Here is a 288,358-nt window from a genome sequence, read left to right as displayed (position 1 = left end):
TAGATCATTAGAATGAGAGATATAGGTTTATTTGTAATTGTAGATGAACATAGCCTCGGGCGTTTGTATGGCCAGACAAAATTATTAATAGTCTTTTGTAGAGAGATGTCACAAACATCAAATTTAGGGTTTTGGTTGAACTCGATGGATGTCTTTTTTTTTTCAACCCAAATAACTATGTAACTATGTAATAGCAAACTCTTACTTCCGCAAATGTTTGCGAACAGGAGAATCTGGGGAACTGCTTCTGGCCACAAAGGTGATGGAAACGTTGTTTCAAGTGGTCTAACACCTGGAATGTGACATGCCAGAGGGGGATCCATTCCAAAAGTCCCACCAAAAATTACAGAGGAGTTGACCCAGTCGTGTTTTAACAGCTATAGGGCATAAAACACATTACATTCCTACAAATAATGCACCAGAGTGGTGCTCTGGGCCTGCAACTTAATGTGGCCACAATAGCAGTTGTGTGCACACAGCTCTGGGTGTCAGTGGGCTCAGGAGTGTCACACACAATAAAAAACACAGGACCGATGTACTAGCCCTCAGAAGGGCTATTTGGGGTGCTTTCTGCAAGTAGTCAGTGAGGAACAAGAACACAGGCCTAGCTAATGCTTTCCCTACCTATCTGCAGCAAGTCTGACCCTACTCTCACTAACAGTCAGCAGCCAGCAGAGAATTCACCCAATATGGCCACCGCAACTGCTTTTTGATAGGGGGGTGGGGGGTCCAGGAGGGGGTGCTAGCCGATTGTCTGCCATGTGTCTGAGGTGTAATGGTTAAGGGCTCTGCCTCTGACACAGGAGACCAGGGTTCGAATCTCGGCTCTGCCTGTTTAGTAAGCCAGCACTAATTCAGTAGGAGACTTTTGGCAAGTCTCCCTTACTGCTACTGCCAATAGAGCGCACCCTAGTGGCTGCTGCTCTGCTCTGGCACTTTGAGTCCGCAAGGAGAAAAGCGCAATATAAATGTTATTTGTCTTGTCTTTGTCATGTGTCTGCTGACTGTGAGTCGAGGGGTCAAAATTTAGCTCAATGATTATGTATAGGAGGCGAGTCGAACAGCCAAATGTTCGCAGTTCACCGCGAATGCAAACATCAGAAGTTTGCAGAATACTGTTTGCCGGTGAACAGTACGGGCCATCTCTGGTCCTTTGTAGTTTAGCAAAAAAGGATTTGTTGACAAGGCCGGGTTTATACTTTTACTGCCCCTAGGCCAAGCAGGTTGTAGCTCCCCTTTCATGTGCAGCAATGCCCCTCCCATTCCATGTGCAGCCCTCTCTTCCATGGGTATCATCCCTGTACTGCAGCCCCTCTCTTTCATGAAATGCTCCATTGGGCATTAGCTTCCTCTTTTTATGTATTGCTCCCCATTTGAAGCCTTCTCTTTCATACACAGTGTAGCAAACCCTGTTTCATGTCCAGGTGCCCCCATGGACTGTAGCCACCCAAGGCTTGGGTCTTTGTGGCCTTTCCAGAAATCTTGCCCTATTTGTTGAACTGAATGATTACAGTTCTAAAAATCATCATCTTAATCACAGCCATTTTCCACGACCAAGAGATCCAATATTGGGACTATTCCCTGCATGTCTCAGACTCTTAGTAGCAGTGGAGTATAACTTTCATAATATAGCAAAGAACTTGGTGATTTAAGATCTATTCACAAAGGATTCTGCAGCACCGTGTAAGTAAATATAGCTCTTTATTAAGTTAAAATAGAGAGATAACCATGAACAGTGACAGGCGCTGTTTCAGACTTGCTGTCCTTTTTCAAGCTGTGTTGGCTCTCTCTCACTGACTTTTTAGTCCACAAGTAAGGAGACCCTTTTTGTAAATCAGTTTTAAAGCGGGATTGTCACCATAAAAATCTAATTTCAACAGCAACTGGTCTGAGTGCATTAAGTGATAAAGATGCTAATCCTGCATTCAAAACGTCTTCTGCTGTTATGTTTTGGAGTTATCACATACCTTAGGTGCACTGGCCCTATAATTGCCATTGCCATCGGCTGGCAAAACTGTTGCATGCTGGGTGGTCTTTTTATCTTTAATATATTCCTCCTCTTCCCATTATTTCCCCCTCCTTCTATGACATATAACAGTGCACTTCCTAGTATAGACCTCAGTGGAAGTGGGCAGCACAGTGGGGTAGTGGTTAGCTCTCTCGCCTTGCAGCACTGGGTCCCTGGTTCGAGTCCCAGCCAGGGCACTATCTGCAAAGAGTTTGTATGTTCTCTCCGTGTCTGCGTGGGTTTCCTCCGGTCACTCCGGTTTCCTCCCACATTCCAAAAACATACGGATACGTTAATTGGCTCCCCCTAAAAAATTGGCCCTAGACTACAGTACTTACACTACATAATACAGACATATGGCAATTGTAGGGATTATATTGTGAGCTCCTTTGAGGGACAGTTAGTGACAAGACAAAATATATATATATATATATATATATATATATATATATATATATATATATATATATATACTGTACAGCACTGCGTAATATGTCGGCGCTATATAAATACTAAATAATAATAAAAAAGTGTCTGAAGACTCTGGGAGGAGGGCGGGTAATGAATACACAATTAGCAAGAGTAGGAAAAAAAGAGAGAGGGAGGAAATTATGTCAGGATTAGCTTCACTCAACGGTAACCAAGATGGAAACTGTCTAGAATAGGATTCTCTGCTTTTCCTTTATAAAATTCACAGGAATTATAACGTGGACAGTGCAATACATCTGTTATGTAAGTAGAAGTAGTATTTATCTACTTATATATGCGGTTTTTATTTCTAGGTTAGCATGGGTGTCACGTGTTCTTTAAAATACACCAATACTGATAAACCAGTTCTTTCAAGGTGCCCATTGACGGTTGCAGTCAATCATTCCGGTCCACCAACGAAGGAAAAAATGATAAGCAATCCAAACAGACTAAAAGAATCGATCCAAAATATGAAAGGGCGTTCATCAACGATCAGCCCCTTTAGGAAACAATAGGGTAAGACAATCATTCAGGATCAACTAGGCCCATTAGCTTCTTTGTATTTTATACAATGCGATTAGAATGAATATGATTGAATTACGATTGTTCACTACAAATGGTACCGTTAATGGGCATCTAAAGCCAAATAAACCCTGTAATGACAGGCTCTGTCTGAATGATGGAGGATTGGGGGAGTTGTGGGGTTAAATATTCAATTGTCCTGATGTCTTCCCCTCAGGCAAGCACCCCTGAGGCACCCCTCAGAATGGGCCCTAGCTATTTTTATTTTTTTCCAAACTTGCTGCCAAGGCTTTGGCCACGCCCACCTGTGCAGCTGTGACCCGCCCCTCAGCCACACAGGAATCAGATGGCCGCATGGGTAAGTTAACCCCCTCTCCCACGGTCACAGCTGTCTCATTTAAATTTTGATTCCGAGTAGCTACGAATATGTAACTAAGTACTCGGTAAAGGCAACATGTGTCAAACACATAAGCCTGGCTGCTGGTTTCAGCACATCCAAGTGTGAATGCTAAGCCATGGTGAGTTACTGGAATGACTATGCACTGTTTATGTACGGTAATGCTGGTAGCGCTTTCAAGATTCAACACAACAAATGTTATTGTCAGTACTCAGTACGGACCAGTAACATTGCCGCAGGGTGTGCAATGTTACAAGCCTTTTATGCATCAACAGCTTCCATGTCTGTAGTGATCAGATTTGATGATCACTAGGGCAACAGTTCAGAGGACCTGATGCTGCACAGATGCATCGCTAAGCAACGGCATCTGTACAGCATTGGGGCCTCTAGTGATTGCTACAGGTGGTAGTCTTTAAAGAGACTCAGAGAGGAGTCTTAATGCAGTTTTTTTCTTACCCGGGGCTTCCTCCAGCCTCCAAGCACGGATGTGTCCCTCGCCATCCTCCTGCTGTCTCCCATTCAGCCGCAGTAAGCACCGGTAACGGGCTCAGTCGAAGCCAGTCTGGGTCTTCTGTGCATGTGCAGACCTACTGCGCATGCGCAGTAGACCTGGACTGACGTCAATGAGCCTGTTACCGGGGCTCACCGCGGCTGAACGGGAGACCGTAGGAGGGTGGCGAGGGATGCATCCATGCTTATGGGGCTGGAGGAAGCCCTAAGTAAAAAAACTGCATTAAAGAGACACTGAAGCGGAAATAAAATTATGATATTATGATTTGTATGTGTAGTACAGCTAAGAAATAAAACATTAAGATCAGATACATCAGTGTAATTGTTTCCAGTGCAGGAAGAGTTGAGAAACTCCAGTTGTTATCTCTATGCAAACAAGCCATTAAGCTCTCCGACTAAGTTAGTCGTTATGTGACTTTTATTATCTCAACTGTAAGTGAACTGTTTACTTTTTCTCTGCTAGAGGAGAGGTCATTAGTTCACAGACTGCTCTGAAATAATCATTTTGAATGCTGAGTGTTGTGTAATCTGCACATATTATAGAATAATGCAATGTTAGAAAAAACACTATATACCTGAAAATAAAAGTATGAGAATATTTTCTTTGCTGCTAATCTTCTAGTAATTATTCATAGTACACAACCAATTCACTATATCATATTTTTTTTTCCGCTTCAGTGTCTCTTTAACCTCCCTGGCGGTAAGCCCGTGCTGAGCACGGGCTATGCCGCCGGGAGGCACCGCTCAGGCCCCGCTGGGCCGATTTGCATAATTTTTTTTTTGCTGCACGCAGCTAGCACTTTGCTAGCTGCGTGCAGTGCCCGATCGCCGCCGCTACCCGCCGATCCGCCGCTAACCGTCGCGCCGCAGCCGCCCCTCTCCCCCCAGACCCTGTGCGCTGCCTGGCCAATCAGTGCAAGGCAGCGCTGTGGGGTGGATCAGAGTCCCCCTTGACGTCACGACGTCGGTGACGTCATCCCGCCCCGTCGCCATGGCGACAGGGGAAGCCCTCCAGGAGATCCCGTTCTTTGAGCGGGATCTCCTGATCTCCAATCGCCGGAGGCGATCGGAGGGGCTGGGGGGATGCCACTGAGCAGCGGCTATCATGTAGCGAGACTTTGTCTCGCTACATGACAAAAAAAAAAAAAAAAAATGTAAAAAAACGCATTTGCTGCCCCCTGGCGGATTTTTGCAAACCGCCAGGAGGGTTAAGACTCATCTCTCTTTAAAGTTGTGGAAGGATTTTAAGGCCAAGTACACAGTACACAGGGGGTTAATATGCGCGGGGTTAACACTTCACTGCAGAAGAAAAAAAAAGTGTATTGTGTTCATTAACCTTGTTAGCAGTTATCACGAGTTGGAAAAAACAAGCCAGGAGTGGTAACCCTGAATGTGACTCGTGGTAGCTGCCGGGAGCCTTGTGCAGAGTATAGCGCGCAGCGGGCGTTTTCACTCACCTCCTGGGGGATCCAAACGCCGGCAGCCATTCTCCTTCCTGTCCTTGGAGTGTCTGCATCCCTCAGCGGATATCGCCATTTGTCGTCATGACTACAGACAGCAATCTCACTGCAGGGTTACAGCGCCACCTGAAGGACAGAGGGGGAACTGCAGAGCGGGATCCCAGAGAGGTAAGTGCTGGGGCTGATGCAGGCTCTCTAGCAGATTTTTTCCCCCGGTTTTAATGTCTAAAAGCCTGCAAGAAATTGCACCGCTTTTAGACCCTAAAATCCGGAAAAATCATACCGCCAGGGGGGTTAACTCCCGCTGCAGAAAATGACAAGCTCTAGTTATATTGAGAGGGTTTGTTATAGACAATAAGAAGAAGAGTCCAGGAGACAGGTCATTCTTTTACATAAAACCATCGTTTTATGAAAAAATAAAATATTACAAAAACAATATTATGCACAGCATATAAGTGTTAAAACCACCAGACAATGTTCACATGCGTATACATCCTCCTTGTTCACTTTTACCCGTTATAAAAAGTATTCTTAGCTTAAAGAGAACCTGAACTGAAGATAAAAAGTCAAAATAACCATACACAGGTCATACTTACCTCCTGTGCAGTCTACTCCTCAATCTCTTTCCCCTCTCCTGGACGTTTGTCCACTGTGATCAATGGAATTCTCCGTCCTCCATTTTAAAAATGGCCATTACCCCATAACAGCTTCCTGGTCAGCACACTGTTTAACTGTAATATCGCCCACTTGAGCCATAGGGAAACATGGACATTACCTTGCACAATCAGTTGTAACTGACATCTGCTGATATATAACTGACAGCAAGTGGTATATTTCAGTTCTGACAAAATCTTGTCAGAACTGGAAGGGATCACTGTAAGAAGAAAATGGTGAGCTTCTGAGAGGAACTGACTGTGCGGTAAGTATGTAATATTCATTTGCAGCTGTGTCATGGGTTTATTTTAAATAATTTCACTTGCTTCAGGTTCAGGTAGCTGATACCCCCTTTCCCATGAGAAATCTTTTCCTTTTCACAAACTGACCGTCAGGGGGCTCTGTATGGCTGATATTGTGATGAAACCCCTCCCACAGTGTGATGTCAGGACCATGGTCCTGACAGTTTCCTGTCTGTGAGCCTTATTGCGTTGTGGGAAATAACAGCTGTTTACAGCTGTTTCCAACTGCCAAAAAAAAGCAAGAAGCATCCCCTTCCACTGACATCAACTGCCAGCAGTAAAAATTTTACCATGTGATAAACGTCAGAATGTAAATCAGGAAGAGGAAAGATGTTACAATGGGCAAACACTGATTAAATCATTTATACATAGTTATTGTAAAATGAAGTACTTTCTTATGGCATTATTTTCACTGGAGTTCAATTTGAACACTTAGACAGGGGTCACATTGCAAGCGCTTTTTAAACGTCAGCGACTTCAAAAGCTCTTGCTAATGCTATGGGTGATTATTAAAAAAAAATCACATAGCGCAAGTGAGAACACAAACATTAACAAGAGCTTTTAAAATCAATGGCGCCTAGAAAAGCACTTGCAGTGTGAACAAGCCCTTAGGCAAGGGTCACACTTGCCTGCGTTTTTTCTGTATGTGTTTTCTGCACACCATGGGCTTGATTCACTAAACAGTGCGAGTTAAAATCCTCTGCGCATGCTACAGGCTGTGTAGCTGGTGCTTCTAACTTACACGTGCTCCCTTATATTTAGTGGCCGATCCTTTCCTCCCATCCATCTTGAGCCCTGTCGCGTCCTGCAGGTACCAAAGGCCACATCCAGTCTATCACCATCTTTGAAGGACAACTGAAGTGAGAGGGATATGGAGGCTGCCATATTTATTTCCTTTTAAGAGAGACCAGTTGCCTTGCAGTCCTGCTGATCCTTTGCCTCTGATATTTTTAGTCAAGGACCCTGAACAAGCATGTGCAATGCAAAAGAGAAGTTTGCAACGGAAGGTATTTGCAATTATTCAGGTTGGAGTGAGTATATGAGGTGTACCACAATGCATCACTGCTGAATATGCAAAACTTCCCTTGGTTGTCCCTGTAAGCTAGCCACACCTCCAGAACTGCTGGAATGCAATGATGTGTCAGCTTGTTAATATTACAGAGCCAAACTAATCCAACATACATACAGCCTGTTTTGGATTGGTTGATCATCATCAGTGCATGGCATGGATTAATGTGGCTCTATGGGGTAGGACTTGAATCACCCAGAGTGCACAGCAAGCTCATGGTGTACCAGAATGCCTAAGAGTGTGTAAGTAGCCAAAAAGCCTACTTACTAAGATGCTATGCAAAACAGAAGTTTGCCTTCTTAAAGAGGAACTCTAGTAAAAATAACGTAATGAACAAATGTGCTTAATTTTTACCATAATTATGTATAAATGATTTAGTCAGTGTTTGCCCATTGTAAAATCTTTCCTCTCCCCGATTCACATTCTAGTAGCAGTAGGGTATTGTACCATGTTAGCCATCAGTAAAAGCAAGAAGTTTTGAATCAGGATGATACCATTTATTGGCTACCTTGAAAGAATAAGCGTAAGCAAGCTTTCGGCTGTATAGCCTTCCTCGGGCATCAAACCCGTTTGCTTACAAACTAATGGAACAGACAGCTATATACATGCAACATCAAAAGGGGGTACATAGATTTTTTTTCAAGCATAAATACAGTCCGTTAAGATGCCTTAAGTGAAACAGAACATCTAAATGGGGTGAGAGGTTATTAGCTGAGATAAGATTACATTCTGACATTTTTACTGCTGGCAGGTGATGTCAGTGGAAGTAGCTGCTGTTTGCTTTTTTGGCAGTTGGAAATAGCTGTTATTTCCCACAATGCAACAAGGCTCCCCCAAGTGTGATGTCAGAACCATGGTCCTGACATTACACTGTGGGAGGGGTTTCACCACAATATCAGCCAAACAGAGCCCCCTGATGGTCGGTTTGTGAAAAGGAAAAGATTTCTCAAGGGAAAGGGGGTATCAGCTACTGATTGGGATGAAGTTCAATCCTTGGTTACAGTTTCTCTTTAAAACAGAAGGTATTTCCAATACACACTCTTAGTGAGTTCTGGTTGACCATGAGCTTGCTGGACAATCTTTAACTCCAAGCATATGCAAATCAGGTATTTGACATTACTAGGGTTTAGGGGCGGGAGGAAGGGTTATATACTAAGTGATTTATGTGCTAGGATAGCTGTATACAATAGTGATATAATACTGGTTTAAAGGATACATCCGAGAATATTAAAAATAAAAATATCCACTTACCTGGGGCTTCCTCCAGCCCCTGCCAGCTGTCATGTGCCCTTGCCGCAGCTCCGCTCCCCGCTGGTGGCCTGGGGTCCCCTCCGGCGCAAGATGTCCACTGGGCCTGCGTGAGCGGCTCTCAGAGTCGCACTGACATCATCCAGACTGTTCTGCACAGGTGCAGTAGTTCTGTGCCTGCGCAGTACAGCACAGATGACGTCAGTGTGACTCAGTGAGCCGCACGCTGGAGCGCAGGAAGATGTCGACCTGGCGAGACCAACATCTGAACCGGAGGGGACCAGGAGCCACCGGAGCTGCAGCGAGGGCACAGGTCGACTGCCAGGGGCTGGAGGAAGTCCGAGGTAAGTGGATTTCTTTTTCCTTCAGTTCCTCAGAATTTCCCTTTAAGCCACACACACATGCTATTTTCCACTTGTCTGGGGCGGATTATAAAGACCACCAAGAATGTGTAAAGGATCTTTAGTAATACGCAACACCCAAACGTATTCCTTTCCCCACTCACCCCACAATGGAGAAACTGGGAGACAAGGTGTTGTGTCTGCTCACTTCGGAACACACAACAAACATACATTTCACAGAAATGCACCTTGCCAGCAAAAAAGATGTAGCCACTTGTGATAGATTTTAGAATGTAAATCGAGGTGAAAAAAAGATTTTACAACGGGCAAACACTGACTAAATCATAAAGTAATATTGTGAAAAATAAGCATTTTTATGTGTCACGTTACATTCAATAAAGTTCAATCAATTGTTTAAAAATGGGAGAGTGGCCAAGGCACCCAAGATTACCCTGACTGCCATGCAGACATGTTCTCTGACCTGAGGAAGCGGCTTGCACCGTGAAATGCATTGTCCTAAGTGCTGAATAAAACTCTTTACCTTTACTTATACAAAACCTACTGTGAGCCTCATTTAAAGGTAGGACTAGGCCATTTTATTACTTTTTTTTTTTGTAGTAATTTTAAATTTTTGTCTTCACACCTATAATCTAGCTTTGTACCCCCACATGGTTTCAGCGTGCAGACGCTATGCGGGATCCTATCAGTGTAGCATTCACACTTAACTCACGGGCCATGCACTCATAGTGCGACTGCGATACTCTACTAGCGCAGCTGCCACTATGTTAATTAATGTAGTAGTGGCTGCGCTAGTGGAGTACTTCTATCATGCGTATTAAGAGCACGCGCCACGCTGACAGAATCCCGCATAGCGTGTGCACTGTAGTTTTCATGAATCAGGCCCCACGCAACTGTAAGCAATTGTAAATTTCCTGTCATTACTATTTTAAAGAGAACTTGGATTTCCATAATTGGACATATTGCTGTACCTGTTTTGAAAGCATGTTGTGTAATTTTGTCCACATTGTGGAGCTCTGCACATCTTTGCAAATAGCTAATTCGGGTACAGCACCTGTCTGAAAGCACTGCCACTTCCTCCTGCTGTACAAAATTAACGTAACTATACTATTTGGCTAGCTGCATTCATGTGCTTCAACCTGCATTAAAATTATTAGATTAGGAACTAGTACATAATTTGCATCTGATTTGCATTCAAGACAGGTATTTAGCCCTGTGGGGCTCTGCATGCCTCTTTTGGCTTACAGTTCAGTTTGCAGCCTGGAGCGCTGTCACTTGTTTGATGTCTGTATTAGGGAATAGCCACTTTGGCATATCTTCCATTTCTCTTGAAGAATTAGGAGACACGAGAAGAAGGGGTTTATTACAAATATTTCTACAGGTGAAATATTCCAACTGAACATGGCCTCCCCTAGTCTATTGCACATTCTTAGAGTGGGATGAAATTCAAAATTACATTGTTGCTCTAAAACATTAAACACAGTAAAAAATGAAACAAACTGGTCTGATGTCATTTCAAGGCCTATTTACACTTCACTCATGCTAATAGACAACAGCTGCAGGACAAATTATCAGATTGATTTGTAATTAAGTGATTGCTGAGAAAATAAAGGCGTGTTAACTGAGTTTCAGTAACTTGGAACCCAGTCATATGCTTTCAGCTATTTGTTTTATGCTGTGTTTAATGTTTTAGACCACAGATGAAATTTGAATTTCATCCCAGGTGAAGGGTGGAATACTCACAGAACGTTCAGTGTTGGAACTGCCTACATCAGCAGCTGTGTATCTCTTTTCTGTGAAGAACATTTCCCACACTCTGATCAGGAAAAGCAATGCTCTCCTGCATGGATTTTCCTATGCGTATACAGATTGCTTTTATGGCAAAAACTTTGCCCACACTCGGCACACAAGAAAGGACGCTCGCCTGTGTGGACTCTCTGATGCGCAAGGAGGTCGCACTTCTGTTTGAAGCATTTCCCACACTCTGAACACAAAAAAGTATGTTGACTCATATGGTCTTCCTGATGTTTGAGAAGCTGTTTTTTCCAAATGTAAGACTTGCCGCACTGTGGACAGGAATAGGGCTTCTCACCAGTGTGGGTTCTCCGGTGTATGATGAGGTTCCCTTTCTGCGAGAAGCATTTCCCACAGTCTGAACATGAAAAAGGACGCACGCCGGTGTGAACCCTCTGGTGCTGAACAAGCAGCGACTTCACCATGAATCTTTTCGCACACTCAGAACAAGAAAAAGGTTTATCAGCGGAGTGCAATCCCGGATGTACAGGAAGTTGTGATTTAGACTCCTCCCTCTGATGTACAGTGAGGGAAAACTTAGATGGAACATTCTTACAGGAACTACTTAAAGGTATCATGCATTCCGTATCTGATGTAGAAGAGTCTATTGCTGTAGATGGCTCTGATAGACTCTCTATACTGTGATGCAGTAGATCAGTACCTGGGGCTTCAGTCTTTGAAATATCATATTTTGGAGGCTCTGAGAAATCTCTATGTGGAATAATTCCAGTAACAGAATCTCCTAATGAAGAATGCTGGTTGACCTTAACTTCTGCAGAATCCCCCAGAGTTTTCTGGACAGGGTGAATACCTGTTGAGAAGAATTTTTTAACCATCAAAAAAGGCAAAATCTAGTAGCATTCAGGATAAGTGACCATAAAACCAAAATACTGGACAGTATATGTTTCAATGGCCAAATGTGCCTGACACTGCAATGCAACCAGCTTCCTTTCCTTGTTGGATTTAGTTGTGGGCGGGTCAGTTAGATGTAAGCAGAGTACGTTTCAATTCCCAGCATCTCTGCATTATAGAGGAAACCATAGAAAGAATTTGCAGAACTGCTTTATGCTTTAAGGTATGGACTTACACAGGTTATTTAGTGCAACATGCATGCGTTTCCATGCATGTTGTTCATTTTATATGTACTGTATGTATTTTAAATGTTACTATTTTTGGCGGTAGTTGTATACTAAATAAAAAAAAAAAAGTAAAAATCTTGCATCTGTTATCTGTTCATTTGCCTTTTATTTTATGCAGTATCTAGTTAATTGGCCATAGGTTTTGATGAGACTTTACGTCCATAAACTGTTATGTACAGTGGGTTGCAAAAGTATTCGGCCCCCTTGAAGTTTTTCACATTTTGTCACATTACTGCCACAAACATGCATCAATTTTATTGGAATTCCACATGAAAGACCAATACAAAGTGGTGTACATGTGAGAAGATGATCGAAAATTATACATCATTCCAAACATTTTTTACAAATAAATAACTGCAAAGTGGGGTGTGCGTAATTTTGGCCCCCTGAGTCAATACTTTGTAGAACCACCTTTTGCTGCAATTACAGCTGCCAGTCTTTTAGGGTATGTCTCTAGCAGCTTTGCACATCTAGAGACTGAAATCCTTGCCCATTCTTCTCTGCAAAACAGCTCCAGCTCAGTCAGATTAGATGGACAGCGTTTGTGAACAGCAGTTTTCAGATCTTGCCACAGATTCTCGATTGGATTTAGATCAGGACTTTGACTGGGCCATTCTAACACATAGATATGTTTTGTTTTAAACCATTCCATTGTTGCCATGGCTTTATGTTTAGGGTCATTGTCCTGCTGGAAGGTGAACCTCCGCCCCAGTCTCAAGTCTTTTGCAGTCTCCAAGAGGTTTTCTTCCAAGTTTGCCCTGTATTTGGCTCCATCTTCCCATCAACTCTGACCAGCTTCCCTGTCCCCGCTGAAGAGATGCACCCCCCGAGCATGATGCTGCCACTACTATATTTGACAGTGGGGATGGTGTGTTCAGAGTGATGTGCAGTGTTAGTTTTCTGCCACACATGCGTTTTGCATTTTGGCCAAAAAGTTCCATTTTGATCTCATCTGACCAGAGCACCTTCTTCCACATGTTTGCTGTGTCCCCCACATGGCTTGTGGCAAACTGCAAACGGGACTTCTTATGCTTTTCTGTTAACAATGCCTTTCTTCTTGCCACTCTTCCATAAAGGCCAACTTTGTACAGTGCATGACTAATAGTTGTCCTATGGACAGAGTCTCCCACCTGAGCTGTAGATCTCTGCAGCTCGTCCAGAGTCACCAAGGGCCTCTTGACTGCATTTCTGATCAGCGCTCTCCTTGTTCGGCCTGTGAGTTTAGGTGGATGGCCTTGTCCTGGTAGGTTTACAGTTGTGCCATACTCCTTCCATTTCTGAATGATCGCTTGAACAGTGCTCCGTGGGATGTTCAAGGCTTTGAAAATCTTTTTGTAGCCTAAGTCTGCTTTAAATTTCTCAATAACTTGATCCCTGACCTGTCTTGTGTGTTCTTTGGACTTCATGGTGTTGTTGCTCCCAATATTCGCTTAGTCAACCTCTGAGGCCCTCACAGAGCAGCTGTATTTGTACTGACATTAGACTACACACAGGTGCACTCTGTTTAGTCATTAGCACTCATCAGGCAATGTCTATAGGCAACTGACTGCAGTCAGATCAAAGGGGGCCGAATAATTATGCACACATCACTTTGCAGTCATTTATTTGTAAAAAATGTTTGGAATCATGTATGATTTTCGTTCCACTTCTCATGTGTACACCACTTTGTATTGGTCTTTTATGCGTAATTCCAATAAATTGATTCATGTTTGTGGCAGTAATGTGACAAAATGTGGAAAACTTCAAGGGGGCCGAATACTTTTGCAACCCACTGTATGTACTGTGTGCTAAGAAAAAAAACATGCAGAAGACCGTGCATCACAGCATTACGCTCCTGTGTGAATTAAACCTCGCTATACATGCATGAGGAGGTGAGACTTTACAGGAAGTAGCTGTTAACAAATTGCAAGACCTCAAATCTGATAAAAGGACATATCATGCTGGAGTGGAGAGGACTTAAAGTGGATCCGAGATAAACTTTTACTCATTGCATAATGGTGTTCCTTTCATATAGTTTATAGGGCATTCCTCAAGCCAAATACTTTTATTGTTTTTTTAATACTATAATTCCTTATAAACTAAGCAAGCCTCGCCCATGGCTTTTTCAGAGTGCCAAGGCACTGTAACAAGGGCTTATGGGAGCTCAGTCTGAGCAGGAGGAGGAGGAGGTTACTTGCCAGAGATTTCAGAGGCAGAGGGGAGGTAGGAGGAGGAGAGGGTACTGAATTTGTCACATTACACACAGGCAAGCATTGTATCACAGGAATAAATAATCATAAATTGTTGAAGCTGTTAGCAGCTAGATTTGCTGTGTAAACTATCTAAACTTTAGATAAGATATATAGACAAGTTACTTGTTATAGTTAGTTTTTCATCTCAGATCCGCTTTAACCATTTCAACCCGCGGTTATTTTTCACCTTATGGACGAACACTCCCCTTTCAGAGCTCCTCCCTTTCATTCCCCAATAACTTTTCTCACTACTTATCACAAAGAAATGATCTATACCTTGTTTTTTCTGCCACCAACTAGGCTTTCTCTGAATGGTATATTATGTTAAGAATTATTTTATTCTAAATGCATTTTAACGGGAATAATTAAGAGAAAAATAGAAAAAAAATCATTGTTTCTCAGTTTTCAGCCATTATAGTTTTAAAATACCACATGCTACCGTAATTAAAACCCACACATTTTATTTGCCCATTTGTCCCGGTTATTGTAACGTTAAAATTATATCCCTAGCATAATGTATGGTGACAATATTTTATTTGGAAATAAAGGTACATTTTTTTCAGTTTTGCATCCTTCGCTAATTTTTAGCCCATATATTTATAATATTGCCCTCTTGACATGCATACATATTTTTTTTATTCCCTAAAGTCAGTAGATGTAATTTTACTATTTGGCCACAAGATGTCCCCGCTGAGCAAAATACTATGTAGTGTACAAGTACGCTACAAAGGAAACGATGTATTGCTACATTGTTACTAGGGAGGTGACACGGGTCTCAATGGAAGCCTGCATCAGGGGTGGGTTGTGGGAAGGTTAATGAATGGGGAACAAAGTTCCCATTCCTAAATCTAACGATCGGGCGGCGGAAATAGTCGGCGGGAGGAAGCGCGGCAGCTCTATTTAAGAATAAACACTGTTTTTGAACAAAAACAGTGTTTATTCTCGGCGGACGTGTTCGGATTGGCAAAGGGGACTGTTGTCCCTTGCAGCCACTCCCCCCTGCTACTAGCAACATTGGGATCGCGGGCATCTGCCCGCACGATCACCTGCACAGCCCCCCAAGCTGCAGGGACATGACTATCGCGTCCCTGCTGCTGTAGCAGCTGCCGCTGCGGACGTGAAGCTCATGCCCGAGCGGCATAAATGGTTAAAGTGTACACGAGCCGAAACTCAGGCACAAAAGGAGATGCTTACCTAAAGAGACAGAGGCCTCAGGATCCTATTGAAGCTTCCCTCTGCGCAGCCACTATGTAGAGGGGGATAATACTCAGCAACGGGGGGCTTGGAACCAATGAGGGTAGCCTCAATAAGTTTCCCTCTCTTCAAAGTAAAGTGAGCTTCGTCTTAGGATTACTTTAAAGGACACCTGAACTGACAAGTGACATAATGAGATAAACACGTGTATGTACAGTGTCAAGGCTTCATATAACTAGGCTGTGTTCCTTTTTTGCACTGTAAAAATTTAGGATTCAGGTATTCAAATTACAGTTTTTTTCCTCTAGTGGGATTAAAGCTCGACTCCTCTCACTGATAACTAATTACAAGACATAAAACTCATCTCACTAATAACAGACATAGAACTTTTTGCCTTCCAGAGAACCACTTCTAAATGCAGGGAATAGATATGAAACGTCAATAGTTCATAGATTGTGGATCTGGAACACTAAAAGATGGTTTCATTCAGCTGAGACAGTAAAACCTTAAACCTTTTTTATGTTTTATGCACAAAATAAAACTGTGCGAGTATTAAATAAATCATATTTAGAAGAAAGGGAGATGAAATTGTTTATCTCATCAGTTTGTTTTCAGTTCAGGTTCTCTTTAACCTCCTGGGCGATAATCCCGAGCTGAGCTCGGGGTATATCGCGCAGGAGGATTTCTCAGGCCCTGGTGGGCCGATTTGCATAATTTTTTTTGTGTTACACGCAGCTAGCACTTTGCTAGCTGCGTGTAACTTCCGATCCGCCGCTACCCGCCTTGCCGCGCAGCCCCCCCCCCCCAGACCCCTTGCGCAGTGCTGAGGGGTGGATCGTGACTCCCTCTGACGTCACGATGTCCGTGACGTCATCCCGCCCCGTCGCCATGGCGACCAGGGAAGCCCAGCAGGAAATCCCGTTCTGAACGGGATTTCCTGCTTACTCTGATCGCCGGAGGGCTTACTCTGATCGCCCTGGGCTATCATGTAGCGAGCCCAGGGCTCGCTACATGATTTAAAAAAGAAAAAGTTTTTAAAAAAGTGCTGCGCCCCCTCCTGGGCGATGCAATTGTATCGCCCAGAGGGTTAAGCCTGTGCAGATAGGTGCACAGCTGCAGGCAAGTATGGCTATACATCAGACTTTTCGGTCTGTAAAGTATAGTTCCAAAGGCAATACTTATAAGTAATTGCCTCCATTGCCATGGTGATGGGCTTGATTCACTAAACCGTGATAACTCATATCACGGCCGAAAATTCGTGATTGCGCACGGAAATGAAAAAACCGCTAGCGCAGCCGTGATATGAGTTATCACGGTTTAGTGGATCAAGCACTCAGTCTCTCATCCGTGCTGCTCCCCATCTCTGTCACAGCCGAAGTCAGTGGGGGGGGGGGGGGGGGGGAAGAGTACACTATTTTCCTTAGATGCGATCATTTGATCAAGTTTTTAAGATCGACCTGAACAGGAAATCATGCAGTATGTAGTGAAAATCAATGTGAAGTAATTCTATGGTCGATTGGAATCCAGAATTCTGTTGATCGGAATGTTGGATTTCATGATTGAATCTGTAAACAAAAAGTGCCCTGATCGACCCATTTATGGGAACTATCGATAATTACCTCCGATTACTTACAAATCCTGCTAATCTGATTTAATAATCGCATCTGATGAAAATATTGTACCAATAATGACCACCTTAAAGTGGACCTGAACTCTTGCACAGGACATAAGGAAAGCCTAGAGAAATGCACCCTGTATGTGTTTAGAGAGTTTAGCCTGTCTAATTCCCCCTCATCTGTGACTAATCACCATTGTAATTTGATCTCTCAACTGTGGCAGCTGGCTGCCTCTGCAGAGCAGCTATTTTGTCAACACAGGATGTTAACAATATGTCTGCTTCCTTGAAAGCAGGAAGTAGACACATTGCAGACTTATTGCAGGATTTGTTTTTCTTTAACCACTTGAGGACCGCTGTGTTAAACCCCCCTAGTGACAAGGCCATTTTTTACTAATTGGGCCACTGCAGCTTTAAGGCCTATCTGCAAACAAGTGATTCCCCCCTTTTCTCCCCACCAACAGAGCTCTCTTTTGGTGGGGTCTGATCGCTCCCCAGTTGTTGTTTTTTTTTATATAAATATTTATTTTATTATTAATTAAATAAATTTGTGCATTTTTTAAAAATTATTTTAATACTTGGCCAGCCCTCCCTCCACCGCCAGCCAATCAGCGTGATCAGCTATCATGAGCTTCAGCCTATGACAGCCTACCACTTTTGTGCCTGCCAGGGGGATAGCCGTGTCACATGGCTGTCCCCAGTACAGCGCTACTGCAGATCGCAGCGCTGTACAATGTTTATAGACAGCAGTTTCGCCTTGTAACAGTCTCCGAGCAGCAGAGTTCCGTCTGCTAGCCCCATAGAAGTTGTTCACGGCGTGGAGCGGTCCTGGGGCTGCCGCCGCGTTCATGCCAATTGGCGTGGAGCGGTTGGCAAGAAGTTAAAGGTTATTATGCTGTTGTGTATCTTATAGAGCAGAGAAGACGTTCTGAATTCAGGTCTGCTTTAAGAGAGATTGGGGGCCCACCTGGAAGATGCTTAAAAATCGCCAGGGGGGCGGCGCAGCACTTTTTTGTTTTATTTATTTACTTATTTTTTAAATCGTGTAGCTAGCCTAGCGCTAGCTACATGATAGCCACTGTTCAGCGGCATCCCCCACCCCTTCCGATCGCCTCCGGCGATCAAAGCAAACAGGAAATCCCGTTCAGAACGGGATTTCCTGTTTGGCTTCCCCCGTCGCTATGTCGACGATCGGGTTGACGTCCTCAACGTTATGGCGTTGGAGGGAGTCCCGATCCACCCCTTAGCGCTGCCAGGCGGTGATTGGCCAGGCTGCGCAAGGGGTCTGGAGGGGCGGCGCGGCGGGTAGCGGCGAATCGGCACGGAGCGGCGGCGATCGGTTTGTACACGCTAGCAAAGTGCTAGCTGCGTGTAACAAAAAAAATTATGCAAATCGGCCCACCAGGGCCTGAGAAATCCTCCGCGGCGGCTTAGCCCGTGCTCAGCTCGGGCTTACCGCCAAGGAGGCTAAGGGGGAGAGATCACACTGTGCTGGATACTCACAAAACACTTTACAATCCTAAACTCCGCCCTTCCCCAGTCATTACTGCAGAGAGTACGGACAGTAAAACTCATGTTAACCCCTGCCAGATATAAGACACAAAATGACTCTGCCCCTAACTCATATTTCTCTCATACCTAAGCTTTATCATACGATTCAGCCAATTAAATGAAGCCTGATATTTGTCTGTGACATTTAGTGAAAACTCCTAATGGTGAGTTACTGTAGCTGTGCTTTGGGAAATCCTTTCCCACAATCTGGACACAAACAGAAAACTCACCACTTTTTTGGTGTCTTTGTAAGTCTCGTTTCTGTATAAACCGTTTCCCACACTCTGAACATGAGAAAGGACGTTCGCCTGTGTGGATTCGCTCGTGCAGCCGCAGCTCTGACTTGCCAATGAAAGTTCTTTCACAATGTGAGCAGGAGAAAGGCCGCTCACCAGTATGTAATTTCTTGTGTCTATCAAGTCCTGTATCCCGTGTAAAACTTTTCCCACACTCTGAACAGGTAAAGGGCCGATCATCACTGTGGCTTTTCAGGTGACCTAGAAGGTGTTGTTTCCGCCCGAAACTCTTCCCACACTGTGGACAGGAGAATGGACGCTCCCCTGAGTGGACTTTCTGATGCGAACGAAAATTGCATTTCAGGCGGAAACCCATGCCACACTCCGAACATGAGTAGGGATGTTCACCAGTGTGCGTTCTCTGGTGTGCATGGAAATTCCCTTCCCGAAGGAAACACTTCCCACATTCTGAACAGGAATAGGGGTATTTCCCAACATGTATCCTCTGGTGCTTGTGGAGGTTAGATTTCTGAGCGAAACACTTCCCACACTCTGAACACAGAAAAGGCGGCAGTTGTGTGTGGATCTTCTGATGTTTAAGAAGGCTTTGCTTTGTGGGAAGTGATTTCCCACACTCAGAACAAGATAACCGCTTTTTCAAAACGTGAACTCTTCGGTGCTTCTTAAACTCCGATTCACACAGAAAACTTTTTCCACACTTCAAGCATAAAAACAGATCAGTAGTTGATTGCCTAGAAGCCTCCTCCTCACTAGAGGGAGCTGTTACTCTGTCTGCACTATATGCTTTCTGATAGGAGTTTCCATTTATAGAGTTTTCCCCCGCAGAACATAGTGTGACACCATTATCTACTGCAGCATCTTCTGGAGGGGACACAAGAAGTCCTTCAATGGCGTTTTCAGACTTGCGCTCTCCTGCTGGAGGGAAAATGTTGCTATTACACGCAAGCTACTGATAAATGTTCTGTAGTCAGAAGTCATACTGTAACAGAAATATAGGGACAAAGGGATATCGAAGGAGAGAGAAGAGTCCTAAACATAATATATACATAAAAGTAAAATCTTTACTCATTTTATTAAAAAAGATTCAAAAGATTCAAATCGAAATGTTTCCTTCCATTATTGATTTGTGATACAAGAGGTCATTCTTCTTTATTTCTACACGTTTCCCCTCAGTAAAAGGACTGAGCCCTCCTATCATTACCTACCTTTCCACAGAAGTCATGTATGTAGGCCTGGAAGTCACCAATACAGAGATGTATCACAGAAGTGGCACAAACTAACATCTATAGGACATTGTACAGTGATGTTATGTGATGGAGATGAACCTGTCATATGGTGTACAGTAACTCCTCCTCATGTGTTGGTACTATAATGTAATACTGAGGAATGGAGATGGGCCTTTCATATGGTGTACAGTATCTCCTCCTCATTTGTTGGCACTATGATGTTATACTGAGGAATCGAGATGGGCCTTTCATATGGTGTACAGTATTTCCTCCTCATTTGTTGGTGCTATGATGTTATACTGAGGAATGGAGATGGGCCTTTCATATGGTGTACAGTATCTCCTCCTCATTTGTTGGTACTATGATGTTATACTGAGGAATGGAGATGGACCTTTCATATGGTGTACAGTATCTCCTCCTCATGTGTTAGTACTATGATGTTATACTGAGGAATGGAGATGGGCCTTTCATATGGTGTACAGTATCCCCTCCTCATTTGTTGGTACTATGATGTTATACTGAGGAATGGAGATGGGCCTTTCATATGGTGTATAGTATCTCCTCCTCATTTGTTGGTACTATGATGTTATACTAAAGAATGGAGATAGACCTTTCATATGATGTACAGTATCTCCTCCTCATTTGTTGGTACTATGATGTTATACTGAGGAATGGAGATAGAGCTTTCATATGATGTACAGTATCTCCTCCTCATGTGTTGGTACTATAATGTTATACTGAGGAATGGAGATGGGCTTTTCATATGGTGTACAGTATCTCCTCCTCGTGTGTTGGTGCTATGATGTTATACTGAGGAATGGAGATGGGCCTTTCATATGGTGTACAGTATCTGCTCCTCGTGTGGTGGTGCTATGATGTTATACTGAGGAATGGAGATGGACCTTTCATATGGTGTACAGTATCTCCTCCTCATGTGTTGGTACTATGATGTTATACTGAGGAATGGAGATGGGCCTTTCATATGGTGTACAGTATCTCCTCCTCATTTGTTGGTACTATGATGTTATACTGAAAAATGGAGATGGGCCTTTCATATGGTATACAGTATCTCCTCCTCATTTGTTGGTGCTATGATGTTATACTGAGGAATGGAGATGGACCTTTCATATGGTGTATAGTATTTACATCTCTCTGGTCAGTTTCTGTTACTGGATGCATCTGTAGGAAACACGTGCTGACTGAATACACTGGTTCCATGTGTTCACAGGAAATGAAAGTTTCCTCTTACCAGTTAATGTGAGGGGTGGCTGATTCTCCATCATGAAGTTCTGGTAGAGTTCCCTGTGTTCTTCTATATACTGCCACTCCTCCATGGAGAAATCGATGGTGACATCCTCACACCTTATTGGAATCTGACAAACACAATGATACAGTCACCATCCAGACACACTCCTTGCTGTTACTGGATAATGCCCCATAACTCCCAGCACTGTTCACCTTTCCTGTCAGCAGCTCCATCATCTTGTCGATGGCTTCCAAAATCATCCATTTGTCTTTTTTCTCACATGTCAGGGAGTGAGGTGGGGGAACCATGATGGTCACCTGATCGCCAGACTTCATCACAGCAGGAAACTTCTGCAGATTGACACAACAAAAAGGATACAACAATTACATGACCCCGATTCTCTGAGAGTGTGTCATCTTTTCAGTCATGTCTGCATTTTACACATTTAAGATTGATTGATGTAGGAGAATAATTCACGTCTCTCTAATGAGGCGTGCTTTATTAAAGGGCCACGATCATGAGAAATTGTCAAATTTTAATTTCACAGTTTTCGCGATAGTGGTCTTCTAAGGACGATCAGAGCGGTATTATGCAATCTCCCAGAATCCTCCTCACCTCTTAAATGTTTGTTTTATTAATAGTCACAAGAGAGAAGTCATGTGACCACCCAGAATCCTCCTCACCTATCCAGTCAGATGTGTATTTGAATACAGGGAACATGAACTGAGAGGGACATGGTGGCTGCCATATTTCTTTCCTTTTAAAGAGAACCCGAGGTGGATTTGAAGAATGTTATCTGCATACAGAGGCTGGATCTGCCTATACAGCCCAGCCTCTGTTGCTATCCCAAACCCCCCTAAGCTCCCCCTGCACTCTGCAATCCCTCATAAATCACAGCCACATTGCTGACAAACAGCTTGTCAGAGCTGGCTGTGTTTATCTCTATAGTGTCAGTCTGCTGCTCTCCACGCCTCCTGCAGAACTCCAGTCCCCGCCTGCATCCCTTCCCTCCCTGCTGATTGGAGGGAAGGGACGGGGGCAGTGACCGGAGCTATGCAGGAGGCGGGGAACAGCTGAGACTGACACTACAGATGTAAACACAGCCTCACAGCACGGCTGTGATTTATGAGGGATTGCAGAGTGCAGGGGGACCTTAGTGGGGTTTGGGATAGCAACAGAGGCTGGGCTGTATAGGCAGATCCAGCCTCTGTATGCAGATAACATTCTTTAAACACACCTCGGGTTCTCTTTAAACAAATCCAGTTGCCTGGCAGCCCTGCTGATCTCTTTGGCCGCATTAGTGTCTGAATCACTTACCTGAATCAAGCATGTGGCTAATCTAGTCAGAATTCAGTCAGAGCAGCTGAGTTTCATGCTTGTTCAGGGTCTTTGACTAAAAGTATTAGGTCCAGATGATCAGTAGGATATCCAGGCAATTTTAATTGTTTCAAAGGAAATAAATGTCAGCCTCCATATTCTTCTCACTTTAGGTGTGCTTTAAAGGGAACCTGAAGTATGAGGAATATGGAGGCTGACATCTTCATTCTCTAACACACAATACCAGTTGCCTGACTTCTTTGCTGATGCTCCGCCTCTGATAGTGTAAGTCACTGGGCCCAGAATGAGCGTGCAGATCAGATGCCATGACTCTGGTATGACTCCAGGGGCTTGCTTGAATTGATCCGCAGGGCTGGCCAAGGTATCAGGGCCACTGTACACACACTAGATTTTCAACAGAGGTGATTGTTGTCTTGGTCAAGCTTCATCTAACGTGTATACATAGATTAGAGATCAGCATGGCAGCCATGTAACTGGCATCAGGGCCGGGCCGCCCATGAGGCGGGGTGAGTCAGGTTCCTGGGTGGTGGTGGTGGGGGGTGCCGACTGGAAGGGGTAGCAGCCAGGACGTAGGCACAGCGGCAAGGAGGGGGGTCTGACCCCCCCCCCCCCCTCACCTGGGGCTCTCCTGTCCGTGCTTCCCCTCTAGCTATTTGCCCGGGATTACCGTCAGTAAGAGAGGAGCGAGCGAAGGCACTTACTCTCCTCCTTCGGTACAGGCTGGGTTCCATCGCTGCATCACTTGCAATACAGTGGGCGGCATTGCAGGAAGTAATGCGGCGGTGGAACGCAGCCTGGATCGGAAATAGGTATTTGCCTTTGCTCGCTCCTCTCTTACTGACGGCAATCCCGGGCAAATAGCTGCAGCGGGAGCCCCAGGTGAGGAAGGGGAGGGTCTGACCCCCCCCCCTCCCGCTATGCCCCCTCCAGAGATACTGGGGTCAATGTAACTTGGGGGGGGGGCGGCATCTTCACAAGTTTGCCTAAGGCGGCAAAAAAATCTAGAAACGGCCCTGACTGGCATTGTTTTTTAGGACATGAAGATGGCAGAAGCTACATTTCTCTCACTTCAAGATCCCTTTAATAGCGATAAGGAAGATTTCATGTGACCTCCCAGAATCCTCCTCACCTCTCCAGTCAGCAGGCAAATGATCTCCAGGGTGAGGCCTAATATCCTGTCGGTCATGTAACTCCAGTCCTCGTCCATCTTTACTCCTGTAGCCATAGGATCTGCACACAGATAATAATGTGAGTTATTTTGCCATGATTCTGACATCACTATCTGTTTATTACGCTATACAGCAGACCTTGCTTATTATTTAGCTGATAAATATAAACCCACAGATCTGGCTGTACAGTTGCATAATAAATTGCTCCATATTTAAGCATATCTTCCATATTATAAATCAGAAAATACAGACTGCATATAAAATATAAACACTTGCAGCAGTTATAAAGAATAAAGTTAATTATTATACAGATTTATAGATAAGTCCTGAAAGGGGGACAATTATACAAAGGAAGAGACAGTGTATTTTAGGAAAATAGGGACTGTCTTGTTGAGCTATGTGTGATTACCTCCTCAGCAGCCAATGGCAATTCACAACAATAGCCTCCTCTCAACTTCCTCCAAACCACAGAGACTCAGTGCATTCCACTGCTGTAGCTGAGATTGCCATCTTGTGGAGAAAAATAAATCTGCAACCTGTGTGTATAGCTCTTCTTCTTTCTTTTTTTTTTTTAAAGCTGCAGGCGTTGGATTTCAGTAAGCTGCACGGCAGCTGACAGGCCGTGAATTCACTCTCAGCTGCTCTCCTGCACTGACTGAGTGCTAAACAAACAGAGGACCCCCTCTGGTGTTAAACCTGACTGTGTGCTTTGACTCAACATGTTGCAGTCCTCTGCCGCCTTACAACTCCACCACTTGTCAGCACTTGACACACGCGTGGTGTTACTATCACTGCAATTCAACTAAATTTAAATTATACCCAAATTGCACTGGCGGGCAGCAGATGGGATGCTAAACTGCCCAAGAAGCATGAAGTTTAGCCTCCCGTCTGATTTGGCAAAAACAAATGGCTTGTTGGCTGCTGGGAAATGCAGAAAGATTCTTATCTGTCATACGAATACGATCAGGGATGTCTACACTGAGGATGGCCTAATTCTAGGGGCACATCTGGCTGGCTACCTACACTGAGGATGGCCTAATACTGGGGGCACATCTGGCTGGCTACCTACACTGAGGATGACCTATACTGGGGCACATCTGGCAGGCTACCTAACACTGGTGGTCAGCTACCTAATACTGGGGGCACATCTGGCTGGCTTCCTACAATGGTGGTGACATAATACTGGGGGCACATCTGGCTGGCTACCTACACTGGTGGTGACATAATACTGGGGGCACATCTGGCTGGGTTACCTACACTGGTGGTGACATAATACTGGGGGCACATCTGGCTGGCTACCTACACCTGTGGTCAGCTACCTAATACTGGGGGCACATCTGCCTGGCTACCTACACTGGTGGTGACATAATACTGGGGGCACATCTGGCAGGCTACCTAAACTGGTGGTGACATAATACTGGGGGCACATCTGGCAGGCTACCTAAACTGGTGGTGACATAATACTGGGGGCACATCTGGCAGGCTACCTAAACTGGTGGTGACAATACTGGGGGCACATCTGGCTGGCTACCTAAACTGGTGGTGACATAATACTGGGGGCAAATCTGGCTGGCTACCTACAATGGAGGTGACCTAATACTGGGAGCACATCTGCCTGGCTACCTATACTGGTGGTGACCTACCTAATACTGGGTGCACATCTGGCTGGCTACCTACACTGAGGGTGACCTACCTAATACTGGCGGTGCATCTGGCTACTTACACTAGGGGTTACCTACCTAATATTGGGGGCAAAACAAAAACAAAAGAAAACAGAAGGTTGGCACTACAGCGGTATAACATTGACTGCTCAGCTTCAAGGACATGCAGTATGCACAGGAGGATTGAAAGTACACCTCTTCTCTACAACTTCTTCAGCGTGCTCAAGCAAAGACATCAAGCAGTAAGCAAATGAAGGAAGCAAGAAAGCTGGCACTGCTGCAAGTGTTCAATTTATTCTAGCATTCGTAAAGTGCAAACGTGCAACATCTTGCAAAAAATGAATAAAATAAGCGCATACCCCTGTGAGAGGAGGCGTGGGTGGTGGTGGGTGCTGGGCACAGGATGCCTGACGGCCGTTTCGCGCTGAATAGGCAGCCTCCGTAGAAGCGCTATTTCTTGCTTCCTTCATTTGCTTACATATTTGCTTCCTTCATTTGCTTACATATTAATTGGGGGCACATCTGGCTACCTATACTGGGTGGGGAACAGTGGCTTAGGGCCCGTGGTCTTCAAGAAGCCCGTGCGTAGCCCAGTACAGTGAGTTCTCTAGATGCAGTCAACGCCATTGCTTCGCGTCATGCAGAGGGCCCAGCAAAATCAATCTTTACAGCCTACAACGCAGAAATAGCTGCGCTAGGCACATGGTAGCCTATTAACTAACTTGTGGCTCAGACCCTGGGCTACAGACCTTACCACCTCTTTGTTTGAGCCTTGTTCCCTTCTGTGAATGCCATGTGTCGTGGTACTGCAGCGTAGCACATGCAGGGCTGTGTGTGTGTCTGCTCGCTGTGTCAGGCTCTCCCCTCAGACTTTGCTTGGTTTTCTCTCACCTCTTCCAGTTCCTCCTATTCCCTCTATGACCATGCAGCCAGTGTCCCAGGATAGCTGAGCTCCTTGGTAAACAGATCCTGAGTGGAGCTGCTGGTGTACTGATGATCCCTGAGGTTCAGCTCATGAAAACCAGTAACTGGAACTCTACGCATTGCACCTACTCACATACCAGGCATTCCTGATCCCTCTCAAGGAGTCACATCATTGTCACAAGTGAGCAATAGAGTCAGATAAACTGGACTGCTAACAGCAAGAGGTATCCCTCTCTGAGAAGTATGTGTGCGCAGGCTGGGTTCCCGCTGCAGTGGAAAAGTGACTTTTTTTCAGAGCTGACAGTCTGCTTGACATAGGATCTGCTTCAGTAAGTAGACCGCACTTCTATGCTATCCCAGATTTTTCCTGAAGAGCGGATGTATTTCTCATATAGACTATGGTTGAAACACATCTGCACCAAGCACACCGGAGCACAATAGACGATCAGAGCGGACACTACTGTGTCTGCTACCGCTGGTAGCTCATTGTTCGGCTCAAGTGGGAGCTGTTATTTGTTTGTTGTCTGTTTGAAGAAATGTGTATACCATTTTATGATTAGCAGAACTAGGAAAAAAATTATGTTTTTATTGTTAGTCTAGCGGTAGTTCTTCCCCGCGAGGGCCCGTCGTCGCCATGGGGAAGTCTAGTAGGGAATAATTTGTGTACATATTATTTATACGGAAGCTAACGCCCTACTTTGCTGTACCTGTTTTGAATGCAAGTTGTGTAATTTTGTCCACATTGTGGAGCTCTGCACATCTAATTCTGGTGCAGCCTCTGTTTGGAAGCGCTGCCAATGTCTCCTGCTGTAAAAAACTCATGTAAGTATACTTATGGCTCGCTGCATCCATGTGCTTCAATTTGCATTCAAATTTTAGATTAGGGACTAGTACATAATTTGCATCTGATTTTCATTCAAGGCATGTATTTAGCCCCTGTGGGGCTCTGCATGCCTCTGTTGGTCTTCATTTCAGTTGCAGCCTATGAGCGCTGTCATTTGTTTGATGTCAAGTGGGAACCTAGCAGCTCTTAGCAGCTCCTGGTTTCAAATAGCTAAAAAAACTACCATGTTTGAGACGTTAACCCCCCTGTTCCCTTTTCATTGCTATTTTCCAGGCTTGGTGTGAAATTCATCAGGTGTGACTAACGTTATCTGTTTGAAGCACAGTAGGGAAGACTCATTCCCCTCCCTAATGCTGGATACACACCATGAGTTTCCACGTCGAATGCGTCCGTCGATACCAGTCGATTCGATTATTTCCGAGCATTTCCGAGCGAATTTCGATGATTTTTAGGTCGATTGCCATGTAAAGTATGGCAAATCGACCCAACGATCCATCGAAGCTTGAATCGGACATGTCGGAAATAATTGCATCGACGCGTATCGACGGACGCATCGAACGCGGAAACGCATGGTGTGTATCCAGCATAACATTCCCCTCCCTAATGCTTAATGGACTTGTTTGATCTAAGCTTGTGGCAATAAAGTCTAATTAGGTGAGTTCTTATCTGCCTTCCTTCTGTTGCTTGCAACCGGTGGACGGACTAGGTAAAGGAAGTAGAAGGATTCTGCCTGTAAATAACCCTTAAATGTAGAAAAATTAGGTAAAATAAAAGTTGTTTTTAATAATGAATGACATTTTTAGTACACATTTTTAATTTACTATTGAGCTGTCCAGAGAGTTAAAAATGATGTTCTTTAAGAAGGCCATACGTTGTTTGATCTGCTACCAGATCGACCATTGGATAGATACCTCAAGTCTGATCAGATAGGGATCTATTACATAGTTCGGTTGAAGAAAGACATATGTCCATCACGTTCAACCTTTCAAGCGTAGGTTTTTACAAAAAAAAAAAATTAAAAAAAAAAATCTGATCCAGACTTTAGTACCAACCCTACGCATGACCTTATTTATAGTCCAACTTTCACAGCCATCTGTTACTATTAGGCACTAACTATCCTAATCTTCATTGGTAAAGTAACATCTCTATCCTGTAGTATCTTGTCCAAATTTGCCATCGCTTTCCTCCCAATCAACAAGGTCAAAGCTATCCAGTAACTGACATGGAAAACATTGGTTTTCCATGTCGATTACCTGCCAGGAATGTATAGCACAACGTGTCTTATTAATTGTAATTTCAACCGAATTTCAACAAAAAAAAAACCAGAATGAACATAAATTCTGATTAATTGGTGGTGGCTGAGGAGCAGCAGCAGATAGGTGGTGAACAGTGCAACGCTACTATCTGCTAGATGTTTAATAGATTTAATGGTGACATTTATTTAAAAATCTATGTACAGTGTGTGGAAGGACTCAGATCAGAGAGTGATCGATGCCACATTGGGTGACAATCTATGTGTGTATGGCCTTCTATAGAGGCACTAACATCAATTTTTATCTACTGGAGTGAGCAAGGACCAGAACTTGAACTCTAAACAAACTTTATGGCAGAACAGTCCCTGGTTGGCAGCTGCCACTGTATCAGCAGTAGTAACAGCCCCTGGTTAGCAGCCGCCACTGTGCCAGCAGCAGTAACAGCCACTGATTAGCAGCTGCCACTATGCCAACAGCAGTAACAGTCACTGATTATAAGCGGCCATTGTGCTAGCTGCACTTGGTATATGAGTTATTTCCTGTGGAAAGGTTTTATTTGACAAAATGTCAAAGGCCTAGTGTACCTAACGGCAATCAACAAAGGTTGTGGTTAATTTTGCTAGTTCGGCCCCCTAGCACTCTCAAGTACGGCAATATGGCCCTTGGTCTGAAAAGTTTGGACATCTCTGTATTACCCAAATCAACATTGTTTGAAACATTTCCCACACTCTCAACACAAGAAAGGACGTTCACCTGTGTTGTTCTGCTTTTCCTAGTTGAAACATTTCCCGCACTGCGGACAGGAAGGAGGCTTCTGGCTGGTGTGGGTCCCCTGGTGGGAGAAAGTTTTCCCACACTCTGAACATGAAAAAGGACGCTCACCAGTGTGAAGTCTCAGATGCTGAATAAGTAATGCTCTCATTACAAAGGATTTCTCACACTCAGAACATGGAAAAGCTTTATGATCATAGTTACTCCTTTGGTGATTACGATTTCATTTATTTTTCCCACACGCTGAACACTGTGGAGGGCATTTGTGAGACTCCTCCCCCTGATGTCCAGTGATGGGCGGAAAATATTTATCAAAGCTAGATGGTGTAATATCTGTTGGTGGGATTCTATCTGTCACCGTAGTTGGATCTGGTTGCGTCTCTATCGAAGCAGGTGGTTTTGGCGCACGGAGCTTAAACTAGGCGCCCCATAGAAGAGATATGCTGCGCGGGGCATGTAAGAGTAATTGGGGGCTCCGGCGATCGCTGGACTCCAAATTACACCTCATCTGGGTTGAGATGACTCAGAGAAGGAATAGTATTTAACACCGCCGAGGAGTTGCAGCAGGGAGAGCCGTTATTCGGCTATATGATGCATTGGATCAGTGTCTGGGGTGACAGTGTGAGGTTCATCAGGATAGTTCCCAGGATTAGAATAGTTTCATAGCCTCTGCTATCAGTGTTTCTATTAATAGGGGATCCTCCAGAAGAGCTTTGTGTGACCCCGCTATATTCTGAATTATTATGCACGCTACGCATGGCCATGCAGCAAAGTGCGCCTTACTTCACTAGCGCGATACTTCACTAGCGCGGCAGCTACTATGTTAATTACTATAAAACTATGTTAATTAACACAGTAGCAGCCACGCTAGTGAAGTATCATGGGCACGATACTTCACAGCAGCGGCCGGCATTTAAAGAAGTGCGCGTTGCTATGTAAGCAACGTAGGTAACTAAGGCATGCTATGCTGCACGGCCACGCGTAACGTGCATAGCGGCTGCATTGTGTTTTTTAACGAGCGCTCAGTTGTCATGTGTCAGACCACAATCTCAACATTGAGATGGGGAGCCTCGGAGGACACAGAGTAGATGGGCTGCTGGGGTTGGATAGCAGGGAGGTGAGGAATTGAGAGCTCCGCTGCACACGCTGCAACCAGCCCTCCTAGCGGTCTCCAGGAATGTAGCTCGGGGTTACCACTAATTGCAGTGAAAAGTAACCCCGAGCTACACTCGGGAGCACCACCAAGGGGCTTTACAAGGAACTACAAATGGCAGCCTCCATATCCCGCTCAGTTCAGGTGTACTTTAACCCTCTTGGCGTTATGATTCTTTATGGATTTTAGGGTCTAAAAGCGGTGCATTTTTTTTTTGCACCCTTTCAGACCCTAAAACCTGGAAAAAAATCATGCTGCCAGGGAGATCTGCAGCAGTTCTGCAATCACTCACCTCCCTGGCTCCAGCGCTGCAGTTATGCCTCCATCCTCCGGGTGGCGCTGCAACTCTAAAGTGAAATTGACATGACGACAGCCGGCGATCTCACCAGCAGGAAGCAGAGCCCCGGAGGAGAGGAAGCAGAATGCCAGCTGACGTCAGGATCCCTGGGAGGTATATAGTAACGCTCCCGCTGCACGCATTGCTCTGCATACAGCCTCCGGCAGAGGTGGGGATTACCGCTCTTAGGTGCGGTTTTCCGCCCCGATCCTAGCTCGGGATTACCAACAAGGAAGTTAATCCTTCTTTGTCCCTGTGCATACAGTTCATTTCAAAAAGGAGCTAGCAGAATTTAGTGGCATTTAATGCAGCATTCTGGGCCAATTCTTGCGGTTCCGTGTATAACATTTCCTTGCTACTATGTATTCCACAGTCACCAGTTAGTGGTATCATAACAAGGTGGGGAAAGCATCTTTTAGAACTCCACCAGGGTGTGGAAATGTTGAAAACAGGGTTGTACACACAGGGCCACATTACATTTGGCACACATGTATCTGGACTCTCTCCTCTTCCGCTCCCCAATTGTGGTTTTACTGCAGACGCGGCATAGTCTTGTTGGGTGTCCTTTCTTGCCCGTTTGTGGAATGGCAGAAGGAAAATGTCTTTCGGTCAGTCTAAGCGGCTGATCAGCAGGTGACGGTTGCCCGCGTTTTCGCTTGTTTCTCGGCGTGTGGTAGTTTTGAAAAAGTTCCCGAATTAACGTGAGATGAAAGTCTGCCAGTGACCCATTCTTTCCAGTTTTTAGATTGTACAAAGCGTGAGAATTCAGAATGGCAATATCCAGAAGGTGAAAAAACATTTCTCGATACCATTTCTGGTGGATACAGTTTTTCCTCATCCATTCCATTGAACTGATCATCATATCGGTGCGGTCGATGGCACGCCTATTTTTCCGGTAATCGATCATGCAGTCAGGCTTTTTTCTTTCTTCGCCCGTCTGTCCGTCTGCCTGTCTCGTGGTAGTCATGGCCCCATCGTGTACAGTGGTCAACATACAGACTTCCTGTCTGTCCAACCACCGAACAGCAAGCATGTTGGATGTGTGATGTAACTCGATTTCTCCTTTTTTCAGCTTCTTATAGAGATTTGGCATTCCTTTCCTGTTTTTCCTCACAACCCCACACACGTTGGTTTTGTTCCTATGCAGGTGATTGTACAATTTTGGACTGGAGTACCAATTATCAATCCACAAGGTGTGACCCCTCTGAAGATACTTTTCCATTAGAGTCAATACCACTGCTTCGGACAACACCATTTCCCGGCCAGTGACAATGTCAGCTCTAGTACCCGTATACACAATCAAGTCCACCACATAGCCCGTTTCGCAGTCACGCAGTAGGAAGGTTTTTATCCCAAAGCGATGCCTTTTAGAAGCTCTGTACTGGATACACGACAGTCGACTCTTGAATAACGTCAGACTCTCATCAATGCACAGGTTTTGGAAAGGGTAAAACACTTCCCCAAATGTCATTCTCAGATGGTCAAGAATCGGCTTCAGTTTGAATAATTTGTCCCCTTCGGGTTGCAGGTGGTTGTCGTTGAAATGGAGTAGCCGTAACAGAAGTGAGTACCGGTTTCTGGACATGTAATCGGAGAACTGGGGGGTGGCTATGAGAGGGTCGGTGGACCAGTACTCATCTTTAGAGAGTTTTTTGGTCCTCACCATAAGTAAACTAATGCCAAAAAACACATATAGTTCCTCCGGCGTGGTATCTGTCCACTTATGAAGCTGAGAATGGGGAGACGGAGCAGTATTTTGGGTTAAGTCCCTGTAGTAATTGTTTGTTTCTCTCGCAATATGTTCCATAACTTGTGGAGGAAAAAATATTCTAAAAATGTCCAAGGGAGTCATTTCATCTGCAAATAAACCCACTGGGATACCTGAGGTACTACTGTCAAAATCATGAACAATGGCCTTGAAGTCACCCCTCTGCCACTGAAATAAAGAAGACTCCACTGAGTTTCTTCGCATGGGGGTTTGTCCTGGTCTGTATTCGGGATCACTGTCACTGGATTCACCATTGTCCATTTCTGGATCACTTATCTCAGAATCCGATAAATCTGACTCCATTGTGTTTATCACCTCTAACATCTCTTCATCCTTCAGTGGTGTACGAAATGTCCAACTCTCGGCTGGGTTTCTGTGACTGGATCCATCTGTAGGAAACACACACATAAAAACAATGTATTCCGTCTGTGTGTTTATCAGATTGTAATGCTCAGATCGCATTATTAAAGGATACCAGATGTGAAAAAAATGGGAGGGGGAGCCTTTCCTGATGCCTATTGCTCCCCCATTCTCCTTTCTGCCCCGCATTATACCTAAAAGTCCCCCGGGACCTTCTTCTTGGTCGCCTGAGTTGGGCTTCACTGCGCAGGCCGGGCTGCACGCGTCCTACAGCGTGCGCCCGTGGTCTCGGGGACATTCTGCGCATGCATATGACGTCACATGCATGACATACGCATGCACAGAGTGCTCCCGGCCACAGGCGCGCACTGTAGGATGCACACGCCATGGCTAGTGCCTGCGCAGTAAAGACCGACTCTGGCGACCAGGAAGAGGGTCCCAGAAGGCTTTTAGGTATAATGCGGGGCAGAAAGGAGAACAGGGAAGCGACAGGGATCAGGACAGACGATAGTATATGAATGCTCCCTCCGTTTCTCTATTTTCACATCTGGTATCCTTTAAATATATTGTTCAATATACCGTAATTGCTAAGGAAGCACACACTTTTTGAAAGAAACTTGATTTTACTAAAGCAAAATATTTAATATAATTAAAAAAAAAAAGCAACAACAGAACTGCACAATTGCGAACACAAATAGGAAAACATACAGATACAATAATAAGTAAACACTAATGAATTATCCTATACAATAAACCTAACTGTCCCTGCGTACACTCCTGTCTCTGTGTCCGTGGGTTTACGCTACTGCGCATGTGCTGCATGGACAGCCATTGGGACAGAAGGACGGGGCCAGGGAGCCGGGCAGGCATGTGGGCGCGCTTTGCGCACTGACATGTGGTGGTGGTGGCGGCGATGAAAGAGAGAGACCTAGGGCTTGATTCACAAAGCGGTGCAAAGTGTTAGCACGCTGGTGAAAAGCCCTTTATCACTTCTAAACTCAGTTTAGGCATGATAAGTTTAGGTGTGATAAGTTTAGGTGTGATAAGTTTAGGCATGACAAGTTTAAGCACCAACTGCGTTAGCACCGCAGTGCACAGCTGATCAAAAGTTTTGCGCTAGCAAAGTCCGGTGCACTTCGCATAGTTTAATGGCGCTGCTTTGCGTGCGGGACTTTGCACGCTATCTACACTTATCTAAACTTAGCATGCCTAAACTTATCACACCTAAACTTATCACACCTAAACTTATCACGCCTAAACTGGCTTTTCACCAGTGTGGTGCAAAGGTTATCATGCCTAAAGTCTTTTAGGCGTGATAACTGAGTTATCACCGCTTTGTGAATCAAGCCCCTAGAGTACATTTTTAAACGGGCTTAGGTCTACTAGTCTTTAACCTCCCTGGCGGTAAGCCCGTGCTGAGCACGGGCTATGCCGCCGGGAGGCACCGCTCAGGCCCCGCTGGGCCGATTTGCATAATTTTTTTTTTGCTACACGCAGCTAGCACTTTGCTAGCTGCGTGTAGCATCTGATCGCCGCCGCTACCCGCCGATCCGCCGCAATTCCTCTCGCCGCGGCCGCCCCCCCCCCAGACCCCGTGCGCTGCCTGGCCAATCAGTGCCAGGCAGCGCTATGGGGCAGATCGGAGTCCCCTCTGACGTCACGACGTCGATGACGGGGGAAGCCCTCCAGGAGATCCCGTTCTTTGAACGGGATCTCCTGATCTCCGATCGCCGGCGGCGATCGGAGGGGCTGGGGGGATGCCGCTGAGCAGCGGCTATCATGTAGCGAGACTTTGTCTCGCTACATGAAAAAAAAAAAAAAAAAATTAAAAAAAAAGATTTGCTGCCCCCTGGCGGATTTTTTGCAAACCGCCAGGGGGGTTAAATAATCAGCATAAAGTCTTGCTCAGACAACTGTCCCGCAGAGGAAGAGACTTTTCCTTTGGCTCAAACGTACATGTGCTTCCCTCCATGCTCAGGAATTCAGAGGAAGCTTGTCTTCAGTCCTCAATGGGGGCAACAGATAGCACATCTCTCCTGTGTGTTACCTGACTATATCCTAGCTAACTCCTTCCACAGCTAATCTGTTGTAGTCTTTCGTATCCTCAGCCACACCTACCCCTAGCCCAGCAGCATTTTGCTATTGTTAGAAGCAGACGCATGAGCCCCACACAGTTCAGGCTCTAATTAAAGTGGACCTGAACTCTTGCACAGGACAGAAGGAAAACAGAGAAATGCACCCTGTATGTATTTAGAGAGTTTAGCCTAATTCCCCCTCATCTGTGACTAAGCACAAGTTGTAAATTCATCTCTCAGCTGTGTCACCTGACTGCCATGGCAGAGAGCTAATAGGTAAACAGGATATTAACAATATGTCTGCTTCCATGAAAGCAAGAAGTAGACAAACTGCAGATTTAGTGCAGGATTTGTATCAGCTGTAACAAAGAAATGTTTTTTTTTTACTTTAAAGGTTACTAGCCAACCCGCGTCGTAGCATACGCCGCATCTATCTATCTAATAGAGTACGTGCCTCAACCTTGAAGCAAGTAGAAGTAGGCTTTCCATGAGAAAATGTATGCGTGCTCAAACACCAAGTTTAACCCTAGCAAGTCTGGCTTTGCAAATCCGGCCTAATTGGCTATTCATGAGGCAATGCTCATGCAAATATGCATTTGCTTTCGCATGCCAAACTATGCAGGGTCAAAAAACCAATACTGCAAAGTGCTCTCTCGCTGCCTGGGAACCACAGCGGCACCCCGGAGTGGGAGGCTGGGTGGCGCAGCCGCCCCCCCCCCCCCCCCCAAGCGTGGCCAGCGCTGGGGAGAGTTGTCCGCACCCACCTCCTAATATTAAAAACAGCCACTTACCTTAACGTCCATTGGGTTCTGCTACATGCGCATTAATTTTCTCATGGAAAGCATTTTGTGCAGTTTGTATCCTTTGGAGGCAGGTGGTGGATGGCTTGCTCCGGTGGTGTGAACCCTGGAGTGAGTGCGCCTGTCCCCCCCCCCCCCCCCCCTCTGGAGTTCTGTATGTGAGCCAGCCCTGAGCTCTAAAGCTCGGGGTGACCCATGCTTCTCTCCTTTCTCATGTGGTGCCCCCAAATTAATGCGCATGTAGCAGAGCGCAATGGACGTTAAGGTAAGTGCCTGTTTTTAATATTGGGAGGTGGGTGCAGACGGCTCTCCCCGGCGCTGGCCACACTTGGGGGGGGGGGGGGTCGTCCACGCCACCCGGCCTCCCCCTCCGGGGTGCCGCTGTGGTTTTCAGGCACTGAGAGAGCCTGGGACCCTGCGGTCCCCCCAGTTGTATAAAAAGGGGGCATTGGGAATCCTCCCCGTGGCGCTCCTGGAGGCCTGGAGCACACCAAAAACTGCTAGCAGATCCGCAAAATGCTAGCAGATTTTGAAACGCTTTTTCTTATTTTTCTGTAGCATTTCACCTAGCATTTTGCGGTTTTGTAAAGCGTTTTTGTGTAGTAGATATCATATATTGTTACAGTAAAGCTGTTACTGAACAGCTTCTGTAACAAAAACGCCTGCAAAACCGCTCTGAACTGCCGTTTTTCAGAGCGGTTTGCGTTTTTCCTATACTTTACATTGGAGGCAGAAACGCCTCCACAATCCAAAAAATGCCTCACCTCGGGAGTATGCGTTTCAGCAAAACGCCTCCCGCTCTGGTGTGCACCAGCCCATTGAAATACATTACCCAAGCGTATCCGCAGCCGCAAGTGGATCGCAAAACGCTGCCGAACCGCTCTGGTGTGCACTAAGCCGGATAGTGCTAATGTAGCATGTAGCAGGGTGACTGCTTTGTGGTATTGGTTTGTGCATGCATTTGCATGAGCATTGCCTCATGAATAGCCAATTAGGCCAGATTTGCAATGTCAGACTTGCTAGGGTAAGGCCTCTTTTCCATGGACTGTGAATAGGCAGTGAAATGGCTCTCAAACTCTCACAACTGCTCACTGCTGCCTGGTAACTGCTCGCTGCTGCCTGGTAACTGCTCGCTGCTGCCTGGTAACTGCTCGCTGCTGCCTGGTAACTGCTCGCTGCTGCCTGGTAACTGCTCGCTGCTGCCTGGTAACTGCTTGCTGAGCACACAGCTCAACAGTCCGTGGAAAAGAGGCCTTAAACTTGGTGTTTGAGTACTTATTCTTCTTGTTTGAAGGTTGAGGCACTTAGTCTATTATATATATAGATGAATTATGCTGTTGCGTATCATTTAAAGCAGAAAGGAAGTTCAAGTTCAGGTCCACTTTAACAATGGCACAATAAACACAAGGAAAGTCAATAAATATGGAAGCACAACACAGATGATGGGGGGATCTAGGTAGACCCTCTGTATTTCTCTCTCCTTTACAAGAAATGAAAGTCTCCTCTTACCCGGTGATGTGAGGCGTGGATGATTCTCCAGCTTGATTTCCTTGGCGTTCTTGATCATGGTGTCCTTATAAAGGTCCTTGTGTCCTTCTATATACTGCCACTCCTCCATGGAGAAATAGACAGAGACATCCTGACACCTTATAAGAACCTGACACACACAATGATACAGTCACTATTCAGCCACGCCCCTTGCTGTTAGTGGATAATGTCCCATAATTCCCAGCACTGCTCACCTCTCCTGTCAGCAGCTCCATCATCTTGTTGATGACTTCTACAATCTGCCCCTTGTCTCTTCTCTCCGATCCCAGGGGGTGAGGTGGGGGTACTGTGATGGTCACCTGGTCGCCAGACTTGATCAGAGTAGAAAACCTCTGCATATTGACGAAAAAAAGTGTTACAACAATGACATCACCCTGTTCTCTAAGGCAGTCTCATCTTTCCAGTCACGTCCGCATTTCACTAACATATTTAAGGTTAATTGACTGATTTAACAGAAACCTGAAGAGAATAAACTCGCTTCAGGTCTCATCCATACCTGTGCAGAGGAAAGGTTCTAGATACCGCGTAGAGCATTCCCGATCCTCAAACTGTCCCATTATTCCAGCACTAAGTTCTGAAGTAGAAGTTCTGTAACCAGCTGGGTCTTCGGTGGAGTGCCAAGAGGTATAACTTCAACGAGGAGAACGCTAGGATGACGGGATGGACCGAGGACTGGGAAGACTCTATGGTATTCAGAGCCTTTCCTCTGCATAAATATGTTTTATTCCTGAAATGAGTTTCTTCATTTCAGGTTCATGGAAAAAGGAGAATCCATTACCCACCTCTAATCAGGTGTTTTATGAAAGGACCATAATATAAAAAAAATTGTATGTTATTGTATGTATATATGTTGTTTTATTAAAGCAGACCTGAACTCAGAACATCCTCTCTGCTAAGATAAGCAACAGCATAATAACCTTTAACTTCCCTGCCGTTCTGATTCCTGCGGCCCTGTGGCCGCGGGAAGGTTTTTTTTGCATAATTTTTTTTCTATCATGTAGCTAGCCTAGCGCTAGCTACATGATGCCCCCCTCCCTGCGGCGTCCCTCCCACCCCTCCGATCGTCGCTGGCGCGTATGCTCATAAGGAAATCCCGTTCTGAATGGGATTTCCTTTAGGGCTTCCCCCATTGCTATGGCGACGATCGCGATGATGTCACCGACGTCGTGACGTCAGCGGGAGTCCCGATCCTCCCCTCAGCGCTGCCTGGCACTGATTGGCCAGGCTGCGCACAGGGTCTCGACGGGGGGCCCTCTAACGCGGCAGGTAGCGGCGAATCGGCGGCGATCGCGTGATACACACAGCTATCAAAGTGCTAGCCGCGTGTAATAAAAATTATGTAAATCGGCCCCCCAGGGCCTGAGAAATCCTCCGCGGCGGGTTACCCCGGGCTCAGCTCGGGATAACCGGCAAGGAGGTTAAAACAAAAAATTGTTTTGTTACAGCTGATACAAAAAAATATAAACAGCGGATCCTAAAATAAATCTGCACCGTTTTTACTTCCTGATTCATGGAAGCAGACATATTGTTAAAGGGGAACTGAAGAGAGAGGTACAGTATATGGAGGCTGCCATTTTTATTTCCTTTTAAGCAATACCAGTTGCCTGGCAGCCCTGCTGATCCTCTGCCTCTAATACTACTAGCCATAGCCCCTGAACAAGCATGCAGCAGATCAGGTGTTTCAGACTTTAAAGCCAGATCTGCCAAGACTAGCTGCCTACTTGTTTCTGGTGTTATTCAGATACTACTGCACAGAAATAGACCAGCAGGCCTGCCAGGCAACTGGTATTGATTAAAAGGAAATAAATATGGCAGCCTCCGTATACCTCTTACTTTAGTTCCCCTTTAACAGCCTGTGCTTTCAAATGAGCTTATCTTATCTGCCATCTCTGTCGTGGCAGTCATGTGACACAGGGGTGAGATCAAATTACAACTTGTGATTAGACACAGATCAGGGGGAATTAGACAGGCTAAACTCTCTAAATACATACAGTGTGAATTTCTCTATGCCCCCAGAATCCTCCTCACCCCTCCAGTCAGCAGGCAGATCAGCTCCAGGGTAAGGCCTAATATCCTGTCGGTCAGGCGACTCCAGTCCTCATCCAGGTTTACTCTTGCAGCCATGGGATCTGCACACAGATAATAATGGGAGCTTTCTTCCAGAATTCTGACATCACAGTTTATGCTATACTGCACACCTTATCACTCAGCTGCTAAATATAAACCAACAGATCTGTATACCTCCCAACGTTTGGTGCCAGGAAAGACACTAACACACACCCCTGCCACACCGTTAGTTAAGCCTTAATTTTACATGTGCCCTCCCTTATACAGTTCCCTGGTATCTTATGGACCCTCTTCTATACAGTTCCCTGGTGTCTTGTAGACCCCTTACCCCCCCCCCCCCAATACAGTTTGATGGTTTCTAGTGGCTCCCTCCCTCCCTTATACAGTTCCCTAGTTTCTAGTTGTCCTCCTTCCCCTATACAGTTCCCTGATGTCTAGTGGGACCCATCCCTCTTCTATACCATTTCCTAGTGTCTGGTGGTCCCCCTCCCTCCCTTATACAGTTCCCTGGTGTCTAGTGGTCCCCCCTCTCTCCTGTATACAATTATTTGCTGTCTAGTGATCCCCTCCTCCCCTTCCCCTGCATGGTTCCCCGGTGCCCATCGCCCCCCATACAGTTCCCCGGTGTCTTCCAGTCCCTCTCCCTCGAACAGGGTGATTCCAGCGCATGGAGATTTCGGTGCAGCCGGCGCCACCATAGGCCGTAATAGGAATTACGCCTATCGCAGCGCACAGGGAGTAACTTCGGCGCCATCAGAAGATGGAGCTGAAGTTACAATTAAAACACAATAATTCGTCTTCCAGCAATTGCTCGAAGCCGAATTATTTCATCCCACTATCCATGACGGCCTGGAGGGGGAATAGTATTTAACACGGCCGGGAACTTGTGCAGCAGGATTAGCCATATACTGGCTGAATCCTGCGCCCAAGTCTCCTGCGCCGTTCTCTCTCGTACCCCTCTCCCTCCCCTATTCAGTTCCCTGGTGTCTAGTGGTTCCCCCTCTAATACACAGTTCCCCTAGTCTCTAGTGGTTCCCCCTCATTCCCCCCCCCTCCCTCGTAGAGTTCCCTGGCATGATGATCCTACCTACGTCCCACCCTCCCCTATACTCAGATACTAATGAAAGCTTTGTAACTAACTCACCTCTCCCCACGCTTCCAGCGGTGTTCAGCGGGACACAAGAGGGTGCCATGGAACCATGCTTCCCAACCCAGGATGGTTTCAGAGAAATCAGGACGGTTGGGAGGCATGAAACTGGCTGTACAGTTGGATAAATGGCTCTATATTTAAGCTGTAATCTCCATGCTGTATAAACCAGCAGATACACAGATAATTTGCATATAAACTATCAACACTTGCAGCAGTTAGAAATAATAACGTTAATTTAAATTATACAGATCTATACATAAGTCCTGAAAGAGGGACAGTTATACAGATGAGACAGTTATACTGTACAGAAGAGACAGAGTTGTTTAGTAAAATAAGGACTGTCCTGTTGAGCTGTATTTTATTTAATTTATTACCTATACCTTACCTCTATACTCTGCAGCCAGTCGTAGCAATGGCCTCCTCAGTCTCAACTTCCTCCCTTCAACCACAGAAACTATGTACGTTCCACTCGCGTAGCTGAGATCGCCATCTTGTGGAGAAAAAGAAATCTGCAGCGTGTGTTTTTGTTCGTTTTTATAGTGACCCTTGCCTTCTTACAACAGAAGGAAATTTGTAATAATTCCGCTATAAGTGAACATTTAGCTACCCACAATGCACCACTACTGAATATGCAAATTATCTCTTTTTCGCCCCTGTAAGCCAGGCAAACATCCCGAACTGCTGGTGTATAGCAAGCCTATACAGGGGCGTATCTGAGTGACATAGCGCCTATGGCAAACACTGAAATTGCGCCCCCCCCCCTCCCCCATCAGACCGCCTTGTTCCATAATAACAGCTTCTTTTCTTGCAATGATACAAGTCTCCCCAGTATCGGTTGCTAGAGTTAACCCCCAAGTAAAAGTAACCAGAGATAGCATCCTAGTATAGATAGCCAGAGGTAGTTCACCCAGTATAAGTAGACCCATGTTTACGTTGCCCTGCCAGTATATGTAGTTAGAGATGTCTCCCCAGTATAAGTAGCCTTCTTTAGCATAAGTGACAAGAGGTATCGCCCCAGTATAAGTAGTCCCCCAGTATAGGTAATGTGAGGTTTTCCTCACTATAAGCAACCCGCTCCAGTATAGATTTGGCAGGTGTACCCCAGTATAAGTAGACCCCCCCCCCCCCCCCCCCAGCATAAATAGTGAGAGATGTCCTCCAGCATAAGAGCAGGTACAAATGCCTGAGAGGCATCCTTCAGTATGGTGGTGAAGCATGAGGGAGGAGGAGGCAGCCATGGCGCCCATGGTGCTGTGGCGCCCATGGCACAAGCCATGCCTGCACCCCTCTAGATACGCCTCTGAGCCTATAGCTTTAAATATTACACAGCCACACCAACCCCACATGCAGTCAGCCTGTTTCGGGCTTTTGGCCCTCATCAGTACATGGCAGGAATTGATATGGGTGTATGGGATAGGGCTTGGATTAGTACAACAGAGTAACCAAGTAGCTCAGGGTGACCCAAACCACTAGGAATGTATAGAGGGATAAAAGAGACTGAAAAGCCCTCCTACTACTAAGCAATGCTTGGTGAAATTTGCCTTCTTAAAACGGAAGGAAATTTGCAATAATTCAGCATGTGGGGTTGGAATGGCTGTGTAATATTTAAAGCTTTAGGCTTGCTATACACCAGCGGTTCTGGATGCTGGTCTGGCTTATAGGGGCGAAAGAGATAATTTGCATATCCAGTAGTGGTGCATTGTGGGTAACCACAAATGTTCACCTATAGCTGAATTATTGCAAATTTCCTTCTGTTTTAAGAAGGCAAATTTCACCAAACGTTGCTTATTAGCAGGAGGGCTTTTCGGTGTCTTTTATCCCCCTATACATTCCTAGTGGTTGGGTCAGCCCGAGCTGCTTGGTTATTCTGTTAAAGTGACACTGAAGAGGAAAAAAAATTATATAATGAATTGGTTGTGTAGTATGGATAATTACTAGAACATTAGTAGCAAAGAAAATATTCTCATGTTTTTGTTTTGTTATATATTTTTTTATTATAATATCGCATCATTCTCTAATATTTTCAGTTTACACACTACTCAGCATTCTAAATGATTTTACAGAGCAGGCCAGTGAACTTTTGATCTTTCCTCCAGAAGAAACAAAATACAGTGACAGACACTTGAGATAATAAGCTTCAGAAGACAGAGCTCTCTGTGACTTTGAAAGTAGTGTTGGTCAAGTAGAGTTGATAATGAACCAATCAAATCCTGCTGAGGTAAAATTTGATTGGTTCATTTTAAGCTGAATAAATTTGCATAAAATGTGCATACATTTGCGTCAACTCGAAGCTATTTACATTAGTCAAACGTTTTCTTTAGTTTTCTCATTAGTTTTTAGCTTCACATAACCAAATGCAGAGTAAATTGCCAAAGCAGTTGTCATGTGTGTTCCTGATGTCTAGGAGACTGCTGTCTCTTAGAAGGTTGTTAAATGCCTCATGCTTAGTCTTGCACACACCCATTGTAGGCTTGTGAAGCTGAGAAAGGGTTGATGATGTCACAACCTAGCCCCTCCTCCAGAGACCCTGGAAGGTCAGTATGGTGCACATGTAGTGTATTATAAGAGTAGGTCATTCCTGCATGATTTTTGGCCAATGATTGCCACCTAAATGTATTATGACGGTCAACAAATTTTGAATAATATTTACGGATTGTGTAGGTAAGCTCCCATATTACGTGGCAGTGGAAAAATTAATCAATCAGGACCACTCAAAATTTCATGTGTGTACGCATTTAAAGAGTGCCTGAGACGGGGCAATATCAAAATGTTATACATACCTGGGGCTTCCTCCAGCCAGATCACTCCCACACCACCGTCCTCTGCTGCCCGCAGCCTCCACAACCAGCCCCGGTAAATCGTCCAGTCGGCACAGTTGGGCTATGCACGCTCCAGCGTTTCGCTCCCATGGCTGGGAGCATTCTGCGCCTGTGCAGTACTGCGCAGGCGCAGAACGACGGTGACGGGGGAGAGTGTACAGCCAGTCTGCGCGGTATGCCCCAGACTGGAGGACCTTCCGGGGCAATTTGCATAGGCTGTACAGTATATTGCTGAGAACGGCAACGTGGGAGGGATCTGGCCGGAGGGAGTTGGAGGAAGCCCCAGGTATATATAAAATTTTGATATCCCCCGTCTCAGGTTTACTTTTAAGTTTCCAATTTGACACAAATTTGTGGCAAAGTGAATGCATTCCAGGCTGTACGCAGCTTGCTCCACAATCTGTATTGAACTCGGTAAATTAGCATCTCTTGATCACCTTGTGTAGATAAATGTTTGCATGTTGAACACACAGAGTAGGTCTCCATGGGCATTGAAGCATAATATGTATGCGGACACTGTGTCAGCTCTATGTATATACACTCACACTTTAGCCTGCTACATGCTTTCAATTATGATTGGCCAATCACTGAACAATGTTACCACCTCCATTGGTCAGTGATTGGTCAGTCATAATTGAAAGTGTGTATTAGGCTTAAAGCCTGGTACACACATCCAGTTTTGATTGGCCAATTTTAACTCTTCCATGTAGTATGAGAGCTTACCTACACAATTTGTTTATGGTATTCAAAATCCCTCATACTACATGGAGGTGGTAAAATTGGTTAGTCATTGGCCAATGAAAATTGAACGTGTGTACCCGGCTTTCCCATCTCTGAGAAATGGCGCATTCTTCACCTATTAGAGCAGAGAGGGATGCCTGTCCCACATCTATCCATAATATGGGGTGAATTATACTTATAGAGGAAATTGGGTGCAAGTCTGTTTGTGATTTGTGAAAACAATGAAACTGTGGATAGATAGATAGATAGATAAATAGATAGATAGATAGATAGATAGATAGACAATTCACACTATGAGCTTTTGCTGAGTTTTTTTAAATGCTGGCGACTTTGCAAATCATCCTAAGGGCCCATTCATACTTAAAAGCGCAAAACGCCAGCGGTATTGCGGGAGTGATTTTAACTTGGAAAAAATCACTGGACACTGCAGAGATTTTTCCACGAACGCGATCGCCGGGAAATCGCCTGAAAATGCTGCAGGCTACACGTTTGCGTTTGGCGATCTGCGTTAATCACCGGCGATTAACGCAAATCGCCCAAGTGAGAATGGGCCCATAGGGTATCATTGCACTAGCGCTTGAGTGGTTTGCCGAAATCGCTGGCAAAACGCTCTAGTGTGAATGGGCTCTAAAAGCGCTTGTGTAATGATTTCCTATGACACTGTTTACTTGTAAGAATTTCAATTGAGATCTTTGGCTCACTGGAAGGTATAGGCAAATTGCAAAGCGTTTGAAAAAGCGCTTTGTATAGCGATTTCCTGAGCGCTTTTATGAATAAATACCTTGTATTTATTAATTTCCATGTTAAAGAACTAACTTCCTGACTAACGTCAGGAAGTGAAAAAAAAATCATCCCTGACCAAAAACGCTTATAGAAGCCTTGTTATTTAAAGCTTATTACAGCTTATAAATGCCTCTGTTGGCCTTCAATTCAGTTGCAGCCTATGAGCGCTGTCATTTGTTTGATTTCTGTTTGAAGAAATGTGTATACCATTTATGACTTGCAGCACTAGGAAAAAATAATGTTTTTATCGTTAGACTAGCGGTAGGTCTACTAAGGAATAATTTGTGCACATATTATTTATACTGAAGCTAATGCCCTCCTTTGCTGTACCTGCTTTGAATGCAAGTTGTGTAATTTTGTCCATATTGTAGAGCTCTGCACATCTATTGCAGCTAGTTAATTCAGGTGCAGCCTCTGTTGGGAAGCGCTGCCAATGTCTCCTGCTCTGTCCAATCGCTGCCAGCTTGCAGTCTCATTTGTGCACTCCCCAGGAACGTGGGCCCTGCCCCTTCCTGTCACCCAGCTACACCCAATCACTGCCAGCTTGCAGTGTCAATTCAGCCAATAATATTTACATCACGTGAAGCGAACATGACCCTGAAAGCCCAACTTATCACCTCTTTAAATGATATTACATAAGGAATACGCAAATACAGTTTGTTTAAAAGAAATACATAAAACTACTCAAACAAGAGTTTGCAATGCATTTATTAGAATTACAACATCTGCATAACAAAGACTCACACAAAGGATTATTGCTGTCCAAAAATATAACATGAACTGATTAAAAAAATAATGAAATACATTAAACTCCCCCCTCCCAACCTTGTCCTTTATTAGTACTACCCTTTATGTATAAAGCACCAAAATAACAATAAATAACACAGAATTAAAAATGCTAACTTTCATATGTAACACACAAACTGTAACACTGGAAGAGGTGAAGATCCCAGCCAACTGAGCTCACAGAAAAGAGGGAATATAAAAAAGGGAAAATGAGACTGTGGCTAATTGAGGGTTCGGGCAGAGGGGGAAATGGATAGGTGAATTTGAAGATGTGGGTTTTGAGGTCCTGTTTGAACATGTGCAGGAGCAGGCCTAATAATAGGAGGAGGGAGCGAGATCCAGAGAGTAAAGGCAGCTTTTGAGAAGTCATAGACCCGTACATGCAGAGGTTATGAGTAATGCTGAGCAAAAAAAAAAAACCATGCACAATGCTAACTAGTCTCACCTAGCACAGTTCAGATTTAGAAAATTATACTTACTAATAGCTGACCCAGTCTGTCCACACCTTTGTGATTTGCGCTCTCCAACTTCCCCCTCTAACAAAAGCTTATTAGCATGCTCCATTATCATGGCTTATGAGTGAGGAAGCCATCATCGGGTCACTGGAGAAGCCGGAGAAGGTGGTTAAGGGTTTATTAGGGGTTAAGGCAAAGAGGAAGACTGGTGAACGATTTGGCAGTCAGTTCTGAGGGGCTCCATTCCAAAGAATGAGGGAGGCCCTAGAGAAGTCCTGGAGGTTATGGTTAAGGCAAAAGGAAAGGAGTAGGTCGGTAGAGAAGTGCAGAGGACAGTTGGGTTAATTTATGAAGGAGGTCAGAAATGTAGGTGGGACAGGAGCTGTGAAGTGATGTACAGAAAAAGAAAAATAGCTTGGACTGGATTACGAGGTGAACTGGAAGCCATATTACAGATAGGCAGGGTAGAGAGGACAGCAGACAGGGAGTGGTGGGACGAAGCCAGTGTACAAAATTAGCAGAGAGGAGCAGCAGATGGGGTGTGGTGGGAGTAACCAAAGTAAAAGATTAGCCAAGAGGAGCAGCACATGGAGCAGTGGGAGTAACCAAAGTAAAAGATTAGCAGAGAGGAGCAGCAGATGGAGCGGTGAAAGGAGTCAGTGTACAAGATTAGCCAAGAGGAGCAGCAGATGGAGCGGTGGAAGGAGTCAGTGTACAAGATTAGCCAAGAGGAGCAGCAGATGGAGCGGTGGAAGGAGTCAGTGTAGAAGATTAGCCAAGAGGAGCAGCAGATGGAGCGGTGGAAAGAGTCAGTGTAGAAGATTAGCCAAGAGGAGCAGCAGATGGAGCGGTGGAAGGAGTCAGTGTAGAAGATTAGCCAAGAGGAGCAGCAGATGTAGTGGTGGAAGGAGTCAGTGTGGAAGATTAGCCAAGAGGAGCAGCAAATGGAGCGGTGAAAGGAGTCAGTGTAGAAGATTAGCCAAGAGGAGCAGCAAATGGAGCGGTGGAAGGAGTCAGTGTAGAAGATTAGCCAAGAGGAGCAGCAGATGGAGTGGTGGAAGGAGTCAGTGTAGAAGATTAGCAGAGAGGAGCAGCAGATGGAGCGGTGGAAGGAGTCCATGTAGAAGATTAGCAGAGAGGAGCAGCAGATGTAGTGGTGGAAGGAGTCAGTGTGGAAGATTAGCTAAGAGGAGCAGCAGATGGAGCGGTGGAAGGAGTCAGTGTAGAAGATTAGCCAAGAGGAGCAGCAGATGGAGCGGTGGAAGGAGTCAGTGTGGAAGATTAGCTAAGAGGAGCAGCAGATGGAGCGGTGGAAGGAGTCAGTGTAGAAGATTAGCCAAGAGGAGCAGCAGATGGAGCGGTGGAAGGAGTCAGTGTGGAAGATTAGCCAAGAGGAGCAGCAGATGGAGCGGTGGAAGGAGTCAGTGTAGAAGATTAGCAGAGAGGAGCAGCAGATGGAGCAGGTGGAAGGAGTCAGTGTAGAAGATTAGCCAAGAGGAGCAGCAGATGGAGCGGTGGAAGGAGTCCATGTAGAAGATTAGCAGAGAGGAGCAGCAGATGTAGTGGTGGAAGGAGTCAGTGTGGAAGATTAGCTAAGAGGAGCAGCAGATGGAGCGGTGGAAGGAGTCAGTGTAGAAGATTAGCCAAGAGGAGCAGCAGATGGAGCGGTGGAAGGAGTCAGTGTGGAAGATTAGCTAAGAGGAGCAGCAGATGGAGCGGTGGAAGGAGTCAGTGTAGAAGATTAGCCAAGAGGAGCAGCAGATGGAGCGGTGGAAGGAGTCAGTGTAGAAGATTAGCCAAGAGGAGCAGCAGATGGAGCGGTGGAAGGAGTCAGTGTGGAAGATTAGCCAAGAGGAGTAGCAGATGGAGTGGTGGAAGGAGTCAGTGTAGAAGATTAGCCAAGAGGAGCAGCAGATGTAGTGGTGGAAGGAGTCAGTGTGGAAGATTAGCAGAGAGGAGCAGCAGATGTAGCGGTGGAAGGAGTCAGTGTAGAAGATTAGCAGAGAGGAGCAGCAGATGGAGCGGTGGAAGGAGTCAGTGTAGAAGATTAGCCAAGAGGAGCAGCAGATGGAGCAGGTGGAAGGAGTTAGTGTAGAAGATTAGCCAAGAGGAGCAGCAGATGGAGCAGGTGGAAGGAGTCAGTGTAGAAGATTAGCCAAGAGGAGCAGCAGATGGAGCGGTGTAAGGAGTCAGTGTAGAAGATTAGCCAAGAGGAGCAGCAGATGGAGCGGTGGAAGGAGTCAGTGTAGAAGATTAGCCAAGAGGAGCAGCAGATGGAGTGGTGGAAGGAGTCAGTGTAGAAAATTAGCCAAGAGGAGCAGCAGATGGAGCGGTGGAAGGAGTCAGTGTAGAAGATTAGCCAAGAGGAGCAGCAGATGGAGCGGTGGAAGGAGTCAGTGTAGAAGATTAGCCAAGAGGAGCAGCAGATGGAGCGGTGGAAGGAGTCAGTGTAGAAGATTAGCCAAGAGGAGCAGCAGATGGAGCGGTGGAAGGAGTCAGTGTAGAAGATTAGCTAAGAGGAGCAGCAGATGGAGCGGTGGAAGGAGTCAGTGTAGAAGATTAGCAGAGAGGAGCAGCAGATGGAGTGGTGGAAGGAGTCAGTGTAGAAGATTAGCCAAGAGGAGCAGCAGATGGAGCGGTGGAAGGAGTCAGTGTGGAAGATTAGCCAAGAGGAGCAGCAGATGGAGCGGTGGAAGGAGTCAGTGTAGAAGATTAGCCAAGAGGAGCAGCAGATGGAGCGGTGGAAGGAGTCAGTGTGGAAGATTAGCCAAGAGGAGCAGCAGATGGAGCGGTGGAAGGAGTCAGTGTAGAAGATTAGCCAAGAGGAGCAGCAGATGGAGCGGTGGAAGGAGTCAGTGTGGAAGATTAGCCAAGAGGATCAGCAGATGGAGCGGTGGAAGGAGTCAGTGTAGAAGATTAGCCAAGAGGAGCAGCAGATGTAGTGGTGTAAGGAGTCAGTGTAGAAGATTAGCCAAGAGGAGCAGCAGATGGAGCGGTGGAAGGAGTCAGTGTAGAATATTAGCCAAGAGGAGCAGCAGATGTAGCGGTGGAAGGAGTTAGTGTAGAAGATTAGCCAAGAGGAGCAGCAGATGGAGTGGTGGAAGGAGTCAGTGTGGAAGATTAGCCAAGAGGAGCAGCAGATGGAGCGGTGGAAGGAGTCAGTGTAGAAGATTAGCCAAGAGGAGCGGTGGAAGGAGTCAGTGTAGAAGATTAGCCAAGAGGAGCAGCAGATGGAGCGGTGGAAGGAGTCAGTGTGGAAGATTAGCCAAGAGGAGCAGCAGATGGAGCGGTGTAAGGAGTCAGTGTAGAAGATTAGCCAAGAGGAGCAGCAGATGTAGTGGTGTAAGGAGTCAGTGTAGAAGATTAGCCAAGAGGAGCAGCAGATGGAGCGGTGGAAGGAGTCAGTGTAGAAGATTAGCAGAGAGGAGCAGCAGATGGAGCGGTGGAAGGAGTCAGTGTGGAAGATAAGCCAAGAGGAGCAGCAGATGGAGCGGTGGAAGGAGTCAGTGTAGAAGATTAGCCAAGAGGAGCAGCAGATGGAGCGGTGGAAGGAGTCAGTGTAGAAGATTAGCCAAGAGGAGCAGCAGATGGAGTGGTGGAAGGAGTCAGTGTAGAAGATTAGCCAAGAGGAGCAGCAGATGGAGCGGTGGAAGGAGTCAGTGTAGAAGATTAGCCAAGAGGAGCAGCAGATGGAGTGGTGGAAGGAGTCAGTGTGGAAGATAAGCCAAGAGGAGCAGCAGATGGAGCGGTGGAAGGAGTCAGTGTAGAAGATTAGCCAAGAGGAGCAGCAGATGGAGCGGTGGAAGGAGTCAGTGTAGAAGATTAGCCAAGAGGAGCAGCAGATGGAGCGGTGGAAGGAGTCAGTGTAGAAGATTAGCCAAGAGGAGCAGCAGATGGAGTGGTGGAAGGAGTCAGTGTAGAAGATTACCCAAGAGGAGCAGCAGATGGAACGGTGGAAGGAGTCAGTGTAGAAGATTAGTCAAGAGGAGCAGCAGATGGAGTGGTGGAAGGAGTCAGTGTGGAAGATTAGCCAAGAGGAGCAGCAGATGGAGCGGTGTAAGGAGTCAGTGTAGAAGATTAGCCAAGAGGAGCAGCAGATGGAGCGGTGTAAGGAGTCAGTGTAGAAGATTAGCCAAGAGGAGCAGCAGATGGAGCGGTGGAAGGAGTCAGTGTGGAAGATTAGCAGATAGGAGCAGCAGATGTAGTGGTGGAAGGAGTCAGTGTGGAAGATTAGCAGAGAGGAGCAGCAGATGGAGCGGTGGAAGGAGTCAGTGTAGAAGATTAGCAGAGAGGAGCAGCAGATGGAGCGGTGGAAGGAGTCAGTGTAGAAGATTAGCCAAGAGGAGCAGCAGATGTAGCGGTGGAAGGAGTCAGTGTAGAAGATTAACAGAGAGGAGCAGCAGATGGAGCGGTGGAAGGAGTCAGTGTAGAAGATTAGCCAAGAGGAGCAGCAGATGTAGCGGTGGAAGGAGTCAGTGTAGAAGATTAGCCAAGAGGAGCATCAGATGGAGCGGTGGAAGGAGTCAGTGTAGAAGATTAGCCAAGAGGAGCAGCAGATGTAGCGGTGGAAGGAGTCAGTGTAGAAGATTAGCCAAGAGGAGCAGCAGATGGAGCGGTGGAAGGAGTCAGTGTAGAAGATTAGCCAAGAGGAGCAGCAGATGTAGCGGTGGAAGGAGTCAGTGTAGAAGATTAGCCAAGAGGAGCAGCAGATGGAGCGGTGTAAGGAGTCAGTGTAGAAGATTAGCCAAGAGGAGCAGCAGATGGAGCGGTGGAAGAAGTCAGTGTAGAAGATTAGCCAAGAGGAGCAGCAGATGTAGCGGTGGAAGGAGTCAGTGTAGAAGATTAGCAGAGAGGAGCAGCAGATGGAGCGGTGGAAGGAGTCAGTGTAGAAGATTAGCCAAGAGGAGCAGCAGATGGAGCGGTGGAAGGAGTCAGTGTAGAAGATTAGCCAAGAGGAGCAGCAGATGGAGCGGTGGAAGGAGTCAGTGTAGAAGATTAGCCAAGAGGAGCAGCAGATGGAGCGGTGGAAGGAGTCAGTGTAGAAGATTAGCCAAGAGGAGCAGCAGATGGAGCGGTGGAAGGAGTCAGTGTAGAAGATTAGCAGAGAGGAGCAGCAGATGGAGCGGTGGAAGGAGTCAGTGTAGAAGATTAGCCAAGAGGAGTAGCAGATGGAGTGGTGGAAGGAGTCAGTGTAGAAGATTAGCCAAGAGGAGCAGCAGATGGAGCGGTGGAAGGAGTCAGTGTAGAAGATTAGCAGAGAGGAGCAGCAGATGGAGTGGTGGAAGGAGTCAGTGTAGAAGATTAGCCAAGAGGAGCAGCAGATGGAGTGGTGGAAGGAGTCAGTGTAGAAGATTAGCCAAGAGGAGCAGCAGATGGAGCGGTGGAAGGAGTCAGTGTAGAAGATTAGCCAAGAGGAGCAGCAGATGGAGCGGTGGAAGGAGTCAGTGTAGACGATTAGTAGAGAGGAGCAGCAGATGGAGCGGTGGAAGGAGTCAGTGTAGACGATTAGTAGAGAGGAGCAGCAGGTGGGGTGTGGTGGGAGTAACTAAAGTAGAAGATTAGCAGAGAGGAATAGCAGGGTGGGAGGAGCCAGTGAAGAGATCTGCAAAGAGAAGCAGAAAATGGGGAGTGGTGGCAGAAGCCATTGTAGAGATGTGGGGATAGAAACAGCAAATGGGGAGTGGTGGCAGGAGCTAGGATGAGGAGAGATGGGAGGAGCCAGTGTAGAGATCTTCAGGGAGAAGTAGTAGATTAGGGGCCTGATTCACAAAGCGGTGCTAACAGTTAGCACGCTGGTGAAAAGCCCTTTATCATGCCTAAACTCAATTTAGGCATGATAAGTTTAGGTGTGATAAGTTTATGTGTGATAAGTTTATGTGTGATAAGTTTAGGCATGATAAGTTTAGGCGTGATAAGTTTAGGTGTGATAAGTTTATGTGTGATAAGTTTAGGCATGATAAGTTTAGGCATGATAAGTTTAGGCATGATAAGTTTAGGCGTGATAAGTTTAGGCGCCAACTGGGTTAGCACCGCAGTGCACAGCTGAGCAAAAGTTTTGCGCTAGCAAAGTCTGGTGCACTTCGCATAGAGTTTAATGGCGCTGCTTTGTGTGCTGGACTTTGCAAGCGATCTAAACTTATCTAAACTTATCACGCCTAAACTTATCACACCTAAACTGGCTTTTCACCAGCGTGGTGCAATGGTTATCATGCCTAAAGTCTCTAACTGGGTTAGCACCGGTTTGTGAATCGAGCCCTAGGAGTGATCAGAGAAGCCAGGGTAGAGATCTGCAGGGATGAGCTACAGATGAGGAGTGATGAGAGGAGCTAGTGTAGAGATCTGTGAGAAAAGAAGCAGATATGGCAGAGATTCACAGAGAGACACTACAGATGGAGATTGGATAAGGATCAGGTGTAAACATTTGAAGAAAATAGCAGAAAAGTAGAGCAGTGAAAGAATCCAGTGTATAGATGTGCACAGATGAGCATCAGATGAGGAGTGATGGTAGGAGAAAGTGTAGAGATGTGCAGAGAGGAGGAGCAGCAGATGAGGAGTGGTGGGAGGAGCCAGCATAGAGAGGAGCAGCAGATCAGGAGTGGTAGGAGAAGTCACTGCAGAGATGTGCAGAGAGGAGCAGGAATTGAAGAGTGGTGGGAGGAGTCAGTGTACAGATTGGCAGAGAGTAGCAGCAAATGGTGAATAGTCAGAGACACTAGTGTTAAATTACTTTCCCTGACAAAGGGAATATATATCAGGACAATTACATTTACATGTCTTCTACATACAAGTCAAACAGAACCCTGCTATGGGGTACAGTACTTATCCAACCACTTTTTTTTCATTGAATGAAGTCACTTCGTCTTAGTGTTCCCCAAGGCTTAGTGCTTGGCCCTGTACTCTTCTCCATTTAAGTCTTCTTCCTTGACAAGCTTATCTCCTTATTTTTGATACATCTGTGGGTCTTCTGCATACAAATCAAAAACAAATTAGTGGAGCCCCTGGAACAGAGTATTGTACTTATCCAATCTGTTCATTTAGATTTACTTCAATGAAGACTTTTCCTCTTCCACTCCCTTTGATTTTTGGTGTTCCCCAAGTCTCCATCAATGGACCTGTGCTCTTTTCTACTTACACCTTCTTCCTTGACGAGCGTTTCTCCTCTTTTTGCTTAAAATAATACTTATACACATATTGTAAATTACATAAAACAGAGTGGGGAGGACATCTAAGAGTGGTAAGTTTCTTATATGTATATAATTATTAGAAGTTTTGGGAACTCACCAAATGCTTTAATTGGCATGCAACTACTTAATACCAGCAGCCAGACTTGTGTACAAGGAAGGTGAGCAAACCCATCCTCTGTAATGTTCCTCTGAGTAGCAGGACTGAAATTGGTTCACAATTCATTCTGTAAATGTCCATCTCTCCAGTTTCTCCTGAAATTGAAGCAAATCTATAAGGAACTGTCAGAAAACTACAAGGACAGACAAGAGAAGTACAGTCAGGAATACAAATGAGAGTGAGGGGTTTGAAGTACAAGAGGGCTTCAAAAAGCATCAAATGCAGAGATGTCCAACCAAAAGAGGAGAACACATCATCTCATGGGATGAGAGAATGTTGAGTAGTGACCTGAGTTACGAGATTGGATTAGCCAGCCAGCTGCAAAGAAGATTATAGTTAGAAAAGGTAAAAAAGGCCACTGATATGGAAAAAGGATTTGTAAAACAAATCTTCTGCTCTCTGACTAAAGGTCTGTGGAGGCCATCTATGTTATGTTCAATATTTGTAACATTTTCTTGGATTGTCAACATAGCATCTATTATGCCCCAGAAATACCTACATCGGCCTCTCATACTTATGTGGAATCATCACTAGGTGTGATTCAATTATTACCCACCCATTCCTTGTCTATGTACAGTATGTCAAGCGTGCATTAGCCATTTAGCTGGTGTCCCGCTATACATGTCCCCTCTTCTCTCTTGTACTAGGCATGGAACACAAAATTCCTCTGTGGCAAGGAACACTGTGGCCTGGAGGTATGATTCCTATAGTCCTTTGGAGATGTGAAAAAAAAATACCACAAAAAAATGGTAGGTACTAAAATGAGACATTGCACACTGTACAACCAAAATGTGACAACACACTCTAAGCTAGAAAAACATCTAAAGCTAAAACAGTCTCCCAAATGGTTGTGACGATAGTTCAGGTTGTGAAATGGCACCACAGATCAGCGGCTGGGCATTTTCTAGAGGGCTGATATTTTTTGTGAGATTGATTTCTCACACTTTGATCATGAAAATGAGCGTCCTCCAGCATGGCGTTTCCTATGTAAGACCAGACTCGTTTTATGGGAGAAACTCTGCCCACACTCTGCACACAAGAAAGGACGTTCCCCTGTATGGATCCTCCTGTGTGAAAGGAGGTCCCTCCTCTGTTTAAAGCATTTCCCACACTCTGTACACATAAAAGGGCGCTCCCCCGTGTGGTTCTGATAGTGTCTAAGGAGCTGGTTTTTCTGATTGAAACATTTCCCACACTGCGGACAGCAAAATGGCTTCTCGCCTGTGTGTGTCCTCTGGTGCGTAAGAAGGTTTCCTTTCTGCGTAAATGTTTTCCCACAGTCCGAACATGAAAAGGGGCGCTCGCCGGTGTGGACTCTCTGGTGCTGAACGAGCAGCGATTTCGTTATAAACGATTTCTCACACTCGGTACATGAAAAGGGTTTATCATCGTTGTGAAATCTCTGGTGTACCGCGAGCTGCGTTTTACTTGAGTAACATTTCCCACAGATTAAACACTGAAATGGACGCTCGCGTGACTCCTCCCTCTGATGCAGAGCCAGGGACAACTTGGACGCAAAATATTTATCGCAGTCAAAGCTTGGAGGTATCCTGCTGTCTGTGGGCATGAATCCATCTGATGTAGAAGACTCCATCATGCGATATGGACCTGGTGTCCTTGCCGAGTCGTAAAGAAATAGATCAGCATCTGGCGTAACATTCAGAATCTCGTCAGAGTATTCTGCAGGATCTGAGGGGTCCCTAGATAGATCTACACCGTCAATCTGTGAATTATAATATTCCCCATGATCAGAGGCATCCAGAGACACATCTACGCTGTAATTTTGTGTTTTTTCTGAATATCCCCCAAGATGAAAGGGACTCATAGATACATCGACACTATAAGTCTGTTGATGGTTGGAGTATTCCCCGGGAATAGAGGAGTTCATAGACAGATCTATATTGTAGCCTCCAGTATCTTCTGTTCCTTCTGGAGAGCATTGCATGACCCCACTGTCTTCAGCTGTGTCATCTGGAGATCTCAGATCTTTCTCTGGACTTTTCTGGATGTGGCGTAGACCTGGTGGAAAGAAGATTTTATTGTCAAAAATTTTTTTATTTCATGATTGATTATTAAAGCAAACGTGAAAAGATAGTGGGGCCTGATGCACGAACCGCCGGTAATATTGATGTGCGCAGGCAGCATAGTGCAACATTGCCGATACTACCACCAGCAGTGTACAGCCCATTGTGCAATTGATAACATGGTAACATGAGGATTGCTATGGCAATGCGCATTAAGCAAGTAATGCTACACGTTTCCATAGCAATGCAAGTCGCGCTAATTGCACACCACGCGGTACTCTGCTGGCATTAGACAAATATTTATATTGCGCTTTTCTCCTGAACTGGACTGAAAGCGCTTGAGCTGCAGCCACTAGAATGCGCTCAGCAGGCAGTAGCAGTGTTAGGGAGTCATGCCCAAGGTCTCCTTACTGCATAGGCATTGGCTTACTGCACAGATTTGAACCCAGGTCTCCTATGTCAGAGGCAGAGCCCTTAATCAGAACCCTTAACCATTACATTATACAGCCACAGTGTTAGCCCCAGGCATTACCGGCAGTTTATACATCAGGCCCAATTATCCGTGAACAATAGAAATTGTTATCTGGTCCCTGAACACGTGTGTTTTTTTCTCAACCACAAAAAGGTTTTCTACATTAGTTAATTATGAGAGAAAAGTTTTTTACAATTGGTCATTCAGGTCCTCCTCTGCCAGGAATCTAGCATGTGTAGGGTAGCCTCCAACCATCCTGATGCCTCGCTGGAGTGCCAGATCTCCTCAGCCAAGTGCAGGCTGAGGGAATTGTTCTCCTTACTCTGAGGTGTATCACTGTGGAATTTTTGTTTACTGTTGTTCCCGAAGCCAGCAGGTACAACACCTGGTCTCCCAGAATGCTCTGGGAGGAGAATTCCAAATAGCTTGGCATTCTTGACTGCAATATCACTTTACTCTGTATCCTATTTCATTGTATACAAGCTAAACAGCCACAAACTTTTATCCCTGATTTCCTGTCACCAGTAATTCAATCGAGTCTCCCTAGTAGGGTGCGTTAACACTTGTAGTTCATATTCAATTAGCAAGTCTTAAAGATGATATATCCTGGTTTGTTGACCAGCCATGCTATCTCTGTGCAACTAATGTGTTTCATCTGGAGTAATACACTGTAGTAAAATCTTTTCACAACAATACACTATGGTGTATAACAGCCTAAAAAAGGTTTCTAATTACCATATTTTCGGACTATAAGACGTTCCTGACCATAAGACGCACCTAGGTTTAGAAGACAAAAACCAGGGAAAAAAAATACTAAACCTGGTGCGGGGGCATCTTGTGCATGTTCTCCCCCAAATGATGATGTCCCCCTTGTACCTCTTGTGTCTCCCTGTGTCCTCCTTAGTCCCCTTGTGTCCTCCTGTGTTTGCCTCCATGCACATTTGTGTCCCCCTGCACCCTCCGTTTTGTCCCCGTGTCCTGCGTTTCTTATGTGTCCTCTCTTTTTCTCCCTTTGTCAAAAACACAGATGCGTACAGGGAGTCTCCGGCATCCCAGCAGGTCAGCGGTTCATCTCGGTGGGCGTGCGTAAGTCGGGGACTCCCTATATTTGGACTATAAGACCCAGGGACTTTTTCTCCCCACTTTTGGGGGAGTAAAAGTGCATGTTAAAGTCCAAAAAATACATTATATGTGATAACTTGTTCAATTATGTCAAAGTGGGCCGTGCAATCAAAATTGTTATGCTTTTTTTTTTTTTTACATCATCTATGATATGTCATTGGAGTTACAGTTAACCACTAATTTGTGTTTATAGTCTTCACAATGTTGGTAGAATCTTTAAGCCCCTCTCATACTGTGTCATTGCGTTGGCCTATTTTTACCACAGGCCAATGTTACGCCAGTGAAAGTCTATGGGGCCTTTCACACCGGCACGATGCAGCAGAAGTGATGTAATTCCCGCAATCCCGATGTGAGTGCATACCTGCGTTACCGCTGATTAGTGCAGCGGACTGGAAGTGATGTGACACCGATACACTTCCGCACAATTCATCTTTTTGGCCACAGGAAGTGAGCGGTAGAGAGCCTCACTTCCTGCTTGGCCTGCAGCCAGACGGGGATTACTGCATATTAACGCAAAAATCCCTGAAGGTTAGAACTGGTGTTGTGGTGCGATGCGACCATGGCATCGCACCACAATGCTAATGCCGTTTTTCAGTGTGAAACCGGCCTCACAGCGTGTTCACTGTGATGTCAATATGGAATGCTGCCAGGAGACAACCTGCAGCTATGTGCAAAAATCAAGCTGTGAGTGACATCATAACACATGGGAGCAATAAACATACACCAGGTAATGCTTAAATTATTGCCATCAATCACTCACCGTTTCCATGCCCATCTTATAGTTTCCGTCCATTCAGTGGTTTCACTATGGTGTCCTTCATTATAGTGTCCTAGTTATGATGCTCCCTCCACTTTTCTGCTGCTCTTATACTGCAGTACTCCACCCATAAAATGACCCTCTATTCTGTAGCTTACTTGCCCGCACCCTTATTTACATTCAGAAATTTATCAAAAGTGACAACATATTAACTGCTGGCACTGTGGGGTGTTTATTTATTGTGTGTTCTGAAGCCAGTAGAAATAATACCTGGTGTCCCAGAATGCTCTGGGAGAATTCCACATAGCTAAACCGCCTAAGCTAAGCATATGGGGAAGGCGGGGCTACATACCAATAATATAGGAAGCGTTTCTGCTGCTAAAATCAGGATAACTAACATAAAAGGTGGAATCCTGAATAATTTACGGCTTTCTACTATCTGTCACTACAGTCCCTCTTTAATTACTTTTCTCTCTCTGAACTGGAATCGGACACTAACCTGTGTGCCTCTGGTGTCTAAGGAGGTCTCCTCTCTGATTGAAGCCTTTCCCACACTCTGAACATGAGAAAGGATGTTTGTCTGGGTGGGTGGGCTGGTGTGTCAAAAGCTCTCCTTTCCCACTGAAAGTTCAAAGCAGGAAAAAAGGGTGCAGGAGCCCTTTTGGAAAAAGGGCACCACCATAAGCGCCAATAATAAAAGCTGTACTGTGCGGCATGAAAAGGAAATTTGTGTGCACAGTGGCATTTTGCCACATATTGCAGCTTTTAGAATAGCCGTGATATGTTTCCGCAAGCCTGTTTGCCAAAATGTCCCCCTCTTTACACTAATCGGGCACCGCATATCACGGCTTAGCGAAAGAGTGGTGGGCATAGCTTTAGGAGGGGATTTTAGGGTTAGGCACCATCAGTGGGGTTTAAGGTTAGGCACCATCAGGGGGAGTTTAGGAATAGGCACCACCAGAGGGGGTCTAAGGGTTAGGCACCATCAGGGAGTCTTAAGGTTAGGAACAACCAGGGTGGGTCTTGCGGTTAGGCACCACCAGGTGGGTCTTAGGGTAAGGGGGGGGTCTTAAGGCTAGGCACCCCCAGGAAAGGGTTCCGTGTGAGAGTAGGGTTTGGTTTAGCCATAGTAAAATATCAGTAATATTAACCAATATTTTACTATCAAAAGGACTGATATTTTACTATCCACAGGTAAAATATATCAAACTTTAGCGATCTTTTACTAGCAGCAATCTCCTGCACCCTTTTTTCTGAATAGGCCTGAACGATTTTGGGAAAAAATTGAATTGAGCGATTTCTGTCCGAAATCACGATTTCGATTTGATTCACAATTTCCTTCAAATCAAGCTTTGTTCCCCCTCTGTGCCTCTCTGTCCCCCTCTCTCTCTTTGTGCACCCTCTGGGTCTCTCTCTCTGTGCCCCCTGTCCCCCAAGCTGCAGCACTGCTGGACATACCTTCCAAAACGAGTCCAGCAATGCCAATCTATCGACTTCGCCTCCTGCAGATCCAAATGCACAGCATACTTCCTGTATGTCATGTGACATACAGGAACCAGGAAGTATGCCGTTCACAAGAGACGGCGAGAGAGAACGAAAAGCCCTCAACTCCTGTCAAAATGTATTTCCAACACGGCAGATGCTGCGGGGCGCACGCGCTGGGACTTACTTGGGGGAAGTTTGAAGCCGCTTCTTCAAACTTCCCCCATGTAGCGGCTTCAAACTTCCCCATGTAGCGGCTTCAAACTTCCCCCAAGTGGAAATAACTTAATCACGGAAATTGCTACTTTGACGATTCAGAAATTGTGAGCTTGGTGATCACGATTTCGATTTAATTTCGATTTATCTTTCAGGCCTATTTCCGGGAGCCTATTTTCATATATGCCTGAACATTTGCCCCCACTCTAAGCAGGTAAATGGAATCTCACCACTGTGACTTCTCTTTTGACTGCAAAGGAAAGTTTTCTGCGTAAAGCATTTCCCACACTCAGAACAGGGATAAGGATGCTCACCTGTGTGGATCTTCTGATGTCGGACAACATGTTGTTTTCGAGTGAAACGCTTCCCGCACTGTGGACACGAGTAAGGCCGCTCGCCCGTGTGGATCTTCTGGTGCCTGTTGAGTTCTGACTTTGACGTAAACGATTTCCTACACTCAGAACAATGATAGTTCTTTATCCTGTGGATTCTCCGATGTCTAACAAGCTTTGATTTACTTGTAAAGCTTTTCCCACATTCTGCACATGGAAAAAGGTCCTCACGGGACTGCGTCTTCTGATGTGAAGCTGCAGTGGATTTGGCTGTAACCCGCTCATCTCCGGGCGTGGCACTATCTGTTATTTCTTCAGGGGATTTCTCCTGAATGGATGGTTGTGGCGAATTAGCCACACTATGAAGTTGTGTATCAATACTTCGGGTAACGCTGCGCAATTTCCGTATATAGGGAGATGTTCTTCTATCTGCATTATAACCTCTGCGCCGGGTATTTCCAGTAACGAGGTCTCCTCCAGAAGAATGTTGAGCAATGCCATTATCTTCTGCAGCACCATCTGGAGGTGACATAAGAGGTTCCATCACATTGCTCCCGACATCGTCTCCCCCTGCTGGAGAGAACATGTTAATGTTACACACACGTTACTGTTTCATACACTGCAGTCAGAGGTCATGTATTTTGGCCCAAAAGTCAAACGTGTTATACAACTCTAATATACTGTAGAATTGGCGCAACCAAATCTGTTATGGGACCTTGTGGAACATGTAGAGTGAGTCTTATGTCATATAATGGCAATGGATGTATCTCCACCTAATGCGGAAACAATGTTATACCGAGGAATAGAGATGGGTCTTTCATATGGTGTACAGTATCTCCTCCCCATTTGTTGGCACTATGATGTTATACTGGGGAATGGAAATGGGTCTTTCATATGGTGTACAGTATCTCCTCCCCATTTGTTGGTACTATGATGTTATACTGGGGAATGGAGATGGGCCTTTCATATGGTGTACAGTATCTCCTCCCCATTTGTTGGTACTATGATGTTATACTGGGGAATGGAGATGGGCCTTTCATATGGTGTACAATATCTCCTCCTCATATGTTGGTGCTATGATGTTATACTGAGGAATGGAGATGGGCCTTTCATATGGTGTACTGTATCTCCTCCTCACTTGTTGGTACTATGATGTTATACTGGGGAATGGAGATGGGCCTTTCATATGGTGTACAGTATCTCCTCCTCATGTGTTGGTACTATGATGTTATACTGAGGAATGGAGAAGGGCCTTTCATATGATGTACAGTATCTCCTCCTCATGTGTTGGTACTATGATTTTATACTGAGGGATGGAGATGGGCCTTTCATATGGTGTACAGTATCTCCTCCTTATTTGTTGGTACTATGATGTTATACTGAGGAATGGAGATGGGCCTTTCATATGGTGTACAGTATGTCCTCCTCATTTGTTGGTACTGTGATGTTATACTGAGGAATGGAGATGGGCCTTTCATATGGTGTACAGTATCTCCTCATTTGTTGTAATATGATGTTATACTGAGGGATGGAGATGGGCCTTTCATATGGTGTACAGTATCTCCTCCTTATTTGTTGGTACTATGATGTTATACTGAGGAATGGAGATGGGCCTTTCATATGGTGTACAATATCTCCTCCTCATTTGTTGGTACTATTATGTTATACCGAGGAATGGAGATGGACCTTTCATATGGTGTACAGTATGTCCTCCTCATTTGTTGGTACTGTGATGTTATACTGAGGAATGGAGATGGGCCTTTCATATGGTGTACAGTATTTCCTCCTCATTTGTTGGTACTATGATGTTATACTGATGAATGGAGATGGGCCTTTCATATGGTGTACAGTATCTACTCATTTGTTGGTCCTATGATGTTATACTGAGGAATGGAGGTGGGCCTTTCATATGGTGTACAGTATCTCCTCCTCATTTGTTGGTACTATGATGTTATACTGAGGAATGGAGATGGGCCATTCATATGGTGTACAGCATCTCCTCCTCATTTGTTGGTACTATGATGTTATACTGAGGTATGGAGATGGGCCGTTCATATGGTGTACAGCATCTCCTCATTTGTTGGTACTATGAGTTATACTGATGAATGGAGATGGACCTTTCATATGGTGTACAGTATCTCCTCCTCATTTGTTGGTGCTATGATGTTATACTGAGGAATGGAGATGGGCCATTCATATGGTGTACAGTATCTCCCCCTCATTTGTTGGTGCTATGATGTTATACTGAGGAATGGAGATGGGCCTCTCATATGGGGTACAGTATCTCCCCCTCATGTGTTGGTACTATGGTGTTATACTGAGGAATGGAGATGGGCCTTTCATATGGTGTACAGTATCTCCTCCTCATTTGTTGGTACTATGATGTTATACTGAGGAATGGAGGTGGGCCTTTCATATGGTGTACAGTATCTCCTCCTCATTTGTTGGTACTATGATGTTATACTGATGAATGGAGATGGACCTTTCATATGGTGTACAGTATCTCCTCCTCATTTGTTGGTGCTATGATGTTATACTGATGAATGGAGATGGACCTTTCATATGGTGTACAGTATCTCCTCATTTGTTGGTGCTATGATGTTATACTGAGGAATGGAGATGGACCTTTCATATGGTGTACAGTATCTAAGTAGGAAAAAAGGAACACAGCCTAGTTATTTGTATGCTAGGCACTGTACATACACATGTCTATCTCATCATGTCACCTCGGGTATCCTTGAAAGAAGAGCTATTAGAGACTGGGTCAAATGATTGGTCCAATGATTAGGTGATGCTGCCTTTTCACAGAGCACACAGCTCCTCCTGTTCTATGCCTCCCCAGACTGCCTGTCCAATCAGTGAAGAGACAGGAAAATGTGCCATGGAATCTCTGGAAGACTGCTTGGTTGAACCAGACCTGCTGCCCGCCTCATCCACCTCTTCTCCCCCCACTCTGAGGTAGCCCCTCTCTGCCAATCTCTCCTTTGACTATTTTTACCCAAAGCATTCAGCTTAAATCCTTACCCTATCATACAGTTGTCATCTCCTTACATTTCCTCATTCATCTCCAGATACCATCCCACCTGGAACCTTCGCTCCTCCCAGGAGAGTCTCTTGTCCTCTGGCTTAGTAAGTCACTTCCTCTCACTCCCTTATCCAGAACTTCTCACAAGCATCACCTCTCCTTTGGAAAGCCTGTTCATCATGCTCAACCTTCAAATGTATTCTCAAAACACACCTGCTCAGACAAGCCTATAAGTACCTCCTCTGCTAACTCATCCACTGCCTCATCCGCTAACCCCTGTGTCTCCTTCCCTAATGACTCCAACCCACTACCCTCTAGATTGTATGCTGGCATGGTCAGGGACCTCCTTCTAGTGTTTCTTATTCTGCTGTAATTTATCATATAAACATGTAGGAGTATTGTTGATATCTCAAACCTCACATCATAATGTATGTATTTGTATTGCAGCAAACAATTGTCAGCGCTCCTAATCAGGCTGCAACTGAAATGAAATCAACAGAGGTGTGCAGCACCACCCCAGGGACACACCTTGAATACAAGTCAGATGCAAACTATGCACTAAACCCTAATCTAGATAAATTAAATGCAGACTGATACACAGGAATGCAGCTAACCACAAGTAGATATAAGGTGGCCATACATCAGAAGATTATGGGCAGATTCGACCAAGAGACAAATTTTTCTCTAATCTAATCTGCCCATAAACTACAGGCCGATTCCCATCCAATTTCAGCATGAAATTATCAGGGAATCGGCTGAGCCCACCACGCCGCTGCCCCCAAAATGTATAAATGTATGTAGTGTAGTGCATTTATACATTACCTGTCCTGTAGCAGCTTCCGCACGGTGTCTGTCCATCTCGCTGGGTAAAAGCCGCATACACGCTAGTGAGGCATAGTGTCTGACATCAGACGCTATGCGCCGCCGTGATGTCAGACGCTATGCTCCGCCGGCGTGTATGCAAAACCCGGCGAGGTGGACGGAAACCATGTGGAGTCTGACACCAGACAGGTAATGTATAAATGCACACACGACATACACTTATACATGGCGGCGGTTTCGTCGTCTCGTCACTTGTCATGCGATCCTCCCGGACGAGCTGTGCCGGGAGGTTGTGCCGATCGAGGCAGGGTAATGTATAAACAGGGGAGTGGCGGGGATCGGAGGGTGCAGGACTCATTTACTAGCTAGCCTAGTGCTAGCAGAAGGTTTTGCAGGTATTACGGCACATTTATTCAGCGGGGGGATGGGAACAAAGCTGCATCACCTCCTGAGCGGTGTAACGCTCAGGAGGTTAATAGTTAGTGGTTAGATCTCTTCTGTGAGAGTGTGTCAACGTTGTGGAAGAGTCTAGTACTGAACAATCTGCGTGCACACTGTTTTTGGAAGCTAACGTCCTCCATTTGATGCATCTGTTTTGTATGCAAGTTGTGTAATCTGCCTGTGCTTTGGGCTCTGTACATCTACGCAGCTGGTCAATTCGGATGAAGCCTGCATTTGGAAGCATTGCCATTACCTCCTGTTTTACAAATATGCATTTGTATTGCTGGATGTCCTGATTGTACAGAGTTTATAAAGTCTTGTGTATCTAGGCTGCCCACTATTTATTTTGTACTATGTACAGCACTATGGAAGCGAACACGAAGAATCCAGCGCAGGAGGTTTGGGCGCCATAGACCGTAATAGGCATTACGGCAATAGTGCCGCACACTGAATAATTTTGGCGTCGTTAAAAGACGAAGCTGAAGTTACTTTTAAAACACTATAATTCAACCGCCAGCAATCGCTGGAAGCTGAATTACATATTTCCCTACCATCCACGTGGACCTGGAGGGGGAATAGTAATTAACGCCGCCGGGAGTTGTGCAGGACCAGGGTTAGCAATATACCGGCTATATCCTGCGCCCAAGTCTCCTGGCGGCTGTTTCATAGGTACGTTATGGAAGATAGTGGCGCTAAATAAATAACATTTATTCTATGGAAAGGGCACACATTATGAACTTACACCTAAAACTTGCCAGCTCCATAATTGTACACTCTTAGAGTTATCATTTATTTTCATGCTAATCACTTCCCACCCTCTGAACATGAACAGAACACTCACTGGTGTGCCTCCTCTGGTGTCTGAGAAGCTCCACCCTCCGCGTGAACTTTTTCCCACACTCTGAACATGAGAAAGGACGCACGCCCGTGTGGGTCCGCTGGTGTATCGTAAGCTCTGCCTTGCTGATGAAGGTTTTTCTACACTCCGAGCAGATAAAGGGACGCTCGCCTGTATGACTTCTCTTGTGTCTGCCCAGACTTGTTTTCCGTGTAAAACATTTCCCACACTCTGAACAGGGATAAGGACGCTCACCAGTGTGAATTTTCTGGTGCCGGATGACGTGTTGTTTCCGGGTGAAACGCTTCCCGCACTGTGGGCATGGGTAAGGCCGCTCGCCCGTGTGGATCTTCTGGTGTCTGTTGAGTTCTGACTTTGTTGAAAATGACTTTACACACTCAGAACACTGATAGTTCTTTGTCCTTATATGGACTCCTCGGTGTCTAATAAGCTTTGCTTTACTAGTAAAAGTATCCCCACACTCCACACATGGAAAGAGTTCCTCATGGGGCTGCATCTTCTGATGTACAAGAGAAGATTTAGCGGTAAGATACTTATCTCCAGGTGTGGCACTATCTGTGATTTCACCAGTAAGTTCCTGCAAATTGGAAGGATTTTGGGATTTATTCACCTTGTGAAACAGTCTATCAATACTTCGGTTAACACTGCGCAATCTACGATTATAGGGAAACTTTCCTCTGCTTGCTTTATAATGTCTTCGATGGGTGTTTGCGGCAAGTGGGTCTCCTACTCGAGGACCCTGCATGATACCACTGTCTTCCGCAACATCATCAGGAAGGAGTAGAAGATGACCTTCCAAGATGTTCCCAACATCTTCTACTGCTGGAGGAAAAAAATAGCCATGTTACACGCATGTTATATGTTCTGCATTCAGTAGTCATGTATGTTGGCCAAGTAGTCACCAATGATACAAAGCATAGAATTATCACACACAAAACATGCTTATGTCAAAGAATGGTCATGGAACTACACCCACTTCAGCTGCATCATGTTATACTGAGGAATGGAGATGGGCCTTTTCATATGGTGTACAGTATCTCCTCCTCATTTGTTAGTGCTATGATGTTATACTGAGGAATGGAGGTGGGCCTTTCATATGGTGTACAGTATCTCCTCATCTGTTGGCACTATGATGTTATACTGAGGAATGGAGATGAGCCTTTCATATGGTGTACAGTATCTCCTCCTCATTTGTTAGTACTATGATGTTATACTAAGGAATGGAGATAGGCCTTTCATATGGTGTACAGCATCTCCTCCTCATTTGTTGGTGCTATGATGTTATACTGAGGAATGGAGATGGGCCTTCCATATGGTGTACAGTATCTCCTCCTCATTTGTTGGTACTATGATGTTATACTGAGGAATGGAGATGGGCCTTTCATATGGTGTACAGTATCTCCTCCCCATTTGTTGGTGCTATGATGTTATACTGAGGAATGGAGATGAGCCTTTCATATGGTGTACAGTATCTCCTCCTCATTTGTTAGTACTATGATGTTATACTAAGGAATGGAGATAGGCCTTTCATATGGTGTACAGCATCTCCTCCTCATTTGTTGGTACTATGATGTTATACTGAGGAATGGAGATGGGCCTTTCATATGGTGTACAGTATCTCCTCCTCATTTGTTGGTACTATGATGTTATACTGAGGAATGGAGATGGGCCTTTCATATGGTGTACAGTATCTCCTCCTCATTTGTTGGTGCTATGATGTTACACTGAGGAATGGAGATGGGCCTTTCATATGGTGTACAGTATCTCCTCCTCATTTGTTGGTACTATGATGTTATACTGAGGAATGGAGATGGGCCTTTCATATGGTGTACAGTATCTCCTCATTTGTTGGTACTATGATGTTATACTAAGGAATGGAGATAGCCCTTACATATGGTGTACAGTATCTCCTCCTCATTTGTTGGTGCTATGATGTTATACTGAGGAATGGAGATGGGCCTTCCATATGGTGTACAGTATCTCCTCCTCATTTGTTGGTACTATGATGTTATACTGAGGAATGGAGATGGGCCTTTCATATGGTGTACAGTATCTCCTCCCCATTTGTTGGTGCTATGATGTTATACTGAGGAATGGAGATGAGCCTTTCATATGGTGTACAGTATCTCCTCCTCATTTGTTGGTACTATGATGTTATACTGAGGAATGGAGATGGGCCTTTCATATGGTGTACAGTATCTCCTCCCCATTTGTTGGTGCTATGATGTTATACTGAGGAATGGAGATGAGCCTTTCATATGGTGTACAGTATCTCCTCCTCATTTGTTGGTACTATGATGTTATACTGAGGAATGGAGATGGGCCTTTCATATGGTGTACAGTATCTCCTCTTCATTTCTTGGTACTATGATGTTATACTGAGGAATGGAGATGGGCCTTTCATATGGTGTACAGTATCTCCTCCCCATTTGTTGGTGCTATGATGTTATACTGAGGAATGGAGATGGGCCTTTCATATGGTGTACAGTATCTCCTCCTCATTTCTTGGTACTATGATGTTATACTGAGGAATGGAGATGGGCCTTTCATATGGTGTACATTATCTCCTCCTCATTTGTTGGTGCTATGATGTTATACTGAGAAATAGAGATGGACTTTTTTAACATGGTGTACAGTATTTCGTCATTTGGTGTTGCTATGATCTGAGTACATCTGAGAGTAAAGACAAGAGGTCTCAAAAGACAAATTCTATGTTAAATTATGTATGCCCCATACAGGCAAGGAAGTGGTTAGGTACTCAGTCAAGCCTTTCAGTGGAAGTGTTAATTTCTGTTAGATTATCCGTGTAAAGAGTGTGGTGTAATTCTGGGAATAGACGGTGAGTTTTTTCCTTATCAATCGAGCCGCTGATGGTTCATTTGATAATTTCCGACGTGTCCGATCAAGCGGCGGATCGATTCAATAGAAGAAAACGCTGATAAGGAAGTGCCCGCGGGGACGAGCGGGAATCGATCCGGACGCCCGCGGGGACACGGCGGGAGTCGATCCGGCGGCTAATCGAGCCGCCGGGTCAACTCGTGTATTCCCAGCATAAGAGGAGGTCTGATAATGGAGCCATAATTACTTATTTGTTCACAGAACACATCAAGATAACTGCCTGTTAAGACTATTGTTTTATCATTTTTTTTTTTTTATATACATCAATCGTCTTCCTCTGATGAAGTTATTCTTTGCTAAAGAAACACCTCAGGAAATCTTACCTACCACCAGTGTTCCAAGGTTTGAACTACACAATAGGTTATTAATATCAATGTTGTTTCTGTACATTTCCTAGTTTTAAATCAGTTATTCACTACTGACTAAACGTTTCTCACACCCTGTAGTTCTACTGTGTCTTGCAGTATGTTTTTGTGTAGCCTCACAAGACTACTTGTATTTCTGTATTTGGTAAACATTTTTTGGTTTCCCTCTGGGCATTAACTCATTCCCTGGATGGATTACACATTGTTTGTTCTTACCATGCAGTGCATTTTCACATAACCTTTTGTTGTTTGAGTTACAAAAACTAGAATATCATTTTATAAGAATAATAAGATATTTCAATAAAAAAAAAAAAAAAAACTTCAAATTTGCCTCAAATGAAAAAAACCTCTACTTTCTCATTCATTAAAGTTGTTTTTCAATCGCTTTCTGGCAGATTGCAAAAGTTAAAGCGGATCCGAGATGAAAAACTAACTATAACAAGTAACTTGTCTATATATCTTATCTAAAGTTTAGATAGTTTACACAGCAAATCTAGCTGCAAACAGCTTCAATAGAATATGATTATTACTTCCTGTGATACGACAGCAGCCATGTTGTTTGTAAACATTACACACAGCCAAGCTTATCTTGAGCACTCAGCCTGTGAAAAAAACCTAATCCCCCCCCCTCCTCTGATATCTCTGGCTAGTAATACCTCCCCCTCCTCCTGCCCAGACTGAGCTCCCATGAGCCCTTGCTACTTTCTGAAAATGCCTTGGCTCTCTGAAAACCTGTGGGTGAGGCTTGTTTAGTTTATAGGGAATAAGAGTATTAAAACAAAAACAAAAAAGTATTTGGCTTGAGGAATGCCCTATAAACAATAGGAAAGGAACACAATTATGCAATGAGTAAAAGTTCATCTCGGATCCACTTTAAATAGATACTGTAAGGGAAAAAAAGAGCCCCGGGAGTACTTACCTTGGGAGGGGGAAGCCTCTGGCTCTTAATAAGGGTTCCCCCATCCTCCTGTGTAGCCCCGATCTAGTGGTGGCACCCCCCAAAAATCTACCCACAAGGTTGATGGCAGATGCGCATGTGGCGAAATTTACCTTTGGGGTCCAATGCAGGCACAGTACTATCTCTCCCCACAGGCTCCAGTGCAAATAGCCCAGTCTGACCAGGTCCGCTCTACTGCACAGGTGGGAGATGCCTGTGCAGTAGAGCGGACCCAACCGAGGGGGTACTGCGTCTGCGCTGGATTGCAAAAGTAAATATTGCCATCTGGTGCTGTCCATGGGTGCCAGTGCTGGATCCGTGCTGCACAGGAGGAAGGGGGAAGCCTCATTAGGACTCAGAGGCTTCCCCCACCTGAGGTAAGTATCCCCCAGGGGCTCTTTTTTTCTTACAGTTTATCTTTAAACTTATAGAAGAAAATGGGACATGTTTCTGCAGTTAGTGAGAATTACTTACCTGTGATAATAACCGGAGGATACGGCTCAAGTTTAAGTGTCCTGATCACTTCACCCACCCCCATGGACTGTTTATCACCCCTCACATACATCTCTTCTTCTTCCACTTTAATTCTTCTAATTACTTCACTCACTTCTGTAGGCTGCTGATCACCCCTCACATATGTCGCTTCTTCGATGTCCTTACTTGTCCCAATCATGTCAACTTTCTCAGTAGACTGCTGCTCACGCCTCATATACGTCTCTTCTTCTTTGTCCTTACTTGTCCCCATCTCGTCACCCTCCTCCGCAGATTGCTGATCACACCATGTATATGTATAATCTTCTTCCACTTTAATTGTTCTTATGATCTCACCGACCTCTGTAGGCTGCTGATAACCCATCTCATATATCTCCTCTTGTTCCTGTTTAATCTTGGTTATGATACCAATCCGTTCTTCACCCTACGATTAAAAAGTACTTGAGTATAATAAAGCAAGACCACATTGTAGAGTATAATCTTACAGAGTCTGGACCTGAACTCTTCCACAGGACAGAAGGAAAATATAGAGAAATGCACCCTGTATGGATTTAGAGAGTTTAGCCTGTCTAATTCCCTCCCCTGTGTCACATGACTGTCTATAGCAGAGATGGCAGGTAAACCCATTTGAAAGCACAGTATATTAACAATATGGCCTCAATTCACTAAGTTTTATCAAACGTTTGATAATTTACCTCATGGCTAAAATCTAATTTAGAATTCACTATGGTGTTATTTTTCGAATGTTTTATCGATAAAACGTTCAATAAATCTATAACACCGTAGCGAATTCAAAATTTGATTTTACCCATGAGGTAAATTATCAAACGTTTGATAAAGCTTAGTGAATTGAGGCCTGTGTCTGCATCCATGAATCAGGAAGCAGAAACAGTGCAGATTTATTTTAGGTTTTGTATCAGCTGTAACAAAAAAATGTTTTTTGTATAAAGGTTATTATGCTGTTGTGTATCTTTTAGCGCAGAGAGGAAGTTCTGAGTTCAGGTCCGCTTTCATTTTGAGTTCTACACTCACAGGTTTACCTACCTGATAATGGTGGGGGTTGGTGGGACCTTCCTGTGGGCAATCCCAGGGATAAAGAGGACCTGTACATCTCTCTGGTGGGTTTCTTTTACCGGATCCATCTGTAGGAAGCACATACACTGACTGATTACTTTGTGTCTATGTTTATCAGATTATTGGGATAAGCAGGTAACCCTCTGTACTGTAAAGCTCCGTACACACGCTAAAAGAAACTATAGGCTTAGGCGGCTGATATTTACAGCCTCTGCCTAGAATCCAGCTTGTGTACGGCAGCCACCGACCTCCCACGACCGCTCAGCCAGCTATCCACCTGGCAAATCGCTTTGGCCGAGAACATAGTCTTTCTCACTTATCCCGCCCGCTGCGTGACGTCACTCCCGCGCTGCTCCGCCCCTCGCATAGGAACAGAACACGTTGCTAGCCTGCAGGCTACTGACGTGCCTGTACAGCCTCGGCCCTGCAATGTCACCCAAGAGATCGGGTTCTGATCCCCACAGGGTGACATGCCTCGTACATGTGTATGAGGCTTTAAGGTCTCCTCTTACCCGGAGATGTGAGGGGCGGCTGATCCTCCATCATAACGTCCTTGTAGAGATCCTTATGTCCTTCTAAATACTGCCACTCCTCCATGGAGAAATAGACGGTGACATCCTGACAACGCATAGGAACCTGACACACACAATAATACCGTCACCATCCAGACACGCCCCTCACTGTTACTGGATATGTCCCATAATTCCCAACACTGCTCACCTCTCCTGTCAGCATCTCAGTTATCTTAATGGTGACATCTAGAATCTTTTGCTTGCAGTTTGTCGCCAGTGAAAGGGCGTGCGGTAGAGGCATTGTGATGCTCAGATGGTCATCAGACTTCTTCACCACAGGAGAATTCTGCATATTGAAACAACAGTGATGTCATGAGATAAGCGTTATGTCATGTCACTTCCCAGAATCCTCCTCACCTCTCTGGTCAGATGTATGTTTACTGATAGAAATAAGAATATCATGTGAACTCCCAAAATCCTATTGACTTCTCCGGTCAGGTGTGTGGTTTATTAATACAGATAAAAGCGATGTCATGTGACCCCCAGAATCCTCCACACCTCTTAGGTCAGGGACTGACATGGAAAAAATGGAAATTGGGTCTGCAGGTTTAGTTAAATCTGTAGGTCTGCACCACTCACTTGTCTACCTTGTCAAAAGCAGCAGTGTCAAGGGCAATGAGCACCAGTACGCTGAGCCTGAATATAAGCGGAGAGATCAAATGTTATTTTATTAATATAATAGAATGAGTTGCTATGTGACGAAACACGTAGGGCGGAGCTACAGAGCGACGTGTAAGAGCGTGACGTCAGCGGAAACGCTAAGAGATTACACGTGGACAAACTTTTGCGTCTGGACACCGGCTACTTAAAGGTGCACTCTTGCAAGTGGTAATACAGAGGCTGCCCCTCTAGTGTGAGAGCAGTTAGCGGCGGTATTGCAGAGTAGCCAAGCATTAATCTCTGCATCAGCAAAGATATTGTGATTTCACTGTGTGCATGTAATGCCCAGCTTCATCACAAAAACTTTTTATGTTTTTATGGCTCATAAAAAGTAGATATTTTTACGCGATGAAAGCGTCCTTTGTTCTTTTTAAAAGCCTGAAGTTTCCATCTGGTGAGTCATACTATAAGGGGGGGGGGGGGGACACGGACGACGACCCACCTGCTGATTGTGTGTGTATGTCCACTGGAATAGCTATAAAGATCATATAGATATATGAGGACTGGTTCACACTGGATGCATGTAGTGCTCTGCTATCCTCCATTTTGCTGTATACAATAGAATGTGATGTGACCTTCCAGGAATTTCCTTACCTCTCCAATCCAGTGTAAAATGTATTAAGAGAGATAAAAGTGATGCCATGTGAGCTCCCAGAATCCTTCTCACTTCTCTAGCCAGGAGTGTGTTCTACTAATATAGATACGAGTGATGCCATGTGAGCTCCCAGAATCCTCCTCACCTCTCCAGTCAGGTGTGTGGTACTAATATAAATATGAGTGATATCATGTGAGTACCCATAATGCTCCTGACTTCTCCAGTCAGGTGTGTGTTGTACTAATATAGATATGAATGATGCCATGTGACCTCCCAGAGTCCTCCTCACTTCTCCAGTCAGCTGTGTGTTGTACGAATATAGATAAGAGTGATGTCCTCTTCACCTCTCCAGTCAGATGTGTGTTTTGTTAAAGTGGACCTGAACTCTTGCACAGGGACAGAAGGAAAACAGAGAGAAATGCACCCTGTATGTATTCAGAGAGTTTAGCCTGTCTAATTCCCCCTAATCTGTGTCTAATCACAAATTGTAATTTGATCTCCTCCCGTGTCACATGATTGCCACAGCAGAGATGGCAGATAAGCTCATTTGAAAGCACAGGCTTTTAACAATATGTCTGCTTCCATGAATCAGGAAGTAAAAGCAGTGCAGATTTATTTTAGGATTTCTATCAGCTGGAACAAAGAAATGTTTTTCTCTAAAGGTTATTATGCTGTTGTGTATCTTTTACAGCAGAGAGGACATTCTGAGTTCAGGTCCGCTTTAACAGAAATAAGAGTGATGTCATGTGACCTCCCAGAATTCTCACCTCTCCAGTCAGGTGTGCGTTGTAATAATATAGATACGAGTGATGTCATGCTACCACCCAGAATCCTCCTCACCCCTTTAGTCAGGTCTGTGTTACACTAACAGAGATAAGAGTGGTGTCACGTGACCTCCCAGAATCCTCCTTACCTCTCAGGTGCGTGTTTTATTAATGGAGATAAGAGTGATGTCAAATGACTTCCCAAAGTCCTTTTCCCCTCTCCAGTCAGGTGTGTGATTTACTAATATAGATACAAGTGATGTCATGTGACCACCCACAATCCTTCTCACCTCTCCAGTCAGCAGGTAGATGATCTCCAGGGTGAGGTTTAATATCCTCGCAGTCATGTGACTCTCGTCCTCCTCCATCCTCACGGATGTGGTCATGTGACCTACCGAGGATGCTCCTGTAGATGGGTAAGAAGTTGTGAATTCTATAGACTGCATATTCTGACACTATGTTTCTACTTTTTGTACCATGGCTCTGGTTATATTACTAAAGTTCTTCAGCTGGAGAGGTCATAAGTAATCCAATGAAGCTGAAGGAGTCCGCTCTTAGGTCTTAGCAGCTAGCCGGAGTTTTCCAGTCATTCAGATGCTTCCTGGCTGGCACAACACAAAGGGTATCTTTGAAACCTTTCCGGTCCAACGCTATGCCACAAAAATACAGCGTGCTGCAGGGCTCAATCATATCCTCTTTACTATTCAACATTTACATACTACCACTTAAAAACATGGCCTGTCTTACCACTGCTGTGCTGATGACATTCACCTAAATGTATCCTTGAAAACAGTGAATTAATGACAACTCTTTTAAACTAAATGCTTTTTGCACAGTACACACCATGCAATTTAAGTCAGATCGCAGCATCAAAACAGTACTTTCCGACAGGTCCAATCAGGTTTCCAATCGATTTTACACAGAAGTGTTCAGAAAATCAATCGGAAATCAGTTGTCTCGACTCGTCAATCTGACGGGAAAATTGCATGGGGTGTACCAGGCATTAGAGGATGCTGTGATTGGAGAACTGTTTCCTATGAGGTTTCCTGCTGGGTCCCCTAAAGTAGACTAGCACCACCTAGATCTGGATGCACAGTTGGATAAATAGCTGTATCTGTGCTACAACCCAACAGACCTGGATGCAAAGCTAATGAATGGGTCTATATGTAGGCTGTATTTGTGCCATAAACCACCTGGATAAATAGCTGTATGGACCAACAGATCTGGAGGTGCAGGTCAGTAAATGGCTCTATATTTGAGCTGTCTGTGCGTAATTATGATGCATAAATAAACATAGAAATATTGTCTTGTTACCTCTTCTTCTGCCAATTCAATCAGTGCCTCTACTCGAATTCCTATCCCTTCAACTCTGACCCCAGGCTTCCTGCTATAATGCTCCCGCCCCCTGCACTCATGCGTTCCAGCAGATGCTTCCTGCCTGTGTTCTTGCCGCCATCTTGTGGACTATATGGGTTCTACAGTCTGAGCTGTTATGTTCATTGAAAATTACGAAACATAGTTATGTTTAATTGTTATAGTTGAATAGGTTATTTATTTATAAAGACAAGGGACAGATAGGTTACCTATCAAAGTCAAAATGACAAGGTATAAACACAAAAGTGTGTGTGTGTGTGTTGTGTGTTGTGTGTTGTGTGTGTGTGTGTGTGTGTGTTTTCAGTCCTCCAATATGTAGATTGACATGTAAATAGGAATTTAAATGCACCTGGAGCAAACACCAGTTTTTTTTTTTTTTTTAATTTACATTTTATTAATCACAATTATAAATATAATACAAAAAGACTAAAAAGAGAATGACCAAGTAACTAAAAAATAAAATAACCAGCATATGTCCACAAGATTCACAGTGAATAGAACCTCAAAAAATAGCAGAAAAAATAGGGACTGGCCAGTCCTATATGTTTATACCATGGTATGAATTTATACTGCACGGTGTTCAAATCCAGATAAGATGAAGTAGCAGAAGTCCAACAGGTTTGCTGACACCAGGGCCCATATGCAATGGTTTTCTCCTGGGTGATATTTTTACAGCTTGTCATAAAATGCCTTTTAAGCCACCAGCAAGCAAGAAAATGCCCAAAATGAATTTGATGGTACTTTTTCCTCATCTTTTGAGTACTTTTTCAATTGTACAATGCAGAAAATGTAATTTAAAGATAGATGAAAATTATCTCCTAGAGGATAACTCAGGTAAAAAAGTGAATTGCATACGGGGCCATGTCTTAACATATTCTCCAACCCTGGAACATGTATATTGGTCCCTCCAGCAAAGAAAAAAAAAAACACGGTATGTTTGTGGTTCAGAGGCACCAATGTGAAATAAAATGATTAAAACAGTTTAAAAACAGAAGAGGTAAAAGGTAAACTTACTACCTCTCAGGGTGTAAAAAAAACTAAACTCAATGGTGAGGTTAAGAAGTGTAATTTTAAACTCATAGAATTGCAACACTTTCTCAGGACTAGGTTCCTGCTTCTTCAGGCAAATAAAGACAGTAAAATCTCCAATGGGCTCAATTAACTAAGACCTGTTCAGTAAAAAAAATAATAGGTCCATAAAATACCCCATTCTGTATTTTACAAAAATTCAAAAGGTCCGCACACTCAGTGAACCAAGTTCCAGGTTTATTCAGACAAAGTGACTCAAATCCACTCCATACACCGAGTCGTTTCGAGGCCCCGTGGGGTCCCTTTGTCAAGGCAAGAAGAATTGTTGTGTGGGTTATTTCCACTGTTATGTGGGTTATTTCCACAGTTGCTTCTACATGGAGGACAGTTTTTTGCACAATTTGCAGCTTGTCTCAATCTTTTTGCCATTAGGGATGGTCTGAAATGCCGGTTTCCAATTCCGCATTTCGAGAAGTGTCTGAATTTCCACAGAACATATTTTTGTTAATTAATCTTGTCAATAAAGTTAGTTAATTGTAAAGTCTTTTTTTGTGTGCGGAATTCACAATTTTTTTTGAGGATGTATGTTATTGTGCATAATCCACATTTCCAATTGGCAATTGCATCTTCTGCATTCTTGGAATTGGCCCAATCCTTCTTGTGTCTTCTTGTGATTGTGCTAAAAATTGTGAGTTATTCTGATATCCATAGTAAAATACTGATTCTCTGATTGGTCCAATGCTTTAGAGTCTTATGACTGGCTTAAAATGTCTTAGTCTTGGTAATACGGTATTCTGATTTCCGCCACGGAAAGCCAATTTCCGATGGAATTCAGAATTCTGCGGAAATTCGGAAGCCCATCCCTATTGGCCATATGCCTGCTCTGCATTTTTGTCCATGAGACCAATGATGGTAGTATCATCTGCGAATTTGATGACCTTTATAGAGTTGACCCTTGAGGTTCAGTTGTTCACATACAGAGAGAACAGGATTGGGCTCAGTACTCATCCTGGAGGGCACCTGCATTGGTGGTTCTTACTACTTTCAGCTCTTACAGACCTCTTTACTCCACTTTATACTGCTAGTATCTTGTGCAGCATTTTGTTATGAATCCTGTGTGCTTTACTGACACTCCATACCCTCACAGCTCCATCTGATGTACATGTAAGACCACTCACACTATCTTTATGGCACTGTAATTTACTGTCAATGGTGGCATTTTCATATGATCTAATATACAGGGTGGGCCATTTATATAGATACACCTTAATAAAATGGGAATGGTTGTGTAATGATCGCTGCTGCAGCAGGTGTTGCTGGAAATAGTAGTGCTGCAGCTCAGGCAGTTCTGATATCTTTCCATGCAAGCTGCATAGATTTGTCTGTCTTTCCCTGCTGTCAGCTTGTGACTGATTATCATTCACCTGTGTGGGAATCTGCATGTCTGCTCCCATTGGATGACCTCAGTATAAAGATCTGCTTCCTGCAGGACTCCTTGGGTTTTCATAGCTTCAGTTTAAGCCTGTCTTGCTGTCGCTTCAGCCCCCGATCGTGTTTCTTGTTCTAAAAGATACTTTGCTGGTTTTGCATCATATATTGGTTCATTGCCCATATATATGCATACCAGCACGTTTATTATTTTCCTTGTATTCATGTTACGTTGATACATCAGTGTCGCTGATGTATACGTACACGAACTGTTTATATCCTGTGTGCAGTTAGTCAGCTTTCCAGCACGTTTTGGTAGTTTGCGCGTATCGTGAGCACCCGTGCTGAGCTAGTATCCTGCTCCTGGTCCTGTTCGTGGATTGCGTTCATCTCTGCGAGGAGATAACGAATCCTTCTGAATCCTGTCCTGTTACCGTTTGTGGATTGCGTTCATCTCTGCGAAGAGATAACGAATCCTTCTGAATCCTGTTCTGTTACTGTTTGTGGATTGCGTTTATCTCTGCGAAGAGATAACGAATCCTTCTGAATCCTGTTCTGTTACCGTTTGTGGATTGCGTTCATCTCTGCGAAGAGATAGCGAATCCTTCTGAGTCCTGTTCCCTGTATTACTCCAGTCCTAGTCAGCGTTCCTGCTTATGTCATATATCGGTTCATTGCCGATATATACATATGTTAGTCAGACGTTACAAATAGTTTCATTGATAGCTGTAATTGTAATACGCTAGGAAAACATACTTATTGTATATTTGTCTGTGTTACGTTCATCTATCTTGATCCTGCTATTTCCTGACTATCCTGTCCTGTCTTTGTGAGGCACGCCATCGCTGCAATCGCATTGGCTGCCTCATTCCAGTCTGTCTTGTTTTGGACGCTTGCTGTCGCTAAGTAGCCGCTAGCTAGCAAGCGTTCATTCTGTCTACCTGTCCTGATCTCCTCAGTTCTGGTTTATGCGCTCAGCGCTACTTTGCGCTGAGACGTTATAACGAAAGCATTGTTTGTGGCTGTCAGATCTGCACCGGCTCTGTGCGCCACAATCTCCTATTGGAGTCAGTCCTCCCCTCCACTATACTAGGGATAGCCTGTTTCCTTGTGCTAGTGTGTGTACCTCCTCCACGCCAGCTCATGCGTTGCATGCTGACTGTGGAGAATACACCACCAAGCCTTACAGGTTGGTGATATTAACTTCCTGTTTGTGGCACATTAGTATATGTGAGGGGGGAAACTTTTCAAGATGGGTGGTGACCATGGCACCTGAAACTACGGATACTGGAAGCCTGTGCTAGCATTTCTCCTGTGGTGTTGCTATCAGTGGGAGAAGAGGGTTGCATTGACAATCCAACACAAGGGGCAGCACATTGAACACATTTTATAAGTGGTCAGAAACTTGTAAATAACTCATGAAAGAATAAAGTTACATTAAAACCAAGCACACCATTGTTTGTCTTGTGAAATTCCCAATAAGTTTGATGTGTCACATGACCCTCTTCCTATTGAAAAAAACAAAAGTTGGATTAAAAATGGCTGACTTTAAAATGGCTGCCGTGGTCACCACCCATCTTGAAAAGTTCCCCCCCTCACATATACTAATGTGCCACAAACAGGAAGTTAATATCACCAACCATTCCCATTTTATTAAGGTGTATCCATATAAATGGCCCACCCTGTATTTCTGAATTGCAGGTAAAACCATTTTTTCTTTTTTATTTGCTATGGCTAGACTTGCAGGGATTGAATAACCGACTTTCTGTGTGAATGTAAGATGCAGCTTGGTTAAACTAAAAAGCAATCTGTAAACTGTCCAGTCTCCTCCCCCATCCCATCATCACTCACTTGAGGCAGTCTGGGAGAAGCTGGGAGGGGGTAGAAACTAGTCTTTCCTTGCAAACACCAAGCTGACTCTGCCCACCTCATCTGTGCTGCGTAAAGGTTAACTCTTTGTGGCCTGCACTGCAGCTACCACTCTACAGATTCTCATCATCAGTCCCTCTCTTTTCTGTGTAAAAAGACATTCACCCCTCACACCGCCTCCCTGGTGTGTTAAAGCGTACCTGAGGGCGGATTGAACGGTAACTCCAACAAGGCCTATGTTACAGTGTTCCTATGATGTTCTGCTATGACACATTTTCCTCTGTTTTTCTTTATTGAATTGAAATACACTGTGATGAATGTGGTAGGGCAAGTTCACAGTGCTCAGTGGCGGTGAAGAATAATTCTGCACGTCAACTCACTGCCCATACAATTCTATGGGCCTGTTCACATCTCTGCGTTGTAATGGATCACATTTTCCTAACTCACTGCCTGCAGGCTGTGTATTAAAGTCTATGTCCAGTCGCCATTACAGTTCCCACTCATTATGACACGTACGTATGCTATGCAACTGACCTCTATCTGAATCCTGCATTTGATCACATACTCTGTACTCATGACTGTATTGCATTGTTGCACCTCTTTTTATAGGCTGCTGTGAGGTCTTAATGCTTTGTGCTGCAGCTCTGCCTCTTGTGAAGTCAATCTCCGCTGAGATCCGCACAGAGAATGACTTCAGCAGAGGCAGAGCTGCAGCACAGAGCTCTGCCTCCACGGGCAGCAAAATCCAAGACATTGAAAGTCGTGGCTGTCTGCCCCGGGATTTGGGGGTATAAAGTCCTAATTTTGCGGATAGAATGCAGCATTTCATCTCTGCTCATACTACATGATAGTAGGTAATAGCAGGTAAAAAGAATTTATGTTCGCTTCGGACTCTCTTTAATAAGATATAGCTTCTCACAGCAGGCAGGACAGGCTCTGGTGTCTGTGAATGGGATCTAGATCTGTTGTTAAACCACTAATTGCTTCTTAGATCTATCACAGCGGGTGGAAGCATCTAATACACGTCGTCATGGCAGATTCAAAAGTTGGAAAGGACTGCCCACACAGCCTCGGTGTTTTATGCTTCCCGCAACACTTTATGGCCCTGTTTCCAGTAGGATAGTAATTTTCGCAAGCATTTTTCCACATAAGAATCTTTGCACGAGTTTAGCCTATTGTCATACATTACATTGGGAACCTAGGTGATGTCCAAATAAATGCTGCAGTCAGTTCTTTAAAGAGGAGCTGTTAGGTATAGGGTCTCAGAGAAAAAGGTCAGTTTAGACTTACCTGGTAAAGATGTTTCTAAACATCTCAGTGTACGGCAGGAAAAGGAGAGACTCCAGGCTCCTCCTCCAAGGGAAACACAATTGACAAGAAGTTTAAAAGGCCCCCACCCCCTGCTACCCTCAGTATATAGACAAGAAATCCGGCCAATGAGACACCCAAACGTGACCCAGACTCCTGTCTACAGCTCAATCCACACCAAAACAGTGCAAAAAAAGTCAGGAAGAAAGGATAGAAGGCAGCATAGAGGGAGGGATGTAGTATGCCGTACACTGAGATGTTTAGAAACATCTTTACCAGGTAAGTCTAAACTGACCTTTCTCTAACCATCTCAGTGTACGGCAGGAAAAGGAGAGATAGGCAAGTAACCCCCTACTCACATGAGGGAGGGACTGCTGCCTGAAGCACCTTTCGACCAAAATGTTGGCCCTGACTGAAGAAGAGTCCCATCTAAAATGCATATCTGGACCAATCAGTCTTTGGTTCTCCCAAAAAGCTTATCGCTTCAATTCTCTGTAGATTGAAAATAATGCAAGGCTGACAAGCGCAAGGCTAGCAAAGCCTATGCGAATGAGCGCAAGGCTAGCAAAGCCTATGCGAATGAGCGCAAGGCTAGCAAAGCCTATGCGAATGAGCGCAAGGCTAGCAAAGCCTATGCGAATGAGCGCAAGGCTAGCAAAGCCTATGCGAATGAGCGCAAGGCTAGCAAAGCCTATGCGAATGAGCGCAAGGCTAGCAAAGCCTATGCGAATGAGCGCAAGGCTAGCAAAGCCTATGCGAATGAGCGCAAGGCTAGCAAAGCCTATGCGAATGAGCGCAAGGCTAGCAAAGCCTATGCGAATGAGCGCAAGGCTAGCAAAGCCTATGCGAATGAGCGCAAGGCTAGCAAAGCCTATGCGAATGAGCGCAAGGCTAGCAAAGCCTATGCGAATGAACGCAAGGCTAGCAAAGCCTATGCGAATGAACGCAAGGCTAGCAAAGCCTATGCGAATGAACGCAAGGCTAGCAAAGCCTATGCGAATGAACGCAAGGCTAACAAAGCCTATGCGAATGAACGCAAGGCCAACAAAGCCTATGCGAATGAACGCAAGGCCAACAAAGCCTATGCGAATGAACGCAAGGCCAACAAAGCCTATGCGAATGAACGCAAGGCCAACAAAGCCTATGCGAATGAACGCAAGGCCAACAAAGCCTATGCGAATGAACGCAAGGCCAACAAAGCCTATGCGAATGAACGCAAGGCCAACAAAGCCTATGCGAATGAACGCAAGGCTAACAAAGCCTATGCGAAGGAACGCAAGGCCAACAAAGCCTATGCGAATGAACGCAAGGCCAACAAAGCCTATGCGAATGAACGCAAGGCCAACAATCAAGCGTCTGCAAATGAAAGCAAGGCTATCAAGCGTCTGCAAAATGAAAGCAAAGCTATCAAGCGTCTGCAAAATGAAAGCAAAGCTATCAAGCGTCTGCAAAATGAAAGCAAAGCTATCAAGCGTCTGCAAAATGAAAGCAAAGCTATCAAGCGTCTGCAAAATGAAAGCAAAGCTATCAAGCGTCTGCAAAATGAAAGCAAAGCTATCAAGCGTCTGCAAAATGAAAGCAAAGCTATCAAGCGTCTGCAAAATGAAAGCAAAGCTATCAAGCGTCTGCAAAATGAAAGCAAAGCTATCAAGCGTCTGCAAAATGAAAGCAAAGCTATCAAGCGTCTGCAAAATGAAAGCAAAGCTATCAAGCGTCTGCAAAATGAAAGCAAAGCTATCAAGCGTCTGCAAAATGAAAGCAAAGCTATCAAGCGTCTGCAAAATGAAAGCAAAGCTATCAAGCGTCTGCAAAATGAAAGCAAAGCTATCAAGCGTCTGCAAAATGAAAGCAAAGCTATCAAGCGTCTGCAAAATGAAAGCAAAGCTATCAAGCGTCTGCAAAATGAAAGCAAAGCTATCAAGCGTCTGCAAAATGAAAGCAAAGCTATCAAGCGTCTGCAAAATGAAAGCAAAGCTATCAAGCGTCTGCAAAATGAAAGCAAAGCTATCAAGCGTCTGCAAAATGAAAGCAAAGCTATCAAGCGTCTGCAAAATGAAAGCAAAGCTATCAAGCGTCTGCAAAATGAAAGCAAAGCTATCAAGCGTCTGCAAAATGAAAGCAAAGCTATCAAGCGTCTGCAAAATGAAAGCAAAGCTATCAAGCGTCTGCAAAATGAAAGCAAAGCTATCAAGCGTCTGCAAAATGAAAGCAAAGCTATCAAGCGTCTGCAAAATGAAAGCAAAGCTATCAAGCGTCTGCAAAATGAAAGCAAAGCTATCAAGCGTCTGCAAAATGAAAGCAAAGCTATCAAGCGTCTGCAAAATGAAAGCAAAGCTATCAAGCGTCTGCAAAATGAAAGCAAAGCTATCAAGCGTCTGCAAAATGAAAGCAAAGCTATCAAGCGTCTGCAAAATAAAAGCAAAGCTATCAAGCGTCTGCAAAATGAAAGCAAAGCTATCAAGCGTCTGCAAAATGAAAGCAAGGCTATCATGCGTCTGCAAAATGAAAGCAAGGCTATCATGCGTCTGCAAAATGAAAGCAAGGCTATCAAGCGTCTGCAAAATGAAAGCAAGGCTATCAAGCGTCTGCAAAATGAAAGCAAGATTATCAAGCGTTTGCAAAATGAAAGCAAAGCTATCAAGCGTCTGCAAAATGAAAGCAAAGCTATCAAGCGTCTGCAAAATGAAAGCAAAGCTATCCAGCGTCTGCAAATGAAAGCAAAGCTATCAAGCGTCTGCAAATGAAAGCAAAGCTATCCAGCGTCTGCAAATGAAAGCAAAGCTATCCAGCGTCTGCAAATGAAAGCAAAGCTATCAAGCGTCTGCAAATGAAAGCAAAGCTATCAAGCGTCTGCAAATGAAAGCAAAGCTATCAAGCGTCTGCAAATGAAAGCAAAGCTATCAAGCGTCTGCAAATGAAAGCAAGTCTTGCGAGCCTATGCACATGAAAGCAAGGTTAACAAGCATATGCAAATAAATGCTAATGAATGCAAATGAATGCAAGGCTGACAATCTTCTGTAAATTGAAGCAAAGCTATCATGCATATGTAAATAAAAGCAAAGCTGACAAGTATATGCAAATAAATGCAAGGCTTAACAAGCCTCTGCAAAAGAAATCAAGTCTTGCAAGCCTATGCAAAATGAAAGCAAGGCTAACAAGCATATGCAAATAAAATCTAGGTTAACAAGTCTCAGCAAATTATAATCTGCACACAAATGCAAATCAGGGGACCACCTGAAATTATTCAGAGATTTGTTGGGTGAAAGTTTCTCTACCCCTAATTCTGCCAATCAACTTTATTCCTGTGCAGGCTTGACCAGCTAATTTGTTATAATCCCAGGGAAGCCTATTGTTGCAATGGCAACATTGCACCTTCATCCAGTCCTGCATCTATTGCTTGCTTGTTTGGACACAGGAGAAGAAATAGCACAAAACATACAAGGGAAACCACTCTAATCTCAGCCATGTGAATGCATTTCCCCAGCAAATAATTATCAGTCCCCATAGCTAGCATGTAACAATCCTATGCAAATGCTAGACCTGAAAATGACTTCTGTAAACTCACAGGAATAGGATCCGGGGTAAGGGCTTTTAGCAATCGCTGAGCCCCATCTGGAGAAAAGAGAAACTTAGGGATTCTAATCTTTGTACTGTCCCCTCAGATTCTCCCCCCAAGCAAATACATGGTAAACGCTACATCACCGTGTTGTCTGCCGACAGAGGATCCGCCATGACTTGCAACAGCAACCGCTCAGCCGGCGTCTCTGTCTCCTCCATTATACTGGAGTGATCCGAAAGTACCACATCCTTAAGCTTCTGCTGTGATCACTTCCTACGGCTGCTGGAGGACGGCGTTGTCCATATACAAAAATCTTGGTGCCGTCTCATCCTAGCCGTCTCCCCCTTGTCAGATGCCACTGTGCACCCGCGTGCACTCACCGCTCAAACTGCCCTCCTGGCCGAGCTAAGTGAGATCATCTGCGACCCTTCAGGCTACCGAAGGGGGGAGATTCCCAGCGTCATAACACACACAGACATGATGACCACCTGGGAACAGAAGCACTATGTCTAACTATTGCAGGCAGGATAAACTTCACAACGCCTGATCACAGGCCAGGATGGGATCTTATCCCAAACAAACTGCTCTGCATAGCTACACAAAGTCGCCAAATAGATAAATAAACTACAGCTGTCAACTGTGTCCTCGGCAGGCCGGAAACACAAGATACTGAGGGTAGCAGGGGGTGGGGGCCTTTTAAACTTCTTGTCAATTGTGTTTCCCTTGGAGGAGGAGCCTGGAGTCTCTCCTTTTCCTGCCGTACACTGAGATGGTTAGAGAAAAAACACATATATCAGTAGCTAAAAATTGGCTGTACTTACATTACATATGCATTTCACTGTCCACGTTTGGATTTCACAGAATTTTTATATAGTATTTGCAGAGAATGATGCTCCTGACAGCTCATGGCAGGTTCCATGTTTGTCTGTCTCCTATGAAGCCAAATGTGTCGTCATGTCCTGCCTGCTTCCTGATGATTCACTCACACAAAAGATCCGTAATGGATAACACTACTGTGCAGTGAATATTGATTAGCCATGTGGCTAGGAACAATAGCGGACTCCTGCAGTGTACTCTGCCCGGAGACTTTTCACTGCTACACTGTTGTAAGATGAGCCTGTACTTTCTCACTAGCAGCCTAGGGGAGGACCCAAGCAGCCCCAGAATGCTTTGCAGTATGGTATGCGGCCTTTCATCCTTTTGAGAGCTTGGGTCTAACAGCTTTGCTGATAAGCACACATTAAAAGTAAGAGAGATTTTTAACTTCAGTATTGCCTTTTTGGCTTCCTTCTAAACTGTTTAACACAGGAGAATAGAGGTTTAAATTAGCTTTTGCAGCCTGACAGTTACTCTTTAAAACATGCAAACATTGGGATTTAGTGGAAACGGTACATAGAATATAAACTGTGATCAGGGAGATTGCGATTTCGTTTTCTGGGAAAATGGATGCTCCCCGGCTGCTCTCTGCTGGTTTCCATCTTTACTGTTTCTCTGTGATGACAAAAGTGACATCACTTCTGCCCTTTTCTTTTTTTGACCCACCTCAGGGCTAATTTTCTTTCCCTACTGCCACAGCTTAAGGTGGCCATATATCAGGCAACTTAGGGGTCAATCGACCCTCCGATTCCATTATAATCAAAACGGATGAAAACCAGTGCTGCCAAGAGCGTGCCCAATCAATGCTGAAATTGGTCACGTATCGATTGGACATGCTGCAAGATTTTGGGCCAACATGTTCAACTAGGTGCCCAGCCATAGTGGCGTGAGATATCAGGCCAAGCGCCAAAACACCCGGAGCTGTCGCCCCCCCTAGTGTCACAAATGCACCCACGTTAACACCAGCAGACACCTTTACTCTCCCTCCCACAGCAATCACCACCCAGACAACAGGCTTACACCTGTGTTAGCTCTTCAAAGGGACGTGGGGGGAATTCACTTAGCTTTTGGGCATAGTGCCCATATCTTATACGGAATAGGAAGCTTTCTGTTATTTGCATGCTGGGATATGCTTGTTGCCATGGCTACAAAGGTAAAAAAAAAACTTCCAACAATCCCTCTGGCACTGCACAGATCCTACAGGCATTAAAAAGACAAACTTTAAGAAAAAAAGACAAACATTTAGAAAAAAAAAAGGACTTACAAATATTTTTGAGGTACTTTTCTGGCATTTTTTTTAGTTTTTTGTTTTGGATGTTACAACCCCCTTTAACACAAATTAATTCTCACAAGAATGTTCTCCATTTACCACGATGAAAACAACAAGGTGCTTTACTGTGAAAGAATGCTTAGGAATAGGACAGTGCAACTGCAGGCTCCGGCACACCAGTGTATGCTATTCACAAACACCAGCACAAATTTACCATATAGAAAGGGGACAGTCTCATTCCATATCAATCAGCCCTCATATAAAAAGTCAAACATACAAACACCAGAAAAAAATATACAAGATGTTTGCCAATTTGATGCTGGGAAAAGCTGTGGCAAAAACATTTGGCATTGAATATGCTTTAAAAGTGGTAAGGAGTATCTGATAATTAGAAGACAAAAAAAAAAAAAGCTATCAAAATGTTAGACTATTACTTTTTATAAAGAGGCCTCTACATAATCATGCAGATTTCAGCTGTAATACAGAAATCAGAAAATACACCACCACCTGTAGTCTCCAAGGTTCTTTAGTATCAGGACATAACAGAAAAACAACTGGCTATTTGCAGGTCTTTAAAATAAGGTAAACATAAGTAATCTCAGATAAACAACAACACACGAGATATTGCATTGTGTCTTTATTGAACAAAGACGAAGTCAAAATACAGAAAAAATGTGTAAAAAAAAAAAAAACTTAAGAACTCCCTTACAATTTCCATAGGAATCAAGAAAGTATGTAGCAGTCAAGTGCTGCTAATGAAATGTGCTTGGTTAACTGATCATCAGTAATACAGTAAGTGTGGTCACCTTTATAAAAGTTGATATGTTAGCAGTTAGCAAGCCTTTGGTATTCAGGTTAGTGTTAAAACAATGCCAAGGAGGAAAGACATCAGTAGTTATTTCAGAGAAGTAATTGTTGCCGTTCATGAGCCTGGGAGGAATTATAAGGCCTTTTCAAAATAATGTAGGGGTTCATCATTCCTGTGATAAAGATCATGCACAAGTCAAAAACATACAAGACAGTGGATGGTCTTCCCAGGACTGGACATCTCAGCAAGTTCACCCCAAAGTCAGACATTGTAACACTCAGAGAAATTGCACACACACAAAAAAAACAGCTACTTCCCAGACTCTATAGACCTTAGTTAAGCATGTTCTGTGCTCATTTTCTTGACAGTAAAAGGCTGAACAGGCAAGTCTGGTGTCAAAGAGTTCCTGAAAGATGTGCAATGGTTGAGGACAGAGCCGTGGAGGGCCCCCCACAAATAAATGTGAATATGAGCAGCAGCAGGGACTAAATGAGTTTAGTTAAAACCCTTTAAGTACAGAAATTGGGAGAAAAAGATACTTACCTTGGAAGAGGTAAGCTTCTGGGCTCGCGCCTGCACAGTGGCATGGAGCTGCCACTCTGGTTTGGTGGAAAAAACTGAGCCCATTCGGCTTTGTGCTACTGGGCAGGTTTGAGCTGACAGCGCAATGCAGCTGTGCTTCAGGGCGTCCCACCAATGGAACAGGGAGACGGTGTGAATGGCCAAAGCCTCTGGAGGATCCATAGGCCACCTTCTACTGAGGTAAGTACCCAAATTGGGCACATTTTTCCCTTTCAGGTAAGCTTTAAAGCTTAACCAAACTCAAAAAGCTAATTCTAATAACAATCAGAGCAGAATATGCCAGATGAAATCCAGAGTGCAGGGGAGCCAAACGGGAGTTGGAACTGAGGAAGTGGGTGAAGCGTTGATGGGCCAGGTGTTCAGGGATTTGCGAGGAAAAAGGTAGACGGGAGATTGGGTGGTAGTTGGATGGCAGTGTGGGGTCAAGTAAAGGTTTCTTCAGCAGGGGAAGAACAGTGGCCTGTTTGAATATGGAGAGGAAGGTGCCGGTGGAGAAGTAGAGCTTGAACAGGTGGTTGAGTGTGGAAGTGTGGGTAGAGGGAGTCAGATGGGACTGGATCTAGGAGACAGGAAGAAGCAGGAGAAGTTGCCAGCAGCTGGTTCACTTCCTCCACAGAGACTGGAGTGAAGGAGCGAAGGAAGGGGCAGGAGTGGGGTGGCATGGAAGTGGAGGGGGGGAAGAGGAGGGGCCGGTGGAGTGGAGGAGAGAGATATCCATTCGGATGGTGGTAATTTTGTTGATAAAGTGGTTTAAAGTGGGCTGTATAAACTGTTTATACAATGGTAAAGTGTATGTCATACAGCTTGATATGGGCCGACCGATACATAGGTGTAGCTATTGTTACAGGTAGCTGTAAGGAGACATTCAAGCACTAGTGATGGTCAAGTAGATGCAAATAACTTCAAGTTGATGCAAATTTATGCACATTTTTGCAGTTTGAAAATGAACCAATCAAATCCTGCTGAGGTAAAATTAGATTGGTTCACTTTCAAGCTGCACAATTTGCATACATTTTCATCAACTCAAAGTTATTTGCATCTACTTGACCATCACTATCAAAGCACATTCACAGAAGGCCGATAAAATGACTCTGCTCTGAAATGTTACTAGTATTCATGCAACCAACAGCGCGTGTGTAGCACAAGTAGCGTAGCGCGCATTACCAAGGTGACTTGAGGTACACAACGTGCATGTTGCAAAATTCCTAGCAAGACTGCTCTATGAGCACCACGGTAATCTAACCAGCCTTTCATGAACATGCCGCATTGCCTCCATCTCTGATTTTCTACACTTTTCGTATCCGCCGCTTTAAGCTCCATAGCGCCCCCATACCTCAGGCACCCGTTTCATCCTCACGCCGGGAATTATGAGCGACATGACGTCTGCAGTGTGCGACAAGAGAGACCTTGTGTTTGAACCTCTTTCCGCAGCACGGACAGGAGAATGGTTGCTCTCCAGTGTGTTTCTTGTAATGTTTGGTGAGTGAGAATTTCCTAGAAAAACATTTCCCACACTCTGTACACATATAGGGCATTATGCCAGTGTGATTTCTCTGGTGCTGGCTGAGACCTGCTTTCTCTTTAAAACATTTCCCACATTCTGAACATGAAAAGGGACGATCGCCTAAGTGACTTCTACGGTGTGACCAAAGGTCTCCTTTCATTTTAAAACCTATCCCGCACTCTGGACAGGAATATGGAGTTTTACTTGTGTGGGTGAGCTTATGTTTGATGAAGCTGTTTTTTTCTGTGTAGCCTTTCCCACACTCTCCACATGTGTACGGCGTCTCACCCGTGTGGGAACGTTGATGCCTAACAAGGCTACCTTTCTCTGTGTATGCTTTCCCACACTCTCTGCATGTGTACGGCATCTCACCCGTGTGGGAACGTTGATGCTTAACAAAGCTACCTTTCTCTGTGTATGCTTTCCCACACTCTCCACATGTGTATCGGGCCTCACCTGTGTGTAACTGCTGATGTCTACAAAGACTTCCTTTGCGTTTAAAACTTTTCCCACACTTTGTACAAGTATGGGACAGTGCACCTTCATTAATATGGACACGTTTAGTGAGACGCTTCGGCCCCTGTGAACATGAAAAAGGTCTTGCATGACCCACCTGGTGTATAAGAAAGTCGTCATCTTTTTTAAATCTTTCCCCACATTCAGTGCAGGTACATGCCATTTGGGTTTGCTGACAGTGCTTTTGATAGTGTTTTACAAGAGCTGTCTTGTCTTGGAAACATTTCCCACACTCTGAACAAGTGTATGGCATTTCTCCTGTGTGCTTATGAAAGTGTCTATCGAGCAAGTCTTTCCGGTAAAAACTTTTTTCACACTCTGGGCAGGAGAACTGATTCTTATCCAAGTGAACTTTGAAGTGTCTATTCAGATGACATTTATACTTGAAGCATTTCCCACACTCTGAACATCTAAAAGTCTTCTCGACTATGTGACTTCTCTGATGGTAAGAAAGGAGAAACTTTTGTTTGAAAAATTTCCCACACTCAGCACAAGAAAAGCCCTGTTCTCTCTCGTGAACTCTCTTGTGCATAACAAGACTTAATTTTGATTTAAAACGCCTCGTGCACTCTGAGCAGGAAAAGGAGCCTAGTTGTGGTTGTTTTTTCTGCCGTAAAGGGAGAACAGATTTAGATATAAAGCCTTCAACCTCTCCAGGTGTAGCACTAACTGAAGAATCAGAGAAGGACCTGTCTGGGTTACTTGGTGATCTATTCTCTTTGTGACATGGTCCATCCAATGATCGATCAAAGCTGTAACCTCTATGATGGGAATGTCCAGTGCAGGGCCTTACTCCAGGAGAATGATGTGTGACCCCATCATCTTGTGCAGTAACATCCGGATGTGGGATAGGATGCCCCTCTGAGGTCTTCCCCACATCTTGTCTTCCTGCTGGAAGGAGAAACTTGGCATGATTATGGATGACAGACTTGGATTGCTGTTTAGCAGAAAGAAGTCATACAGCATTTGCCTAGTAGTCAAAGTGCTCTGGTGTGGCCATACACTGAAACCAGCTTTATCACACTGAGTCATGGTCTAGTTATATAGAAACTATAAGGGAATGGAAAAAAAAATACTCTCAACTTAATGTGGTAAACAAGATATTATACTGAGGAATGGAGATGGGCCTTTCATATGGTGTACAGTATATCCTCCTCATTTTATGGTGCTATGATGTGATACTGAGGAATGGAGATGGGCCTTTCATATGGTGTACAGTATCTCCTCCTCATATGTTGGTACTATGATGTTATACTGAGGAATGGAGATGGGCCTTTCATATGGTGTACAGTATCTCCTCATTTGTTGGTACTATGATGTTATACTGAGGAATGGAGATGGGCCTTTCATATGGTGTACAGTATCTCCTCCTCATTTGTTGGTGCTATGATGTTACACTGAGGAATGGAGATGGGTCTTTCATATGGTGTACAGTATCGCCTCCTCATTTGTTGGTACTATAATGTCATAGAGACGGCAGAGTGATGGCGCTACAGCGACGGGAGATCGGCATGAACAGTGGGTCAGTGCGGTGTGACGTTGGTAATCGCCGTTTTTTTACACCAGCAGTCGCTGGTCCTTAAAGAATAAGTGATACCCATGCTAACCTAGAAATAAAAACACGTATACAGTATAAGTAGATAAATACTAGTTCTACATAACAGATGTATTGCACTGTCCTACGTTATGATTCATGTGAATTTTCATAAAAGAAAAGCAGAGAATCCTATTCTAGTCAGTTTCCATCTTGGTTACCTTTGAATTAAACTAATCCTGACATTTCCTCCTTCACTCTTTTTTCTCCTCTTGCTAATTGTGCTTTCGTTACCCGCCCTCCTCTCAGAGTCTTCAGACACTCCCACCGAGGTCTATACTAAGAAGTGCACTGTCTTATGTCATTAGAAGGAGGGGGAAATAAAGAGAAAAAGAGGAATATATTATAGATAAAAAAGACCCCCCAGCATGCAACTGTTTTGCCAGCCAATGGCAATGGCAATTAAAGGGCCAGTACTCCTAAGGTATGTGATAACTCTAAACCATAAAAGCAGAAAAAGTTTTGAAAGTTTTGAATGCAGGCTTAGCATATTTATCACTTAATACACTCAGACCAGTTGCTGTTGAAATTAGATTTTTATGGTGACAATCCCGCTTTAAAGTGAACCTGAACTCTTGCACAGGACATTGCAGTAGGAGAACAGAGGCACCAGCAGAATAAAAGTGGATAAAACCTTTAAAATTTGCTAGGAGGAAGCGGTGGACTTACCTCCATAAAGCAGACACGAAAGACTGTCTGAAAAGTAGCAATCACATTTATTATATGGTACCCCAAAAGTGCAACGCGTTTCGCAGGCCGAGCCCGCTTCATCAGGCAATAAAGTGGGGACAAAACTGTAGACAAGAGACAGTACATTATGCTATAGTGAATTCTGCAGTTACAAGATGCATATTAATATATTACATGTCATAAAAAATCCCATATGAAAAATGGTTTTTTTTCTTATTAACTATTCCCTGGCCGGGATTCGAACCCTGGTCTCCCATGTCAAAGGCGGTGCACTTAACCAGTACTCTATTGAGCTAGTACTGTACTCAGCTGCACATTTGGTAACCATGATACCTGTATCCAACCCCCCAAATACCCAACACACTGAACACAGGTGGCGAGAGCCCATTGGCTACTCGCAAGCCCGCCCTAACCCCGCCCACTCTTCCCAAAAACCCAATTCACTGAACACAGATGGCGAGAACCCATTGGCTGCTCGCACACTCGCCCTAACCCCGCCCACCTAACACTTCCTACACATCTAATTGGCCCTATTAGCAAGTACCTGTGTATATATAAGGAGTTGAGCGTCCTCACCACTCCACTGAGGCGCTACACCTGCTACTGCTGAAATTCTGGTGAGTTCTTTATGTTATTTTATTTGCACACTTTACCTTATATTTCTGGCCCCCTGTTTTCTTCTCAATGCTGTATTACCCATTACACTTGCTGACACATACCCTTTTTCATTACCAATACCACTCATTGCAAATCTGTGTAAAAAATACCCCATAGCCCATTACTATCACGAGCACCATAGCCTCTACCCCCTATTGTTTACTTGTACACGCAACTTTTGAAGCTATCTCCACAAAGCAATTTTTCATATGGTATGCTTTATGACATGTAATATATTAATATGCATCTTGTAACTGCAGAATTCACTATAGCATAATGTACTGTCTCTTGTCTACAGTTTTGTCCCTACTTTATTGCCTGATGAAGCGGGCTCGGCCTACGAAACGCGTTGCACTTTTGGGGTACCATATAATAAATGTGATTGCTACTTTTCAGACAGTCTTTCGTGTCTGCTTTATGGAGGTAAGTCCACCGCTTCCTCCAAGCAAATTTTAAAGGTTTTATCCACTTTTATTCTGCTGGCGCCTCTGTTCTCCTACTGCAAAATCGTGTCCACCCCTGGTGGAGGGGTGATCTACCCCTTTTTCTCATCTACAGAGAGCGACTTCTTAATCCTGAGTGAGGACAGGTCTAATCTCCTCACCTGCTTATACAGTGGTTGCCTGTGTGGTAACCCACGTTTGTGGAGTATATTCTTCTCACTGATTTGCCTTACTTCGTTTATGTTTTAACATACTACACTATATTGGGTTCTCGGTTTCTCTATATTTTATCTTGCACAGGACAGAAGGAAAACAGAGAAATGCACCCTGTATATATTTGAGTTTAGCCTGTTTAATTCCCCCTCATTTGTCTCTAATCACAAGTTGTAATTTGATCTCTCCCCTGTGTCACATGACTACCATGGCAGATAAGCTCATCAAAAAGCACAGGATCTTGACAATATGTCTGCTTCCATGAAAGCAGGAAGTAGAAACAGTGCAGAATTATTTCAGGATTTGTATCAGCTGTAACAAAAAAAGGTTTTTGTTTAATGGTTATTATGCTGTTGCGTATCTTTTAGAGCAGAGAGGACGTTTTGAGTTCAGGTCCGCTTTAAGGGGCCAGAAACTGCTGGTACGAAAGCAGTTAAGATTGCTACCCTACATAAACAAGTATCTATTTACACACGGTAAGAAATATGCCATACGCATATACCTGTCCTGCTGCTGCCGCCATCTCTTCTCCAGCCTATTAATGGGGATGCTGAAGTCACCCATAAAAGAGATTACAACAGACAGGAAGTGGAAAAGCCACGCAGAGAAACGCACTGGGCCAAAACGTGAACATTTCCTCTTACCTGGTGATGTGAGGCTCTCCTGATTCTCCATCATGGTGTCCTTGTAAAGATCTTTGTGTTCTTCTATATACTGCCACTCCTCCATGGAGAAATAAATGGCGATATCCTGACACCTTATAGGAACCTGACACACACAAAGATACCGTCACCATCCAGACACGCCCCTTGTGTTACAGAATAATGTCCCATAATTCCCAGCACCGCTCACCTCTCCTGCCAGCAGCTTCATCATCTTCATGGTCACCTCCATGATCTCCTGCTCGTTGTGTCCCTCAGGTAACAGGGAGGGGGGAGAGGTAATAAGATTATGTTTTTTCTTCAGTCTTGAGGACAATCGCAAACTTCTTTGCACCGTGTTCCTTTCATCAGATGACATCTTTATCACGGCACAATTCTGTACGACCCGAGAAAAAAAAAAAAAAAATCTCCATCTCAGAATCCCAACATATGCATATGAGAAATGTGTCATATTCCTTGAATCTTTCTCACTGTAACGATTGGTGTCAGCACACAGAGAAAATCTGATTATTGGTGATCTGCAGTATCACCAACAATACAAATATATACCCGATTATTGATGATCTGCAGAATCACCAATAATACAAGTATGACTAACCTCTGGACACCTGATAAAGTGTAAGTGTTTTGGTGCAACAGTAGGCTGTCTCCCGTGGGGCGGGAGACGCAAATAACAATGAGCATGGACCACCTGAGGAGCAGGTGGCCCTTGGCTGTGTGTGAACTATCTCCTAGGAAAGGGGATTGAGATAACCTGCGTGCCAGTGATTCCCTGCAATACTGGGAATCAGACTATACTGCAGCCAAAGGACTCCTAAGGGATAGAGCCCCTGACTGGACTGCAGAGAGGCCTCCCTGAGGAACAGGAGGTCTCTCAAGCTACCTGACACTTGGCGGGGTAGTGTCACAGGTAGTACAGACAGACTGAACACTCAAGGTATGAGTGACAGCCAGAAGGGTCAGCCAGGCCAGGTTGGCAACACACGAGCAGATAAGGTACAGAGACAGAAGGCTGATTCGATAACCAGGTACAGGCAGGGTTTGGCAACAGGTAGACAGATATGCATAGGTACCGAATCAGAAAGCAGGAGAGAGGTCGAGAGAGCAATTGGTCATAACACATAAAGCAGAGGCCTAGTCTACAGTGTGAAGTCCGTGGTCTCAACACCCAGGAACTAGTCTAAAGTATAACACAGCAATGACACAGTATTCCTAAACTTGGGTGTGAGGTCCTTGGTCACAACACCCTAGAACTGGTCTAAAGTATAACACAGCAATGACACAGTATTCCTAAGCTTGGGTGTGAGGTCCTTGGTCACAACACCCTGGAACTGATCTAAAGTATAACACAGCAATGACACAGTATTCCTAAGCTTGGGTGTGAGGTCCTTGGTCACAACACCCTGGAACTGGTCTAAAGTATAACACAGCAATGACACAGTATTCCTAAGCTTGGGTGTGAGGTCCTTGGTCACAACACCCTGGAACTGGTCTAAAGTATAACACAGCAATGACACAGTATTCCTAAGCTTGGGTGTGAGGTCCTTGGTCACAACACCCTGGAACTGGTCTAAAGTATAACACAGTAATAACACAAGCGTAATCTGGCTAAGTGTGAATTCCCAGGTCCACCTGGTTCTAACACACTGTGGGATCTGACTATGGTCTGAGTGCTCACACGTATGTATTCGCAACGGCAGACAACCTGAGACTGACCAGCGAGATCTATATATAGTGCAGCGCTCCACAGCGCCACCCAGTGCTACTCAGCCAATGACAGTCTGCGCTGGGATCAGCTGACCAACCTGATCAGCTGATCCCTCTCCTTCTGGCATAAAGGTCCTGCCTCCCCGCGCGCGTAGCTCTCCATCTGTGTGCACTAGAAGACTCAGACAAACCAGACGCATGCTGCTGTGCGGAAACCGCCGGTCTGAATGTGGAGACAGCCGCCCCCGCCGCCAGACCGCGCGACGGCATCTCCGCAATCCTTTACACTCACCTGTCCAGCAAGAGTAATGATGATCTCCAGGGATAGGTTCAATAAAAGTTCCTTCAAGTTCAATGTATTCTTTGCCATCTTTCCATATCTAAAAGTCTCCTCATTCCCAATCATGCTATCCTTATAGAGGTCCTTGTGTGCTTCTATAAACTGCCACTCCTCCATGGAGAAATAGGCGGCGACATCCTGACACCGTACAGGAACCTGACAATCACAGTATATAGATAACGTCACCATACAGACACGCCCCTTGTAGTTACTAGATCATGTCCCATAATTCCCAGCAGCACTCACTTCTCCTTTCAGCAGCTCCATCATCTTCTTGGTAACTTCCCAGACCTTCTTCCTCTTGTTCATTTCTGGTGTCACACAATATGGAATCAATGAGTACTGTGGAGACACTATGATGGGGAATGGTCCATGGCGGCTGCTGCTGGGTGTTAACAAATTTGTATTTTTTTCAACTACATACATCTGTTAAAAAGAAAGAAAAATGATTACATGGATAATTGACATCATATGATCTCCAAAAATCCTCATGCTCCTCAGTTATGTGTGTTTATTAACAAAGATAAGAGTGATGTCATGTGACCTCCCAGAATCCTCATCACCGCTCCAGTCAAGTGTCTGTTTTATTAACCTCGCTGGCATTCAATTTCTGCAGGATTTCTGTGCAAAAAGCGGTTCAATTAATTTTCATGAAATTTTTACCTGCAACTTACCAAAATGGGTCTAGTGTACATTTTGAGTAAGATACAGTGGGTTGCAAAAGTATTCGGCCCCCTTGAAGTTTTCCACATTTTGTCACATTACTGCCACAAACATGCATCAATTTTATTGGAATTCCACATGAAAGACCAATACAAAGTGGTGTACATGTGAGAAGTGGATCGAAAATCATACATCATTCCAAACATTTTTTACAAATAAATAACTGCAAAGTGGGGTGTGCGTAATTATTCGGCCCACTGAGTCAATACTTTGTAGAACCACCTTTTGCTGCAATTACAGCTGCCAGTCTTTTAGGGTATGTCTCTACCAGCTTTGCACATCTAGAGACTGAAATCCTTGCCCATTCTTCTTTGCAAAACAGCTCCAGCTCAGTCAGATTAGATGGACAGCGTTTGTGAACAGCAGTTTTCAGATCTTGCCACGGATTCTCGATTGGATTTAGATCTGGACGTTGACTGGGCCATTCTAACACATAGATATGTTTTGTTTTAAACCATTCCATTGTTGCCCTGGCTTTATGTTTAGGGTCATTGTCCTGCTGGAAGGTGAACCTCCGCCCCAGTCTCAAGTCTTTTGCAGTCTCCAAGAGGTTTTCTTCCAAGTTTGCCCTGTGTTTGGCTCCATCCATCTTCCCCTCAACTCTGACCAGCTTCCCTGTCCCTGCTGAAGAGATGCACCCCCGAGCATGATGCTGCCACCGCCATATTTGATAGTGGGGATAGTGTGTTCAGAGTGATGTGCAGTGTTAGTTTTCTGCCACACATAGTGTTTTGCATTTTGGCCAAAAAGTTTCATTTTGGTCTCATCTGACCAGAGCACCTTCTTCCACATGGTTGCTGTGTCCCCCACATGGCTTGTGGCAAACTGCAAACGGGACTTCTTATGCTATCTGTTAACAATGCCTTTCTTCTTGCCACTCTTCCATAAAGGCCAACTTTGTACAGTGCATGACTAATAGTTGTCCTATGGACAGAGTCTCCCACCTGAGCTGTAGATCTCTGCAACTCGTCCAGAGTCACCATGGGCCTCTTGACTGCATTTCTGATCAGCGCTCTCCTTGTTCGGTCTGTGAGTTTAGATGGATGGCCTTGTCTTGGTAGGTTTACAGTTGTGCCATACTCCTTCCATTTCTGAATGATCACTTGAACAGTGCTCCGTGGGATGTTCAAGGCTTTGGAAATCTTTTTGCAGCCTAAGCCTGCTTTAAATTTCTCAATAACTTGATCCCTGACCTGTCCTGTGTGTTTTGGACTTCACGGTGTTGTTGCTCCCAATATTCTCTTAGACAACCTCTGAGGCCCTCACAGAGCAGCTGTATTTGTAATGACATTAGATTACACACAGGTGCACTCTATTTAGTCATTAGCACTCATCAGGCAATGTCTATAGGCAACTGACTGCACTCAGATCAAAGGGGGCCGAATAATTACACACACCACTTTGCAGTTATTGATTTGTAAAAAATGTTTGAAATCATGTATGATTTCACGTGTACACCACTTTGTGTTGGTCTTTCTTGTGGATTTCCAATAAAATTGATTCATGTTTGTGGCAGTAATGTGACAAAATGTGGAAAACTTCAAGGGGGCCGAATACTTTTGCAACCCACTGTATAAGTTGCAACCACAAAATCATCTAAAAAAAAAAAAAATTACATTTTTGAATTTGTCACAAACAGACAATTTCACGTCGTGCCTTTTGATCCCTATTTTTCCCCATCGCCTGAGACAACCTTGGAAGCAACAGGGTAGTTTAGCGCCGCACTCCTATATTCCCCTAAAGGGGTGAAAAACAACGATTGTCGGGAAGTGCCTCCGAAAGCCAAGAAATGCTTTCCTGCACGCTTGTGACGATGGGGGGCTGGTTCAGAGGCTCTTATGGTCCATACCTACGGTGGCCTGAACTCGGCCGTGGTGAAAGATAACAACCGCCATGTCATGGAATAGGGCGTTAGACCAGCATGTGTACAGTGGCAGCACATGCTGCACGATCACTAAAGGTTCATATACACACCTACCAACTATCTGTCCAACTATCTGCCAAACTTGTCTGTTAAGCCCCATTCACATGCTCAACAGCAGTCTTTTATGCAGCACAACTGTCAAACAGGTTTTGTTGTGAAACAAGTTGAAACAACTAAAAAAAAAAAGTATTTTGCTATTGTTCAAAAAGCTGGTAAGACTGATATGAAGTCAATCCAACAGTTGGATTGACTTCTTATCAGCTGTTTGAACAATAGCAAAATACTTTTTTTAGTTGTTTCAACTTGTTTCACAACAAAAGTTGTATGGGGCTTAACCCTCTGGGCGATACAATTATATCGCCCAGGAGGGGGCGCAGCACTTTTTTTTTAATTTTTTCTTTTTTAAATCATGTAGCGAGCCCTGGGCTCGCTACATGATAGCCGCTGCGCAGCGGCATCCCCCCACCCACTCCGATCGCCTTCGGCGATCAGAGTAAGCAGGAAATCCCGTTCAGAACGGGATTTCCTGCTGGGCTTCCCTGGTCGCCATGGCAACGGGGCGGGATGACGTCACCGACGTCATGGACGCCGTGACGTCAGAGGGAGTCACGATCCACCCCTCAGCGCTGCCTGGCACCGATTGGCCAGGCTGCGCAAGGGGTCTGGGGGGGGGGGGCTGCGCGGCACGGCGGGTAGCGGCGGATCGGCGGCGGCGATCGGGAGTTACACGCAGCTAGCAAAGTGCTAGCTGTGTGTAACAAAAAAAAATGTGCAAATCAGCCCACCAGGGCCTGAGAACTCCTCCTGCGCGACATACCCCGAGCTCAGCTCGGGATTATCGCTCAGGAGGTTAACAGAGAAGTTAGCCTGATAGTTGGACAGATAGTTGGTAGGTGTGTATGAACCTTAAAAATCCGGCATGCTGGATCTGTAGCATGACCAAGCACTGCACACCAACATTGTTCTCAGTGCCTACTGGAAGCTGCTCTGTTGCACGTGCTCATCCCCCCCTCTCCCCCATATCATAGCTGCATCGTGTACAGAGGCTGATGACGCATGTCTCAGATGGCGAAAGGCATTGGGAGCTAAGGGTAGGACGTGGTCAATGTACAGCAGAAGGAGATGTCCTCGGATTTTACTTGAAGCACTTTTTTTTTTTATACTTGTTTTGTGAGTACCCTGAGCTTTTATACTGAGTACAGTTTTATGGTTTTACACCATATGAGGCTTTTTAATTCATAGATAAAAGTGTCTGTATATAAGTTGGAGGGACACTGAAGTTTGATCAAAGAGTGCAGGAAAAGAGCCAGAGACAAGCCAGCCATTCACCCTAAAAAGCGGTTACAGCTGTCTGTGACAGTGTGGTGGTTGTGGCTTTATTTAGGATTGTTTCTGTCTGTCTGCAAGAGTCTCTAATTATCACAGCGCTAATGCAAAGAACGCGAGAAACTTATGACGCAATCCCCGATTCTCCTCCTCAGCACAAATTCTTGCTTTGGCTCTCCTCACGTGCTCCAGCTCTCCTTGCCCAGATGATTTGCCACTGCTCCGGCCTCTCATCTCAGAGGACGGTGTGACATCACACCCTACCAGCCGGTCAAGCTGGAAAAAAAAAAAACTTTGCTCCACGCTGACCTTCACCCACGGCTAGGCTGCGGTAACTAATTGAGATCCCGGCTTCTGCTGAATAGTAGGCCCCAACCACCCTCAGCTCACACAGCACTTGTGCTGGGCGAGGGGGGAAATCACCCAGAATGCCTCTGCACATACACCCAGGTAACCCAGAAAATTGGCATCAAATGGTGAGTACAACAATTCTTGGTTTGCCATTTTCTTTCCTTTTCAAACGCCATGTTAACTGTTACTAGAAAAATGTTAAAGATTTATATTTAAATTTTGTATGTATGTGTTCCGGCCTGCAAAATGTATCTTGATATGAAGTGCGGCCCGCTGGCAAATAAAGGTTGGACACCACTGTCCTAGGAGATAATTTTCATCTTCTCTTTTAACCACCCTGGCGTTCTATTAAGATCGCCAGGGCTGCTGCGGGAGGGTTTTTTTTCAATAAAAAAAAAACTATTTGGCTGCATGAAAGCCCACTAGAGGACGCTCCGGATGCGTTCTTCTGATCGCCTCCGGCGGCCAGAAGTAACACGGAAGGCCGCAATGAGCAGCCTTCCGTGTTTCGCTTACCTCGTCGCCATGGCGACGAGCGAAGTGACGTCATGGACGTCAGCCGCCTCCGATCCAGCCCGTAGCGCTGGCCGGAACTTTTTGTTCCGGCTACGCTGGGCTCAGGCGGCTGGGGGGACCCTCTTTCGCAGCTGCACGCGGCGGATCGCCGAGCTGCGGCGGCAATCAGGCAGCACACGCGGCTGGCAAAGTGCCGGCTGCGTGTGCTGCTTTTTATTTGATAAAAATCGGCCCAGCAGGGCCTGAGCGGCAGCCTCCGGCGGTGATGAACGAGCTGAGCTCGTCCAGACCGCTCAGCTGGTTAACTAACTTTTCAGCATTTTACAATTGAAACACTACCCAAAAGTTTGTGAAAAAATTAGCATTACATTTATTTTGTGTAATTTCTTGCTTGCTGGTGGCTTAAAAGGCATTTTATGACAACTTTTGAAAATATCACCAAGGAGAAAACTCTGAATTTTATATGGGCCCATGACTCTCCCTGGACGCCACCATCTTGCCCTCCAAGCGGGCAGACAGGAGGATCTTAGGTGCCCATGTTCACTGTGGTAAGTATGGGGAAGTGCAGGACGAGACTGGCTCATCCTTGCTGCTAATAGCAACTGTTTTTTTTAGATGGGCTAGGCTCGTCCTTACCGCCAAGGAGGTTAATAGAGATGAGTAATATCATGTGACCTCCCAGAATCCTCCTCACTTCTCTAGTCAGCAGTATGATTAATTGATAAATAAATATAAAAATGATGTCATGTGACCTCCCAGAATCCCCTTCACCTATGTCAGGAGTATGTTTTATTGATAGACATAAGAGTGATGTCATGTGACCTCCCAGAATCCTCCTCACCTCTCCAGTCAGCAGGTGGATGATCTCCAGGGAGAGGTCTAATATTCTCCAGTCCTCCTCCATCCTCAGTGGTGTGGTCTTGTGCTCTGCACAGAAAGCTCCTCTCTGTAAACAGATACAAATCTTAGGATAATCTTCAGAGGGACTAATATCTGCCCAGTCATCATCTCTGTTCTGACATTTCACAGCAGGCCTGACTGATCACTATGACTGAAAGTAAACTATAGACTCCACAGAGCTGTGTGTACACAATGCCTAAAGGTCGCCATGGTAAGGGCCTGTTTCCACTATACGCGTTGCAATGCGGAAACCGCTCCGTATCGCAAGGAAACTGCAATCAATTCACGTCAATGGAGTAGTTTCCATTGACGCGAATTTACCTACGCGATCCGGCGCAATGCAACGCGGGGGAAATTATGGATAGCATGCTGCAGTTTTGAGCAACACGCATCTGATCCCCATAGCTACCGACGGGAAGCCGCACCCAGTTGTCCGGAAGATCGCCTTGCATCCTAATCCCTCGTGGAAACGGGCCCAAACTCCGCTCGTATTTGTGGTAGTGCACAATGGGAGAACTCAGGTTATCCCGAGAGACAGCAAAATAGTGTCATGATAGGACATGAAGATTGTCCATAAACAGTGAGCAGACATGGAATCCAGTGAAGAACACTTTATTCTGACCAGAAAACACGAGGGTTCCATTGCCAAACAATGGGTGTGGCCATGGACCAGAATGCGGGTGTGGCCACGGGTGGAGACAAATTTACATGAACTTAGCAATGTGGGACATTAGATTAGGACAGTGGTGGTGAACCTTTTGGAGGCTGAGTGTCCAAACTGCAACCCAAAAGTCACTTATCGCAAAGTGGCAACAGCAATTTAAACTACATACAAACGTTTTAACTCATACATGAACATTATGGAAAATCCAAGTTGAAAATAAACTGTGAAGATAAACAATATCATCCATCCTACTCCTGAAAAATGTGGTTTTTTTTTTAGAACCTCCCAGTTTTATTTTCCGTTTTAAAAAGCTAAAAAAGTAGGTTTAATGCTATTGTCTCATGATGACGATTCAGCTTTTCCATAGTCTCACAGTTCGCAATCATGTGACCCCCAACAAGACAAATTCAGCAATCATGAGGCCCCCAACAAATCATGAGGCCCCCAACAAGACAAATTCAGCAATCATGATGCCCCCAACAAGACAAATTTAGCAATCATGAGGCCCCCAAAAAATCATGAGGCCCCCAACAAGACACATTCAGCAATCTTGAGGCCCCCAACAAGACAAATTCAGCAATCGTGATGCCCCCAACAAATCATGAGGCCCCCAACAAGACAAATTCAGCAATCATGAGGCCCCCAACACGACAAATTCAGCAGTCATGAGGCACATAAATAGACAGCATTTCACATAAATAAGCAGAATGCCCCTTTAATATGGTAGACACCTCTCACCTGGCTTCTAAATTCTCCTCTACCGGCTGCTGTGCCTGGCAATAGTGTTTTGGGCCGGATTGGGGATGATGTGTGGGCTGAAATGCCAGGTGACAGGTGTCCCCCCAATTGAGGTAGTGACAGGTGTCTCCCCCCCAGGCTAGATAGTGACAGGAGCACCCCCCCAGCTAGATAGTGACAGGAGCCCCCCCCCCCAGCTAGATAGTGACAGGTGCCCCCCACTTAGATAGAGGCAGCTGCCCCCCACTTAGTGACAGGTGCCCCCCACTTAGATAGTGACAGGTGCCCCCCGCTTAGATAGTGACAGGTGCCTTCCACTTAGATAGTGACAGGTGCCCCCCACTTAGATAGTGACAGGTGCCCCCCACTTAGATAGTGACAGGTGCCCCCCCAGCTAGATAGTGACAGGTGTCCCCCCCCAGCTAGATAGTGACAGGTGTCCCCCCCCCGTTAGATAGTGACAGGTGCCCCCCCAGTTAGATAGTGACAGGTGCCCCTCCAGTTAGATAGTGACAGGTGTCCCCCCAGTTAGATAGTGACAGGTGCCCCTCCAGTTAGATAGTGACAGGTGCCCCTCCAGTTAGATAGTGACAGGTGTCCCCCCCGTTAGATAGTGACAGGTGTCCCCCCAGTTAGATAGTGACAGGTGTCCCCCCAGTTAGATAGTGACAGGTGCCCCCCAGTTAGATAGTGACAGGTGCCCCCCCCCCAGTTAGATAGTGACAGGAGCCCCCCCAGCTAGTGACAGGTGCCCCCACCAGTAGCGAGCCCGTTACCTCTGTGTCCCCGCTGGCCTCTCCGGTGTCCCCGCTGGCCTCTCCGGTGTCCCCGCTGGCCTCTCCGGTGTCCCCGCTGGCCTCTCCGGTGTCCCCGCTGACGATGCCGCCTCACAGATCAGACCTCACAGATCGCGGCGACTGAAGCAAGCAGAGCGTGCGCATGACACCCGCGTGGCAGAACGTCACATGCGGAAGTGACTAATGATTCACTTCTGCATGTGCCGTACTCCGTGCGGGTACCATGCGCCCTCTGTTTACCTCAGTCGCCGCGATCTGTGAGGTCTGATCTGTGAGGTCTGATCTGTGAGGCAGCGGCAGCTGGGGGACATAGGAGAGGCCACAATAAGAGGGAGCAGGCATGGCGCCCATAGCGCAAGCCATGCCTGCATCCCAGGGAGACGAGCGGGCCGCCAGTTGGACAGCACTGACATAGCATATAGCTTTCACCTAGCTGTCTCACACCAAAAACGAACTCCCTCACACCAAAAACTGACTCCCTTTCTCTCTACAAGACAGAATTATCAGGCTTGTGAACAGAGACATTAAATGTTATCAGATGATAAGAAGAGGGCCAGTCAGCTAAAACAATAGAACAATAGCAAACCCCCCACCTGACTCTAGTAACTTAAGGTGCGTACACACGCACTACGGCCGCCAACGATGGGTCCGTCAGACTATCCCGCTGGGCGGACTTTCAGGCGACAATAGCGCGTGAGTATGCGCTGTCGGCGGACTGATAAGGCTGTTTCTGAGCAATCCACCCAGCTTCCCAGTGTCCTTATATGGTGTCATAGCTTCCCAGTGCCCCTCAGTGTGTCCCAGATTCCCAGTGCCCCTCAGAGTATTTCCAAGCTTCCCTCATAGCGCGTCCCAAGCTTCCCCTAAACATTAGCCCAGCTTCCCAGTGCCCCCACAGTGTGTCACAGCTTTTCAGTGTCCCCTAAACAAAGCCCCAGCGTCCCCATAGCGTATTCCAGCTTCCCAGTGTCCCAATAGTTTGCCCCAGCTCCCCAATGTCCTTATAGTGTATCCCAGCATCTTAGTGTCTCCATAGTATTTTCCAGCTTCCCAGTGTCCCACCTTCCCCATAGTGTGTCCCAGCTTCCCAGCGTCCCCATAATGTACCCCAGCTTCCCAGTGTCCTCACAGTGTGACCCAGCTTCCCACTGTCCTCACAGTGTGACCCAGCTTCCTAGTGTTCTCACAGTGTGACCCAGCTTCCCAGTGTCCTCACATTGTGACCCAGCTTCCCAGTGTCCTCACAGTGTGACCCAGCTTCCCAGTGTCCTCACAGTGTGACCCAGCTTCCCAGTGTCCTCACAGTGTGACCCAGCTTCCCAGTGTCCTCACAGTGTGACCCAGCTTCCCAGTGTCCTCACAGTGTGACCCAGCTTCCCAGTGTCCCCACAGTGTGACCCAGCTTCCCAGTGTCCCCACAGTGTGACCCAGCTTCCCAGTGTCCCCACAGTGTGACCCAGCTTCCCAGTGTCCCCACAGTGTGACCCAGCTTCCCAGTGTCCCCACAGTGTGACCCAGCTTCCTAGTGTCCCCACAGTGTGACCCAGCTTCCTAGTGTCCCCACAGTGTGACCCAGCTTCCTAGTGTCCCCATAGTGTGACCCAGCTTCCTAGTGTCCCCACAGTGTGACCCAGATTCCCAGTGTCCCCATAGTGTGACCCAGCTTCCCATTGTCACCATAGTGGGTCCCAGCTTCCCAGTGTGCCCATAGTGTGACCCAGCTTCCCATTGTCACCATAGTGGGTCCCAGCTTCCCAGTGTCCCCCATAGTGGGTCCCAGCTTCCCAGTGTCCCCCATAGTGTGACCCAGCTTCCCAGTGTCCCCCTTCTTCCCAACATCCCCATAGTGCGACCCAGCTTCCCAGTATCCCCATAGTGTGACCCAGCTTCCCAGTGTCCCCATAGTGTGACCCAGATTCCCAATTTCCTCATAGTGTACCCCAGCTTCCCAATGTCCTAATAGTGTACCCCAGCTTCCCAATGTCCTCATAGTGTGCCCCAGCTTCCCAATGTCCTCATAGTGTGCCCCAGCTTCCCAATGTCCTCACAGTGTGACCCAGCTCCCCCATAGTGTACCCCAGCTTCCCAGTGTCCCCAGCTTCCCCCATAGTGTGCCCCAGCTTCCCAGTGTCCCCATAGTGTACCCCAGCTTCCCCATAGTGTGACACAGCTTCCCAGTGTCCTCACAGTGTGACACAGCTTCCCAGTGTCCTCACAGTGTGACACAGCTTCCCAGTGTCCTCACAGTGTGACACAGCTTCCCAGTGTCCCCCATAGTGTGACCCAGCTTCCCAGTGTCCCCATAGTGTGACCCAACTTCCCATTGTCCCCATAGTGTGACCCAGCTTCCCAGTGTCCTCATAGTGTGACCCAGCTTCCCAGTGTCCACACAGTGTAACCCAGCTTCCCCCATAGTGTGCCCCAGCTTCCAGTGTCCCCCATAGTGCATCTCAGCTTCCCAGTGTCCCCATAGTGCGTCTCAGCTTCCCCCATAGTGTCCCCAGCTTCCCAGTGTCTCCATAGTGTACCCCAGCTTCCCAGTGTCCTCATAGTGTGACCCAGCTTCCCAGTGTCCTCACAGTGTACCCCAGCTTCCCAGTGTCCTAACAGTGTGACCCAGCTTCCCAGTGTCCTAACAGTGTGACCCAGCTTCCCAGTGTCCTCAGTGTACCCCAGCTTCCCAGTGTCCTCACAGTGTGACCCAGCTTCCCAGTGTCCTCACAGTGTGACCCAGCTTCCCAGTGTCCCCATAGTGTGACCCAACTTCCCATTGTCCCCATAGTGTGACCCAACTTCCCAGTGTCCTCATAGTGTGACCCAGCTTCCCAGTGTCCTCACAGTGTGACCCAGCTTCCCCCATAGTGTGCCCCAGCTTCCCAGTGTCCCCCATAGTGCGTCTCAGCTTCCCAGTGTCCCCCAGCTTCCCCCATAGTGTGTCTCAGCTTCCCAGTGTCCCCCAGCTTCCCAATGTCCACTATAGTGTGCCCCAGCTTCCCAGTGTCCTCATAGTGTGACCCAGCTTCCCAGTGTCCTCACAGTGTGACCCAGCTTCCCAGTGTCCCCATAGTGTACCCCAGCTTCCCAGTGTCCCCCATAGTGGGTCCCAGCTTCCCAGTGTCCACATAGTGTCCCCCAGCTTCCCAGTGTCCCCCAGCTTCCCAGTGTCCTCATAGTGTACCCCAGCTTCCCAATGTCCTCATAGTGTGCCCCAGCTTCCCAATGTCCTCATAGTGTGCCCCAGCTTCCCAATGTCCTCATAGTGTGCCCCAGCTTCCCAATGTCCTCACAGTGTGACCCAGCTTCCCAGTGTCCCCATAGTGTACCCCAGCTTCCCAGTGTCCCCCAGCTTCCCAGTGTCCCCCATAGTGTGCCCCAGCTTCCCAGTGTCCCCCATAGTGTGCCCCAGCTTCCCAGTGTCCCCCCCTAGTGGGTCCCAGCTTCCCCCACAGTGGGTCCCAGCTTCCCAGTGTCCACATAGTGTGTCCCAGCTTCCCCCATAGTGTGCCCCAGCTTCCCAGTGTCCCCCATAGTGCGTCTCAGCTTCCCAGTGTCCCCCAGCTTCCCCCATAGTGTGTCTCAGCTTCCCAGTGTCCCCCAGCTTCCCAATGCCCACCATAGTGTGCCCCAGCTTCCCAGTGTCCTCATAGTGTGACCCAGCTTCCCAGTGTCCTCACAGTGTGACCCAGCTTCCCAGTGTCCTCACAGTGTGACCCAGCTTCCCAGTGTCCCCCATAGTGGGTCCCAGCTTCCCAGTGTCCACATACTGTCCCCCAGCTTTCCAGTGTCCCCCAGCTTCCCAGTGTCCTCATAATGTACCCCAGCTTCCCAATGTCCTCATAGTGTGCCCCAGCTTCCCAGTGTCCCCATAGTGTACCCCAGCTTCCCAGTGTCCCCCATAGTGTGCCCCAGCTTCCCAGTGTCCCCCCCCTAGTGGGTCCCAGCTTCCCCCACAGTGGGTCCCAGCTTCCCAGTGTCCACATAGTGTGTCCCAGCTTCCCAGTGTCCACACAGTGTGACCCAGCTTCCCAGTGTCCACACAGTGTGACCCACCTTCCCAGTGTCTCCATAGTGTGCCCCAGCTTCCCAGTGTCCCCATAGTGTGCCCCAGCTTCCCAGTGCCCTCATAGTGTGCCCCAGCTTCCCAGTGCCCTCATAGTGTGCCCCAGCTTCCCAGTGCCCTCATAGTGTGCCCTAGCTTCCCAGTGTCCTCATAGTGTGCCCCAGCTTCCCAATGTCCTCATAGTGTGCCCCAGCTTCCCAGAGTCCTCACAGTATGACCCAGCTTCCCAGTGTCCCCATAGTGTACCCCAGCTTCCCAGTGTACCCCAGCTTCCCAGTGTCCCCCATAGTGTGCCCCAGCTTCCCAGTGTCCCCCATAGTGTGCCCCAGCTTCCCCCATAGTGTGCCCCAGCTTCCCAGTGTCCCCCATAGTGTGCCCCAGCTTCCCAGTGTCCCCATAGTGTGCCTCAGCTTAGATTGCACATCAGCACACAGGCAGCTAACTGGGGTTGAAAAGGTTAATGCTGCTGATGGGCATTATGAGGTTAATGTATGACCTGCATGACTTTGCACATGCTCAGTAGCATTTGTATGCTATTTTGTCGGGTATGCTAAAATGTTGGAACACCCCAGTGTCCCCCATAGTGTGTCTCAGCTTACTAATGTCCCCATAGAGTGTTCCAGCTTCACAGCATCCTTAAGGTGTGATCCAGCTTTTTAGTATTTCCAGAGTGTGTCACCGCGATCTGTGTTCCTTTCTCTTGATTTCCACACTTTGGGCACAGTTATACTGTATTAGTGTTACTCTAACGTGATTACTATTGCACAATGTAAATAGACAAGTCTGCTTAAAGTCCTTCATACATATCAGCCAGCTACCGAGCATGCCTTCCAGCACCCACCAAACCTGAGCCAAAAGTGCAACATCTTACCTCCACTGCTGCCAGTTTCCACGATGTCTCCTCTCTACTTCCTCCCACTTCCCCTCCGACCCCAAACTTCCTGTGTGCCAAACGCGGGCTCCTTCCTTTGTCTAAACTTGAAATATCTCACACTGCCACCTTGTGGAGGAACTTAAAACTGCAGCCTACGTGGCTTTTTTATTCCAACAACAATGAGCTTGCTGATTAGTCTGTACCTCTCGTTACAAGCCCTACTCCATAGAGCCAAATTAATCCATGCCATGCACTGATGAGGATTGTTTTCCTTAGTATTTTAGTAAGGGGGCTTTCAGGACCATTGTAGCCCCTCACACACTCCAATGAGTTCTGGTTCACCATGAGCTTTCTGGTTAGTCTGTACCAGAGATGTCGCGAACGGTTCACGAACCGTTCGCCGGCGAACATCTCTGCATCAAAGGGACTTCTACTACTTCCGGGTCGCTATGACCCGGAGTAGTACGCCTGCGCTGTTCGGCAGAACGCGTCCTAGATCGCGCTCCTGTTTCCGGGCACTTCCTGCGCATGTGCGTGACGTCATGAAAGACGTCACGCTCATGCGCAGAGAGCGCCCGGCAACAGGAGCGCGATCTAGGACGCGCTCCGCCGGGCAGCACAGGCGTACTACTCCGGGTCGTAGCGACCCGGAAGTAGTAGAAGGCCCAGAAATGTTTGCCCGGCGAACGGTTCGGGCCATCTCTAGTCTGTACTAATGAAATTTCCATAGAGTTAGTAACATTGGTACTTTTCCGTTAGCCGGGCGCATCCGATAGGTGGCGCTATTTACATTAATAGTCACATAATGTAATGTAATAGACATGTAACAAATGTAATTTAATAGTCACCGTTAGCCGCAACTGGCTGTCTCGCTGTGGCCAAATGTATCAAAAGTGAGTTAATTGAATTAAATTAGGCCAGCTGCAATGTAACAGATGAAGCCCCCGGCTTCGGCTCTGCCTCCTCTCCTCCCCCTCTCCTATAGAACACTGGCAGCCGGGGGACACGCGTGTCCCCGAGAGTCGTTTGTTGCAATAGCAGTACAAAAGCAGTCGCAAGAAGCAAGCAGAGCGGGGAGGCTGCAGACATTGCATCTGCCAGCACCCGCTCTGCAAAAACGAATGGCAGGATTCCCTGTCTCGACGAACGACTCTGGGGGTGCGTGTCCCCTGGCTGCCAGTGATTAAACTCGCATTCCAAACTCCTATGGATCTTCTGGATTTGTCTATGAGACATATCACTCATATGATGCAGAATGAAAAATATAGATGTTTTTAAATGATTGTTATGCTGTACTGAAAGATTTTCAAAAAAGATTTGTATAGTCATAATAAAAAACAATTCCAATATTTGTATAGTGCTTTTCTCCTGTCAAACTGAAATAGCTTTTGAGGCAGCCACAGGGTGCGCTCAGTAGGCAGTATCAGTGTTAAGGAGTCTTGCCCAATAATTCCTTACAGAATAGGTGCTTGCTTAATGAATAGGAAGAGCAGAGGTTTAAGCCCTGGTCTACACTATACAGTCAGCAGGGTGATGCTTGATTTAGGTCACATTGTAGTACATAGTACATATGAAAGCAGAATATCCCTTTCACTGAATGACCAAACAAGACACAGAAGGGAAGAATAAGGCAATTTTACTTTGGTACAACCAAAAAAGTTATAAACACAGACAACCTTTGTGGTTAATACCGAATATACTATCAAATGGCTTAGTAAGCAGAAAGCACAAATGTTACCTCTCCTAAGTCTTTGGCAGCTAAAAATCCTGGTCCTTTGGTCACGTGACCAAGATGATGCATGTAGTCACATGATGCAGTGGGCGTAACTGTGTGCATTGTGTAAGCAATGTATGTCTTCGGTACTCGTTGGGCAGCCTTTGGAAGTACTCGCATACCCAAAAGCTTCCGAAAACATTCATACTGCGCATACACTAGCCCAGACTCATGGGTCTACAGTACAGATGTGCCAGTCTTTGGAAGTACTCTGGGATGTGAGTACTTCTGAAGGCTGCCAGAGGAGTGCTGCAGAGGTGCTAAAGCCTAGCAGGTTGAATTATTTCAATGAGGGATGACAATGGAATGACGGGATGAGCACTAGGAAAGCTCTATGGTATCCAAAGCCTTCCCTCTACATAGCTAAGCATCTAACCTGAATGCAGGGCCTGCGCTATCATAGGGATAAAAGAGGCAATTGCACCAGTGTCCATAGGGGCCCCCAAGTCTCCCCTCCAATGCACTGAATTATAATTTTTTTGTGTCCGAGATGACACCTCCCTTCCCTTGCAGATTCTGCTCTCCACTTCCTGATTCTCCGTTTGTGCTCTAGTGCCTGATGCGAGAAACAGGAAGTGGAGAGCAAAATCTACAAGGGAGACAGACTGATCTGCAGCTCATGGATATCAGGTGAGGTGAGTTGCCTGTCCCCACCAGTGACTATATAACGCTGTGGAGGGAGAGGGGAGTGGAGAGGGGAGCTACTTGCAGAGAAGGCTGCAGTAAACCAGCAATGATGCTGTCGGTAGGGCGGGAACATGAAAATGACTGACAAGCCCCTCACAGTGTATCATATATGCCTTTTGAAAATTGATTAACTTAAAGAGAACCCGAGGTGTGTTTAAAGAATGTTATCTGCATACAGAGGCTGGATCTGCCTATACAGCCCAGCCTCTGTTGCTATCCCAAACCCCCCTAAGGTCCCCCTGCACTCTGCAATCCCTCATAAATCACAGCCACGCTCTGAGGCTGTGTTTACATCTGTAGTGTCAGTCTCAGCTGCTCCCCCACCTCCTGCATAGCTCCGGTCCCTGCCTCCGTCCCTGACCTCCAATCAGCAGGGAGGGAAGGGATGCAGGCGGGGCCGGGAGTTCTGCAGGAGGCGGGGAGAGCAACAGACTAACACTATAGAGATAAACACAGCCAGCTCTGACAAGCTGTTTGTCAGCAGCGTGGCTGTGATTTATGAGGGATTGCAGACTGCAGGGGGACCTTAGGGGGGTTTGGGATAGCAACAGAGGGTGGGCTGTATAGGCAGATCCAGCCTCTGTATGCAGATAATATTCTTCAAACCCACCTCGGGTTCTCTTTAAAAAGTGATTAATCTGGCACCTTCTACTCCACAACCCTTGGTCAGGGGGGCCCCAGATTACTTTTGCCCTGGGATCCCATTGTAGCTAGAACCTGCCCTGGAAGTGAGTTTCTCAGTTTAGGTTCACGTAAAGCATTTATCATCTTTTTACAAGGTTTTCAGTCACTTTGTTGTAGCAGCATCACTCTTCTCACCTATGAGTTGGAGGAACTGAGGAAGGGAGGTTTCTGCTGAACAAACAGTCACCGGCATTCTGCAGTCATGTGACAAGCAGTGCAGGGACAGAAGAGGTTAACCTGACAAATGCACATTAAAATTACCCAGAAAAGAGCACCTTACATGGCAAATAAATGTAAATGAATTAATTTCTGGATGACCTTTGTAGATCGAACTTCAGCCACTTTGCATTGACCATGTTGGTTAACCTGTTTAAGTTAATTGCACATGTGGTACTTCAAACCAAAAGTTAAAGTTTTGGCAGGAAAACAGTGGGAGGTAAAATTGCAACATTTTTAGCTTCTCATGTTTCAAACTACAATAGTTTTTTCTTCCCAAAATCAATTGGTGACAGTTTGTGAATAAATATAGAGGTCACTGCATGCAGACCACACAGGTTTAAATGCTTAAGAAAAGAAAGAATAAAGAACACACTAAAAAAAAATATCTTTAATTTAAAAAAAGGCAGAAGGCAAAAATAAAAGTGTTATTTATACCCTACACTGTGTAATCCACCTCATAACTAGAGCCCCATATACACAGGAAAAGGCAGGCTTATTGTGGTGTTCTATCACCCTCCCATTCCCTCCTCTTCCCCGCCCCATTTACTCCAAGTCAAGTGTCAAGCGACAGGCAGCCTATTGGGCCAATCAAAGTGCAGGGATCACGCCCAATAATGCCACTGGACCTCCCAGGGCAAGTTCAGTGGCGCCGACGTTATTTAGAAAGAGAGCGAGGTAGTTAGCAGCGCACACTACGCTGCACTACTGTAATGTAGTAGCTCCTGTGATCAACCCCTATATTCTTTAGTCCTGGTTGTAACACGGAGCGCGCATATATTTGTGTATTCCATATTCCTCTCACCCCAAGTTCCCTTTAACAATCATAGAGCTGGTCTACCATTTATGTTCAAGTCCTTTCTAACTGGACTTAACTGTGAGGCTATCACTTGCCAGCAATCTCCATAACTTAAAGGGCAATTGAAGTGAGAAGACTATGAAGGCTTTCATGTTTACTTCATTTTAAGCAATACCAGTTGCCTGGCAGCCCTACTGGTCTGTTTGGCTTTAGAAGTGTCTGAATAACAGCAGAAACAAGCATGCAGCTAATCTGTCAGATCTGACAATAATGTCAGAAACACCCGTTCTGCTGCATGATTGTTCAGGGTCTATGGCTGAAAGTATAAGAGGCAGAGGGTCAACAGGGCTGCCAGGAAACTGGTATTGCTTAAAAGGAAATAAGCATGGCAGCCTCCATATACCTCTCTTCAGTTGCCCTTTAAACTCCATGCAAATTTGGCCCTGGCTGGGATTCAAACCAGGGACCCAGTGCTACAAGGCAAGAGAGCTAATTTCACTACGTAAAAATAAATGACAAAAACTTAAAGGACTACTGTAAGGTGGGGGGGTAGGGGGAACAAAAGTTGAAATTACCTGGGGCTTCTAATGGTCCCCCGCAGACATCCTGTGTCCACACAGCCACTCACCAATGCTCCGGTCCCCGCCTCCGGTTCACTTCTGGAGTTTCTGAAAACCACAGCGCCTCGCTCCCGCTGATGTCAACAGGAGCGTACTGCGCAGACCGTACTGGGCCTGCGAAATACACTCCTGGTGAGGTCAGCGGGAGCGAGGGCGTGGCCGCGCAGTCGCAGTTGTTTTCCAACTTCAAAGTCAGAAATTCCAGAAGTGAACCGGAGGCGGGGACCGAAGCATCAGTGAGTGACTGCACGGGCACAGGATGTCTGCGGGGGACCATTAGAAGCCCCTGGTAAGTTCAACTCTTTTTCCCAATAGCCCCCTACAGTACTCCTTTAATGGCAGCAGAAAGTGGTAGACACATGGGCTTGTTTTTGATATTCAACAACAACAACAACAAATAACATTTGTAGAGCGCTTTCCTCCCATAGGACTCAAAGCGCATAAACATGGCTCCGACCATCGTGGTACAGAGGAAGAATTTTATAAGTCCGGAAATGCCAGGCTAAACAGGTGTCTTTTCAGTCTGGATTTGAATAGCTCCAGGGATGGTGCTGTCTTTACTGGGTGTGGCAGGGAGTTCCAAAGAGTAGGTGCAGCATGACAGAAGGCTCTATCTCCAGATTTTTTGAGGTGCACTCTGGGAGTGACCAAGTTTATAGAACTTGCTGATCTGAGGTTGTGAGAGGTGTGGTGCAGCTTCAGCAAGTCCTTCATGTATCCAGGGCCCAGATTGTGCAGGGATTTGAATGTCAGCAGTCCAATCTTGAAGAGTATTTTCCATTCTACTGGTAGCCAGTGCAGTGAGCGAAGGATCGGTGTAATGTGACAGTGGCGGGGCTGGTTTGTTATCAATCTGGCAGCAGCATTCTGCACTAATTGCAGGCGACGCAGGTCTTTTTTGGGGAGGCCAGCATAAAGGGCATTGCAGTAATCCAGCCGTGATGTGATGAAGGCGTGAACTAGGGTTGGAAGATCCTCTGGGGGAATCAGATGTTTAATCTTTGCAATGTTCTTCAGATGAAAGTAGGAAGATTTACCTACAGATGAAATTTGGTTTCTGAAACTTAAATCCCCATCGATTAGTACGCCAAGGCTGCGCACAAGGTTGGAGCTGTTTATGTCTGAATTACCAATCCTGATTGGTGTTGCTTTAGGATAGAGCTGTTTTGATGGCGAGCACTGGCTTTGGACAAAGAGGACCTCAGTTTTGTCAGCATTCAGTTTCAACCAGTTATCATTCATCCATGCCTGTAGCTCAGCTAAGCAAGAGTTTATTTTTGGAGTAGGGTCTGTTCCACCTGGTTTGAAGGACAGGTATAGCTGTGTGTCATCGGCGTAGCAGTGGTATGTCAGGCCATGTCGTTGGATAAGTGTACCGAGTGGCAACATGTAGATTGCAAACAGCAGATATTCACAGATATTCACTGTTGAATATGATATGATTTAATTATCATTATTACTACAGTGATGTTGGTGATGTCAGATGGAAGAGAAACAAAATGTAACACAGATAAACACTAGTGCAACAATATGTCTTAACGATGACCAGCCCACTAATGTTCACGTCTATCTCCATCTTCCAGGAAGTCCTGAGATGAAGAATGTAGGCAGAGTTCAAGCTCTTCTATTGAAGCACAGGGCATTTTTGTAAATTATTTTGCTGCAGTGTAGCCAATCATAGCTTCTGGTTTGACTTCTTTTGGACCAAACCAACTGGAGCCGAGCAGTAAGGTTGAACTTGATGGTGTCTTTTCTCAGCCTGGGTGAAGGTGGCCATATATCAGGCGATGTATGGGCAGATCATGAGACAGATCCCTCTCTGATCGAATCTGATCAGAGAGGAATCTGTTGCCTGCCCATGCACCACAGACCAATTTTTGATAGATTCCAGCATGAAATCTATCAGAAATAGGGCTAGTGCCGCCACTTGCCAGGCCTCCCCCAATTATTATTTATTGCATTTATAACGCGCCAACAGATGGATAAATAGGGACATAGACAACAAGATCTAAGCTCCTGCAACTGAGGAGACCACATAATTCAAGTCCAAGTCAGTCTGCAAGAAGGGTACCCAATGATGGTGGTGTATGTTCAAGTTGAATACATTATGGGGGAGGACCCTGCCAGAGGCTTACAATCTAAAGGGAGGGGCAGGGACACACTAGGTACACATTGCATAATAGATGCTCAGCAGAGAAAGTATCCCGCCTTTGCCTGTACTCTGCAAAATCTCCCCTCTGCCGTCGTGATTCCTGGCCTTCTCCATTGTCACCGTGAGCGCCTGTATCACATGGCGCCAGGTGCATGCTATGATGTCACATGCGTGGCGCTATGCGGTACAGGGGCTTATGGTGACAGTGGACATGTCGGTGACGGCGGAAGCCAAGAATCACACCATTTTAAAGAGCATGGGCAACTGTGGGATATTTTACATTTGGAGGGGTCTGTCGGCCATCAAGATATCGAACGCTGTTACCACCGTGCACCTAACTGAGCACTTGCGACTGATATTTTCCAGAATGTCTGATCGATCCTTTTGACAGATTGCAGCCCAAAATCGATTAAGACATCAATCGGGCAGACATGTTGCGGCACTGATTTTCCTCCGATTCAATAAAATTATCGAATTAGGTCAATCAGCCTGCAAAATGGCCTGATGTATGGCCACCTTAAGTGCCACAAATCTTTAGGAAGTTGGAAAGTTCACAGTACTCCATTAACCGTCATGGTTGTGCTGCTTTGTGAGACTCCATATGCTTATTGAGCCTCGTCTTCCTTCGGAACCGGTCACCGCACTCCGGGCAGGGGAAGGGCCGCTCGCCCGTGTGGATCCTCTGGTGTAAGACGAGGTCGGCGTGCCGCGAGAAACATTTACTGCAGTCCGCACAGAAATGGGGTTTCTCTCCCGTGTGAAGTCTTAGGTGCTTGGCTAATGTTGATTCGTGGCCAAAGCATTTGCCGCACTCTGAGCAGGAGTACGGCCTCTCCCCGGTGTGGCACCGCAGGTGAGCCACAAGCAAGGAATTACAGGAGTAGCTTTTGCCACACTCTAAGCAGCAGAACGGCTTCACCCCCAAATGCTCCCTCTCATGCTTGGCGAGCTGCGATTTGTCTACAAAGCATTTTTCGCAGCGGGAGCAGGCATAGGGCCTCACGCCAGTGTGTGTCCTCTGGTGACTGATTAACTCAGCCTTTGTTACAAAACATCTATCACACTCGGAGCAGGAATACTGCATGAGGCCGGCGTGCCTTCTTTGGTGCATGACGAGGTTGCTCCTTGATGTAAAGCCTTTCCCACACTCCGTGCAGCAGTGCGGTCTCACGCCGGTGTGGACTTTCCCGTGCTTATTAAAAGCCGATTTGGCAGCAAAGCTCTTCCCACACTCTGAGCACTTGTAAGGCTTCTCCCCTGTGTGACATCTTTGGTGCACTGTGAGCTGTGATTTATCTTTGAAGCATTTCTCGCACTCGGGGCACGGATACGGGCGCTCGCCCGTGTGAGTCCTGCGATGTCTCTGCAGCTGCGACACCCTGGAGTAGCCTTTCCCACACTCGGGGCAGGAGAAGGGAAACTTCCCGGAGTGAATGTACTGGTGTGTACGGAGGTCGGAGCTCTGGGAGAACCCCTTGCCGCACTCGGCGCACGTAAACGGCCGCTCGCCGGTGTGCGTGTTCTGGTGTAGGACAAGCTGCGTCCTTCGCGTAAAACACTTTCTACACACAGGGCAGGTGAATGGGCGTTCTCCGGTGTGCACCTTGAGATGCCGATGGAGGATCGACTTGGATGAGAAAGATTTGCCGCATTCGGAACAGATAATTTTATCTTCGTCGAGCTGCATCATGGTGGTGTGCAACCAATCCAGGGGGGAGTTGTCAGGATAAGTAAAATCTGGAGATCTGTTGTGATGTTCTGATTGGGTGCTTGAGTTAAGAGTCTGTAATCTATCGGCAGAATATTCCTCGGGAATGGAGGGAGCTGGCTGACTGGGCACACTCTGACCTAGGTTTGGAATCACCAACGTTTCTCCTGGAGAATCTCCTGAGATGGCATCATCATCTGCTTTACAATCAGGAGATAAAGTCACGTCTTCTGCTGAGGTTCTCTCAATGTTGTTTCCATGTGCTAAAAAATAATTTAAATAAACAGATGTAAACGATTATTCATTCCCGCTTGATAACTTAAAGAGGAACTTAAGCCTAAACAAACATACTGTCATTAAGTTACATTAGTTATGTTAATTAAAATAGATAGGTAAAATAATCTCTTACCCACCCTGTTTTAAAAGAACAGGCAAATGTTTGTGATTTCATGAGGGCAGCCATCTTTTGGGTTGAAAGGAGGTGACAGGGAGCATGAGACACAGTTCCAACTGTCCTGTGTCCTGATCACCCCTCCCAGTTGCTAGGCAACGAGAACAACAACATCAGAAATCCCATCATGCTTTGCACAGTATCAGGGGGAAAATACCCAGGCAGTTTTCTTTGATGGGGCTGAGCTTAGCTTCTGTACAGCCAAAAATGAGGCTTGGATAAGAAAAACAAAGTTCTGATGCTGTGAAACTGTTAAAGAAACACCAAGCCTTTTCAGTGCTACTGAGTAGATTTTTAGTCTGGAGGTTCACTTTAAAGGACAACTGAAGCGAGAGGGATTTGGAGGATGCCATATTTAATTCCTTTGAAACAATGCCAGTTGCCTGGCAGACCTGTTGATGTATTTAGCTGCTGTAGTGCCTGAATCACACCAGAAACAAGCATGCAGCTAATCTTGTCAGATCTGACAATAATGTCAGAAACACCTGATCTGCTGCATGCTTGTTCAGGGTCTATAGCTAAAAGTATTACAGGCAGAGGATCAGCAGCATAGCTAGGCAACTGGTATTGCTTAAAAGGAAATAAATCCCTTTCGCTTAAGTTGTCCTTTAAAGGGAAGGTTCAGGGAGGGTGGGTAAAAAATAAAAATCAATTTCCACTTACCTGGGGCTTCCTCCAGCTCGTGGCAGGCAGGAGGTGCCCTCGCCGCCGCTCCGCAGGTTCCCGGTGGTCTCCGGTGGCCGACCCGACCTGGCCAGGCCGGCTGCCAGGTCGGGCTCTTCTGCGCTCCAAGGCCCGGAACTTCTGCGTCCCACGCCGGCGCGCTGACGTCATCGGACGTCCTCCGGGCTCTACTGCGCAGGCGCAGTAGTTCTGCACCTGCGCAGTAGAGCCCGGAGGACGTCCGATGACGTCAGCGCGCCGGCGTGGGACGCAGAAGTTCCGGGCCTTGGAGCGCAGAAGAGCCCGACCTGGCAGCCGGCCTGGCCAGGTCGGGTCGGCCACCGGGAGCCTGCGGAGCGGCGGCGAGGGCACCTCCTGCCTGCCACGGGCTGGAGGAAGCCCCAGGTAAGTGGAAATTGATTTTTATTTTTTACCCACCCTCCCTGAACCTTCCCTTTAAAACCCAATTCTACAATTATTTCAGCCTAATTATGTTAATTGGAGACAATGCTTAGACTCCTTTCACACTGCCAGTAAAAATGTTCTGTTTATCAGAAGTGAAGGGAAGGATCTGATTCAGAATAGAAAATGACCATCTTCATCTGTGAATTTCTCTATGTTTAGAATGTAATACGCACCTTGGCTAGACTCTGAAAGAATGTGTTCCTCCTTCATCTTTTCCATCTTTTCATCTTCCTTAGCTTTGACATTTGAGTCTTTGTTTTTACTCTCAGATTTCATATCAGTCAGTTCTTCCGCCTTAACTCACAAAATGAAAGTAAAAGCAACAACAAACATCACCAGATAAGTATAAATACACTATGATAATATATGTCAAGGGTATGGAAACACAAAGCCTTTACAACTATCCACTCAATGAGCACTTTATTAGGAACCCTGTACACCTGCTTATTTATGTAATCATCAAATCAGCCAATAGTGTGGCAGCAGTGTCATACTTACAATCATGCAAAGCTTATGTTAATGCTCACATCCAACACCAGACTGGGGAGAGGTGATCTCAAATATCTTAGCATAATTGTTGGTGACAAATGGGCTGCTTTGGATATTTCTATAGTTGCTGATCTTCTGAGATTCTCACATACAACAGTGTCTTGAGGTTTCCCCTTGAGGACCACAGTCTTTCTACCCCCTTAAGGACCAGAGCCTTTTTTTCCATTCAGACCACTGCAGCTTTCACAGTTTATTGCTCAGTCATACAACCTACCACCTAAATGAATTTTCCCTCCTTTTCTTGTCACTAATACAGCTTTCTTTTGGTGCTATTTGATTGCTGCTGTGATTTTTAGTTTTTATTATATTCATCAAAAAAAACATGAATTTTGTCAAAAAAATGATTTTTTTTTAATTTTCTGTGCTGACATTTTTCAATTAAAGTAAAATTTCTATATACATTTTTGTCCAAATTTATTCTGCTACATGTCTTTGATAAAGAAAAAAATCCAATAAGTGTATATTTATTGCTTTGGGTAAAAGTTATAGCGTTTACAAACTATGGTGCCAAAAGTGAATTTTCCCATTTTGAAGCATCTCTGACTTTTCTGAACACCTGTCAGGTTTCATGAGGTGCTAAAATTCCATGATAGTATAAATACCCCCCAAATAACCCCATTTTGGAAAGAAGACATCCCAGTATTCACTACGAGGCATGGCGAGTTCATAGAAGATTTTATTTTTTGTCACAAGTTAGCGGAAAATGACACTTTGAAACAAAAATAAAACAAAAAAAATTTCCATTTCTGCTAACTTGTGACAAAAAAAATAAATAAATCTGCCACGGACTCACCATGCCCCTCTCTGAATACCTTGGGGTGTCTACTTTCCAAAATGGGGTCATTTGTGGGATGTGTTTACTGTCCTGGCATTTTGGGGGGTGCTAAATTGTAAGCACCCCTGTAAAGCCTAAAGGTGCTCATAGGACGTTGGGGCCCTTAGCGCATTTAGGGTGCAAAAAGGGGTCACACATGTGGTATCCCCGTACTCAGGAGAAGTAGTATAATGTGTTTTGGGGTGTATTTTTACACATACCCATGCTGGGTAGGAGAAATATCTCTGTAAATGAGATTTTTTTTTATTTTTTTTTTACACACAATTGTCCATTTACAGAGAGATTTCTCCCACCCAGCATGGGCATGTGTAAAAATACACCCCAAAACAAGTTATACTACTTCTCCTGAGTACGGCGATACCACATGTGTAACACTTTTTGTAGCCTAGGTGCGCTAAGGGGCCCAACGTCCTATGAGTACCTTTAGTATTTCACAGGTCATTTTGAGGCATTTGGTTTCTAGACTACTCCTCACGCTTTAGGGCCCTTAAAATGCCAGGGCAGTATAGGAACCCCACAAATCACCCCATTTTAGAAAGAAGACACCCTAAGGTATTCTGTTAGGAGTATGGTGAGTTCATAGAAGACTTTATTTTTTGTCACAAGTTAGCAGAAATAGATATTTACTGTTTTTTTTTCACAAAGTGTCATTTTCCGCTAACTTGTGACAAAAAAATAAAATCTTCTATGAGTTCACCATACTCCTAACGGAATACCTTGGGGGGTCTTCTTTCTAAAATGGGGTCATTTGTAGGGTTCCTATACTGCCCTGGCATTTTAGGGGCCCTAAACCGTGAGGAGTAGTCTTGAAATCAAATGTCTCAAAATGACCTGTAAAATCCTAAAGGTACTCATTGGACTTTGGGCCCCTTAGTGCACCTAGGCTGCAAAAAAGTGTCACACATGTGGTATCGCCATACTCAGGAGAAGTAGTATAATGTTTTTTGTGGTGTATTTTTACATATTTTTATTACATTACAATTTTTTTATTTTTTTACACACAATTGTCCATTTACAGAGATATTTCTCCCACCCAGCATGGGTATGTGTAAAAATACACCCCAAAACACATTGTACTACTTCTCCTGAGTATGGCGATACCACATGTGTGACACTTTTTTGCAGCCTAGGTGCGCTAAGGAGCCCAAAGTCCAATGAGTACCTTTCGGATTTCACAGGTCATTTTGAAGCATTTGGTTTCTAGACTACTCCTCACGCTTTAGGGCCCCTAAAATGCCAGGGCAGTATTGGAACCCGACAAGTGACCTAAATTTTACAAAAAAGACACCCCAAGGTATTCCATTAGGGGTATGGTGAGTTTATAGAAGATTTTATTTTTTGTCACAAGTTAGCAGAAATTGATTTTTATTTTTTTTTCTTCACAAAGTGTCATTTTCCACTAACTTGTGACAAAAAAATAAAATCTTCTATGAACTCACCATACAACTAACGGAATACCTTGGGGTGTCTTCTTTCTAAAATGGGATCACTTGTGGGGTTCCTATACTGCCCTGGCATTTTAGGGGCCCTAAACCGTGAGGAGTAGTTTAGACACCAAATGCCTCAAAATGACCTGTGAATAGGACGTTGGGCCCCTTAGCGCACCTAGGCTGCAAAAAGTCTGTCTTCTTTCTAAAATGGGGCAGATTAGGGCCTGATCTGATGGATAGGAGTGCTAGGGGGGGGGGGGGTGACAGGAGGTGATTGATGGGTGTCTCAAGGTGTGATTAGAGGGGGGAATATATGCAAGCAATGCACTGGCGAGTTGATCAGAGGGGGTCTGGGGGGCTGAGGGTGTGGGCGGGTGATTGGTTGCCCGCAAGAGGCAGATTAGGGTCTGATCTGATGGGTAGCAGTGACAGGTGGCGATTGATCGGTGATAAGTGGGTGATTAGAGGGAAGAACAGATGTAAACAATGCACTTTGGTGGTGATATGACGGTGGGTCTGCGGGTGATCTGATGGTGTGGGGGTGATCAGATGCCCGCAAGAGGCAGTTTAGGGTCTGGTCGGATGGGTGGCAGTTGAAAGGTGGTGACAGGGGATGATTGATGGGTGATTGACAGGGGAGAATAGATGTATACAGTACACGGGGGGTGGGGGTCTGGGGTGGATCTGGGGGTAGGGGAGGATTGATCAGGAGCCCCCAGGGGGCAGTTAGGGACCTAATCTATAAAATAGCGCTGACAGATAGTGACAGGGAGTGATTGATGGTTAATTAGGGGGTGATTAGAGGGAACAACAGATGTAAACAATGCACTTTGGTGGTGATCTGACGGTGGGTCTGCGGGCGATCTGATAGTGTGGGGGTGATCAGATGCCCGCAAGAGGAAGGTTATGGTCTGATCGGATGGGTGGCAGTGACAGGTGGTGACAGGGGATGATTGATGGGTGATTGACAGGGGAGAATAGATGTATACAGTACACAGCGGGGGGGGGGGGTCTGGGGTGGATCTGAGGGTAGGGGAGTGATCAGGAGCCCCCAGGGGGAAGTTAGGAACCTAATCTATAAAATAGCGCTGAAAGATAGTGACAGGGAGTGATTGATGGGTAATTAGGGGGTGATTAGAGGGAAGAACAGATGTAAACAATGCACTTTGGTGGTGATATGACGGTGGGTCTGCGGGCGATCTGATGGTGTGGGGGTGATCAGATGCCCGCAAGAGGCAGGTTAGGGTATGAACGGATGGGTGGCAGTGAGAGGTGGTGACAGGGGGTGATTGATGGGTGATCAGTGAGTGATTAGAAGGGAGAACAGATGTAAATATTGCACTGGGGAGGTAAGAAGGGGTGGTCTGAGGGCAATCTGAGGGTGTGGGCGGCTGTTTAGGTGCCCGCAGGGGGCAGTTTAGGGTCTGATCTGATGGGTAGCAGTGACAGGTGGTGATTGATGGGTGATTGACAGGTGATCAGGGGGTAATTGTAGGGGAGGATAGATGTATACAGTACACAGAGGGGGGGGGGTGTCTGGGGAGGATATGAGGGGTGGGGGGTGATCAGGAGCCCCCAGGGGGCAGATTAGGACCTGATCTAAAAAATAGCGTTGACAGATAGTGACAGGGGGTGATTGATGGGTGATTAGGGGGTTGATTGGGTGCAAACAGGGGTCTGGGGGTGGGGTCTGAGGGGTGCTGTGGGCGATCAGGGGGCAGGGGGGATTAGATCAGTGTGTTTGGGTGCAGACATGGAGGGTTGCAGCCTGCCCTGGTGGTCCCTCGATCACTGGGACCACCAGGGCAGGAGGCAGCCTGTATAATACACTTTGTATTCATTACAAAGTGTATTATACACTTTGCATGCGGCCATCGAGGGGTTAACATCCCGCCGGCGGGATGATGCCGCGGGTGGGCGGAGCCTGTTGCCAGGGGCAGCGCGCGTCACCAGTGACGTGATCGCTGGCCGGACACGCCTTAAGGACCCGCCACCGATGTGCGTATTGCGGTCCTTAAGGCGTCCACTTTGCCGACGCCCATCGGCTGTGGGTGGTCGGTAAGTGGATAACATAGCAAAAAAATCCAATGTGGAATTGTGGAATCTACTCTGCTCTTTCTTCCTTTACGGTTAAGACAAGATTCATAATTGAAGCAGGGTCTGCTAATCCTAAAAAGATCCCTAGATGGGTGGACAGCAGGCTATTATTCATTGCATATCATGTTTATATTATATTCATGATGCCTAGTTCTCTGATTTCTTTGGAGATGTAAATTGTTTGTTATTCTGACATTTTCAATAAACCTTTCAATGTTAATTTTTTGTTAAAAAAATATAGCCTGGCCAGATAAATATTCATTTCTGTAGAGACACAGAGGGAGGGGTTCTCAATGTGGAGATGACAGCATTAACTTAAGAGGTCCCACAATGACATATACCATATTATTTGGACTATAAGACTAAAAGACGCACCCAGGTTAAAAGGGAAATGATCAGGGAAAAAACATCTACTAAACCTGGTGTGTCTCTAGTGCAGGGGCATCTTATGGACTTTTCTTTCCCCCTAAACTGTCTCTAAGCTACTCTACAATTATCCCTGCTGCCCCCACCAGTTACACTACACAACATACTATACTACACTACACTTCACTAATCCCTGCTGCCCTACCAACTAAGCTACACAGTAATGCACTATTCTAAACTGCACTAACACTACACTACACTTTTATGCACTAACACTACACTGCATTAACACTTCAATACTACACCGATCCTGCTGCTGCGCTCCTGCCCCTCTCACTCCAGCAGCTGTATCCTTTTCTCCAGTAGCTGCCGATCACTGCAGCTGCCGGTCGCGCCGCTATACACCTCCGTACTTCCTGTTCAGTGTCCTGGCACATGCACCACCTGTCATGACCCCAGCCGCGCTCGTGTGCTGGGGTCATGCATGATGTGCGGCGCACCGACCAGGAAACCACTGAGCAGGAAAGTATGGAGGCCACGAGGAACAGAAGACCTGGAGGTGCAGTGATTGGCAGCTACAGTACAGGATTGAGGTTACAGCACCTGGAACGAGGGGGAGAGGAGCGCAGCGACAGGATGGGTAAGTGCTTCCCTGCGCACTCTGAATCCATGTTTGCTGTGTCTCCTGAGTATAAGACACACATACTTCCCCCATCCCCCCGTTTTGGGGAAGAAAAGGTGTGTCTTATATTCTGAAAAATACATTAGTAGAACGTAGTAAATTATTTAGGATCCTGAATCTTACTTTGAGGCTGGTTGCACACATGGGCCCAAACGCAATTCTTTTTCTCCTGTGTTTTCTCCTAGGTGATATTTTCACACCTTGCCAATAAAACCACCAGCCCGCAAGAAAACACTCAAAACAATTTTGCAAAGCGATGAAAAGTTACTTTAACCCCTTGAGGACCACAGGTTTATACCCCCCTAGTGACCAGGCCATTTTTTACAATTCGGCACTTCGCCACTTTAACGATTTATTGCTCAGTCATACAACTTACCACCCAAATGAATTTTACCTCTTTTTATTCCCACTAAGGGCTGGAACCCACAAGAGCGTTTTTTTGAGCATTTTGGCAGCGCTGCGATACGCTAGCGTTTTGCCAAAACGCTCAGCTGATGTTAATGGATGGGGCAACTTCCACAGGAGCGTTTGCGTTTCTGGGAAACGGGTAACGCAGGACCTGCAGCATTTTGAGAGCGTTAGCGCTTCAATGTAAAGTATTGAAACGCTAGCAGAAACGCTCAGCAAAACCTAAACTGAGCGGTTTTGCTAGCGTTTTGCGGTTCAGCACACTGTAACAAAATTAAAAATAATTCACAGGACCAATCAGGATAAAAACGCGAAACGCAAAACGCTACACAACCGCTGAGGAAAAAAATACACTGTTGCAAAACGCGACCGAAAACTCGCATGAATCCGCTTGCAAACCGCTCATGCAAAACGCTAGCGGTTGCGTTTTGCGTTTGCGGATTTCAGTGGGTTCCAGGCCTAAAAGTTTTCTTTTGGTGGTCTCTGTGATTGCTGCTGCAGCGATATTTAGTTTTTTTTATTAATTAAAGATGACCCTTTTTTTGTAAAAAAAAAAAAAATCCTATTACTTTTATTCCCCCCTCCCCCCCTAAATTGCCCCTAGACTACGATCCATACACTACAGTACACTCTCGTAGGCATCAGCCTATGAAAGGGATTAGCTTGTGAGCCACTCCTGGGGACAGTTAAGTGACAAGGCTGTCCCCTGGACAGCGCTGAGCTAGGTCGCAGCGCTGTACAAATGATTATTGCCTTTTTTTTTCTCTATTTCAGCCTGCCAGCTCTGATTGTGGCTGGCAGGCTGATGAAGGATCCCCGCTTTGTTTACGAGCAGGGAACACCCGCTGAGCGAACACGCGTTCTCTGCTAATCCCGCCCACTGCACTTTGATGCCAATCAGCATTAGGCGGTCCCCATTGAGCCACTCTCCCACTGCCCATCGGAGCAAGGTGGTTAAAGAGAAGATGAAAAATGATCTCCTAGGAGAAAACTAAGTAGTAAATGTTAATTGTATTTGGGTCATGGCGTGGTGCAATCTGCATACAGCAGAAAAGCCTACCACAGTGCAGCGCACCATTGCATGCAGATTTGTTCCTGCGGCACATAGCGCTGATAGGGAAATCTGCATGCATCCCTGAAGGTGTGCGCAAGTGAAGTTACAGATCCATCCAAGTCACGCGCACACTTCCAGACAGTAAGTGCATCATGTGTCACACCGCTACCGCAACAATCTATAAAAATTATTGTAGTACCATTGACTTCAATGCAATCGTGTGCCGTGCGGTACCATTCGTACCGCTCGGCAAAAAACTGCAGCCTCTGTGTGGCCTAAATCACTTACAACACACTGCGGGTATTGTTTTTTTATTAAAAAATACACAACTAAAAATAAACAAACAAACAAACATCTGGGGGTCAATCAGACCCCACCAACAGATAGCTCTGTTGGTGGGGAGAAAAAGGGGGGGGGGAATCCCTTGTGTGCTGTGTCGTGTGGCCCTGGAGCTTGGCCTTAAAGCTGCAGTGGCCAATTTAATGGAAAATGGCGTGGTCTTTAGGGGGGTTTAACAATGCAGTCCTCAAGTAGTTAAAGATAGCAGAGTTCTGTATATCGGTCATAAGCCTTTTCATTGGCTCCTGACCTGCTGATCACTGTGAGCCAATCACAATGATCAGGAAGTGAAAAAAGAAAAAAAGGCTATGGTCCTTAAAGGGACCAGAGACTTTGGTCCAAAATCGGTTAATACCCACTGGGACGGGGAGTGGCAGGGGAGAGAACCACGTGTAGTGCAGGTGTGAAAGTAGCCTAAAAGGAATGCGAAGGCTGCCAGATTTATTTCTTTTTAAACAAAACGAGTTGTCTGGCAGTCCTGCTGATCATTCTGGCATCAATAGTTTCTGAATTACACCTATAACATAATATTAGAATCCCCTGATATGCTGCATGCTTGTTCAGAGTCTATGGCTAAAAGTATTAGAGGAAGAGGATCAGCAGGATAGCCAGGCAACTGGTATTGCTAAAAAATGAATAAATATGGCAGCCTCCATATACCTTTTGCTTCAGTATACCCAGTATAAGTGTAGTGCTCCTAATAAAGTGACACTCTACCCAGTATTAGTATAGTGTTCCTAACAAAGGGGAGAATTAGCTAGTTTTAATATAGTATTCCTAAAACATAATAGGCCTGTCTAGAGTTTATAAACCTGTAAATAATGTAAATAAGGATGTAAATAATGTTATAACACCTGGAACCACTTGAAAGCTCTAGATCTTCAGTTCCACCTACCTGATAATGGTGAAGAGTGGTGTGATCTTTCTGCGTACAATACTGGGAATAAAGAGGACCTGTACATCTCTCTGGTGGGTTTCTGTTATTGGATCCATCTGTAGAAAAACACACACATTTGACTAATTACATTTGGTGGCTAGTTGTCTCTTGCCTTATTATCTCCAGCATGATCTTAGTGAACTGAGGCCAATTGTTTATATGCGATTATCAGATGATGGGGGGGGGGGGGGATCTAGGTGGACCCTCCAAACTGCTCTCCCTTTTACAAAAGATGAAAGTCTCCTCTTACCTGGTGATGTGAGGGGCGGCTGATTCTCCATCACTACGTCCTTGTAGAGGTCCTTGTGTCCTATATACTTCCACTCCCCCATCTCTTCCTCCTCATCTTCATCTTTCAACTCTTCCTTAATAATTATTTTAAAATCGCCCAGGCATTTTTCCTGATAGTTTAAGAAAAAAATGTTACTGTATTAAATCCTTAGATCAGGCTTGTGGGTTTTTTAATACATGGTATGTAGAATATATCATAATTTGAATGGCACATAAACCATTTATGCATTATTTATGTTTTTATTGCGTGGCTGGCTGTGTCTGCAATGCTGGCATCCTAGATATCGCTTGGCTGTGTTGAATACCCCTTACTGAGCTGTCTAAACTCCTCCCACTATCCCATCATCCCCCACCGGAGGTAGTCAGAGAAGAGATAAGATGAGCACCAGCCTGTCTTTCACACTGAGTACAACACTGGCTCTGTCTGCCACCTCCAACCTGTGCTCCACAGGAAGTAGAGGGAGGAGGTTGGCATTGTCAGGTGATGGTTCTGTGCGGAGGAAGACACTCCCATTCTCCTGACAGCTCTAATTTCTGTGTTACATGACTGACCTTTCCTAAGGGAATTCTTCTGGAATAGTTGCATCAAATAAGTAATGGTATAATCCCTTTACTCTACTAACAATTAATAATCCAGGATTTAAGGCGCCCAATTAGCATCTACCTCATGATGATTTGAGATCTTCAAATCTTTCCTCATGATGTTCTCCTCTTCATTCTGTGCCTCCAGACACTCTGCCTCCTCCTGAAACGCATGAACTTTGGCTCAATAAATCATAATAGAGTGAAAATGTTCTAATACCACTCTTTACTTATAGTGTAAGTGGCACATACTTCTATTACATTCATTCTACTTGCAAGGAAGAACAGATACACCCAGTGCCTTATGAGAACCCCAAAAGTATCTCAACAACCCCACCCACCCCCACGTTACTAGAATTCCCAGAACTGCTCACCTCTCCCACCAGCAGCTCAATCATCTTGTTGGTGACTTCTAGAATCTTCTTTTTGTTCTTCCTCTTGGCTCTCAGGGAGTGAGGAGGAGGTACCTTGATCGTCACACAACTACCAGAATTCAAAGGTTGGAAAACCTGTAAAAAAATTTTTATAGTAATGTCATAAGACACTGCTCCAGTCAGGTGTGTGTTTATTGAAGTGGACCTGTACTCAGAACGTCATCTCAACTCTAAAAGATAAGCAACAGCATAACCTTCAAAGAAAAACATTTCTTTGTTACAGCTGATACAAATTCTGCAATAAATCTGCACTGTTTCTACTTCCTGCTTTTGTGGAAGCAGACATATTGTTAACATCCGTGCTTTCAAATTAGGTTATTTGCCTTATCTATCATGGCAGTCAGCTGACACAGGGGAGAGATCAAATTGCAACTTGCGATTAGACACAGATGAGGAGGAATTAGACAGGCTAAACTCTCTAAATACAGTGGCTTGCAAAAGTATTCGGCCCCCTTGAAGTTTTCCACATTATGTCATATTACTGATACAAACATGAATCGATTTTATTGGAATTCCACGTGAAAGACCAACACAAAGCGGTGTACATGTGAGAAGTGGAATGAAAATCATACATGATTCCAAACATTTTTTACAAATAAATAACTGCAAAGTGAGGTGTGTGTAATTATTCAGCCCCCTGAGTCAATACTTTGTAGAACCACCTTTTGAAGCAATTGCAGCTGCCAGTCTTTTAGGGTATGTCTCTACCAGCTTTGCACATCTTGAGACTGAAATCCTTGCCCATTCTTCTTTGCAAAACAGCTCCAGCTCAGTCAGATTAGATGGACAGCGTTTGTGAACAGCAGTTTTCAGATCTTGCCACAGATTTTTGATTGATCTGGACTTTGACTGGGCCATTCTAACACATGGATATGCTTTGTTTTAAACCATTCCATTGTTGCCCTGGCTTTATGTTTAGGGTCGTTGTCCTGCTGGAAGGTGAACCTCCACTCCAGTCTCAAGTCTTTTGCAGGTTTTCTTCCAAGATTGGTTTTCTTCCAAGATTGCCCTGTATTTGGCTCCATCCATCTTCCCATCAACTCTGACCGGCTTCCCTGTCCCTGCTGAAGAGAAGCACACCCAGAGCATGATGCTGCCACCACCATATTTGACAGTGGGGATGGTGTGTTCAGAGTGATGTGCAGTGTTAGTTTTCCGCCACACATAGCGTTTTGCATTTTGGCCAAAAAGTTCTGTTTTGGTCTCTGACCAGAGCACCTTCTTCCACATGGTTGCTGTGTCCCCCACATGGCTTGTGGCAAACTGCAAACAGGACTTCTTATGCTTTTCTGTTAACAAAGGCTTTCTTTTTGCCACTCTTCATAAAGGCCAATTTTGTGCAGTGCACGACTAATAGTTGTCCTATGGACAGATTCCCCCACCTGAGCTGTAAATCTCTGCAGTTCGTCCAGTCACCATGGACCTCTTGACTGCATTTCTGATCAGCGCTCTCCTTGTTCGGCCTGTGAGTTTAGGTGGATGGCCTTGTCTTGGTAGGTTTACAGTTGTGCCATACTCCTTTCATTTCTGAATGATCGCTTGAACAGTGCTCCGTGGGATGTTCAAGGCTTTGGAAATCTTTTTGTAGCTTAAGCTTGCTTTAAATTTCTCAATAACTTTATCCCTGACCTGTCTGGTGTTTTCTTTGGACTTCATGGTGTTGTTGCTCCCAATATTCTCTTAGACAACCTCTGAGGCCCTCACAGAGCAGCTGTATTTGTACTGACATTAGATTACACACAGGTGCACTCTATTTAGTCATTAGCACTCATCAAGCAATGTCTATGGGCAACTGACTGCACTCAGACCAAAGGGGGCCGAATAATTATGCACACACCACTTTGCAGTTATTGATTTGTAAAAAATGTTTGGAATCATGTATGATTTTCGTTCCACTTCTCACGTGTACACCACTTTGTATTGGTCTTTCATGTGGAATTCCAATAAATTTGATTTATGTTTGTGGCAGTAATGTGACAAAATGTGGAAACCGTCAAGGGGGCCGAATACTTTTGCAAGCCACTGTACATACAGCGTGCATTTCTCTGTTTTCCTTCTATCCTGTGTGTCACAGGAGCCCTCAGTGGCTGACCGCACTTAGCCTTCTAAACGATGCCAGCGCACAGATCGTGCGAACTCTGGTCGCAGTCAATGCGCAGGAACCGTTAAGAATTAGCCGCAGACAGCTCAGAAGGGAGCCTGTGAGACACGGGTGATTACAACGTCACCCACTGGTTCAGAGTAAACTGCCACCACCGCGGTTACTATGGGACCGTGGGGCCCACTAACTGACTGACTAATCCTGCGAATAAAACGGTTAAACACACGATATTCTGTCTAGCCAACAACAAACAAACAGTAGCGTATCTTCAGAGACCCGGGATCATTTCTGTGTGTGTGCTGATAAGCAGGGTAGCGGAAAGTGAATGACTTGGAGAAAGTCGTTTATTCACGCAATATAAATAATTAATATATACAGACAATTATGAAAACCAACAATTATGAAAACAGTAATAGCCAGAATGAAAAATAAAAGAAGGGAGAAAAATACTTAGTTCCTGGAAAGATGTCCTTTTTGTGGGAAAAATCAGAGTTCTGGTTTCCAATCAAGTTCAAGCAAAACGGTTTCAAGTTCTTAGAGTTCTTTGTTCAGATGGGTCAGCAAAATGGCCACCAGCCCTATGTCCTCTGGCTGGCAGCAGCTTGTCATGAAGATGGTAAAGGGAGGAATTCCCCGCCCGCCTGCTGGCCAGGTGCTTTTGATGAAGCTGGTTTGGGGGTGTGGCAATGCCGCCCCTCTGAGTCACCCACCAATGACAGTTCATTCCCTCTGAGAGATTTTTAGGGCTAAACTTATGAAATGCTGTAACTCCTGAACCATACACGTTATATTTAGGGGGGTAACAGCTTCAGACTTGTTGGAAAATACAGATTAATATGACATCAGACACGGCTAAGCCAGCGGGTCAGGCTCCTGAGAAGATTAATATCTCGATAACCGGACGGTCTATCCCAAGGAATTTCATATCAGCACGATGGCCAGATTTTACCGGACAAGACGATATGAATTTTATAGCTGTGCGACATACGGTTTTCGTATGCCGACAGGAAATCATATCACCCATGCTTTCCTTATGGCCCATGCTCGGTGCCGGATCGGCTGGCTTTCTATGGCCCCCCTGTGGAGCCAGTTTCCTGGTCCTTTTCATGGGGACATCTGCTGTAGGGGGAATGAGCTGGGCCCGGCAGGGAGTCCAGCCACGTGCGACATTCCGGAGGGGTGAGGGGACTGCTCTGGCTCACAGGGGAACATATCTTTGGATTTAAAATAACACAAAATGTCATTTTCGGATCGCTTGCACGACTGCTCAGATCCGACAGGGAGCGATCAGGAAAGCGACTGTGAATTCTCTAGATTCACCTGCGTTTCTCACGGCTATTCCGTGACACCTCCCTTTCCTGACGCTGTGTAGAGGGTTGTCAGCAAGACATCCGTCGTAGCAGCCATTGGCGCTGTTGGGCGTAGTTCCCCCTGACACCGGGACAGCCCATCAGCGTTCCGGTGTCGGCCAACCTGGCTGACGGGTCTCGGGTTGCCGGTGCGGCAGGGAAACCTATTGGAGCCTGTGGCTCGGTTCCCCTGGACCGGTCGCGGTCTGCTACCCTCAGGGTTAACCCGACATGGACCGTTCTGGACAGGGCGTTTGCGCCACTGCAGTCGGACGTGGTGTCTGCCGGGACTGCTGACAACGGGCAGTGGGTTGGTTAGGTCAACAGCCAGCCCACGCAGGGTTCCCCTGCTAAGTGGCTGTGGACCTAAGGGAACCCCGCGGGAATCCCTGGACCTTCCCAGCTCCTGACAGACGGCACATGCTCCGCAGTAGTTTGCTACATCCCTGTTCATCCGGGGCCAATAAAACTGTTTCCGAATACCGGCAAGTGTCTTGCGGACCCCTGAGTGCCCTGTCAGAGGATTACCATGTGCGGATTTCAGCACATGTCCCCTGAACGCACTCGGGACCACAAGCCATTTGGTATTCGCGTGGGATCTACCTGTAGGGGGCTGTACAGACTCACTGTACAGTCTCCCACCTTCCCAGTACACCTTGAAAGCGGCCCCGTCTGCGAGGGGCTCAGCGGCTTGCTGCCTGAGCACCTCCAGGCTTGGGTCACTTTGTAGTGCGGCTGAGAATATGGCGCTGTCAGTTTCAGCCAACTGGCTCATGTCACACGAGGCCAGCGGCTGAAAGGTCTCATCCCTGTGGTCAGAGGAGGGGGAGGAGGCCGGAACCCCCTCCACCTGTCCTGAGCTCAGGTTCTGAGCAGTGCAGCTGCGCGGTACTGCTAGCACCGGTACACTGTCAGAATGGCACAGACGGACATTACTCAAATCATCATTGCATGCAGTAATGACATTGACAGGTATAGACATTTTTTCATTACAGACAGGTTGTACAGTAAACTCAGGTACAGTTACAGCATCATCACAACAGACAGTCTGTACATCAAACTCAGGTGCCTTTGAAGCAGGCACTATTGAACCTGGTACCCTTGAACTGGGCACATTCAACCCACCTCCCCCTGGTGCTCCCCCAAGTGTATAAAGTACCTGGTGGTGGGTGGAGAGTCCGTCTCCTTCCGTGAGCGACAAGGCGGTCGTGGCAGGTTCATAGTAGGACACAAGCTTGCCCAAATCAGTCCCCAGCAACACAGGGACTGGGAGATCCTTCATAACCCCAACAATCCTTTCGTGGACCCCTCCCACTCCCCAATCCAGCTTCACTCTTGCGTGGGCTATGTGGAAAAGGGTGCCCTCTACTCCAGTAAGGGCAAGGGATCGGCTGGAGCTGATGCTCTCCTTTGGCACAAGATGTGAGTGAACTAACGTGATGTCAGCTCCGGTGTCTCGAAATCCGGTGACAACTTTGCCGTTCACTCTAACAAGTTGCTGCTGGTCGGTTCGGTCGCGGGTTTCCTGTCCGCGTGCAAACAGGACAAAATCTGATGATCCAGGCTGTGGTTCGCTGGCGGGTTGCCTCTGCTGTGGGTGAGGTGCAGGTGATGCAGATGATCCAGGTGCTGGTGGTGTCTGTCTCCGCTCCGGACAGTCGAATTTCATGTGTCCGGGCTGGCGGCAGTAGTGACAGGTGACCTCTCCAGGCGCGGCAGGCCTGGGTGCAGCAGCTGCGCTGGGTGGCCTCTGTGGCGGACGGCTCACAGGGGCAGGAGGGTCTGCCGAGGTATTGGGCTGACCTCCTCTCCAGCTGGATGGGACAGTTCTGCGGGTATCAGCCACCCGGGTAGTTGCAAAAGTCTCAGCAAGGTCTGCAGCGACAGTTGCTGAAGCCGGCCTGCGTTCTAGCACAAACTGGCGTACATCAGCAGGGCAAATGTTCAGAAATTGTTCCAGGACTATCAAGTCCTCCAGGACATCATAAGACCCTTTGGTGAGGCCTAGTGTCCACTGGCGGAGTGTGGTGAGCAAGCTGCTGGCCACATCTCGGTACGAATCAGAAGGCTTTTTCTGCCAGGCCCTGAACTTTTTCCGATAGGCTTCTGGCGTCAGCTGGTACTTAGTAATGATAGCGTCTTTTATAGCAGCATAATCATTATCCTTCTCCGCAGGCAATTCTGCGAAGGCATCAAGCGCTTTGTAGCGCAGCAAAGGTGTCAGATGTCTGGCCCACTGGTCTTGGGACAGACGATACTGACGGCATGCTTTTTCAAAAGACCGCAAAAACAAGTCAATGTCAGTGTCTTTTTCAATATTAGCAAATTTAAATTTTGCACTTACGGGTGCTGCAGCTCCTTCGGCAGGGAGGCTGGGCGGTGAACTCCGGCTGGCCTGTTGAACCTTTGCCATGTTGAGCTCATGCTGTCGTCTCTCCCGCGCCTCTGCGGCATCCCTCTCCGCGTGGCGTTCAGCAGCAGCAGCAGCAGCTGTGCGTTCCGCAGATTGGCGATCCTCAGCCGCCTTGCGTTCTGCAGATTGGCGCTCCTCACGCATGTACTGCAGGTACTTGTCCAGGTCAGTCTCCATGAGCTTTTGTAATGCCTGCTGCATTACCGGGTCAGCACCCATGGACAGTCCAGTACTGGCCAGTTCCGGGCGAGTACTGTCAGAAACTCTGGGATTGGGGTCCACACTGACATTCTCCGGCGTAACTGTTGATGCAGGGCCCTCAGGATGCACAACCTCTGTACGGTCCGGAGTCTCAGTCTCTGGTTCCCCTCGATTGTCAGATGGGCTGGTATCCACCTCAGCGGACACTCCCGGCTCCCGCAGTTGCTGGGTATCCCATCTGGACAAGTCGGCTATCAGGTCCCGTTTTGTCTTGCGGAGGATGCCAATGCCCCTCTCTTCGCAAAGATTTTCCAGGTCTGCTAGGCACATGTTCTGGTAGTTCCCGGACATTTCCATGCCAAATAAAATAAAACTTTGGGGAAGGGGTACTGGCTACACAGTCTCTCTGTATATATAAAAAATATATTGCCTTCCAGCTACACCAACGAATTAGTTCGTTTCTCGATAGCGCTAGCGCTATCGTAGATACTTTCAGCACAACACAGGTCCCAACCGCTGCCTAACACTGTCACAGGAGCCCTCAGTGGCTGACCGCACTTAGCCTTCTAAACGATGCCAGCGCACAGATCGTGCGAACTCTGGTCGCAGTCAATGCGCAGGAACCGTTAAGAATTAGCCGCAGACAGCTCAGAAGGGAGCCTGTGAGACACGGGTGATTACAACGTCACCCACTGGTTCAGAGTAAACTGCCACCACCGCGGTTACTATGGGACCGTGGGGCCCACTAACTGACTGACTAATCCTGCGAATAAAACGGTTAAACACACGATATTCTGTCTAGCCAACAACAAACAAACAGTAGTGTATCTTCAGAGACCCGGGATCATTTCTGTGTGTGTGCTGATAAGCAGGGTAGCGGAAAGTGAATGACTTGGAGAAAGTCGTTTATTCACGCAATATAAATAATTAATATATACAGACAATTATGAAAACCAACAATTATGAAAACAGTAATAGCCAGAATGAAAAATAAAAGAAGGGAGAAAAATACTTAGTTCCTGGAAAGATGTCCTTTTTGTGGGAAAAATCAGAGTTCTGGTTTCCAATCAAGTTCAAGCAAAACGGTTTCAAGTTCTTAGAGTTCTTTGTTCAGATGGGTCAGCAAAATGGCCACCAGCCCTATGTCCTCTGGCTGGCAGCAGCTTGTCATGAAGATGGTAAAGGGAGGAATTCCCCGCCCGCCTGCTGGCCAGGTGCTTTTGATGAAGCTGGTTTGGGGGTGTGGCAATGCCGCCCCTCTGAGTCACCCACCAATGACAGTTCATTCCCTCTGAGAGATTTTAGGGCTAAACTTATGAAATGCTGTAACTCCTGAACCATACACGTTATATTTAGGGGGGTAACAGCTTCAGACTTGTTGGAAAATACAGATTAATATGACATCAGACACGGCTAAGCCAGCGGGTCAGGCTCCTGAGAAGATTAATATCTCGATAACCGGACGGTCTATCCCAAGGAATTTCATATCAGCACGATGGCCAGATTTTACCGGACAAGACGATATGAATTTTATAGCTGTGCGACATACGGTTTTCGTATGCCGACAGGAAATCATATCACCCATGCTTTCCTTATGGCCCATGCTCGGTGCCGGATCGGCTGGCTTTCTATGGCCCCCCTGTGGAGCCAGTTTCCTGGTCCTTTTCATGGGGACATCTGCTGTAGGGGGAATGAGCTGGGCCCGGCAGGGAGTCCAGCCACGTGCGACATTCCGGAGGGGTGAGGGGACTGCTCTGGCTCACAGGGGAACATATCTTTGGATTTAAAATAACACAAAATGTCATTTTCGGATCGCTTGCACGACTGCTCAGATCCGACAGGGAGCGATCAGGAAAGCGACTGTGAATTCTCTAGATTCACCTGCGTTTCTCACGGCTATTCCGTGACACTGTGCAAGAGTTCAGGTCCACTTTAACAGAGATAAAAGTGGCATTGCCTGACCTCCCAGAATCCTCCTCATCTCTCTGGCCAAGTGTGTGTTTTACTAATAGAAATAGCAATGATGTCATGTGACCTCCCAGAATCCTCCTCACCTCTCATGGAGTGTATTTTATTAACAGAGATAAGAGTGAAGTCATGTGACTTCCCAGAATCCTCCTCACCTCTCCAGTCAGCAGGTAGATGATTTCCAGAGTAAGGTCTAGTAGCTGCTCCATTAGGCGACTCTTCATTTCTGATATACGCATCTTCAGTACAGAAATGGATTCAAAGCCAGGATTATAGTCTTGTGTCTTTTACATCAGTCACAGCTTAGTGACCTGAACACAGGTGACAAATGGAGACAATGATTAGTCAGTGTAACAGGAAAGCACTGAAGTGCTCACCAGTCATGCAGGAATAAGGCTGTTCAATGCTAGAAAGTCTGCAATTATGCAAATATATGCAACTGGAAGACTAAGCTGCCTAAATTGGGCTCCAATTAGCACCAACCCGTAAACCTGGCCCAGATCGTGCATGAAGAATGTGTAATAGAGGAAGAATCACCTCATTCTCCTACAGAGTACCTGCACATCACTCTTACATGTACCCACAGCTAGATTGCCTAGATAGATGTTCTTTGTTCCTGTCTGTACCCTCTACAAATACTCTTGCCGAGGACTAGTTTTGATTTTTATTTAAAGGACTTATGAGGTGACCGTTGTAAAAAAAATTCAGTACCTGTCTTTATTCTGTATGCACGGAGGACGCCATCCACACCCTCCATTCACTTCCGCCGGGTCCCCGCTCTTTGCCCGACCCCTGGTCGGCTCCCGACCCCACTGCCCAGGTCGGGCTCTTATGCCACAGGTAAAATGGCCGCTGGAGCTTGCCACGGCTGTGCAGTCCGCATAGACGCGAGTGTGGCTGCGCAGCTCTGGGGCTCCTCCTGCCGCGTCCTCACTAGTGATGCTACAGGCTGTCTCCTGTGCGTGGATCGGGGGGAGGCCCTAGAGCTGCGCAGCCGCACTCGCGTCTATGCGGACTGCGCAGCCGTGGCAAGCTCCAGCGGCCATTTTGCTTGTGGCATGAAAGCCCGAGTGGTGGGGGAATGTGGGTCTAGATATTATACCAACTCACCAACAGGTCCCAGGTTGTTAGGCTGGGCACCATCTCCTCACAACCTAGGACCACCAACACAGGAGCCCCACAAGGCTGCGTCCTGTCGCCGTTTCTGTTCTCTCTGTATACAAATACCTGCAAATCTACGTCAGACTCGGTAAAAGTAATCAAATTCGCTGACATTGTCGGTCTCATCACCAATAATGATGAGGAAGAGTACCGCCACCAGGTTGAAGGTGTCTGTCACTGGTGCAGAGAGAACGGATTGGTCCTAAACACAGCGAAAACTGTGGAGATGATTGTTGATTTCAGGAGATGCGCCTCCACCCCGCCCCCAATCTGCATCGATGGCAAGGAGGTGGAAAGAGTCCCCAGCGTCCGCCTTCTGGGCACAACCATCTCAAATGACCTGAAGTGGAAGGCCAACACTGCCTCCACACAGAGGAAAGCCCAACAGAGACTTTTCTTTCTCCGCCAACTAAAAAAGTTTGGTATGGCCCAAAAACTTCTGACAAACTTCTACTCCGCTACAATCGAATCTGTCCTATGCTCTTCCATCCTGGTTTGGTATGCCAGCTCCTCTGCCAGCGACAGACTCAAACTGCAGAGGGTCATCAGATCAGCGGAGAGGATCATCGGGAGACCCCTCCCCTCTCTGGACCTCCTTTACTATTCCAGGCTGTTCTTCAGAGCATTAAAGATCACCAACGACCCCTCACACCCAGGCCATCGCTTCTTTAGTCAGCTCCCCTCGAGCCGGAGACTCCGGTTCCGGTCCATCTTCACCAAGACCTCAAGGCATAAAAACAGCTTCTTTCCCTCGGCCGTCAACCTTCTGAACTGCCCAGCCCCACACCACAACACCATGCCGGCACTTAGGCACTCTACACACAGATAGACGGCGCTCTAGCTCATGCTGACTTTTTCTGGCTGTTCTTTTTTGGATGTTTTTTTGTGTTGTAACTTATGCTACATTGTCTCTCTGCAAATGTTGTGTTCCTTTCTAACTGCTTGATTTGTCCTGTATCTGTATCTATATCCTGTATCAGTACCCTGTACGTTCCAAGCCCAATTCCGGGCACGACCCAGTCGTGCTTGGCGATAATAAAGATTCTGATTCTGATACCAGCACAGGCACATGAATAGTACGAGTGGTGGGGGTGATGTAGGTCTGGATATTATACTAGCACACGCACATGAACAGTATGAGTGGTGGGGGGATGTGGGTCTAGATATTATACCAGCACAGGCACTTGAATAGTACGAGTGGTGGGGGAATGTGGTTCTGGATATTATACCAGCACAGGCACTTGAATAGTATGAGTGGTGGGGGAATGTGGTTCTGGATATTATACCAGCACAGGCACTTGAATAGTATGAGTGGAGGGGGGAGGCGAGTCTGGATATTATACCAGCACAGGCACCTGAATGGTAGGACCGGTGAGGGGATAGGGGTTCTGGATATTATACCAGCACAGTCACATGTATGAGAGGAGTAGTGGACGATATGGATATTATACCAAAAACAGGCACATATATGCTAGGAGTGGTGATGGGGTTGAGGGGTGGTCTTTATATTATACCAGCACAGTCACATGTAGGGTAGGAGTGGTGGTGGGATGAGGGGTCTGGTTATTATACCAGCACAATCACATATAGGGTATGAGTTGTGGGGGGAAGGTGGATCTAAATATTATACCAGCACAGTCAAATGTAGGGTAGGGGTGGTGGGGGAAGGGGAAGGATTCTGTATATTATTCCAGCACATGCATATGAATGGGGGATCTAGATATAATACCAGCACTGTCACATGAATGAAGGGGATCTGGATATTATACCAGCATAATCACAAGTCTAGGAGTGGTAAATTATACCAGCACAGGCACATGAAGGGTAGTATTGGGGGGGGGGGGGGGGGGGGGGGGATTCAGTGTATTATATCAGTACAGTCACATGAAGGATAGAATGTGGGGGTCTGGATATTATACCAGAACAGGCTTATGATATAATGTGGATATTATTATTATTTATAGCAGCACAGTCACATGAAAACTATGTATTTGTTGGATGGGGGGGTCTGGATATTATTATTTATTGTATTGCAGTACAGCCACATGGAATGTAGTAGTGGTATTGGTGTGATGTCTAGAAATGCACATGCACATGAACAAGGAATCAGCACAGGCATGAGGGGTAAGAGTGGTGGGGGAGGGGCAGGTGTGCAGTGCAGGCTCTTGAAATGTAGTTAGTAGGAGGAGCGAAGAATTCCAGGCATACTGACCAGCAGCTTCTTTCCTTTTGTATGGGCAGCCATTACCTCCCCTTCTTGCACCGCCCACTTCCGCTCTGTGTGCACGGTGCTTTCGATCTTTGCGTTCCAAACCTGAGAACAAAATTGGACACACCCGTTCTCTTTGCCCCGTCTACTACTCTCCCTCGTCTCTCTGCTCTCAGCTACTTTTATCATCTTCCGGTATTACAGCGGTAAATCAGACATTACACCGGCGACTGTCACTGGAATGCAGCACAACTAAGGTGGAACGCAGTACCCGGAAGTAGTTGCTCTATTGATGGAAAGAAGGGAGTCTAATCAATGTTACGGGAGGGTGAGTGGGAGCGAATGGAAAGCTATCCAGACTCCACTTTATGGCCAATAGAAATGGGTGGGTAAAAAATTACTACATGATGGATACATGGAGACCGTACAGTCATCAAATTTGGTCGAAATCTCATACCTAAACGTTTAAGCAGGACAGAAACTACACAGCAGCACATATTGTTAGCCCCTGAGGAAGTAGGTGAGAAAAGTAGAGAGGTGAGCGAGATGCTAAAAATTCTGACTGGCTTGCAGGATAATTTCATGCAAAATGTATGCTGCCTGGAATTAGGTCAAGTTCAAATCAGCAGGAAGTGCATTCATTGGCCCAGTTCCAAGCTGCGTACTTTAATTTACATGTAAGCCAGAAAACGTAGCATCTCTTATTCCCAAGTAGCGATGTGCTCCTTCATGCCATTAGCGCTGTATTTGTTGTCCTTTTGGTAACCCACTCTACTGAATATAATTTACTATAACATACAGTGTCCATACATCAGGTGACTTGGCAGCCGAGAGACCACCCGATTCAATTATTATAATCGGATTGGATGAAAATCGGTGCCGCCAAGTGCATGCCCGACCGACAATGCGACCAATTTCGGGACAAAACTGGTTGCATTAATTGGTCAGACATGTTGCAAGATGTCGGGCCGCCATGGTCGGTTGGGTTAAATGTTGGATACAGATGTTGAGAGATTGTGTGGATAAACCCTTATACTACATAGAGGTGGTAAAATTGATTAGCGATTGCCCAATCATAATTGAAAGTGTATACCACATCCAATTTTACTACCTCCATGTATTATTAGAGGCTACCTACACAATCTGTTCATAGTATGCAAAGTCTGTTGGCCCTAATTCTACATGGAGTTGGTAAAATTGGTCATTGGTTGGCCAATCAAAATTGGACATGTGTATGCTTCTTAATTCTCATGAAATGTGTTGTATCATACACCTGAGTAAATGGTGGTGGGGAGAGATAACCCCCATGAATCTGCAAGTTCTAATAAAATATATGCTCAAGCTCCCTTGTAATGTAGTTCAGTTCATACTTATACTTCCTTATTGGCATGTGTGTTGCGCTGGTACCGCTTCTGCACCCACTTTGAGATATTATACGAAGTAAGCCAGCTGTCATAGACGCCTGGAATCTACTACCAAAGGTGCGATACAGTACACTGGCCAATCTTACTACTTCCATGTAGAATAAGAGCTTGACCTACATAATCTGTTCAAAGTATTCAAAGCCTTCATACTACCGGAGATATAAGTTGTAAAATTGGCCAATCAAGATTGGATGTGTTCACCAGGCTTTAGCGGAGTGACTGCACTGGGGAACTCCTAGTCTCCAACCCATTGGATTCCTGTTTTTCGCCCAGCCCCCGGCTTGAAGAAAACCTATGTCTTCTTGTACACAGTTGAGACTACTGTCACCAGACAGGGATCGGAATACGATCCCTAGGACGACAGTTTGTGGCTGAAGCTGTCCAGGCATGTAAGTAGCCTGCAGTCTAGCGGCATGTTCTGACACTATGGAGGGGTAAGGAAGAATAATGTGTTGTGCATGATGGAGGGGGTGGCGTGATGGAGAGAAAAATACCAACTAGTTTCCCTATTTGTAGCTAAAAAAAAAAAAAAAAAAGCAGAAAAAATACACGCACAAAACCCCCCCCCCCAAAAAAAAAACCACAATACAGACGGTCAATGGAAAGCTAATAATTTCGGCATGCATGTGAATTGTATGTTCCATGTAACTAAGCCAATCAGATACACTTCCTGTCAATTCTGGTTGGTCCAACACCGATCTGCACGCAATTCAAATTAATTTTGGATGCAAGCCAAAATTGTTAACATCTCAATGACAGCAAAATACCGTATTTTTCAGATTATTAGACACACTTTTTCTCTCCCAAAATGAGGAGAAAAAGTCACTGCATCTTATATTCCAAATACAGGGAGTCTCCAACTTATGGACACCCGCCGATCCGAGCCGGGGACTCCCTGTATTGTCCCCCATGTCTACTCCGCTCCCCCTGAAGAAATGAAAGCAGCGGCAGCACGGCTCACCTCATCCATCGGAGCCATCCAGTGGTGGTCAGACCTCTCCTTTCTCTCACTGCTCCCCTAGTGCCAGTCAAGTGTAATGATGTGGTCAGCAGAAGCCGGCACTAGGGGAACAGTGTGGGAGAGGAGAGGTCTCTGATTGCTGTGGGCTTCGATGGATTAGGTGAGTCATGCTTCTGCTTCTTTCACTTATTCAGTGGGAGCGGAAGAGACATGAACAGAAGGGGACACATTGGGGACAGAAGGGGCCCATAGAGGAGTGGAAGATACATGGGGGACAGAAGGGGTCACATGGAGGAGCAGAGGAGACACATGGGGTCAGAAGGGGACACATGGAGGGCACAGGAGTACACGAGGTACAAGGGGGACACAATAATTGCGCCCACCTTCTATAAAACAAACAAATCAGATAAGTTGGAAAACTTTATCAGATTTAATTGAACTTTTAAGGTTTTTCCCCAAAATATATTAACAACAAAAAACTTTTAGCGGTGAAAAATATCACTGCTAAATATTGCATTGAGCCAGCATCACATGCAACAATTCCAGATGAATAAATAGTTAATAAATATTTCTGCGAATGTACAGTATATATCTAAATTGAAAATAGCATAATAATAATAATAATAATGAGTCCATATTTGAAATTCCTCATCGCACAGTCACAGTTTTTACACACAAAGCACCCCCAGGGATTATACAGAATAATCAAGGCCAGACTGAATTAGAGGTATTTTATAAGCAGAGGCTTTTGTCCTCTCAAGTAAACATATTTGCCCCTTATTCTTTATCTTTTCTTAAAGTAACTGTGAACAGCAGTGAAAAAACAAACCAAATCTGGACTTATCTGGGGCTTCCTCTAGCCCTCCGTAGCCCGCGAGGTCCCTTGGCATCCTCAGGGTCCCCTCCAATCTCCTGCTGTTGACTCCGTTAACCTGGCGACTTTGGCTGAAGTTGCGCATGCATGGCCTGACCGCGCACCCGGCATGTCATCGCAGTGGTCACTGTAACTGTCCTGCGCATGCGCAGTTCTTGAAAGACTGAACCACACATGCATAGGATGCTTACGGCGCCGGGTGTGTGGATGGGCATGCACGACTTTTGCTGACGTCGCCGGGTTAACAGAGCCACCAGCAGGACCACGGATGGGACCTAGAGGACGCCAAGGGACCTCGCAGGCTAAGAAGGGCTGGAGGAAACCCCAGGTAAGTCCAGATTTTCTTATTTGACCGGTGATCAGAGTCCCTTTAACTGACCAATAAACGTGATTCATATTTTGAAATTTTTAATCATTCAATGTAAAACTGGAAAAATTAGATCTGATAAATTAGATTTGAATTATTGTGATGATTATTTGCTTTCCCTGATAATACAAATATTTAAAATAAGTCCTGTTTTTGTTGAAGAATATTCAGTCCTTTTAGTTTAAAGTCAATGGGAATCAAAACTTAAAAAAAAAAAGTCAGATACTTACCTAAGGAGAAGGAAGGCGGAAGGCTCGGGGTCCTATAGGAACTTTCCTCTCCTCTCCCGGTGTCCTCGTTGCAGCGGTAGCTCCCCAGTTTGAATGCCCTGCCGCGAGGGACTTTGGAAGTCTTCGGGAGCACTCGGCTCCATACTGTGCACGCGCCGTTGTGCTAATAGCCTAACACGCAGTACACAGTGCCTGTAGTAAGGGGAATATTTCCGTGCAGGCCTATATTGTGATCACCCCCTTAAAGAAATCCTGTAACAAATAAAAACCCCTCTGGGGGATACTTACCTTCCTCCGTCCCGGCAATCCAGCGCTGCGACCCCCTCAGGGTCGAGGTAAATATTTACCTACCGCGATCCAGCGCAGACGCAGTAGTGGCTCTTCATTCGGGCAAAGGTGGAAATAGCCGAGCCAGATCAATATGCTCTACTGCGCAGGCGGGAGTCCTTTGCGCCTGAGAAGTGGAGCGGATCGATCGAGCTCGGCAATTTCCGCCTTTGCCCGACCGAAGAGATTCGCTACTGCGCCTGTGCTGGATCGTGGTAGGTAAATATTGCCGGGCATGCACAGTAATTGTCAGGCTTTGTCGAAGTGGTTTTGGGGGACCCAGCGCTGGACTCTCCCAGGCTACAGAGGAAGGGGAAGCCTCATTGGGACAGTGAGGCTTCGCCCTCCCGAGGTAAGCATCCCCCAAGGGGAGATTTTTTTGTTACAAAGCCTCTTTTTAAGGCAAACTCTATGTTGAAAAATATGTAATCCATTCAGTTAAGCTCTCTCTCTCTGTATATACAGTGGGTTGCAAAAGTATTCGGCCCCCTTGAAGTTTTCCACATTTATTTGTAAAAAATGTTTGGAATCATGTATGATTTTCGTACCACTTCTCATGTGTACACCACTTTGTATTGGTCTTTCATGTGAAATTCCAATAAAATTGATTCATGTTTGTGGCAGTAATATGACAAAATGTATATATACTGTATGTATTATACATTAAACAATAAAATATGACTATAATTGTGAGCTCAACTAAGAAACTGTGAGCTCAACTAAGGGACAGTCAGTGACGTGACTATGTTGTCTGTAAAGTGCTGCAGAAGATTGCAGTGCTATATAACCACATAATAATTTGGTAGAACATTAAACTATCACCTCCATAGGGATTAGATTGGGAGCTCATCAAAGGGGCAGTTAGAGTGCGTGGACTCCAGTATTCCTGATCCTACAGGAGTAAAAACAACAAGAGGAATCCAGGATCTAAGTATAGTGTAGTATGTATAATAAACTAGATGGAATTAGGTGAAACTTGAACAACCATCCATAAAAAAGGAAGGGGGACTTGGACACCTTTTATCATCAACATAACAATAGTGTTGTATTGTCCTTACTGTCCAGATCTTATTGAAGCAAATCTGTAGTCAAAACAAAAAAAAAGACAAGACAAATAACATTTGCACTTTTGCATTTGCACACATAACATTTGCACACATAACATTTGCACTTTTCTTCTGACGGACTTAAAGCACTTGAGCTGCAGCCACTAGGACGCGCTCAGTAGGCAGTAGCAGTGTTAGGGAGCCTAGCCCAAGCACTCCTTACTGAATAGGTGCTGGCTTATTAAACAGGAAGAGCCCAGATTTGAACTCTGGTCTCCTGTGTCAGAGGCAGAGCTCTTCACCTGTGCACTATCCAGCCACTAGGAGAGGGAAGGCTCTGGATCCTAAAGAGCCTTCCAGTTCCTTCCTCGGTGACCTGGTTCCAACACTGTCACCCCATTTGAATTTGCCACTCCAGAAGCCCCTGTAAGGCATTGGGAGCACTCGCAGTTCAGAGCTGGCCATCTTGGAAGCGCTTGAATACACAAGTGCTCCCAAAGATTTACTCGACCAGTTGGCTCTAACGGGGATGATAGCACTGGAACCAGGACACTAAGGGAGGAACGAGAAGGCTCTTTAGGTATCGGACTTTTTTTTTTCACTTCAGTTTTACTTCCACACATGTACTTTCACCCATTCACACATTCAGCCAGGAACTTCTACAAATTCTACTTGGAAATGTGGGTTGCAAGACCAGCAACCACAGTATCGCGTAGGAGAGGAAACCCCATCCTCACCCAGGTCTCTCGATCATCTCAGATCGCTCTCATAAAACAATTCTGGTGGGAGTCCCTCTCTAAACCTAAACCCCCGTTCCCCCCTAACTTGGGGAGTGGGGGATATACAATGAAAAGAAAGATTAATTGATTTAGGCAATAAAGGGGCATATGTATGAAGCACATACAAAAGCTGCAATCCAGCGATCTGTAAGCCTAGCTAAACCCAAATTTGAATGTGTTAGATTTTCAAAGTAATCAGATTGAATGGGGTAAATTATACGTGAAAATAAACTTATGAGCCATATGCAGCTACCTTTTGCTCAGAGTTTTCTCCTAGGTGTTGTCAAGTAAATTGCCACTTAAACCAACAGCAAGCAAAAAAATACTTACAATAATTTGGATAGTACCTTTTCACCTACTTGTTGGTACTTTTTGAAAAAGTCAATTGCATTTGGGTCAATGAATTGTATGTGAAATACAGATAAGAAATAGAACATTAGTAGCAAAGAAAAGTCTCATATTGTGTTCCTGTAAGAAACTTCAGTTATCTATGCAAAAGAGCTTCTCTGAGCTATTTGACCCACTGGGTCAAATGCAGTCCTATTTTGTGCAGCACTTAAATAGCCAAGAAACTTTTCAATGCCATGCAGTTGTTGTGTAGCTGTGTTTACCGGCAGCTGTGCACTTATACATACAGACCTCCCTATATGGAAAGGTGTCTGAGTAGTTTCCTGTAAGCCAGTGAACGTCTTACAATCAGCACTGACTTCCTTTGGATTACAAGTTAGCATCCGCATTAAGGATGTATGTTTTCTAATGTAATGCGAGGATGCTGAAATGTTGGGGAACAGCTACTGCTTCTTTGTCACATGGTGTCACATTTGATAGCCCCACCCAATGTCTGCATCCAGAGGAGCAAGAGCTGCAGTGTATTCTGCCAATCACGTTTGTCTCAGGAAACAGGTACTCTGCCCACCAGTTTGCATCTATACACCTTATTAACCTGATTGCTATTAGAGTTTGTCTTGGTGAACTGGGTTTGTTTTGGGCTATAAAGCCATCTCTATGGCTATACACCACCAGCAGTTCTGGGTGCACAGTTGGGCAAAAAAAAAGACAACTATGCATGCTTCCACCCTGACTTTAGATGAAGAATAAATGGTTTTTTTTTTTTGGGGTGCATGCTAAAAATATGAACCTGTATTTCCCAAGATAGACCTTAAAGGTCTTGCTGGAACTGTGGACAACAGAGATGAATGGAATGCCACAGACGCCACTAATTTCAACCCAGCATCACTGAGGGAATAGGCTAAACTTGAAACCAATGAAAGTCATAATCACGTCCTTCATCAAGTATAAAGCCCGTTGCCAGAAAAATTGAGACTCTGTCTACGCACCAGACAAGTCTCTACCCGTTGTGTTTGCATATATGAAACTACTGTCTAGCCACCATTACCACGGCCTGAAATGCCTTTTTGTCTAAATCCTTCTGTAAGACCGTCAAACCACCAACTTTGAAAGTAGTCTGATGAAAGTACTAATGAGGGGAACCAGCAATTCATATGTCTTTAAAATCATCTCATGACATGATCTCAGTAAAACTCCTTCCTGGTGGTCAGACTGGTTAATAATTGATCCATCTTTGCTTGCAGTACATGTAGAGAGTGTTCAATCTTCTCTATGCGTGAGTCGCCTGGTTCTGTCTCCAGTTCATCTGTTGCTACGTGGACCACACGAGGCGTATAGTCCAGAGGTATATAATGGTACAGTTCCTCATCCTGCTCTGTAGGCTCTTCTGAAGACTGTGTGACCTGTAAGGTCCAATGAAAAGACTCAGATGCAGAAGGTTCAAGACCTTTAAAGGAAATTCCCAGTTTCATTGTAATATTGCCATCAATATAGTGCTGAACCAGTTATGAGTAGTCCTGTTTCTTTTTCTTATTTATTTTTGAAGTGGGGAGGAGGGAAAGGTTAGATACCTGCCTTAGTAGCTGGAAGCCTCTGAGTAGTCCGGAGGCTTCCCGGAACCTTGTAGATCCCACCATTCCAGCTCAGCATTCCTCTTCATCTTCTGGCCGTGTATTTCCGGTTGTGATCCAGAGCACATCCGGATCGAGCATGCCCAAGTAAGATCCATGCATGCCCATTAGAACAAAGCGGCTTGTACACGGCTTTTCTCTTCCATGGACAAATGCTTTATTCTACTGGGCATGTGCTGACTTTACTTGCTCATGCCCAGTCTAGATTTGCTCATATATAGCCACACTCATGGGCAGAAGAAATATATTTGACTCACTGAGTTGAACAGGTATGGAGGAAACCTGCGCTTGAACGGTGGGCTGGTGGAAAGCCCCTGGACCATCTACTGAGGCAAACATCTAACATTTTTTATAAGTCGCTTCAGGTACCCTTTAAACTTTTACAGAGTTTTAAGGCAACAGTGAACTTTAAAGTGTAAATCAGCCGTTACACCGTATCTTATTTATACTTACCTGAGGCTTCCTTAAGTCCCATGAGGACCTTGGGCTCCCTTCGCCATCCTCTTGGCTGCTCCGTTGTCCCAGGATCACCTCTGGTATCTTCTAAAGTTGGGGCCAGTTCTGGTGTTCTGCACCTGCAAATCCATGTGCATCCCCGTCGCGCTCCTGCAGCTGGGATCGTTCTGCAGTAGTACTGCACAAGCGCAGAACACCATGGCAGAAGAAGATACTGGAGGCAATTCTGGGACAACTGAGCTGCTGGGGAGGAGAGTGATGGATCCCAAGATCCTCATAGGGCTGGAGGAAGCCCCAGGTAAGTATAAATACACAAATTTTTGTTATCTCAGGTCTCCTTTAAAGGACACAAATATAAAAAGGAAATAAACATCACTGGGCTATTGCTGACTTCTTTCAGGACTGCCCTATACGGTTTACTAGAGATGGGGAATGAGATGTGATCCCTTTTGACTTGCATATAAGGCTAGTGCAAACTGCATGCATCTCGGAATTGGCCCAATTCCATTTGCATACAATGTGCATTACGTTTTCATGCGACCTGGAATTTTCAGCATCTTGTTGACTCCCGCTACTGATGACCGCCATTTTAGTTTTTAGACAGGCTTGAATGGTTGGACGTATGAACTGTACATCAAGACCTACCTGCATGTCCTCAGTGTGGATGTAGCCAGACACCAGAGCCTCCTGAATGTCCGCAGAGTCCAGGCCGGTGCTTACTCCATCCTGTATCTCCTCCTCCGAGTGTTCACTCTCCGTGTCCGAGATCTTCCTCAGGGACATTTCTTCAAGCAAAAAGGTGGAAAATAACAGAGATGATTTTATAATGCTGGTTTGTTGCTTTTAAATGAGGTAGCTAAGAAATAATTAATATGAACATTTCATACTTGGCACTTGTGGCCACCGGGTGGCAGAGCTCCAAAGAAGAACCAGAAGACCCTCAAGGCTAATTATCAGTGATAATTCAACTAAGCCTACATGCACACACTTTCAATGTTCCTTGTCTTTCTATGATAAATAGAAATAGGCTGTCACAGCTACTGTTTAGAACAGGCACTCTGCCTTTTAAGCTGAAAAAGGAGAAGTAATGAGCCTTTGAACTTTTCTACAGTAAAACCTTATTATCCCCATGACAGATAACAGGCTTTTACTTTTTACTTTTCAGGAAACCAAATGAATTCAACAAGCTGTTTGACAAATACATTTGCATATTTTTTTTACGCTTGCTGTATTGGAGAACAGAAATGGACTTTACTAAACTTCTTAGTAATGCTAGTACTACATGTAAATATGCTTATCTCACCATGTCACTTTAGGTACACTTTTACAAATAGAGGTAAGCTAACTTAGCTAAGGAATGGGACCAGGATCTAATAACTCCACCCATTAGCAATATTAAAAATAATCCATCAATCCATAGTGAGGGGTTCCATTAACATTCCCCTTCTTGTATGGTTTACTTCAGCACATATACAGTATATAATTGGTTATTTTATGATAGTCCTGAAATCAGAAAATCTAGAATGGTTTGTAAGCTAAGTGTCATGGCTCCATCCAGGATTAATGTATATGAGTATAATAAATTCACAAAATAGCAGTATGCTAAACTCAAAGCATAAAATCAAACAAAGAAAACCTAAGGTCTATATTGAGCATGCACTGTTACATAAAAATCTGACCTTGCATATCTTTCAAGATCTTATTCTTTATTTTCATGAATGTTTTTGGCTCCCGAGACTTTAGATCAGAATAACGTTTTTGGATCTGCCGCTTGGTTCGCGAGGTTCCGAACTTCTCGTACAGGTGGGAGGAGAGCTGGGTCAGAAGTAGGCTTTTATGCTCGTGGACCCGCCCCGGGATGCCTTCTTCATATCCGTGGTACAGCAAGAACTTGGTGATCTCATACAGTTCATTGAAGTGGAAGGCCGTGGCTCGCTTCCTCACTGGGAAGGAGATTTCTATGGTTAGTGGGTGAAAATGGAGTTATAAAAAAAACACCTCTTGACTACACAAATGATCCAAAAATTTCAGAGGGGTAAAAAAAAACCCCTTTTCAGTGAAGTATTATGATCTATCTATCTATTTCTCTATCTATCTAGTTTTCTGGGGTCGCCTCCTACATTATATGTGTTTCCTAAAGGGAAACCCTAGGTGAGAGCGATATGGAGGCCATCATATTTATTTCCTTGTAAGCAATGCCAGTTGCCTGACAGTCCTCTTGATCTTCTAGCATACATGGTGTCTGAGTACAAACCCTGGAACAAGCATATGGATAATCTAGTAAAACCATATGCTCATTCAGGGTCTATGGCTAAAAGTATTAGAGGCAGGGGATCAGCAGGACTGCCAGGCAACTGGTATTGTTTAACAGGAAATAAATATGGCAGCCTCCATATCCCTCTCACCTTGGGTTCCCTTTAACCAGAGGTTTGCCTTTGGTATACTTTAAGTGGGACTTTGCAGGGAGGAGGGGCAGACTATGTTGTGTGGGTGGGAGGGGTTGCCGAAGATTGACTTCAAAAACTAGTCCTTTACGTTTAGAAACCTCTATTTCCTTTAATCCATGCAATACAGTGTGTCAAATAAAAATAATAATAACTTGAAAAAATTACCTTTGCCTGCACTGGAAACTAATTCACATTTTACCAAGTCTATATCAGGACGTATTTCAATTTCTAGAAAGTGAAATAAAATGAAAATGTAACATTGATATTTTTTAGAATATGTCAATGAAAAAAGTACAGTTTTGTCTGCTCTTGTTTATTTCTGTTGGGAAAAAATTTCAATAAAAGATTTAAGGAGAAAAAAAAGGTACATGTGAGAAAACGCGGAAAAGCCGCCGCGTGCGCTCAGAACAAGGCGGCTGATTCCGCATCCAACGCGGCGGTTTGCACGCGTAGGCCTACATCTTCCAGTGTGGCTGAACGCGGAGAAACCGCCGCATGCCTTGATAGCGGTGCGGCTGGTTCCGTGTCCAGCGCGGCGGGTGATACGCAAGACATGGCTGGTGTGGCTGGGACTGATAGTCCACACAGGTTTAGAAGGACGAGCATGCGCTGAGAGGCAGAACTTTTATGACAGCCAGAAGGGAGTCAGCTGACCCAGCCGGTCAGCTGACGTTTGTACCAGTTCCTATTGGTCCAGCACTTAAGGGAGGCGCTGGGCTATATATACTGGGTGCTGGTCATTCGCTGGTTGTCTGCCGTTGCGATCACTACGTGGTAGCACTCAGACCTTATTGTCAGAATCTGTGTTATTACTCTGTTATACTTCAGACTAGTTCCAGGGTGTTGATGATCACGGAGCTCACACCCAAGACTAGGCATTGTTTATTATCTGTTATGACTTTCTGATTTCCTGACCACTTTTCTGTTCACTGATTTGGTACTTCGCTATTTCTGATTCTCTGTTGCCAAACCCTGCTTGCCTTAGGATTACCAAATCAGCCTCCTGTCTTTGTACTTTGTATGTCCGTGTGTTGCCGACCTGGCTTGTCCGACCTTGAGAGCTATCTCCCCAGTTAAGAGATAGTTCACAGATCTGTCGTAACGATCTGCTCGGCTGCCTGCGCAGGCAGGCAGCCTTTTGATCATTATTCAGGTCTGCATGCTGCAGGACTCTGGAAAGAAGACCTTCTGTCAGTTTTGCAGCTTGTGCTTGCTGAGGAATTTGCATACGTTGTCATGCAAATTGCCTGGCCACATTCATTGGAGGCGTGTACTATAAGTACTATGTGTGTCCCACAATGCTTCGCTGCTCATAGAGGTTTGTTCCTGCTGGACTCACCTGGAGTGTCAGCCACTGCTATCTTAGTATAGTTAATTCTTGGGGAGTGCTCCTTGCATTCCTAGTTAGTGCAGTCAGTTTGTGTATAATTTGTACTGCCTATTCTGTCCTGTCTTGTCTGTCGCGATTGCGCTGTCACCAGCGGCGGTTGATAGCGAATCGCTCTGTCTTGTTTGGATCGCACTAGCCTCTAGCGGTAGCGGCTGTGGATCCTTCTGATCTAGTTCCTGGAGTGTAAGCTGGAGCAGCGGTTGCTACCAGCTACCTCATCTGATCTGTCTTGTTTAGATCGCACTAGCCGCTAGCGTTAGCGGCTGTGGATCTTTCTGATCTGTGTTCCTGCTTGGATCACACTTGCTCTGGCGGAAGAGCGGTGGATCCTTTCTGCCTAGTTCCTGTTTCTCGTTTGTCTGTCTTGTCTGATACGGGCGCTTGCTGTAGGCTCGATGAGGTAACCGTTAAGCAAGCGTTCACGTTCTTTGTTTCGTGTTTGTCTGTTGATGGTTAGTTAGGCGTGCTTGTCTCTATTGTGCTTATCACGTGGAGACCGCGCATAACCGCGTGCACTGTTGCGATTGAGTGCGGTGTTCGCGGTTAGCTAGCGTTTATTATTTTCCGTATCTTCTCATTGTATGATTTGCTGTGCCTTTGCTATCCTCGTATTCTGTTCTGATCTGCCTTGTGTCACTTCTGGCAATCGCCGTTCTTGGCGGTTGCGTTTCTGTTTCGCACCTGCTGTTGTGTGTGCGCGGTCGCGGGGTGGCGACTAGATTGGCGCACACACATACAACCTGTCTCTTTGCTCGTTCTCATTCGCAATCGCTTCTCTTGCGATTGCGTTCTGCGCTTCGTACAATTCCTGTCTGGCATTTGTGGAGGTACAGAGGATTGGTTCCTCTGCACTCTCCAGCGCCATCTGCCGACAGGAATTTCCCTCTACTGGTGCTTACACCAAAAGCTGGGTTCTAGTATCTTGACACGCTTGTGGAGGACCTCCGCAGTGTCAGCGCACATCTTTGTGCGCTGAACACGGAGATATCCCACAATCGTTACATCTGTCAGTGACATCCTCCCTTTGGTGTCACTCACGCTCTGGTCCTTCCCTCTCCCAGTCTGACTCCTCCCTGCGGGAGAGTCTCAGGCTGCTGAAAGGTACTCATACTCTAGCAGTATTCCTTACTGCCTTGTACCTGTCCTCCTGGTATTGTTCTCAAAGTATTACTGTTGCACCAAACACTCATATCTCTCAGGTGTCCAGAGGTTAGTAATATATCTGATTATCGGTGATAATGCAGATCATCAATAATCAGGTATATATCTGTATTTTTGGTGATACTGCAGATCACCAATAATCAGATCCTCTCTGTGTTACACCGATCGTTACAGTACAATTCTAAAAGAATGAAATAAACCATTATAAGCACAGCAAGAGTATACTAACTGATGTGATATTAGTTTGCTGATAAGCCTGCACATTCTTGGAAATATACGTCAAGATCCAATCCATATACCGTATGTTTAGAAAATTATCTTGATTTTCGGTGTGACAACTCAATAAATTATGAGCACAGTTCAGTAAAATAGGTCATCCTCCAACAGTCCCAATCTGGGCACTTCTTAATTCTTTTGCCCTATTTTTTAATGGACATTTAAAGTTAGAGGAATATGAGGGTAGCAATTTTTTTCCATTAAAAAAAATGACCAGTTTCCTGGCTGCCATGCTAATCCTCATGCTTCACCAGCAGAGAAGGTGAATGAGATGCTAATAATAATTCAGCGCATGCAAAATGAATGCAAATTTATATGCCAGCACTAAAGATGCTGACCTGCAAACTCTTGGAGGATGAGGATCAAACAATATGAACGAATTACATGGTGAATTTCAACCATTTATTTATCTATATTTTTTAACTTCTCACTTTGCAATGTCTTTATTTATTTATTTCCCCCCACCTCCACCCCACTACTATATTTTGGTAAAGTCACTCTTTAGGTTCGATATTGCTTTTCTGAACTACATTTTTGTACTGTGTAACTTAATATGTTCTGTTTGCAAATTTATTTAAAAATCTTCTGTGGTTAAAGTTTTTTTACTCTGTTCAGGGTCCAGGGCCAAGCTATGAATCACATTTATTAGGATAGTCAATAATAATCGTTATTGTCTTCTGAAAGTACTTGAAATGTTTAAACAAGAGGCACAGTATGTGTGGAATAGTCTTTGTGAGGAGAACTCCTCTTTTGTTTTGTTTGTTTGTGTTCTTGACTTCAGCTACATTCATGCAACTGTAACATTGAAATACCAATAAACAGGAGTATCACATATCCTATGATCAGAAAAGCTTACCATAGGCGTCTTCCTCTCTTCTCATCCCCGCCATGTAACTATCCAGTGTCCGTTTCCTCTTTGGGGCTGGATTAGCTGGTACGATCCAAACATACACAAATAGCCATGAAAAGTCAGAAAAGTTGCACAAATCGGGCAAATAGACAATAAACATTCCCCTCTTACAATACAATAAAATTTGTAAAGCTCTTTTCTCCCATAGGACTCAAAGCGTATAGATATGTCCCAGATCAATACAGGGTTGAAGGCTGGACTGTGTTACAGAGGAAATAGTCATGTTTATAAATCCCAGACTAAGCAGGTGGTTTTTCAGTTTGGACTTAAATGCTTCCAGGGATTAAGATGTCACAATTTGGGTGTGGTAGGGAGTACCAAAGGGTTGGGGCAGCATGACAGAATGCACTACAAACATTTTGGGTTGGACTCTGGGGTGACCAAGTTATTAGATCCTTTTGATCTATGATGTGGGGTGTGTGATGCAGTTGCAACAAGTCCTTCAGGTATCCAGGGCCCAGATTGTGCAAGGATTTGAATGTGAATAAGCCAATCTTAAACAGAATTCTCCATTTCATCAGTAGCCAGTGGAGTGAGCGAAGGGTTGGTGTTACTTGGCAATGGCGGGGTTGGCTCGTTAACAGCCTTGTGGCAGAATTCTATACTAATTGCAGGTGGTGCAGGTCTTGTTTGGAAGGCCTGTATAGAGAACACTGCAATAGTCCAGCCTTGATATGATGAAGGTATAAACTAGGGTTGGAAGATCGGCTGGAGATATGAGGTGTTTAATCCTTGCTCTTTAGGTGAAACAAGGAATGTTTCGCAACAGCTGAGATTCGATTCCTGAAGCTTAATTTCCCATCAATCAGTACACCTAGGCTGCGCACACAATCTGAGTTGTTCAGGTCTGAGCTTCCCATCCTTAGTGGTGCTGGTTCAGACTGGGGCTGCTTTGCTGTCGAGTACTGACCTCCGATAACACGAACCTCAGTTTTGTCAGCATTTAGTTTTAGCCACTTAGCCAGTTATTATTGATTCATTCCTGAAGCTCAGCTAAGCACAAGTTTATTTGCGGGGTAGGGACTACAACGCCAAGTTTGAATGATAAATATAGCTGGGGCAATCATAGCATAGCAATGATATGTCAGGCCATGTTTTTGTATGATTTCTCCAAATGGCAGCATGTATATAGTGAACAGCAAAGGGAATAATATAGCACCCTGGGGTACACCATATTTTAGTGGTACAGGGTTGGAGAGGAAGGGCCCGAAGGCTACCCCTTGTGTTCTGCCAGCCAGAAAGGAGTTGAACCTCTGAAGAACTAAGCCACTTATGCCACAGTACTGTTCACACACCTGTCTGTCTTTAGTAGGAATGGTCCATGACATGCAAATAATTCTGTGTTAAATCAAAGTTTATGCTAATTGTGCTGTATCTTATTGGTCCGTTACCAGGCTGCAAAATTTGCAGAGAATTATCATCAATTTGAAATTAATAGCAGCTCATTGACCACCCCTAGTCCTTAGTATATGGCTCATTATAAGTATGTTGTGTAGACCACTAGAAACTGCTAAACTTACATGTACACGATAGATATTTGTCTCCCATTCATGACTGTTTTGGGTGACAATCTAACAAGTGAATAGGTGCCCCACCACTTCAATGGAACCAACAATATTGTCGGGCTTTGCTTGGGCAAGATGATCCAGCATGCTAATACATGCAGACCACTGTACATACATTACATTTTCACCCAAGGTGGTCTTCAGTGTGTAGAACCTTAAAGAGGAACTTTACTAAAAATAAGGTAATTAATAACATTGATAATTTTCTTTGACGATATTAATTTCCAAAATGATTTAGTTAGTGTTTGCCAATTATTACATTTTTCCTCACCCTGATTTACATTCTGAAATCGATCACAGGTAGGTGGCAACTTCTGTAGTCCGGGCAGGTGATCTCTGCCGAAGGTTTGTTTACTGAGAGTTCTAAGGCCAGTAGAAAATATATGTGGCCTCCAAGAATGATAGTGGGGGGTTGGATTATTCTACACAATAAACAGCCTAGGCTATGCATAACTAGGAGGGTGGGGTTACACACCAATATACAACAAAATATAGATATAGGAACAGTTTCTGATGCTGAAAACAGAAAAGCAGCCTAAAAGTGGGTATCCTGGATAATTTACTGCATTCTACATGTCCTCATGCCCACTGATTCTCCATCCCTCTCCTTTCTACCCTAAATTGTAGCTGCAGCTCAATCTAGGTCGATCGGGTGGTAGTGCACAGGAGCGCTCTACGCGTGCGCATGATGGCACGATGACGTAATCATCTATGCGTGCGCACGAGGGGGGGGGGGGAGGAGACGCCGGGGGGGACGCAGTGGGCATGAGGACGGCATCTAATACATGCCGGCTCCCCCATTTTTAATACCTCTTTCGGCTCTGGTATCCTTTAAAAGGTAAAAATGAAATTTCACTGGTGGCATTGTATGTGCCAATCATAAAAGATTACGGTATATGAAATGTAAGATTCATTTTCTCTGAGATCTCCATTCCTTACCTTTATCAATCTCTACAGGATTTGTTTCCTCCTTAATTGTCACCCGCAGCATTTCATAGTCATCTATAGACTGAGGGCCATCCCTCACGCAATTCTCTTTCTCCCTGCCATTAATAGGAGACCGTACGATGTCATTTCTTCTCAATAAGTCCCCCTAAAACAAAGAAACCCGAACCATAAGTCCTCAACCATAAGACAAACATCTACAGTACCAAGATCTGGGTTTTATCTACCTGATAATGGGGGATGGTGTGGTCTTCCTGGGGACAATCCCGGGAATAAAAAGGACCTGTACGTTTCTTTGGTGGGTTTCTGTTGTTGGATCCATCTGTAAAGAACACACACTGACTGAATGCATTGTTTCTATGTGTTTATTATATTACAGACTACTCAGCAAGCTCATGGTGAACCAGAACTCCTAGGAAGGAAATCTAGTGGACCCTCCATCTCTCCTTCACCAGAAATTAAAGTCTTCTCTTACCCAATGATGCGAGGGGTGGTTGATTCTCAATCATGACGTCTTTGTAGAGGTTCTGGTGTCCTTCTAAAAACTGCCACTCCTCCTTAGAGAAATAGACTGCAACATCCTGACATCTTATGGGAACCTGACACACACAACAATACAGTCACCAACCAGATACATTCTTAGCTGTTATGGAATAATGTCCCATAATTCCCAGCACTGCTAACCTCTCCTGTCAGAAGCTCAATGATCTTTGTGGTGGTGGCCAAAATTTTCTTCTTGTTGTTTTTTTCAGGTATCAGGGACAGAGGTGGAACCAGTATGTTGGTTCTTGAGGTCTTTCCGAATTTTCCTGGCACTCGAGAGCAAATGCCAGGTGTCTCACATTCACCAGATTTCTTCACCACTATGTAATCCTATTAGAAAAGACAGGTAAATATGTATGTATATTATAGAATTCTCCTCAACTTTCTGGTCAGGTGTGCATCTTAAGGTGGGTACACACGTCAGAATAAAGTCTTTGGAAAATGAAAGATCACTGACCAATTTCACCCCCTTTCATGTAGTATGAGAGCCACACTCTACACAGTCTATTCTATGGGGCTGAACTCCCCATCAGACAGAAATCTTTGCAAGATGCTGCACACAAAGATGCTGTACACATGCAACAGATCAGTATCTGCAAAAGATCAATCCCTGCAAAAGATCCATTCCTGCAAAATGCATTCATAGTCTATGACCATCTGCAGATCCCATACACACCTTGCTTAATGGACCTTCATCAGCAGATCAGACAATTATCTGCTGATCTGAAGATCCAACCTGGTGGATCTGATCTACAGATAATTGTCCGTTAAACAAGGTGTGTATGGGATCTGCAGATGTCATAGACTATGAATGAGTTTTGCAGGAATGGATCTTTTGCAGGAACAGATCTTTTGCAGATACTAATCTGTTGCATGTGTACAGCCTCTTTGTGTGCAGCATCTTGCAAAGATTTTTATCTGATGGGGAGTTCAGCTCCATAGAATAGACTGTGTAGGTATGGCTCTCATACTACATGGAATGGGGTAAAATTGGTCTGTGATCTTTCATTTTCCAAAGACTTTTATCTGACGTGTGTACCCACCTTTATTGATAGAGAAAAGAGTGACATCATGGTGCCTCCCAGAATCCTCCTCACCTCTCCTGTCAGGTGTGTGTTTTATCAATAGTGATGTATGATGTCATGTGACCCTCCCAGAACCCTCCTCACCTCTCCAGTCAGCAGGTAGATGATCTCTAGAGTGAGGTTTAATATTCTTTGTGTCACATCAAAATTGTCCTTATCCATCCTGAGGACTAGAAGAATGGACTCTGGTCACGGTGGGTGAGGCCAAACTCAGTCTGTCCCCTGTAAACAAAAAGAGGAAGTTTCGTTGTTGTAACTGCCCTATGTGCCCATATATGGAAAAAGGAGATGTTTTTCCTAACCACAATGGCTCTGAAATCTTTAAAGAGAACCCGAGATGGGATTTAATGATGTTACTGGGGCACAGAGGCAGGTTGTGCACACTAAGACCAGCCTCTGTTGCCCCATGGTGTGCCTCCATGTCCCCCCTGCGCGCCGCTATACCCCCCTCAGTGCTGGCGACACGCAGCGCGTCGCCAGCACAATGTTTACCTATGCGCTGTCAACGCTGCTCCCCCACTTACTCCGCATCGGCGCTACCAGCCCGCGTCACTTCCCTCCTATCAGCGGGAGGGAAGGGACACGGGCGGGTAGCGCCGATGCGGAGGAGGCGGGGGAGTGGCGCTGACAGACAGCGCTTAGGTAAACATTGTGCTGGCGACACGCTGTGTGTCGCCAGCACTGCGGGGGTATAGCGGCGCGCAGGGGGGGCATGGAGGCACACCATGGGGCAACGGAGGCTGGTCTTAGTGTGCACAACCAGCCTCTGTGCCCCAGTAACATAATTAAATCCTACCTCGGGTTCTCTTTAAGATTGAGGAATATATAGATTGTGGTACAGATAAGGTTATATATCAGCTGAGGTGTAGCTGTAATAGGATCTATATTGGAAAAACCTATAGACCTATGCGAGATAGGATACAAGAACATGTTAATAACATAAAATCTAATTATGAAAAAAGTCCTGTAGCTATGCACTTCAAAATGTTCCACAATTCAGATCCAAGATTCCTAAAGGCAAAAGGTATTAACAAATTAAATATAAGCCCAAGAAGGGGCGATTTTGATCGTCAGCTGCTAAAAAAAGAATCTTTTTGGATTTATAAATGTGGCTCTATGCAACCAAATGGCATGAATTGTGATATGAACTTAAAGGTTTTTCTCTAAAAATACCCTTGTAATATTACTCTAACTATTTAAAATTACTCTGCCTGTTACTTTCAAAATGGTCACTAGATGGCGTTCAGTAGTCAACATGAGAAATATCCACGCAACATATAATGGAAGAGGGCGGCATCTAAAAATGCCTATAATGGTGGCCACTAATGATCCAATCTTTTTCATCCAATCTTACCAAATCTGTGTAGTATAAGGGTAAATTGAGTGAATATACTGAATGGATACTCCATGCAGCTACTTTATATTACATAGAAATGGTAATATTGGATGAAAAAGATTGGATCATTAGTGGCCACCTTTAGTATGATGCGCCTTTGCTTCCGCCCATACACGTCTGAGGAAGCCTATTGGCGAAACGCGTCACGTGTCTGTGACATCATCCCGCCACTACGCTGGCTGCAGCGATCCACCATGTCCATCCGCCCCTCTTCCTTAGCTCAGCCGGACTCCCAGGCATCTTGCTAGCGCGGCTATCGGAGCTGTTCCGCCGCATCAAGAACACTGATACATGAATATCGCCGCAACAATGGCAAAGTCCCTGCTAACTTGACAGGGCACGTGAGTACCAGGCTTGTTGGCGACCCGACCCCATACAAGGCAGTCCTGATAACTGGTCATTGTTATTGCCTGCTGACGCTATTATCAAATTTTTGCTGGATGTCACATTCATGATCAAGTAGACCCGGTTGTAGTTCCAAGGCAAGGAAGGTTTTGTAGCGGCATGCTACATGTAATGCGAGTGTATCCAGTTTGATGCTCTATATGGATAAGAGGCTTATTCAAAAAACGACAATACAGGGTGGATTGAAGATATTGCTTTTTTAGTGGATGACGTTCTATAGTCTAACAGGATTTAAAGGGGCCTGAAGATATCTATGCATGCATATACCGGAATAAAATAGCTGCACCTTGAGTTATATTGCCCGTAATGAATTATCCTGTGTAGGGTTGGATCTATAGAAAATATGATTTTTAATTGTTTTTAATCATGTGGAAATTGATTATGTGATTGATATGTGCTAATTAATTAATACATTTTTGTCATTTGCTATATCTCAGCTCCCTATAATTTATGTTTGATGAAAAAGAGGAAGGAACCCGTAATAAGGACATGTCCAACAGAATCTCTTTAACCTCCCTGGTGGTACGCAGTTTTAGAGGCTGCGTCCGCGGAAGGATTTTTTAAAATAAAACTTGCGCTATATGCTTAAGCTAGCACTGCGCTAGTTAATTATGTCTCCCAAGCCCCCCGGCACCCAACTAAACCCCCCGATCGCCGCCTGCAATATTTACCCCTCCGCTATCCCACGAGAGCCGCAGCTTCAAGTTCCTGCTTCACTCGTCGCTATGGCGACGAACGGACATGACGTCATTGACGTCATGTGCAGTCCCGATCCTCCCCATAGCGAAGCCTGGAGCTGATTGGAAGGCTGCGCCATCGCGGGATCCCTGCGGGGTACTCATTACGGCAGTGATCGGGGGCAATCGGTGGGGACCGGAGGGACTTGGGGGACATAATTAGCTAGCGAAGTGCTAGCTTAGCCTGAAGAACATTGCAAAAATCAAGCACCTCATACCCCCAGAAGATCTGCCAACCTTAGTCCACGCCTTCATCACATCCCGACTGGACTACTGCAATGCTCTCTACACTGGCCTTCCAAAAAAGGTCTTGTACCGCCTACAGCTGATACAGAATACTGCTGCCAGACTGCTAACCAACCAACCCCATCACTGCCACATAACGCCAGTCCTGCATTCCCTTCACTGGCTACCTATAGAATGGAGGGTCCTATTCAAGATCAGCCTACTGACATTTAAATCCCTGAATAATCTAGGCCCTGGATACATGAAAGATATGTTACAGCTGCGTAGCAATCCCCGCATTCTCAGATCCACAGGTTCTAATAATCTAGTCATACCCAGAGTCCACTTGGAAACTTTTGGTCCCAGAGCCTTCTGTCATGCTGCCCCTACGTTTTGGAACTCCTTACCTCAACAGATCAGGACAGCCCCATCCCTGGACGTGTTTAAATCCAGACTGAAAACCCACCTGTTCAGCCTGGCATTTGCAGAAATATAACTTTTGTGTGAATACTTCATCCTACTAATTACTGAGTCTGAGAGAGCCTAAGCGCTTTGAGTCCTATGGGAGAAAAGCGCTATAGAAATGTTATTGTATTGTATTGTATAGCTTAAGCATATAGCGCAAGTTTTATTAAAAAAAAGCCTCCCAGGGCCATGTGATCCCCTGCGGCGGCTAGCCAGACCCGAGGTATATGGAGGCTGCCACATTTATTTCCTTTTAAGCAAGTTGCCTGGCTATCCTGCTGATTTATTTGGCTGCAGTAGTGTCTGAATCACACACCTGAAACAAGCATCTAGCTAACCCAGTCAGACTTCAGTCAAAGCACCTGATCTGCATGCTTGTTCAGGGTCCAAGGTCTTATAGTAACCATTTTTATCCATTGATGTTCTAATAAATTTATGTGCATGTGTATGGAGGTTTATTTATAGAACTACTGTGTGTAGAGTAAGGGTGTGTATACCTTGCCACTTAATTTCCCCACAGCCATTTTTCGATTACTATGCCTAAAAGTATTATGCTGGGAACACACAATGCAACTTCTGCTCCGAGGTGAATCCGACGATAATTTCCAACCTGTCCAATCTGTTTCTGATCAATAAAGGGGTAAAGAAAATCGATCGGGAGCAGTTTGGACATGTACACACGATACAACTTCCCGTCAGATAAACCATTGATCGGAAAGGAAATTGCATTGTGTGTTCCCAGCATTAGAGACAGGCGATCAGCAGGACAGCCAGGAAATCTGCATTGTTTAAAAGGAAAAATATACCAGCCTTCATATCCCTCTCAGTTCAGCTAAAGAGGAAAAGGATGACAGGTGGTGTCCTACAGGGTGAGCATGAAAAAATAAATGTGCTTGTTTGTCAACTCTAGCTGGACTTTAAGATAAGCTGCACTGCCGGCATATAAAACTCTTCTCCACAGTTACGTTCCAGTAGAGATACCGTTACCTCTTTCTCATATTCAGTCTACCCAATAAAGCAAAAATAAATGTCTTTACCCAGACGGTGATAAGTGTGCAGAACTTGCTCTTTCTTAGCTTTCTGACAGAATACCCAAGCAGCTCAGGGTGACACAAAACTACTAGGAAAGTATAGGGGACTAAGGCCTTGTTCACATTATAAATCATCAGCACTATCGCTGAGCGATTTACTGAGCGGTTTTGAAGGCCCTTTTCTAAGCACTTTTGTATAGCAATGTTTTTTTCACTTCCTGACGTCAGGAAGTGAACTCTTTGCCCCGGAAATGAATAAATACAATGTATTTATTCATTAAAAGCGCTCTGGAAATCGCTTTTCAAAGCCCTTTTTCAAGCCCTTAGCAATTTCTATTAAATTGCAAATACCCTGAAAATGGTGCAGGAGCCGCATTTGCGATTGGATAGAAAGCTCATCGCTCATGTGAGAACACTTGCTCTTAGTGTGAACTAACCCTAAAAGAGACTGAAAAGCCCTCCTACTAAAAAGCCAATGCTCAGTGTAGTTTGCTTTCTTAAAACAGTAGGTATTTGCAATAATTCAGCTTTAGGTGAACGACTGTGGTTACCCACAATGCACCGTTACTGAATATGCAAATTATCTCTTTATGCCCATGAAAGCCAGGCTTACATCCAGAACCGCTGGTGTATAGCAAGCCTATAGCTTATAAAATGTACAGAGCCACCTTAACCCAACATGCAGTCTGTTTCAGATAAAGCCATATCAATCCCTGCCATGCACTGAGGAGGAGGACCAATAGTCTGAAACAGCCTGTCTACATGTTGGATTGATGTGGCTCTGTAAAATGTATAAGCTATAGGTTTGCTATACACCAGCGGTTCTTGATGCAAGCCTGGTTTCAAAGGGCATAAAGAGATAATTTGCATATTCAGTAGTGATGCATTGTGGGATACCACAGTTGTTTGCTTAAAGAGACTCTGTAACAAAATTTTGAGCCTTATTTCTTCTATCCTATATGTTCCTATAGCTGTTCTAATGTGCTGTCTTACTGCAGCCTTTCCTATTTGCACAGTGGCAGTGTTATCTCTGTTATATGATCTAATCTTCTCTCTTCTGTCGGCTCTGTCAGCTGAGGCTGGAATGTGTGGAATGTGCTGCACTGCTTGTCATTGGCAGAAGCTATACACACCCTATCCAGGACCCCTGCACACTCTGTATGACTCACACACTAAGCTACTCTCAGCGTATCAAATTGCTATGCCTTTTTTTTTTTAAACACTGCATAAAAATGGCAATTACAAGCCAGGATTGCAGCAGGGAGAGGCAGAAACAGCACAGAGGGGCCCAGGAGAACATAATGAATAGAATGGTATGCTTTTTTATTGTAAGAATTTTACAGTACAGATTCTCTTTAAAGCTGAATTAACGCAAATACCTTCTATTGTAAGTATGCAAACTACACTGAGCGTTAGCTTTCTGAGTGAGATTCACTAAAAGTTCTTGAATGGGTAACAGGTTTGGGAATATTAGAATGATGATCTACGACTTACTAAGGAACCCAATGTACACCACAGCAGAACATGACCCACCAGTGAGACTCCACTCCTTGTAATAGATACCAAACAGACTCGCTCAAAAAGCAGTATATGGAAATCCAAGGCAGGACTTGGTAGTGCAAGACAAGATGCCATTAACCTTCTGTAACGATTGGTGTCAGCACGCAGAGAGAATCCGATTATTGGCAGTCTGCAGTACCACCAAGAATGCAGATATACGCCTGATTATCGATGATCTGCAGAATCAGCGATAATACAGATGTATTACTAACCTCTGGACACCAGAATTGTGAAAGTGTTTGGTGTAACAGTAACAACTCTGAGTGGAGACCACCAGAGGAGCTGGCGGCCTAAGACCCCTGCGGAATTCACCCCTGACTGTGGGTGATATTCCTGTAGCCTGTGGACCCCTGGGCGAGGGACCGAGGCTGGGTTGCAGGAAGCCCTGCTGCTTAATATGAAAGGTTTTGCCCTGAACTGGGCTAACGAAATACAGTAATAGCACAATCCTAGTCTGGTGTGTGAGGTCCGTATTCACAACACCCTGGAACTAGTCTGGAGCATAACATAAATGATAATACAATTCCTTAGTCTTGGGTGTGAGGTCCGTGATCATCAACACCCTGGAACTAGTCTGGAGTATAACATAAATGATAATACAATTCCCTAGTCTTGGGTGTGAGGTCCGAGATCATAAACACCCTGGAACTAGTCTGGAATATAACACAAAGACAATACAGTTCCCTAGTCTTGGGTGTGAGGGCCTTGATCTCAACACCCTGGAACTAAGCTAGAGAATACACAGAAGATACACAGTATTCCTAGTCTGGGGTGTGAGGGCCTTGATCTCAACACCCTGGAACTGGTCTAACAAATAATAATAACAATACAAGGTAATCTGGCTCAGTGTAAATTCCCAGGTCCACCTGGTTCAAACACACTGTAAGGATCTAACTATGGTCTGAATGCTTCCACAAAGTGTTTGCAATGGCAGACAACCAGCAACTGACAAGCAAGCAGAATATATAGTAGCTGAACTCTGCTGCCCCGCCCAAGCCACTCAGCCAATCATGAGTCCAGCAGGAATCAGCTGACCGTCCTGATCAGCTGACACTTCCCCTGCTGGTATAAAGGTCCTGACTTCTGGCCCGCGCGCGCGTAGCTCTCCATCCATCTATGTGGACTAACAGACCCAGGCACTCCAAAGGCACGCTGCTGCGTACAAACCGCCACCTTGGACGCGGAAACAGCCGCTTTGCTGTTAGAACATGCGGCGGCTTTTCCGCGTTCTGCCACACTACCAGACGCGTGCCTACGCGTGCAAACCGCCGCGTTGGACGCGGAATCAGCCGCCTTGCTTTCAGCACATGCGGCGGTTTTTCCGCGTTTTCTTCTAATGCTAGCTAGGTACACGCAATGCAATTTTCCCATTAGATGAACAGGTTGAAACAATTTCTGAAATGTCTGATCTGCTCAAAATCGATAATGAGATTGATTTTGTGCCGTACTGATCTGAAAACTGATTCCGTTAACGATCAGGAACAGATCCTACGTGTCAGAAATTATAATTTAAACCCATCGATCTGATGGGAAATTGCATTGTGTGTAGTGTGTACCTTGCATTAGGCTCACTCTAAAACATGCCACACAGACATTGAGGAAGAAGTCTATTATGTTCCGAGGATGGAGTGGAATGTGACACCTTCCTGAACAGAGGCTTACACAGAGCATCTACATTTCTGAAGTGGGTGAGATGAGCTCTCTGCTGCAAATGTTTTCATAAATGTTGAAGATTTTATACTCCTTTCCATAACATTATACAAGAGGACAAAAAACAGCTACACCAGTAATTCTTTATGGGAAGGTATCATGTTTTCATGCACTTCCAGATATACAGAATGTAATCTGTAGAGGACCGGACTCTCTCCACCTCGTGTAATTTCTGGAAGTGATTTTACTATAGAGATCTGCACTTTTTACAGGAACACCTGTGTATTTCTATTAAGGTACCCATCGTCCAAGAGACAGATCTCTCCCTGATCGAATGCCCAGTGCAGTATACTTTACCTGTTTGTGTCCGCAACTGGCTCCATCTTCATACATGGGCCCCATGTGGTTGCCAGTGTAACATGGGCGTGAGCGTGACGTCACACACAAGCCCACATATACAGCTACAAGCACGTGGAGCACGTGAATGAAGACTGAGCTTGGAGTCAGCAGCGGACACAGTCAGGTAAAGAATACTCCCGGAGGGGGAAATTTTAGATTGGGGAGGGGGGACAGTGCCAGGGGTTCCGTTGTGTTTGTGTCGCTTGTCCCAATATCCTACGCTGTTACCGCTGCGCACCCAATTGAGAAAGTTGTCCCAACATCTTACAGCGTGTCCGATCAAAACATGCAACCAAAATTGATCGCATTATGGATTGGGCATGCTCTTGGCGGCAACGATTTTCATCCGATCCGATTAGAATAATCAAATTGGATGGTCGATCAGCTGCCAAATGTATGGCCACCTTTACCTGCATTACCTACCCAGGTCTGTTTCTTAGGGCCAGAACACAAATATAATTTTGAATGGGCAATTTTACCAATTCCATGCAGCACGGGGGCCAACAGATTTTGAATACTATGATCAGATTGCGTAGGTAAGCTATCATACTACACGGTGGTGAAACTGGCCAATCAAACTAAGATGTGTGTAATGGCCTATACTCTGCGCTAGGGCTGGTCAAAGAATTGGTAATATTGGGAAAAGTGTTGTGTTGGTCGCTCGTCCCAATATCCTACGTTGTAACCGATGCGCACCTGATTGAGCAAGTTGTCCCAACATCTTACAGCGTGTCCGATCGATACATGCAAACAAAATTAGTCGCATTATGATTGGGCATGCTCTTGGCGACAATGATCATCATCATCATCTGATCGATTATAATAATTCAATTGGATGGTCGATAGGCTGCCAAATCGCCTGATGTATGGCCACCTTTACCTGCGTTACCTACCCAGGTCTGTTTCTTAGCGCCAGAACACATATCTAATTTTGAATGACCAATTTTACCAAATCGACATAGTAGGAAGGCCAACAGATTTTGAATACTATGAACAGATTGCGTAGGTAACCTCTCATACTACATGGGGGTGGTAAAATTGGCCATTCAAACTAAGATGTGTGTAATGGCCTATACTCTGCACTAGGGCACTTGGTAAAAAAAAATGGAAATAATTCAGAGTTGATGCAGGATTATGCAGATTTTGTAGGCAAATGTATGCAGCTTAAAAATGAACCAATCAAATTCCACCTTGTTGTGGGTTTGATTAGTTAATTTTCAAGTTGCATACAGTTGCCTAGAAAATTTGCATAATCCTGTGTCTACTATTATATGCATCTCATTGATCATCCCTACTTTGCACAACACCATGGAAGAGGATGGAAATGGAGAGCACTTGAGGCTGGTTTCACAGTACGCCCCTGATGGGTCACATGTCAAATAGATAGGGCGGAGCTTGATGTGAAAGCGAGTTTAGCGTGTAAGCAGACTGGATCCGGGCAGCGGCGACAACATTACTAAAAGAGCATGCGCGCCGACCGAGCGCGCAGCGGAGGTGACGTGACTGAGCCTGGATATGAAAGCCTGCCAGCCGGCCAACATAGACCTGGGAGAGCCCATTCTGTAAAACTCTATGCCTTATATACGATTTGGGACATGTGAGTGCAAAACGATTTTATTGTAATAAAACTTTTTAGCAGTATCACGCTAAGTGCGCTAATTTTTTATTGAGGTTGATCATCATAAAGTGGACCAGTGACAAGTATTAGAATAAGAAGAGGGACCTAGAGACTGCCTGAGTGGTGAAGGACGGCCCAGGAATGGTCCCAAGGCGCTTCAGACCCCTAGATTGGATCAGAAATTTCGGGGAGTGAACCACAAAAGGATGTGGTGGCCAGTTCACATAGAAGGGAAGTGACCATTGAAATACCTAAAGTAAAGGAAAGATTGCTGTTTTGTTGGAATAGTGGTGCAAGTGGAATTGAGAGGACTGGTTCACACTGGCTATTGCTGTCTAAGCGGAGAGTGCAATTGGTCTTTTTAGGATATAATATAAAGATAGCTTTAAGCGCATTCCTCTTTTAGAAATTTTGTTTTCACAGTATGGTTCGTTACGGGCTGGGGGCTGCCCAGCCAAAAATAGGCCTTCAGGGATTACAACATTAGAACATAGTAATCCCCGTCTGGCAGCTGGCTAATTGATGACGTGCGCGGAAGAGTATTGCAAAATTACGCTTCTGCGCACACATCACGTGTAAAACTGTGCACATGCATCGCCATAGACTTAAATGCCTTCCTGTCTGCCACATGTTGCCACAGGAGCCACATGGTAATGTAGGTATGCGCTTGTGTTAGATAGGGTACTTCCGGTGCAACACACTGCAGGCAATGTGATTTGACCCATAGACTTTCATTGCCCTGCATGAAAAAAAATACTGCACCGTCCCAGTGTGAAAGAGCCCTGAAGAATTACCATAGTTTCACTAATAATGATAATACATTTGCAGCGTAAAATAAAAATAATAATGACAACTGTCCCTCTGCAAGGCTTAAAACAATATTTATAATGATAATAACTGTCCCTCAGTGTGGCTTAAAATATAATAATAATAACTGCCCCTCTGCAGGGCTTAAAAAGGCCATTGGTGAAAAAGAAAGAGCCTGCAATGTAAGGCTCTCTATTACTGCTGCACAAATCGGCGGGTGGCAGGGTTAACCACTCACCCACTCGCCCCAATTCATTAATGTCAGGAGCTCCACCCCCATGTCATGAACTCCGCCCCTTTCCTCAGCAAAGCTTCCGTGGGGTTTTTCCTAAAGTTCTCCAAAGCTGTGGCCACCCCCACCTGTCTCATATGTCCCGCCCTCAGCTCGGCAGCTACGGCCTAAGTAGCCGGATTGGGATCCTGGGGGCTTACTTTGCTCAGAGGGCAGGTGGCCCCTAAGTTACTTTTGCCCTAGGGCCCCCATGCCCCTTAAACTAGCCCCCATTGCAAGCTCTTGCACAGACTTATTTTTTCACCAATGGTCCTTCAAAATAAAATTCATAATAATAACTGTCCCTTAGCATGGCTTAAAATACAAATAATAACAATATTACCCATCCATCTGCAAGGCTAATAGTGATAAAAATAACTGCCCCCCCCCCCCCCCTTCAGGGATAATAATAATAATAATAATAATAATAATAATAATAATAATAAGTGCCCCTCTGCAGGACTTAAAATAATAATAATAACTGTCCCTTAATGGGGCATTATTTTTTTTTTTTTATTAAGTGTCCTTTAGCAGGGGTAAACATTAAAATAATAATAATAATAATAATAACTCTTTTGGTGGTGCTTAAAAAAACAATAATAATAATTATTATGAATAATAATAATTATGTTAATCCATCACACAGGCTTTAAAAAATAATAACAAAAATAATAATAGCTGTGTCAGCACTATACATATCACACTATCACAACTGATAATAATAATTCATTTATATTGTGCTAACACAATTATAATTTCTATCAATATTAATCTTTAAGTATTAAATATTTACGTAACTCCGATACTGTTATCTCAATTTACAAGCATAATAATAGCACTAGATGAAATAGACAGCACAGTAAAGAGTAATAATAATAATAATAATATAAAAATAATAACTGCAGTAATAATGATACAAGTCAACATAAGCAGAAACAAATATCACAGTTGAAACAAATAATAATAGAAATACTTTTCACTGTATACCAGTATAACGTAATAGTAGCAGTAGTAGCAAAAATTATAATTCAAGCAATTAATATCAGCAGATATATAATGCAGCAAAAAATATAAAAAAAAAGCATAAAATATAAAAAGTAATAATATAAAAAGAAAAAATAAGAATAGTCAACATGAACAAAAAAAAAAAGCCACAATAAAAAAAGCAAAACATGATTATGGGTAATAATAGCAATAATAACAACATAGTAGTTGAGATCAACAATAAAAACACGGAATACCAGGTAATAAAAATAATCAAATAATAATCAATCTAAAAAAATAAGTAAAATTAGCTCACATATAGGGAAGTATGTGTATTTTTTAGGACTGCTGAAGAAGTGAAGACTATCATGTATGTCCTGTGTGGGATGACCTGTACAGGAAGCCCCCTGCAGTGTCACTTCCATTTCTGCTACCTAGGAAACTGCAGATTGAAAGCACCCAGCACATGGCACACAATGCCCCCAGGACAGGCATGACAGCCCCATTTCCCCCAAGCACACCATCAACTGACCTGTCTTCACTATCCTGGCTAGCAGCTGCCTGGGAACGTAACTAAGCTGAGCACTGCATGCTGGGAGATGTAGTTTTCACCCCTTTTCCTGCTCCTGGCTCACATAAGGGTTATTTCCTGTTGGTGGCCATTTTGCTGGAGTCTGACTCTATAGTAAGGGACATTGAAAACAACTTTATGTATAAATGATTTTAAAATTCAATAAATAAAAAAAAAAACAGCCAGAGCTTACTAACAAATTAATCTTGTGTTAGTCTAAATCATATTATTTTATTCTGTGTTCAGTTTGGATGCCATAATCAACCCTCCAGAGATTTCTACAACAAAATGGTCGACATGAATACTTGGTAAGTCCTATTTGATCTGTGCAGTGAGTCTCCTGCTGGGAGCACTACACAATGTAGCCTGTATATGGAGGGCTAAGGGACTTTATCTTCAAGAAAAACAACATGAAGCCAAATATGACTGAGAGAATATTAGACCTCACCCTGGAGGTCATCTGCCTGCTGACAGGAGAGGTGAGGAGGATTCTGGGAGGTCACATGACATCAGTTTTATCTCCATTAAGCTGGCCACTAATGATCCAATCTTTTTCATCCAATCTTACCACATCTATGTAGTATAAGGGTAAAGTGAGTGAATATATTGAATGGATGCTTCAGGCAGTTACCTTATATTATATAGAAATGGTAAGATTGGATGAAAAAGATTGGATCATTAGTGGCCAGCATAACTGTAACTCACACCTGACTGCCCGGGATGTGAGGAAGATTGTGGATGGCCACATAATGTCACCCTTACTAAAACACACACCTGAATACAGAGGTGAGGAGGATTCTAGGAAAGTTCCATGACTAAGGATCAATGGGATGCAAATAATTCCTCCTTGCATTTGTAATTTTTTTTCCTCCAACATTTTTTGGGTAACTACTGGGGAGTGTGGGAGGTCAGGGGTTAATTTAAAATGTAAATGTAAGGTACGCATAGGTCCTTTATTAAAAAAAAAAAATGTAGATGTAAGTTTATTATTTGGCCACAAGTTGTTCTCGCTGCTACCTTTCTTATGCGTAGTATTACTATGCAAAGAGGAAGTGATGCATAGACGGTCCTGTCTCATAGACGGCTGTTTCCATTCACACGGGGACTTAGATTAATGAATGGGAACGGTGTTCCCATTCGTTGATCTAGCGGCTAACGATTGACGGCGGTAATGAGCGCGGGGGGGGGGGGGGGGGGGTTGTGAGGGACGTAGTAGCTGCATCCCTACACAGAGTCATGGCATGGACGAAGTTACTCATCCCGGGGGAGGGGAAGTGGTTAAAGGATACCAATGTGACATGATGAGAGAGATATGTGTATGTACAGTGCCAAGCACACACATAACTATGCTGGGTTCCTTTTTTTTTTTTTCTCTGCCTGAAAGAGTTAAACTAAAGGTATGCAAGTGACAGTTTCTGTCCATGTCGGGACCGGGTCGGACTAGCGTAACCCTCACTGATAAGGAATTACAGCCATAAGAGACTTTCCTGACAGAAAATGGCTTCTGAGAGCAGAAAAGAGAGGGTAAAAAAAATCATAGCTTTAAGTTCTGGCATACTTCAATGCATGTGTCACTGAGCAGACAATGAAATAGTAAAAATGTAAAAAAGTAGATTTAAAAAATAAAATAAAACTGGGATAATTTAAAAATGTAATTTTTAGGAGGAATATAGATACAATTGTTTATCTCATCAGTTTATTTTCACCTCACGTTTCCTTCAATAATAAAATAACTGCCAGCATCCGAGCTACAGAAGCTCATGTACCCCTTCAAGTACACAGCATTGTACATAGAGAAATTGAGGGGGGCACTAGGACCATTGAAACTAAATCTGTTACTGAAGGACAAATTATATTTGCTCAATTGAGAGGAAACGACTTTTCAGAAAGATCTATTTAGAAGAAGATAATAAAAGGGGTAAGGGGAGTTCCATAGTTGGAGGACGTGGAGGAGGGGAGGGATGGGGATGCTTGGACTGCTAATGTGAAAAACTAGCATTTCACTGCACCTGTACAGTTACCTATGTTTATGATGGCCCCATACAGATAATGGCCCATGTGCAATTAACATTTCCTCCTAGGTGATATTTTCATAACTTGTCAATAAAATGCCTTTTAAGCCACCAGCAAGCAAGAAAATAATTTTGGCAGTACTTTTTCACCTACTTGTTGGTACTTTTTTAATTGCAAAGTGCTGAAAAGTTACTTAAAGAGAACCCGAGGTGGGTTTGAAGAATGCTATTAGGACACAGAGGCTGGTTCTGCATACTATCACCAGCCTCTGTGTCTGTACAGTGTCCCCCCAGGTCCCCCCTGCGCTCTGCTGTCCCCCATAAAAAAAAACGCCATGCAGCTTGTTGCTAGCTGGCTGTTTACCTGAATACTGTCACTCAGCGCTACTCCTCTGCCTCTATAGCGTGGCTCCCCCACCTGCGTCCCTTCCCTCCCCGCCTCCGTAAGCTTCCTTCAATCAGCCTACGGAGGTGGGGAGAGAAGGGACGCAGGCAGGGAGCCGCGATATAGAGGAAGCGGGGCAACGGCGCACGCCGCTGAGTGACAGCATTCAGGTAAGCAGCCAGCTAGCGACAAGCTGCATGGCGTTTTTTTTATGGGGGACAGCAGAGCGCAGGGGGGGGAGGGGGGGGGGGGCTGGGGGTACACTGTACAGACACGAGCTGTACAGATATGAGCAAAACATACAACAATGGGGAGCATAGGTCAGAATTATTTATTTTGCAAAGTACAATGGAGGTTGTACCCAGAATTATTGTTGCTACAACTCGGAGGAGGAATAGTATTTAACGCCGCCAGGGAGTTTTGCAGCAGCAGCGAGAGCCGTCAATTCGGATCACCCTGCGCCCAACTCACCAGCGGCACAACAATACGTACGCCTTTCCCACCCCAGCTTGGTATTCCATTAACTGTAGAGCAACTATCCAACACTGACACAACACTTATGGTAGCATGATCTGTTAAATGGAACCCGAGGTGAGAGTGATATGGAGGCTGCCATATTTATTTCATTGTAAACAATGCCAGTTGCCTGGCAGCCCTCAGCCCTGTTGATATTCTGGCATAAATAGTGTCTGAGTCAAAACCCTGGAATAAGCACTGGCTAATCCAGTAAAACCCCAGTTTAAAATGAAATAAATATGGCAGCCCCCATAGTCCTCACCTCGGGTTCCCTTTAAATAACAACTAGCTTGACCTGTGTAACATTTCAGCGATGTAACAGGATATCATCCTTTCTCTTTCGGTAGAGTTTTCCTCCTGTAAAGCTGAGTGATAATGTAACCTTTGCAGTTCCTCCACCTCACTCCCTGACACCTGAGAGAAACAGTGAGAAGAAGATACTAGACGTCACCAACAAGATCGAGCTACTGACAGAAGAGGTGAGCAATGCCAGGAATTATGGGACACTATCCACTAAAAATAAGGGATATGTCTGGATGGTAATGATACCATTGTTTTTGTCAGGTTCCTAAGAGGTGTCAGGATGTCACCATCTATTTCTCCATGGAGGAGTGGCAGTATTTAGAAGGACACAAGGATCTCTACAAGGACACCATGATGGAGAACCAACCGCCCCTCACATCACCAGATACACAGAAACATTCATTTCTGGTAAAGGAGAGAACAGTCCACCTAAACCCCTCATCATCCAATAAAAACAGACACAATGGGCAATATTACCTTTTCTCCTGAGTTTTCTCCGAGTAGATATTTTCAAATCTTATGGCTAAATACTTTTAAAGCTCCCACCAAGTAAGAAATTAATCAAAATGAGTGCGATATCACCTTTTTCACACACTTTTTAGTACTTTTGCAATTGCCAAATACTGAAAAATTACTTTTTGATAAGATATGATAAAGTTAATAGAATATGGCCCGCCCAATGTATTCAGTGTGTGTGTGTGTGTGTTTCCTACAGATAGATACAGTAACAAACACATCACAGAGATGTACAGGTCCTCTTTATTCCCAGGATCACCGCAATATCCTTGACCAGGTAGAAGGATTTCAATATCTTGAGAGAAGTGGAAGCTATTCATGCTTTTATTTTCATTATTTTATTGGTTTTGGGGACTATCTAGGTTGAAGACCTTGTAGTTGTCAAAGTAGAGGGCCTTCAAGAAAAAGAGGAAACGTGTAATGGAAGATAAATCTTTTTCAAGGAAGGAAGCTCCATCGATGGCCTGCACAGGTGAGTAATAAACCCCTGACTCAAAGAAAGGTTTTCAGTGTTGTTTCTATATCATGTCCTTATATGATGAGTTTTGAGACGTTCCCCATCTTTCTGTGCTGAAGCATCATTTTATTTAGATCTTTCCTTGGTTGCACTTTAGTAAAGGACATCTTGTTCTGCAGGTGGACCAAACACTCAGAAGACCACCATGGAAGAGAATCTCCCATTTTACCCAGATGGAGAACCAGCAGACCACAACAGCTCACATCATTCTCCTGCTGAAAGCCCTTTTATTTTAAACCTTTACTCAGGATTTTTCTACACAGAGAGATCAACAAACTCTTCTAATTCTTAATCAAATTCACTGGGTTCATTACACATTTTTACTCCAATTGTGAAACTTAGCAGTGGATATAGACCACCTCCACCCCGTAAAACCGTCTGTTGTGGAATCCTCAATTAAAGCTGGGTACAGTAAATCTCTTGGCTCCCGAAATTTTTTTTTTACCTAAGAAACTTGCTTCTTAGAAAACTTTTATGGAGGAAAAGCGCTTTCAATGCATGGAGTGTAGCAAATGATTTTACAGTTCACCATAGAGTTCACACCGGCGCGGAGCCTTACCCTTGTTTTAAATATGGCAAAAGCTTTTCCCATCGAACAACACTGGTATGCCACCAGATAATGCATAGAGGAGAGAACCCTTTCTTGTGTTCGGACTGTGGGAAAGGCTTCGCAAGGAAATCTTGTCTATTGCAGCATGAACGGATTCATACCGGTGTCTGCTCAGAATGTGGAAGAAGCTTTAACCAAAAGTCCTCTCTGATTAGCCATCAGAGGGGCCACAGGGGTGAGAAGCCCTTCACCTGCTCAGTGTGTGCAAAGTCACGCAGAGCTCCAGCCTTGTGGTCCACCATCGGTACACAGGGGTGCGACCGTACCCCTGCCCCAAGTGGGGCAAATGTTTCTCTCACAAAGCAAACTTTATGAAACATCAGAAAATTCATGCTCGCTGATTGGCACTGAATTCTCAAGTCTCCTGGCTGCAATAGCAGCATAGGGGGCGATATACAGGCTGGGAACGCGAACAATCACTTGCATTCCCATGCCTGTCGGCCGGTGACGGCAAAACCGGAAGTGTTCGCCGGCGGGTCCAGAGGCATCGGACCGGAGCTGCGAGGGCACCGATCGGCTGCAGGGGGCTGAGGGAAGCCCCAGGTGAGTTAATCTCATTTTTTTTAACCGGCTTTAGGTCCACTTTAAGGACCTCAGGTAGTGGTTTAACTACAATTCATGGGCCCCCTAGGCAGGGGCTTAACTAGAAATCACTGGGCTCCCCTGCGAAACATTGGATGTGGCCCTCTCCCACCAACTCCCCCCCCCCCCCCCCCCATGCAGCTAAGTACTGACAGCAGTGAAGCACTACACACATTTTCTCTATAAATCATATTAGCTTCTGTGATAAAACCGTGCATGTTTTCACACATACAGACACGCATGGTGTACAGAAAACGCATACAGAAAACCGACAGACGATTGTGCTCCCAGCCTCCGCTTATTACACTCACTATGTCCATCTCTGATGGAGAAGAACTGTCTCTGAAGACTTCTCCAGCATCACTACAGCACAGAGCATTTGGGGAGGGGTGGAGAGGTTGGGGGCTGGGCACTGTACAGAAAAGCCTACTGCATACTGAATAGGGACTGTCTACAAATCTTTGTATGATTCCTTATCAGTGGCTGAGCAGATGCAGTCATTAGAACAATTGTGCAGAGAATAGAAAGCTTTTTCTCTCCTTGCCCTTAGTTGTCAGTCTCTAAGGACAGGGTCCCCTGTGGCTTCTGCCCCCCTTTGGGCTGCATCCCTTGCAGGGTCTATTGTTACACCCCTGCCCCTAGGGAAACATTGATGAGGCCCCCCCCAATGCTCACAACCCTTCCCTTGACTTTCCTTGGTACCCTTCAGGGCCTTAGAGATCTTCATGCAGACATCATAAACAAGCATGTCCATCGTGATCTGCCATCCTTAATTCATGCCTTCATTATATCTCGACTGGACTACTGTAATGCTCTCTACACTGGCCTTCCAAAAAAAGGAGTTGTACCGCTTACAGCTGATACAGAATACTGCTGCCAGACTGCTAACCAACCAACCCCGTCATTGCCACATAACGCCAGTCCTGCACTCCCTTCAATGGATACCTATAAATGGAGGGTCCTATTCAAGATCGGCCTACTGGCATTTAAATCCCTGAATAATCTGGGCCCTGGATACATGAAAGATATGTTGCAGCTGCGTAGCAATCCCCGCATTCTCAGATCCACAGGTTCTAATAATCTAGTCATACCCAGAGTCCACCGGGAAACTTTTGGTCCCATAGCCTTCTGTCATGCTGCTCCTACATTTTGGAACTCCATACCTCAGCAGATCAGGACAGCTCCATCTCTAGACGTGTTGTTTAAATGCAGACTGAAAACCCACCTGTTCAGTTTGGCATTTGCAGAAACATAACTTTTGTTGCGTGAATACGTCATCCTACTAATTACTGAATCTGAGAGAGCCTAAGCGCTTTGAGTCCTATGGGAGAAAAGCGCTATAGAAATGTTATTGTACTGTATTTTTGTATTGTATGATCTTCACACCTATAACAATTGTATCAACAAAAGCACCTCATCTGCAGGATGGACCCCAGTATAGGTGGAAAAGAAGGTTAGAAGTTGGGGGGGGGGGGGGCCCCCACAGCTTTGTCCCCCTCCCCCCTTGCTATCACATGGGCTGCTCCCCTATAGTTGCACCTTTGACCTCAGGCAATTAGAACAGTGCAAAAAAGGCTAAATCACACCAAGCAAACTATATTCACACATTGCCAAAAATATATTGTAATTAAAATATTTACAGTATTATGAACCAACAACATCTGTGTCTTCCTGTCTCTCATCTTTGCTCTGTCTCCTGGACATCCATCGTTTTGAGGAAGAGGAAACGCCATCAAGAAAGGCATAAGTCATGACACATTGACCATTCATTGAAAGATGATTGATGGGGATGTATCTGGAGTTTGTGTCTTTTCTTATTCATTACATTTTATTCCTCAGAGTTTTCGCCTAGGAGATCATTTTTCATCTTCTCTTTAAAGAGAATCCAAGGTGGGTATTAATAATCCTATTAGCACACAGAGGCTGGGTCTGCATATAATGCCCAGTCTCTGTTGCTATACTGTCTCCCCCCCAGGCCCCCCCTGCACGCTGCTGTCCCCCATAAATCATACCGCTGTGCTAGCGACACGCAGAGTGTCGCCAGCAGGCTGTTTACATGTACACTGTCACTTTCCGCTGCTCCCCCCGCCTCCTCTATATCGCCGCTCCCCGCCTGCGTCCCTTCTCTCTAAGCAGCGGGGAGGGACGCAGACGGGGAGCGGCGAAATAGAGAAGGCGGGGGAGCAGCGGAGAGTGACAGTGTGGATGTAAACAACTTGCTAGCACAGCGGTTTGATTTATGGGGATAGCAGAGCACGGGGGGGGGGGGGGGGGGGGGGGGAAGAGACAGTATAGCAACAGAGGCTGGGCATTATATGCAGACCGAGCCTTTGTGTGCTAATAGGATTATTAAAACCCACCTTGGGTTCTCTTTAACCACTTAAAGAGACTCTGAAGCGAGAATAAATCTCGCTTCAGAGCTCATAGTTAGCAGGGGCATGTGTGCCCCTGCTAAACCGCCGCTATCCCGCGGCTAAACGGGGGTCCCTTCACCCCCAAACACCCCCCCCCCCCCTGCAAAATCAACGACCAACTTGGTCGTAAATTTTGCTCTTCTTGGAGGCAGGGCTAACGGCTGCAGCCCTGCCTCTCAGCGCGTCTATCAGATGCGCATCGCCGCCTCTCCCCCGCCCCTCTCAGTGAAGGAAGACTGAGAGGGGCGGGGGAGAGGCAGATGTACGCGTCTGATAGACGCGCGTGGGGGCAGGGCTGCGGCGGTTAGCCCTGCCCCAATGCGGAAGCGCTCCCCCGCTGTACGGAGGGGATTTGGGGGATCAGGGACCCCCGTTAAGTCGCGGGATAGCGGCGTTTTAGCAGGGGCACACATGCCCCTGCTATCTATGAGGTCTGAAGCGAGATTTATTCTCTCTTCAGACTCTCTTTAAGGACCGTGGGCTTACACCCCCTAGTGACCAGACTATTTTTTTACAAATTAGGCCACTGCAGCTTTAAGGGCTCGCTGCAGGGCCGTACAACTCAGCACAGAAGTGATCCCCCCACCTTTTCTGCCCACTATCAGAGCTTTCTGTTGGTGGGCTCTGATTGCTGCCGGTATGTTTGTATTTTTTTATTTGTTGATATTTTGTTTTTTAATAAATGTTCCTATTTATTTATTTTTTCCCCCTCCCTCTCCCCGCCAGCCAATGATAGCGATCGGCTGTCATAGGCACCGCTGCCGTAGATCGCAGTGCTGTACAATGTAAACAGACAACGGTTTCACAGTCTCCTAGAGGCGATCGCCGCTGGTAGACTGATGACGGAGCAGAGTTCTGTCATTTAAGTGGGGATGCGCGCGCAATCCCCTGCAATCTCCGCCCCCAGGACTTCACGTCAATTAGCGTTGAGCGGTCCTGGGGCTGCCGCGTTCACGCCAACTGGCATGGTGCGATCGGCAAGAAGTTGAAGAGAACCCGAGATGAAGTTTGGGTTCAGAAACATACTTACCAAAAGAGAAGGGTGCCTCTGGATCCTAATGAGGCTTCTTCCTATGGCATCCTCTGGTCTCCCGCTGCTGCTTGCTGACACTCCATCTGATCGGGCCATGCTCCTCTTCTGGCATGAGTGTTGCTGTGCTGCAGCGGTGCAAGCACGGCCACACCTGTGCAGCAGCATGGAGCCTTTACTGCACATGTGGCTCCAGCTTACTGCGCAGGCGCAGCCATACTTGCGCAGGCACTGGTGCTTGAAGAGGAGCACAGCCTGGAACAGATTAACCACAAGCCCTTGTCAGTAAACTTTGGAGGATCCACAAGCGGCAGCGGGGGGCTGGAGAATGCTGTGGGAATCCTCATTACGATCCAGAGGCTTCTCACTTGTTAGGTAAGTATGTGATTTTGTACCTGAACTTCGCCTCGAGTACAATTTTGGATGACACTAATTGAAATCCAGTTTCGGAGCTCTTATTCCTGCCAGGGTGTAGATATTACTCACTGCCGCCACACGCTCTCGCCGCTATGCTGCTCTCACCCTCGCCGCAGCTCAGTCACCCTGCTGTCAATATGACAGCAGAGCTCTGTGAGCCGGAGAGGAGCCGATTTCATTGGCTTCTGACCCCATGATCACTGTGAGCCAATCTCATAGAAATATCAGCTCCTGACCGGCTCACAGAGCAGCGAGTGGACTGGGGCGATAGATGAGCGGCGCGACACAAAAAAAATGACAAAACTACTTACGTCAACTACTTACAGGTAACAATCACCATGAGATCTTCTGACACGTGCCACTTCAGAATAATGTATCTAGTTCATTGCTGGAATGCCAACAACTTGACCCCTGGGAGACTTTGGTCTACTAATTCTGCTGCTACGCACCCCCACCATACTGCGAAGTGATAAACCGAAACATCTTGCCTGTTCTTGAATCGATTGAGGAAAGGTATCTATAGATACTATGAAAAACAGAATTTTGCCACCTTAGAACAGAAGGTTTTTGTTATTAATCAGGTTGGAGAGAGATCTGAGGTGTCCCACAATGCATCACTGCTAAATATGCCAACTGTTCCTGAAAGCTAAGCACACCTCTAGCACTGCTGGAATGCAATGATGTGTCAGCTTGTTAATTGTACAGAGCCACAATAATCCAACCTGCATTCAGTATATTTTCTGTTTTAAGAAGGCAAAATCCTGTTTCACATAGCATTTTTAGTAAGAGGGCTTTTGGTCCATTGTAGCGCCTTACACACTCCAAGGTGTTCTGGTTCACCATGAGCTTGCCGGAAATATGCAACAATAGTTACTTGAGTCATTATTAGAAACATGCTGAAACAGGGCAAGTAAATACCTCTTACGTTCGCACATTAATTAGCAAAACTTAATGATATTCCCAGCACGCTATGCGTGCTAGTGGCAGCATAGCATGAGTTCCTTAGCATTGGCCGATCCTTTGAATTGCTGCGCGATTGTGGTACTTTACAAGCGGGCCACTACTATGTTAATTAACTAGTGATGTATCGCAGTAACTTTGCTAAGGAACGCACGCTATGCTGCCACTAGCGCACGTAGCGTATCATTAAGTTGCGCTAATTTATTAGCATCAGTGTTCTCCCCAGGCTTTTTAGTTTTGGTGAGCACCCGACTGTCATTGGCTCAGCTCCTTCTATGCTGAAAGCTGAGTTGCACACAGAAGCACCAGCCCTGCATTCTCTCATCCCGACTCACCCGGCTAATTTTTCATGCCACCCGGCTGGAAAAAAATTCTGAGGAGAACAATGTAGCATGCGTAAGAGGAGTTTACTCACGCTGTTACAGCATGTTACTTCTAATGAATCAAGCCCTTTGAGTGTGTGACAAAAGTAGTTTACCTTTGTTTTTATTAACTCGTGTCCGGTAACTGATTCAGATGAGATAAAAAAGTAGAGTAAGAGGAGCTTGCATCCTAAACAAAGGCTTCGGATCTTAAGAACCAAACAGGAAAACAATGATTAAGGTGCTAATGATTGAGCGCCATAAAATGTTGATTATCGGTAGAGCTGGTCAATGACATGCTACTCACTTCAGCTTGAATTCCCTGACTATCAGCTGCTCTCGTACACTAGCACGGTGTTTGTTAGCACTCAGTACCGGCACTGCAGGTGGCCCCCCCATGGAGTCACATCTAAGCGTGGCCACAGCCATGCTCAGACGTGACATGTTCTTGGATTTCTGCCGTGTAGTACCATTGCTTGTCAAGCACCGGCATGCCTGGTCTTACAAACACTGCCATTTGTCTGCTCAGGCGGGACTCTGACCTGCCCAATAAGCACATAAGTTAAGTCTCCCATCTAAAAGAGGCCTTGGAATGACATCAACCATATCTAGCGAACATATACTGACGCATGTGGTCGGCCATATAAACGTATAACTTTTACATTATAGAAATGTATACAATGTGCACATTCTTCACAATAAGGTTCAGTCATTGACAAGAATAAGTTCAGCGTCCCTGGTCGCCTCTACTGTAGTAAAGGCCTCAAGGAAGAAGAAGTCCAACATTAGATTTTGCAAGGACCAAAATAAAGTACCAATTGATGCAAAAGTGATGGACTCTGACTTATAGGCAAAGGTAGCAGAATTACAGACTCTGTTCTGGGTTCTCTCTCCAGCATCTAGGGCACATTAAGAAAAAAAAAATAACACAGTTACAGTAGAACCACTTTTATTACCTTCTGACCTAGTGGTCAGCTTATAACACAATTAGAATACACGAAGTTGTACCTTGAGAAAATCAAGGGAAGTCCTTACAGTTTACTACTTATAAAATACACATAAGTATCATCCTTGTTGTAGGTTACCATAAGGTGCTCATCAGCTTGATAGGTCACTCAGACAAGCCAAGAAACCAGAAAAGATAGAAGGAAGAAAAAACAGGAGCCAATAGTGGATACTGCGACTAGCACCTTCATTTCTAAGGCTACAGGACAGTCATATGTTTTGGTTGCTAACCTTTTTTAACCACTTATATAGCCTATTGGAGAACCCCACTTGGGTTGGGGTATGCGGCCCTCATTGGTCGCGCTCTGGAAAACTGAAGATTCCTGAATGGAAGGAGATGGCCAACTTCCAACCATGGGAGAAATCTAAAATTACAACCTCACAACAAAGGTGCAAACAGTGGATAACTGGTGGGACTGTCTTTTTGGGGGCAATAAAAGTGATAAAACAATTGACTGTTTCATTGAGAGAGGTAAGCCAGCTATTTCCTCTTGCTTTAACAGTTTTAACGTTTTTTTTTATTGTGTTTGGGGCCTCCTACCCACTAATTATCATCACTCACAACTCACCTAATGAGGTCAGATTTAAAATGTTGTTCAACTGGGAATTTACCAAGTAGAGGATGTAGGACAGAATGTCTTGGCACCAATAATGCCACTGGCATTTACTGTAGGGAGCGTTAAAACCACTGTGCATATGTTGGGACAAATATCTGAAAAATCATCTGATGTAGAGAGTTGAGAAAAGATGATCAAATACATTTGACTACACTCCAATTCACATAAGATAACTGAGACTACTTCTCCAATTCACATCAAGGTAACAGGGACAACTAACTCCAATTCACAACAGGTGACTGGGACACTACTCCAATTCACACTGGAAAATACTGTATGCTCAGAATCTGGTCATACAGATTTAAAGCGTTTCCGAGATGAAAAACTATAACAAGTAACTTGTCTATATATCTTATTTAAAGTTTAGATAGTTTACACAGCAAATCTAGCTGCAAACAGCTTCAACAGTGTATGAATATTTATTCCTGTGATACAATGAGGGCAGCCATGTTTTGTTTGTCACATTACACACAGGCAAGCTAATAGCATCTCCAGCCCCCAGCCTGTGACAAATTCAGTCCCATCTCCTCCTCCCTCCTCCCCTCTGCCTCTGAAATTTCTGGCAAGTAACCTCCCCTTCCTCCTGCCCAAACTGAGCTCCCATAAGCCCTTGCTACATGGGACTGAGTGCCAAGGCTCTCTGAAAAAGCTGTGGGCGAGGCTTGTTTAGTTTATAGGGAATTAGAGTATTAAAACAAAACAAAAAAAAAAGTATTTGGCTTGAGGAATGCCCTAAAAACTATATGAAAGGAACACAATTATGCAATGAGTAAAAGTTTATCTCGGATCCACTTTAAACAAGGGTTTACTTACGCAGCTTGTGGTTCACATTAAAGCCCAATTCTGGAGAAGTTATTTTAACATACAAGTAATCATTTATTCTAAATTATTTATACATAAAGTTTTGCACAAAAAAAAAAGTGCAGTTGCAGCAAAATAAAAAAAGATACTGCAACAATTCATAGATCTTCATCTCTTCCTCAGTGAATTCTAGCTGCTTGCGTAGCTCCCCATCAGGGTGAAGCTATGCCCACCCATCCCAATATAGGCTGATGACCATGCTAAGCTAACTGCAGGAAGGTGTGTCTTCAGCTGACAAAGCAATCACTTTTACCCTGCATGCCCATGTGACCAAAGGGGGAGTGACCTACTGTGAGTGTGCGGACAGCCAAAGGACGCTGAGGAGGAGATAAGGATCTATATATTGATGCAGAAGGTGTTTTCCTTTTTTTGAAACAAAAAAAACTATTTTTTTATGCATAATTTAAAATAATCATGTCTCCTGGGAAAACCTTACAAGTTGCTGTTGGTAACATTCAATTTATAAATTGCAATATGAACTCACTCTCTCTCTCGTTATTTATGTCCTTCAATTTTCCTAACTTAGCCTCACCCTGTACATTTATAATACTTAATGGCACTTTATTACAGACGCTTCTGCTTACTCATGCTATAGTTGAATCAGTCAATCACATGGCAGCAATGCATAAAATCAGGTAGTTAGACAGGACAGGAGCTTTTGATAAACAGATATTATGCCCAAAACAGCGGTCTGTTACTGCCGCCTATATCATCATGAAATAAAAGAGCTTTAATTAAGTGGTGCTGGCCCATTCGTTACTGGTGGGCTTGTGTACCCCTTGAGACACTGGGGTTGGGGTCTAGGCATGCTACTTCTTCCTCTGTGGTGCTCCTTCTACAGCTACTCATGGTCACAGTTTATGGTTCCATCAAAACGCCAGATTGGGGAAAAGTGTCGCCTCCATGATTATGACCACGTCATTATTGTTAATGCCAGATGGGCCGGTTTGGGTATTTTTGTAACTGCTGATCTGGAATTCTCTCACAGAAATATCTTTGAAGAAAAATCCAGTAAGCAGTAGTTCTGTGGCTGCAAAAGCTTTGTTGATGAGAGAGGTCACAGCAGAATGGCCTGAGAGGTTTGAGCTGACAGTAAGGCTACGGTAACTCAGATAATGACTCTTTAGGATTGTGGTGAGCAGGAAAGGACCTTGGAATGCACAACACATGACACCACTTGGGGTTCCTCTCTTACTGGCCAAGAGCAGAAATCTGAGACGGCGATGGACACAGGATCACCAAAACTGGTTTGATGGATATGGATTTCTTTAGGCCATAAGTGCTGAGGTCAGAATTTGGTGACATCATCATGACTTCATGAAGTCAATCCGCCTTGTGCCAGAAGTCCAGGATGGGGGTGGTTTGGGATGCAGTAGAATGGAAGATTCATACTATAAAGGTGCAGCTGACAAATCTACAGGAAGTGTGTGATGTCATCATGGAGCAGAATCTCAAAGGAAGGTTCCCAACATCTTGTGGAATTCATGCCACGGAGAATGGAGGCTGTTCTGTTAAAGGGAGATCCTACTAAGCATTAGTATAGTCTTCCTAATAAAGTGCTTGGAGAATGTAAATATGGGTATTTGGCATGGGACTACAGCAGCAGCATTCAGGATACAGTCAGGAAGTTTAAGTGTGCTTCCGATATTACATTTGGGACAGCATAAGACAGATTATGTGCTCTTTAACCATGGTTTTAAATCTCTTCCTAACCTCTGTAGAAACAATGTTTACATCATACCAATCCGCAGTGCTTACATCCCTTGTTCCTCCTTTTGATAATTTCAGAGTCGGGGTAGTATTCACTGTAGAACACAAAGTAAGTGTTTACAGATTACACATGGCTCTCTGCTGATCATTACGTGCCAGGGAGATTCTGAGTGCTTACAACAGAAGATAGAAAGTATTCAGAGAAAAGCACTCCAATAGAGGCAACATGATAGGGAAGGGTAGAAGGAAACCCCACTCGACCAATTAGCATAAAAGTCTAATCGTTATTGGCAAATCGTTCTGGACAGAGACATATCAGCTCACGCATATCGGAGCAGAAACTCACACCTTAGTCATAGCTGCAATCTATAACTAAGGAGTGAGTTTGTGCTCCGATACTCGTGAGTTGATTTGTCCCTGTCCAATAAAGATTGGACTTTTACACCACTTTTTCGAGCAGACTTTCCTTCTACCTGTGTCGTTTGCTCTGGCTACGCCTGGTCCTGCTTCCATTTTGGCATGGTGGTGTGGTGAGCGGCGTTTCCTCCTCCACATGATAGGGATGGCTCCTAAGCCCATAAGATCCATGTCTTTGTGGAATATTATTTTTATTCATTGTTTGCACACCCTTCGTGGCTGGTTCTAGTTTCCCTGTAGGCTCCATCATAAAACCTACTTATTCTTATGTGAAATGCTTGATGAAGGGCCACAAAATAGACTACTGCAATAATACTACACAAACATCTAAAAGACAGCACATAATATAACTTCAACAGGACAATTCTTATGTTCTAGAAGTCCTTTTGTCACTCTCCTCCAGACACCTTGGTTGAAACCACCCTATTTTTCCTTTGTATATAGCACTATCTGAATAAATGAGAACCTCAGCAGTAGCAGAGACAAGGACTTTACAACAGACTAAGGAGCCTTACCTCAATGTAGGTGTTGCATCTGGTTTAACGGAGAGCTGAAGTAAGAAGACTGTGGTGGCTTCAATATTTTTTTTTTAAACAATACCAGTTTCCTGGCAGCCCTGCTGATCTATTTGGCCGAAGAAGTGTCTGGGTCACACCAGAAACAAGCATGCAGCTAATCTTGTCAGATCTGACAATCATGTCAGAAACACCTGATCTGCATATGCTTGTTCAGGGTCTATGGCTAAAAGTATTAGAGTCAGAGGAGCAGCAGGATAGCCAAGTAACTGGTTTTGCTTAAAAGGAAATAAATATGGCAGTCCCCATATCCTTCTCACTTCAGTTGTCCTTTAACAGCAACTCTGTGTGAAAAAATAATCAGCAGTTTCCATTTTTCATTATGATTTGGATGAATTGGAGATGAAAAGTTCATCTCAGGTTTCCCAGTTTACTCTTTGCAAAGTGGTTTTTAGAATAATTTCAAGACAGCAGAGATGGATTAGTGAAGTGAGCCCTAGACAAGGTGCCCCCTTTATGGTCCTGTTCGTAAGCTGAGTTATAGAAGCGTCAAAGAGAATAAAGGTGGGGCCCTTGACATCCACTAGGCCCCAGGCACCTGCCTAGTGGATGATCCTGTTCTGCAATACAGCCCAATGTAAACGTTGCTTCCTCTCCTCCTGACTGATGTAAACTTCATCTTAGCAGCACTGGGAAAGAACAGGTCTACAGAGATAAGAAACAATATCCAGTGTACCGATTAGCAAGCACATTGTCTGCCTGTTGCTGCCCTACATTTCAGACTAAAGCTAAAGTTATTGTTTAAGATATAAGACTAAGGCTCCAGATGCAGAAGCTATTCCGACACCTACATCTCCACGTCTCTTTCCAGTTATGACCAGGTTCTGTGAGCTTCTTCCAGGCTAGAAGACCACAATTTGCCTCTTCAGTGTACGGCCACAGAGAGAAGAAGACTCGAAACAGCTAATAATGTTGAGTTACTAGATGCAACTTTTTGTAGCTCACTGGCACCCTTGCTCCTTAGATTTTTCCATGTGGTTTGTATAGGTTTTACAACCTACAGAGATATATTTAAAATCCCCAACATGGAAATAAATGATGATGTTTTAAGTAGTAGCGTATGGCCTCAGTCCGAGGTGGATGAGCTGATGTTTGATGAGCTGAGAGTTTCGGGTGAAGCCCTTACCGCACTCAGCACATAAAAAGGGCTTTTCCCCCGTGTGTGTTCTCTGGTGTCGGACGAGGACGGAGCTATTGGTGAAGAACTTGCCACAGACAGAGCAGGAATATGGCTTCTCACCAGTGTGGATCCTCTGGTGGGATATGAGGTTGGGGCTGCTCCGGAAGCTCTTCCCACAAACCGTGCAGGAATATGGCTTCTCCCCAGTGTGGACTCTCTGGTGAAGAGTAAGATTTGTGCTACTCGTGAAACATTTGCCACAGTCAGAGCAGACAAACGGCTTTTCCCCTGTGTGAGTCCTGCGATGTTTTATGAGCGAAGCCTTTTGGTTGAAGCTCTTCCCACAGTCAGCGCATACGAAAGGCTTCTCCCCCGTGTGGATTCGCTGGTGGGTGTTGAGGTGGGCACTGACAGCAAATGTTTTCCCACAGTCAGAACAAGAAAAAGGTTTCTCGCCAGTGTGGCTTCTCTGGTGCCGCACAAACATTGAGTTCTTGGCAAAACCTTTCCCACATTCAGCGCAAACAATGGATTGCGATCGTTGGTGGACCTTCTGATGTTTCAGCAGATCAGAGTTCCTGGTAAAGCACTTCTGACACTGTGGACACTGATGCGCAGTCTCTAAGGTGACGGTTATTTCAGGAGAAAATGGTTGGCTAGATGTCTTTTCATGACGGGGAACAACAGTTTGAAATGAGGATACTCCTCCTTGTTGTGCATTGACCTCAGGGTTACCGTTCTCATCAGTATTGGGCATGGTATAATCTGTCTGTATATAGAGATCAGTCCTGGTGGCATCTCCATCTTCACACATGATGGATTCTGCCTTGATATGGGTTGTAGGTAGTGTGCTCATGTCTGTAGGGACAGAGGTCGATGGGGAAAGCTCTTCAGCTGTAGAGAGAAGTTCTTCCTTAATAAGAGGAGGTGAGTACTCAGATTGATCTGTGACTGTTAAAACACTGGATTGTGGAAGATTTGTATCTTCTGTAATGAATGATTCATCTTTAACACAATTAAACACATGTTGACCCAAGAGTGAGTAACTGTCACCAAGCCTCAAATTTTGCTCCACATGTGAAGACAGTTCCTCCTTAAAAGTGGATGTGGTTTGCGTCTCTCTGTATTTAGGTGGACTACAAACATCACTAGTGAAGAGTGATTGTCCATCACAAAATAAAGTTTCCTTCTCAGTCGTATCAGTTTTGTTTTCTAATGACATCAAATTAACACTGTGTAGTGGGGGAGTCTTCTCCTGGCACTGGGTTAAGTCTCTCACCTCATCAAAAGTTTTATTTTGAGAACAATTTGAAGAATCTGTAAAAAAAAAAAAAAAAGTTATAATTTTAAGCATCTGAAAACATTTTTTAACTACAGAGAAGAAAATATGAGAAAGGCAGTGGTGAAAAATTAGAAGGAATCAAGCTGAAGAAGATGGAATGGAGAAGAAGTAGTAAGAAGAGGGATGAAGGAAACAGGAGGAGAACAGAGGAAAAAAACAAAGGAAGATGGAAGAACAGAGGAGGAAGAAATAAAGGAAGAGGAAGAAGAAAGAAGGAGAGAGAAAAAAGAAAGAAGAAGAAATTTTTCTGAGAAAAAGAGAGAAAAAACGGTACAACAAAAAGGAGGAGAAAAAAGAATTGAAGAATTCATGGAAGATGGAATAAGTCAGCAGGAAGATGAGAGAACAGAAAACAAAGGATAAAGAACAGAGAAAGAGGAGAAGGAATAAAGATGAAGAAAGAAAAAGGGGGGGGGGGGGGGGAGGTGGAAGGATGGACTAAATGAAAAATGACTAAGGAATTAATTTACACAACCCATCACTATGAGATGTTATCCAGTCTGCCCTGTAACTGCAGATCAGTACTGGGGGTGGAGGCGCCAACAAATAGGTAATGTAATTAAACAAAAAATATGGTGGAGGGAGGGTGTCTTTACCACTCAAGATGGAAGAACCCAAACCACAGGTTTAATGTAAAAAGATTAAATTATTTATTCAGCACAATTAAAAGGACAGCGCGTTTCACAGGTCTCAGCCCGTTTCTTCAGGTCAATACAAGTGCTATGCATCAATCTACTCTGGACACTGTGCATTAATATACTTTATCTGTGCATCTTTAAAATATGGTCACAAGCATGGACGCCAGAAATGTTGATCTATGATCTGATATAGCTAAGGTTACCCTTTACCTCCAGATGCCGAAACTGCAATCAAACAGCCTCTGATTTACAAAAAGACTTCCAGCAGCCCTATTAGCTGACATATCAGTGTATAGGGCTGCCCTCTAGCTGCAGATGCTGCAAACACAATCGCACACATCATAGTACATCAGGCCTATAGCAAAGTATTGTAGATAAGAAAACAGAGGTTCCATCTGATATTCATCTCAAAGAAGATTGGAGCTTTCCATAACATGCCTCAGAAAATCTTCACCTGCACCCATATGACAAAATGCCTTCTCTTACCTAGGGTGTTGGTGGCCTGGTGTTTCTCCATCATCAGGTCATTGTAGAGAGCTGCATGGCCCAAGAACTTCCATACCTGTGTAGAAAAACAGAGTGACAACCTGACACTGTGTACAGGAACCTGACACATGCAAAGATACATTCATCATCCAGACAAGCCCCTTGCTGTTACAGGATAATGTTCCATAATTCCCAACAATGCTCACCTCTCCCGTTAGCAAGTGAATTATCTTGTTGGAGACCTCCAGAACCTTCTTATCATTGTCTACATCCTGCGAGATTAAGAAAATGGTTGGCTCCATGATCAGACTCTGGCCCTCGACCTCTTGATGTGGCATGTGGAGATGACCATCAACCACATCACGATCAGTAGACTTCTTCACCACTTCATAATCCTAAACGTTAAAAAGTGACTCTATTAGTACTCACAAGACAAACACACGAAAGTCAGGGACAAAACTGTTCAAGTCTACAGACACTAGAGAGAATTCAACAACAATGGCAATAAATGAAGTGGCCAAAGGTTGAAGATTAGCAGATTTTTCACAACAGTAGCTGCGCTCACCTCGCCGGTCAACAGATGGATGACCTCCAGGGTGAGGCTGATAATATTCTCTGAAACCGGTTGCTGCACCTCGTCCATCCTCAGCACCCGTCCATGCAGCTATATCTCTTTACACAACCAGCTGCTCTCCTAAGCCAATGCATGATAAAGAAAGAAAAATGATGAGATAACAGACATAAGTGTTCTTAACTCAAAATCTGTATTAATAAGGGTGGACTTGAGTGGGCTACATCATTGTTTAGAATTGCGTTCTACTAACAATATGGATACCTAAAACAGTACAATAGGCAAAGACGATCCACTGAACAGGCTAAACTGACTTACAATGATTCAAATAATTTCATCTCAAAGCATGCTCTATCTTCTGTCTGGACTTGTGACTCCTGAGACCAGATTCCGCCCCCTGCAAACTTATGAACACAGTTGGCAAGCTGATTTACTCCGCCTGCCGCTCCTTTTCAGCTGCTCTTCTTCACAAGTCCCTTCACTGGCTCCCTGCCCCCCTCAGAATTACATATAATCTGCTCTGACAGGCATACAAATCCATCCACCATACCTCCCCCTTCATACATCTCTGATCTCCTCCAGAGATATTCCCCAACCTGCTCTCTCCGCTCCTCAAACACTCTACAGATGTCTACTCCTCTCATCACTTGCTCACTCATAAGGCTCCGGGACTTCTCCAGAGCAGCCCCTACACTATGGAACCGAGCACTGTAATAACAGCGCATGAGATTTGGCCGCAGCCGGCGCCACCATAGACCGGCTATATTACGGCTATAGCAATGCACAGTCAGTAATTTCAGCGCCATCAGAAGGCGTAGCTGAAGTTGCTTTTAAAACGCTGTAATCCGACTTACAGCAATAGCTGGAGGCCGAATTACATTATTCCCCACTATCCACGTGGACCTAGACGGGGAATAGTATTAAATGCTGTATATCATGCATGCTATATCTCCTAGGGCTTGAAAGCATTCAGCACAGAACTGAAAATTAACACTTCTCACCCAGTTCACTGCCACTGATTTACATACTGTCCTTGACTTGTAATATATATACTGTCTGTCCTTGTATTGGTTTGTTTGTATCTGTTACGCAACTGCCAAGTCAAATTCCTAATAAATGCAAACTTACTTGGCCCAAAAATGTATTCTGATTCTAAAAACAAAAAGTATTCGTTAAAGAGACTCTGAAGTGAGTTTAAAATCTTGTTTTTACCTTTTATTTATGTGCAGCATTATGTCCAGGGCTGAAACACCGCTTCCCCGCAGCAGGACGATGGTTTTATACCTCCAAATCACAGGGCAAAAATCCATGACTTTTCTGGTCGTGGATTTTGCTGCCTGGGGAGGCAGAGCTTTGAGCTGCAGCTCTGCCTCTACACGCGTCAATCAGCACTGATCTCCGCTTCTCCCCGCCCCGCTCAGTCTTCTTTCATTGAGAAGGGCGGGGAGAAGCGGAGATCAGTGGGGATTGACGCGTGTAGAGGCAGAGCTACTGCAGAAAGCTCTGCCTCTTTCAGGAAGCGTTTCCCGATTTCAGCCCTGGGGATTTGGGGGGTATAAAACCCTCTTCCTGCCGCGAGGGTGCGGCGGTTTAGCCCTGGACATAATGCTGTACATAAATAAAAGGTAAAAGCAAGATTTTATTCTCACTTCAGACTCTCTTTAAATCAGACCATTTCCTTTGATGCAAATCCCAATTATTAGTAATTATATTTATTGTATTTATAAAGTTATGCAGGGCTGGACAATAAATGGGGTACATACAATGTAAACAAAGGGGGACAGACAGAGAGATATAACATGTTTATACAACATAGCACAAGGTTTCACATGCAAACAGGGTATACAATGTATGATCATATGATTTTACAGAGACCCAGTAATTCAAATCCGAGTTAGTCCATGGAAAGGGTGTCATAGCTGGGGTTGCAAGATCAAGAAGGACATACTAAGTGGGGTGGGGGGAAGACCCTGCCAAAGGCAGTTCATGCATCGTTTCAAATCATCGCTGGACTGAACTGTGGAAAGGCTGCATTTTATAGGCACATAAAAACAAGGTAGGAAGAGCTAAAATAATGTTTGATGTTAACCCTTGCAATGTACAGAGTTGAACTGGATGGGCTGCATGTATTTACAAAAATAAAACAAACTGGCAAACTCTCTGTAAAGTGTCCATACTGTCAATATTTCTGTCAGATCCGGTTTTTGGATTTGCCTGGAAAATTTTAGGCATGGGAGGAGCACAGTATGGAACTGAAAGACATTTGGGGGCATATGCAATTCACTTTTTCTACTCTGTTTTCTCCCAGGTGATATTTTCACAACTTGTTATAAAATGTCTTTTAAGCCACAAGCAAGCAAAAAAATACTAACAATACATTTGATAGTATTGTTTCACCAACTTTTGGGTACTTTTCCAATTGTAAAATTCTGAAAATTTAGAGAAGATAAAAATTATCACCTAGGAGATAACTCAGGTGAAAAAGTTAATTGCATATGGACCTTAGTGTTATACAGCATCAAACCTAGATGCGGGCAGTGCAATCCATCCTTGCATCTCCTTACATGCTGGCATATGACTTAAATCAAGTGAGGCAGAACAGTACATTGATCACATTTATCTGAAAACTTGCTGAAGCTGTCATCTTTACAGCTGTGTATGGCTAGATTAAGGGTGCACAGAAACACAAAGATAGTCTTCTTGAGGGGACCCAGCAGAAAACCTGAAAGGAAACAGTTCTCAATTCATAGCAACCTCTACAGCACTGAGCGTTGTGATTGGCTAAATACTGTGGGCATAGTTTATTTTGACCTATCAGGGTACTGTCCACACAGGCACCGAGATTGTTGCCGGCAGGGACTGGGACTTGTTCCCACAGGTGACAGTTTGGGACCCAGTGCCATACAGCTGTAGCCTTATGCTGTTGCCATGGGGGGTGGGGGAAGAACAATGGCATTAAACACAGTGGATCAACCAGAGGGAAACAATGCAGAGATGACTCACCACTCCAGATCTCACTGTTGCGCATTGGGGTGGCTGTACACACAATAGAGATTCTAGCAGAGAATGCAAACCCAATCAGTTGCTTCAGCTGAGAATACTCTAACGTCACAATCCTATACCATATGGGTATAGGATTATGACACCAGTAGAAACATCAGACTACAATGATGGTAGAAACATTTACCAGGTCAGCCCCTATGAAGGACATAATGTGACATGAATAATAATTCAGTGTAATCAGTAATACACTGCAGAAGATGTCAGGATCATAGAAATGCAGAACAATAAAAATACATGATAGGTGATAATGATAATTTCCAGCTGTATGGCATGAGATGGTCAGAATAACACAGACCTGAGACCACCCACATTGGCAATAATCAGCACAATACAGGTAATAATGAGGAATATGGGGCCCAGCCGCCCAGTCACCTGCACTGGATGCTCTGCTGCTCCCTCCTGCAATCACATGGACATCACACAAAAACCTACAACGAGGGAGGGGGGGGGAAGACCACTTCCGGTTTAGTTTGGTCCCACTTCCGGATTTTGCGTTCCACGGTCAATGACAGCTGTGCGTTTTAGACGAATTTTGCTCTCCAGCTGACATCCTGTTACTGCGTTCCAAGGTTCAACCCCTATCTTAGCTAACTTACTGGACTGTATGTGAGGGGGTGGAGTTTATAGAATGTTGCCGCGAGATCTTTGCATCACTATAGCAACCAGCTTGCTCGCTCTTTCCTTTCCTGGACCGCTGGCCATGGGTAGATGTCTAATGTCACTCTCTCTGAGATCGCCTCTGTTGCTCCTAACAACTATTTTCTACAGTTAAAACCATTCTGTTTTTTCCCCCCACCATTCATGCGTCATAATTTATTCTGCTCCAAAGTAGCATAAAAATATGCCGATAACATTCTTTCTGAATCATGGGAGGAGCGGGAGCTTGGTTAATTTTTTTTTTTGGGGGGGGGGGGGGGGGGGTAAACTGTTTTAAAGTGGACCTGAACTGTTGGCACAGGACAGAAGGAAAACAGAGAGAAATGCACTCTGTTTGTATTTAGCCTGTCTAATTCCCCCCTCAACTGTGACTAATAACCACTGTAATTTGATCTCTCCGCGTTGTCAGCTCGGGAATATCCTCTGTCAGGGCAGAGCAGCTTACTGGTAAACACAGGATGTTAATATGTCTGCTTCCATGAAAGCAGGAAGTAGACACACTGCAGATGTATTGCAGGATTTGTATTGGCTGTAACAAAGAAATGTTTTTGCTGTTGCTTATCTTTTAGAGCAGATAAGACGTTTGGAGTTAAGGTTCACTTTAAGCAAAAGCAAGGGGTGACATTTTCCACAACGTGTTTGTAACTGAGTGGGAGGGATTAAAGGTGCCAATACACATGTCGATTTACCTCGGCAGATTCATTCACTGATCAAGTGTGACAGAGATTGATGCCCCAACATGGCCACACGATGATAATTCTGATTGATTTCCAGAAAAAAAAAAAATCGATCAATACTAATCAGTAGGTCCGGATGGAAAGATCCTGCCTGAAATGGGGAGTTGGGTGTGCAGCAGTAGACTTGTGCCTAACTGACAGACCCATGACCAGTCTCCTCCTATCAAAGATAGAGCTCCACAGGCCAAGTGTTGGCAGCAGAGCGTGCACTCACCTATCTGCCAGCGCGCTCCTCCTGTGACCTCTCTCCAAGCCTGCCGGGGGCAGAGCACGCCAGCGGACAAATGAGTGCATGCCTCATGGCCAAGACTCAGCCCGGGGAGCACTATTTTTAATGGGGGAGACCTAGGGGGCCTACCAGTCGTACAATGGCTGTTCCATAGATTCTTAATAGATTTCTAGGTGAAATCTATTAAAAATCTATTTTCAGGGTGGCAATAATAGATCCATCTCTTATCAGATTTTGACCAAAGAGGGATGTATCTCTTGGTCGAATCTGGGCAGGCGGCTATACACATTTAGATTGCCACCCACAGTGGCAAACAGTTCCATTCCTCTCTAATATGAATCTGATCAGAGAGGGACTGAATCCCCCTAAACACTGCATACAGATTTTCAATAAACGTCACTGTGAAATCTATTGAAAAATCTATTGAACAGCAATGTGGCAATGATCTATACCAGTGATGGCTAACCTTGGCACTCCAGCTGTGGCAAAACTACAAACCCCATTATGCCTCTGCCTCCCCGAGTTATGCTTAGAGCTGTCAGAGCATTGTAATGCCTCATGGGACTTGTAGTTCCACCACAGCTGGAGTGCTAAGGTTAGCCATCACTGGTCTATACAGTGCAACAGTATGGGACGTCAATCTACCACTGCTCCCCCGCCCTTTCTGATTGACTGAAATTTTCCATCTGATCATTATTTCAATCGAGTTTTGCCATGAATCAACCTAAATTAAAATTGTCAGCTTCTTGCGCTATTAATTTCCAGCAGATTCAATCAGAATTGTGTGCCGGTAAACAAAGCGATGTGTGTATGTCCTACTTTAGGCCTGGTTCAATCATGCAAAATGCAATTGCCTCTTTTCCCCATTATGTGGCCCTCAAGAGCTTCAAATGTGCATCACTGTAAGCAGTAAAAGAACGACAGCACACTGCCTTCCTATCCAGAGGGGCACACAGGTGACAGTGATTCTGATTATAGCATTGTCAGCTTGAGCCGGGGTGCAGCAACAATCCACGGGACATCAACAATCCACTGGGATCCCCTCCCTGACGCCATCACATCACAGAGTATTTACCTGCTCCAGCGATGCCTTGAGTCTCTTCTGTTCTTCCTGGCAGTCACACGCTCTGTGCTTCCACACCTCCAGCCTCTGATCACATGACATGCCTTAGGAGAGGTATGCAGCAGAGAGCATGAAACACCACTGGAGCAGGTAAGTACCGTATTACGCTGCTCCACTGCATTACTCTGCAGAAGGGTTATTATTTAATGGTCATAGATGGCTTTGTGGTTACGGTATACTATTAGCATCACACAGTTTCTGCACACCCATGATGCAAAGTCTCGTTTGACCACATCAAGGCATAAACACTGCTTTCTTATGCCTCGCTGTTACATCATTACGTTAGCTCCGCCCATACAATGTCATGGCTACCCCCATTTTTCGCCCCCACCCCCATTCTTCGTCGCTGCGCGCTCCTCAGTCCCCCCCACTTTTCGCCGCGGTGCACTGCGCGCCCCCCCCCCCATCCCAGGTTGGACCCACAAAAATCTGGTCCCTCTATTTATCACAGAAGCTAATGTGATTGATAGAGAAAATGTGTGCAGTGCTTTACTTCTGTCTGTATGTATCTGCATGGGGGGTTGGAGGGAGGGGGCCTCATCCAAAGTCTCACAGGGGGGCCCAGTGATTTCTAGTTATGCCCCTGGGCTTGACACCCCTGTAGTAGAGGCTACCCACATTGTATTCAGGACCTCCATTGCTGCTCACAGACCCTCGAAGAAATCTGACAAAAGCTTGTTGGATTGAAGATCCGGGCCTCGTTCCTCTTCATGCGCGAACACCGTCGTATTGCCCCTGCGCGAGTGCAGCCACGCCAGAGCAGTAAGCTAAAGCCGCTCACACAAGCGTGGCTGAGCTTTTACAGGAAGAGCATAGCCCGTATCTTCCAGCGAGTCCCGGTGAGTTGCAGCAGGGTTGAGGAGGGCACGGGAAGTCTCTAAAGGAAATCAGTAAGTATTATTTGACTGAAGATTAACCTCAGTTTCACTTTAAAAGAAACAGCACCTCCATAGCTTTGCCACGGGTGGTTTCTTCTGTCTGTCAGGCTGTCTGTCACGTGACATCACTTGACAGACAGCCTATTGGGACAATCAGAGTGCGGGAATCAGGTCCTTTAACTACTTAGCGACTGCTCCGCGCCGTTTGGCATGAGCAACGCGGCAGCCCCTGGACCGCTCCAATGGCTGCGGCGCATCTCCGCATGAATGACGGAGCTCCGCTCTACCATCAGCCTCCCAGCGGTGATCACCTCTAGGAGACTGTTAGACGACGAAACCGCTGTCTATTAACATTGTACAGCGCTGCGATCTACAGCAGCGCTGTACTGGGGACAGCCGTGTGACACGGCTGTCCCCCTGGGAGGCAAAAAAGTGATCCGTTGTCATAGGCTGAATCCTATGACAGCCGATCACGCTGATTGGCTGGGGGAGGGAGGGATTAAAAAAAAATAGGCATATTTTTTAAAAATAAATAAACATTTACAATAAAAAAAATAAACATCCTGGGAGTGATCCTTGCCCACCAACAGAGAGCTTTGTTGGTGGGCAGAAAGCGGGGGGAAATCACTGGTGTGCTGAGTTGTATGGCCCTGCAGTGAGCCCTTAAAGCTGCAGTGGCCTATTTGGTAAAAAATGGCCTGGTCACTAGGGGGGTTTAAGACCGCAGTCCTCAAGTGGTTAATATGACTGGACCCGCTGGTGATGATGCCAGGAGGAGTGGAGCTGCGTTATGTTGGCAGTGTTCGCTATGCTGCAATTCAGCAGCACTGACTGCCCACTCCCCCATTATGCACGCTATGATGCCAATAGGGCTCATAGCGTGCTATGACACTAATTAAGGCACGCTTACTTTTATAGCGCTCTTACAGCTGATAACTCTCGCTGTTACGCAGCGCTAACATTAGTGAATCCACTCCAATGTGCTGTTGCCAGGAGGCCGCAATAGCAGCATAGGGGGCGATAGCAGCGTCGGGTCCTGACGGCGAAACTGGAAATGGTCGCCGGCGGGGGCGGGAGGATCAGAGAGACACGGCGAGGGCACCGATCGGCTGCAGGGGGCTGAGGGAAGCCCCAGGTCAGTAAAACTCATTTTTTTTAACTGGGTTAAGGTTCACTTTAAGTGGTTAAGCCACCAGCAAGCAAGAACATACTCAGAATAAGTTTGATCAAAATTTTCCCCCAACTTTTGGGTACTTTTTCAATTGTAAAATGCTGAAAAGTTAGTTTAAAGAGAAGATGAAAATTATCTCCTAGGATATCACTCATGTGAAAAAGTTGCATATAATCAGGCCCAGGTGTTATTTTCCATTTCTTCAAGAAGTCTCAGTAAACATTCCACAGATGCACCAAAAATGGTGCTACCTCTGATAAATTTCAAAATGTAAAATCTTTCCTCATTAAGTATTAATGTAAAAAATAGACAATTTTATTCAAGATGCTGTTTTCAGTACAGTTCCCCTTTAACCTCCCTGGTGGTATGATTTTTTCTGGATTTTAGTGCCAAAAAGCAGTGCAATTTTTTATTTTTTTTCTAAAACCAGAAAAGAAAAAAAAAAAATCACACCGCAGAGAGATCTTCAGCAGCCCTACATTTACTCGCCTCCCTGGGATACAGAGCTGCAATTCAACCTCCGTACTCCGGGTTGCACTGTAACCCTGTAGTGAGATTGCCATCTGTTGTCATGACAACAAATCCACCAGAGGGATGCAGAGCCTTTGAGGACAGGAAGGAGAATGGCTGCCAGCGTCTGGATCCTGGGGGAGTACCTCCAGCCCCCGTAGCTGTGAGGTCCCTCATGCCCTCTGGGTCCTCTCCGTAGTCTATAAACCTAGTGACTTCAGCTGAAGTCGCGCATGTGTGGCCCGTCCAGGCACCCAATGCGTCATTGCACCCATCACAGTAAGGGTCCTGAGCACATGTGGTTCAGTCTTTCAACTACCACACATGCACAGGATCCTTATGGCGATGGGCGTGATGATGCGCCGGGTGCCTGGACGGCACATGCACGACTTTGGCAGAAGTCGCTCACCTACTGGAGCCGCCAGCGGGACCACGGAGGGGATCAAGAGGATACCGAGGGACCTTGCGGGCTACAGGAAGGGGGAGGGCTGGAGGAAGGCCCCGGTAAATCCAGATTTCATTTTTTTGACTCTGCTCAGGGTCCGTTCAAGGCTCTGCACAGACCTCCCAGCGGCTACCCAGAGTCAGGCTCGGGATTACCGCTCCTGGCTTCTTTATTGCACCCAGAGTCTGACTCAGAACTACCAAAAGGGAGGTTAAATACACCCGTGGGTCATTCAGCCATCTGTAATGGAAACATTAACAGTGAGAGGAGGGTGAAGGGGAGAAGACCCATTAACAACACATTCAGTGACCACACCCACACAAGTTTTTTTTCCCTTTTTAAAGCATTTATTCAGCATGCAATTACAGTTCCAAAAAACGAAGAAAAGTAACATTGTGCTGCCAATGGATGATACCAGATCAACACTGATCTCAAATTCCAGCATAAAGAGAACCTGTACGATAAAAAGAGAGATATTTAGATACTCACCTCGGTTGAGGGAAGCCTCTGGAACCTCCAAAGGCTTCCCTGTAACCCTCCACATTGCCATTTCAGCGATGGAGCCCCCAAAGCTTGCACTCCCATTTAAGCGTGGCCGCACCGTGCAGTAGTACGGAGCCGCTACTGGGGCTCAGCGGAATAAGCCTAGCCTGTTCATCTCTGTGCAGGCAAGAGATGACTGCACTGCGCAGTGCAGCCAAGGACTGTCGACAAGCCCTTGTTGACGGGCTTACAGGGGTACCAGCGCTGGAACGAAGAAAAGACGGAAGAAGCCTCTGGATTATCTAGAGGCTTCCCTCTACCAAGGTAAGTACTCGTTCAGAGCACTTTTCACTACAGGTTCTCTTTAAAGAGTATTCTATTGATACTCTTCTCAGATAAACCTAGAATTATCTTGCGGGTCTTTTTCCTCCAACTCACTCCCTGAGCCCCGTGTCCGCCAGCTTCTGGCACGTAGCCCCGCCCCCCCTCGCAGAGAAATGCTGTGGCGCCTCCAGGGCACTCTCTCTCGAGTAGAGGGAATGCCATGGCGTTTTGCCGCCAAGGGGCAGGTCTACATGATGAAAGGTGGAGCACATGGGGCTGGGGGACCGAGTTGGAGGAAACAGGCCTGGGATGTAATTATAACTTTCTGCGAGAAGAGGATCCGTAGAATGTTTATTTTATACTGAATAGTCACTTTAAAGGACAACTGAAGTGAGAAGAATTTAGAGGATGCCATTTTTATTTCCTTTTAAACAGTACCAGTTGCCTGGCAGCCCTGCTGGTCGATTTGGTTGCAGTAGTGTTTGAATAACACCAAAAACAAGCACGCAGCTAATCTTGTCAGATCTGACAATAATGTCAGAAATATCTGATCTGCTGCATGCTTGTTCAGTGTCTATGGCTAAAAGAGGGTCAGCAGGACAGCCAGGTAACTGGTATTGCTTAAAAGGAAATAAATATAGCAGCCTCCATATCTCTATCGCTTCAGTTGTCCTTTAATGAGAATCACCTCCCAGCTTCTTGTACCTATTGGAGACTTCAGTAGTGAGATTATGTGACTCCGCCTCCTCATTCCACAAAGTATTAGTAGAGGTGTCACTACTTCACATCAGCGTTAAAGTGAACCAGGCACCATGTTTAGCACCCCGGGCATCTCGATAGCACATTAAAAATGCATGCCAACAATGTGTCTCATTATTAAAAAAAATCAATTTTCCCTTTTTTTAAAGTTTAGCAGAGGTTTGATTAGCCTACTTCCCTGGCCTTCCCAACCACAGAAATTTCAGGCAGCTAAGGACTAATGTAATTTTATTGCACACATCAGCAGAGAGTAAAACAATACCTTTCATCTACAGGGGGGGTAATTAGGACAACTTCTTCAAATAGTTTACAGAAGTCACAGATGCTATCTTCACACCTTCCCTCTCAATAGATAAGTGTAGTTAGAAGTGGAGGGGGGAGACATGGCAGCTCCTAGAGCTCTTAGAAACCAGGAGAAATTACAAGAACAAAAGGGTGATTAGTTCCCTTTACCAAGTCCACATACTGTTATATATCCCCCGATAAATTCAATATTGAGGGTAATTGCTGTATCATATTCTTTGGTGGATAGGGCATACAAACTACTGCAGGGAAATCACACCATTGTGGGAGGGGCTGAGGCACACAATACCGTGAGGACACCTTACTATTCTGGGAGGTAGCAATAAATACTTCATGGAATCATTATTGAGGGAGGGCTGCAAACACACACTACAGGAAAATTTCACTTTTCTGGAAGGGTAAAACACAAACTACAAACATGGAGGTTATAGGAGGGGCAGCGACACAATCTACCAATGGAACAATGGGAGGGGCAAAGACACAAGGAGGCAGGAGCCAAAACACAGACCACTGCAGGGCATAACTACTATTGTGGGAGAGGCAAAGGCACAAACTACTCGCTACCTCTGCACCCCCTATTGCTACGCCACTGGAGGGGGAATGTAACCATTGTAGGGGGACTGAGACAACTACTGTGTAAAAATCTCACCAATGTGGGAGGGGCAGAGATAGAAACCTCACTATTGTGGGATGGAATCACTTAAGTCTCCAATAGGCATCAAAAAGATGACAAAAAAAAATCAGTCTACAAATACCCATCCATAGCAGTAATGACTTTTGGTTGAGGTTAACCTTAACAGGTTTTTTTCTGGCCACTCATCTGGATCCTGGATCATAGTGCTTGGCCTGTGACTCTTTTTGTCCACGCTGGAATTAGGCAACATGGACAGTTTAGGTGCTATCTAGGATACAAGGATTTGGTCTTCAAGGTAGAGGTCAATGTCCGTGAGTCAGCCGGTGTTTGCTGAGCTGACAGCTCTGGATGAAGCTCTTGCCGCACTTTCCACAAGAGAAGGGCTTCTCTCCCGTGTGCGTCTTTGTGTGCCGGATGAGGACAGAACTGTTGGTGAAGAGCTTGCCACATACAGAACAGGCATATGGCTTTTCACCTGTGTGGATCCTCTGGTGGGATATGAGGTTGGGGCTGCTGCGGAAGGTCTTCCCACACACTGCACAAGAGTATGGCTTCTCCCCAGTGTGGACCCTCTGGTGCTGCGTAAGATTTGCACTGCTGGTGAAGCACTTTCCACAGTCAGAGCAGATGAACGGCTTCTCTCCTGTGTGAGTCCTACGGTGTTTGATCAACGTGGCCTTCTGGTTGAAGCTCTTCCCACAGTCAGCACAAGCGAAGGGCTTCTCCCCCGTGTGGATTCGCTGGTGGCGAATGAGGTGGGAAATGGCGGTGAAGGACTTCCCACAATCCGGACAGGAGAACGGCCTCTCTCCTCCGTGGTACCTCTCGTTCTTGATGAGCATGGAGTTTTTGGCGGAACAGTTCCCGCAGTCAATGGTGATGAGGGAGTGCAGCTGCCGAGGACTCTTTGTCAGGCTGGAGTTCGTGGGGCTTTCCAAGCTGTTGTGCATCTCATCTCCAGGGACAGCCGAGGATGGAGAATACTGGTGACCATATAAATCTTTATCATATTCGACGACCGTGATGGATGGGTCTTCTCCCAGCTCACGTGACTCACTTTCCTCTCCGCTGTCCTCTTCAATGTCTGGCATGCTATAATCTGCCTGAGCATAATCTTCGGCATCCATGGCTCTTCCTTCATAAGAAACCGATCCTTCAGCTTGGGAGACAAAGAGATCAGATTCTTTGTCGCAAGATGCAGATTCTTTCAAAATGCGCTTATAAAAGCGTGACTCAACTGGAGGAGTATAATCATCCCTTGCGACCACGTCATCGTCTTCTTCTGCTTCAGGAACCTCCAACTCCTTCTTCCACTCAGACATACTGCACTTCCGTGCATTTCTGTGTTTATCATTCGGCGGCCTTTGGCCACAAGATGTGAGGTCCTTCTTTCCGATGAATCGAGATTGTGGAGGATCTCCATCCTCACATAAGATGGGCTCCTGCTTAACCTCACCAGCCGTTCTATTGTAGTTGACTTCTGAAGGATCTAAAGTACAGAAGAGTAAATTTACTTGCTTTCACACAAAGACTAGTAGCATTGCAAGTAGACATCTCTTCATTTATTGTGAAAATATAATAACATGTTCCTACTCACAGCAGGGAACACTCTTGACTGTTTTCGTGCACATTTGCTGCACAGAAATACAGAGAACTCATGTTAAGCAATGGGCTAGTTCACACTTAAAGCGTTTTTTTGCGCGCAGAAAAAAAGCTGACATTTTGCAGGATAATTCTGCACATTTTGTCAGTTTTCTCTATTATTTACATTAGCTGCTGTGAAAAAAACATGTGCGTTTTTCTGCATACAAACACACTTAGTGTGCAGAAAACGCATGCAGAAAAATGCACAGAAAGCTGAAAGACAAGTGTGTCCCCAGCCTAATGGTGGCCACTAATGATCCAATCTTTTTTATCCAATCTTACCAAATCTATGTAGTAGAAGAGTAAACTGATAGAATAGATTAATTGGATACTATAGGCAGTTCCCTTATATTAGATAGAAATGGTAAGATTGGTTGAAAAAGATTGGATCATTAGTAGCTGCCATAAGAGTCTCATTGAGACTGATTCACTATTCAGAACCTGCTGGAACAGTGCGAGTTATATCCCCTTCTGTGTGCTAATAAGATAGGGTGACTTAGTGACAGTGCTGGGTACACTACACAGGCTAGTGGCAGCGTACAGCGTAGCGTGCGTACCTAAGCAATGGCCAATGCTTTCATTAGCCGTGCGATAGTGATGTATCGCTACCGCGATACTTCTCTAGCGCGGCCGCTACTACATTAACACAGTAGCGGCCGCACGAGTGATGTATCGCGGTAGCAATATGTCACTACCGCGCAGACAAGGAAAGCATCAGCCATTGCTTAGGTATGCATGCTGCGCTGCCACTAGTGTGCCTAGCGTGCCCAGCTGTGTCATTAGGTCGCGCTAGTTTATTAGCACACAGAAGGGGATATAACTTGCGCTGTTCCAGGCAGTGAGCACACTATGTTTCATTTGAAACCACAAATGGCTCATGAAGCACTAGGACAAGTGTGCTCCCTGCCGTATACTGGTCACTGCTGCAGGCAGATGCTGCGCTGATCATCTATGTGAAGCAAAGTTAACAGCGGGATGGCGGGAGGTACATTACTATGAGGACAATGACTGCGTGTAATACACAGAGACTGTGGTGGGAGGGGCAATGGCCTACACTTGCACAGCTGACTGTGGTGGGAGGGGCAATGATCTACATTTCTACTGCTGACTGGATTCACTGAGCCTTGCCACTGCCTTGATTAGCTTAACCCTCCTGGCGGTTTGCTAAAAAAATCGCCAGGGGGCAGCAAATCTTTTTTTTTTTATTTCATGTAGCGAGACAAAGTCTCGCTACATGATAGCCGCTGCTCAGCGGCATCCCCCCGAAGAACGGGCATCCCCCCGAAGAACGGGATCTCCCGGAGGGCTTCCCCCGTCGCCATGGCGACGGGGCGGGATGACGTCACCGACGTCATCGACGTCAAAGGGGATTCCGATCCACCCCTTAGAGCTGCCTGGCACTGATTGGCCAGGCAGCGCACGGGGTCTGGGGGGGGGGGGCGGCTGCGGCGCGACGGATCGGCGGGTAGCGGCGGCGATCGGGCACTGCACGCAGCTAGAAAAGTGCTAGCTGCGTGCAGCAAAAAAAAAAAAATTATGCAAATCGGCCCAGCGGGGCCTGAGCGGTGCCTTCCGGCGGCATAGCCCGAGCTCAGCTCGGGCTTACCGCCAGGAAGGTTAATGTAACAATGTTAGAATGAATGTTATATTATGACTTATAAAGCACCAACTTCTTCCGTGGCAAAGCACCAACTAAATATTCTGCCACCATAGGGGCATGGCTCATAGTACACAAGTGTACGGCATACTTTGTACAAAGAACAAGTATGCAGAGGTGGGACATGTAGTAAACATAAGCAGTACCAAGACACACCTGTCCGTACAGCCCAAGACTTTGATCAGCTCAGATCAGCTGGGGCATGTCGCTCGCTATCAGGTAAGTTAGTGCTAAATATACTGAAAGGATAATGTATGCAGTTCCCTTATATTACATAGAAATGGTAAGATTGTAAAAATTGTACCATGTATGGCCACCATAAGACCATTATCTGATCGAAGAGGGATCTATCTAATCAAATCTCTCCACACACTGTACACAGATTTCCAATAGATTTCAGCACAAAATCGATTGAAAAACTGTGCACACTGCATCCTGGGTCTCCCCATCTATGCCCCCTCCACCCCCCCCCCCCCCCCGACTGTTCAGAGTGTAGGGGCAGCGGAGCTACGCTCTCCTGTCTGCCAGGGCTTTCTATGGTGTCTAGCCACCGCTAGGCGCTCCGCTCTGTCTATTCACTCACAGAGAGCCTGTACCTATTAGCTAAACGCTAGAGGCCAAACACTAGAGGCACTGTGGCATGTACCTTCCGTGAACACTAGAGGCTTCTGGTATTTGGCCTCTAGTAATTTGTCACGTGGCACACAGCTCTCCAGGAGAGAAGAGACTGAAAGAAGCCCTGATAGTGGATAGAAGACACGGGAGGTTAGCGTAAGCTCTGCTGCGTCAGTCGTTGCAAAATCTAATGCCACTAGCGATGCACTATGGACCATTCAACTGTCCACTGGTGCGACTCCTTGCCTCCATCTTTCTCCTTTGCTGGCCAATGCCTAAACCACATAACACTGCATGTACTGACGTCACTAAATGTTGCGATATCACGGGCGCCCCCAGTGGCAATTTAAAAAGAGGCCGGACAAAGGAAGAAGCAAGGATTTGTGCTGGCGTGACAGCTGAGCCTGCAACACTCACCACAGACTCTGTGTGTGTGTGTGTGTAGTGTGTGTGTGTAGTGTGTAGTGTGTGTGTAGTGTGTGTGTAGTGTGTGTGTGTGTAGTGTGTGTGTGTAGTGTGTGTAGTGTGTGTAGTGTGTGTAGTGTGTGTGTTTGTGTAGTGTGTGTGTTTGTGTAGTGTGTGTGTTTGTGTAGTGTGTGTTTGTGTAGTGTGTGTTTGTGTAGTGTGTGTTTGTGTAGTGTGTGTGTGTGTGTCTGTGTGTGTGTCTGCTCATTACATGGGGGGGGGGGTCATTCAAGCGGCAGCACCGACGCTAGGGTGATTTCAGAAATCTATTGGAAATCTGTCTGCACTGTGTGGGCAGGCAATAGATCCCTCTGTGATAGGATTGGGTCAGAGAGGGATTTATCTGATGATCGATCTGATGGTGGGAGATTGAGAAGTGTGTGGCCACCTTTACTCTTTCACAAACACAAATAAGGGAACATATACACTCCTTACCCAATGAAACAATGGTTTGGATATCATCACCAAACAGGGCCGCATGTCGCAAAAACTTCCACACCTGCTTGGAGAAACAGATAGTGTTGGCTACTATAATAAGATAATCACCTAGACAACATCCCGATCATAGAATGCGGCCTCACCTCACCGGTCAGCAGGTGAATAATCTTGTTGCTCACTTCTAAAACCTTCTTGTCGCCGCCCACAGTCCCTGTTGCTAAATGAGAGCTTTGCGGCACCATCGGTCTCTTTCTGCTGTTCAGCTCTTTGCATCCAAAAGTACTTTTAGCAACACCTTCATCAATTTTCCCGACCACCTCATAGTCCTAAACATTAACAGTGAAAATAAAATATATGTGAGGGAAAAGTTGCCCAAAACTTATAATTTACAGAGAGAGAGAGAGAGAAAAGTTACACCCAAATTTACAAAGTGCAAAGGCTCTAAAAACATGGAATTCTGGGAAGGACAGCAAAAAGACTATATTTTGATACAAACATTGTAGGACTTCACCACCAGTTTCTAATAGTTATAGGCCAGCTAAACCTCTCTTCAAAACTATTTACATACGGTAGTTAATTGGGTTGAAAAAAAAAAAGTATACGTCCATCGAGTTCAACCAGAAAATAAAGTACGACATCAGCCTGCACCCTCACATATCCCTGTTGATCCAGAGGAAGGCGAAAAAACCTTACAAGGCATGGTCTAATTAGCCCCAAATGGGAAAAAAAAGTCTTCCCGACTCCAGATGGCAATCAGATAAAATCCCTGGAACACCACCGGGAATTACCTAGTAATTATAGCCATGGATGTCTTTTAATGCAAGGAAAGCATCTAAGTCCTCCCTTAAATGCAGATAGATATTGACTTTTCCATAACTACTTCCTGTGGCAATACATTACACATTGTAATCATAATCACTCTTACTGTGAAGAATCCTTTCCTAAATAAATGGCTAAAACGTTTTTCCTCCATGTGCAGATCATGTCCCCTAGTACTTTGCAAAAGCCTAGGGACAAAAAGCTAATTTGCCAAGCTTCTATATTGCCCTCCGATGTATTTATACATGTTAATTAGATCTCCTCTAAGGCGACTTTTCTCCAGGATAAATATACTCAGTTTATCTAACCTTTCCTGGTAAGTGAGACCTTCCATCCCTCTAGTCAATTTTGTCCCTTGTCCCTGCACCTGCTCTAAAACTGCAATATCTTTCCTGTAATGTGGTGCCCAGGACTGAATTACATATTCCAGATGTGGCCTTATTAGAGTTAAACGCTGCAATATTATGCTAGCATCCTGAGTTTTTATTTCCCTTTGAATGCATCCCAAAATGTTATTTCCTTTAGCTGTAGCTGCTTGGCAATGAATACGATTACGTCACTTGTTGACAAGTACTCTTAAATCCTTCTCCAAGTTTGATGTCCTCATGTGTATTCCATTTATTTTGTATTATTATTTATTCAATAGTAGATTGGTGGTACAACCAAAATGCATGGCTTTACATTTTTCATTGAATTTCATCTGCCATTTCAGTGCCCATATACAGTATGTATCCTTCCTATCCAGATCCTTTCGCAATATGTAACTATCTTCCTGAAAGTTGATGATTCTGCACAATTTTGTATCCTCTGCAAAAACAGTAACATTGCTTTCTACTTCTCATCTACTAGGTCATTAATATATAAATTGAAGAGCAAAGATCCAGTACTGATACCTGTGGGACCCCACTGCTAACAGTCGCCCATTTTGAATATTATCCATTGACCACAACTCTATGCTTTCTGTCCATGCGCCACTTTATCCGACCAAAGAGAGGTCTCCTCTTCAGCTGTAGCCCCGATCAAATACATTTTCAGGCTTTTCTAAGTTCACTGTGGTTTCCACCCAAGTACATGGCAACATCCCTCTTCGGGAGAACAAACAGTGGGTTGTGCTCAATGATTGATGCAGGAGATGTATTGACCGCTCAAAAAACATAAATCCATGAAGGATCATTTAAGGCTCAATTGAAGCATTAACCGAGTTGGTTAATTCCTGGTGCTCCTGGTGGCAACTGTGACCATTGCCAAGAACTGGAAAAATCCTTCCGCTGACTTCATGGAGGTCAAAAATATAATTAATTATTTGCTGATAAACGATAATATAACTAGCATTTTAAAGGATACCCAGCATAAACTCCTGAAGATTTTAGATCCTTGAATTAAGCTTGAACATCCTTCCATTGATTAAACCATATTATCCAGACTATAGCGGTGCTCTCTATCCTCTCCTCCTCTTTTAAACCTACCTTCCCTCATTATCTTCCTAATGCAGAAATCAAATTACTGAGATCTGCACACTGCTGGGGTGATGAGTAAGATAAGCAGCTGTAGTCCTGGCCCTGTACCTGGGATTACAGGAACTGTCTTCCACTAACAGCATGACCCAGATAGTTGGCAAAGTCCTCTGGGTCACAGGTAATATTATATGTTTAGCATGTCTGTATTTCCTATTTTGGATATTTACCTTGGAAGGGTGAAGCCCCTGGATCCTATAGAAGCTTCCCCTGTCTTCCTCCGATCCAGCAATGAGACCCAGAAGCGCAGCCGCACTTGGGGGATCCAGTGCTGAAACTAACCAGTGGAGAATTACGGAGGCTTCCCCCTCCCGAGGCGAGTACCCTGTAAGGGCACTTTTTTACCCCTACAGGTACACTTTAAATCCCTCACTAGTCTAAGCGAGAGACATAGTTGACATTTAAGTCTATATGGTAATGTTAGATGTATGCTGCAATTGCAGTATTCTGGCAAACGGTTATATTAATGTTTTTAAGAATTCAAAAACGTTAATAGAAAACTTTGAAAAACGAAAAAACAGATACTGTACCAGAAGGTCATTTGAGGCAGGTTCAGTGCCGTGCCAATAGCTATTGAGTAACTACTTCTGACGCATACATCCATAGACTATGACCAGAAAGCAAATTTGAACAGGATGGGGAGGAGTAGACAATACTGAACATGAGTAGGACCAGAAGAGTCATGAAAGACCACCTCACCTCGCCAGTCAGTAGGAAAGCGATCTCCAAGGTGAGGTTTATGATGCTTTCCATCACTGGCCTCTCATCTGCCTCCATCCTGACACCACTATCCTGGAACATGTTCTTTCAGAAACCTCCTCTGAAGCAAAAAGAATGAGAGGAATTGCACACATCATAAGAGTACAATAGGCATACATTACAATAACCTAACAGACCTAGGGAGAAACATATTGCACAACTTGGTTGTAGAACGTCAAAAAGGGGTGGGGGGGTGGGGGGGTGGGGGGGTGTTAAACGACGGTAGCCACAAATGCAGTAATAATAACCCAGTGGGGAAAAACATTTCTCCTATACACATGTGCAGTATTTCCCAGTTCTCATTTAGTTGGTAGATCTTGCCCTGGGACTAGGGATGAGCGAGAACATTCTCGTGAAAAGTGAGATCGTCCTGCAGTGTGTAGGAAGCGGGAGTGAGGTGTGCAGGGGTTAACTTGCCTAAGCCACCACCTCCCTTCCGATGTGTTCTATGGGACATCTTCTTACACTTCCGCCTTCCAACTCAAAACTTTCACTTACAAGGCAGAGATGGAATGCAGCACAGACCGCATTGGGAGGAGTGGCTTAGACAAATTAACCCCTGCATACACAGTTCTTGCCTCCCACACACTGCCGAACCAATAATGTACAAGCACCTCTGTGACTCTATTGGTTCAGCCAGTACTGTAGCCTGATGAATTGGACTTGACCCACGAAATGCATTGATTATGCCAATAAACTTATCTATTCCCGATACTGGACGCCCCATTTCAGGAGGTAATTGCACTCACACTTTTTTTTATTAGTATGTTACCCATTCCATCCTCCCTGGTCACTCTGTGTATATATTTTCTAGTCTGACCACATACAGGGGTTGGACAAAATAATGGAAACACCTAACATTTTGGCATCATAATCTTTGAACATGTTTTAAGGAATCAAAACTTGACATATGTTACATTTTTTTTATTATTTTTGTTATTTGATATGTTTAATTAAAATAATAGGTTTTTTTACAGATATTTAAAGAAACGTTGGTTATAATTTATAAAAATGGCAGATCTCTCAGACTTTCAAAGAGGCCAAATTGTTGGTGCTCCTATGGCAGGCGCTACTGTAACAGAAACTGCCCGAATTCTTGGCATTTCAAGAAGTACTGTCTCAAAAGTAATGAATGCCTTTGAAAGAGAAGGAAAAACGTCCTCAGCAAAGCACAGTTGTGGTCTAAAGTCGAAGTTGTCTGAGAGAGACCGTCGTCGGACTCTAAATCGAATTGTTAGAAATGCTCGCAAGACCGCGGTTCCTAAAATCACTGCAAAGCTGAATGAACACCTACAAAACCCAGTTTCCACAAAAACTGTTCGTCGGGAGCTGCACAAATCTGGATTCCACGGAAGAACTGCAATTAGAAAACCTCTGCTCTCAAGGACAAATGTTTCAAAGCATTTAGAGTGGTGTAGAAACCACCAGAATTAGTCCCTCGAGCAATGGAAAAATTTTATTTTCTCTGACGAATCATCGTTTACCTTATTTCCAACCTCCGGCCGAGTGTACGTTTGGAGACAGCCGAAAGAAGCATTTCATCCACTGCCTTCTCCCAACATAGCGGGGGTTCTGTAATGATCTGGGGTACTATTTTTTGGAAATCCGACGGGCCAATGATTTCCCTTCATGAAAGAATTAACAGCCGAGACTATTTAGGAATTTTGGGCGAACAAGTTCATCCTATGGTTCAAGAACTGTTTCCGGAGGGGAATGCCATCTTTCAAGATGATAATGCCCAAATCCATACAGCTAGAATTGTTAAAGAATGTCACGAGGAACATTTTAATGAAGTTGAGCATCTCATCTGGCCATCACAATCCCCAGAACTCAACATTATTGAGCATTTATGGTCGTTTTTAGAGATTCCAGTAAGAAGTCGATTTCCGAGGCCATCGTCTCTAAAACAACTGGAGGGTGTTTTAACTGAAGAATGGGCTAAAATTCCTGGAAACAGATCACAATTTGTATGAATCAATACCTCGGAGAACTGAGGCTGTAATTGCCGCAAAAGGTTGACCTACACCATATTAAAATATATACTTGTTGATTTTCAAGGTGTTTCCATTATTTTGTCCAACCCCTGTTTATGTTCATCGGGGCACATTTTTGGCATATGTTAAACCTAAAGGTGACCACAAACTGGAAAAGCCCACTAGGAAAGGACGTCATAGGAAGGTACCTAGACTTAGATTGTGAAACTATATATGTACTGTGTAAACACGCATATAAAATATAATTCTTGGACCTCACTAGGCTTTAGTTTCAAACCCCAAATCTCAAAAGTACCATCTCTCTTCCCTTTTTCTGCCTTAATTATCTTTTACAGTGTTGACAGGAGGGCTAATGTGTAAATAAAATCATTAAAAAATAGATTTTTAGTTGTTGCTTATCTCCTATACTTAGGAGTGCCAAGCTATGGCATTACTACACTGAGCTAATGGGACAGTATTTCCCATTTGGGCACATAGACAGCAATAAAAGCCCAAATCCCATCTTAACTAATTTCTACACCGTCCAAAACTAAAACACATTGATTGAAGTCTGTTATAGCTAGTAGAAATACAGTTACTTTACTATTATTGTGTGCTTATATAGACCTTACAATCCTACATAGTCATGTCACTGACTGTCCCTCAGAGGTGCTCACATTCTATTCCCTACTGTAGTGTCCCTGTCTTAGTTTTTTTTTTGTGAGAACCAATTAACTGATTGTATGTTTTTAGGATGTATGAGGAAACTCATGCAAATATGGGAGGAAAATACAAAGGTTCAGATGGTATACTGGCCCGGATTGGAACCTGGTACCCTAGCGATGCAAGGTGAAAGTGCAGGCGCTAGTCTACTTTACTGGATAAAGTATTGGTTAAGGGCTCTGCCACTGACACAGACAACCATGGTGGGAACCTCCGCTCTTCTTAAGTAAGCCAGCACCTACTCAGTATGGAGACCTTGGGCAAGACTCCCTAACACTGCTACTGCCTATAGAGCGCGCCCTAGTGGCGCTTTGAGTCAGCCACAAGAAAAGGGTGAAATAAATGTTCTGTGTCTTGTCTAGTTTAGGGGACCCAGCAGGAAACCTCATAAGGAACAGTACTCCAATTGCAGTACCCTCTTACAGCACAAAGTGTTGTGATTGGTTGTATAGCGTGGCAGTTTACTACCTCTTATCTGAAACCTAGCAGTTGCTGTCCAGCCAATGAGGTTTCCTGCTGGGTCTCTTAAAGTAGACTAGTGCCAGAGTGCCTTCCACCATACTGTATACAGAAGCCAATTAAACATTATGGATCTAAGCAAGTTTCCATAACTGTCAAAAAAATAAAAGAGCTGGCTTGAACACAACTCTGCTGAGCATCCTGTCATTCCCCATGAGCTGCCATGTTGGGCTGATGGCCACCTTGCTCTATTCTCTATATAGGATGACTAGACAGGAAGTCAGGTGTGTGCTGATAAAACATCTCCTCCTAACATGCACTGCACTATAATAACTTTCTGTTATAATGCTTTCTAGGTATTTCCAGCTCTAATGATACTTATAATAGCCCCCCTGCCCCTTGCCATATGGCAGAGGTGACTTGTATGAAAAGTTCCCAACTACACAGATGAATGACACATGAAGAAGAGCAATAATACAGATCAGATAGAGGATAAAACACACAGTCACCTGCACTGAGCAGCTCTACAGCTTCTTCCAGATCTCCCTTCTCTCAATCACATAGAAATTACACAAAACTCCCTCTACAAAGGAGAAAAAGACCACTTCCGTCTATTTAACGATACTTCCGGTATAGTTCCTGGATTTTGCGTACCATCTAATGTCACGGCTGTGCGCTCCAATCAACTTCCGGGTTTTGCGGTCCAAAACCTGCTGCTCATGCGTTCCATGACTGCGGGGCTCCAAGTAGGGGACTGCAGCATGTTCTTCTTAATTATATTGAGGGAAGACATAGTAAGATAACTGTACAGCTCTGATGATACGCTGCTGAATCATATTTGTATTATATTTTTTCCCTTCCATGCTCTATTGCATTGCTGCAGATTGTAATGTGCTTCAATACTGACAACAAGCAATCACTGAAGCGATGAAAATACGAAATAATAGTATTCACTAAATTAAATTATGAAGATAGCTAATACTAATCATTATTTAGTATTATATATACAATAACGTCATTTACTTTTTTTCTTTTCATTTGTAAACAGAGGCAATGGACAAAACAACAAAAAGTGAGATTGGATGGTGCCTACCTTGTATTAAAGTGAATGGGATATGGGAACCACAAAAAAAAAAAAAAAAAAAAAAATTAACCAAATACTTACCTAAGCAGAGGGAAGGCTCTGGGTCCTATAGAGCCTAACCGTTACCACCCCACTCACAGGTCCTTTGTTCCAGTGCTGGCTCCCCCGGTAGCACTATTCGACAACATGTCAAATAGTGCTTTCTTCTGCTGAAGGAGGCTTGGGAAGTGTTTCGGAGCCCGAGTGCTCTCTCTTGCGCACGTGCACAGCATGGAGCCGCCTGTCTCTTCGGGAGGACTCTGCTCCCAAAGACTTCCGAAGAGCCTGCAGGGGGTTTCAAATGGAGGAGACAGCGCTGCAACGAGGGGACGAGAAAGGAGCGGGAAGATTCTATAGGTAAGTATCTGGTTCATTTTTTAAATTCCCATTAGCTTCAATGTGCATTTGTATTTCCTGCACTTTACAGTACAATACACAAGTCACCTTATTTAAACGACAACTGAAGCGAGAGGTATTTGAAGGCTGCCATATGTTTTTCTTTATAGCCAATACCCAGTTGCCTGGCTATCCTGCTAATCCTCTGCCTCTAATACTTTAAGCCATAGAACCTGAACAAGCATGCAGCAGATAAGGTGTTTCTGACATTATTGTCAGATCTGGCAAGATTAGCTGCATGCTTGTTTCTGACACTACTGCAGCCAAATATATTAGCAGGGCTGCCAGGCAACTGGTATTGTTTAAAGGGGAACTGAAGAGAGAGGTATATGGAGGCTATCATGTTTATTTCCTTTTAGACAATACCAGTTGCCTGGCAGCCCTGCTGATCCTCTGCCTCTAATACTATTAGCCATAGCCCCTGAACAAGCATGCAGCAGATCAGGTGTTTCAGTGGTTCAGACTTATAAGTCTGATCTGACAAGACTAGCTGCATGCTTGTTTCTGGTTTTAATCAGATACTACTGCAGAGAAATAGACCAGCAGGGCTGCCAGGCAACTGGTATTGATTAAAAGGAAATAAACATGACAGCCTCCATATACCTCTCTCTTCAGTTCCCCTTTAAAAGGAAATAAATATGGCATCCTCCATATTTTCACTTCAGTTATACTTCAAAGTTAATTTCATGGAGGCATAATAAAAAAAAAGCAGCCTATATATGTGCCAGATCATCTCAGGTAAAAACATTGTTCCCCTCCTTACCTCCGCCCATGGGATGCTGTTCAGTTGTGTGCCATTCCATCATTTTCTTCCAATCTACAGCAACAGAACATGTCACTCAGTTGTAGCCTAGCAATGCGTCTCTACAGCACTCCGCCCCAAACTGTCACGTGAGCAATTGAATCCCTATTCCTGTGGGTGATAGTCATTGTGCGTGCCTATGCTTTTTCATCATCAGATTGTTTCACTGCCTTTCAATAACTTAACAATGAGTCCTTTGCTAATTACAGCAGAGAGAGAAGTGAGAGGAATACACTTGTTTTAGACCACTGAGGAACTCGCTGCTCAAATGTAGGGTAGTAAAATTATCCATCATCGTGCACAACACATGCAGGTGCTGAAATAGAACCCAACAACTCTATTCCTCCTGCAGAGCAGCAGCTGGTCACCTGCATTCCTTCTTGCATGGACTCTACCCGAATGCTAAAGTGTACCTGAGAAGTATCAATATAAAGGATTTATACTTACCTGGGTCTTCCGCAGGCTGTCTCGCCATCTCCTCGGGCTGCTCCAATCCATCGCTAGCTGTCTCGGTATATTTCTTCAGTTGCGCATGCGCAGAACATGCATGTTCCCGGGCATGCGCAACAGAAGAAATCTACCAAGATGGACAGAGGTGGATCGGAGCGGCCCGGGGAGATGGCGAGGCAGCCTGCGGAAGACCCAGGTAAGTATAAATCCTTTATATGGATTCTTCTCAGGTACACTTTAGCATTCGGGTAGAGTCCATGCAAGAAGGAATACAGGTAACCAGCTGCTGCTCTGCAGGAGGAATAGCAAGGGAATTCATGGTCTGAAGGGGGCTGGAGGAAGCCCCAGGTAAGTATAAATACGTTCTATTGATTCAGATCAGGTTTCCTTTAAGGAAACCTGAAGCGAGAGGCATATGGAGGCTGCCATATTTTTTTTTCCTTTTAAAGTGAACCTGAATTCAGAACATCCTCTCTACCCTAAAAGATAACACAACAGCATAATAACTTTTAAACAAAAAATAAATAATAAATAAATAAATCTGCAATTACTGATTCATGGAAACAGACAAATTGTTAACATCCTGTGCTTTCAAATGGGCTTATCTGCCATGCCAGTCAGGTGACACGGGAGAGATCAGATCACAAGTTGTGATTAGACATAAATGAGGGGGAATTAGAAAGGCTAAACTCTCTAAATCCATACAGGGTGCATTCTCTCTGTTTTCCTTCTATCCTGTGCAAGAGTTCAGGTCCACTTTAAACAATACTAGTTGTCGGGTATCAGCAGTGTCTGAATCACACCTGAAACAAGCATGCAGCTAATCTTGTCAGAGTTTTGTCATAAACATCTGAACTGCATCAGGGAGTGAATTTGATTGGCCCAATTGTAATCTGAATGCAAACTGGAATTATTTGCATATCACTGTCCACCTCTAGTGACCACCAGCTCATGCTATGCCAGACCCAACCCAGTGGTAGTATCTGCTGTACCCCCTCTGGAGGTCCATGACAGCATTAAAGGCCTGTACACAACGCTGCGCTTGCGCTTTTAAAATCACACAGGTTTTTTAATCGCAAGGTCTTTTGAAAAATCATGAAAATCTTAAAGACCTGTACACACTGGTGCCATGCGATTTTCCTATCTTTATGAAGGCTTGCGATTTTAAAAACACAGCACAAGTGCAGCAGTGTGTACAGGCCCTTAGATAGCCATACATCTAGCGATGATGGGCAGATTCCACCAAGAGACAAATCTCTCTCTGATCGAATCTGATTGGAGAGAGATCTGTTTCCTGCCCATACATCGCAGGCTGATTCCTGATCAATTTCAGCATGAAATCTCTTGGGAATCGGTCGATCTCACCGCTGTTCCCCTACTGTAGAAATTGGACAGGTAATGTATAAATGCTCATACATAAACATTTATACATTAGGGGAACAGCGCTGGGAGTTTTGTCGCTCATCCTGATATCACTCACTGTTACCGATGCGCACCAGACATCTTGCAGCATGTTCGACTGATTTATATGACAAATTTCACCCCAAAATTGGTTGCATCATCGATTCGGCCTGCACTTATCAGCACCGATTTTAATCCAATTAGATAATAAACGGATGGTCGAATGGCCACCAAGTCGCCTGATGTATGGCCTTTAGAGATCGTCCACTCTGTCGCTAGTTTGGGGGCTGCTCCATGTAGGAATACAGCCGTCACTTGTGTACTCCCCCCCCCCCCCCCCCCCATGCTCCCAGTCTATTTGATGTGAGGGGAAATTGGCCCCTAACCATATCAATATTTGATCAGCAGCACAATTGACCATAGAGCAAAAGAACCTTCATGTTATAGCTTTTCGTTAGATTCTGGGTTTGTAGTGAATCTAACTTGTTATCTAATAGCAGAGTAGAAGCAGTAAACTGTTGTACCATGTTAGCCATCAGTAAAAGCAAGAAGTTTCGAGTCAGGATGATACCATTTATTGGCTGACTTAGAAGAAAAGCATTAAGCTTTTGGCTATGAAGCCTCTGTCTGACTGCCAACACATAGTATCACCCTGATTCTAAACGTCTTGTAATCTAATGAAATGAAAAAAAAAAAGCCTAGTACACAATGTGTACTAATGCCTAGTACACGCCATACAATTTTCTGTTAAGATTTTTCTGTTAGATTTTCTGTTAGATTATTTTCTGTAAAGTACTGGTAGAGACTGGTCATTATCTCTGGTGCATTGTCTTCTGGTTATCTCCTGCTGAGTAGAACAATGCCTAATTGTTAGGTAGATAGATGGTTAGATAGATAATTTCCAACATGTTGGAAATTATCTATCTGGCAGGTAAATCTAACAGAAAATGGTATAGTGTGTACCTAGCATAATAAAGAAGGACTGCTTTAACAGCCAGACACACGTGGAGAATGTGAAACATGAACAGTACTGTGTGGTCACTTCTGCTCACCATATCACTGGTGATTAGATCAGAACTAGGAATATGCAGCATCATTTCTGCTAGACTGCTCTGTGGAGGGGGTGGGGAAGCAGGAAATTTAGGCACTGGAGAAGTTTGTTGGTAATAGCCAGCAGGGCTTTGGAGTCCGAGGAGGCGGAGCAATATTGGGTACCTGAAGTCGGTGGTTTCATAGACTGAGGAGTCAGAGTTGGGCAATTTTTGTGCCAACTCCACAACCCAGATGGCCATGGTAGTAGCTGTGATTAGCGGGCTCCAGGGCAACCCATTATACAAACTGCAGCAACAATTAGCATTTCACAACAGGCGGACCCTGTGCTTCCCCTTCCCACTTCTGTTTGTATAGCTGGCAGCCATAGCGCCTTAATTTCCACTTATAGCCGCTAATCACAGCTATTAACATGGGCGTCTACAGCAGCCCCCAAACTTCTCCAGCAGCCCACTATGCTATTTGTATCCGTAGGTAGATTAGGCAGGTGTTTGTGTGTGCGTGGGGGGGGGGGGGGGGGAATTCAGGGATTGGTTGGGGCATATCAGCAAAGGTTAGATATCAGTTGGGGGGGGGGGTCAGGCATTCTTTTTTTTTGGGGGGGGGGGGGGTCAATTAGAGTTAGGAACCAATTGAGTTGGGTCATTTAGGCTTATGTATTTTTTTTATTTGGGGGGGGGGGGGGGCGCAGTTAAGGATAGAAATCAAGTTAGTGGTGGTGGGGGGTGGGGGAGGTGGTATCGGTTAGTGTTAGGCATCGATTGGGTTGGGTCAGAGAGTCAGGCATTTTTTTTTTTTTTTTTTTTAAACGGATCGGTTAGCAGCTATCTCAGGTGCACACATCCATTTCATACATGCATGGGGAGGGTCCCGACACTTAATGTGTGTGGGCATCAGGAACTGGAATGGCAATGCTGTTGGTTTCTCGTTGTCACCTCCAGCACCGCAGGGAAACCTCCCACCTCCCCAGTGCTGGGTTATGAATATTCTGTTAGGCTATATTTGTGTACAGAGAGTTTCCCAAAAGGTTATGCTGCCCCACCAATCACACAAATAGCCCACATTGGCAGAAATAATTGCAAGGATTGAACTAAGGATAAAGACACCATATTTACAGATTGTGAGGTGGGGGACGGCCCGGGAACGGGCGCAATGTACTGCAAGACCTAACTGAGGGACACATCAATCGGTGAGTCGCTTACAAAGGGTGAGGTGGAGGTTTCCCTATCTGACAGTATATGGATCCATGAGGAAGCAGAACTATATGAACTGATTTGTTTGCAAATTTTGAGGAATCGTGCTGTGATTGAAGATTCTACTTATCATATGACTGTACATTATTTTTATTAGTGGTAGCTATGAGTGCCATCCTCTTTGATATCAACTAGTTATGATATTAACTAGTTTTGAACATAAAGAAGAGGCGAACAAGCTTGGTTCACACTTATATTGTACAGCATGCTGGTGACAGCAACAGCTGTGAGTGGCATCCTCTTTTGCTTTATTTGTTAGTGTAGACGTGTTCAAAATATTCACATTTGGAACCTCATTCTGAAATCAGCTGATTAGAACCGGAATCTTCATACATGCGCACCGCAGCAGGGTGTTATAGCTTCCTTGTCGCCACCTCTGGCCGCTGCGCTCAACATTACACTCCAGCTCTTATATACTTCTTTGTGAAGGATGAAATATGTGAGAGCTGGATATCCTTCCTTGTGAAGGAGGAAGTATGTGAGTGCTGGATATCCTTCCTTGTAAAGGAGGAAGTATGTGAGTGCTGGATATCCTTCCTTGTAAAGGAGGAAGTATGTGAGTGCTGGATATCCTTCCTTGTAAAGGAGGAAGTATGTGAGAGCTGGATATCCTTCCTTGTGAAGGGGGAAGTATGTGAGAGCTGGATATCCTTCCTTGTGAAGGTGGAAGTATGTGAGAGCTGGATGGCTTTCTTTGTGAAGGGGGAAGTATGTGAGAGCTGGATATCCTTCCTTGTGAAGGGGGAAGTATGTGAGAGCTGGATATCCTTCCTTGTGAAGGAGGAAGTATGTGAGAGCCGGATATCATTCCTTGTGAAGGAGGAAGTATGTGAGAGCTGGATATCCTTCCTTGTGAAGGAAGAAGTATGTGAGAGCTGGATATCCTTCCTTGTGAAGGAGGAAGTATGTGAGTGCTGGATATCCTTCCTTGTAAAGGAGGAAGTATGTGAGTGCTGGATATCCTTCCTTGTAAAGGAGGAAGTATGTGAGTGCTGGATATCCTTCCTTGTAAAGGAGGAAGTATGTGAGAGCTGGATATCCTTCCTTGTGAAGGGGGAAGTATGTGAGAGCTGGATATCCTTCCTTGTGAAGGAGGAAGTATGTGAGAGCTGGATGGCTTTCTTTGTGAAGGGGGAAGTATGTGAGAGCTGGATATCCTTCCTTGTGAAGGAGGAAGTATGTGAGAGCTGTATATCATTCCTTGTGAAGGGGGAAGTATGTGAGAGCTGAATATCCTTCCTTGTGAAGGGGGAAGTATGTGAGAGCTGGATATCCTTCCTTGTGAAGGGGGGAGTATGTGAGAGCTGTATATCCTTCCTTGTGAAGGAGGAAGTATGTGAGAGCTGGATATCCTTCCTTGTGAAGGAGGAAGTATGTGAGAGCTGGATATCCTTCCTTGTGAAGGGGGGAGTATGTGAGAGCCGGATATCCTTCCTTGTGAAGGAGGAAGTATGTGAGAGCTGGATATCCTTCCTTGTGAAGGAGGAAGTATGTGAGAGCCGGATATCATTCCTTGTGAAGGAGGAAGTATGTGAGAGCTGGATATCCTTCCTTGTGAAGGAAGAAGTATGTGAGAGCTGGATATCCTTCCTTGTGAAGGAGGAAGTATGTGACAGCTGGATATCTTTCCTTGTGAAGGAGGAAGTATGTGACAGCTGGATATCTTTCCTTGTGAAGGAGGAAGTATGTGAGAGCTGGATATCCTTCCTTGTGAAGGGGGAAGTATGGGAGAGCTGGATATCCTTCCTTGTAAAGGAGGAAGTATGTGAGAGCTGGATATCCTTCCTTGTGAAGGAGGAAGTATGTGAGAGCTGGATATCCTTCCTTGTGAAGGAGGAAGTATGTGAGAGCTGGATATCGATATCCTTCCTTGTGAAGGAGGAAGTATGTGAGAGCTGGATATCCTTCCTTGTGAAGGGGGAAGTATGGGAGAGCTGGATATCCTTCCTTGTAAAGGAGGAAGTATGTGAGAGCTGGATATCCTTCCTTGTGAAGGAGGAAGTATGTGAGAGCTGGATATCCTTCCTTGTGAAGGAGGAAGTATGTGAGAGCTGGATATCGATATCCTTCCTTGTGAAGGAGGAAGTATGTGAGAGCTGGATATCCTTCCTTGTGAAGGATGAAGTATGTGAGAGCTGGATATCCTTCCTTGTGAAGGAGGAAGTATGTGAGAGCTGAATATCGAAATCCTTCCTTGTGAAGGAGGAAGTATGTGAGAGCTGGATATCCTTCCTTGTGAAGGAGGAAGTATTTGAGAGCTGGATATCCTTCCTTGTGAAGGAGGGAGTATGTGAGAGCTGGATATCCTTCCTTGTGAAGGAGGAAGTATGTGAGAGCTGGATATCCTTCCTTGTGAAGGAGGAAGTATGTGAGAGCTGGATATCCTTCCTTGTGAAGGAGGAAGTATGTGAGAGCTGGATATCCTTCCTTGTGAAGGAGGAAGAGTGTGAGAGCTGGTTATCCTTCCTTGTGAAGGAGGAAGTATGTGAGAGCTGGATATCCTTCCTTGTGAAGGAGGAAGTATGTGAGAGCTGGATATCCTTCCTTGTGAAGGAGGAAGTATGTGAGAGCTGGATATCCTTCCTTGTGAAGGAGGAAGTATGTGAGAGCTGGATATCCTTCCTTGTAAAGAAGGAAATATGTGAGAGCTGGATATCCTTCCTTGTGAAGGGGGAAGTATGTGAGAGCTGGATATCCTTCCTTGTGAAGGGGGAAGTATGTGAGAGCTGGATATCCTTCCTTGTGAAGGGGGAAGTATGTGAGAGCTGGATATCCTTCCTTGTGAAGGAGGAAGTATGTGAGAGCTGGATATCCTTCCGTGTGAAGGAGGAAGTATGTGAGAGCTGGATATCCTTCCTTGTGAAGGAGGAAATATGTGAGAGCTGGGTATCCTTCCTTGTGAAGGAGGAAATATGTGAGAGCTGGATATCCTTCCTTGTGAAGGAGGAAGTATGTAAGAGCTGGATATCCTTCCTTGTGAAGGAGGAAGTATGTGAGAGCTGGATATCCTTCCTTGTGAAGGAGGAAGTATGTGAGAGCTGGATATCCTTCCTTGTGAAGGATGAAGTATTTGAGAGCTGGATATCCTTCCTTGTGAAGGAGGAAGTATGTGAGAGCTGGATATCCTTCCTTGTGAAGGAGGAAGTATGTGAGAGCTGGATATCCTTCCTTGTGAAGGAGGAAGTATGTGAGAGTTGGATATCCTTCCTTGTGAAGGAGGAAGTATGTGAGAGCTGGATATCCTTCCTTGTGAAGGGGGAAGTATGTGAGAGCTGTATATCCTTTCTTGTGAAGGAGGAAGTATGTGAGAGCTGGATATCCTTCCTTGTGAAGGGGGAAGTATGTGAGAGCTGTATATCCTTCCTTGTGAAGGAGGAAGTATGTGAGAGCTGGATATCCTTCCTTGTGAAGGAGGAAGTATGTGAGAGCTGGATATCCTTCCTTGTGAAGGAGGAAGAGTGTGAGAGCTGGTTATCCTTCCTTGTGAAGGAGGAAGTATGTGAGAGCTGGATATCCTTCCTTGTGAAGGAGGAAGTGTGTGAGAGCTGGATATCCTTCCTTGTGAAGGAGGAAGTATGTGAGAGCTGGATATCCTTCCTTGTGAAGGGGGAAGTATGTGAGAGCTGTATATCCTTCCTTGTAAAGGAGGAAGTATGTGAGAGCTGGATATCCTTCCTTGTGAAGGAGGAAGTATGTGAGAGCTGGATATCCTTCCTTGTGAAGGAGGAAGTATGTGAGAGCTGGATATCGATATCCTTCCTTGTGAAGGAGGAAGTATGTGAGAGCTGGATATCCTTCCTTGTGAAGGAGGAAGTATGTGAGAGCTAGATATCCTTCCTTGTGAAGGAGGAAGTATGTGAGAGTTGGAACACAACAAGAAAGGCTGCACACAGAGGCGACAACAAGGGTTTGTTAACACCCCCTGCCATGGTGCGCATGTGTGAAGATTTAGGTTCTGATCAGAATAATTCAGAATGAGGTTCTCGAATTCAAATATTCTGAACACGTCAACTCTACAGTCTGTACATTCTTATTTGTTGGACTGGAGATATGCTGTAATATAAAAGTGACTTAAAAGGAATATAGATTTTTTTAAACAATGATTTATTAATAGCAAATCCCACCAGGTGCTAAGCAAGTTAATCCGTATGAGTCCTGTGGTGAAGGGTCAACAAGGCCTTTTGGGCAAAGCGTTTCCCACACACTGAGCAGCAGTATGGCTTCTCGGCAGAGTGGACCTTCTCATGCTTGAGGAGATCTATCCTGCAGGTGAAGCTCTGGCTGCAGTCTGAGCAAGAGTAGGGCCTGGTGCCACCATGTGTTCTCTGGTGCTTCATGCGGTCGGAATTGGTGTAGAAGGGCTTGCCACACTCAGTGCACGGATATGGCTTCTCTCCTGTGTGAATCCGCCGATGGACAATGAGGCTGGCGCTGCAGTTGAAGGTCTTGGCGCAGAAGGGACAAGAGTAAGGCCTTTCTCCTGTGTGGATGCGGCGGTGTACGGTGAGGTGAGCATTTCTGTTGAAGCGCTTACCACACTCTGGGCAAGAGAATGGGCGCTCTCCTGTGTGCACCCTCTGATGGAGAGTGAGGTGAGCACTGCAGCCGAAACACTTCCCACACTCACTACACGGGAAAACCCGCATCCCTTTATGGAGTCTACGATGGACGGTGAGGAGAGAGTTCGTCGGAAAAGACTCTCCACATTGAGAACACACAAAAGAACGCAGGTCCTGGTGGCCAGCTTGATGTCGGAGAAGTTCTGGAGCACTGCCAAAGTTCTCCCGGCAGAAGAAGCAATAGTACGGCCTAGTTGCAAGGTATGTCTGATAAGAAGGAGGGTATTGGTCCTCTGCAGGAACAGCATCCATCATTGTTCTGGAGAGCGTTTCATCTTTAATTTGAGGTGCAATATACTGTTCAAAGTCCAAAGGAGTATAAATGTCTGTTGATGAGGTGTTCAGGTCTTCCCAGGAGACAGGTTCCTCCTTAATGTGGAGATGCTCATAAATCTCAGCATGTGATAAACTTTCTTCTTCATCAGAGAGAGGTTCCACCTTAATGTGTAAAAATGGATATGGAGCATGATGTGTGGAGATTTCAGGCGTTTGGAGATGTTCCTCCTCAAACGTCTTGGGTTCCTCGTTGATAGGAGAAGATGGAGGTTGTGCATGTTCTGAACGTTTAGTGTTGTTAAGATGTAGCAGATGTTCTTCAGATTCTTCCTTAATAAGTTGAAGTTGTACGGGATCCCCTTTAGGCGAAGCTGCTGAAAAAAAACGCTATGGTTAGATTTACAGAGTTACAATTTATGCTTTGACAGAAAGCATTATTTTTCCTTTTACCTGGTGATGCGAGGGGTGGCCACTTCTCCTTTACAGCATCTGATGTGAGGGTTGGCGGATTCTCCTTTATGGCATCTGATGCGAATTGCGGATGAATCTCCTTCATGGTGTCCTTGTAGAGGTCCTTGTGTCCTTCTATATACTGCCACTCCTCCATGGAGAAATAGACTGTGACATCCTGACACCGTATAGGAACCTGACACACACAATGATACAGTCACCAACCAGACACTCCCCTTGTTGTTACTGGACAATCTCTCATAATTCCCAGCACCGCTCACCTCTCCTGTCAGCAGCTCGACGATTTTGTTGGTGACCTCTAGAATTTTCTGTTCACTGTCTCTCTTGGGTACCAGGGACTGACATGGAGGAACTTTGATGGTTACATGGTCACCAGACTTCACAGGAGGAAAACTCTGTATTTAAAAAAAAAAAAAAAAAATGAACAGTTCAGGAATCATCCTGCCTTATCATTCAGATCAGTTTATTATTAAAAGCAAATCTAAAATGAAAACAAAATCCCTTTAGGTTAGATACCTATGTAGATGGAAGGCACTATAGGGAGTGCAGAATTATTAGGCAAATGAGTATTTTGACCACATCATCCTCTTTATGCATGTTGTCTTACTCTAAGCTGTATAGGCTCGAAAGCCTACTACCAATTAAGCATATTAGGTGATGTGCATCTCTGTAATGAGAAGGGGTGTGGTCTAATGACATCAACACCCTATATCAGGTGTGCATAATTATTAGGCAACTTCCTTTCCTTTGGCAAAATGGGTCAAAAGAAGGACTTGACAGGCTCAGAAATGTCAAAAATAGTGAGACATCTTGCAGAGGGAGGCAGCACTCTTAAAATTGCAAAGCTTCTGAAGCGTTATCATCGAACAATCAAGCGTTTCATTCAAAATAGTCAACTGGGTCGCAAGAAGCGTGTGGAAAAACCAAGGCGCAAAATAACTGCCCATGAACTGAGAAAAGTCAAGCGTGCAGCTGCCAAGATGCCACTTGCCAACAGTTTGGCCATATTTCAGAGCTGCAACATCACTGGAGTGCAATACTGAGAGACATGGCCAAGGTAAGAAAGGCTGAAAGACGACCACCACTGAACAAGACACACAAGCTGAAACGTCAAGATTGGGTCAAGAAATATCTCAAGACTCAAGATTTTTCTAAGGTTTTATGGACTGATGAAATGAGAGCGAGTCTTGATGGGCCAGATGGATGGGCCCGTGGCTGGATTGGTAAAGGGCAGAGAGCTCCAGTCCGACTCAGACGCCAGCAAGGTGGAGGTGGAGTACTGGTTTGGGCTTGTATCATCAAAGATGAGCTTGTGGGGCCTTTTCGGATTGGGAATGGAGTCAAGCTCAACTCCCAGTCCTACTGCCAGTTTCTGGAAGACACCTTCTTCAAGCAGTGGTACAGAAAAAAGTCTGCATCCTTCAAGAAAAACATGATTTTCATGCAGGACAATGCTCCATCACACGCATCCAAGTACTCCACAGCGTGGCTGGCAAGAAAGGGTATAAAAGAAGAAAAACTAATGACATGGCCTCCTTGTTCACCAGATCTGAACCACATTGAGAACCTGTGGTCCATCATAAAATGTGAGATTTACAAGGAGGGAAAACAGTACACCTCTCTGAACAGTGTCTGGGAGGCTGTGGTTGCTGTTGCACGCAATGTTGATGGTGAACAGATCAAAACACTGACAGAATCCATGGATTGCAGGCTTTTGAGTGTTCTTGCAAATAAAGGTGGCTATATTGGTCACTGATTTGTTTTTGTTTTGTTTTTGAATGTCAGAAATGTATATTTGTGAATGTTGAGATGTTATATTGGTTTCACTGGTAAAAAATAAATAATTGAAATGGGTATATATTTGTTTTTTGTTAAGTTGCCTAATAATTATGCACAGTAATAGTCACCTGCACACACAGATATCCTCCTAAAATAGCTAAAACTAAAAACAAACTAAAAACTACTTTCAAAAATATTCAGCTTTGATATTAATGAGTTTTTTGGGTTCATTGAGAACATGGTTGTTGTTCAATAATAAAATTATTCCTCAAAAATACAACTTGCCTAATAATTCTGCACTCCCTGTAGATACCATAGAGCCTTCCTGGTCCTCGTCTAGTCATTCCTGCACCAACTCCTGTGGAAGGTACTCAATATTCTAGGTCTTTGGAACTCCTCATACAGCCTTCAGAACTGCTTGCATCTCTGAGTAGATCTGAAAAGGAGCGTATCCATACTGCGCATGGTGAGCTCAGACTCGCTAACACACAGTAAGGTTTCGCTAGTCTTCAGAACTATTCAGAGAAGAGAGTATGCAGAGAAGGCTGCACAATGAGTTCTAAAGGGCTATTTGACTGAGCTGGTCGAATAGCTTCCATCAGAGACGACGCAGGAACGACTGGGCAGAGTGAAAACCAGGAAGGCTCTATGGTATCCAGACCCTATCCTCTACATAGGAATACATTGAAACTTAAGTGATTTTTTTCCACTTTAGATTCCCTTTTAAGGTGATGTCAAATGACCCTCCTAGAAAACTATGCCCTCACTCCTTTGTTGTTGTTTCATAGAGGCAAGAGTGATGTTCTGTGACGTCTTAAACTACATACATTCAATAGAAAGAATCGCACACCTATAGTAGAGCAGTGCTGGTGCTGGAACCCGTAGCAGAGATAATCCAACGGTCAAAGGAGGGATCCGCACACAGTCTTCAAGGAACAACGTGCTTTTATTGTTCCAATGCACACATATAATACACACCAAATTGTCTCAGCCGACAATTGTTTCGGGCCAATCCGGTCCCCTTTATCAAGGCATAAGCAGACAACATATTTTGTCTGCTTATGCCTTGATAAAGGGGACTGGATTGGCCCCGAAACATGTATTATATGTGTGTGTGCATTAGAATAATAAAGGCACGTTGTTCCTTGAAGACTGTGTGCGGATCCCTCCTTTGACTGTTAAACTACATACAGACTCGGGATTAAACTGTATTCGTTTTGGGCGATGTTGGCGGTGGGGCATGGTTAAACATCTGCAGGAGGTTGGTTAGGGTTAGGTACAGGTAGAAGGAAGGTCCTGTGGGAGAAAGGGGTTACGTTTACCTGTACAGTAGAAAATATTGGTATTATTTACCAATATTTTACTATCGTAATTTGCACTTCATAATAGTAAAATATTTGTAAATTTACAGATATTCTACTAGCCGATATTTCGGGTGCCAAATTCCAAACCACCGTTTGCATGCAAGCATAAGGGAGGCAGAAAGATCCAGCATGCTGAACTGATATCTGATGCCCTCACCCAGGGGCGTGTCTAGATATATATAGTGCCTATGGCAAACAATGACACTGCGCACTGGTTGAAAAGGTGTTAAAGGAAACATGACGCGAAAAAAAAGTTTCTATATATCCTCCTTAAAATTACTTTAAAAAAAAGGTATCCCACAGTTTTATTTCATTTTTAAATCAATTTTTAATGTTTTATTGTTTTCTGTAGGCTGCGCTGCTGTTGCTAGACAAATAACTGTGTTGTCCCTACGCCCTAGAAGACACCAGAACTAAGCAGCTGGGCTACCAAAATATCAGAGTTTGATGCGTCCCCTGATACATACATTGAGAAGCCGTGGAATTAAGTAGCCATGTGCATCCTATTTATATAAATTAGTCACACGATTCCAGATAATAGAATAGTAGTCACATGATTGCAGATAAAATAATCACATATTTCCATGCCTCCAGATAAAAGAAACAAGTAGTCATATTCCTCCAGATAATCCATTAAGTTATATATGTCAAACTCCAGCCCGCGGGCCAAATCTGGCCCTCAGAGCCATTAAATTTGGCCCCCAAGTGGTTTCTTCACTTTGCATTATGTTTGGCCCACTCTACACCACCAGGGAAGCTACACTGGAGGTGAAGCCCAAGAACTCCAGGGATGCCATTTCGGGGAGATAGGGGGAAAGCACTAAACATTAGGGAACTGTATCGGGGAGGGTGGGGCCCACTAGATACCAGGGAACTGTATAGGGGAGGGAGGAGGACCATTAGACATTGGGAAACTGTATAGGGGTTGGAGGGGAGCCATTAGACAGCAGGGAACCATATAAGTGAGGGAGCTGGCCACTAGACATTGAGGTTGGACCGGAACTAGGTCCCAGTGTTCAATTTCGGCCCACTTTGTATTTGAGTTTGACACCCCTGCATTAAGTAGTCACATAACGCCCCCCCCCCCCCCCCCCAATAAAAATAGTCACAAGCATACAGATGAAATGGATTTAAGAAGTCATGCACCTCCAGATAAATCAATCAAGTAGCCAGGTGCCTTGCGATAAACAAATTAAATAGCCAGGTTCATCAAGACAAAATAATCAAACAGCCAAGTGCACCCTATATAAATAAATTAAGTAGCCATGTTCGCCAGATAACAGAAATACTCTGATCTGAGGTCTGAGTGATGGGGAGGCACAGGGGCAGGCTTGGCAGCAAAGCACAGGGGCAGGCATGGCAGCAAAGCACAGGGGCAGACATGGCGGTGCAGCACAGAGGCAGAGCTGTGGCGCTTGCACCCCACTAGAAACACCACTGCCCTCACATTTCCACCTGGATGTGTGTTTTAGATATGGAGATAAGAGTGATGTAATGTGACCTCCCACAATTCCACTCACCTCTCCAGTGAGTAGGTAGATGATCTCCAGTGTGAGGTCCAGGATCCTCTTGGTCACCCCGCTCCTCTTTTCATCCATCTCCAGTCTGTCACCCCAGCGTTGCCTCAGTTGTGTGATGTGGATTGGAAGAAAATCTGTTTGGACCTGGTGATGGAACAGAAGACAAAGCATCTAATTCACTAAGGTTCTTTTGAGACAGAGATGAAATACAGTAGAAAATGTTAGAAAAAACATATGTGACCCTGCCCAAGGGAAGTGGTGTTTTAATAATTTATAAAAGTCTGCTCTTAGGTGGAAGAAGTTTAGAACCCCCGGCTTTGCAATTTGGATCCAAGCAAGGTTTTCTAAAGCATTTTTAAACATGTATATATAAATTAAAGTCCATTTTGTAATATCACTAATGTAGTTACATGGTTATATGTGTTAAAAAAAAGGACATATGTCCATTAAGTCCAACCAGAAAATGACTACACTAGCCTGCGCCCTCACATATCCCTGTTGATCCAGAGGACGGTGAAAATCCCTTACAAGACATGGTCCAGTTAGCCCTAAGGCTGGTTTCACAGTGGGCCGTTACAGGCGCACGTTAGAGCAGTCTGTAACTCACCCCACCGCACAGTAATGAAAAATCAATGGGCTGTTCACAGTGCCCACGTTGCGTTACATTGTAACGCTGCACCTCAAGATAACGTACTACATGCAGTACTTTATACGCGGCTAAGCCACGTTAGACTGCTTGCACATGCTCAGTAATGTTGGGGAGGAGGGGAGAGCGGCCAGGCACATGGCTAATTAATATTCACTGCATGGTGTGACGTTCAGTGTTTACTTCCTGGAGCGGCTGCTCTGTGCGGCGATTGGTTGGCAGGACCACGTGATGCCGCATGCGTCCAAGAGTACGCATCACGGACGCCAGAGTGAGCTGCACAACACGGCTCAGTCTGACGTCCACATCCAGCACCACCAGGCGTTGCGTTAGCGGCACGTTATGCGACCATAACGTCCCCCTAAAGCAACGCATGGTGGTGCGGGAGAGGACGGTAGAGTGAGCAGAGTTAGGCGGCTCTATCCGCATAGGGTCTCCCAGGGTGGCGCTGATTGGCCGGCGGGACCACGTGATGCGGAGTGTCTCGCTCCGCATCACGTGGTCCCGCCGGCCAATCAGTGGCCGCCAGTGCAGTGCATATTAAGTAGCCATGTGCGCGGCTACTGTAGCGGCATCTCCCCGCCTCCTCTCCGCCCCCCCATTGAGCAGTCTAGAACGCACAGCATGCTGCACTTTCACTACAACGTGCAGCGTTACATGTAACGCAACGTGGGCAGTGTGAACAGCCCACTTGTGTTACATTGCTGTGCGTTGGGGGAGCGTTACAGGCTGCACTAGCGTGCGCCTGTAACGTCCCTGTATGGAAGCAGCCTAAAGGTAAAAAAATTATTTCCAACTCCAGATGGCAGTCAAATAAAATCCCTGGATCAATACCGGCAGGAATTACGGTATTTAGATGTCCTTCAATGCAAAGAAAGCATCTAAGCTCCCCTTAAACACAGGTATAGAGTTTGCCATTACTACTTATTGCAGGAAGCTTCTGCATGGAAGTTACACTGATTGTAAGTAGCACACCTTTGTGATTGAATTGGATCTACATTATTATGCAAGATAGCTGCTTCCAGCACTAGGTTTACGTCACTGAAAAGGGGGGGGGGGGGAATTTCGATTCATTGCTTTGGGACAAGAGCGGGTAGGATAACTATACAGGCAATTGGAGTTGGGAGGCAGATCTTGATTTTATGTTATGCCAGACTGTAATTGTGCTTGAAATGTTTGGATAGACTACTATTAACTAATTTTCTCATGATACCACGATGCATACTCTGTTTTAGAGATGGTCAATGAGGTGGAAATAATTCTGGCTCACTCATTCATTGAACTATATGCCAAAAATATTTTATTAGTAGAAAAAGAATGTGACCTCCATCCCCTTAAAACTTGAACCCCTAAAAACAAGACACGGGCATCAATTACCAAGGAGTACTCCTGGAAACAAGCATACCAACACTCTGCTCACATTCACACTCAGATCCAGAACGGACGATCCTCACACTGTGTGTGTGTGTAGCAAGCTTCCGAGAACGCACCTAAAGTGCAGTTTCACTAGTTTCTGCAGGACTTTCACCATTTATCGGTAGCAACCTGCTGATTCCATCAAGTGTAGACAACAGTCCCTGCGTTGCAGGTGCAGTTATATCTCCCGTGGCCTGCGGCTTATTCAACGTGCTCCCTCTTATGAGCTGACTTGTATCAAACAACACTTCGTATGCTTATCTTGTAACTTCCGCTACTGCAGGCATCATAAGAGTCAGTTACCTTTGTCTTGATAAAGACTCGTGTAAACCGCTGCGGCGTCCCGCGGCTAACAGGTACCTGTGCCTAAATCGGCTCGCTCACTGCTTGGATGTTTAGACATGCATGTGTTCCAGGATACTCCTCCAGCCCAATGTCTCCAAATGTGGCTCGGCTGCATCAGCCTTCTGCGCATGCGCACGACTGAGCTGGAGAATGGAGGAATCGGGACGACAGCGAGGGACTCAGCGGAGCTTATGGGGCTAGAGGAAGCTCCGGGTAAGTATCAAATCTTTCTTTATTCTCGTATCAGGATTACTTTCAGCAGTACCTTTGCCACATGCATGAAAATGTGCCCACCCAGTACTCACGAAATGTTTGTGTTCATTTGCTCCCATTTGCGCATTTTCTTCCGAAGTTTAAAAACCAGAAAACCTTCTTCATTCATTTGCAATACTTGCGCTGTTTCAACTACAGTGTATCTTACCACAATCTGGAAAATCGCAATCGCAGAGTGCCAGAAAAGACTGATATCAGACACAAAAACACTAGGACAAGAGTGTTACCTAGCCTCTCCTTTGGCTTCAACAAAAACATTAGCAACTACATCTAATTAGCCCCATGCAAAGTTCGGATTTGGTCCTGCTAAAGGGAGAGGGATATGAAGGCTGCCATATTTATTTGCTTTTAAACAATACCAGTTGCCTGGCACGCCTGCTGCTCTCTTTGGCTGCATCAGTGATCACACACTTGTCGGCACTTTTTCAAAAACGCTTTGCTGGTGTAAGTCAATGGTGTTGAGTCCACTAGGGCGCTTGCGTTTTTGAAAAATCGCAAAACGCAGGACATGCAGCATTTTGTGAACATTTGAGATCCAATACATAGTATATGAGTTAACTTAATTGCTGGAAAATGCAGCACTAATCACCAAAAAAATACTTACACAAAGCTCTAGCGATTGCGCTTTCCGATTTTCAGTGTGCCCCTGGCCTTAGAGGCAAAAGATCAGCAGGACAGCCAGGCCATGTGCAATGTTTAAAAGGAAATCAATATGTCAGCCTCCATATCCCTCTCACTTCGGGTTTCCTTTAATTTTGGTTGTTGCAGTTCTCAAAAACTGGCAAGTCAAAGGTAAAGTGACATTTTTCTACAGACCCTAGTTCCCCCACACAGATGAATATTTTTTTCCAGAGGGAGGAGTTATTCAGTGTTTTTAGTCCATCCTGGCACATTTAGAAGGCAATCAGTTTCTATCTGTGTAGTTTGGAGACACATGTGAGTGAGTGCCATATCATATTTCCAGCAATTAATCTAATGGGCATCATCTTAATGCTGATTGGCATTTTTTGTTGTAATGAAACTCCTTTCCCATGAAAGGGCGACTGTATGACTAACAGATCTGCACCGGCACAACATAAAGCCCTCTTACCTTCTCTGGATCCACCAGTAGCCAGACTCTCCAAATCCAAGTTTATCCCACCACCACCAGTACCACTTCCTGTCTCTGCCTTCCAAGCCTCACTGTCATGTCACCGGATACTGGGGGCGGGGCTTCACTTAAAGGGACTGTCACCAGACTACAATTCCCAGGATGCACTACCAGGAAGCTGGTTTCCCATCAGTGTCTGTCCAAGGCTATAGAAATCGTACGGAGTGTGGATATTGTTCCTTCCTAGTCATTTTGGGCTATTTTCCACTTGTGTTTTGTGATCCACAGGGAACTGAAGTAAGAGGTGAATGGAGGCTGCTATATTTATTTCCTTTTAATCAATACCAGTCCAGTTGCCTGGCAGCCCTGCTGGTCTATTTCTCTGCAGTAGTATCTGAATAACACCAGAAACAAGCATGCAGCTAGTCTTGTCAGATCTGACTTTAAAGTCTGAAACACCTGATCTGCTGCATGCTTGTTCAGGGGCTATTCCGCGATTGAAAATATTTTCCTGGCCGTTAATTTTTTCCCCCTTGGAGAAATCGCAAACGTATCACAATTGCACCGTATGCCCACTGTTTACGGTGAGATCGCTGTAGTTGAAGATGGAAGAAATATGACTGCTAGGGATGGTTGGAAATGGAAATTTCCGATTCTGTGGAAATTCCACAAATGCTGATTTCCACTACCGCTTGAGAGCTCTTTTCCACTATGAAATGCGATCGCAATCGCGTTTCAAATTCCACCATGCAATTGCGATTGAGCTTCTATACTCGGTATAGTAAAGCTCAATCACATCCAAAACACGGCATGACCACGATCGCGTTTTGACCAAAATCGCAATCGGATCGCACTAATGGAAATTGCTTCTGCAGTTTCCATTAGTTTAATGCGATTTGCGATCAGAATCAAATTGCAAATCGCAGGGTAGTGGAAAAAGGCCTTATTCCAACAGCATTCGCGGAAATTTCCACCTACTGCACTAAAAATCGTCATTCCATGGAATCGGAGTAAGCATCCCTAATGACTGCGACTGTGAATGCATTTCTTTGGGCTCTATTCATAAAAAAATTTGTGGTGAAAAAACTTGTGGAGGGAAAATACCGCATCGGTATTTTAGACTTCTGGGTGGTCATTCATAAAAATGTTGGCAGCTGCGATAGCAGAGCGGAGATCTCCCGCTGAAGGCCGGCGGTAAGCTGTCAGAAGGCATGCAGAAACACTTAAGCCGGCAGAGTCCCTCCGTGCGCTGCTCTCCCTGGGAGGTCTGTCCCATTCACTTTCATGTAATCCGAACTCTTCTCGCTACATCAGAGGAAGCGGTATTTCCCGTCCTCATACCGCTTCCTCTAATCTTTATGAATGGACATTTTGGGCTCTATTCATAAAACCTTACCGCAAGTTTTCCGCTGAAAACAGCGGATTTTCCCGTCTATTTAGCAAAGTGGGCATTCATAAAAGCTATTCCCGCATGAAAATCTACAATCCCCCAGCAGAGCGAGAAATTTCCGCCTTCTCCAGTGTTTTTCTAGATTTATCTAGAAAAAAGTAACAAAATGGCCATTCATAAAGATTAGAGGAAGCGGTATGTGGACGGGAAATACCGCTTCCTCTGATTTTGCGGATTACATACAAGTGTATGGGACAGACCTCCCAGAGAGAGCAGTGCACGGAGGGACTCTGCCGGCTGAAGTGTTTCCGCATGTCTTCCGACAGCTTACCGCCAGCTTTCAGCGGGAGATCTCCGCTCTTGCATCGCAGCTTTCAAGATTTTTTTGAATGACCACCCAGAAGTGTAAAATACCGCTGCGGTATTTTCCCTCCAGGACTTTTTTCGCCACAACTTTTTTATGAATAGAGAGAGCCCTTTGTTACACAAGGCGAAAATTTCTTGCTCTGCTGGGGAATTGTAGCTTATCATGCGGATACAGCTTTTATGAATGCCCACTTTGCTAAATGGACGGGAAAATCAGCTGTTTTGAGTGCTAAACTGGCGGAAAAAGTTTTATGAATAGAGCCCTTAGTAGCAAACATCCTTCAGGGATCAGGGTTGCCATCCATCCATAAATCTGTGGATTGCTCATAAGGCAGAGAGCACACGCTTGAATCACATGCATTTTGCTACATAGCCGAAAACACATACAAAATCATATTTATGGAGGGCAGGGGCAAACCCAGGATTTTTTTAAAGGGGGGGGGGGGGAGATTCTTGGATGGTCTCCCTCAGCCACAAGCAATACAGTATAATAATATGGTATGAAATCATGCTGGGTACAGGTACACATAGCAATTTCCCGTCCGAATGACAGGATCTGACAATTATTTCCGAAATGTCCGATCTGCTCTCAATTGACAACTGGATCAATCAGGAGCAGTTTGGATACAGATAATAATGAGGACAGCAGACATTGGTAATGAGGGTGAAAGTGAAGCATTCACACAGCAGGGCACAGGGCTGTGCTCATACCTGGCTCTGTTAAGTTCGCCAGAGCTGCTCCATGCTCTGTACACACACTGCTGCTCCATGCTCTGTACACACACACTGCTGCTCCATGCTCTGTACACTCACTGCTGCTCCATCCAAAGTCAACTGTAGCGGGAAAAGAAAAGGGGCAGTGCTGTGAGCTGCAGGATGCCTGCAGATATTGTGGTGTCTCAACATTTGCTTGTCCACAGACACTGCACTGGCCCTGGTCTGAGGGGGGATTCTGGTCAGCTGTAATATCCCCCTGCGTTTGCCTATGGAGGGATAACACTTATGTTTACGGAATACTTAGATGATTCCTCGCAAGCAGTCAATATGTGCATTTGTCTGCATTTCAATGAAGGCGATCTCACATTGTGGCAAGACACCTGCGATTTTATCAAGTGTGACCCCTGCCTCAATGAAAGTCTATAGGAAAAGTTAGCGCAGGTTGTATCTGTATTGTAACGCTCTAGAGAATCGCATATGGCCCCTGAAAACCCAGTGACCCCATAGGAGGCATTCGTTGCATTTTAGCATGCAATTTCGCATTGCATCTGCGAGTTCATCAAGTGTGACCCCTGCCTCAAGGAAAGTCCATGGCCTGCATAGTAAGTCGCATATCTCTGAAATTCGCAATGAACATTTTAAAATCGCACAGCATGTTGCTTATTCATGCATACTGTATGCAAACTGCATACAATGCTTTCCTACTAAGCCGCAAAAACGTATGCATTTCACATACATTTTACAAAAATAGGTCTGAGGCAGGGTTCACACCTATAAAAATGGCATGCGTTTTGTTGCACTGCAAAATCATAAGCGGAAACGCACATAATGGTTTCCTATGGGCCTACTGCGATTTCTGTTTCCCTCTTTGATTCTGTTTTGTGTTTTGAATGCGGTAAAAAATAAAAACATGCGCTACTTTTCCACTTGCGAATCGCATGCCATTCACGCATTATGCATAATCAATGGGACAGAACGCATCAAAATCAAACATTGAAAAAACGCGAATGCATTAGAAAACAAAGTAGCATAAAAACGTATGCGATTACAATCCTGCAAGTGTGACACCTGCCTGCTGTATTTGTTCTCTGCAAAAGGGCAGCTTATTAAAAACGCAAACGCATGAAAAGCACAAAAGCAGAGATTGTAAAATGAGAATGTCCGCCCCAATAAAGCAATGTTCAACAATATACACAGTACAAACTGAGTTCAGTGCAGGTAGTTTCCAGTTGTAATTCAATTTTATGTGAAAATCCTGCTGCACTCTCCTTAGATTCTTATCATAAATGAAAACAAACTCTCAGAGCGTAATCCTGTACAGCATACATGTCCAACTCCGGCCCCCGGGCCAAATCTGGCCCTCACAGCCATTAAATTTGACCCTCAAGTGGTTTCTCCACTTTGCATTATGTTTGGCCCACTCTAGACCACCAGGGAAGATATATTGGACGTGAAACCAAGGAAGCCATATGGGGGAGGAAGGGGGAAAGCACTAAACACTAGGGAACTGTATAGATCAGTGATGGCTAACCTTGGCACTACAGCTATGGTGGAACTACAAGTTCCATGAGGCATTGCAATACTCAGACTGCTCTAAGCATAACCTGGGAGGCAGAGGAATGATGGGATTTGTAGTTTTGTCACAGCTGGAGTGCCAAGGTTAGCTATCACTAGTATAGGTGAAGGAGGCGGCCACTAGACACCAGGAAACAGCATAGGGGTGGAATGGGGGACCACTAGACACCAGGGAACTGTATAGGGGAGGGAGGGGGCCATTAGACACGTGGGAACTTTGTAAGGGAGGTGGTGGCCAGTAGACATTGAGGTTGGCCCACGACTCGGTCTCAGTGTACACTTTTAACCCACTTAGTATTTGAGTTTGACACCCCTGCTGTACAGGTAATCAAGCTTTCTTAAAGGGGAACTTCAGCCTAAACAAACATACTGTCATCAAGTTACATTAGTTATGTTAATTAGAATAGATAGGTAATATAATCTCTTACCCACCCTGTTTTAAAAGAACAGGCAAATGTTTGTCATTCATGGGGGCTGCCATCTTTGTCATGATGGCAGCCATCTTTTTGGTTGAAAGAAGGTAACAGGGAGCATAAGACACAGTTCCAACTGTCCTGTGTCCTAATAACCACTCCCAGCTGCACACACTAGGCTTTAAATGTCAAATTCAAAATGTAAAAAAAAAAAATTGCACCAAAACAGCAGAACGAGAACCACAACATCAGAAATCCCATCATGCTTTGCACAGCATAAGGGGAAAACTGCCCGGGCAGTTTTCTTCTGTGCAGCTAAAAATGAGGCTTGTATAAGAGAAACAAAGTTCTGATGCCGTGAATCTGTTAAAGAAACACCAAGCCTTTTCAGTGCTGCGGCGTCGATTTTTAGTCCGGAGGTTCACTTTAATTCCAATGCATCTCCCAGTGGTTGTGAATCACACAGTGCTCATCACTTTCTGGGTCCACTACACACCCCCTTCCACCAGCAGCTCACCAGATCCAAACCACCTCAGTCTACAGGTGGATCAGGCACACCCCCTTCCACCAGCAGCTCACCAGATCCAAACCACCTCAGTCTACAGGTGGATCAGGCACACCCCCTTCCACCAGCAGCTCACCAGATCCAAACCACCTCAGTCTACAGGTGGATCAGGCACACCCCCTTCCACCAGCAGCTCACCAGATCCAAACCACCTCAGTCTACAGGTGGATCAGGCGCTTTTTGAAATCCCTCACTGCTGTATATATATGAGCCAACCAGATCACAGTCTTCCATATATCCAAATCAGTTTTAATCCATAAAAAAACATAAAACATAAAAACCACAGCGTAGCACCTTAAAAACTTTGCTTCCAACTGCGCGCATGAATTACACTGTAATTAATGCGCACAGTTGGAAACGAATGGAACAGCATTACACTATGAGAGTTTGTTTTCATTCATTATAGGAATCTATTATAGGAAATTAGGAATCTAGAGAGAGCGCAGCAGGATTGTCACATAAAATAAAAAGCAGAGAAAATCACAGAAACACACCTGGCAGAACGCACATGGTTCACGTCCGGAACAGATGCATTTCCACCTTAAGTTCCAAAACATTTGTATATCGCTTTTCTCCAGGCTGGGCGCACATGCGGAAAACCATGCTCCTTTTTAAAAAAAAAATTTGATGCGTTTTGCGGTTCTCAATATTTTCCCATTATCCGTGGAGTAAAATACGCCATATACCACTACCACTCCAGTTTATACCACTACCACTCTAGTTTATGATCTGGCATTGGACTACTGTCTGCATGGTGTTGTGTATCTTTTTGCTATTACCTGTATTGTTGTATCTATTGTCTATTACCTGTATTGTTCTGTCACCTCTGTTATCATTGTCTGTAACCCTATTTATTGTACAGCGCTGCGTAATATGTTGGCGCTATATAAATCTAATAAATAATAATTAAAAATTTTTAACACATCAAAACACATGTAAAAATGCTGTCTAAAAACGCTGTCCTCTATGTCTCTATTGCAATACATTATGTGCGTTTTACATGCATTTTTGAGAATTATGCAGTAAGTTGTGTGTTTTGAAAAATGCCCATTGTAAAACGCACATATATATACGTTTTTACATGTGGCCCAAAGACTTTCATTATGGGCAAAACAGCGTTTTCTGCAATGCTAGACTACTATTATTATTATTATTAGACTACTATTAGACTCAGCCTAATGTGCCACTAGCCTCAAAGCTCTAGAGACCTGCATCCACTAGGGGCGCACTCAGTAGGCCACTCTGCAGTGTTAGGGAGTCTTGCCCAATGACTCCTTACTAAATACATTCCCCCAAAATGTCAGCTCTATTTTTGATTTTGAGTCAAAACCTTCCCAACCCATCAGCAGCCACCAGCATGTGTAGCCCAAACACCCTCCCACCCTACCAACCACTAGCAATGAGTTTAGCCCACCCTTCCACCCCACCAGTGTTTCTCAGCCTCCCACACCAGCAGTGTTTCCTACCCCACCAGCCACTAGTGTTTCCCACCCACCGCAACGGTGTTTCCCACCCATCCCACGAATGTTTACCACCCCTACCAGCATTTCTTCCACCCCACCAGCACCCATTGTTTATTCCTTCCTCCCACCCACCCACCCCACTAACATCCTCCCTCTCACCCCACCTGCACCCAGCTTTTATCCATCCTACCCCACCAACACCCAGCGGGGGGAACATGCATTTGTTTTGTCTGAGATAATTTGTTGTATTTTATATACGTGGAGTAATATGTGCATTTCACATGTATTGGAGGTAACGTTTTCTGCATTTCACATTTGTGCTAACGGTGTCTGTATTTCCTATCCATGGTAATATTTTCTGTATGTCATATATTTGGCGTAATGTTTTCTGCATTTCATATATATATATATAGAGTAATGTTTTCTGCATTTCATATATGTAGCGAAATGTTTTCTGCATTTCACGTCTGAAGTTTACAGGTTTCAGCATCTCATATCTGTGATAACAGTTTCTGCATTTCCAGTATGGGGCATAACAGTTTCTACATTTCACATGTGTAGTAATAGTTTTTGCATTCGACATTTGGGGTAAACGTTTCTGCAGTTCACATGTGTGGTAATGGTTTCTGCATTTGACATTTGGGGTGAACATTTCAGCATTGGACATTTGGGGCTTGAATCACTAAAGAGTGCTAAGTGTTAGCACGCCAGTTAAAAGCCCCTTAGCACGTGCAAAGCCTGATAAGCTATTTAACACGCGAACGGTGCGATGTTTCGCATGCACTGGTGCAATGTTTCACACGCACCGCTAAACTTTGCGCGCGATAAGTAAGGGCCCATTTCCACTATCAGGAATTTGCATGCGTTTTTCGCATGTGAATTCGCATAGCAATACAAGTGAATGGGACTGTTTCCACTTGTCAGGATTCCTTTGCGTTTTTCTGTGCAGAAAAAATTTGCATGGCAGAGCCATCAGAATTTGCATACCGCTATGCGAATCGCATACAATGTATTTAACCAGTTCGGCCTATCTGGACGAGCTTCCTCGTCCAGATAGGCACTGCTGCTGCCGCCGGCTCGTGCGCGCGATCGGGCGCGCCCCCGCGCGTGCACCCGCTGCCCGCCGCTAGCCCCCCGATCAGTGAATGGGAATATAATTCCCATTCACCGATCTAACTTCCCCTCAGAAATACCGACGCTTTCTCTCCAGAGAGCGTGGTATTTCTGCCCCCAGGAAACTTCTCCCCAGCATTTTAGTTCCTGGATGCGAGATCGTTCTCATCCAGGACTTTTTTTTACTGTGGCCATCTTGTGGCCAAATAGTAAACTGCACCCACATACATTTTTAATAAAAAAAAATATTATTTTACATTTAAAATTAGCAGTTTCCCTTCCACACCAAAAATTACCCACATACACTTTTTTTTTATTAAAAAAAAAAATAAATACAATTAAAAAAAAACAAAAACAACATAAATAGTTACCCAAGGGTCTGAACATTTTAAATATGCATGTCAAGAGAATATGTTATTATATTATTTAAAATTATAAGCTTATAAATAGTGATGGATGCAAATTGAAAAAATGCACCTTTATTTCTAAATGAAATATCGGCACCATAAATTGTGATTGGGACATCGTTTAAACGGTGTAATAACCGGGACAAATGGGCAAATAAAATACATGTGTTTTAATTACGGTAGCGTATATTAATTTCAAACTATAATGGCCCAAAACTGAGAAATTATGAATTTTTTCCGTTTTTTTCTTATTCTTCCTGTTAAAATGCATTTACAGTAAAGTGGCTCTTAGCAAAATGTACCCCCCAAAGAAAGCCTAATTGGTGGCGGAAAAAACAAGATATAGATCAATCCATTGTGATAACTAAGTAGCAATAAAGTTATAGGCGAATGAATGGGAGGTGAACGTTGCTCGGATGCATGAGATTTTCGGCACTGCGGTGCTGAACCGGTTAATAGGAAATTCGCATGCGGTTTGGGTATGCGAATTTTCATGCAAATTCGCATAGAAACAATGGAACATCACACCAGCACTGCCATGGTTAAATTCGCATACATCGACATCCATGCGAGCATTTTTCCTGCAACGATTCCCACCGCACAAGTGGAAATGCAGCCTAACAGCTTTAGACGTGCAAACTACTACACCCTCCATCCAAAGCTTTTAGGCGTGCTAACTAGGTTGGCACCCTTTAGTGAATTGAGGCCTTGGGGTAATCGTTTCTGCATTTGACATGTGGCTTAATGGTTTCTGCATTTGACATTTGGATGGTTTCTTCATTTGACATCTGGGGTAATGGTTTCTGCATTTTATATGTGGCATAGGGCTTGATTCACAAAGCGGCGCTAACAGTTAGCACGCTTGTGAAAGGCCCTTTATCACGCCTAAACTCAGTTTAGGCGTGATAAGTTTAGGTGTGATAAGTTTAGGCATGATAAGTTTAGACGTGATAAGTTTAAGCACCAACTGTGTTAGCACCGCAGTGCACAGCTGATCAAAAGTTTTGCGCTAGCAAAGTCTGGTGCACGTCACATAGAGTTTAATGGCGCTGCTTTGCGTGCGGGACTTTGCGCGCTATCTAAACTTATCACGCCTAAACTGTCTTTACACCAGCGTGGTGCAATGGTTATCACGCCTAAAGTCTCTAACTGGGTTAGCACCGCTCTGTGAATCGAGCCCATAGTGTTCGTTAGTTATGTCTTGCTAATACTGAGTTGGGCCCCTTTTTGCTTTCAGAACTGCCTCCATTCTTCAACGCATTCCTCAGATTTTGGTCATATTAACATGATAGCATCATGTAGTTTCTGCAGATTTATGATCTGCGCATCCGTGATGTGAGACTGTCCCATCGTGAGGGAAACGCAGCATTGTTGTGTGTGTGTTTTTGTGGGGGAAATGCTGACTTGTGTGTGGTTTTTTTTTTTTTTGGGGGGGGGGACATCTAATTACCTTTAGGGTCACTTTGCTTAACGTCATTGGTAGCTACAGGTGCCCCTTAGTATTAGGTGGACAGAGGTACCCTCAATATTAAGTAGCTAGAGGAGCCCCCAAGTATTAGGTACCTAGAGGAAACTCAGTATTAAGTAGCTAGAGGTGCCCCTGACTGAAGGGATATGTGATCACTGGAACGCTGAGAGCTGGGGGAGTAACCTCTCATTTACACTCTGCTCAGGACTCTGCATAGGGAAGGAGGGAGGGAGGGGCTCAGGGAGGGGAGTGAACCACCTTTCCATCATCAGGCGCTTTTAGGCATGTGCCTACAGTGCCTTATGGTAAATTCGGCCCTGGCAACACAGTAAACAAGTGTAAAACCATCCTGAGCAGATGTGGTGTATGCTTAGTTCACCAAATAAACAGAAATATAAGTGCAACCAAATAAACAAAGGGTTTATAATTATTAGCAGGGTTTTTCATTATTACTATGGTGCCCATACATGGTACAATTTTTTTTCATTTTTTTTCCCATTAATTTCATTCGATTATTCCATTAGACCGAATATAACGATTTTTCCAACATGTCCGATCGGATTTTTATTGAAAGAATGGGATAATCGTTCATTTTTCTTGATCGAAAAAAAAAGATTATTTTCCATCTTTCATTTGATTTGGTCGCATAAACGGGAAAATCCAACGTTTTTATTGTACAATGTATAGGCACAATTATTTTTACCATTTTTGTGTGACAGACTAGGTATGTGTGACTAGTATTCTGGTTGCATAATTAATAGGTCAGTGCTACATAACATTTTTGTTTTTCTTAACATCTTAGTAAGGGGGCTTTTAGGACCATTGTAGTCCCTTACACACTCCAATGAGTTCTGGGTCACCATGAGCTTGCTGGTTAGTCTGTACCTCTCGGTTTACAAGCCCTACTCCATAGAGCCAGATTAATCCATGCCATGCACTGATGAGGATCAAACAATCTGAAACAGTCTGTATGCATGTTGGATTATTATGGCTCTGTACAATTTAACAAGCTGACACATCATTGCATTCCAGCAATTCTGGAGGTGTGTTTAGCTTCTAAGGGTACAATGGTTAATTTGCATATATTCAGCAGTGGTGCTCTGGGAGACATCTCGAGCTCACTCCAACCTGAATTATCGCAAATTCTTTCTGTTTTAGGAAAGCAAATTTTTGTTTTTCTCTACATAACACAGGAATTACTAATAAACAACTTCCTCTAGAGTGCTAAGGCATAAATGAAATAGTGAAATAAGCACACAGGCTGTAAGTTCTTTAGTGATGTGCATGAAATGAATGAAGACACTGTAATTTGCCTCTGCACAAAACTGCTCCCTCTTCCCATTCTGCTCAAACTACAGTACCCAGAATGCCTCGCTGTCCCCTCCCACACTCCCTGCTAATGTCAGTGTGTCATCAAACAAAGCCTGAAGCACGGAGGGTGAGGTATGTAGCTGAGAGGCATGAGATCTGTTCCCTACATACACTCAGTGTATATGCCTGCCTCGCCATATACTGTGGGCCCCATGTCCCATGATCCAGCTGTCATGTCACCCCATTCCTTCTGCAATGCTGATCCATCCCATTCCATCACCACTATGGTGGGCAACATTCTGTACCCACCAAACCAGAGGTCTGCTTTTTTAAATACCCTATAAACAAATATCTTGATACCTGTAAAAAATGACAACCTGTCATTTATTGCCATAGAATTTTCATTCTATCGTTCATTGGTGCCAAACTGAGGACAACAGGCAAAACCAGCCACCTAGATAGTGTGTCCATTCTCATCGCTGGTACAGCATGAAGTGACACACAAGGACAGGATCGTGCCCCCCCCCAGCTGTAACATGCATAGTCCAGTACTACTGGCTCTTGGCACCAAATTCATCCTTACCCAGTGCCTATTCCCATCCTCTTCCTGAACCAGCAGCAGCTAATACATCATCCTCACCCAGTGCCTAATACTGACCTCATCCTGACCCAGTGCCTAACACTAACTTCATCATTACCCAGTGCTTAAAACTGACCTCATTCTTACCCAGCAACTAACACTGACCTCATCCTTAACCAGTAACTAACACTGGCCTCATCCTTACCCAGTAACTAACACTGGCCTCATCCTTACCCAGTGCTTAAAATTGACCTCATCCTTACCCAGCAACTAACACTGACCTCATCCTTACCCAGTAACTAACACTGACCTCATCCTTACCCAGTAACTAACACTGACCTCATCCTTACCCAGTAACTAACACTGACCTCATACTTACCCAGTAACTAACACTGACCTCATCCTTACCCAGTAACTAACACTGACCTCATCCTTACCCAGTGCCTAACACTGACCTCATCCTTACCCAGTGCCTAACACTAACCCCATTCTTATCCAGTGCCTGACACTAACCTCATCCTTACCCAGTGCCTAACACTGACCTCATTCTTACCCAGTGCCTAACACTAACCTCACCCTTACCCAGTGCCTAACACTAACCTCATCCTTACCCAGTGCCTAACACTAACCCCATTCTTATCCAGTGCTTAACACTAACCTCATCCTTACTTAGTGCCTAACACTGACCTCATCCTTACCCAGTAACTAACACTGACCTCATACTTACCCAGTAACTAACACTGACCTCATCCTTACCCAGTGCCTAACACTGACCTCATCCTTACCCAGTGCCTAACACTAACCCCATTCTTACCCAGTGCCTAACACTGACCTCATTCTTACCCAGTGCCTAACACTAACCTCATCCTTACCCAGTGCCTAACACTAACCTCATCCTTACCCAGTGCCTAACACTGACCTCATGCTTACCCAGTGCCTAACACTAACCCCATTCTTATCCAGTGCCTGACACTAACCCCATCCTTACCCAGTGCCTAACACTGACCTCATTTTTACCCAGTGCCTAAGACTAACTTCACCATTGCCTAGTGCCCAACACTAAATTCTCCTCACCCAGCAGTTAACACCAAACTCATCCTCACCCAGTGCCTAATACCAAATGCATAATTGCCTTCCCAGAGCAAACACCAATCTCTTCCTTGCCCAGTGCCTAACACAAAGCTAATCTTTTCCTTAACCATCACCATCCTCATCCTTGCCTGGCAACAATGTCATCCTCACCCAGTGTCCAATTACTAATCCATCTTCATCCAATACTTAGTCTCTATCTTATCTAAACTTAAAACTTCACCTAAACCTCTTCCTCCACCATGCTCTAAACTAGCCTTACTTTCATCTCATCCAAAATCTATTAACAACTTAATTCTGAAGCAAACATCTAACACCAACCTCACCCAGGGTCCAACTGCCACCCCATCTTCACCCAAACCTTAATTTAAACCTCATCCTCACCCAATACCAACCCCAATCTCCAACTGAATACCAACACTGCACCTTTCACAAGCCTTCCCACTCTCTACCCCTGATATATACGAATAGACCCAGACCCTAACCCAACACGATCAACAATGACAACAAACAGCTAACTAAAAGTGATGAAAACCGACATGGTTCTTGTACCAAGATCATCCACAGTGACTCTCCAGCACAGAAAAAGAACGATTCATAAGATGTCAGAGAGTGTTAGAGGCTGGTCTGTCCTGTGTAGTGGTGTCAACATCACATGTCTGTGACACTGGCCTCTGGAAAATTCCCACCCCCAGCCAGGCATCACATCGGTCCATGAGCAATAGCTGACATGCATCACAGGAGGTATGGTGACAAATGTCCTACAGAACAAATCACTGTCTGCTGAAAGGATTTTTTTATCACAGGGCACCTGGCTTTTTATATCTCCTGATAATAATAAACATGAGCAGGACCTAAATATTGTTTCAAGATTTTTAGTATTTCTCTTTGTACTTACAGGAGCCTCCAGGTCCCAACACCCCCATCCTCTGGGGATGCCACAATCCAAGTCTTGAAGATGGACAACACCCGAAGTCACGTGACTGAGAGGATATTAAACCTCACCCTGGAGATTATCTTCCTGCTGTCCGGAGAGGTGAGGAGGATTCTGGGAGGGTCTCACAATGTCACTTATCTCTGCTAATACTGTAGACCACAGGCTTGACCTAAGGGGCCCATACACTCAGCCGATTTTCTGGCCGACCGATCGATCGATTGCAAATCGGTTGGCCAATCGACCGATCGATGGCCGATTTCAATCGATTTGGATTTCCATCGAACTGGCAGGGTGGAAAATTTAGGTCGATCTGATGAGATTGCTTATCAGTTTGCATTGGCCTTAATGGAAATCTGATGGCAAAAAAATGCCATCAGATCGAATTTCAATAGATTTCAAACTGAAATCTATTTGAATTCTATCCTGGTAAAAAATGTTCTAAAAACGCATCAGATAGATCATCAGATGCATTTCTTATCTATCTGCTGCCAATCTGACGAGTGTATGGGCACCTTTACCCTTTGGGATGTTTTTGTGGCTTTTCTATTCACAGAACTGAATATTAAAAAAAGCCAAATTGTTTCACTTACCTGGGGCTTCTGCCAGCCCCGTCCTGTGCCCTCGCCGGTCCTCCACAATGCTTCATTCCTTCGCCAGGAAACTTGACCGGCAGCCTATTGGGCCAATCAAAGTGCGGTGATAATGTCCTTTAAAGTGATTGCACCCGCAGGGGCTCAGGGCAGGACGAGTCGAGCTTTCGTCATTGCCAATTAGGGATGATCAATGCGATGTAGATTTTTCCGAAATAATGCAAATTTTTATGCAAATGTAAGCAGTTTGAAAACGGACCAATCATTTTAAACCCAGGTTTAAATTGATTGGTCCATTTACAAGCTGCTTACATTTGCATAACATTTGCATCAACTCTTTGCATATCTGTGATCATACCTACTTGCTACGCTGCTCTGATAAGGCACACTAACTCTGATAAGGCACACTAACTCAGATAAGGCACATTAACTCTGATAAGGCACGTGTTACTCTGATAAGGCATGTGTTACTCTGATAAAGCATGTTAACTCTGATTAGGCACGCTATTTGTTATAGTGGATCAATCCCATTGTGTCTCTTCTGTTCTTTCTGGCAGTCACACGCTCTGTGCTTCCATTCCTCCTTCTCCTGATCACGTGACATGCCTCAGGAGCCAGAGGTATGCAGAATAGGGTGTATGGCTGTCAGAGAGATCATAGGCGCCCCCCCACGGTCGCTATAATTGCACCACTTACTTTGAGACTGTTCAATAAATGTTAAATACTAATGAGAAATTTGGCTGGCAACATAGACTACAACAACAATAATGAAACATTTGTAAAGTGCTTTTCTCCTGTAAGACCCAAAGAGCATAAGCTTGTCTCAGATCAGTACATAGTGGCGTGTACAGGGTGAAATGTTATGTGATCATAAATGCTGGACTAAACAGATAGCTTTTCAGCTTTGATTTAAATGTGTCCAGGATTGGAGTTGTGTTGCTTACGTTTGGCAAGGCATTCCACATGGTAGGGGCAGCATGACAGAAAGCTCTGTCTCCAAAGGTTTTTAGTTAGACTCTGGGGATGGTCAAATTATTGGATCCTTTTGATCTGGGGCTGTAGGAGGAGTGACGCAGTTGCAACAAATCCTTTAGGTATTCAGAGCCTAGACTGTGAATGCGCAGTAGCAAGGAGTTGCCCATGGACGAGCGGCTTTAACGCTTACTGTGCAGGCATGTCCATACTCGCCCGCACGCAGAATAGCTGCACTCACACACAGCGGGGAACGTGGCCACAATGACATATGTAACAAGCTCTTGTCATATATGTTTCGGGGTCCATTTACATCGCCTTTGGTCTCCAGGAGGATGTGAAAAGCTTCTGGAGGATCCAAGGGCGTCCTTCTTCATAGGTAAGTATCCGTAATTTAAATTCTGAAATTTATCACAGGCGGCAACATCTTTAGTACTGGCAGGTGATCCCTGAGGAACGTTTGTTTAGTGATAGTGTTTAAGCCATTAGAAAAGATCTCTGGTCTCCCAGAAAGAGCTGGTGGGGAGAATTCCGCATAATTAACAGCCCTAGGCTAAGCCTTAGGGGGAGGGCAGGCCTATGTACTAGTATACAGAAATATATAGTAGGCCTGAACAATTTTAGGAAAAAATGTAATTCAGCGATTTCTGTCTGAAATTGCGATTTCGATTCAATTCACGATGTCCTTCAAATCAAGCTTTGTTCCCCCTCTGTCCCCCCTTGCCTCTTTATGCCTCCTCTGGGTCTCTCTCTTGCCCCCTTTTTTTGTTCTGTACCCGCTCCGTTTCTTTCTGTGTCTCTCTCTGTGCCCGCTCTGTGTCTCTCTGTGCCTCCTCTGTCCCTCAAGCTGCATCAGTTCTGGACATAGCTTCCAGCACGAGTCCAGCGATGCCTGTCTATTCACTTCACTTCCTGCAGGCTCTAATGCACGGAATACTTCCTGTATGTCATGTGACATACAGCAACCCAGAGTTTTGCCAAGCACAAGAATCGGCAGACCGCGATAGAGAACGGACAGCGTTGGACTCGTGCGGAAGGTATGTCCAACGCTGCGGGCCGCACCGCCCGGAACTTTGGGGAAGTTTGAAGCCACTTCTTCACACTTCCCCCATGTGGAAATGACGTGATCGCGATAATTGCTGCTTTGACGATTCCGAAATTGTGATCTTGGTGATTGCGATTTCGGTTGAAATTCGATTTATTATTCAGGCCTAATATATAGAAAAAGAAAGTGTTTCTGATGCTGAAACCAGGATATGTATAATAAAGGTGGGTGTCCTGAATAATTTAACTATAGGATGTTACAGTTCCTCTTTAAAGCGGTATTGTCACCATAAAAATCTAATTTCAACAGCAACTGGTCTGAGTGTATTAAGTGATAAAGATGCTAATCCTGCATTCAAAACTTGCAAAACTTTTTCTGCTGTTATGGTTTGGAGTTATCACATACTTTAGGAGCACTGACCCTAGTGCCAAACAGTGCCAAAGAGTTGAATGCTGGGAGTCCTTTTTATCTATAATATATTCCTCCTCTTCCATTTATCTCCCTGCCTGGCTGCTTATCAGAACCACCATCTGATTACTTGTGTTTACAAGCAAGGCTGAGGTGATTCAGTGATTGGAGGATAAGACAGAGCAGTTCCTAGTATACACCTCAGTGGGAGTGTCTGAAGACTCTGGGAGGAGGGCAGCTAATGAATACACAATGAGCAAGAGAAGGGAGACGGGAAAACAAGAGTCAGGGAGGATATGATGTCAGCATGAGCTTGGCAAGATGGCCACTGCCTAGAATAGGATTTTCTGCTTTTTCTTTGTAAAATTCACAGAATTCATTACGTGGATAGCACCATACATCTGTTATAGGTGGTACATCTGTTTGAGGTAGAAGTAGTATTTATCTACTTATATATGTGTTTTTTATTTCTAGGTTAGCATGGGTGTCACTTGTTCTTTAATCCACACCCTCTCTTTCTCACCCTTAGGATTATATAATCATGAAAAAGTCAGGCGATTGCATCACTAGTGTGAAACGTCTGTCAGGAGGACAGTGCAAGAACGAGTCCTCTGCCAAGCTGTCGCAGTCACACTGCCTGACACCAGAGAAGAATAAAGAGAAGATCCTGCAACTGACCAGCCAGATCATAGAGCTCCTGACAGGGGAGGTGAGCGGTGCTGGGAATTATGGGACATTATCCAGTAACAGCAGGGGTCGTGTCTGGATGGTGACCGCAGCATTGTGTGTGTCAGGTTCCTATACGGTGTCAGGATGTCTCTCTCTGTGTCTTTCTATAGGGCTGGGGGTATCTAGACGATGGAAAGGATCTCTACAGGGATGTGAAGGCAGACAGCCACCGTACTGTCACTTCTCAAGGTAACCAGAGGAGGTGCTAGAGGTCCAACCAGATACCTCCCATCAGCTGATTACAGCGGACCTGAACCCAGAACTCCTCTCTGCTCTAAAAGATACACAACAGCATAATGACCTTCAAACAAAAAATGTTTCTTTTTTACAACTGATACAAATCCTAAAATAAATGTGCACTGTTTCTACTTCCTGATTCATGGAAGGAAACATGTTTTTTTACAGCCTGTGCTTTCAAATGAGCTTATCTGCTATCTCTGCCATGGCAGTCATGTGACACAGGAAGAGATCAAATTACAACTTGTGATTCGACACAAATGAGGGGGAATTAGACAGGCTAAACTGTCTACATACAGGGTGCATTTCTCTATGTTTTCCTTCTGCCCTGTGCAAGAGTTCAGGTCCACTTTAATACATGGAAGCATGGTCTAATTCCTTACAATAAGTAACATTGCTGCGACTGGAGGGCATCCTGGGCTATATCACATCATAGTGAGGGTTGATGTGAAATGTGTGCATAAGTGGCTATGTGATTGCAGTTACTGCAGCTACAGGGCACCCTAGGTTATATCAGATCTTAGGGCCCTTTTCCACTAGCGCAAAATCGCAAACCGCTAGCGATTTTACAATCGGTAGGGTTTGCTAAATAACATAGGAATCGCGGTAGGGTATTTCCACTACCGCGATTCGTTTTTGCCTGAAACGCGATCGCGGCGCGGAGCGATATTTGCCGCGATTTTGCTATGCAGTGCATAGCATAGCAAAATGCCACAAACGTCGGGAAATCGCCGGTAATTTTTTACCTTTTGCGATTCAGCAGTCGCTAGCGTTCAGCGTGAACGCTAGCGACTGCTAGTGGAAAAGGGCCCTTAGTGAGGGTTGATGTGAATAAGTGGCTGTGTGATTGCAGTTGCTTCAGCTAGAGGGCACCCTGGGTTATATCAGATCTTAGTGAGGGTTGCTAAGAATTGTGAGAATAAGTGGCTATGTGATTACAGTTGCTGCATCTGGATGGCACCCTGGGTTATATCAGATCTTAGTGAGGGTTGCTGAGAAATGGGTGATGAAGTGGCTGTGTGATGGCAGTTGCTGCAGCTGGAAGGCGGCCTGGGTCATATCAGATCATACTGAGGGTTGCTGAGAGATGTGTGAATTAGTGGCAGCATTCACAGCAAGAGGTTTTTTATTTTTCCAATAAGTAACTAATTAATCCAGCACAGTGTGAGTTTATTTTTGAAAGAATTTTTACTGTGTGTGTGGCAAAACTGCAGTCACACAACTGTAAATTTACTAACCTTTCAACAACCCCCACCATATTCCGATATGACCCAGACAAAGGCTGCAATCTTTTAGCACCAGTGCTGCATCACTGGAGATGCTTAGAGGGCTTAGAGGCCTTTGCGGATGCCTTCGTAAATCAGGTCCAATGTAATCAGTCTGTGTCTGTGTTTCCTACAGATGGATCCATTAACACAAACTCTCCAGAGAGATGTACAGTTCCTCTTTATTTCCGGGATTGTCCACAGGAAGATCCCTCCTCTCCCCTCAATTATCAGGTAGGTGGAGTTGAGCCACTCAGCTGTGAGGGAGTCCATCAGCGTTTCAAGATTGGCTGACTCGGGCGTTCATTGATTTGTCATTTTAGAATGAGCTTCTTCTGAACATTAAAGTGGAAGATATAGAGGAAGAAGAGGAGGAGGGGGCGTGTTCCCTGGCCTATCCACCATGCAAGACGGAAGAGACACCTGCAGACGCCAGCAGAGGTGAGCAACATGGAGTGCAGAGATCAATAAAGTAAAGAGATGAATAAAAAGATGAGATACATTAACATACGTCAAAGGACCACTATCATGAAAGAAATCAGAAATGTAAAATGATTGTGTATGCATATGTATAAAATATAATTTTTCCGTATATCGCTATCACGTACAATAGGCAGTAAAAAATTGGACTGATCTGACATAATTAGGACTAGTCCAAATCCTCATGGGTGATTGTCACGGTCTTCTTTATTTTCGAAAGCACACAAGGCTCGTTCACACTAGAGGCGCTTTTTGATTTTTTTTTTAAGAGCTAGCGATTTTCAAAATCGCCCTGAAAGCATTTGTACAATGAATGATTCTCTATGAGTTCACATCTGAGCGGTTCGTTTCCGATCCACTCAGGAAAGCGCTGCATGTACCATTTTTGAGGCGATTCTGCCTCAATGGAAGGTATAGGAAAAACACAAAACGCTCAAAAAATCACTTTGTGCAGCGATTGCATTTGCGTTTTTATGAATAAATACATTGTAATTATTATTTTCCGGGTCAAAGAGTTCACTTCCTGACTTGCATCAGGGAGTAAATTAAAGTAATGCAGATGAGAGGCAGCACTCCGTCTAATAGAAACAGTGCGATGTGCCACGGCTTATCCGGTCACCAAGCGAATCATCAAATGTAGAAACGTGAAGCCGGCACCATCCAAATTGTATCATGCTCTTTTATTTAAGATTCATAGCAGTCACAAAAACTGACATTTTAGGGCGCAGTCCTTTTCTCAAGTTGGTGACAGCCTAAATTGAACTCAACAGAATACACAATATATACCCCCACCCCCATTCAAAATGACCAATCCTGGGCTGCAAACAATGTGACAGCCAATCAGGTGTACCAGGACACTAAACGGACCTGATGGGGAACAGTTACATATGTGGAGGAGCCAATGAGGTAGAGGGACTCCCACCTGTGTATACAATCAGACCCATGAGGGAGCCAACCGTCCACCACGCAAGTCGTTGTCATCTGAGCCTGCCCCCTAAGGGGAAAGAGGCGAGCGCTTTGGTCCACTGGGCAGCTCCATGTGGCCATCGGACGTGACCACAACACAGGAAGGGGCAGGACGCGCGAGCCAGTGTGGAGCGCAGATGTAACAGCGCTCATCACACGCTCCAACGTCCACCTCCCCCGCCCAGACCCTGCCCGCCGAGGTGTTACCATGGCAACGACAAGCGCAGGGAGACGGAGCCCTCCCCCTGAAGCCCAAATGTAAACACACTGACGCGCTGTACCCGCGAGCCAAAGTCAGAGGGGAAAAAAGTTACAAAGTATAGACAATACATAAAGTGGCTACTAAAAAGGAGTAGTTATCCATCACTAGTCTGCAATCCACAAAAGAACAAGAGACCAAGTCACATAATTTACAAAACCATCTGTTACACATAATAATACAGAAACATATGGAGCAACAGCTCATAGCAGCAGCATCAAATCGTACTCTCTGTTTAGACCCCTGGGTTCCAAACAGTCAAGAGTTTTGATCCAGAATGCTTCCCTGTAAAGAAGCTTTTTTAATCTGCTCCCACCTCTTTTCATAGGTGGGATACCTTCAATGATTTGACAACGCAGCTGACTGACCTGGTGTCCACATTGGACAAAATATGCTGCCACAGATTGGTCAATTGACCAATTGCGGATCACAGACTTGTGCGCAGACAACCTGACCTTAAATTTAGTGGTAGTCTGACCAATGTAAATCAGTCCACATGGACATTTTAATAAATACACTACAAATGAAGAATTACAATTATAGCAGCCACGTATTGGGTATGTTTTACCTGTATAAGGGTGAACAAAAGTTGGACTTCTAATGACAGAGTGACAATGCATGCAGTTGAGGCATGGAAACATGCCTCTCCTGCCTGAACGATCTGGAGGTCTTACTAGGGCCCTCATCTCTGCGTGTACCAATCTGTCACGCAGAGTGGGCGCTCGTTTGTACGAAAGAAGGGGTGGCCTCTGAAATACACCCACAGATGGAAAAGAGTCAGACAGTATATGCCAATGTTTTTTTTAATACTTTTACCTATATGGTCTGACCATACATTATATTGTGACACAAATGGCACACGATTGTCACTGACTCTTCTCCCCCGCGAGTGTGGAGACTGTTCACATGCCTCTCTGCGTACATCTTCAATCAACTGAACAGGGTATTGTCTAGCAAGAAATTTGTTGGCCATGTCAGTAAATCTAGTTTCTCTTACAGCCTCATCTCCCACTATCCTACCAATGCGTAGAAATTGACTTTTAGGAATTGCTTTCCTAGTAGTAATAGGATGGAAGCTATCATAAGTTAAGACAGCATTACGGTCTGTCGGTTTGACATATGAATCTGTACATAATTTCCCATTGCAAAGGGAAACCATAGTATCCACAAAATTAATCTTGGCACTGTCACAATGGACAGTAAATTTGATAGCATCACATTGTTGATGTAGATAGGTCACAAACTCATCAAGGGTCGAATGCGCTTTAAAAAAAAGCACTTTTCACAAAACCGCAAAGCCCATCCAAGCGCCGGGAATAAAAAAAAAAATGCATCAAAAGCCAACCGCTAACGAGAACGGAACGCAATGTGATACAAGGACATCCGTTGCTCAGTCTAACTGCCAAAATATCATGCAAGTGAATAGGAAGGCCGGCTGCCATCCTGATAGAGATCCCTTCCTTAGGGCTCAGACACACTATAAGTGCTTTTCTGAGCACTTTCTAGCCATCAGAGCTTTCTGAGAGCTTTTTAAAAAATGCTCCCATTCAGTTACATAAAAGGATACCAGATGTCAACAGCTTTTTTCAGAAATGAATATTCAGTGGGTATGGGAGTATGAGCTAATGCTTACCGCTCCTTCCATTCCCCTCAGTCAGACACCGTTCTCCTGTAATTTTTCCCGCGTCTTCTCCGCAAGTAAGACAGCTCTACTGTTTTGTTAACCAGACATACTGCATGTGCATGTGCAGTATGTCCTTTCTGCTCCCCCGTGTCTGTGCATAATGAGGTAGCGATCAGCCTCTGTGGAGGTGAGTTGATTTGTCCCTTTGTCATGCTGATCCTCTGATGGTAATACTGTACTTTGAGTCACCAACCCACACCAATGCACTAACTGGGAAATACAGAGGGAATCAGAATTAGTTATTTGCACACTTATTTCACGAGTAACTTAGCAAAAGCATTCTGTCTAGAACATACATGTAAAACTCTGACCCGCGGGCCAAATCTGGCCCTCAGAGCCATTCAATTTGGCCCCCAAGTGGTTTCCTCACTTTGCATTATGTTTGGCCCACTCTAGACCACCAGGGAAGCTATATAGGAGGTAAAGCCCTAGATCACCAGGGAAGCCATATGAGGGAGGAGGGGGAAAGCACTAAACACTAGGGAACTGTATAGGGGAGAGTGGGGGCCTCTAGACACCAGGGAACTGTATAGGGGAGGGTGGACCACTAGACACCAGCGAACTGTATTGGGGTTGGGGGGGGGGGGGCATTAGACACCTGGGAACTTTATAAGGGATGGAGTTGGCCAATAGACATTACCGTTGGCCCGCAAGTAGGCCCCAGTGTACAATTTCGGCCCACTTTGTATTTGAGTTTGACACCCCTGGTCTAGAAGATGGACATGGCAGCAGACAATTTCAGAGTTCATCAATGGCAGCTTCTATATTTCTGTACTAAAAGGTTTTGGTGAAAGACATCACTGCTGACATTGTGCAGAATTGATGCAAAAAAACCTGACACCTGATTGTTGTCTTTCTAGCAGATGAACTCCATTTTGGGCACACCCCAGAGGAACATCTTTTCTTATCTTCAGACTGTAAAATGGAAGATCAGGCTCCTAATTCTTCAATACAAGCCTCGGTTACCCCAAATATTCCTTCAGGACCTCATAACATGGACAGTTTTCCTGGTCCTCCCGATATTGAGAATCCTTCTAATAAACATTGTACTGTTACCCCAAATATCTGTGCAGGACTTCAAGGTGCAGATAGGTCACTTGACGCTTCTAATCCAAAGACCCCTGCTGTTAATAAGCTAGGGGACAAAGCACCTCCATGTTTGGACTCTGATAAAAGTGTGATTCATACACAGCAGATCACGGTACTCGAGCGCCCTTTCTCATGTCCAGAGTGCGGTAAGCGTTTTGCTCAGAAGCCAGACCTGGAAGAGCACCAGAAGATGCACACCATCGAGCGACCCTTTCCCTGCTCAGAGTGCTGGAGGAGCTTCTCCCACAAGTCCGATCTTGTCCGCCACCGGCGCACCCACACGGGGGAGCGGCCGTTCATTTGTACGGAGTGCGGGAAGTGTTTTGCACAGAAGTCGGTCCTCAACCAGCACCACAGAGTCCACAACGGCGAGCGGCCCTTCTCATGCGACTACTGCGGCAAGTGTTTCAGCCAGAAGTCCATCCTGACAAAACACCTGAGGACTCACACAGGCGAGAGGCCCTTCCCCTGCCACGAGTGTGGCAAGTGCTTCTCACGCAAGTCCATCCTGGTGGCGCACCAACGCTTCCACTCTCAGGAGAAGCCGTTCCCATGTCCGGAGTGCGGGAAGTACTTTCGCCACAAGTCCCACCTGGCCGAGCACCGCAAGATCCACACGGGTGAGAAGCCTTTCGCCTGCACGGAATGTGGCAAGTGTTTCCGCTTCAAGTCAGACTTGGTTAGGCATCTGCGGATCCACTCGGGACTCAGGCCTTACCCTTGCCCAGAGTGCGGCAAATGCTTCAAGCACCGCTCAGATCTCACCATCCATCAGAGGATCCACAGGGACATCAAACCATATCCTTGCACCACCTGCGGCAAAACCTTTGCACAGAAGGCCAACCTCGTCAACCACCAGAGGAACAATGGTCACTGAAACTTCAGCAGAATGTTATTTGTAGGACCTTTTATTCAAAGATAAATACAACTCAACAGCACACACATCTACAGAGAGCCCTGCTTAATATTGGGCCTGATCCAGGTTAGGGAATAACTGGAGGACATAACTGATCCTGAAAGTCTGGCCGTGCCTTAAAATGTTAGTCATTGTGCTTAAAATGTGACCCTGGTCAATAATGCAGTGTACTAGCATTACGGATTTTACTCCCATTTTAAGACATCTTAAGCATATATAGTATAAGCCACTGTTATGTGCCTATACTGATAGTAAACTAACTGCAGAGCGTTTTGACCCCTGCTTAAAAAGCCTGCTCTTAGAATGTTCCCACTGCTCCTAATGTGTTTATGTCTGTCAATCTTTAGCAATGCCAAACCAGCGGCATATCTAGGGAAAATAGCACTATACCAAATACAGAAATTATGAATTACACCTATCTCCACAACCAGAACACTTCTACGCCACACACACACACACGCACACACACACACACACACGCAAACAATCAGATCACACCCCTCTGTACCAGAACACAAACACACACACTCAGACCCCCCCACCTACACACCCACACTTGGACCCCCCACCAAAATGAGTTCCTTATCACATAAGACCCCCCCCAACCTTTCACTGCATTTGTGTGAATGGAGATATCTTATTTATTATTATTTAGTATTTATATTTATTTATTATTATAGTATTTATATAGCGCTGACGTCTTATTTTCGGGGAAAGCCAATTCACTTATCTGAGAGTTCCCGGAGGACACCCACACAGACACGGGGAGAACATACAAACTCCTTGCAGATAGTGCCCTGGCTGGCATTGAAATTGGGAACCCAGCGCTGCAAGGCAAGAGTGCTACCCACTACCCACTAAGCCTCCCCACTGTGCTGCACTGCCTGCCCACACACGCATAGACACAGATGAGTGGGGAGAGAGGTGAGCGGTGTGCAGGGGCAGCAAACAACGAATGAAGTTTGCCGTGAGGCCTTGAAGTGTGCTGTGCGGTCACTGTATCATTCTCACATCTCTGCAGATCTGTGTGAGTAGCGAGAGGAAGACACAGTGCGGGGCTCAGCAAGCAGCCTCTGAACATAGTATGGTGCCCATGGTACTTACCTCACCTGCCGTAGTATAGTCACACTCCTGCTCCAAACATTGAATGCACAGAATTTCAAGCTACTTATGAGTCACTGCAGAATGTTAGACAATGACAGTGACTTGTATTTTTGGACTTAGGCAGCATTCACACATCTGTTAGTTTTCTGCATGTATTTTCTGCACACCAGGGGCTTGATTCATGTGAAGGAGCGTCTGCAATGCATGCCTTACATAGCAGCGCTTGTTGCTATGTAAGGAGCGTGCCTTCCGTAGTTACGCATCTTGCTTACATAGCAACTCGCATAACTAAGGAAGGCACGCTCCTTACATAGCAACGAGCGGTGCTATGTAAGGCGTGCATAGCGGCCGCTCCTTAATTTTAACGAGCGCTCCCTTTTACCGTATCTAAAGCAGCGCAGCTTAATAAATCAAGGCTCATGTTTGTTTGTATGCAGTAAAACGTGTGTTTTTTCCACAGAAGCTGATGTAATTGATAGGGAAAATGCACACAGTGCTTCATGGCTGTCAGGTTTTTTTCTGCATGAGAAAAACACATTCAAGTGTGCACTAGCCCGTTGATTAACATTGGTTCTTAATTTTCCTGTGCAGAAAACATGCAAAACAGACAAGTGTGAATGCTGCCTAACGGTGGCCATACATCTAGCTGTTTTGGTGGCTGATCTCTCTCTGATCGAATCTTATTGGAGAGAGATCTGTTGGCTGCCCATACACTGCAGGCCGATTAATTTCCGCATGAAATCTTTTGGGAACCGGAATAGTGATGTCGCCTCACCACCCCCTGCTGCTGTCCCCCCTAATGTTTTATGCCCCCCATGCCTGTGCAGCTATACTTTACCTCTCTGCCCTCTGCACTGTCCTCCATTTTACTTCCGCATTTGCTGCCGTTTAACACATGGGGCGTGTCTGATGTAACACACAAGCTTTATACAGGCAGTCACGTGGGGCCTGAATGTGGAAATGAACACTCAGTGCGGACGGCGGACAGGTACAGTTTAACGACATGGGGGGGGGGGGGCTATACGAGACATAAAACATTAGAGGGGACAACGGCTCAGTGATTTCCGTCACATTTGTATTTTGCGATTATCACACACTGTTACCTCTGCATATCTGATTGAGCATGACGGCCTGTGATTTTCCAGCACGCCCAATCGATACATGTGATAAGATTGGTCGAAGTCTTGTTTGGGCATGCTCCAGCCGGCACCGATTTTCATCAGATTTCATAGTTATCGAATCTGATGGTCGATCGGCCACCAAGTCTACAGAGGTATGGCCACTTGGCTTGGGCATTAAATATCAATAACCTTTTATTTTTTTATTGACAGCAAAAGTTTGAACACTGTCCAGACTCTATCAGTCAGTCAGTGCTCCAAATAAAAAGTTGCTCTTCAGCAGGGCATGCATGTTGAGGCCAAAAAACACAAAGTTTTCAGGAACAGAAAAGGCAGTTGTTGATCTTCATAGCGCATTATAGGGAAGAAAAGGGTGTTTGAGGATTGTTTGCAATAATTGTTGTAACTTTTTAACTTGCTGTTTAAAATGTGTAATACTTAAAAGGACCACTATCGCGAAAAAAGTAGGCAGTTAAAATCTGACAGAACTGACAGATTTTGGGCCAGTCCATCTCCTCATGGGGGATTCTCAGCGTTTTGTTTTCAACAGCATGTCCTGAACAGCAGTTGCAAAGTCTGACAAAATAGTGTGCAAGTGAGTAGGTAGGCTGGCACTTTACCAAATTGGTATTTTACTATTCTGGCAGTTAAACTGCTGTTCAGGAAATGCTGTTGAAAACCCTGAGAATCACCCATGAGAAGATGGACTGGCCCAAAACCTGTCGGTTCTGTCAGATTTTTAACTGCCTACTTTTTTTGTGATTGTGATTCTTTAAAAAAATATTGAGAGATGACTTGAGTGACGGTCACAATCTCCTCCCACCTACTATTGTTTAGTTTTCAGATCAGAGCCAGGTGTTAGAGAATCGCTCCAGCAGACCCCACTGTTCTCCAGCATGTAATCAAGCCAAAGTCTCCTTACCTCATGTTGGAAGTGGTGTACCTTCTCAAGCTCCTGTCCTTTCCTTGTTGGTCCATCACATGCATTCATGACATTGCAGTCCCTCAAAGCCAGAGCATGCAGCTCAAGCAGGCAGTCCCACACTACTAATGCTAAAATAGGGCAAAACGATTCTTATTTTCATCCCAGGCGGACAAAGGGTGGAGGAAAGGCAGGACTATGTAACTGCAGAAACTGAACTTTAAAGAAGAACTTTAACTCAGAATTGAACTTCATTCCAATCAGTAGCTGATACCCTCTTTCCCACAAGAAATCTGCCTTTTCTTGAATAGATCATCAGGGACATCTATATGGCTGATATTGTGGCGAAACCCCCTCCCACAGTGTGATGTCAGGGCCTGTCTGTGAACCTTGTTGCATTGTGGGAAATAACGGCTGTTTCCAACTGCCAAGTAAGCAGCATCTCCCTCTGTGCACATTATTATTATTCAGTATTTATATAGCGCCGACATCAGCACTGTACAGAGTATATATTGTCCCTCCGAGGGGCTCACAATCTAATACCTACCATAGTCACATGTCTATGTATGTTTCTGGGATGTGGGAGGAAACCCACACAGACATGGGGAGAAACTCCATGCAGATAGTGCCCTGGCTGTGATACAACCCCCCCCCCCCCCCGTTATTTTTTGGTAAAGTTCCTCTTTAAAGTAATCCTATGCCCACCTATTTGTCAGAGGCTAGCACGTAGAATAGATGTAGTTTATGTCTGATAAAGCACAAGACTAACCTTTAAAAGCAGAGTTTCAACACCTGGTGGCCAACAGGCTGGTGATGGACTCCTGCCAAGGCTTGGGAAAAGGTGGGCCAGCTGTGATGTTCTAGATAGGGTTAGCATGTGTATATTACAGTTCCCTGATGTTGGAGCGCCTGAGATACTGTAATGTTGCACTAAAAATAATTACTTGCAGTTCCTGGCACAGGTAAGGTCAGTTATGATTTTGAAACATGGAAATGGGTTCACTCTAAAGAATAAGACTCCAAACACAAATTACTTTGTATTCTTGGATGTTGGGTTTGGAAGGAATGGGGTTGGGCCTGTGAAGGGAGGTGAAGTATATTGCAGGCTGCGACTTGCAAGCTGATTAACCTACACCGACACTCTGCGGCTGCCATGCATTTGGCCTGTAAATTGTGACCTTTGTGTGACACCACAGAGGTGTACAGTCCAGGAAAGGTAGCAGTAAGTGCACATAACCTGATATTTGGCATGACTGTTGGTGATTTTCTGCCCTCACTGAGTCTCTTCTGTTTACATTAAACTACTTATCTAACTGGCTGTCCTATCTTTCTGGTTATTGTCTTCCAATACAAAAATAAAAGTCTAGCCCAAGGACATCACTCCAGCTCTAGAAAGCTGTGAGAGGGTGGTGTGGTCTGCTACCATTCAACTTACAGATGGTTTGGTAAGATTGAGGTTCCTATGAATTACCCAGAAGCAACAAGAAGTTTGTAGGCCAAGTGATAAGAGCTCTAGCTTTACCATGAGGGTGTCCTAAACTCGGCTAACACCCGAGCGCTGTCTGCAATATGCATGAATGTCCACACACACTCCAAAAACATTGGTAGAGCTCTGAGCTCCTGGCCAACTTCCTGCAGTCTATGGGAGCATGACTGGGGTGGGGACAATAGATGTAAGCTCCACTGGTGCAGCAAGAATAGTTTTATGGGGCTTGATTCACTAAGACAAATGGCATGCCTTATCAAAGTTAGCACGCCTTATCAGAGTAGCTTAGCGCGGTACGAACCCGCTGGGGCTCAGGGTAAGATGAGTGGAGCTCTCATCATTGCCAATTAGCAGCCATAAGTTTGCTATGCTACTCTGATAAGGCGTGTTAACTTTGATAAGGCATGCTATTTGTCTTAGTGAATCAAGCCCATGGTCCCTGTGTCTGAGATTAAAGTGTGCTGGTGCTCCATGTCAGGAACCGGCCCCGCGGCGAGCCTGCAGTTACGGTTCCCGACTGCGGGTTTGACCAGATCGAGAGGGGAAGCAGCCTTAGTCGATCTAACACAAGGCTGTGACCCCTCAGAACACTTCTCACTGCCACCACTAGCTGTTGCTAGACACTCCCACTCTGCTGTCGAGTGCTCTGCACGCAATCCGCGTTTTCGTTTTCGGGTTAGCTTTGCGCTTTAGGCCGAATACGGGAACGCCACGCACATACACACACAGTACAATCGTACAGTAGCAAGGCACAATCAGGCGCTGAATCTTGTAATGCAAGCTACACTGCAGTCTCTCTAGGCTATGAGCGTTGGCTTAGTACAGCAGAAGTCAAACGTATTAAATAATCATTTAATATTCCAAAAAAAAGTGGAACAATGCAGAAAATATATACAAAAGATTTACAGGAAACAAAGTAAAAATTACAAAATAAAAGTTACAAAGATACACAAGACAATTTGCTTAAAAATAAAACGGAAATTTAACTTTTACCAGCGCAAATGTCCAACCGTGGAGGGACATAAATTTTCCGATTCGATCGGGATCATCTCTAGCGATGCGCTACCCTCAGGAGAAGATGATTTGTGAAGGTCTTCTGCTGGCTCTTATAGCCCGATTTGTTGCCCAGGGCAATGGATGTTCAGTCCCACAATCTAATGCAATTTCCCCAAAGTGTGACATCACCGTCCGCTGAGCCCCCTGTCACATCTGGGCTAGCTGTGACATGCAAATGTCAAGGCTTTTCCTGTCCCACTTTGGACTTCGCAGACAATTCCCATTTCCACTGGTAAAAGTGTATGTACACACACATCAAAAAAGACTTCCCTACTCCCGGTGACAATTGTCCAAGCAAAAATACACATCTGAGACAGTATTTCATAGCAGATCAAAGGTAAAGACCTGACTGCTATTGGCATAATAAGCCATTTCCTGGCCAGAGGCTACCAGGCCAATTTAGTAGTTCCTGCTCTCCTATTCAGACCCAAGGGTAGCCGATCACCTGTATAGGCTTCAAAGTGGTCGGGCAACTGTCTGATTAAGTGTTTCCTAATTAGAAGCAGACAATGGTAGCTTTTCCTGCTGGCCATTGAATGCAGAGTTAATTCACATTTACATAAGGAACTCCAGGAAGCCAGACTTTCCTACATACACCTCTGAAAGATACACAGCAGATGAAAAATAGGGCTTCTACGAGATACAACATGGCTGCTATGTTCTGCATATTACCGTACATATCATCACCACATATATCCTCACACTCCATAAGTATGGAGGGAACAAAATACTAGTGAAATGGTTTGATCTGAGTTGCTGGACCTGATAATGATTCCCACAACTTGTTAAGGTTTATGTTTATGGGGGAACAAGCGGTGGGATAATATACAGTATTCATACAGGCAATGTGTTTTTAGGTTATCTAGTGAAGAGTACAACTTTTCAGAGGTCGAAGGGGGAATGGCCTCAGTTGGCCTCAGCAGGCCACGGCCGCGCAGCCGCAGTTGGACGACGTGCCGTGCTAGACCGGGGAACGGCGGATCGGAGGAGGACGGCGTGGGACATTACTGCTACAGGGGGCTGATAGAAGCACCAGGTAAGTGGTGTTTTTTATCCTCACCCCCCCCCCCACCATACAGAACCCCTTTAAAGTTTTCAAAGGATGGTGAGTGATGGATGTATTGTGGAAGGGCATCCCAGAGGAGGAGTGAAGCATGTAAGAACTTTTGTATATGTGAATGCAAGGAGGTTATTCTAGAGGACAAAAGAAGGTTGTGTGTAGATTAAGATTGCAATGAGTTGGTAACTGGTAACAAGTAAGGAAATGTACAGGGGAGAGAGATTGTGGAGAGCTTTGTAGGTTAGGGTGAAGAGTTTGAACTGGACCCTCTGGTTGATTGGCAGCCAATGAAGAGCTTAACAGAGAGGACCAGCAGAAGAAGAGCTAGAAGAAAGATGAATGAGACAAACAGCCGAGATCAGTACAGATTGGAGCGGCGTTAGCTGGTAGTCTCAACTTTCCATTACCTCGTCGAGTTTTGAGCACCATGGATGTAGTGCCCTGCTGAGGGGAATGCACAGTTTGTCTAGAGTTCTGGGGTTGTATAGCCGCTAGCCACGTCTTATCTGGAGGGCCCTTTTACTGGCAAGCACTGCTCTAATACTTCCACTGGGAGTTAAGTATATATTTCCATGTATGCTGTAAGACTTTTAATACATGTATTACGTTATGAAGGCATGTCTTTTTCTTTTTATAGTTGTTGCCTCCTATACTCGTAGCCCCTTATAGATTGTTGAACGATGTTCCTCGGGACATGACATGGGTGATGTCCTGAGAGGCTGTGATCCTTTTTGTTGTTTTGACTACTGAAAAATGTGTTTAATATATGGTCCACTAAATGTTATTTCTATCATGATTTATTTCTAAGTGTTAAAATTAACCGTTTCCGGACAGCAGCGATTGAAATCTACGCTCTGTTTGGGAGCTGTTATTCCTGCCAGGGTGTAGATTTCACTCACCGCCGCCACACGCTCTTGCCACTCTCGTTGCTCCTGCTGATCTCGTCACTGTCTCCCCGCCACAGCTCACTCGCACTGCTGTCAGTATGACAGCAGAGCTCCGTGAGACGGTCAGGAGTCACTTTTATTGTCCTACTACATTAATCACAGGGTCAGGAGCCAATGAAAGAGATTCCTGACCAGCTCACAGGGCTCTGCAGTCATAGAGATGGCAGAGTGGCTGGATCGCAGCCTCATCTACGTGTGTAGATGAGGCTTAAGGGGCCAGAGACCGCTGGTACTGAAGGGGTTAAATTGTACCTGAGACGGCAACAATTAAAGGTTCGATACTTACCAAGGGCTTTCTCCAGCTCCATAAGCATTTCTGAGTCCCTCGCCATACTCCCGCGGTTTGCCATTCAGCCGCAATCAGCCGTTAACTGGCTCAGTCGCATCAATTGGGTCTTCTGCGCATGCGCGGGAGGTCCACGCATGCGCAGAATACCTCGACTGACGCACGGGAGGGCATGCTTATGGGGAAGGAGGAAGCCCTGGGTAAGTATGGAATCTTTAGTTGTTGCCGACTCTGGTTTTCTTTAAAGGAAATATAAGAGGATTTAAAAAAAAAAAATGACTCACCCGGGGCTCTGACCCTGGCAGCCATCCTTTGCCCTTGCCGCAGCTCCGTGGTGAGTGCAGTCACCAGCGAGGCTCACGTAGGTGCAGTAGAGGCCGTCCTGGCAAGGATAGAGGGGATCCAGGGACTTCGGAGCTGCGGCGAGGGCACAGGACGGTTGCAAGGGCCTGGAGGGAGCCCCCCGGGTATATATATATATATATATATATATATATATATATATATATATATATATATATATATATATATATATATATAAAATTTATTTATTATTTTTTTTTTTAAATCCTCGGACATTCCCTTTAAGGAGAACTTATGATGATAGAGATGACCCGTGTGGACTGAATTATAAAACTTCGCTTCTCAATTCCTTCTGGTATCAGTAACACCACTAGTGTGGTGTGGGGTGTGGTGGGACGCGATTGGGGGTGTGGCAGGGGTGTGTCTTAAAGCGTCCCTCTTTCTTATCTACAAAAGTTGGGAGCTGACAAACCGTTTGCAATACATTAAAAAAATGTTTTTTTCAGGCATGATATAAAACTGAATCAGTACTGTACAGAACGGATGTTAAATGCACACCTTTCCATAAAAGACACCAGAAAGAAATTATTCTGACAAAAAAACTGTATGTTTATGTTCGTAATTTAAAGCAAACTTTCAGGTTAGATACTCCCTTGTGTAGAGGGAAGTCTCTGAATCCCACAGAGCTTTCCCAGTCCTCTCCCTGTGCCCTCATTCCACCGCTGTCTCCCATTGAATTTACTTACATTCAAGACTCCTCACCAGGCTTTGGACACAATTGCGTTCCTGACTGCATCTGAAGAAGTGCGCATCCGTGCACGGCAGCTGCGCATTTGTGAGACCGAACTCACGTGTGCAGGAGGGATCCTTATGTCTGGGGAAGTACTTAGGGACGTGAATACTTCTGAAAGATGCCCAAGGAGGGCCGAAGATGTATTCAACTTGCTGGTCAAATAACTTTAACAGGGGAAGAGTAGTGGAACAAGGGCACGGAGAGAGGACCGGGAAGGCTCTACACGGGTAAGTATATATTTTTTATTACCCTTTTCAGGTTTACTTTAAAATTAGAGCACTGTAGATATGGAATTTGTTGGCACTTTACAAATTAATAATAATGATAATAAAGTGAGACACCATCAGTTTTTAAAGTGGTAAAAAAAAACAGTCTGCAATGCTCATATGTACCACTAGGTGGGTGCCAAGTGGAAAGCAAAAACCGGAAATGGCTGATATCCACAGACAGGAAGTCTGACAGGAAGTTGTGGGTCAGAGGTGAAGTGGGAGAAAGTAGGAGACTTTGCTGGAACTCACAGCAGAGGAAGTGCAGTACTATGAAGAAAACAAATGTTTCTGTACAGTTACTTTACATGATGCTCTTATAATATGTTAGAGCACTATTGTGTCTCTGCTACTTAATAGTGAAGACTTTTTAGTGAATATAAGTCCCCCCCTCCCCAACTGCCATTAAAGGAGCTACAAGCTCTCTTGCACCATTGCAATAATGGGCTGAAGTATGCATGAATTGTATGCTGGTATAAGTGGACCAATACTAAGAAGGGAACCTTGACGATTTTGGTGGGTTGCCTCAAAGGGGACCAAGCACCACATTTTTTCCCAGGTTCCTAATAGCTATGGGAACTGCCTTTTTTTTTTTTTTTAATAATGTCACATTGTTGGTATGCATTTTTAATGTGCTACAGAGATGCCCTGAGTGCTAAAAATTGTGCTTGGTTCACTTTAAATGTACCTAAATTGAAAAAAAAAATGTGCCCAGTTTAACTTATCTGGGGCTTCTTCCAGCCGCCTGTAATCCTCCTCATCCCTTGCTGTCATTCTGCTCTACTCCCTTCTGCTGCTGTGCCCCTCCAAAGGCTGTCCGACTGGGCCAGTTGCGGGCTACTAGAAGCAATTTTTACACACTAACGCTTCTGTCCACGGGAATGCAACACGGCAGCGGGTGGCCCAGGGCTGTGCCTGCAGCTCTCAGAGGAGCACGGCAGCTGAAGAGAGGAACAACTGCGAGGGACCATATGCACTGCAGTGGGCTAATCCAGGGAAGGATTAGGTGTATATGTTACGGCCAGAACCCGAAGTTTGGCCACTTCTAGTTCTGGCCGGCCACTTCGGGTTCTGGCCGGCCAATTTGCGAAGTGGCCGCTGCGCTGCGGCCAATGTTAGAAATGGATTGTTTACTCTGATATTAATGTATCTTCTGGCCGCAGCGCAGCGGCCAAACGTATTAATTTGTTGCAATTAAGCCGGCGGCAATGTAACAATTCAAGCCGCCGGCTTTTTCTCTGCCTCTCTCTCCTTCTCCCCCACCCGCCTCTCTCTCCTCCCCCCCGCCTCTCTCGCTCTCCTATGGGCAGCCGGCGGGGACACGAGTATCCCCCCGGAGTCGTTCGTCGCGGCAGGAAAGCCTGCCGTTCTTGCAGAGCGGGTGCTGGCAGAAGCAATGTCTGCAGCCTCCCCGCTCTGCTGCCCCTGCTGCGACGAACGACTCTGGGGGACTCGCGTGTCCCCCGCCGGCTGGCCATAAGAGGAGAGAGAGAGAGAGGCAGATAAAAAGCCGGCGGCTTGAATTGTTACATTGCCGCCAGCTTAATTGCAACAAATTAACTAAGTGGTTATACGTTTGGCCGCTGCGCTGCGGCCTGAAGATACATTAATTTCAGAGTAAACAATCCATTTCTAACATTGGCCGCAGCGCAGCGGCCACTTCGCAAATTGGCCGGCCAGAACCCGAAGTGGCCGGCCAGAACTAGAAGTGGCCAAACTTCGGGTTCTGGCCGTAACATATATAAAGGAGGTCCGTTCCCCATGTAGCTGCCTGCCACCCCTGTGGCATAGGTGAGCTCCCCACCCACCCTTCCCCCTTATATAAAAAAAAAACAAAACAAAAAAAAAAAAGAAGAAAAGAAATGGATTCGTCGTGGTCAAGTTTATTTGGAAAGTTTGGAGTTTTCAAGATTGGGGTTGTATTTCTTGGTGATGTTAATAGCATATCTGAACTGTGGTAGTTAGATATGAATGAATAGTGGTTATGCAAGGTTTTTATTAAAGTTGGTTCATGGACCTCAATTTATTTATTTCACTTAATTTATTACATTTATATTTGCCAAATAAAATTGGCCACGGCCTTTGAAATGCCAGCTCTGATGTCTTATTTGTCTGTCATTCATGTTTCGGTTAAGTTAAATGGGGTTGGGAGGGGTATTGTCTACAGGTCCATGCATTTTATTTGACAGTGGTTTGTTGCTGCATGTTGGGCATTGCTGCAAGTGCCAGCTTTGAGTGCAAGGGCTAATACTGATTTGCATTGGATTTGGCCACATCCCTCTGTATCTCCTATATATGTTCTGAGAAGGATGAACACAGCTATTTTGTACATTTGTTGCTGTAGACTGCACCCGACCAACAACACTGCATGGAATAGTAATACAAGTAAATCTCCAGCGTGTGTATGTGCTAACATCCCCCTCCAATGCCTAACCCTGACCAACTACCCCCTCAGGAGATGAGATTTACTTACCTGGGACTTCTTCCAGCCTCTAGCAGTCTATCTTGTCCCTCGCTACAGTTCCGCTGCCCTCCAGGGTGCTGCTGTCTCCTCCTGTGTGCCACTCTCTATCACACTCCCATGACTAGGAGCATTCTGCAGTTCACAAAGACTTAAACTGCACAAGTGCAGAATGCATCTGGCCATGGTAACATGACTGAGAGACGACTACAGCTGTGGTTGGAGATGGTTCAGGGGAAAGCGGCATCCAGGAGGGCAGCGGAACTGCAGCAAGTGAACTGATAGACTGCTAGGGGCTGTAAGAAACCCCAGGTAAGTAAATCTAATCTTCCCCACACCATGCCTAACAATCCCTCGATATAAGCTGTCAGATGTGCCTCCCTCCCCCAGTATGGTAGTCAGATGTGCCCCCTCCCTCTCCCCCCAATATGGTAGACAGCTGCGTCCCCCTCCTCCCCCTCAGTATCGTAGTCAGCTGTGCCTCCTTCCCTTCCTCTCCCCCAGTATGGTAGTCAGTTGCGCTCCCCTCTCTCTCCCCCAATATGGTAGTCAACTGCAATGGTAGTCAGCTGTACACCCTCTCTCAACCCAATATGGTGGTCAGCTTTATCCCCCTCCCTATGTATGGTAGTCAGCTGCACCACCCTCACTCTCCCCACAATATAGTAGTCAGTCGTGTCCCCTTCCCCCAAGTATGGAAGTCAGCTGCACCTCTCTTCCCCAATATGGTAGTCAGCTGTCTCTCCCTCCTTCTCCCCCAATATGGTAGTCAGCTGTGTTTCCCTTCCTCTCCCCCAATATGGTAGTCAGCTGTGCCCCCCTCCCTCCCCCCCTAGTATGGTAGTCAGCTGTGCCCCCCTCCCTCCCCCCCCCCTTAGTATGGTAGTCAGCTGTGTCCCCGTCCCTCCCCTTAGTATGGTAGTCAGCTGTGTCCCCCTCCCTCCCCATAGTATGGTAGTCAGCTGTGTCCCCCTCCCTCTCCCCAGTATGGTAAACAGCTACTCCCTCCTCCCTCATTATGGTAGTCATCTGTGTCCCCCTCCCCCAGTACAGTAGTCAGCTGCACCCCCCCCCCATATGGTAATCAGCCGTGTCCCCCCCCCCCCTCCTATCCCCAATATGGTAGTCAGCTCTGTTGGCCTAATTCTCCCCCAATATGATAATCAGCTGGGTTCCCCTCCCTTATTATGGTAGTCAGCTGTGTCCCCCTCCCCCCAGTATGGTAGTCAGCTGCACCCCCCTCCCTCAATATGGTAGTTAGCTATCCCTCCCTACCCCCAGTACAGTAGTCATCTGTGCCCCCCTCCCTCTCCCCCCAATATGATAGTCAGCTATGTCCCCCTCACTAACCCCAGTATGATAGTCAGGTGCGCCCCCCTCCCTCTACCTTCAATAGTAGTCAGCTGCCCCCCCAAGTATGGTAGCCTAGCCATCTGTGTCCCCTAACGACCATCCTCCCCCCAGCAATACTGACCACATTGTGGGGAGGATTGCAGGCCGCACACACTCACCTTTCCTGGTTTCAGGCGATGCAAGCCTCGATCTGCAGCGTTGGTACTCCGCACTTTCTGCTTCTCACATCAGGCACTAGAGCCCAAGGGCAGAAGCAGGAAGTGCAGAGCACCATCAGGAGACAGACAGGATCTGCATCGCCTTGAAACGGTGGAACCAGGAAGAGGTGACTCTGTGGCTGTGCATCGCGTATAAGGCAAGTACAGCAGCCAGGATTGAACCAACAATTGCCACGCCCCGTTCCCATCGTAGCTCCGCCCCCACCCAGTCTCTTTCCCCACCGGTGCGTGCAATAATTTTTGGGGGATTGGATGGATTGGATACTAAATGCTGCGGCGCAGGCGCATTAGCCTCGCCATATCCTTGGCGGCCATGTTGGATTCTGGCACCTCCGCTGTATAGTGTTCCTGCGAGGAGAAGCTTGGAACGCTTGGTGCAGAAGTGTTGTGCGTTCCACAGCTGGAAGCTTTTCAAGAAGAGAGGAGACATTCAGCTGGTCAGTATTTGTTTCTTCACTGTCACCCTTCAAGAGCCTGTGCTGCATTATAGAACAATATCTCTCATCCCCAGCTGCCAAATATATCCTTCAAGAGCCTGCACTTTGACAGACCCTCAGAAGGATCCTGCATTGACCCCTTCTCTCAGAACACCCCTTCTGTCACTATAACCCCAAGAGCCTGTACAACTGTGACAGCTGTGTGTAGTGCAGACCCCCTTCAAGAGCCTCTACAACTTTGATAGCTCGTTTTAGCTTGGACCTCCTTCAAGAGCCTGTACAACAGTGACAGCCTATCATCCATATTATCCGCTTATAAGTATTACCTGCCTATCATTCATATTACCCGCCTATCATCCATATTACTGCCTAGTATCATCCATATTACCCGTCTATCATCCATCAGGCCCGGATTTATATCACAGGAACCTATAGGCACCCTAGAATTCACCCTCCATGAACTTGCAAACATCCGCCAAATCGCACCCCAGTGTGCTGGCTGTCCCAGCTGTCATTTCTCTCTTACTTCCTTTTCCCACCATAGGTAGCTAGTAGCTACAGGTGCCCCTTAGTATTAGGTAGGCAGAGGTACCCTCAGTATTAAGTAGCTAGAGGTGCCCCCAAGTATTAGATAGCAAGAGGTGCCCCCGACTGAAGGGAGATCTCTTCAGTGGAATGCTGAGAGCTGGGTGAGTAACCCTTTCATTTACATTCCGCTCAGGACTTTGCATAGGGAAGGAGGGAGGGAGGCACTATGGGAGGGGAGTGAGCTGCCTTTCCATTATCAGGCGTCTGTAGGCACAATCCTACAGTGCCTTATGGTAAATCCGGCCATCCATATTACCCATATATTATCCATATCACCCGCCTATCATCCATATTACCTGCTTATCATCCATATTACCCACTTATCATCCATATTACCCACTTATCATCCATATTACCCGCCTATCATCCATATTACCCGCCTATCATCCATATTACCCGCCTATCATCCATATTACCCACTTATCATCCATATCACCCGCCTATCATCCATATTACCTGCTTATCATCCATATTACCCACTTATCATCCATATCACCCGCCTATCCATATTACCTGCTTATTATCCATATTACCCACTTATCATCCATATTACCCACTTATCATCCATATCACCCGCCTATCATCCATATTACCTGCTTATCCATATTACCTGCTTATCATCCATATTACCCACTTATCATCCATATTACCCACTTATCATCCATATCACCCGCCTATCATCCATATTACCTGCTTATCCATATTACCCACTTATCATCCATATCACCCGCCTATCATCCATATTACCTGCTTATCCATATTACCTGCTTATCATCCATATTACCTGCTTATCATCCATATTACCTGCTTATCATCCATATTACCTGCTTATCATCCATATTACCTGCTTATCATCCATATTACCTGCTTATCATCCATATTACCCACTTATCATCCATATTACCCGCCTATCATCCATATTACCCACTTATCATCCATATCACCCGCCAATCATCCATATTACCCATTTATCATCCATATTACCCATTTATCATCCATATTACCCGCCTATCATCCATATTACCCACTTATCATCCATATTACCCGCCTATCATCCATATTACCCGCCTATCATCCATATTACCCGCCTATCATCCATATTACCCGCCTATCATCCATATTACCCATCTATCAATCATCCATATTACTCGCCTATCATCCATATTACCCATCTATCATCTATATTACTCGCCTATCATCCATATAACCCGTCTGTCATCCATATTACCTGCTTATCCATATTACCTGCTTATCCATATTACCTGCTTATCCATATTACCTGCTTATCCATATTACCTGCTTATCATCCATATTACCTGCTTATCATCCATATTACCCGCCTATCATCCATATTACCCACTTATCATCCATATTACCCACTTATCATCCATATTACCCGCCTATCATCCATATTACCCGCCTATAATCCATATTACCCACTTATCATCCATATCATCCGCCTATCATCCATATTACCTGCTTATCATCCATATTACCCACTTATCATCCATATTACCCACTTATCATCCATATTACCCACTTATCATCCATATCACCCGCCTATCATCCATATTACCTGCTTATCATCCATATTACCCGCCTATCATCCATATTACCCGCTTATCATCCATATCACCCGCCTATCATCCATATTACCCACTTATCATCCATATTACCTGCCTATCATCCATATTACCCACTTATCATCCATATTACCCACTTATCATCCATATTACCCGCCTATCATCCATATTACCCGCCTATCATCCATATTACCCGCCTATCATCCATATTACCCACTTATCATCCATATCACCCGCCTATCATCCATATTACCTGCTTATCATCCATATTACCCACTTATCATCCATATCACCCGCCTATCCATATTACCTGCTTATTATCCATATTACCCACTTATCATCCATATTACCCACTTATCATCCATATCACCCGCCTATCATCCATATTACCTGTTTATCCATATTACCTGCTTATCATCCATATTATCCACTTATCATCCATATTACCCACTTATCATCCATATCACCCGCCTATCATCCATATTACCTGCTTATCCATATTACCCACTTATCATCCATATCACCCGCCTATCATCCATATTACCTGCTTATCCATATTACCTGCTTATCATCCATATTACCTGCTTATCATCCATATTACCTGCTTATCATCCATATTACCTGCTTATCATCCATATTACCCACTTATCATCCATATTACCCGCCTATCATCCATATTACCCACTTATCATCCATATCACCCGCCAATCATCCATATTACCTACTTATCATCCATATTACCCGCCTATCATCCATATTACCCGCCTATCATCCATATTACCCACTTATCATCCATATTACCCGCCTATCATCCATATTACCCGCCTATCATCCATATTACCCGCCTATCATCCATATTGCCCATCTATCAATCATCCATATTACTCGCCTATCATCCATATTACCCATCTATCATCTATATTACTCGCCTATCATCCATATAACCCATCTATCATCCCTAGTACTAACTTATCAAACATACTACTCGGTTACCAACATATTGCTTAATTATCATTAGTTTCTAACTTGTCTCTTCAGCCTGGTACACACCTTCATCTTTGGTTGGCCAATATTACTGACCGATAGTATGAGGGCCAACAGATAATGAATACTTTGAGTAGATTGTGTAGGTAAACTCTCATACTACATGGAGGTGGTAAAATTGATCAGTCATTGGCCAACCAAAGTTGAAGGTGTGACCAGGCTTTAGCATGCCACCACTGTTATGTCTTGTTAACGGTGTCATCCCCAGCATACTCAGTCTTTACAATCACTGGCTTGAAAAGTCTGCTTTATGTTGAAATGACTGCCTACCGTAGTTCTATGATTTGTCACGAGTGCTGGGTGAGATATCGTATTGTTCCTCCTATGGTGGACTTCTGTGCTAGACTCTATAGCTCAGCTAATGATCTACTGCAGTCACCGGGCTCCTCATCCACTTCTGGAATTCATCTGGCATTCTTCAGCATGGTAGGGTTCCTGGGTTGGTTGGGGCTTAAAGAAGATCCACTGTCCTACTCTTCCTTTACATTTTGGAATCCGCATACAGAGGTCTGAGAGTCCCATGAAGGCCCCATCTTCCCTTGTGTATTTTATGTCTTCTTACCACCATGACATGATGAGGTCCTTAGGGTGGCCATCCATAATGTCATTTGACTAAATGCTTTTAATTTTATACTGTGCTTTTATTTCCCTCTTCTTTCTGGTCCTCTCGTGAAGGAGGGGCAGAATTTAGAAGGACACAAGGAGCTCTACAAGGACACCATGACAGAGAATCAGCCACCCCTCACATCGCCAGGTAAGTGGAGACTTTCATTTATTGTAAAGGATAGAGCAGTGCAGAGGGTCCACCTAGATCCCCCACCCAGAGGCGATCCTTCCATTGGGCATCAGGGGGCGTGGTGCACTGGGTGACTGACCAGGGGGGGGGGGGGGGGGGTCATGTCACAAAGGCCTCCTACAGAGGCCATGAGCAAGAGGAGAAGCAGCGCAAGGAGGGGCAGCGAGGAGAGCGGCGGGGAGGGGGCCAGATCCCCCCTCTCTCCCCGGGTCCCCTCCTTCTGCACTCTCCCCCTCCAGATATACGGGGGGCAGGCAGAGAATAACTCACTTGACTTCCGTGTTCCAAGCGCTGGAGCGCAGCGTCACCATCGCCACAGGTCTCTGCCTTCAATGCCGCCCTCTGTGCTTCCTGATTAGCGGAAGCAGGTGAGCAACATTGAAGGCGGAGACCAGTGGCATGTGATGGTAGAGCAGCGCTCCGTCGCTTGGAAGTCAGGTGAATTATTCTTTGCCCGCCGTGCCTGCCTGCCTGCCTGCCTGCCGCTCGCATATCTGGAGGGGGAGAGTGCAAAAGGAGGGGACCCAGGTGAGGGAGGGGGGATTCTGGCTTCCCTCCCTGCCGCTCTCCTCGCTACCCCTCCTTCTTGTGCTGCTTCCCCCTCCTGGGGCTAACTATGCTATTTATACTGGGGGCAACTATACTAGCTACACTGAGGGCAACTATACTAGCTACACTGGGGGCAACTATACTAGCTACACTGGGGGCAACTATACTAGCTACACTGGGGGCAACTATACTAGCTACACTGGGGGCAACTATACTAGCTATACTACCTATACTGGGGCAACTATACTACCTGCACTGGGGGCAACTATACTAGCTACGCTGGGGGCAACTATACTAGCTACACTGGGGGCAACTATACTACCTACACTGGGGGCAACTACTCTAGCTATACTACCTATACTGGGGCAACTATACTACCTGCACTAGGGGCAACTATACTACCTGCACTAGGGGCAACTATACTAGCTATACTGGAGGCAACTACTCCACCTACGCTGGGGGCAACTACACCACCTACGCTGGGGGCAACTATACTACCTACACTGGGGGCAACTATACTACCTGCACTGGGGGCAACTATACTAGCTATACTGGGGGCAACTACACCACCTACGCTGGGGGCAACTATACTACCTACACTGGGGGCAACTATACTACCTACACTGGGGGCAACTATACTAGCTATACTACCTATACTGGGGCAACTATACTACCTGCACTGGGGGCAACTATACTAGCTACACTGGGGGCAACTATACTACCTACGCCGGGGGCAACTATACTAGCTACACTGGGGGCAACTATACTAGCTATACTGGTGTACTGGGGTAACTAGACTAGATATACTGGGGCAACTATACTACTTTCACTGGGGTCAAACATGCTAGCTATATGGGGCAACTATACTACCTATACTGGGGCAACTGTACTAGCTACCTATACTGGGGCAACTATGCTACCTATGCTGGGGCAACTATATTACTTATACTGGGGGAACCTATACCTGGCATTACCCGCGCACTTAGTATGCCGCACTCACTCCTTTCTTTTTTTGGGGGGGGTGTCTTTTACTACCCAGCACCAGGGCTGTGGAGTTGGAGTCGAGGAGTCGCAGCAATTTTGGGTACTTTGAGTTAGCAGTTTTATAAACGGAGGAGTCAGTCACATGATTTTTGTACCAAATCCATCGCCCTGGTAAGTATTAGACTAAGGAGTCAGAGCCATTTTGGTTACCTGGAGTCAGAGTTGGAGTAGAAGTCGTGGTTTCATAAACTGAGGAGTCGGATGAGTTTTGTACCGACTCCACAGCCCTGCCCAGCACCGGGTGTCAAATGCCCTAGGCACACCACTGCTACCACCATCTGATAATCACATAGAGACAACGTATTCAGTCAGTGTGTGTTTCCTACAGATGGATCCAGTAACAGAAACCCACCAGAGAGATGTACAGGTCCTCTTTATTCCCAAGATTGTCCACATGAAGATCACACCAGCCCCCACTATTATCAGGTAGGTGGAAATGAAAGATACCAATTTGACATTGTCTTAGTATTGTTTTATGTGGAGGTCTCTCTCTGTTATGTAGTCTTCATCCATTTCTTTCTCTTTGTTGTTGTTGTTGTTGTTGTTGTTGTAAGTTTAGGGTGAAGAACTGAAGGTTGTGGTTAAAGAGGAAGAAGAGGAGACAAGTGCGAGCGATGATCAGCAGTCTACATACGAGAGGGACATGAGAAGGACAATTAAAAAAGAAGAAGAAGAAAAATATGAGAGGAGTGATCATCAGCAGTCTACAGAGAAGGGTGAACCAAAGCAGACAATAAAGGCAGAAGAAGAGACATATTTGAGGGCTGATCTTCAGTTTATGAGGGAGGGTGGCATCATGAAGACCATTAAAGAGGAAGAAGAAGTTTCAGCACAATATGCAGAGCATGATGATGCGACTGGGACAAATAAAGAGGCAATTCCTACTATTACTGGTGAGTATTAAACACGAATATAGAAGCAGGTCCCATTTTCATTTTACAGGTTTTAGAACATCGCTCCAAAATCGCTGTTCTAGGAAGCTTGTAATGGTCATTATTTATAAATGTAAATGTTACATTGGATGGTGCTTTTTCCACTTTATGGTTAACCTGCGCTAGAATGCTTCTGATGTTCTGTTGAACCTTCCTGTCTGTGCTGTGGTCTGATATCTACACAGCACCCTATCTAAGCTACACTGCCCAGCTACACTACACTACCCTCTGCTGCACCCACTACTTACACTGCACTACACTATACTAAACTAGACTGCATGCTACACTTCACTAACCTCTGCTGCACCCACTACTTACACTACATTTCACTACACTATACTAGACTGCACGCTACACTACCCTCTGCTGCACCCACTACTTACACTGCACTACACTACATTGCACTACACACTATACTAGACTAGACTGCATGCTACACTACACTAACCTCTGCTGCACCCACTACATACACTGCACTACACTACATTGCACTACACACTATACTAGACTAGACTGCACTCTACACTACACTAACCTCTGCTGCACCCATTTCTTACAGTGCACTACACTACACACTACACTATACTAGACTAGACTGCACGCTACACTACACTAACCTCTGCTGCACCCATTTCTTACAGTGCACTACACTACACTAGATTGCACTACACTATACTAGACTAGACTGCATGCTACACTAAACTAACCTCTGTTTGCTTCTCAGCTAAGCTATACTATGCTACAGTAACACTTCAACTCTCACGTTATCCTGCCGACAGGGTCCTGCTTCTCCACGCATTCCTCTTTTCCTCCTGCATCTTCCGATATTGCGGTACACTGCAGCTGCTTGCCACTTTACAGCTCTGGTCCTTCTTCATGGTCAGCTTCATACTTCAGCATTATTGGTTCCCCATACTGCATGACCCCAGCAGACATTTTGTGTTATAATGTCGCTTGTGCGCTGCTGGGGTCACGCACTATGGGGGAGACCACATATGCAGAAGTATGAAGCCACTACCTTGGAGGTAAACACAGGGAACATGAATTCCCTGCTCAAAACACCCACCAGGGGCGTTCCTACAGAGTTTCCTGAGTTGCCATTGGGCAGCTCTCTCTCCCTGACCGCGCTTCCTGACACTACCCCGCCCCCCTGCACGCTATGAGAGACACACAGTCTCTCAGTGCAGCGTTGTGACCTATATGTCACGAAAGTGAAAGTGGGCAATTGCGGCCCATGGGAGTGGCGTTTTTTGCGGCTACTTGATCCGCTCAGCCATGCAGAGCGGGTAGCCTACTTTATTTATTTATTTTTTTAAAATTTTTTGAGCCCACCTCGGGCTCTCTTTAAAGGACAACTGGAGTGAGAAGAATATAGAGACTGCCATATTTAATTCATTTTAAACAATACCAGTTGCCTGGCAGCCCTGATGGTCAATCTGGCTGCAGGGAATTGGAATCACACTTGGAACAAGCATGCAGCTTATTTTGGCAGATCTGACAAAAATGTCAGAAACATCTGATCTGCTGCATGCTTGTTCAGGGTGTATGGCTAAAAGTATTAGAGGCAGAGGATCAGCTGGATAGCCAGGCAACTGGTATTGCTTAAAAGGAAATAAATATGGCAGCCTCCATATCACTTTTGCTTCAGGTGTCCTGTAAGATTTAGAGGGACAAAATAAGCAATACATTCGAATGTAATTATTGAAAATGGTGCAGTAGTAATTTGCTTGCACTGTGACTATTGACTGGTCCACAGTAAGAGGTTTCTGTGTCTTACCAGACTGTATGTAGCCTTTAATGCTAGATTATTGCTGGTCCTACACCTCTTGATCTGCCACCAGATCGACCATCAGATACGTCCCTCTCTGATTGAATCTGATCAGAGAGGGATCTGTTGGCTGCCCACTCACCGTACACAGATAGCAGCATGGAATCTATTGGAAATCGTCCGCCGCCTGTGGTGTGTGTTGCAGGCTAACCTGTCACACCAGGGCGAATCCTCCCCCCCCCCCCCCCCCCTTCCTGCACTTGGTGCCTTAACACTGTGAGCATCTGTACTTGTGGTGGCAAATCAAAAAGATGCCGAACACAGGCAGAGGTGAGGATTCACTCCGGTGTGATAGTTGAGCCAGCAACACTCGCCACAGACCCCAGGGGTTGCACATACACTCAGGGAGAGACCGGCCAGGGTCGGTCATTTGTCTGGAAATGTAATTATCTTACCACCATGCACATGATCACGCCAACCAAGATTTTCCAGCATGCCTGATCCATCCTTTCCAGGGCTTTGGAGTCGGTACTAAAATCATCCAAGTCCGATTCCTCAGTTCATTCCCTGCTCAAAACACCGGCTAGGGGTGTTCCTACAGAGTTTCCTGAGCTGCCATCGGGCAGCTCTCTCTCCCTGGCCTCGCCTCCTGAAGCTACCCCTCCTCCCTGCACGATATGAGAGACACACCGTCTCTCGGTGCAGCCGACCACCGACTCCAGGTACCCAAAACTGCTCTGACTCCTCGACTCCAGAGCCCTGATCCTTTCGACCAATTTTTATCTTGAAAACGATCACAATGATCAATCAGGTGGCCATGTAGCAGCATCAATCTCTGCCAGATTCCAACATTATGATTGAATTGGCTGGATATCAACGTCGAAAATCGAGTTTTGTATGGGCACCCTTAGGTACATTCTACAATAAGTAGTATTCTCTTCCTTTTCTTTTAGATGAATGTGACGCCGAGGGATCCTCGAGGGGCAGCCCTCTTTTAGTAGCTGCTGACGTTATGACGGTGGATGAACCTCCGCCACAAAATCCAACAACAGAATTCCTCACCAGCCTATGTTCTTCTCCTGGGCACCCTTGTGCAAGCAGATCGCCAGATCACAGCAGTCCCGCGAGATCTTCTGCCTCTGCGTGTCCTGGGGGGAAGCCTGGTGCTGTATGGAAGGGAGAGATCTTCTCCTGCCCCGAGTGTGGGAAGCAGTTTAATCGGAGCGCGAGCCTTGTCACACACTTAAGAATGCATACGGGCGAGAGACCCTTTTCCTGTTCAGAGTGTGGGAAACGTTTTGCCAATAAGCGTAAGATGACGCTCCATCACAGGACTCACACAGGAGTCAACCTCCATGCCTGCTCTGAGTGTGGCAGAAGCTTCACTGATAAGGCCCATCTCACGGCACACCAGAGGTCTCACACCGGGGAAAAGCCATATTTGTGCTCTGATTGCGGGAAGGGCTTTACACTGAGCGGCTGCCTCGTCCGACACCAGAGGAAGCACACCGGGGATCTACCCCACCCATGTCCAGAGTGTGGGAAACGTTTTGTAGACAGGTCAGCCTTAGCCAGTCACCAGATCATTCACAGCGGGGTGAAGCCGTATTCCTGTTCAGATTGTGGTCGAGGGTTCATGCGGCCGTCCAGCCTCGTCGCTCATCAGCGAGGTCACACAGGGGAGAGGCCATTCTCCTGCCCCGAGTGTGGTAGGTGCTTCACCCAGAAGACTTACCTCCTGCGTCACCAAAAGACACACCAGGATGACAAGCCCTTTTCTTGTTCAGAGTGTGGGAAACGCTTCATAAGAAAGGCAGAGCTTGTGAAACACATTGGAGTTCACGTGGTAAAGAACCGATGACTGTTTCAGTGGGTGGGAAATGGTTCCAGCTTGGAGTGGGTTCTCTTTAGATGCAAGCATTGGGGAAGCCATTGTCTATGTCTATTATGCTGGAGAGGCTTTTGAAATGTCACCACTTTAAAGAGGAACTCCAGTGAACATTTTACTGTTGGCAGGTGATGTAGCTGCTGCATGGTTTTTGGCAGTTGGAAACAGCTGTAAACAGCTATTTCCCACAATGCAGCAAGGTTCTCAGACAGGAAACTGACAAAAGTTTGAACTTTTCTTGTGGGAGGGGTTTCACCACAATATCAGTCATACAGCGCCCCCTGATGGTCTGTTTGTGAAAAGGAATAGATTTCTCATGTAAAAGCTACTGATTGGGATAAAGTTCAATTTTTGGTTGGAGTTTCTCCTTAAAGCAGACTTATGCCCACAAAACTACATTTTTACAAAAACTATTTTCACTATAAATGTCTTTACCTTTTTGGTTGAAAATAAAAACATTGCTTCCATATTTTTACTTCTTCGGCCATTGTTGAGGAAGGGGTGGTAAAAAGCTATAATGGGAGTGGGTAATGATAGGAGAGTTAATTATTTATTTTCAATAGAAAGACATGTAGAGCATAGTTCCCCAACCCTGTCCTCAAGGCCCACCAACAGTACATATTATGCTGGAAACCACAAACATGCACAGGTGAGGTAATTGGCGTCTCAGCAGAGCTGATCAAATGCCTCTGGATTTCCACAAAACATGCACTGTTGGTGGGCCTTGAGGACAGGGTTGGGGAACACTGATAGAGTGTATTGTTTTGAATTAGAGAAACTGCCAGGGTGAACTGAAAGGATCGTCAGCTCATATAAGAAAATTTTAAAATCTTACAGTCCTTAAAGGACAACTGTAATGAGAGGTATATGGAGGCTGCCATATTTATTTCCTTTTAAGCCATACCAATTGCCTGGCTGTCCTGCTTATCCTTTGCCTCTAACACATTTAGCCATAGCCCCTGAACAAGCATGCAGCAGATCAGGTGTTTCTGACATTGTTCTCAGACCTAACACGATTAGCTGCATGCTTGTTTCTGGTGTGATTCAGATACTGCTGCAGCCAAATAGATCAGGGGGGCTGCCAGGCAACTGTTATTGTTTAAAAGGAAATAAATATGGCAGTCTATATATTCTTTATTCTGTGACTTCAGTTGTCCTTTAACTTAAAGATGTTAACGACACATAGTAGAATGTAATATATTATTTAGGATACCCAATTTTATGTTCACGATTCTGGTTTCAGCATCCAAAACACTTGCTATACCTATATATTGCTGTAAATTGGTATGTAGCATCACCGTCCCAGTGATGTTTAGCCTAGGCTATTTAGTTATGCAGCCTTCTGCTCCCAGTGCATTCTGGGAGACCAGAGTCCATATGCAGTTAACTTTTCTCCTGAGTTTTATGATCCCAGATGATATTTTCAGTCCTTTTAATAAAATGCGTTTTAAACCACCTTCTAAGTAGAAGCTGTTATATAATCTCCTAGGAGAAAAAGTTAATTGCACATGGGCACAGGCGTTGTTTTGCTCACCTTGGAACACACAACAAACATTCCGTAGCGATGCACCTGCCAGCCGTAAAGCTGTCACCACCTGTGATAAACTTAACAATGTAAATCCTGGGCGATCGCAGACTAAATAATGCATGAGTTGATATTGTAAAATATAATATTATTAAGTTACATTCAGTAAAGTTCCTTTTTAATTGTTCTTAATATGTCTTAGTCTCCTTAGCGGTAATCAGGAGTTCAGCTTGAGGTGTAAAAAACATGCCAGGAGTAGTATGCCCGAGCTGAACTCGTGGTAGCCGCCGGGAGGTAACTCATCTCCCGGGGGATCCTGACGTCGGCTGCCATTCTTCTTCCTCACCTCCGAAGCTCTGCATCCCCCTGGTGAGATCGCCGTCGGTCGTCATGAAGACAGATGGCAATCTCACTATAGGGTTACAGCGCCACCTGGATGACTGAGGGAAAACTGCAGCAATGGAGCCAGGGAGGTGAGTGAGGGCTGGGCTGCTGCAGATCTCCCTAGCAGCATGATTTTTTTCCAGGTTTTAGGATCTAAAAGCATGCAAACAATTGCACTGCTTTTAGACCCTAAAATCCGGAAAGAATCATAACGCCAAGGAGGTTAAAATGGGGCTTTGAGCAATACTGGTAATAGTGGTTTGCAAAATTTCTCAATAACTTTATCCCTGACCTGTCTGGTGTGTTCTTTGGACATCAAGGGGCTTGATTCACAAGAGTGCTAACTGTTAGCACGGGCGTTTTCACGCGAATTTTCACATTGCGCGTGATCGTGAATTTTCGCGCGAAGCGATAACGGTTTTCGTGCGCAAACGCATTTTTTGCGCGGAAACGATATCGCTTTTGCGCGACAATTTGCGCTTGCGCATGAAAACCGTTATTGTTTTGCGCAAAAATTCGCGATCGCGCGCGCAATGCGAAAATTCGCGCAAAAACGGCCATGCTAACAGTTAGCACTCTTTTGTGAATCAAGCCCATGGTGGTGTTGCTCCCAATATTCTCAACAAGTCTGTCACAGAGCAGCTGTATTTGTACTGACATTAGATTACACACAGGTTGGGTAAAATTGTCAGATATCTACAGTTTGCAAAGAATGGAGTTTGACCAATAGAAGAGTGGGTAGCATTATTATACCTAAATACTACAGAAAGGAACAAGGCTGACCAATCATTTTGGGCAGCTGAGGTAAAATAACATAATAGTTTTGTTTCAGAGTTTCTCTCAGTCTGCCCAGTAGACTGTGGATGATATCCAGACAAAGATGAATTTAATTTATTGAACAGTTCTTTCCAGAGCCTAGAGGACAATTTAAACCCCATCAGACCATATCTGTTTGCCGACCGTGCATTATCACAATTTCTCTGTTAAAGACTTCTGAGGTGGTAGCTGCAGACAGAACTCCTAATGGGAGGGCCTTTTTACTGAAGTCCCCAGGTTTTGGTAAAACTTGGAACTGGAGCAGGTGGTCCTTGTGGAATGGGCATAACTGGCATAACCATTCATTATTGACCACCAGATTTTTCTCTAAACAAGTTCTAATGTCTTGGAAATGTTAACATTGACAGCATGATCATGGTGGTAATACAAAATTAAGATTCACAGTTTTTCAGGGACAAAAATTCTATTTTTATAATATAAAATTCTATATTCCATTTTAATTTTAAAGATCAAGTGAAGAGTCAGGCTGGAGAGGAGATGCTTGCTTGGTCAGCAATAGCAGTTTAGGCTCTAGAAGAGGTAAGATGCATGTAGACACAATGCTGTTAGGATACTGTGATGATTCCTTCTTAGGGAACATTTGGAAGAAGGTATCAGGTGTGGTTTTCTTGGAACCAGGTTGGTGTGTCAAGTGGCAGTCCAATAAAAAAAAAAAGAAACCGTGCCCATCTGTCTTGGCAATGTCTAAGATGTTTGGCTGTGTGTAGATACTCAATGGTTGGTGTAAATGAAGAGTGGATGAGCTCCCTCAAGTAGATTCCGCCATTCTTTTACTCTGTGAGAGTTAGAATCTTGGCTCTTCCTGTTGAGTATGCCACCACCTATTCAGTTGGCAAGACTCCCTAACATCCTAGTGGCTGCAGCTCTGGCGCTTTGAGTCCGCCAGGATAAAAACGCAATATAAATGTTTTGTGTCTGTCTGTCTTACAAATGTTATCAGGCTCAGGCATCAACTCACTGGCAACCAGCCTGAAAAAAGCAGCCAACCATGGGTTTCACACTGATATATGACGCCTGCGCCGCCCACTGTTTACTCTAACCAGAGTTAGTGTCACGTAGGGGCCAAAAACATGTTCACTATAACAGACGTTTTATTCTATCAGAGTTTACTATACCTGGCGTTGCTCCCATAGACTTAGAATGGAGATTGTCCGGGACCTGGAAAGGTAGTTTACTATACCAGAGTTTATTATAAGGAGATTATACTGTAGTAGCAGTGACTGAGAAGGTATCAAGTTCAAAGTAGCAGAGATTTTCTGGGGATCCATAAAGACCACTTGGCAGTTATGTTGAGACCCAGGTATTGAATATTTTGTCCTCTCGGTTTCCTACTTCTCTGGTTTCATGTACAGACTATGAACACTCAAGCAACCTAATACCTTCCTAACATGGTCTCTGTGCTTCACCAGAGAAGCCAAAAAGCCTACAGTATATCATCAAGGTAGATCATGATCCTAAAATATCAATGGCCAAGGTGCTGGCTGTAGTGTTGTACATTCTGGAGGGCATCACCATATACTCATAGCAGTCTTTTATTTCGCCCTTTCACTGATAAAGACTAGACTGGGCTGCTGTTTGGGAGGATGGTGCCTTGATTGGCAGCCACGCTCACAGGATTCTGGCCTATTCTTCTTTTTCATCCCTTTTACCTACCGTTTTCGCCTTGTTTTCTCCCTGAAGGTGTGTGGTGTGGACCTGTGTGGCCTGGGGCATTGGTGCAGGTGGTGGGGAGTTCAGGATCTGGAGTTTTTTTCCACCTTGCCGCTGCCTGGTTTCATTGTCTGTGTGAGTACGGACGTATGTAGTCTGCCGCTGCTACTTAGGAGTTTGGCGCTCTACTGAGGTTAGAAGATACCAAGCCGATTGGGACACCTTTGGCCTTGCTGGAAGCCTGCTCCATCCATCAGTCGGCTGCTGTTGCTCAACTGCCACAGGGACACCTTTGGTTTATCCCCTCCATGATGCCAGCTACTAATCCGGAAGTAAGGGCCACTGCAGCCGGACACTTCTGTGACAGCCACATTGTCTTGTCCAGCCCTGCCAAATGCTGCCCAGGAGTTGGGACCCACCATGGAGATACACATTTTGAACTGGAACACCTTGGCCAGCATTGCGAGATGTCAGCGGTAGGGATCCCCAGCGGCATCGGCCACCAGCACCCGTTTCTTTCATGAAGAACTGTGCCATCGCTGCTCAACCTTTGCATCCCTCTGTGTCGTCGTCGTCCCCCCCCCTCCATGTCTCCTTAGGGATAACAGATGATAGCCAAGTGTGACTGGTGGCGCCGTAGTATGGCAGCCTCGGCTCTTTGCATTTGGACATTTTCTCCCCTTATTCTTTGTTGAGAACTAATTCGTTGGGATCTCCGTAGTGAATACACTGCCAGAAATTCATCCTTCTTTTCAACAAAAACTATGACTGCACTTGCAGGAGAAGTAGGGAACTGAATAAATCCTCCTTTATAATTTATCCCCAGTGTACAACTTCAGTTTCAATAATGTTCTACTGTTTTATCAAGTAAAGAAAGTACGAGGAATCATCATAGCCTAGAACGCATGAAACGCGTTTTAACAGATGGGGAGATGTGCAAAAGAAAAATAAGTCAGAAAAACAGGCATCAGTAGCCATTCTCCAAAGTGCTGTTGAAAAAAAAAACATGCCAAGTAAAAGTAGAGGGTTGAGCAAAAGGTGGGAAAATCTGAATTGAGTGCTTTGGTAAAAAGTACAGTATGATGGAATAAATCATGTCACTGACTGTCCCCTGCTAGGCTTTGTTCACATCATAAATCGCCAGTGCTATCGCACCTCTGAGTGATTTATACTGTGATTTTTACAGAGTTTTTCGCTTAGACAATCGCTTTTCTAAGCGCTTTTGCTCAGCAATGATTTTTTTCACTTCCTGATGTTAGTCAGGAAGTGAACGCTTTAACCCGGAAATGAATAAATACAATGTATTTATTCATAAAAGGGCTCGGGAAATCGCTTTTCAAAGCGCTTTGCGATTTAATATACCTTCCACTGAGCCAAAGTGCTCAGAAAATGGTACATGTAGCACGTTTGCGATTTTAATAAAACTGAAATGCTCACGTAGGAAATCATTGCACAAGCGCTTTTACAGCGATTTCTAAAATCGCTATCGCTTTCAAAAATCCGCAAACGCTCACAGTGTGAACAAGCCCTTACTCAAGATTTACAGAAGGATTGGAGTCTCAGTGCTTAGTATTTATACTTGTGATAGTTTATGAGGTTTCAGTGTTATGATAAAGGAAATGAAAGGAGGCTGCAGTACCCCTTTTTACCCACAAGATGGTGATGGCTCACGTCCACTGCCTGGAACGCACAGAGAGGAATATGTGAAACGCAGAATTTCAGGAAAGTGTTGGAACGCAAGGAAGGAAAAGGGGAGGAGACTGGTGAAAGGAAGTAATAGGTGCACTGGGAGGAAGTACAGAGGAGACATTGCTGGAGCTGGCAGCAGAGGAGGTAATGAGCTGTTGTGTGATATTTGCATCCAATAAGCTCCCCTCCCCCACCTGTGTAGTTTCTCTTCCAGCCTCCATATTCCCTGTGTGTGAATAGCCCCTATTCAATCACCAGGACACTTTGGGAAACTCCATGGCTACAGGCAGGCCACGCCCGTTGAGCTGTGTGAATGGGCCACAATGCCAGGGCTACAGCAGTGATTGTTGATTGCTTGGTTGTGGGATGGAGACCTGCGGCGGAGCAGTCCCTTTCAGCGCAGGAAGATTTGGGCGCAGCCGGCGCCACCATAGACCAAAGGGAATGACTTCTATAGCACGCTCAGTGAGTAACGTCGGCGCCATCAGAAGACGGAGCCAAA

At 45.2% G+C, this 288,358-nt stretch overlaps 9 protein-coding genes across 20 annotated transcripts; 3 read left to right on the top strand and 6 right to left on the bottom strand.

Annotated features, from left to right (window-relative positions):
- Positions 1–8,353: 8,353 nt before the first annotated feature.
- LOC137534966 (uncharacterized) lies at positions 8,354–40,885 on the bottom strand. Its single transcript, XM_068256712.1, has 10 exons — positions 40,854–40,885; positions 39,280–39,380; positions 37,446–37,583; positions 37,213–37,360; positions 31,178–32,857; positions 23,718–23,818; positions 21,463–21,600; positions 21,254–21,377; positions 18,752–19,690; positions 8,354–11,602 (listed from the first exon to the last, which is right to left on the bottom strand). Exons 2-10 carry the CDS (start codon positions 39,373–39,375, stop codon positions 10,818–10,820), a joined length of 4,149 nt encoding a protein of 1,382 aa, XP_068112813.1. The 5' UTR covers positions 39,376–39,380; positions 40,854–40,885; the 3' UTR covers positions 8,354–10,817.
- Positions 40,886–51,063: 10,178 nt separating this feature from the next.
- On the bottom strand, positions 51,064–74,673 carry LOC137534965 (zinc finger protein 585A-like). Of its 4 annotated transcripts, none has more exons than XM_068256708.1 (9): positions 74,617–74,673; positions 73,593–73,708; positions 71,432–71,569; positions 71,224–71,347; positions 70,682–70,779; positions 69,620–70,061; positions 64,928–65,767; positions 59,781–60,371; positions 51,064–55,412 (listed from the first exon to the last, which is right to left on the bottom strand). In XM_068256708.1, the coding sequence occupies exons 2-9, from the start codon at positions 73,686–73,688 to the stop codon at positions 54,343–54,345; spliced, it is 3,399 nt and encodes a 1,132-aa protein (XP_068112809.1). In that variant the 5' UTR covers positions 73,689–73,708; positions 74,617–74,673; the 3' UTR covers positions 51,064–54,342. The 4 variants fall into 4 exon arrangements, with proteins under 4 accessions (XP_068112809.1, XP_068112810.1, XP_068112811.1 ...); XM_068256709.1 differs by having other exon boundaries at positions 59,781–60,368; XM_068256710.1 differs by having other exon boundaries at positions 65,180–65,767.
- A 13,788-nt stretch (positions 74,674–88,461) lies between these two features.
- Positions 88,462–108,649, bottom strand: LOC137536457 (oocyte zinc finger protein XlCOF6-like). Its single transcript, XM_068258662.1, has 7 exons — positions 108,602–108,649; positions 101,413–101,517; positions 95,978–96,157; positions 95,684–95,887; positions 93,875–94,060; positions 93,667–93,790; positions 88,462–90,316 (listed from the first exon to the last, which is right to left on the bottom strand). Exons 2-7 carry the CDS (start codon positions 101,473–101,475, stop codon positions 88,740–88,742), a joined length of 2,334 nt encoding a protein of 777 aa, XP_068114763.1. The 5' UTR covers positions 101,476–101,517; positions 108,602–108,649; the 3' UTR covers positions 88,462–88,739.
- Positions 108,650–114,841: 6,192 nt separating this feature from the next.
- Positions 114,842–171,195, bottom strand: LOC137536966 (oocyte zinc finger protein XlCOF7.1-like). Its single transcript, XM_068259131.1, has 19 exons — positions 171,075–171,195; positions 159,079–159,216; positions 158,051–158,239; positions 157,842–157,965; positions 157,594–157,688; positions 157,361–157,514; positions 154,803–154,877; positions 151,285–151,347; positions 150,352–150,630; positions 149,318–149,457; positions 147,773–147,988; positions 147,634–147,714; positions 137,015–137,143; positions 128,768–128,902; positions 128,476–128,556; positions 127,771–127,921; positions 127,479–127,576; positions 118,997–119,117; positions 114,842–117,507 (listed from the first exon to the last, which is right to left on the bottom strand). Exons 2-19 carry the CDS (start codon positions 159,154–159,156, stop codon positions 116,108–116,110), a joined length of 3,609 nt encoding a protein of 1,202 aa, XP_068115232.1. The 5' UTR covers positions 159,157–159,216; positions 171,075–171,195; the 3' UTR covers positions 114,842–116,107.
- A 232-nt stretch (positions 171,196–171,427) lies between these two features.
- On the top strand, positions 171,428–175,778 carry LOC137534963 (gastrula zinc finger protein XlCGF66.1-like). Of its 2 annotated transcripts, XM_068256705.1 has the most exons (6): positions 171,428–171,592; positions 174,374–174,505; positions 174,591–174,737; positions 175,045–175,122; positions 175,208–175,317; positions 175,482–175,778. In XM_068256705.1, exons 1-5 carry the CDS (start codon positions 171,524–171,526, stop codon positions 175,274–175,276), a joined length of 495 nt encoding a protein of 164 aa, XP_068112806.1. In that variant the 5' UTR covers positions 171,428–171,523; the 3' UTR covers positions 175,277–175,317; positions 175,482–175,778. The 2 variants fall into 2 exon arrangements, with proteins under 2 accessions (XP_068112806.1, XP_068112807.1); XM_068256706.1 differs by lacking the exon at positions 175,045–175,122 and having other exon boundaries at positions 171,432–171,592.
- A 6,649-nt stretch (positions 175,779–182,427) lies between these two features.
- Positions 182,428–214,104, bottom strand: LOC137534964 (zinc finger protein 345-like). The gene is made up of 6 exons (XM_068256707.1): positions 213,971–214,104; positions 210,247–210,367; positions 207,358–207,540; positions 207,212–207,275; positions 202,708–203,884; positions 182,428–188,671 (listed from the first exon to the last, which is right to left on the bottom strand). The coding sequence occupies exons 2-6, from the start codon at positions 210,346–210,348 to the stop codon at positions 187,969–187,971; spliced, it is 2,229 nt and encodes a 742-aa protein (XP_068112808.1). The 5' UTR covers positions 210,349–210,367; positions 213,971–214,104; the 3' UTR covers positions 182,428–187,968.
- A 9,925-nt stretch (positions 214,105–224,029) lies between these two features.
- LOC137534958 (oocyte zinc finger protein XlCOF8.4-like) lies at positions 224,030–246,752 on the bottom strand. 3 transcript variants are annotated; one of them, XM_068256699.1, is made up of 5 exons: positions 246,732–246,752; positions 229,966–230,109; positions 225,563–225,697; positions 225,282–225,477; positions 224,030–225,205 (listed from the first exon to the last, which is right to left on the bottom strand). In XM_068256699.1, the coding sequence occupies exons 2-5, from the start codon at positions 230,041–230,043 to the stop codon at positions 224,076–224,078; spliced, it is 1,539 nt and encodes a 512-aa protein (XP_068112800.1). In that variant the 5' UTR covers positions 230,044–230,109; positions 246,732–246,752; the 3' UTR covers positions 224,030–224,075. The 3 variants fall into 3 exon arrangements, with proteins under 3 accessions (XP_068112800.1, XP_068112799.1, XP_068112801.1); XM_068256698.1 differs by lacking the exon at positions 246,732–246,752 and adding an exon at positions 233,736–233,821; XM_068256700.1 differs by lacking the exon at positions 246,732–246,752 and adding an exon at positions 233,736–233,821 and having other exon boundaries at positions 224,030–225,202.
- Positions 233,419–257,797, top strand: LOC137534954 (zinc finger protein 436-like). 6 transcript variants are annotated; one of them, XM_068256694.1, is made up of 7 exons: positions 233,419–233,437; positions 247,093–247,228; positions 250,674–250,853; positions 250,984–251,062; positions 252,512–252,609; positions 252,699–252,816; positions 256,625–257,797. In XM_068256694.1, exons 2-7 carry the CDS (start codon positions 247,151–247,153, stop codon positions 257,728–257,730), a joined length of 1,659 nt encoding a protein of 552 aa, XP_068112795.1. In that variant the 5' UTR covers positions 233,419–233,437; positions 247,093–247,150; the 3' UTR covers positions 257,731–257,797. The 6 variants fall into 6 exon arrangements, with proteins under 6 accessions (XP_068112795.1, XP_068112794.1, XP_068112791.1 ...); XM_068256693.1 differs by lacking the exon at positions 233,419–233,437 and adding an exon at positions 233,929–233,952; XM_068256690.1 differs by lacking the exon at positions 233,419–233,437 and adding an exon at positions 233,955–234,039.
- Positions 257,798–271,406: 13,609 nt separating this feature from the next.
- On the top strand, positions 271,407–282,232 carry LOC137534960 (endothelial zinc finger protein induced by tumor necrosis factor alpha-like). The gene is made up of 5 exons (XM_068256703.1): positions 271,407–271,579; positions 275,470–275,548; positions 277,512–277,609; positions 277,743–278,076; positions 280,837–282,232. Exons 2-5 carry the CDS (start codon positions 275,515–275,517, stop codon positions 281,742–281,744), a joined length of 1,374 nt encoding a protein of 457 aa, XP_068112804.1. The 5' UTR covers positions 271,407–271,579; positions 275,470–275,514; the 3' UTR covers positions 281,745–282,232.
- The last annotated feature ends 6,126 nt before the right edge of the window (positions 282,233–288,358 follow it).

The sequence above is a fragment of the Hyperolius riggenbachi genome, chromosome 10, assembly GCF_040937935.1.
Source record: "Hyperolius riggenbachi isolate aHypRig1 chromosome 10, aHypRig1.pri, whole genome shotgun sequence".
Lineage (NCBI taxonomy): Eukaryota > Metazoa > Chordata > Amphibia > Anura > Hyperoliidae > Hyperolius > Hyperolius riggenbachi.
This window is presented reverse-complemented; position numbering and strand designations above follow the sequence as displayed.

Coding starts and splice junctions, on each gene's coding strand:
- LOC137534966 (XM_068256712.1), bottom strand. CDS start 39,375: ATGGCTGCAAGAGTAAACCTGGATGAGGACTGGAGTCGCCTGACCGAC. Junction 37,584..39,279: donor TCTGCCTGCTGACTGGAGGG/GTGAGGAGGATT, acceptor GTCAATATGCAG/AGGTTTTCTACTCTGATCAA. Junction 21,601..23,717: donor TTTGCCTGCTGACTGGAGAG/GTGAGGAGGATT, acceptor GTCAATCTGCAG/AAGTTTCCTGCTGTGATGAA.
- LOC137534965 (XM_068256708.1), bottom strand. CDS start 73,688: ATGACCACATCCGTGAGGATGGAGGAGGACGAGAGTCACATGACTGCG. Junction 70,780..71,223: donor GCCGCCCCTCACATCTCCGG/GTAAGAGGAGAC, acceptor TGCTTCCTACAG/ATGGATCCGGTAAAAGAAAC. Junction 65,768..69,619: donor TCCTCCGGTTATTATCACAG/GTAAGTAATTCT, acceptor TTTTTCCTCCAG/CAGTAGAAGATGTTGGGAAC.
- LOC137536457 (XM_068258662.1), bottom strand. CDS start 101,475: ATGGAGGAGGACTGGAGAATATTAGACCTCTCCCTGGAGATCATCCAC. Junction 93,791..93,874: donor TGAAGCTGCTGGCAGGAGAG/GTGAGCGGTGCT, acceptor TGTGTGTGTCAG/GTTCCTATAAGGTGTCAGGA. Junction 90,317..93,666: donor GGAGAGCCTCACATCACCAG/GTAAGAGGAAAT, acceptor TTCTCCTTCCAG/CAGGAAGACAAGATGTGGGG.
- LOC137536966 (XM_068259131.1), bottom strand. CDS start 159,156: ATGGATAAGGACAATTTTGATGTGACACAAAGAATATTAAACCTCACT. Junction 151,348..154,802: donor AAGAGAGGAAGACGCCTATG/GTAAGCTTTTCT, acceptor TTCACTTTCTAG/AAATTGAAATACGTCCTGAT. Junction 127,922..128,475: donor AGATCTCAAATCATCATGAG/GTAGATGCTAAT, acceptor TTAAACTATCAG/GAAAAATGCCTGGGCGATTT.
- LOC137534963 (XM_068256705.1), top strand. CDS start 171,524: ATGAAGCCAAATATGACTGAGAGAATATTAGACCTCACCCTGGAGGTC. Junction 174,506..174,590: donor TCGAGCTACTGACAGAAGAG/GTGAGCAATGCC, acceptor TGTTTTTGTCAG/GTTCCTAAGAGGTGTCAGGA. Junction 174,738..175,044: donor CACAGAAACATTCATTTCTG/GTAAAGGAGAGA, acceptor TGTTTCCTACAG/ATAGATACAGTAACAAACAC.
- LOC137534964 (XM_068256707.1), bottom strand. CDS start 210,348: ATGTTCCAGGATAGTGGTGTCAGGATGGAGGCAGATGAGAGGCCAGTG. Junction 207,541..210,246: donor CTTTCCTACTGACTGGCGAG/GTGAGGTGGTCT, acceptor GTTAATGTTTAG/GACTATGAGGTGGTCGGGAA. Junction 207,276..207,357: donor TTCACCTGCTGACCGGTGAG/GTGAGGCCGCAT, acceptor TTCTCCAAGCAG/GTGTGGAAGTTTTTGCGACA.
- LOC137534958 (XM_068256699.1), bottom strand. CDS start 230,043: ATGGATGAAAAGAGGAGCGGGGTGACCAAGAGGATCCTGGACCTCACA. Junction 225,478..225,562: donor TCGAGCTGCTGACAGGAGAG/GTGAGCGGTGCT, acceptor TGTGTGTGTCAG/GTTCCTATACGGTGTCAGGA. Junction 225,206..225,281: donor GCCACCCCTCGCATCACCAG/GTAAAAGGAAAA, acceptor GTTTTTTTTCAG/CAGCTTCGCCTAAAGGGGAT.
- LOC137534954 (XM_068256694.1), top strand. CDS start 247,151: ATGGACAACACCCGAAGTCACGTGACTGAGAGGATATTAAACCTCACC. Junction 252,610..252,698: donor CCTCTCCCCTCAATTATCAG/GTAGGTGGAGTT, acceptor TTGTCATTTTAG/AATGAGCTTCTTCTGAACAT. Junction 252,817..256,624: donor ACCTGCAGACGCCAGCAGAG/GTGAGCAACATG, acceptor TTGTCTTTCTAG/CAGATGAACTCCATTTTGGG.
- LOC137534960 (XM_068256703.1), top strand. CDS start 275,515: ATGACAGAGAATCAGCCACCCCTCACATCGCCAG. Junction 275,549..277,511: donor GCCACCCCTCACATCGCCAG/GTAAGTGGAGAC, acceptor TGTTTCCTACAG/ATGGATCCAGTAACAGAAAC. Junction 278,077..280,836: donor GGCAATTCCTACTATTACTG/GTGAGTATTAAA, acceptor CTTTTCTTTTAG/ATGAATGTGACGCCGAGGGA.